The sequence below is a fragment of the Ptychodera flava genome, chromosome 13 (genome assembly GCF_041260155.1).
Source record: "Ptychodera flava strain L36383 chromosome 13, AS_Pfla_20210202, whole genome shotgun sequence".
Taxonomy (NCBI): Eukaryota; Metazoa; Hemichordata; class Enteropneusta; family Ptychoderidae; genus Ptychodera; species Ptychodera flava.
The window spans coordinates 36,141,824-36,398,025 of NC_091940.1; the positions used below are offsets into that span (position 1 = coordinate 36,141,824).

At 36.6% G+C, this 256,202-nt stretch overlaps 12 protein-coding genes and 1 non-coding gene across 24 annotated transcripts in view; 5 read left to right on the plus strand and 8 right to left on the minus strand.

Moving 5' to 3' along the window:
• Positions 1 to 1,418: 1,418 nt before the first annotated feature.
• On the minus strand, positions 1,419 to 23,888 carry LOC139148311 (zinc finger CCHC domain-containing protein 14-like). The gene is made up of 13 exons (XM_070719680.1): positions 23,279 to 23,888; positions 17,672 to 17,849; positions 16,641 to 16,711; positions 15,626 to 15,697; positions 14,619 to 14,682; positions 13,764 to 13,839; positions 13,423 to 13,571; positions 12,567 to 12,636; positions 12,005 to 12,254; positions 11,604 to 11,695; positions 10,570 to 10,817; positions 8,493 to 10,106; positions 1,419 to 6,445 (listed from the first exon to the last, which is right to left on the minus strand). The coding sequence occupies exons 1-13, from the start codon at positions 23,762 to 23,764 to the stop codon at positions 6,390 to 6,392; spliced, it is 3,426 nt and encodes a 1,141-aa protein (XP_070575781.1). The 5' UTR covers positions 23,765 to 23,888; the 3' UTR covers positions 1,419 to 6,389.
• A 260-nt stretch (positions 23,889 to 24,148) lies between these two features.
• Positions 24,149 to 37,702, plus strand: LOC139148312 (kelch domain-containing protein 4-like). The gene is made up of 10 exons (XM_070719681.1): positions 24,149 to 24,397; positions 25,270 to 25,361; positions 26,992 to 27,070; positions 28,950 to 29,048; positions 29,668 to 29,804; positions 31,418 to 31,510; positions 33,289 to 33,518; positions 34,188 to 34,765; positions 35,494 to 35,590; positions 36,862 to 37,702. Exons 1-10 carry the CDS (start codon positions 24,281 to 24,283, stop codon positions 36,891 to 36,893), a joined length of 1,554 nt encoding a protein of 517 aa, XP_070575782.1. The 5' UTR covers positions 24,149 to 24,280; the 3' UTR covers positions 36,894 to 37,702.
• On the plus strand, positions 27,370 to 27,512 carry LOC139148796 (U8 small nucleolar RNA). Its single transcript, XR_011556022.1, has one exon. It is a non-coding gene; the product is annotated as a U8 small nucleolar RNA (small nucleolar RNA).
• A 2,703-nt stretch (positions 37,703 to 40,405) lies between the features above and the next one.
• On the minus strand, positions 40,406 to 74,634 carry LOC139148313 (junctophilin-1-like). Its single transcript, XM_070719682.1, has 5 exons — positions 73,563 to 74,634; positions 50,724 to 51,528; positions 49,512 to 49,624; positions 47,921 to 48,909; positions 40,406 to 46,417 (listed from the first exon to the last, which is right to left on the minus strand). The coding sequence occupies exons 1-5, from the start codon at positions 73,939 to 73,941 to the stop codon at positions 46,307 to 46,309; spliced, it is 2,397 nt and encodes a 798-aa protein (XP_070575783.1). The 5' UTR covers positions 73,942 to 74,634; the 3' UTR covers positions 40,406 to 46,306.
• A 9,516-nt stretch (positions 74,635 to 84,150) lies between these two features.
• On the minus strand, positions 84,151 to 99,179 carry LOC139148314 (uncharacterized). 4 transcript variants are annotated; one of them, XM_070719684.1, is made up of 5 exons: positions 98,376 to 99,179; positions 96,290 to 96,546; positions 92,465 to 92,603; positions 91,820 to 91,962; positions 84,151 to 87,413 (listed from the first exon to the last, which is right to left on the minus strand). In XM_070719684.1, the coding sequence occupies exons 1-5, from the start codon at positions 98,415 to 98,417 to the stop codon at positions 86,606 to 86,608; spliced, it is 1,389 nt and encodes a 462-aa protein (XP_070575785.1). In that variant the 5' UTR covers positions 98,418 to 99,179; the 3' UTR covers positions 84,151 to 86,605. The 4 variants fall into 4 exon arrangements, with proteins under 4 accessions (XP_070575785.1, XP_070575784.1, XP_070575787.1 ...); XM_070719683.1 differs by having other exon boundaries at positions 96,290 to 96,549; XM_070719686.1 differs by having other exon boundaries at positions 98,204 to 99,176.
• Positions 99,180 to 101,767: 2,588 nt separating this feature from the next.
• Positions 101,768 to 109,964, minus strand: LOC139148316 (uncharacterized). The gene is made up of 5 exons (XM_070719690.1): positions 109,349 to 109,964; positions 108,469 to 108,682; positions 107,308 to 107,446; positions 105,310 to 105,452; positions 101,768 to 103,238 (listed from the first exon to the last, which is right to left on the minus strand). Exons 2-5 carry the CDS (start codon positions 108,666 to 108,668, stop codon positions 102,431 to 102,433), a joined length of 1,290 nt encoding a protein of 429 aa, XP_070575791.1. The 5' UTR covers positions 108,669 to 108,682; positions 109,349 to 109,964; the 3' UTR covers positions 101,768 to 102,430.
• A 5,306-nt stretch (positions 109,965 to 115,270) lies between these two features.
• Positions 115,271 to 129,021, minus strand: LOC139148315 (uncharacterized). 3 transcript variants are annotated; one of them, XM_070719689.1, is made up of 6 exons: positions 128,874 to 128,930; positions 126,207 to 126,420; positions 125,041 to 125,098; positions 124,749 to 124,887; positions 117,981 to 118,123; positions 115,271 to 116,986 (listed from the first exon to the last, which is right to left on the minus strand). In XM_070719689.1, exons 4-6 carry the CDS (start codon positions 124,863 to 124,865, stop codon positions 116,179 to 116,181), a joined length of 1,068 nt encoding a protein of 355 aa, XP_070575790.1. In that variant the 5' UTR covers positions 124,866 to 124,887; positions 125,041 to 125,098; positions 126,207 to 126,420; positions 128,874 to 128,930; the 3' UTR covers positions 115,271 to 116,178. The 3 variants fall into 3 exon arrangements, with proteins under 3 accessions (XP_070575790.1, XP_070575788.1, XP_070575789.1); XM_070719687.1 differs by lacking the exon at positions 125,041 to 125,098 and having other exon boundaries at positions 128,874 to 129,021; XM_070719688.1 differs by lacking the exons at positions 125,041 to 125,098; positions 128,874 to 128,930 and adding an exon at positions 128,620 to 128,685.
• A 7,011-nt stretch (positions 129,022 to 136,032) lies between these two features.
• LOC139148317 (uncharacterized) lies at positions 136,033 to 151,906 on the minus strand. 2 transcript variants are annotated; one of them, XM_070719692.1, is made up of 5 exons: positions 151,812 to 151,906; positions 142,093 to 142,306; positions 140,517 to 140,655; positions 138,982 to 139,124; positions 136,033 to 138,085 (listed from the first exon to the last, which is right to left on the minus strand). In XM_070719692.1, the coding sequence occupies exons 2-5, from the start codon at positions 142,290 to 142,292 to the stop codon at positions 137,278 to 137,280; spliced, it is 1,290 nt and encodes a 429-aa protein (XP_070575793.1). In that variant the 5' UTR covers positions 142,293 to 142,306; positions 151,812 to 151,906; the 3' UTR covers positions 136,033 to 137,277. The 2 variants fall into 2 exon arrangements, with proteins under 2 accessions (XP_070575793.1, XP_070575792.1); XM_070719691.1 differs by having other exon boundaries at positions 151,724 to 151,877.
• A 7,970-nt stretch (positions 151,907 to 159,876) lies between these two features.
• On the minus strand, positions 159,877 to 168,441 carry LOC139148319 (uncharacterized). Of its 2 annotated transcripts, none has more exons than XM_070719693.1 (5): positions 168,224 to 168,441; positions 165,293 to 165,552; positions 164,682 to 164,820; positions 162,528 to 162,670; positions 159,877 to 161,329 (listed from the first exon to the last, which is right to left on the minus strand). In XM_070719693.1, the coding sequence occupies exons 2-5, from the start codon at positions 165,487 to 165,489 to the stop codon at positions 160,846 to 160,848; spliced, it is 963 nt and encodes a 320-aa protein (XP_070575794.1). In that variant the 5' UTR covers positions 165,490 to 165,552; positions 168,224 to 168,441; the 3' UTR covers positions 159,877 to 160,845. The 2 variants fall into 2 exon arrangements, with proteins under 2 accessions (XP_070575794.1, XP_070575795.1); XM_070719694.1 differs by lacking the exon at positions 168,224 to 168,441 and adding an exon at positions 166,004 to 166,103.
• Positions 168,442 to 173,687: 5,246 nt separating this feature from the next.
• On the minus strand, positions 173,688 to 202,888 carry LOC139148320 (NEDD4-like E3 ubiquitin-protein ligase WWP1). Of its 3 annotated transcripts, none has more exons than XM_070719697.1 (21): positions 202,751 to 202,886; positions 198,521 to 198,598; positions 198,069 to 198,158; positions 196,206 to 196,356; positions 188,845 to 188,969; positions 187,950 to 188,084; positions 186,436 to 186,561; positions 184,691 to 184,931; positions 184,275 to 184,370; positions 183,249 to 183,426; positions 182,329 to 182,468; positions 181,722 to 181,853; positions 181,165 to 181,318; positions 180,274 to 180,362; positions 179,592 to 179,751; positions 178,970 to 179,103; positions 178,355 to 178,495; positions 177,688 to 177,808; positions 177,136 to 177,337; positions 176,561 to 176,633; positions 173,688 to 176,181 (listed from the first exon to the last, which is right to left on the minus strand). In XM_070719697.1, exons 3-21 carry the CDS (start codon positions 198,133 to 198,135, stop codon positions 176,082 to 176,084), a joined length of 2,565 nt encoding a protein of 854 aa, XP_070575798.1. In that variant the 5' UTR covers positions 198,136 to 198,158; positions 198,521 to 198,598; positions 202,751 to 202,886; the 3' UTR covers positions 173,688 to 176,081. The 3 variants fall into 3 exon arrangements, with proteins under 3 accessions (XP_070575798.1, XP_070575796.1, XP_070575799.1); XM_070719695.1 differs by having other exon boundaries at positions 186,337 to 186,561; positions 202,751 to 202,883; XM_070719698.1 differs by lacking the exon at positions 186,436 to 186,561 and having other exon boundaries at positions 202,751 to 202,888.
• Positions 202,889 to 203,112: 224 nt separating this feature from the next.
• LOC139148321 (RNA-binding protein NOB1-like) lies at positions 203,113 to 215,197 on the plus strand. Its single transcript, XM_070719699.1, is given in 9 exon segments — positions 203,113 to 203,209; positions 205,240 to 205,372; positions 205,921 to 206,054; positions 207,268 to 207,339; positions 207,793 to 208,104; positions 208,107 to 208,373; positions 210,255 to 210,352; positions 213,711 to 213,852; positions 214,755 to 215,197. Coding segments are annotated over 9 exon segments (1,485 nt in total). The 5' UTR covers positions 203,113 to 203,140; the 3' UTR covers positions 215,013 to 215,197.
• Positions 215,198 to 218,638: 3,441 nt separating this feature from the next.
• LOC139148323 (eukaryotic translation initiation factor 2 subunit 2-like) lies at positions 218,639 to 238,362 on the plus strand. 2 transcript variants are annotated; one of them, XM_070719702.1, is made up of 8 exons: positions 218,639 to 218,820; positions 220,800 to 220,977; positions 221,370 to 221,458; positions 228,435 to 228,618; positions 228,870 to 228,943; positions 235,520 to 235,668; positions 236,206 to 236,348; positions 237,033 to 238,362. In XM_070719702.1, exons 1-8 carry the CDS (start codon positions 218,803 to 218,805, stop codon positions 237,206 to 237,208), a joined length of 1,011 nt encoding a protein of 336 aa, XP_070575803.1. In that variant the 5' UTR covers positions 218,639 to 218,802; the 3' UTR covers positions 237,209 to 238,362. The 2 variants fall into 2 exon arrangements, with proteins under 2 accessions (XP_070575803.1, XP_070575804.1); XM_070719703.1 differs by having other exon boundaries at positions 218,644 to 218,820; positions 228,885 to 228,943.
• Positions 238,363 to 240,460: 2,098 nt separating this feature from the next.
• LOC139148322 (tyrosine-protein phosphatase non-receptor type 2-like) overlaps positions 240,461 to 256,202 on the plus strand; it is a 34,436-nt gene continuing 18,694 nt past the window's right edge. The window contains exon 1 of one of the 2 annotated variants that reach the window (XM_070719700.1): positions 240,461 to 240,810. In XM_070719700.1, the coding sequence (XP_070575801.1) occupies positions 240,736 to 240,810 (75 nt within the window). In that variant the 5' untranslated portion in view covers positions 240,461 to 240,735. The remainder of the gene's footprint in view (positions 240,811 to 256,202) is intronic. The other variant, XM_070719701.1, reaches the window with a different exon arrangement.

Here is a 256,202-nt window from a genome sequence, read left to right on the forward strand (position 1 = left end):
AGTACATTGAAAATTACTTATTTGGATGAATTTCCTGGCCGGGTACGACTCCTAGAAATCAGTATTTGACCCTTGTAAATCTACAGTAAGTTATTTGTCGCCAAATATCGCCTATTTTTGGTCAAATTTCAATTTAACCTTGTAATCTGCAGTATGGAGAATGTTTCAAGCTTTGCAAAGATGGGTCAACTGTTTTAGTCGGTCATCGGAGCACGATGGAGCACGATTTTTCGATCACCATGCATTTCCCGGTACGATCGACCCTTTGCTCAGAAAAACGCGCGCCGGAACAATCGCCGAGAAGTTAACCAAAGCTGGAAAAGAGAACGAAAAACGTCCAATAACTCTTTGTCGAATATGGTCAAGGGTAAAGAAACTTAGAAAACTATTCCTGAAGAAATCTTACAATTTTTAACACGTTAGAACATCGCCAATCGACTGGAGCTAAGATACTTCCGGGTAGCCAACAGTCTCACTCGATCGGTGGATCTGTCCGGTCACATCGCTATCTGAACAAAGTGAACCAACGTAACCTTTGACCCTTATTACATATACAGTACGTGATTGTTTCTTGCCTTAATTTCATTACATATACGGTACGCCATTGGCTCTTCCCTACATCCTCTATATGGACATAACCCGGACTGGTAAATGGAGGAGGATTGAAAATCATAAAACCGATTGTTCTCTGCATTATGTGTACTGTATTTTTCCTTCAAGTGGTGGCTATTTTGGTTGAGATCTAAATTAATATTGTGTTTCGAAAATGACATACTCAACACTTTTGTTCAAATTTGCTTTAAGGAAACTTTCAACCATTCTTTCAAAATCATGAATAAAAATCAGAAGTCACCATGCAAATTTTGTTACTGGGGAAACATTACCTCAAATTGACCAATTTTTAAAAGTCAAAAAGGCCACCATCCCTGTGCAACTGTGGGGAAAAATTAAATTTCTGAATTTCACCAAAAAAGGGAAAATTTCTTTTACTCTAAAGAGCTTCCAAATGAGACCTAACAGGTGGTAGATTAGAAAAGTATTGTAAAATTTGAGTCTGAATATGTCCCAAAAGCACATTCCATCTGGACAGATTTTGTTGCCTTCAAAGTTATATTTTCTCAGTGAGGATTAACAACCAAAACTGTCAAATACTTCTCTAAATCATTTAGAGGGACAATAACAAATGGACAATGGCCAAGTTGACCGCTGACTTTTTCCCATAAAATGAAAGGCTTTACTCCTTGTATTACTCAAATATCTATGGCTTCACATTCTTAGTCATAAATAAACTGAAAAGCAATTATCTGTTTCAAACACATGATCTTCTTTATAGCCTCCGACCATGATCACCAGTATAATCCCTGGGGATTGCTGATGATCTCCATACCACACATAACAATAAGCACAGTCAAAATGTCAACATTTTCATCTTTTAATGATTTTCAATCATTTAACAGTTACTTTAAGCTGAATAAAATTATAACTTCTTTTTCGATACTAGAAATATACTTTGTGAACCTTTCAGTTGAGTTGGAAATACTTGGATTGAAAACTTGAAAACTATGTGATGTTACAATGCTGTAAATGGGAAAAAAAGGAAAGAAAATTGAAAAATATGTCAAATCTGGAACGACGTCACAAAATCTAAGCAAATTATATACATGTTAAATTAATTTAGTTGACACAGACCATACTGTGGATTAGAGGAAAAATATGGACGTCGGAACATCCCTGCAAAGACACATACTAACTGAAGGACATGGCTAGTGCGTCTACACAAGATACTGTGGTGTCCCTAGCAGAGAATGATCAAGCAGTTACCACAGATAAATTGAAGAAAGTAAAAATGACAAAGTTGTTTTTTTCTTGGGGGAGGGGGTGTTTCATGAAAGAGGTACACAAGCTTTCTTAGTAATATGATTACATCATTTGCTATTGTGTTAATGTTGAGTAGTGGGAATGGTAATGTCTTTTTGTTGTAGTGCCATCACGAGTACTGGTTGGTTAAATTACATCTGTACAATTCACACTGCATCACACTGATTATGCCAGTACATTTTGTTTATGTTTGTGTGATGATTTCAAGTGGCATCATGGACATACATTGCTACAGTTACACACTGACTTTTATGAATTATATCTTTCCCCTCAATGAATGTTTTCCAAAGAAATATACCTGGACACCTAACAACACAAATCTGGCTAGCTTTTTTTTGTTTTCAATGAAAGTATGTTTATAGTATTTTTTGGGTTCTGCATTTAATGGAATATACCTTTGACATGATTTGCTATGCGTGGATGACATTTTCTGAGAAGTGTCCACAGCATCTTCAATGCCAAAAGTGATTTGCAACAGAGCAGACTCAGTGCTGGAATTTGTGGCAGTATGAAATTTAAACACTGCTGAAAGAGATGACTGCATGTAGCATCTCTCTTTTCATGAATTTTTGAAAAAACAGCAAAAACACTCTTTGATTGATGATGCAATCACCTGTACATGAGAGTCCCCTGAACTCATCTCCTATCATACAAAGAAAAGGCTTTCTAAGCACGATTGTGGTCAATGGATGTGAATCCACTTCCTTGCAATAAAATTCACTAGGTAAGAACATGACTTCAATCATCAAAAATAAAAAGAGCAAATTAAAGAAACTACATTTCTGACCAAAGTTCTGCAACAATTATTAGAAAAAAAAAGTGGGAAAGTCTGTAAAATTTGACTTTAACCTCCCCTGCAGGGCAGTCTGAAATTATAAGTCATCAGTGATCTTACGTAAAAAGAAGTAATATTCTCAAAATTTCATTTTTTTGTTTTTGTATATTTTTTCCTCATGGTAGTTGTTGAAAAGACAAATACAATCAAATGTGAAAATAAAATATCATTGAAAAGTAATATCTATTCATTTACAAAGTCTTATCCCATGCTTTCAGAGAAGCAAAGTTTATTTTATATAATAACAACATATGGTTCAAGAGATGTAAATTGTAAAACAGAAAGACATTCTATGTACAAGGTTACTGCACAGCTCAGTTCAAGAGGAAATGTACTCGATGAGCCTTGCAATGCGTGCTTCTCAGACAAAAAATAGCATATTCACACAGTAGAATAACACAGCTCCTACTCTTTCCAAACAAATCGACTACCGTATAATGACATGGACTTTGAATCCTTGTAGCTTGCTTTGAACAAATCCTTGAACACTTTCTACACAACCGATTCACATCAGGCTGCATTGCAGCTCTGGCTGAGTCATGACTAACAGGATACCACGACTGACAGGCAAACTGGTCTTTCACAGTAATGGTAAGTTTACAAAAAGACTGAAGAAACAGGATAAGGCAACAAATATAAATGTAATCATGACAGGACTGTATCCAACCCTGATTAAGCTTCCTCTCTTTTCACTGTATGCTGATCCTAAAAAAGAGGAGGGGGGGGGGGGGGGGGGACTTAACTGGGGTAGATGTGATAATTACCAAAAATATATAATGTGACTGCAACTGAAATTATAAGCAGTCTCATGATATATGTTTGATTAATATTTTATTCTTAAAGATGCTGTATGTTATCTTATGTTTATCAATAGCACAATATACACTAATCATGATTACGACAAATGGTGATCTCAAGCTTTATGTTCATCAGAGGGGAATTTGGTCCGCAATATTTCTCAGTGTGAAACCTTTATCTCTACATTTCTAACAGTACAAAAGTACATATTCTGCGTAACAAATACCATGCTCGCTAAGTATAGAACACAATTTCAACTCTGATAATACGCGTTGTTACCAACATATACCTTTCCACAACTCTGAAAGAGCAGCCTTACTGACCTATTACAAAAACAAAATTTGGGTCTAAAAATCTTTTAAAGAATTCAAAAATCTGAACAAAACCATAGTCATCAAGATCCTGGAAGCATTTCAATTTTAAATCCACCAGAAAATTGAAAAGGACAAATGCCACTTGGAAGGTGTTTGCTGCCATTCATTTCTCTCTATACTGACAGCAAACCCCAAAATAAACTTCACATTTTCATGGAACTGATTGACCTGGTGCAGATAACATTCTGAGTTACGCTATAGATGGGACAATGGTTTGAATAGTTTTTCTGTGTCTGTTACGAGGGACATAAGGTTATTGCAACAAAAGTTGTCTTCAAACGACTCTCTTTACTTTTTACATCACCAGTCTGACTACATATCATGGAGAAAATGTCAGTATCACTCAGAAACTCCAAAATCAGGGAAATACTCTGTAGTTCATCTTTTGTGTTATTTCAAATGTATATACACAAGCGAAAACTCCATTGTTTTACAGAAATTTTTAAATTCATATCTATCATCTTATTAAAAAAATAAAGTAACAAGTAATGATACTGTATGTGGAAAACACCAAATGATAATGCAATTATCCATATTTCTTTATCAAATTGTTGTTTTGTGCTAGTGTTAAACATACACATATCACAAGAAGTTTCTGTGATGATTACTGTATCATACTGGAGATTTGACCATACCGTGGATTTAATCAAGAAAGCATTCATTCCCAAGATCATCACATTATCTATACCACATATTGAGTTGATTGTGGACACATGGCAGACTATCATGATCTAGCCAGCCGGCGCACACAAATGAGAAGCACACGTGTCCATGGCTTACAAAGAACAGAGGATCGCTTTTATCGTAAATGTCGTACATTAAAACAAATTATGCACAAAGGTGGTTGTTGTGAAACATTCCTGTGTAACAGATGGATGTTGGTAGGGATACTGATGAAGACAGGACACTTAACAAAATTGAATCTGAGGAGGTGTTCATTTAGCACTAAATATCACTAACTGTAAATTTGAATTGCTGAACTAATCCGCACCAATTTGTCTGTTTCTAGTTGCTGTAAATTTCTTGAAAATAACAAGTAAACATCAAGACTGACTGAGAATCACATATTTCAGTTTTCACTGCAGTTTTAATATTGTAATGTTAATCATGTTATATTGTTCTATGTGGGAGCTGTCTTGATGCTACAATTTGGCACAAAAAAATGAAAGCATATCTGCTAATTTACTATTGAAAGATGAAAGAAGTTGACCCTCACATTACGAAGCATTGGTTAAACTGTTTGGTTGTCTATGGTATGGTTGGACATATATACAGAGAGAAGGGTTGATGGCGGCATAGAAAAATGATACATCAGTGCGTGTGTGTGTATGTGTATGTGTGTGTGTGTGTGTGTGTGTATGTGTCTGTGTCTGCAGCATGTCCATGCCATTGCTTTCCAGAATCTCTTTATATGTAAGCTGATGGTTATGATTTTGCCAATGAACAATAGCAATATTCAATCCAGCATGACTAAACCTTAAACAAGTACTGTACACATTTGGGTATAATTACATGGAAGATGATTTTGAACCATCAAACTATCCGATTGACAAAGAGGCACCAGGCCCTACATTTGGCATGAAGTGATATGCAGACAAAGGTATGAGAGAGTGATGGTGTTAGGTCAGGGTGGCCCACAATCATACTCATTTGCAGTATGTTATGAGTTGCAATTTAGAAAGACAAGAAACCAACAGTACAGCTGCATACAAGAACAAGCTTGCTTGAACCCTACACTTACCTGAGTAAAATGGTTTTGTCCTATTATTTCTGATATTATGGTTTGGCCATCATAGTGGAAGAGGAGTTGTTGGACTGAAGGATTAACTAGTAGAGTTGCTCTGATGACTGTTCATGCAAGCATTGCACAAATTTAATGAATGCTACAAAACAAAGTGAGAGATGGGTAGCACAGCTGCCTATATGCAAAGACTTCAAACTGGCACAATTGTTAAAATATTGCATGTCCTGTTGTGAATACCATGAGTTGGTATGTAAGCCTGTGTAATGTACATGTGTGTGTATATATGATGAACCTTGGTCAGGTTGGGACTACATGGAAGGGGTATTGTAATTTTTCAAAACTGAATTGTACAGTTGGCTACCTTTACTGGGCATTCATTTATGACGCTAGCAGGGTCAGGGTTATAAAGTATACTTCCTGTAAGACATTACCATTGTTAAAGTGAGTACCTGGTATGGCTTCAAACATCCATTCCTTTTATACAATCATGATAATCTCAAACATCAACAATTATCAAAATCAAAATATTTCACTCATTTACAAGACTAACATTTTCTTTGTTTCTTTCTCTCTGTCATAATCTTTCTTTTTTTGCTTTGCATTTTTCATATAAAAATCTTAATTTAAAATCTGTGCTGCTTTGGACTGTGACTGATTGGCTAAAATACATCTCCGTCAGCAAGGTATTTGCTCTAAAAGTTTCTTCTCCCACAATCCTTGTTAGTCAATCAGGTTACCGTGGTGATGACCTTTGGACCTATCATTGGCCATCAGTCTCACTTTCAGTCACTGGGGTATATTTCAGACTAAATTTACCTGTGTGCAAAGAGAAAATAAAGACAAATATCAGTGATTAATCATCCCATCTACCAACGCAACATCAACTGAAAAGTACTGAGACATCATCGGCTGCATAAATTATTATAAATTCAAAATGTTTGGACACTTTTTGAAGTCATGACATGTCTGCTCAGAACTGAACATGTTCTGAAATACTGTTGATTGTCTGAGTGTCAAATATAACTTCTTTGTACTGTCTGCTGATACCTGTCATGTCAAGTTGGTTAAAGCTAGTGAAGCAAAACATGTCCTATATGGTGCGTTTTAACAAAGCCTTGAAGATTTGAAGGTCCCTGAAGACAGAGATACGGTAAACATGATTTTTACAGACTAAAGCTGCTATAACATACCAAGCCAATATGGTTTGGGCTCAATACCGGTTTTTACTGACTTGGCAGATGGGGAAGTGATACTGTCTGGCAGGTAAAGGGTTAATGGTGTAGTTAGACATGTACACAGCCTGGGTACTGGAAACAAGTCATCGTTGATGACACAGTCCCCACTTGTTAATGGGTATTTTGATTACAGGTCCTCAGAGAGGATAGAGTCCTCTTCATTAGGTCTGTGATAAAAATACTTTTGAATGAATTCGCTTGATACATGTCTGAGTTATGGTTCAGGACATGAAAAAAATCGTAACAAAATGGTCGCACAGTGGCCATATTGGATCGCATCACAAAACAAATTGATGTGCATAGCTATGACATTGGTCGATGTCCTTGTACCAACTTTGAATAAAATTGGTCGAAACATGCGGATATGCCTGAGAAATGGCTCTGTACATGAAAAAATCGTAATAAAATGGCCGCCTGGCAGCCATATTGGATCGTATCACAAAACAGATTGACGTACATATGTATGACATAGATCAATGTCCTTGTACCAACTTTGAAAAAATCGGTTGAGATGTGCCTGAGTTATGGCTCTGTACATGAAAAAATCGTAATAAAATGGCCGCCTGGCGGCCATTTTGGATCGTATCACAAAACAAATTGCCATGCACAGCTATGACATTTGTCAATAAGCTTGTACCAACTTTGAATAAAATCTGTTGAAACGTGCCTGAGTTATGGCTCTGTACATGAAACAAACGTAATAAAATGGCCGCCTGGCAGCCATATTGGATCATATCACAAAACAAATGACGTGCATATCTATGACATTGGTCAATGTCCTTGTACCAATTCTGAATAAAATCGGTCGAAAACATGCCTGAGTAATGGCTCTGTACATGAAAAAAATCATAATAAAATGGCCGCCTGGCGGCCATTTTGGATCGTATCACAAAACAAATTGATGTGCATGTCTATGACATTGGTCAATGTCCTTGTACCAACTCTGAATAAAATCGGTCGAAACATGCCTGAGTAATGGCTCTGTACATGAAAAAATCGTAATAAAATGGCCGCCTGGCGGCCATATTGGATCGTATCACAAAACAAATTGATGTGCATATCTATGACATTGGTCAATGTCCTTGTACCAACTCTGAATAAAATCGGTCGAAACATGCCTGAGTAATGGCTCTGTACATGAAAAAATCGTAATAAAATGGCCGCCTGGCGGCCATATTGGATCGTATCACAAAACAAATTGACGTGCATCTGTATGACATTGGTCAATGTCCTTGTACCAACTTTGAATAAAATCGGTTGGAACATGCCTGAGTTATGGCTCTGTACATGAAAAATCGTAATAAAATGGCCGCCTGGCGGCCATATTGGATCGTATCACAAAACAAATTGACGTGCATCTGTATGACATATGAAGTAATCCTTGTACCAAGTTTGAATGAAATCGCTCCAGGCATCTCAGAGATATCTGCGTGAACGGACGGACGCACGCACGGACGCACGCACGCACGCACGGACATGACCAAACCTATAAGTCCCCCCGGACGGTGTCCGTGGGGACTAATAAAAGGATACCAAATATGGCTAAATGTGGGGTTATACCAACAATAGCGAACTGAGAGGTTGTAGCAAAACTAGTCTATGAATGTTTAAAATAAAAGATGACCTACTCTGAAACGCCTCCATAGTTGCTTCTTTGCATTCTTGAGCTCTGTGTCCATGCCCACCACAGTTGTAGCAAGATGGCATTATAGGCTTCTTGTGACCCATGGCATGCTGTGTGAAGTTGCCATAGGGGAACATTCCATGTATGAATGCAGCATTGCCCTGAGGTATCATCCCAAAGTTACCACTGCTGGCATAAAGGAATTCACCACCGAGTCCGTTCTGAAATGGTGAATGGGGCGGCACACGGGGATGGTAGCGAGGTATTCCTGGGTTTATGAATCCATTCACGTTGGCAGGATGGAAGTTGGGAAAGTTACCGTAAGGTAAAGCACTGCCCATGGGGCCTCCTACAAATCCAGGATTAACATGAAGAGGAAATGAGTTGTTCGTACAAGGACTTCCACATGATGTGCATAGCATATTATTACTGGTACTACTTGTACACATATTTTCAGTGTTACCACTATTGTTGTAGTTCATTGTATGTCCTCTGCCACTAAAATTATTCCCACTGTTCGGAAAGTTTGCTGGATGGTTTCCATGGTAATTGCTGCCTTGATTTGCACCACTTCCATAATTTGGGGGGACATTGCTGCTGAACGTCACTGGATGTTCACTGTTGAAAGTATTGCTGGGCGGCAGTGTTGCATTCATGTTCTGAGCTGCATTGGGTATGAAAAATGGGGATTGTGGGTGTAAATTATTGGCTCCTGGACTGTCACTACCACCTCTAGGGGATGCAGTGGAATATGTTACTTTTGTCTGTGCACTTCCTGGAAGTGTCTTTGCACTTGTGTAAATTGTCTCTACTTTGACGGACGTGGTGTGTACCTGACATACAGTCTGTGTGCTATGAACTGAACTCGACGGTGCACCATCAGGCAGAGGTGCTGCTGTAGCAGGTGTTAATGCTGGAATACTTGAACCAATAGTTGATGTTGCATTTGCAGACATAGTAGGCACATATGCCACGCAAGTTTTGTACGTTGTTACAATGTTTTGCTCCACACTGGCAGTGCTATGAATTGGCCCTGGTGATTTGATTTGGTGAGATCTTGGTACATCTGAGTGGGCCATTGTGACTTGATACAATGACTGTTTTGGAGTAAATACCATTGCACTTGACCGGAGAGGACTTGTTGCATTGACATCGGTAGGATAATTATCACCACTTGGAGTTCCTGGTAGGTTTTGTGGTCGATTATCATGTCCTGACATCAGCTGCGAACTTGCAGATTGCGGCAAGACGTGCTGCTGCAAACGCGAAAGGCTTGTTTCTGACGCTGGTGAAGAAGGCATTGAGTGTGAGTGTGAATGTGGGATTCCAAGTGGCTGTTGCTTGTTCTCAATACCACTGATGGGTTCCATGGATCTGGACTTGACAACATTGCTGTAAGTAGGCATAGGACTTTGTTGGTTTTTCCTGCTAGTACTGCTCACAGCTATGTGAAGATTCCTCATCGGCAAATCTGGAACACTTGATGTTGACAATGATCTACCATAGCTTGTCACTGGACTTGACGGATATATCTGGCCTGTCCTGTCTTTGGTTACAGTACTTCTGGAGAGTTTAGTTTCCGGCAGAGATACTGTTGAACTTTCACTCGCTTCTGAATCTGGAATTACGATTCAATATCGATAATGTCAATGGACACAAATAATACATAGGATATTAGTTTCTTACAATGAAAACAATTCCATACCCATGTATTCTCTGCTTGCTCTTCATATGTATGTATGACAAACTTCTTCATAACTGTGATGAAATGAGATAATGATAACTTTTTGGAAACAAACAAACATCAATCCCTCCATGTAAAAATACTTTTAACATCAAAAACTTCATACCTTGATACGTTTATGGGGAAGTTTCTGGTCACAGCTACCTATAGAACTAATCTCTGCATATGAGAGGTAGAAACTGACTGACGCTATTGTCTCTTTCACCAAGAAATTGGACAGAAGCACTAGTCGCAAACACTAAAAGCACACACATGTAGTGTAGATGTCTGTTTATACACTGATGTCAGTGTCTAACATCAAAGGACACACTATCAACAACATACATAATATTCTTACCCTTTTCATTTTCATCAGAGCTATCCCTTGGACTGGAAGGTGACGACGAACAGTCAGAACTGGAGTATTCAGAGGTGTGGCTGCTTTGGCCAGCATGACTCCCTATAAACAAGTTCTGGATGGGTGCTTGGTGGGGTGACATGGAATAATTACCACCACTATACGACCTTGTGTACGGTGGTGTTGCAAAAGGTGATGATTGTCCAAAAACCTGATCATTTATTCCATTTAAACTTCTTGCAGCTTGTCTAATAAGAGAAGATATCATATACGTTTCAACATGAACAACTGTACCATACCAATGCAATAAATCTTGAAACAGTTCTTGAACAAGCTGCGCTTATACACATCAGTCTTAAATCTCAGGAAGGGACAAGTATACATGGTTATTGGTATCATGACTATAACATTCTCATAACATCATTCATGCTCAACAAGGTCTTTGCATCTGCCTGCAAGCAGTACCCAAAGCTACACTAGTAGGAAACGCCACCGGTCTCTGCTGACCATTCAATCAGAGTCTGCCTTTACAATAGCTGAGGCGTACACTCTAGTAGCAGCACCCCCTCCCCCCCAAGTCACTGCTGACCATCAATCAGAGTCTGTCCTTGCTGTAGTACATACTGGACTCTACGTGTTGGCTGCTTACGTACAGTTGTCAAAACTACTTTGGTGTTAGCATCCCCTACTGGTAATTGTTTCCAACATAGCTATCTTCTTCACAAAAATTTGACACAATTATTTTTCATGATTTTCATGTTGTGCATTAAGATAGATCTCTACATAATCTTAATTTAGGAGACATTTTGTACAAAATCAATATGGTGCTCTGTGTGCTGTAACACACATGTTCACGGTGTGATCTCAGAGGATATAAATCTGAGAGAGTTCTGTCATACTACACCTTGTTACTCCACTGGCAATTCTCCCCACTTTCTGATACTTAGCAGTTGTGATGCAAACTACTCTTTGGAAACAAAACAATGTACAACTGCTTTTTATCAGCAACCCATTACATCTGATTAATAACCTACCGTATGCCATTTAGATGTTTCACTAGCTTGGCCTTAGCTCCGGCAGTAAGATCCTCCCACTTATCAAGATCATCCTCTGTGAGATTTGCAATCTACGAATACAGAATAAGAAAATATGAAATGATTAATATGACTTAAGACTTTCACAAAATTAGTTCAGTCATGTGCTCACGGCACCTCTAAAAAAATTGGGAAGGAAAAGCTGAAAGGCATTGCGAATCAAATTTTACACGTATAACGTAAGCAACAGCCAATTACCCTTCTGCAAATTTCGCATGAACAAGTTCAGGCATGTGTATCAGGGAATCTCACAAAAGTGTCTAACATGCACACAATTACAGATGGTCTTGGCATGAGGTGATCTCTCTTCCTCATGCCAACTCACTGGGGAAAAGACTTACCTGACTGAAAGTTAAATCTTTGAAGTGGGCAGCGTACTTGTGTAACCGAAGCTCTTTAAGCAGCTCAAGGACTGGATTATGATGAGGCTGTGGCAGATGCTGAGAAACATAGCCACTGGGCACATTTCCAGGTGATCTGTACAACACTGGACCGTGAGTTGGTGATGGAGATATGTGTGGTGACAACAGTGGAGATGGTAGAGGAGACACTGCCAATGACTGGTCAGGCATACCCTGTGTATACATGGGTCTGAAAAAAAATATAAATTGTTCACATTGGCACTTATTTGATTACATCACAAATATTCAGGCAAAAAATCACAATGGAAGTACATATATCACTCATGCTATGAAAACACCAGTAGTGTGTTTGCATATAGACACTACATATGCACATAATTGTATGGTGTATCGTGCTTTTTCAACAGAAACTTTAAAAGACATCAAATCAGAAGATTTTGAGCCCTGGATTAGTATCCAAATTTGATCATATTTGATCATCAGTGTTAAACATCCTTGAGATAAGTTTGAAATCCATTGACACAGACATTGGAACACGTACCTATTAGTTGTTGTGTTTGTGGGCACTTTGTGAACTGACAGCTTAGATGCATGGCTTGCAGTAACAACATCTGACAAATGAAAAGCAAATGACCAATGAATTTTTGGGTATCTTTCATTTCAACAGTAAAACATACACATGGCTCTCTGAAGGCTGAGGAAGAAAGATACTACCAGAAAAACATCTTGATGTCAAGGTGATTTAATGATAAAACTCTTTCCTTGAGAGCTTACTACTCCTTATTTTGTGCAGCATTGAATAAGCTCTTTCTCTGATTGGTCCATTGTCACTATTCACAGTGACTTAGGGAGTCTATTTGTATTGTTTTAATTATATTCGTAGAATTCAGCTACTCAATTGGATAACAGCTTATTCAATGCTGCACATTGGTCCCTTATTTTGTGTACTTGTTTGCTCTAATTTCTGTCAACATTTGTGTATTTTTATAGCCTACCTCACTAGGCTATATTTCACAACTCTGCACTTCAGCCACACGATTTACATATCAAAATTCGACAAAAGTACACAATGACGTCACAGTTTACTTATTTACTTTACAGGATATAACTTTTAACAACAAACAAAGTGAGCTACTTGAGTTTAAGAGCACTGGGGGGGTGGGGGGTGAAACAGACGAGATGTACAAACACAGAAGTATCTTCTCTCAACATCTTCTCTCAAAAATTATCTTTGGATCGCAAGGAATGATAGTAGAAATGAAAGGCTAAAAAGATTTAAATTACTAGCTACTTGACGATACAACTTGGCACAGATACTTTAAATACTGTGGCGGGCTGAATCTCTGCAACACATGGTAAACTAAACTATACGGAGAAAAGTGGTTTTGCCATCTCACCTGGCGGTTTAGAAGAGACAACAGTAATTGTTGTAGAGGCAGTCTGAATACCACTGGATACAGTGCTCATACTGGAAGATTCTGGATATTGGAAGAAACTGAGAATTTCTTCACACTGAAGTATACGCTGAGGTAAAGCTACCAATTGCCTGAAAAGGTTGACAGGATGTAAGAATTTCAAATCAAAACATTCTTTTGAGAAACTGTCAGAGTTTACTCAAATAATCCAACTTTAAATTTTCTACAGTAGCTAACACAGAATCAGAATTGAAGATGTTTATGAAAGGAATTAACAGATAGGAGGCGAGTTGATCAACAATTTCACTCTCCATCTCTCTTACCTTGCATAGTCTTGAACTTCCTGTAAACCTTTCTCGGCCAAATCCCCTTTTTGTGTCATCTTGGAACTGTGTTTTCCTGTGAAAAATGGTAACATTTGTGTTTCATTAAAAATTTTGAAAACAATGGATTTTGCATATTGTGTGGGAATGATTCCAGTTTAACCCTTTCACCTCTATGGTTTGGTCCAAACCTATTGACATCAGTGGCATTTGTGGACTCATTTACAGGGAATGGGGATGAACAGGTTAATGAACAGCAGCAGTAGCAGGGGACAGAGATATAAGCATTGTTGATTCTCTACTCTGGTTATATGAGAGCACACAAACACCTTTGAACTTAGTTAGTTTTGCAAAACATAGTTAAACACTGGAATTAGAAGGGACACATCTGACATAGGCTACTGATATATCTTGTTGTGAATATGAATGAGAGGGCAAAGAGATGTAGTTAGTGTACCGGTACGTTTATGACAAACTTCTGGAATATCTAACAGGAAAGACGAACCAGGCGAAGTTCTGCGAGAGATTTCTTCCTAAATCGGGACAAACTAAGTGAATCATTTCAATAGAATGTTTTATTCAAGAATGTTCTGGCTATAACTGAGACACGTCAAATAAATTATCTATCCACACGTGGACTTTCTCTCCAGAAAAATACAGTAAAATGACATCGATCATTAGTAATTTTGATAGTCAAATATCAAAGTAGTTGTATCAATAATGAGATAGTGGCATTGGTCACCACTGTACATTCAAAATATCACTTTACCAATAGAGTTTACCAACAAACTCTCTCAAAACTCTATTCCAAACCCTGACTTGAGATGGCATGGACAATGAAGATAAGCGCCTTACCTGGTAGGTTTGGTAGATTGAAGTCGGACTGATGTGGGCCAGAATCTGGGAACTGATTAAACAGCTGTGAACACAATACAAATGTTGGTTATACACACTTTCTCAATCAGCTTTACTTTTAAAGGGACATATAGAGGGACATAACTGCTACTTTTGATTACATTGTTATTATTTTTGTTTTTAAAACAAAGGCAATTGTCTGACACCTCACCCTGAAGTACATCCAGGTATAAAACGTGAGTCTTGCCAACCTGATGTCACCTGTACAATATGCAATGTCTGTAGACAAATGAATTTTGGTTGATCTGAAACTAGATTGTCAACAGGAATATTGGAGAAATAGAACTCACATACTGTGTTTGGAGTTAAACAAGAAATTTTACAGTGCATTTAGGAAAAAAAAAATGGAAAATACATCGAAAGTTACAGCTAATGGAGAGCTACAACATGTAAAACCATGATACTGTACTTCAATGTAAAACCATGTTTGATGTAGGGTTTGAGAAAGTAATGGGCAGTAAACTGGTTCTAGAATCAAGAGCAGGATTACTGTATTCTACAGAAACTTGACATGAACACATGCACTGTACTGACACATTAAAGGCAATGGAAAAATTTTAACAAATGCAAACATTCTTGAGTGAAATGCAGGCACAGACTTGTTTTGCTTTCTCCCCAAAGAGTTCAATGTAGATTGAAAGTCAATGCTCCTACTCATGAAGACTTCAAGCTTACATTCTAAATATGAATATGGATCCAAAATGTCAGGAAAGATGGAAACTGCTTTATGCTCACACAAAAGGAAACTTCATACAGAAAATTTGGGAATATTTTAGTATTATCAGTTCAGTGTAGTTTGCATTTAAGCAATTTCAAAATATTTTCATCTTACGTTTGCGTGTACGGTAAAACGTACCTATGTTTAAAGGCTACCTCTTTCAAAAGAGTGTTTTTTGTTCTGACATGGAAAGACTGTGAAAATGAAAAGTGAAAAGCCAACAGCTTACCTTGCACTGAAAGACATGCAGCTCTCCAAGCGTCTTGTGGACAGTATTGACAACATCATTAGACCATGTCACCTATAAGAATAAAGTAATTGTTGCAGTCAAACAATACTGTTGTATTTTCAAACATCAGCATTAAGAATATCAAATTGGTTGAAGACATTTTGCCAAAATAATATGAATGATGGTATTGTTACATTCTATCATCTTGCACTAAACACCAAATTGACCTGTGCACAGGTCAATACTCATCATTGAAAACAATGGGTTTGTGCCAAATCATTGTGGTGAGTAGGTGGTTGGCTGAATCATAATGCCAGACACACTTGTGTTCATCAACTTTACAAGTCTACCGTACAAGCCACACCATGAAGAGACATATTGAATATTGTTTGTCTGAAGCATTTCACAACCCACAATTGTTCACAAGGAAATACTGGAGTCTGGACAATACACCATGATCTCACAGGAAGTGTCTAAACAGTCTGTACTCTGTGCACAACCCAAGAATGAAAGAGGAAGGAATTGCAAAACTTTATTGCTTGAAAAAGGTCAAGCTGGCTAACATCATTGTAACCGGATTTTATTTGATCCAATAATTTTGGAAATCCAACTCCAAACACAATTTTTTGTAAGTGAATTCTCTGCAACCATTCTTCACATTCCTACTGTATGTATATGTTACCACAAATAATCTGATGAACACATCACACAATGATTTCTAATATTTCACATTTTCTTTTCCTCATTTTTCTTGTGTACAAATGACAGCATGGTAATATTTCTGGCAAGACTATAGTTACATCAACACTCTGTGATATAATTAGGTTGCCATTCCAATCAGTAAATCAAATCTGCATCTCCTTATATTAGAAATATGTTAAAAAGAAACAGCATTAAAAGAGTTCTCCAAAATGGTGTTTTTTCCACAGTCATTGTGGCATTGTGAACAACAACAGCACTGCCAAAGATTGCAAGCTTTTCAAGATCTTGTATCTGAATGGCATAAACACACTACCTTGAAGACAAACTTGGAACGTTTGTCAGCACCCTTCTGAATTCCAGTCACATCAATATTCTTGACATAAACTGTAAGCAGAAAATAAAACATAAATATACTTAACTATGGTATAATCTGTTATACAAAACCATGTATACTAGAGAATTCTGTGGGTCGAATTTTATGGATTTCATAGAAAGCCTTTCACAAATTGCTGAACTATTAGTATGTACTATTACTGATATTTAGATTGCACTAGAGAAAGTGCTGACAATGTCCATATTGTTGGGCTGCATTGCACATATGGTATCAACCATATTTGGCACCAATAAATGTGACAACAAATGAAACCATCTTTGCTATATCACTTTAAAATACTTCCAAAATAGTATATAAGGCTAGACCAGAGTTCAACAATTCAAATGTCCATAAAACAGGTCAATTGATTTAACCTGATGGTTTTATGTGCATGTTAAGGCTTCAGCATCCAACATACATGGAAATGAAACCATTTAATAATTAATAATTTGATAACCTTAAATTTGAACACTATAAAACATGAATTTTGAATTAACACAGTAATGAGTCAAACTAGCAATAAATGATGTATTACTTATCCTCAATAACAATTACAACATAACTCTGTTGTTCAAGACTAGGGATACATACGAAAATGCATAGAGTAACGACTGAAAAAATCATGTGCTGATGGAATATTTATTATTGAATAAATTCCTAGTAGATATATGATTAAATGAATACTCAAGCAATTCATTTCTACATGCCCTTGACCTCACAATATGATAAGGAATGTGGGAATATGCCTATTGAGTATGTTAGTATGTTATATTCACATCATCAAACATTGGGACAATGTCCTTTATTCATACTTCCCCTTTTCCATACATTTCCTTCATAAATGCCCTTTTAATATACCGGTATGTTTGTTGACTTTTTCACAATAATACATCCTCAAAGTCAGCTTTCATCGTTTAGTACATTTAGTATCATGGATGTAGTTGTTATATTAGCAGTTTGTTTTGTCATACCGTCTTTATGATGGACATCAGAAGGTAAACTAGACTGTCTGGGTGTGTTGTCTTTGTTGGGGACATCACTTGTTACATTAGAGTGCCGATGATTGCTGTCTTTGTGATGGCTTTCTGAAAGGCTGTCTCCTTCATCATCATCCTGTATGGAATCACTGTAAGCAGCTTTAAAACAGCTCTGAAACATGACATATCATAATGAGAGCATTAGATTCTGCAATAAATGGTATGATACTATCAATAATGGTGACACTGTAACAGGTTTAAAAGCATGCTCCTTAACGTAAGAATTATCTCATATTTGATAACGTCCTCCAATATCTGTCATACAACTTTTCAAGTGCATGTATGCATATGAAGTGCTGCTTTGCTGTAAATATTGGTACCATCTGTAATTTCTTTGTACAATTTATCATCAAAAGTTTTTCAAGCATTCTACCACTTAAATGAAAATTCTTGATGCGACATCCTTCAATAGACACTTATCACTACATTACTGTACATCTGACTACATTATAATTGACTTCATTTATGCAGGCAAAGTTGGCTACGGCCAAATTGGTCCGACGTAGCACCAGACCATGGCTTAGTTTCCGTTCAGACATGATCACAGTGAAAAAATCCACCAGCGTAACTTTAGCTCTATGTGACCTCTGACCTTTCAAAGTTCAAAATGACCGGTTTGGATAACATCACGATGTTGTACTATTGAAGTGTTCATGCTTTACACACAAGAAGGGCTAATATGACTGCAACTGATTATTCAAACCATCAGAGACAACTTCAGCATATCTTTACTGAACATATCTTTACATCAGCAGCGGAGAAATAATCCATCATGGTGTTTTTTAAATGATGTAGTTAACATGCGCGTCTCTCAGTTGTAACAAGCACTGCGGATCGTGCGACACGGTCTCATTTGCGGAGGCAAACTTGGTGGGAAAATGTTGTTCTGACTGTCCAGTGGATTATGAGGACTGAAGTGAAAACTTCCGGTAAATGTAAACTTGACTATAAAACCATAAGCTTAGAACCTAAAAAGGTCTATGATCAAACTTGGCAAACTAGGACCAGGGCTGGCGTAACACATTAACACAGGGGAATCTGGGCCGACTCATATTTTATGTTGGCCCTAGACTCTCTCCCAAATTGATCCAACGCTGGGCCGATGCAAAGCATTCAGACAGCTTTTAAAACACTGACGTAAAAGTTACGTTGGTGTAGCAGCGTAATTTTGTGTGAACAAGGCAGTTGTCATAATTGTACTTGCCTACCCTATTGCATGACAGCCTAGGTATAAGCATTTTCTCTCTTTCTGACATGCTCTATCTCTCTTTCTGACATGCTTTGAAACATATGCCATTGAAGAATCATTTTACAAAGTAGTAATACAAAATTACAGTGGTTAGTGATACATAAAATAAATCTTACAAGCCCTTTTTTGGTAGTTTTCACAGCATAGGCACACAAAACCGGCTGCTGTGAGTATGCATGCTTAAAATATAATAATAGTGAGTTCATGCAGCTCTATGGCTTAAACAAAATAGGCTGCAGAAACATAAGCCAAAATCAGTTTTAAAAAATCGCAGATAGTTTCTAAAGATATGTTGAATATTGAAAAGAATGCAAATCGTACACATACAACCTACTATACAATGATACTTTTCATATTTATACAGTGTTTGAAAAATACTTCAGGTACTGAATACTTTTGTCATATTCAGTAACAAATATATGAACGCTGCAAACAGTATGATGACAAATACACACAGTGTGAAATTATAACTTGTAAATCAGAATATTTATGACAACATATCAATGATGTGCATATTGCAATATTATTTCAACTAAGATTAATTCTAATGCCACACATAAAATTGTAAATAGGAATGCTATAACTAACAATGAGAAAAAGGCCAAAAAGAGATTTAAAAAATTTAAAACCCAAGTCCATGTTATTCCAAATCAAAGGAAAAAAATTACAACCTGCTTATCAAGGACAATATTGCCTCACTTTAAGAATAACTTCCACCAGAAGTATGACATACATTTCGTTTTACTTCCCTAAGTAAAAACGCCAACAATTGAAATATAAAATTCTTGGAAGTACCAGTACAAATTGCATCCCATCGTTACGTTTTTTCATATTTCTTGATATACGTGTACCCGTATCCACTGACCCACCAGTTCCTAAGGGATTGATCATTAGATTTTGGGAGGGGTGGTCAAATATGGAAAATATCTGCAAAGTGAAAACTGTCAAAAAATTTCAGCCTGGCTGCTTTGACAGATATCTTCACTGGACTCTGGAAAAACATAATCTACATGAACTTCTAGTTGACAACAACTACCTACCCTTGTCATTTGGCTAATACAAGGATACACAGCAATTCACATATAAACACATCTAATTGGCATACAAAACCTACCATTGTATCTACCAGGTAATATAGAAAGTACTGGTGATGAGTTTACACACATTCAACATGAGGGTATTGAAAGGATATTGAATGAAACACTATGCCAATGATTTGGTCAGTGCTTATGAAATTTGACAATAGAATAAATAAAAAGGAATGTCATTCAACAATTTGTATTATATTTAATTTAATTAGCTTCAACAAATCAAATCAACATTACTAATTATATTAAAAGGCACCCTTTGTACGTACACAATTGTGTTATAGGCCATTCATATCAAAATAAAACATACTAAGTACTGATGCTGTGCTGTGCTGTCAATGACAGCAGCATACTTGGACAGGAGGGCAATGGAGTATATGTACTGTATCTATGTATCTATAGTTCTTTGCATGATTGCAGTACTGCTAATTTTACCCTGAGATTTCTTTGAAATTTGCATTAATGTCCGTATTTTGTTGTACATGAGAATATCTGAGTGCTGACATGAAGCCAATCACCAACACTGTTTTTACACCGTGAAGTCAAGACACCAACACTGTTTTTACATCGTGAATTGAACTTGCTATGAACTCAATAATATCTATGATTCTTTTTTGACTGCCAATCAAAAGAATTTCAACTCTGCGCATGCGTTTATCTACATGGAGTTTTAATGTGGGAACTTTATTTCCTTGCAATTACTATAGTATACTCTAAGAACAAAAGCCAAGGTGTACATTGATGAATGGGCCATACCAGGAATAATTGAAAGAAGAAAGCTATGCACTCAAAGAATCTAAACAGCACAAGCTTTCTTCTGTTTGTAGTAAATAGCGGTGCTTAGAAGTATATGTGGATGTTTTAACCATTGGCACCTTGTACGCGCTTCTCTACACAAAGAACAGTGTTCATCTTACAGCTACTGAATTACACAAGTGTCTGAAGTAGCCAACTTGTTTTTACATCCATCAATATATGATGTTATCAATATATTTTATGTCATAGGCAAATGAATAATTTGTTTTTCACCACTTTGCACATGAATTACAACCTAAGATTTCATTGTTTGTTCATGGAATGATATGCATGTGCATATGTCAACAATATCATTACAAAATGTCCTTCAGAGTCTTAGAACATGTTACTCTGCAAAAAACCCAATGATTCGGAGACATTATTACACAAGTGGAGAGACTGACAAAATTTATGGGTCCAAGGCCAGAGGTTTTGCTAAGACCTGTAATTAGTAAATTTTACCAGGGTTCTAAAGTCATGCTACCAGGTTTCCCCTCAGAGTGTCAACAGGGTTATATTAGAAGACAAACAGAAATGTTACGAGGGTTTCATACACCATTTATCTATCTTCCAAATGTTAGAAAAGCGGTGAATGCTAGGGAAAGAGCAGTGTTGTTAACCCCATTATCAACAAACGCAAATTACTGTAAAACTTGAGATTGTAAGCTGCTGGCTCTCTTGAAATGTTTTGTGTTTACCTGGTTATGAACTTGATCTACACTTTTTCTACTTTACGCACATTACATTGAACTACCTTGCTTTTCACTGTAATCTCTGATAAAACTGTCAAATTCATCTGTGCAAAAATTTAGCAAAAATACAGTGGTTCATGTATATTTCTCTATGTACTTTGGTATGGTAATGTTTTGTAAAATTACTTGAAGATCATGATATTTTCAAAGTGAAACTATTTGTTCATATTTCTATAGCTTACATGTATGTGTGTAAAATTGAAAATTAGTTTGCCAATTGACAATTGATGAATTTCTTCAGGAAACACATCTGAGAAATTTGTCAAGGGCAACATGTGTCTACACTTTACTACAGTCACACTCTCTTCATGTATGAAGTATGATGGTCAGGTCATCAATCTATCGTTTGGGATTTCTTATAATCAGCACGCAAAGCCATTAAAATGAAGAATATTACAGAGTTTTTCCTGTCACATTGCAATTGAGAAGATTAAAAATGATATTTAAAAATATCATACTGGGGAAGAATGATATTTAAAAATATCATATTGGAGAAGAAAATTCTGTCTTTATCCCTATTAATGTACTAGACAGTAAGGCTTTCACTCATTTATTTGAAAAAAAAAATTAAAAAGTTTAAATAATGATTTCTAACTCTGTGATTTATTTACCTGCTGATATTCTTGGGCCTTTACATAATTGCTGTGATTATTTTAAGAATACACAATATCTATTATATTTCTGATGCTACTGAGCTAATGACAATTATTCCTTTACAAAATATGACAGCCATGCTATTTAGATTTACAAACATCTTGAAGCTTTCATGATCTCTACGGACAATGGCGTTAGTAATTCCAGACATTACCAACAATGTTATTTAAGACAATTATCTGTTATCAATAGGGTGCAAAATTGTATTTTGAGGAGTGGCGGTTTTAGCTGGCGTGAGAATACAACAAATATGGGTATGGAATACACAGAAGCCACTGTTTGCTTTTGGAATGCGCTGTAGTGTTTGCAACACATTACTGGCATCTGTCTGCCCAGTAAAGTCAGGAGCAACAAAATATTACCAAGGCTTTACTCTATTGGAATTGGACACACATAGTTTGGATAATATTCTAGATGTGAAAATGTATCATTCACTAACTACATTTGGCAAATTTCACTCTAAATGCATAACAATACGTCAACATATCAACAAACATGCGACCTACTTTAGCACTGTCACAACTAAGGTATTTGAAATCGTCTACATATATACATGAGCTACTTTCGGTTTTACAGTGTTGAATTTTATGTAATCTGCAACATACATTAAAAGCAAATCTATTTCTGCTTTATCTCATGGCATAATGATACTTTTAATTTACTTTTGTTTATTTCATCTGGAAAAAATTTGACGGGGTAACATATTTATCTTTTCCTAATAATAGTCCACACACCATCTGTCAACAACCACGAAATTCACAGAACTGTCATCACTGTCACCCTTGGTCTTCGGCCAAGGGATGTGTGAAAATGTTAGAATAAAGGTAACATTTTTGCCAAAAAGAAATATGTGCAAAAAGTATGTTGGTGAATATCTATAACATTATAATATTATAGCTTTTCGAATACATAGGACTAAATATGTCAAAACACACCATAAATGACGTTGTGACATTAACAGTAATCCCCCCCCCCTTGCAAAATTGTGTAATAACTGTCTTACCTGTTTTAAGAGATGCAGTTTATCCAATATGACTTTAAGTGTCTGTTTTTGATGAAAGGCAAATGCGGGGTGGTGTACTGCCATGGTGAGTAGTAACAAGAATTCTTCATAAACTTGATCCATACTATTACTACGAATGTTCGCAAAATTGGATTCTACTTGAACAGCTTGACAGTGTAGAGTTCTGAACACAATATCTGAACAGCTACAGTTCGTTGAATACAGTAAAGCAAGACTGACTATAAGTTTCCTACGAGTACATGCATCAAAAACATCATTAAGTTGGCTAAGGAACGCTGTCTTATTGGCGTTATTTTCATCCTCCCTGAGATTATGATATTCCTTTCTCGCTAATTCTTCAATGTAGGCACCCAGATACCTCAATTCGAATGGTAGACACTTCAACAACAATCCGCACAGGAAATCCACTCGACCAGAACCACTGAGACCGTGGAACCAGTTATATACTTCCTCTTTGTACACCATAGTGTAGATGTCAGATTGTTAAAGCACCAGAGAATTCATAAATACAGACAGAATTCCGTCAAAATCACCTACTATTTGAAAATACTTGCAGACTCGTCGCCATTTGCAAAAGCAACTTGGAACAGCCAACACATCCGGGTACTGTGCTCGACGATCACATTTTGCATAAAGGGGTGCCTCTCAGTAGGTAATTCTCCGCAGAATGCCTTTAATTGATGAACTTTTTCTATTTCCTTTCGAGAAAGAGGGTAAATGGACCGTTGTTAACGTCTTGTCCATCACAGGTTTTATTCCAATTAATTTAAACCATTCTGCAAGAAATGATCATTGCAGGAACGGGTGCAGTAGTATCACCGAAATCTTGTTTCCCAGATTGCCCTACCACGACCGCTTACAAAGTTACCTTTGACACATGTGCAGTTGTTGTTGTATATCTCACGTTGACCACTGAAGCGCCGAAGTTATATAGTACAGTAGTACTACTGTGAAACGATCGCAATCGGTTGCTGGTAGAACATGGGTAAAAAGAACAAGAAAAAAGACAAAAAGGGGTATGGAGCTGAAAAAACGGCAGCCAAAACCGCCAAAAAGGCTGAAAAGCGAGCTAGGAAAGAACTTCAACTTGGAGCAGATGTAAGTGCCTGATAGGTCCCATCCGTTAGCTTGTCTCGCCACTTGCATTGTTCATAGGTTAAGATCATCACACTGTAGAGATATATCATCCAAAAATGAGAAGGTCCGATATTGACTGTTTGATCTAAACCCTACCTAAATGTGTAAAAATAAAAGCCGAAGGGGCACACTTATGTAAGGAACAGTGAGCCTCGTGTCTGAGGATGCCTGTGTCTTATGGAGTGTTGAATTGCAATATTGTAAGCAATTAATCTCTCCCTCTACCTCCATGATTTATACTGTTGGTGACCCACTTGCACTACTGGCACTCAGTTCTTTAGTCCTGTCCGTTACAAAAAGAATTATAGTGATTAACTCTTCAGCACTGTATTGGTATATAACACACAAATTGAAGTCCATTCTACATGAAGCCTATGGTCACAAATTTATTGGTTCTTGAAACGGTCATGTTATTTATGTTATAAGTTAAAAATTGTGACAAATTTCTCCGTTTCATGCGACTTTGTTAAAATACAAGAAGAATGGTAAGGTCCAGCAGAGCTGGTTGAGTTTCCAGAAATATGTTTATTTTCTCAAGCCCTCTGTGATTACAAAATTGCATCAAATCATGTGTCATGTTGACATTTTTTCGAAATGGAGTGTCAGTACGTTACTTTACTCTCATTCTTTCTTCTTTCTTAAGACTTATAAACCTGTCAGAAACTGAAATGAATGTTTATCTTCCCAAATCCTCATTCAAAAATACTCCTGTATGTACCTTAATTATTAAAGATTCCCTTAACTCTAATATTGTTCAAAAAATGTGTGTATTTTTTACATACTGTAAAGTCATTGCTTAGGATTATACTTTCATTGTTGTTTCCATTCTGCAGGAAGATTTGGACGCACTGATAGCAGAGTTTACTGAGTTAGATAGGAAACGTGCAGAAGTCTCTGAACAACAGTGTGATCCACCATCACCAAGGTATGATGTGTCAGTGTCATGTTCCCACAGCAACAGTTTTAAAGGCACTTGTGGTGATCCCTGGGATCGCCTTTGTTCTAGTATGTATTATGGAGGTGTGATAGCCTTTTGTTTTCCATTGAAATTGTAATTTTGTGGCTAAATTTTCTGATGAGACAATCTGGCGCCAACACAGGCCTTGTAACTGTTTCAAGAGGATTATTTCATATTGATGTTTTTCCATAATTAAGGAAATTGCATAATATGGTAATTTTTAATAGAAAACCATGAAATAAAGATTATTCCCATATGGCACTTGTTATTCTTCTTTAGCATCATTAGGTTATTAAGCTTCTGTCATAAATGTCTCACGCATAATATCATGGATTTTGACTCATCTCTAATCTATAAGTTGGCATTGTACACACACATGCACACAGATGCACACATACTGTGAGTACAGATAATTCAAAGATACTCAGTGTTGCTGACTTTCCAACAAAAGCATGAACAAACTGTGAACATTTGCCTGCCATAGAAAATACAAATATGTATGCCATGTTATGGCAAGGGAAGGTGTGTTCAAATGATGGATGTACGAATGTAAGACATAATTCTACCAAACTCTTCCAATATTGTGTTTCTTGAGCTTTTTGAAATCTCACATGCAATAATGAATTCACGTAACAGATGATTCTAGAATCACATCCATGACAGCACATTTGATTTGAACATAGAAACCAGTAAGATTTGAAGTGTTGTCTTGCACCAATTTTTTCCTTAGACCCCTAGAAAAGAATCTCTTGAGTCTATGATTTATCATACTGTTGACGGTGTACTGCTTAGACTATGGAATTTTTTAAAAATTGATTCAAAGAGATTGAAAAATATCATAAAGTTGAATCATGACCATACTGCATCACTCGTGGATCAACCTTATGATTGCTTAATGGAAACTTTCAATCCCAGGTTCTCGCATTAGTGGAGTTCTCCTCCCAGTCAAACACTTGGCCAGTACGATGTTTGATTTCTATAACATTAATTACACAAACTGATCTCAACCTTTTGTCACATTTTGCTAATCCTGCAAACAGAGTTTATACAAGCTTTTGATTGACAGTCGGTTCAAATCGCCAACAGTCATTGATTCCGCACCACCTGGGGAACGCTCAAATTTCCTAAAAAAACGTCTTCCAGTCGCATTAGAATTGGAATATAACCACAGAGTTTGATCGGCAGCGGCTTCAGGCTGAATGCTTGGCAGTCTGTCTGCGTTTTTGCGGCCGGAAAAAAACTAAAAATCAGCATTTTCTGGAGCGTGTGCCCGCATGTTGTCTGTTTGGTGTCCACTTACACAATGAACACCACTATAGCTGTGCGTCCTTTTTAAGGGAGGCTCCGCCTTTAATAGAAAAAATCTGAAGAGCATATATATATATATATATATATATGTGTGTGTGTGTGTGTGTGTGTGTGTGTGTGTGTATTATAGTGAAATGTGTCAAATTGTTTAAGATGCACTAATTGGTCAACTGATGGAAAAAATCCTTTAAGTCATAACTTTCATTGTATAACAGCAAAATGGATGGTAATTGTAAATCAATTTTCACTCTTATGAAAAGATCAATGTTTTAAGTATTTTCTACACTAGGTGCAGTATGTCACTCACTGCTCATCCCGACAAAGACGAACTCATCATGTTTGGTGGCGAGTATTTCAATGGCCAGAAGGTTTGTCACAAGGATATTACTTAGTATGCTAATTTATGCTAATTTTATTCATTGAGCAAATATCGGGATTTTGATGATTTTCGTGGGCTTCTTGGGCAATTGTACCAGTGAAACCTGTTAGAGGCCCTTAAAATAATTAATTCTCTAATTATTTGTTCAATATTTGTACATACTGTGAGAAATATGATGTCACTTTTAAAAAAAAAAATGTGGAAGAGAATACAGGTTGTACATGCAAAACTGTTGATAGTGTTGTGTCAGCTTTCATACTGGCAGAAAAAGGTCGCTATACAGAATATCCTTCAGTTAGGTAATCCTTACCTGTTGTCCCCTATGAGGGACATCAGTGAGGAAATATGATGTTATCATAGGTATGATCTGTGTATGACTTATACCTTGAGTTGATGGAGTAATTAGCAACGACTCCTTCTCTCAGACTGAACCTTCTGAAGGATGAAATTTATCATACAATACCACAATGCATAATTGATGAAAGCAAGTCTATCAATATGTAGTAGGTCATGCAAGTGTGTGTGTATATGTATATTATATCCTTTGCACAGACACCTCAAGGAAATACGAACAGTTCAATAAGGCCAAAGTAATTAAATTCTTTGTTTTGTGTCCCCACCCGCGTAGGTTTTTAAGGTTTCCATGAAAAACACACACAGTGTATTTGAATAGGAAATTTTAGGACATGACCGCTTAGCTTTTCTGAACTAAAATTTTCTTACAATTTTTTATTTGCTGCAACCAAATTACATGGTGTTAATTTTCTTGTGTGTGTTTTTCAGCCGTTTAGACGCTTACCTTTTCCCATTTAGAGTGGACGCAAAACAAAGAATTTAATTACTTTGGCCTAAGGGTAGCTCACAATTGACACTCACACAAATGCTCTGAAACACTTCATTCATTCATTAGACTTTTACAACAAATTATTCCAATAGGAGAACAAGTAATGATTATCAAAATTGTTGTCCTGTGACTACTCAAGGTTCAAAATTCAATTCATGGTTTCTCCTTAGAGAGTTAGTAGCAGTTTGTTAGGAAATGGTGTCAACAAATCCTTCAAGATCAAGGTCAAAAACAGGGATTGTTTACTTTTAATCATAAGTTTTATATCTTTTCCGGAAAAAACTTGACTTGCCATTTTTGCGGACAGATCTCCAGTCACTGTCACATGAGTGTTTACTCATATTCAATCATATAAATGTATATATTAGAAACTGAACTTAGTCTAAAATTTGCCCTACTTATGGTGTGAAAATGGTCTGAAATTGGGTCATGGTTTTGTGCCATGGTTAACACATCATGCCTTTTACATCTAAAGACAGCTACACTGCATTCCTTGCCACTCCTCAAAAGTAAATGAAACTATTTTCACCATAAGTGTAGATATATAACTTTGATTAGTACATCACAGGAAACAACCTGGGATTGTTCTTGATGAGAAATGTGAGGCTACCAGAGAGGATACATAGTGCCTGGTTGAAAGTGTTGGATGTTATTTCCACACTTACTAGTTTATTTCTCTACAATAAGGAAATGCTGGGCTTTCAGTTGACTGGTTAATTATTCTGGCTTCTTCCACACAATGGTATTTGTAAATTCATAGTTTCCATGGATTCACAAGATCATCACAATTACACATACTGGAAACAGCCCTGTCTAAGAGAGAATAAAACATAGTTTATCTTTGCCAAAGCTGATGGTTATGTTATAGGTAGATGCACTCAATGATCCAGTGTGGATGTACATGTAATATTATTATGACCTGTCTTTCTGTTAAAAATACATCTGTATCTACATTTCCGGTCAGTTTTAGGCTTACCAGTAACACCACAACATGTACTGAATTTTATGTTATTGTATTTTTCAGACATTTGTATACAATGACTTGTACATCTACAATATAAAACGAAATGAATGGACTCTTGTGAAAGCTCCAAATGCGCCTCCACCAAGATGTGCACATCAGGTACTTATATCGTAAATTTATGGTAGGATGCGCCCCAGGGACAGATATTCAGACTCAAAAACTTTTACAATATTCTTTTGGCCTACAACTTGCAGGAGCTCATTTTGAAGCTTATGTTGTGAGTAAGTTTTCACTGGCATAGATTGGTGAAAATTAGAAATTTTACTTTTCCCCATCTGAGAGATAACAAAGGGATAGTGGCCATTTTGAATTTCAAATATTATGGTTAATATTGGGTAATTTGTTTCTTTAATACCAAAATTTGCATGGTGACCCCAGATTTTTATTCTTGATTTTGAAAGTGAATAGGCGAAAATTTGCTTGAGGAGAGTTTGAGAAAAAGTTTAAGTCTTTCATTTTCAATGCTTGTCATAAATTCTAATTACAGGCACACAATGTGATGAAGCACAGTTACATTGTATTGAATCGCGTCAACATGTTTTACTTTATCATACTGAATCGTTATCCCATTGTCACTTTAGTTTGTCTCTTCTCTGTTTAAAAAAAGCCAATAAATAGATTAAATTTACCTGAACGAATTAAAGTTTTGTTACACCATGACAGAAAACGTTTTTTTTATGAAATTCTTGTAATACATGTGATGTTTTCTTTCGCATAGGCTGTTGCTTTATCCCAAGGCGGAGGACAACTGTGGATATTTGGTGGAGAATTCTCCTCGCCTACACTGTCACAGTTCCATCACTACAAAGACTTATGGGTGTATCATCTGTCAGAGAAGAAATGGGAAAAGATAAGGTTAGTGTGGGCCAAACTTTCAGATTACGGCACTGTAATCTATACAAACAAAGTATTTCTTACGAAATGCTGAGCAAACAATTCACATTATCAGAAGGTTTTGACAGTAATTTACTTAGATTTTGTCAATGAAAATATCAATCTCAGGATACCTGCAATTTTAGGAACATTTTTTTCTGGTATCTAAAAAAATGTATACACCCATGGTATTTTTATACATATGTACATAGTATGTATGAATGAACATGTTGTGTGTATTTATTTTAGGTAGTATGCATCTTGACACTTAAGCTTTTGCTCAAAATTTCCTCAATGAAACTTTTAACCATTCTCTTACCAAATCAAGAATAAGATCTAGGTTCACCATGCAAAACTTGGTACTAGAGAGACAAATTACCCAAGATTTCCCACAATTTGAAATTCAAAATTGCTGCTATCCCCGTGTTAACTCTATTGGGAGAAATACAATTTTCAATTTTTGTAAAACTAAGATTGTAAAAATTTTCCTTACATCAACAGCTTTAAAATGAGCCCCCACAAGTTGTAGACCAGATAAGTATTGATTAGATTTAAGAGCCTGAATATCTGTCCCTACCTTAACCCTTTCACCACCATGGTTTGTCCCAAATCCTTTGTTTTCTATGGTAAAGTTGGACCTGTATACAGGGAACTGGGGGTGAAAGGGTTAAGTCTGTACATGTACAACTATCCATGTACCTGATACATGCTGGTATGTGCCTATGTATGTATATACTGTGAATTTATGTATGCGTATAGTTGACATGGTTACAGATGAAGTGTCAAGGTGATCAGGGTATGAGAATAAGTTGTTTTAATTCAACCACTATAAAAACTTCAAAATTTATTGACAAGTGTGTATATACTATGTATGCAAGGTATCATGGCACAGCAACCTCTTGGAGTCATTGTCTGTGACGTCTACTGACACCATACTTTATGATTGATATGGGTATAATAGAGTAAACAATGGAGGACTTTGTCCTGTCATATCAAGATACTCTAGTCATCTGGCCATAGTCCCATATGTTTACAATATTGTATATGATAGTAATATTGTGTTCCTTATCAATGGCAAAGATTTGGTTAGGAATGTATTTAAAATAAAAATTCAGTGTGGTCGTTTAGTTTGCTCTGTCACGGTCCCTCCCCGTCATTCTGTCATGAAGTTGAAATTCAGCCATAGAAAGCATACATCCTGTACAACTGATCATGCGATATGTCATGTTGTTGATAGCCACATCTGAAGACTGATTGCTATCAATATTTCATTAATGTATTTATCTTTGGCAGTCGGATATGAATGCTTTATTGGTCCCCCTGATAAGTAAGGATCTGCCAACTACGCATTGTGGACTGCCATATAAACACTAGTGCCCTTCTACAGCGACTGTTTTTGCAATTTATACCAAATATAAAAAAGTGCTTTTCACTTCTTTATTTTGTTCAGAATTATTTTATACTGCAGAGTACATGGCTCACCAGAACAGGAGAAAAGACAGTGAAAGTCAACAGTTTCTCATGTACCATGTACTATAGCCAGCTCATGAATTTTTATTTAAAATGATACCTTTCTCAAATGTCTTGATATCTAGTTCCCCAGGAGCCCCAACATCTAGAAGTGGACACAGGATGGTTGTGTACAAAAGATTGCTTGTAATATTTGGTGGTTTTCATGAAAGTCTAAGGTATGTTTATTGATAAAATCTGATGAAGAATCTGTAGTTACTGATGGAATGGTTGACTTTGTAAAGTTTTTCCTGGTCAAAATGTTTGCATTATAGTTATAATATTTGTTTACATGTGGCTAGTAGTTTTTTAGCCTCCATGGACAAAGTCCAGGGGGACTTAAGATTTTGTTGTGTCTGTGTGTCCATCTGCACATCCGTCCATGTGTCCGTTCACGCAAATTACTCAGAGATGCCTGGAGTGATTTCTTTCAAACTTTTACAAGGATTCTTTCCAGTGCCATACATTTGCACGTTGATTTGTTTTGTGATATGATCCAATATGGCCATAAGGTGGCCATTTTCTTGCATTTTTGATGACCAGATCCATCACTAAGACATGCCTTGACAAATTTCTTTTAAACATGGCACAAGAACAACACTATTACTTACATACGCATGTCAAGTGTCTTCATGACATAATCCAATATGGTCGCCAGACAGCAATTTTCTGGCAATTTTTTCATGTCCAGAGCTACAACTAAAAAATGATTTGACAAATTTCTTTTAAACTTGGCACAAGGACAACATACAGTAGGATTAACATATGCATGTCAAATGTTTTCATGATACATCCACTATGGCCGCCAAAAACCATCAAAAGTTAGCATTACTGTATATCCCCTTGTGCTCAATTCTTTCCAGTCAATTAAGTCACCATTTACTATTGTGCTTGTAAAACTGAGCTTCATACATTGCCAGATCAATAAGTTGGAAAAATTTACAATACCTACAGACATATTCCACATGAAGGACTGCCACATCTGTCCACCCATATCCATCTTTATCACAAACAGACTTCATATTAACCACATTGCAACCATTGATCTACAAACCCAACTTTTTCTCAAATTTAGCTCACTATTAAATTCCATTCAAAGATCAGACATCAACTGCATATACACATCAATACAACATTTACTCCACCATTTTCTGTATCTGTTGGCCAATATCACTCAACCATCATTTCTGTCGATGGTTTTCAAATTCATTGACCATGTGGGGACTATGTCATTGACAGCGACTTGTTATTTCAATGTTTAGACTGTAACATTAGAAATGTTATTGTCAGCAAGTGAATATAAAAAATACTTTTATTGTGTGTAGAGCCTTTTAGGTATAGTTTTGATGTTTGTAAGTCTAACTGTCTATCTATCTCTGTACATCTGTCTATATGGAATGTGGATATGTTTGTAGTGATACATACACTACAACGATATCATGCAGCGATACGATGTAACAATTATACAACAAGAAATACCCTTGATACACTGCAATCTTGTAACTACTTCGCAGTATCGCAGCCTATCCCTGCTAGCTGTGCAACTATGTAGCATTTTCTTTTTTGTAAAATTGTGTGTTTGATGGCCAACTGAATTTAAGTTCTGCAGATTGACCAATCTTCAATGGCACTCATATTATGTGTAATAAGAGCTAGGGAGTACAGACTGTACATATAGCATTAAACATTGTAGTTGCAAATGCAATGCCTTAAAAACAGTAACAGTATCAATTACCATGACAACACACCAGCGGAGTTCATCTGCTCAAAATCAAAATGATTGTGAGACATCAAACCATGATATTGTTTCTCAATTTCACAAAATCCATCCATAGTATCAGGGTCAAAGATTGACTGTTTGAATCAAATTGGAAAACACAATACAACTTTAAAACAGTAATTAAGAAACAGTTCATTGTGCGCAGTACAGAGATGGTTTAATTTTCCTTCACTACAGAGAATACCGCTACTTTAATGATGTTCATGCATTCAACCTTGATACGTACCAGTGGATAAAACTGTCCATATCCGGTAATGGTCCATCGCCGAGATCTGCATGTCAATTTCTGACACGTACTGATGGGGCGCTACTAGTCTATGGTGGCTACACTAAAAAACCTGTGAAAAAAGACGTTGATCAAGGGGTAACACATGACGATATGTTCTTGCTAAGTCCTCAGAAGGAAAGTAAGTGTTTCTCTTATTTTTCCCAGTGATATCCACACTTGGCACATTGCATTGATAGTTTGATATGAGCTCAAATCTGATGAAACTGAAGTTAAACTATCACCGACAAGTTATCATTATTGGCATTAAGATGTCTTTGCAAGCCTCCAACAATTTACCTTTAGTAGTCAGAGTATCACAGTGTACTTCTAACATCCAGTTTAATGCAGTAGTTTTGAACTTCTGTCTTTTTTGAGGTGTTTCAGGCGTAAATAGTGGAAGCGAAACACTTCTACTGTCTATGGTTAGGCATAGATTAATGTTCAAGAAGATTGGCCATAAGACAATGAATGCAAAATATTTCTATCATAAAAACCAAAGATGTTTTCCTCTTGTGTGGAAAAGTATGATTATAGCGTGTGTGACTTTCATATGATATGCTGTACATGTACTGCACAGATAAATAAACATACAGATAATAAATTTGAAACTTTATCTGTAGCTAATGTTGCTTTCAGTTTATAATATCTGTTACCTGTGATTGTAGACAAGGGGTGAAATAGTCTCAGTTTAGGTTCTAATGAGAAATGAATTGTATGAGATAAGAAAAGTGATTACAAAAGATAAGCTTCCCTTTTCAATCTGTTGCTCTGTGTATATGATTATTTTGTTTTGATTTGAAAACTTTAGCTTCAGATGAAGCGGCAGCAGAAACAATGCCAACGAAATGGAAGTGGTCTCGACAGAGTCAGTCAGGAATGAAACCATTGCCAAGGTCAGGGACATCCATGGTGGTTACTGCCGGCAACAGAGCCTTCATGTTTGGAGGTGTCAATGACCTTGAAGATGATGATGAAGATTTAGAGAGTGAGTTTTTGGAAGACATGTACACTCTGGATTTGGAACGGGGGAAGTGGTTTGAACTGCAACTCAGAGGGAAGAAACAGAAAAAGAAACGAAGAAGAAAACAAAAGGAAAAAGACAGTGAGAAACAAGATAATGAAAATGATGAAGGAAGTGGCAGTGAATCAGATGAGGAAGTGGAAGAAGAGACAAAAGCTGCAGCAACAGTCACAGAAGTACCAGAGGATGCTGGTCCGTGTGCTCGAATGAACTGTCTGATGACAGTGAAACGTGGCATTCTCTATCTTTATGGAGGAGTCTATGAACGAGGAGATGTAGAAATCACTTTGAATGATATGTATGCCATTGATGTACATAAATTTGATGAGTGGAAGACACTAGTTGCCCTGGATAAAGCAAAACAGGTAACATCACTGAATGTCTATCAATATAAATAACAGCGTTTTGTTAATTATCCGGCCATCATCAACTTCATGAATTTTCACAGTAATTTCACAGATCATGCAAAAGCAAATTTCCTGTAATGCGTAGGGATGTTTGATAATGAAAACACACACATGATAAACAAAAGAAATTGTTTTTGACCTTGTCCTCGCCTAAACAAAAGTTGAGGGTAGGGAGGTCTCAAACAAATACCACTGACAGGAAAGGAAGATAATCAAATCCTAAAAAACTCGTTGTAAAATGGCAGAATTCTCATTTACATATGTGTTTTCCAGTTCTCTATGCTCAACTATTTGTAGCGATATTTCTTTTCATTTTGTTGACAAGTTATTTTAGTACAACCAGCATTTTTTGCAAATGATAGTCAACGAATAAATATTGTCATGGTTCCCTGGCCATTTTCCTGGAATTCTCCTCAATGTATCAATGCAGTTATATCAGGGAAAGCAGAAATTTTTATGTTATACTGTGTTCCTGAATCAAAAACAAAAACATAGAAAACTGTATCTGTGTATTATAACATGAATCACAAACTGTTTATGTAATATGAATTTGCTTTCCAGTTTTCATGTCACTGTTCTGTGAACAGATCAAACCAGGCTATCCAACAATGGATAAACAGATTTTTCAGTGAATGAAAATTTCAGGCACGATGAACTGTTGATTTTTTTTTCTCACATACCACCAGGAATGGAAAGGAGAGGTATCAAGTGATGAAGATGATGATGAGGAGGAGGAGGAGGATGATGATGAAGGAGATGATGAAATAGAGGGCGCTGTTGGAGGTGTGTGAATGATTGAAATGCTGTCTGTCATACATAAAATGCAATGTCAATAATCAGTACCCACAATGTCACAATGTTGACATTTATTCATTTACTTTCAAGATTTTCTTTTACCATTTAAAGGGTGATGAAAACATTGCATTCTGAACTGTCAACTTAGCTTTCTCTGAATTGAAACTATACTATCAATGAAAAATGAGCGATCAATTTAGCACTCAATTGATAATGTGTTTTTTATATAGCATCCAAATCCACATGAAAGTTGTAATCAGAGATGTTGAGTAAAAATACAGAATTATAACTGAAAAGAATTTTGGCATTCAGAGAGTTGTACAACTATTATCATACACCTGCATTTGTAATGCCTGGAGTTTCATCGCCCAGTAAATTTTGGTATCAGGGTTGCTGAGTCCAATAAATTTTGGTGTCAGCAAATGCCATTTGCCCTTTTGACAGACAAGTGATGTAGAGACTGGGAAAAGCTGACCCAGCCTCAATATTTTTCCAAAAAAAGGTACAAATTTACAATTAGTAAGCCACTCAATGCATGAAGAGCAATCAAAATCCATGGAGAATATGAATTACAATTTCTTCACAGTATGGGTTGAATTTTCATGAAGCTTTTCTTTGAAGCCAGCGTAGGTGCTAGACATGTACCGGGTACTTAATGTGCACACAATCGCGAGATGCTCTGTATGCACAGGGTGTTCTTAAAGCACCTGTTTTCCAACTTGCTTGTGATATTCACAAAATACTAGGGATGATGTCCTTTTATCACAGCCTTTGGTATTGTCCTCAACACTACACTCTTAAAACAATACCTCCACTGTACAATTGTACTTGAACATAAACCCTGCCATTTTGTAAATTATCTTATATAATTAGTGAGTTGCCGAACATTAAATAAGCTATTTCATCATCTTCAATTAGTCAATAATGCCAAACTGTGAAATTGTCATTGGAAAATTTACAGTCACATGACAAATATTCATTAAGTTTTGAGGTGGAGATTGTGTTTCCATATGTGCACAACAATGCAATGTGGTACAACAATGCAATGTGGTAAAACAATGCAATGTGGTAAAACAATGCAAAATTTTGGTCAGATGCTTGTCTATAGATTCATCTCCATTATTAAAACTAGAGAGTGTACAAATCCTGTTTTTACGATTGACTTTCTTAGTATGTAAAGCTTAGACTCTGTATTTACTTTGAAAGTTGGCAATGTTTAGCTGATGAATCTGAGAGTATAAATTTGTTTTGTTTTGCAGGCACCACCGAAGAGTCTATCCTCGGTTCGTGACAAACTGAGTAATACCAAACCTATTTCAGGCCAATTCATTGTTGCTTAGCATGGCCCATAGCTGTCAATGGTGTGAATGGAAGTAAACACAGTAAGATGGAGTGGTGAATATACTCACTGAATCACTTAAGATACAACAAGACAGGTGGTCCATTGAATGGTACCTGTATTGGTACATACGGTAGTTAAAGTTAATAGAGAAGGATAAGAGTCATAGGGTCTCTATGCTTGTGGAAAGTCCTTGTCAATTTCTCGAAATTTATTGACTCAGAGTTCTTGAAACGCCAAGGAAGACTGATATGCCACTTGCGACTTTCGAAAATTACGAAACGTTGGATTGTCACATCATGAAAATGATATATGTAGTGGACATCAGTTAGTGCTTGAAAATCGCAGGAAAATGTTCATGAATTGTAGATGACTTTGAGTGTATGGACCCTGGAATCAATATCACTGGCTAACTATCAAACTTAAATTCATTCACCAAACTTTCATCACATGCATTGATTTCTGTATAACAGCTGTATCTCATGACAACTATACTGTATCTTCCCATGTACCTTTTCATCCCTTCCGGTACATCCCACACTGACAGCGTTGGATCCAACCAATGTCATTAAAGACAATAGGGCTAAATTCAACTCTACCATTTTGATGAAATTACAAAGAAGCGTTATACAGGAAGCCTGAATTGACACAGTTCTGTGACATAGGTCGTAGCTAGGCTTTGTAATTTTAGGAAAATGCCATCATAATTTTCCTCGACCATTACAGTCTGAATAAATTCTTATTTTTATGCAAACTGGAAATATATCTCGGAGAAAGATCTTTGTGTGATCCTTATTACTGGTATGTACTTCAAATTTCATATAAGAGCAATCAAGCAAGCACACCCAAATACAAATAAAAACTCTGATTAAGATCAGCCCATAGAACAAAGATGTAACAGATGAATCGACATCTTGTTACATTATGAACTTGGGATAAAACTGTGTTTTGAAGCAGGATGCTGTCCTGTGTGTGTGTGTGTGTGTGTGTGTGTGTGTGTGTGTGTGTTGACACAGAGCAGCTTCAATGAATTCAAAACAGTTTTAACAATGTTCAAACAGTAACCAGATGATGACTCATCAGTTGCATCTTCATTTGCTTGAGCTTGTTTTCTATAGAAGGGCTTTCATCAGTATTTGGCAGCGCTTGGTTGACAGTGGTTATAACACCTGGAAAGATTTGAACAAAAAGTTCTAGTTCCAAAACTTGTCCTTCAGGACTATGTCCTAACCCTAAAATAATTTTTTTTTTCAAAATAACAGAGATCAACAACTGCAAGAAATGCCACACACGTATAGCTATCATGTATAGGTTTTTGTCCACCATGGAATAAACTCACAAAACTGCCAAGTACTGTGTATTTATTTCCTGTTATTATTTTAAAGCAGTAACTGTAAAGTATTTGAATTCTAGTTTTTGTATTGCATATGGGCTACCGGTCGCATGGGCCTTGAAATTTAAGACCTAATTTTTGCTCAAACTTTCCTCTAGAAAACTTTCAACCATTCTCTATTAAAATCAAGGATAAAAATGGGGTAACTGTGCAAAATTTGGTACTATTGAAACAAATTACATGTACCTTACTGACATTTGAAATTGAAAATGGCTGGCATTCCTGTGTTGTCTATATGTAGGAAAATGAAATTTTTGATTTTCACAAAAAATAAGACTGAAAATTCTCATAACTCCAAGAGCTTCAAAATGAATAGTAAATTACAAAAGTATTGTAAAAAGGAATATCAGTCCCTGAGATGCCAAATACCAAATACAGCCATCTGAATGGTCAATATGTGAAAATAACTGTAGTGGTATATTCTTGATGTAGTACTGTTGGAACATGCAAGAGCCCTCAGCTTGATAAAAATTCAAACGCAACTCACCACCCCTCCCTCCGTTAGGGGGAGGGGTTTGACTGTATTCGATTACCGTGCGCAAAAATCTCATTACATGTTTTTATATCGTAACATCTAGCTAGACGTTTTTATGTATCGCAAAATATCGCTATATTGTTTGGCATGTACCAGGCCAGTGCAGCACTGGCTACAACATTCTTCTGACATGTGGTTCAGTGCACGTGCAAAATAACGTAAAACTGTTTCGATTCATTTCATTCTATTGGTTGAGGTTCTGTTGATTTTAGAGGGGTATGCTGGGGGTGGTAGGAGCGTATGTGTGATTTCATATCGACGTAATTACCAATCGTAGGTATGCTGATACAGAAAGAGGCTTGCTTGGATTTTTGCACTTCCAAACTTTTGTCTCGGGGAGCTCGGTTTGAGGCCAAATGCAATAATAGCTGTGTTTACCGTGCAAATGCTTTAATTATCCACGGCCCCTTAAATGACTAGCTTTTACACTACATAGAACATACAGCTTGTGCAAGACCAGACAGTGACAAGAAAGCAGGATGATGTGCCATACATGTATATGTAAAACTGAAGCTCGTGAGTGGCCACAGAGGGCACACTTGATGAAAGGAAGATCATGATCACCAAAAGACTGAGACATTACCGTGTGCTGTTGTGGTTTGGTAGAGTAGCCAAAATTTGAAAAACTCAAGTTGTCATCAATATCTCTCAAATGTTACAGTATTCAGTGTTTCCTACAGCTGTGCTTCCAGGTTTCACCGTTTCCCATTGTTACAAGGTGGTGCAGTGCCAACACAACTGTGCATGTGCTACTTTTCATGTCAAGTGAGGGCGATAACACTTGCAGATTTCTAGTCCAAGAAAGTCCAGTACATACAATACCAAGGTGACAATGGATCTCCCATGGGTACAGGTAGGGAAAAGTGTACATACCTAATTGTGGATCCCATGAACACTTTGGTAGATCGTTGTGGAATGGATTATAGTTATTAAACAAAATTACAACTGGTTCATAAAGTTTCATCAAAACAGAAAACTGCACCCTATCTAGGCAATCTGATTAAAATCAGATGTAGAGTACGGCGACGTCGATACGTACACATCACTCTCTTTCTGTCACCTCTCATGACTGTCGTAAATAATTTAGAGATTTTCCTGTAGTAGTTTTGCAATTCACAATAACATTGAGTTCTATCGTGCAATTTATGTGGTTCATCTGAAGTCCATCCCACAATTCCTCAACCACATATATAAACGGTTTGTGAAACTAATCTTGTCAAATGACAGGTGGGAACGAATACTGTTTGTGATTTCTTAGCGGCAGTCTCACATTATGATCACCAAAGTCCAGTCTGATTTCAGTCAACAAATGTATTGAGCGTGCAGCAGGCACAATTTTGACCCAAAATTTGCATACATATATCCATAATGATGTTCCTTCATAAGCTGTAAAATTAGTTTTGGGACAAACCATTTGATAGATGGGGAGGAGCTGACTGGAAAGGTAGACGGGGCAGGCAGCAGAAAGTAGTTTCTACTACCTTTTCTATCAAAACTGCTTTGAAGATAAAGAAAGTATGAAACATATACAAAAGGTTTATGTTGTTGAACAACAATTTTATTTTAAAGCCAAGCAGTAGTAAGTTATTTACTTGGATAATAAAACGAAAAAAATAAAATTAGCAAGAGTGTGAATTCCTATTTCGTTCTACAAAAGTTGTATAATTAATGAATTTTGAGAAAGACATATAAGTATTAAATATCAAAAATAAGCCAGCTGTCAGTTCCAGTATTTGGTTCAACATTTTGTAAATTACATAAAAATGCATAAGTGAATGCTAGGAGAAGAGATGTTACAGTTATTTGTGAGGAAAAAGTCATGTACCTTCATTGGTAAACTGACTGACTTTTTAGCACACATTGAATGCAATGATTAATTCACACAGACTTTTCACAAGCACAAGCCAATTTCTGCAAGTTTTCATCAGTTGTTTAATGCCATGAACTGACAACTGGCTTTCTGCGGTGAAAATTAAAATGCTTCAGCTCATGACACCGAAAAAAAGAAAACCAGACCTTGTGTTCTTCAAAGATCATTACCTACTGATAAAGAATTTTGGTTTGCGTATATCAAGGTCTGGTTTTTCGGGATATATTTGAAGCTCACAAAACTTTTACAAGGAACACATTTTATGATGGATGGTTACACCAAAATGCCACTCACAAACACTGCACTAAATTTCATCATGAAACCAATTGGCTTGTATTGAGGTCAAAAGGTCACATACTTGCTACTTTATTCCTTTCACAAGCATTTTCATGAATTGGCTGCTGCTTGAACGAAAAGTCTTGAAGAACCAATTTGGTTAGTTTGATCATTTTAGAAGTGTAATAGGAATTGAACAGTCATTTGAGTCGGTCAGCTTTGTATTTTTTTGTTTTTGAAATTTTGAAAATATGTTAGGATTATGGAATACGTTAGTCCAACGTCCAATTTAACCATAGAAAGTCAAAAGTCTATGGCTGTGAAAAAATGTGGTATACGAGATGTGAGATCTTAGGTATCAGTTCATCTATGTATTAGAAAATTCTAAGTCTAATATTATAATTTAAACACTCCTGTGACTATACCAGAACTTGTATGTACATTGTTTAGAATGTAGCATGGGATGCCCTTTATCAATTAGTGGGTAACAACTCAAATACACATCAAAATGTAGACTCAGGTTGAAAAAAAAATCATGATAAAAAGATGTTATTTCCAGCACATATGCCACTTGATTTGTGAAATTGTAAATTTTTTGATAAAAATTTCTGAAATCCTCCTCATAAGCTATTCTAAGTGTTTATGTGCACAGACAGCTTCTAGGTAAGAGATAGATGGTGTGGTGTGACATCAAATTAATCCAATTCTTGATAGGAATTCTCTCCATAATACAGACTCACTGCCCTTGGCTTGGTAGCTTTAACCGTGGTCAACTATCTGACATTTCATCAATACAAAAATATAATTAATCGTCACCAAAAAATTTGAAGTGAGTCAGTCACTCGTCACACTGTACTTACTGTTGCCAATGTCACAGTTCAATATTACAAATTTACCAAAAATACCCTAGTACAGCAAAAAACATTGTGAAGGTAGCAAAACATTGAAAATGTAACAAAAAGGTCCATTGAAACTGCAGCAGTATCATCAAGAAGTGCCACTGGAAAAGTAACAAAAGTCAGAAAAAACTGTAAAAAGTTGTCAAATTTGTCAAGAACCTGGAGAAATGTTGACTGAATGCCAAAACTGTATGACATTAAATTCTATGGAATAAAATCACACTTACGTTTTAGATCATTTAAAAAGATTACAATCATTAGTTAAATTAGCAAATTATTCTGTAATAAAACAGTAAATAAATGGATTCTGAGACAATTGCACACAAAACTGTATGATTACGTATCCTACTGAAAGTACTGATTACAACCGCACACAATGGCCGGACAATTGGCAAGACAAAACCACATACTATGTGTATTAAATGCTGACTACAAAGATGTGAGGACATTTTTATTCATACTCTTAACATCAAATCAACTTTGTTTACGATCACAAGTCACTCTGCTGGGGTTTTTTTGGAAGGATTTACTGGACTGGATCCATCAAGCCTGTTGCCTGGTTTTAACATATTCATACCCCGTTTTCCCTCTGATGGAGGTGGGTGAAGTACCAACAGGCAAGACATGTACCAAGGTTTGGTACTATGTTTCGATTTCCCCATCTCACAGCTTTGATAACGCTTCTCACACCTATTCATTCCACCCATGATTGACTCCTTGAAGTCAACGTACAACTGATATGAACACTGATGAATGGCAGTAGGACAAAACAAATTATCAGATAGTCATCGCTTAGCAACAGTCTTCACTAATATTGTTATTAATACTGAAATTTAGATCTCCACCATGAGGAGTACAAGTGTAGCAAGACTTTCTAAGCTTCTGATTGACATGGCTACATTGTGACATTCAAATCAGCAAAGTTATGGTCATACAACATCCAAAACTTTCATATTTAAACATGCAGCAAACATGCATGACTGTAAGCTTTGAAAATAAAAGATCTTTCATAATGTATGAATGATTGTAAAGTTTTGGGCTTCAACATCAGTACTTTGATATCCTCTCCAAATTGGAGAAGTACACCCAACTCCAACACTTCACATTTGGAATAAGAGAGTACCACAACACCAGCTGGTGTTTTTGATTTGTTCAGCAAACTTGCAAAATGTATAACTGTAAAACTGTTTCTTGTATCCTTCATATAAACTTGCAAATTTGCAAGGCTTATAGAGTTTGGATAAATATGTCTGACCACACTCTTATGAAGAACAGGCTGCAGCAACATTTTGCAAATTCAAAGTCATTGTTGCAAGTGAAAAGATAAAAAAATTACCAAATGACACTATTTCACCTTTGTAAAGTATCTGAAAGACTAGTAACCATTTTCAATTGTGATTTCGAAGTTGAAAAGTAGTTTCTGTTCTACCTCTTTGATGTTTTCTGCAAGCTTCAAAATAATGGTATGCACGGCACAACTTTGATGCAAACTTGCATAGGTAATCTGCAGAGTTGCCAGGTATTGTCAGATTACCAATACATCGATGCAAACTTGCTGAAATAATCTGCAGAGTTGCCAGGTATTGTCAGATTACCAATACTTTGATGCAAACTTGCTGAAATAATCTGCAAAGTTACCAGGTATTGTCAGATAACCAATACATTGATACAAACTTGATGAAATAATCTGCAGAGTTGCCAGGTATTGTCAGATTACCAATACATTGATGCAAACTTGCACAGGTAATCTGCAGAGTTGCCAGGTATTGTCAGATTACCAATACTTTGATGGAAACTTGCTGAAATAATCTGCAGAGTTGCCAGGTATTGTCAGAATACCAATACATTGATACAAACTTGATGAAATAATCTGCAGAGTTGCCAGGTATTGTCAGATTATCAATACATTGATGCAAACTTGCATAGGTAATCTGCAGAGTTGCCAGGTATTGTCAGATTACCAATACATTGATGGAAACTTGCTGAAATAATCTGCAGAGTTGCCAGGTATTGTCAGAATACCAATATTTTGATGCAGACATGCTAACATAATCTGCAGTTGCCAGGTATCATCAGAATACCAATATATTAAAAAATGCAGTCCAAAGTAATAGTAATTTCTGATAGGCACTTTGGATGCTTACTGCAAACTTTCAAAAGGTATACCACATACCTTAGAAAGGTATACTTGCTGAATATTACTATTGCAACATTGGAAAATCTTGCATTGTCATTTTTTGAAAAATACAAATAAATACATGAATAATACAAAATAATTGGTGTACAATGACCAGCACTTTCACCTCAATTCAGGTGTTTCCATCAATTCCTGTCAAACAGAAGCTGTCTAGCTAGTTGCCACAAAGTACCAGAGTACAAAATGCTGTACACAACCTGACATGCATCTAAATACTCAATCTTTGTATCAGTCTAATGTTATTCTCATGCAAGGTCATAGGTCATTCATGCTGCACTGGCACACAAACACTAGCATGGTCTACTCCAGAAGTTACACTCCTTGATCTGCAATCAAACGACTTCATTTCGTATTCGTTGCCCAGTAAAAGATGTCTGATATAATAAATAAATAATGAGAAGAAATGTAATAGAGCACTTTCAGAGTTTGTAATTTGATTGGATGCTATCTGTACAATGGCCCAGAAGTGGCACCTTGCAAATTTGAAGGGACACTATCAGTACGATAGCCTAGAAGTGGCATCTTGCGAATTTGATTGGACACTATCAATACAATGGCCAAGAAGTGGTGCCTTGCAATTTGATTGGACACGATCAGTACAATGGCCTAGACGTGGCATCTCGCTAGAAATTCACTATACTTGTACAAAAAGTGGTTGAAGACTCTATCTTTTCATCCCATTCAATGGTTAGTCTGACATGAGCCGTACTTAATCTACACCTATCAAATCTTCTATCCCCCACATATCATCTTGTACACTTTCACCAAACACTACTCCATAAGTTAATTCAACCCTATAAATTAAGGTAAATCTCATAAAAATCTGTGTTAATATTTATAATTTTTTTTAAAAATTAGTTGTAAAATAAGTTGCAGTTGAATGTCACTTGGTCCTATTTAAGGCTTTCACTATTTAAATAACCAGCCTGGCTGACTCTTAATTTTTCCAAGTGCATTTTGCAATAAATCCCATGATGAGAGTTTTTACGAATACAGAACAGCAGCTTTATCAACAAGTGCCACTAAAATCACTTCTTAAATCACAGTCCATGGTTTCATTTCAGTATTTAAGTTAAATCACGCCATGATTGCCAAAGACAATTTACACGCTTCATTCAAAGTTCTCTATAAACCAATCTATTTTAGCTACAGTCCAGTTCAGAGATGGCAAAATCCATGACTGTGACGGTTCCAGTAACAGCTCATCTTCAACAGTACAGCATTGAAAACAGATGTTGAGAGCAATGTCAGGCATGTTCTGTCATCAAAACAACTATTCTAAACATGTACTCAAAGGTCACGTCATCTTTGAACCGCCCAATTATGCAAAAATTGGGGTGAAAGGTCACATCATAAGAAAAATGCCGCCGATGGCATGAACTGTTCAATTATCTATGTACACGTTTCTCTCAATCCTTAATCAGGCTGGATTCTAAATTCAACATTAGCACTTTGTGAGTGAAAAAATCCCCATCATGGAAATTCACAATTTTCCGCCACAAAAAATCCATTAGAAGTCACAGGGCATGACAAGTTCAAGAAATGCTGTTTTGACGACAATCCTTGAACTACTGAATGATGCCCACGCCCTGCACACATTGCATGGTTGGTATGACATCCAAAAATGGAAAAAAGGTTCCTTTGCCTTTGATTTTGCATGAATTCAAGGCTCACTTCAAAAAAGTTAAAAATACACAAAATAGTTTAAATCCTTTGAAGGTTAACATCATCGGCAGGGTTTGAAATTGAAGTGGTGTTCATGGGACCAAGGACCACTAGATATCTTACATGGACAGCCAGATTGATTAGGTAGTGGTCAAAGTAGACTATTGATTTTATATTTGAAAAGTGTCCTCTTGAACAGCTTCGGAAGCTGGATTAACTTCTCACTTCCAGAATTTTCATCAAAATTTAATCCACTGGTCCTCTGAATCCAAAAACAACAACTTTCAAGCCCTCCAATGTATGTTTTTCAGCATTTACATACAGTGTATTTCATTTTCATTCTTAAAGTCTTTAATTCGCATGGTCGTTAAATCTTGATTTTTCTTCGTGACAACCTAAGCTGTTTTTAATCATTTGAGTCAGAGATGACTATAGAACAGAAGTTTCCTAGGTTGGTCACAAATTTTTACTTCTTCAGAACTGACGCTTCAAGTCGGATCTGATCTTCTTCTTGCTCTCTGGAGTTTGCGTTAGAAGTCTGGCATTTCCTGAATTTGAGTGAACAACTGTGAGAACAGGACAGTGAAGCCCAGATTTAGAAACAGCACCAATGCAACCATTTTGCCACTAGCTGACCACTCCTGCAACGAGCAACAAAATCCAAACAGTAAGCCGTACATTTAAGTATTCCGTGTTATATTCAATATATCATGTCAATAATCATACAGCATAATTCTGATGCATATCATAAAATGAAGAACATAATTCATTCACATTTGTTGATCTATAAAACCCTATATCAGTACCTTTCATAAGGAAGGGAGACCAGAAATTTCAATATCAATAAACCTGTCAAGATCTATTGCAAATGTATTATCTTTAAATCTTAATATGTAGGAATATTGATCTGAATGCCAAACAGTTACAGCTGGCATCAGTAAAATTCAAAAAAAACAAAATTTATGACCACCACATATACCATGATGGCGACACTTTCAACTTTACAACTGTAAAAAATATCCGTAGGATGCTACATATTGGTGTGTTTAAGTAGATATTCCCCCCTCCAACTCCAGGAAAGGGGTCACCCTTTTAAGCCCTTTCCTATACCTCTGCTTACAGCCCCAACATAGAGGTATACTTTAATATCAAACGTAACAGGGTTGTGGTAATACAGCGGTCAAAGAGTTAAACTGAGTTGTTATCATTATTATTATCTCTCAAGACACGAAACAACACTGTCAAAAATTTAAATTTAATACAAGAGCATACTTAAAAATCAGAGAATTAAACTTTTTTCAAAAAAGCAGTGTTTTACACCAGATTTTAAATCACAATCAAAATTCACAAGTTATTTGAATAACCTAGTTCTGGTAGCAGCCCAGTCCTTAATTACTGAAAGGCTGTGCAAGCTGAGTGCATCTTTGGCAAAAGGGTGTCATCATCATGAGAATGAATGTTTAAAATGTAAGGCCTCTTTCAAAGGTAATGTGGTGCAATATGGTTCCAAACATTAAAAGTTAAACATAAAATTTTGAATTCAATTCACTTATGAAGGGGAATCAATGCAAGCTACACAGTAGTGATTGAACATAATGAGATTTAGTAGTTTTAGATACCCGGTACATGATATGCAGCGGAGTTTTTAATTGTAACTGCAATTTCATTAATTGATAATTTTAAAATGAGACCAAAAAACAAACTGTTGAAGCAATCAAGTCTGACTGGATGAAAGCATAAACTAATTTTTCAGTTGAACTTTGATAAAGAATTTTGTGTATTTTTCAAATTCTCTATTAGGCAACTCATGGAATTATTGAAATTATGGAGCATGGCCCAGCCAAACTGACTAGTTAAGTCATGGTTTAAGTACTTATAAATGATATAAATATTTCTAACATTTTAGGTTCCACAGGTTGTGCTTCTCTTCTTTCATTAAGCAAGACACCCTAGACCCAATGATCACTTTGTTCAAAGAAAGTGGCAACAAAATTCTTGAGCTATGCCACACTCGTTGTCTCTCATTTGCTCACTTTTGCTGTAAGTACTATTTGTATTGGAGTGAAACTAAAACATGGCACCATCAGACTATATGAAAAATCAAAGAAAGGTACTTTTGAATGCTCAGATATCAATTTACTTACAACATTTTTTCCACGTACCACCATGACACCTTCAGGATCCAAATCTGGATCTCGAAATCCTTCTTCATTTTCGTCATCTTTTGGTATGTACGTAATGCTACATCCATCAGGAAATCTGCCAGTTAAACTTCTGTAATGTCCTGGTGGTTTATCAGACTTGAGCACAATTTCTGAATATTTGGATTTGACTTTGTTCTTCTTTTTCTTTTTCTCTGACGCCTCCTCTTCATCATCAAGAGGTTGAAAGTCTTCGACGTCATCGGCGTCAGGGTCGTATTCTGGTTCTTTGATTGTGACGTGTGTACTATCGGTGCCTTGAGAGAGAGGCTCTTGGTGAGAGCGAGCATTCTCATCTTCAAACTTTTGCTGGCGCTGTAAGGTTCCCCGCCGCTGTAATTTTCCCCTATCATTGTGTTCTCTCCTGTGCGATTTTGAACGTTCTGACTCAGATAGCGTACTTACACCAGAGTCAGGGGTGAGTTCGGCAGAAGAGCGATCGTGCCTTCCGTATCGTGTGTGCATGTCTCGTGGGTGATCATATGGGGAATCATAGGACAATCGATCATCGTAGTCACTCTTGCCGTTCGCTTCAAAGTGATAGCTATGCGACTGTGACAACATTGGTGACCCGTCTAGCGCAAGTTTATCTGGCACACGTCGTTTCTCAGGGTACCGATGGTAATCTCGTGATTTGGGATCCATCATGACATCTATGGAGTGAGATTTGTCCTGCCTTCTGGACATCAATGGTGACCCTGATGGGCTAATGTCACCAGCACTGGATATACCTGATTCATGATGTCGCAGTCCACTGTTATATCGTAGTGAATCGTAATAATCCTGGTTGCTATGGTTATGATGTTGTTCAGGCACCTGCAGTTGATTTCCCACTGTTTTTATCACAGTTCCCCGTAGTTTACTTTTACGATCAAAGCGGTTAAAGAAACTCTTTTTCCTTTCAAGCTTTGAGTCCATATCTGATCCTGACCCTGAAAGAACCCATGAAACAAAAGTGAAAGGTCTAGCAATACTTACCATTGACAAATCTTTCTATGACTTGAATTTTGGTTTCATCAGAAGGGAAGGAAGTACATAGGAAAATATCACTGATGTTACTGACTGGAAAATGTATGGATACCCAATCTTCTAGAAAGGTATTTCACAATACAACTTGTCAATAGGCAACAGTGTATCTTTTGGTGTATGATAGTTTCCCACCATAAGCTTTAAATACTGTTTAAAAGTTAAAGCCTTACAATCACACCACAGTTTTCCTGTGTAACAATCCACTCATTTCATGCCATTGAAAAATGAAGGGATATCATTCACTAGAGTTTGGGACAAAAAGGTAAGCACTCTTGTCTTCTGACACAGTCACAAAGGTATTCAAAATAAATTACTTGAGTATGTTGCCATTCTTGACACCTGCACATCTTTTAATCTTAAAAATAGTTACAATTTTCTAACAATTACACTTCATTGGTCTGAATCATACGAATGATTTTGCTTCATTACTTGATATGGTGATATCACGATGAATGAGACAAAATTACAAACAAAACCTAAAACAATATTTATGGTGAATACCAACCCGCAGGTGACTCTGACAATTCTTTGGAATATATTTTTGCTCTGTTTGCCTCTTCTCTGGCTTGAATTGCGATTACGTCTGCCATCTGAGCTTTGTCTTTTGCATGTGATGCTCTGCCGTGAAAAAAGAAACAAGATTCGTACAAGTGTATTGATTTAAGAAATGATACCACGGACGTAGGGCATGCAAAGTCTGTATTTTAAAGGTATACTGCCTATTCCAATTTTGCCAGTGTTACCATGGAAAGAGAAAATCTAACCAATCACAGATTTTAAGCGGGTGGCCACTTTTTAAAAACAGCGCCCTCGCATGGGCATTTTGAATACCAAGGAACGCCCCTTTGACCATATATGAGCATATTTAGATTACTGGTGACTGTATACTTTTAAAGGTAAACAATCAGTTATTACCACCTTGTGGCATTTATCTGGAAACGTTACTTTTAATATGTGAAAAGATATGTTATTCTTTTGACTAAAATATGAGAATTAAGTAATCAGTCTTCAAATATATGTTCACAAGTCTAGTATCTAATCAAAATATTTACATCTTTTATCTACAAGAGCACAGTTCTTATAGCTGATGATTCAGTCATATAAGAATGTACAAATATCACACTATAAACACATTTCCTGTCTATTCATTATTGTAGTCTGTTTTCACTAAAGGTGGCCATATTAAAACTGTTCTGTTAATGATTATTGAAATATTGACATTTTGATGATCATAACTGGAACACTGCTCACCAGACCTGTGGGCATACCAACTGGCAGGTCTGTATCATATATGTGATACAAGTTAACAATTACCTTTTCAGTCCGCAGGTGTGTAATCATATCATTTCATCTATTAAGAAAAGTTGCCTTCTGAGACGCAGCTGGTATAAAATTTGTATTCTCCTGACAACATTTCTTCATGAATAGGAGTCTTTCATGTTCAGTTAAAAAATCAGAGTACTAGAATTTCTAGATAATCTTTGAGGGACATTGACTCTCCACGGCTGTTTATGCTGTCTTGGCCCATACCAATACTCGGTCCCTACACTATCACTACAAACAATTTGCAGCTAGCTCATTGGCTCAAGCAACTGTCACAAGTTTACCACACTCAGGATCAATTAACAACAATTTCTTTTCTGTTTCATCAACAGCTGGTAAAATATTGTTTGCAGTGAGTTTTGAGAGTTATGGGAAATCTGCGTCAGTGTCTTACCTTGATATAGCAATATCTGCTTTCTGTCTGGCAAGTTCTGCAGCTTGATTTGCCAAGTCTACAGCTCTTGCCACTCGATCTGAAATCTTAGCCGATCGAAGAGGAAACAGTTTTTTCTTCCCTGATGCCACAAGTTGATTGTTTTTCCACTTTCCCTCTTCCCTGGAGCCATCCGGGTAGGTTGTAATACCATAGCCGTGTTTTCGGTTATTTTGCCATTCTCCTTCGTAGCGCATGCCATCGGATCGTTGACTGATGCCATATCCAGCTCGTTTATCTTGTTTCCATTCGCCCATGTAGGCTTCAGTCAACTCACCCTCAGGTTCCTCATTCATGTAACTGACATCGTCGCCATACAATGATGAAGGCGCAGAACCCGAACTGAGCGTGCTGGTGGTACTACGCAGAGAATCTTGGTGTGGTAACGAACGGGGTCTGCTTGAGCTGGCATGACTTCGAGAACTTGTTTGACTTGTTTGGCTTGTTGCAGTTGATCTGTTACTGCGGCGGTCACTTTTCCTTAGCCTAAGTCCTTGCATGAGAGTCCGACGTAAACTGCCAGTTCTTTGTAAAATTCCCTTGTGAACTGGCTCCGAAGGCGGTTCAACATTCAGCACAAAGCCTCCTCTATGGCCAAAGTTATCCACAGAGTTTACTGAACCGTTGGCATTTTCATGATCACTTCTTAGCGAAGTTAAGGAGGATCGTAAGGTGGATCGTATAATAGCTGCCATGTTGTAAGGTACACTGTTCCTGATGCCATAGCCATGGCGCATGCCACCAACCCACTGCCCTTGATAGGTACCTAGAATAAACAGACAGTAAATGTTTATAAACCTCTGAACCATGTTTACCACTTTGATGTATTTGATGAGGGTGACCCTTTCAAACTGCGCTCCAGCACAGCCGTTACATGTAATTTGCATATGGTATAATTTCAGGGTGTTGTTTTTATCCATCAGATCATAACAGTTTCTTTCCACATGCAAAATTTGTTCATTTTCAGCAGTTTCTTCTGTTGGAAAACACTTGCAGAATTGATAGAGAAGCCTCCAGAAATCAGCACAGCTATTGCAGTCCGAAGAAAGACAAATCTAATGAATGTAAAGGAAATAGAGCAAACTTCATTGCAGCATTATGGTAGTTTTGATGGTAATTGAACCGGATATTGGGTTACAAGAAGAGCTGGAAGGTATATTTGAATACGTGAGAACAAGATGGCTGTAAAATCAGACTGCAGCTTTATTCGAACGCATGTCATTTGTGTCGTGCTCATCTGCAATATATACTCATGATGCTCTTTCAGTATCTGTTTAATAGCCTCCGCTGATACACAGTAGAGTGACATGCAGGTGTCACATCCGATTTTCAATCATTACACACAAAAGCCTGAGACGATCAACAGCATGCAGTCACCTCTTGATTCACAGCCATCTTGTAAACTGCGCGTGTCATTCCCAGTATATCAAAGCACTTTAGCCCTTCCAAATGTTGTAAATAACCTGCTCATGAAAATACAGCTCTATTTCAGACATTCTTATAAGGGTTGTACGTGAGCGTAAAATACTATGAACATCCCTGATTGTGACAATGCTAATTGAAAACCTATCTCTACAAGCCATATTTCATTGTTTAACGCTTACGACTGCCAATGTAACGCAGTCAAAGTAGTATATTATCACAAAAAAAACAATGCCTTCATATTCTCAAACCTGATGAAAACAGTACCGGTGCACATGTAGGACATTTTCTCACTGTATTTAATTTAATCTCTTTTCAAGGAAACTCTGTGTTTATTTCCAGAATGAATTACCAGACATGTGTATGAATATGAGAGTAGAGAGAAGGACACAGATGGATCATAAATATTGATGAGTTTATCATTAATGTCAGATACTGGCCACATCTTGCATACAAGTATCCATCATTGAGATTAAATCCAATGAATTATCCCTCTGCTTCAACCATACCCCGTATATTCATCACGCTCATGCATGTCAATTCATGATGTGGGTATTGGAATAGTACAGAATGTTACCTGCAGCTTAACTGTTAAGACTTTGTAATGTTACGGTAGGGTTTTTTAAACATTCTGAATTTGATGACAAGTGTTTATGCCAGTACGACAGACTTTCTGTGCTCATTTCACTGCAAGGTTAAGTATTAGCGATAGTTTGTGCATTAACCCTTTGTTTTTGCATTGCTGGTCCTTCTCCAGCTGCTATGTACATCTATCTGGGGAGATTCAGTCTGTATTAAACTTTATAATATAGTACACTATTAAAATTAGTAAATGCTATGCCCACCTATGTACAAATCATACAAAAGGTGATTTATCTAGTCTATTGTTGAGGACAATACCATTTTCATTATCATTCTCATCCTTTATCATTCCATTATCATCAGAGTTACCACCAGTGCTTGTAATAAAACCACATCACATTGAATCCACTTCACAAGGCATGTGGCATTGGTACATTGGAATGTATACGTAAGAGGTGACCTTTGGCAGTTGCAACAAGTCCCTCCAAGGTGACCCCTAGCCTATCAAAGCTAATATGCTACAAGAGTTGACAGTATGAGCACCACACAGAAATTTTAATTGTGGTATTTACATGGATTTACCTTCACCTCACATCAAAAGGACGGTCAATGTCATAGTTAACCCGGTTCACTCACAATGTATTTGTCCTAATTATACATTTAAATCACACTGCAAGGATATAAATCAAATTAATCTGATGTTATTTAAATCCGGTCTTTCATGCACGTACAAGGTATTTATTATCTAGCATGTATTAATTTTTATTGGAATACTAATCTTTTTAATGCCAATCATAATCATATGATTCCATAAAAACACATCTGTTCCATACAGAAATAATTAGTCTATAGATACACTGATAGAGAATGAAAAACAGAATAAAAGAAAACTGGTATGACTCTCTGCTCAACACTGTCATTTTGAACATTGATACACTTCTAGGTTCAGAATTCACAAAGTTACCCCAGCAGTTCAGCAATACTGAACAAAACATAAAAAGGACACACAGCATTGCGTTTGATGTCAGACAGTTTTTACTTCATTCCCCTTGCCTATGTAATACTCATCCAACCATGCTTTGTGTTTGTTACGGTACTTGAATTACTTTGAAAGTCAGTGACCGAATCAAACAAATTTCTTTGCCAACTATACCATTTTAAAGCACGGAATTTACCTAAACATATGCCAAGATAACCACCATTAAAATATTTCACATTTTTGATCAGATAAACAAAATTCTGTACATCAGAAGGAAAACTTCATACGGTCTTCTCTACATGTCCACACAATTTAACAATAAATTTACGATAAAAAATTTCCTCACATAAATTTCAGAAACATTTGAATTTTCATTTTATTCAGTTGACATCCTGGACTGAGTGATAGGTTCAGCGTTGACTGATGCATAAAAGGTCAGCTCCATGTAGCATTGGGGGGTCCCTGGGAACATTATGGCATATTAAGCAAAATCCAATGGTCCAGCAACCCTGTCTAGTAACTATGGTTACCATACTGTTGCACTTCTCTTGCTATGTTTGCTGCAAGACATCTTGTAAATCCATGGCTTTGGGCAAAACAGTGGTTCTGGACTGCAAATAAGTGCTTTAGTTTGCTTAAATAACAAGCACAGTATGCAAAAGGGATGAAATTTCATCTGCTTCTTTTATGCTTAGACACTTGCCAAAATAACATAAAGTTTTTAATATCAGCCGCTAAGAGACAAATTTCTCCACATTAAAAATGATAACAATATATAGAGAGTTTTCACATTTTTCACCTCACAAGATTTCATAATACACGTATAAGGCTTGTTTCCCTATGTATGTCAAGGTCTGACATGGCTGCTGTAATCGCAAGAGTGAACCATGCACAGTCCCACAGTGCAGGAGGTCAATGAGTCACATTCATAATTCTTCCATCTTTTCAAACAACATATTTTTAGTGTACCTCTTCTATAGAGGCTGGGCAAGTCTGCTTAATAGAGCTTTTGAAATGAAACTGAAATTTTCAATGATTCAAACTATTCACCACTAAAAGCTGGGTTACGGAAATGTGTGGAGGAAAAAGAGAGATAGTGATGACCTATAATGATGTTGTCAGCTGAAAAATTCATCTTTAATCCAAGGCCATGGATTTGTCTCATGATGTCATGTCCATGGATGGATGTACAATTCACGAATGATTCACGGCCATTTTGGTTTGAGAACAGTAAACAATCCAATGGTTACAATTATAGACTACAGCGTCTTTCAAAAATGTGTGAGGTTTCCTTAAAAATGTTCATTTGTATGCTAGCAAATAGACAAAGATAACAGTTAATTTGCCAGCTGACTTTACCTCAGTTAATTATTAGTTTATAATCAACAGCTCAATAAAATAAAGATACTTTTGTGTCAATTAAATCACAAGTTGCGTGTTTTGGCAGAGCAAGATCGATATGATTATAAAGCAAGTTTGTCTCCATAGAAAGCAGTCATTACCCTCCAAAGTGCGTCAGGGACAGATATTCAGGCTCTCAAATTTTTCAAACATCTTTTTTTGTCTACCACTTCAGGGGTTTATTTTCAACTTCTTGATGTAAGAACTATTTTTACTGTCTTCCTTTGTGAAAATTGAGAATTACATTTACCCCCTGCAGTGTCAACACAGGGACAGGGACCATTTTGAATTTTACACATCAGTAAATGTTGAGTAATTTGTTTCTCCAGTACCAAATTTGCACAGTCATCCCTGATTTTTATGTGATTTGGTAAGAGAGTGGTTGAAAGCTCCATTAAGGAAATTTTGAGAAAAAGTTTTGAGTCTTTCAGTCTTTAGGCACATACTACGTACCTTGAACTAAAATGTTTGTGACCACAAGACAAAGTGCATTAATCTCAGTAGCAGTACAGTGACATTACACAAATATTACAATACCAGTCACAAGTATTACAATACCAGTCACAAGTATTACAGTACCTGTCACAAGTATTACTGTACCTGTCACAAGTATTACTGTAACAGTACCAGTCACAAGTATTACAATACCAGTCACAAGTATTACAGTACCAGTCACGAGTATTACAATACCAGTCACAAGTATTACAATACCAGTCACAAGTATTACAGTACCAGTCACAAACATTACAGTACCAGTCACAAATATTACAATACCAGTCACAAGTATTACAATATCAGTCACAAGTATTACAATACCAGTCACAAGCATTACAGTACCAGTCACAAGTATTACAATACCAGTCACAAGCATTACAGTACCAGTCACAAGTATTACAATACCAGTCACAAGTATCACAATAACAGTCACAAGTATTACAGTACCAGTCACAAGTATTACAATACCAGTCATAAGTATTACAATACCAGTCACAAGTATTACAGTACCAGTCACAAATATTACAGTACCAGTCACAAATATTACAATACCAGTCACAAGTATTACAGTACCAGTCACAAGTATTACAATACCAGTCACAAGTATTACAGTACCAGTCACAAGTATTACAGTACCAGTCACAAGTATTACAGTACCAGTCACAAGTATTACAATACCAGTCACAAGTATTACAGTACCAGTCACAAATATTACAGTACCAGTCACAAATATTACAATACCAGTCACAAGTATTACAGTACCAGTCACAAGTATTACAATACCAGTCACAAGTATTACAGTACCAGTCACAAGTATTACAATACCAGTCACAAGTATTACAGTACCAGTCACAAGTATTACAGTACCAGTCACAAATATTACAGTACCAGTCACAAATATTACAATACCAGTCACAAGTATTACAGTACCAGTCACAAGTATTACAATACCAGTCACAAGTATTACAGTACCAGTCACAAGTATTACAGTACCAGTCACAAATATTACAATACCTGTCACAAGTATTACAATACCAGCCACAAGTATTACAGTACCAGTCACAAATATTACAATACCAGTCACAAGTATTACACTACAAGTCACAAGTATTACAGCACTGGTCAACATAAAACTCTTTCTTAATTTCTGGCTGGGAATAGCAAAAACTTATTTTAATTCAAAATATGCATATCAGCCTGATATTGAAATTTTAAATGCTAGCTAAATCACGATCAAACTCATGTGTCTGCTATTAGCTTCACTTCATATAAATTATGAACTTGCAATTAATCATGTTTTTCACTGTATGTATGAAATAGGCTTGGAAAGTACAATTTCATATTAAAATGGTGAAGCTAGAACGTAAATTTTGAAAACAACATCAATCAAATAATACATGAATCATAACTTCAATTTTATGTCGCAGCATTATACATCACAGGGGAATATCAATCTTATAATCAACATGTATACACTGCAGTCTTGGTGTCTTTATTCTGATTTTTTAATTATGTACTTTCAAAGACACTACTTCTATTCATGACGAAGAAAGCACAGTACCCTTGTATAAGGCAGGCTTATTTTCCAGTAGTAGCTATGATAATGGTAACCATGGGAATAGCCGACTTCTTTAATGCCTTAGGCTGTTTCATACCTATCTTGTAATAGATCAAGATGACAGCTATAGCCCTGTTCCCATGGCAACAGTGATAAATTGGAAATTGCAATTTCTCTGCTAAAACAGCTAGAACCTTTGTTCAGCTCATATTGGTTTCGTTGTCTGGCCATTGTTATGTAAAAATCATTTTATAAATTAAATGTTGGTTTTGATTATGCCATCCAATATGTTATGAAATAAACACAAAGTGAGTCACTTTTGACCACGCCATAATCAGAAATTTGTGATGAGTCAATATTGTATAGAATAGGTTCTGACTGAATGTATCATTCAGTAATGTATTTCAAAGCAAATTTCTCTGGTAGTATAGCATGTGCAATTCTTTACACTACAATAGGGCAAATTTTGCAGTTATCCTTTCAGTTGAAGAAGATGTCCTTGGAACAAAGAGGATAAGAAAAACATTGTGACCTTCATTTCAAATCATTGCAAGACAATAAATATACCGGCAGAAAGTCTTTTCCAAATTCAGAATCATGAATAAACATCTACTGTACACAGGAATTTATTATGTAGGTGGCTGATTTAGAATGGTGGCTGTGTTTCTGATACCATTCCCTATTAACCATCTATGTAAAGGGATGTGTCTGTATTGTGTTAAAACAGACAGAGCATGGGATGAAGGCAATCTCATTTTAATATAGCAGGTGTCAATTCATGCCGTCAAGATGGCAGACACATTACTCCCTACATTTTAAAATTAAGCCTGACGCCATGTGTCTGAAAATATTGCAAATTGTATGCAGTTGACTGATACAAATTTGAATATTTGTCTTTGCTGTATCAGAGATTACACCAACCTTTATCAATTATTAGTTTGAAATTTCAATTTTGCTGAGCAGAAAAGAGAAATGTATCTCCCTTTCCCCTGTATGTAATAAAGACGGGGAATATATACGGGGAACATATATATAATATATTTTATTGTATGTTTATATAATCTATTCAAAAATTTGTAAAATATGGTTTGTTTCAAAATTGCAATCATATTTGCATTCATCCTATTCAGGAAGAATATGAAATCTAAATGTTTACAATTAGATCCAAACAATAATCTACAGAATCATTTATTTCTCTTGCTATGACAGCTTTTCATGTTTTATGAAAATGTTGCCTTGATTACTAAATCTGGTATTACCTTCAAGCAATTTATATCTAAATTTACAACTTCCATTACAAACTTTCTGTAAACATTTCACATCATTTCCTGGTATCATATCTTGAGATAACAATATATAGGGTCAATTGCCCACCATCACTTATATTAAAGGTCGAACAAAAAAAAAATGCGCGGTTCCAATAACCTGACTTACCCTATTTTTTACGTGCTAACCCTAAACTTTTTAGAGTTAGGTAAACACGGAAGTAAAATAAAGAAAGAAATCCCGTAAAATCATGCGTTCGTTATTTGGCATTTGATTTTTGCTTAAACGAGTCTTTTATGTTTTTAATCCTTTATATAGGATGATAGGTTTTTCTGGAAATGTTGTTGCCAGTCTTTGACCAGCCTAAACCCCTGAAAAATGCATATTTAAAAATAAAAATATTTTGGGAAAAAAATTCCTGCCAACCTACCCACTCTATTTTTGAAAACCATGTTATCGGAACAGCACAATTTATTTCTTTTGCCTAAAAAGAGTTTCTGCCTTTAGGGCATGGTTGGTAAAGTTCAATTTATTTTTTTCCTTTATATGATGGTAAATTGTACCCAGCGACATGATTCTCGCTAAGTAATAAAGAGACATGTACACAAGATAGCTCAATGCCTGTCATTTTACATTTAATTCACCACTTAGGGGAATACACATGATGTGTGTTCAAGGAAAGCAAACAACAGTAAAATCAGGCATATTAAAATGGAAATATGACAAACAGCCATTACACCATTGCTACTGCAGATGTCCTTGTTTACAATTATGATTACTACCCTCGACTTGATATAACCACGATGTTCTATTTAAACTCTTTCATCAGCCCCATTTCTTGATGTAGAACTACGACTTCATTTTTACACCCACAAAATTCCAAACTTGGATGGAAAAGTTGTCATGATACTTAAAGAAATGGATTTGAAACTCTGTACTTTTTTTACCGTATAAAGTAAACTGTAAATTTGTGAACTGGCAACTGAGTAATACTGCCAAGGCAATGTGTCTGGAATCAATCCTTCTTTAAAACTTCACATACAGGTAACAGTTATGAGCTTCAAAGTCAAAGGTCAAGACCAAATGGACATAGCCTAGCAAAAGATAGGTTATCTTTCAGAATGTGAAGAACCATAAAAATGAGTGGCTCGGTTCTCGACTACTCTAAGTAGGATAGTTACAGGACATCAGCAAGAAGGGCTGGCTGGATTCTAGACAGAGCACATCAGCTAGATGGGATGAGTATACACTACATAACATGGAATATATACACTGGTAACCCTGGATCTAGGATTTCCATTTTAAAAATACCCCTGTAAATAATTGCAAGGTTTTCACAATGTATCGATTTGCCAAGGATTGCAAATTTTGTCAAGGTTTGAAGCTGTAAATTTTGTTTGTCTTGGTTCTCATGTTTGTGTTTATTCCATCAGGATAGCTGTTTAATGTGTATAGTGGAATTTTGGTCTTCCTTTAGCTGCAACAGCTGTCAAAAAGCAACGGAACAGTTTTCTACCATTTCGAACCTTATGATGCATTTATTAGTTTTGGAAACACCCAAGACAGATACAATGCAAGTTGTGATGTTTTTACAATTGTCATTTTCACTGTTTTTCAACTGAGATTTCCATGCTGTGCATTCTAATGTACACATGAAGCATACAACAGGTTCATTTTTCATTCCTCATTATATTCATGCTGAGCCCCCAAAACAGGCCACTCATCATGAAAAAGATATTATGAAAATACAATTAAAATGAAAACAGGAATTCTAGGAAACAATCATTTGCTACAAGTCAAACACAACTACCACCTTATAATAATTGCTATGAAAAATGATGAACAAGAGACACTTTGTTGTGTAAATGCATTAAAATACCATGATACTAGTACACACAATAATTGAGAACTGTACTGTTTGTTACACCTATAACACACACCAACAAAACCTTAAATTCAAAAAAGAAGTTCACTACTGTTTGATGTTAAAGCATAACACAGACTTTGCTGATGGAACTTGTGCTAGAGTTGGAGGAGCCATATGATATGATATGTCCTTGATTCACTTCAAAATTGCATGTTCTTGGTTTTTCTTAATATCTTCCCAGACCAGCTGGTCATGAACAGTGTGATAAATCAAAGACTTCAACCCTTTAATTCACTGCCATAGTTTTGCCAAAATCAATTGTTCTTGGAGCTTTGGACCTGTGTACCAGTAACTGGGATGAACAGTTCACTGGAAAAAGTAGCAGTTCATATATTTATAACTCAACCCTCGGAAGCCATTTTATGCCATACCTTATTTTGATCACTTTCTTCTTCATCGCATATTTTGCTTGCAGTGAAATTTTTTTCAAAGCTTCCCTAGATATGGATATTATAACAATCTTTTTAAATCCACATATAGGGTAGCAGTAAGGTCACCAAAGCATGAATTCATGTGCTGTTTCAGCAAGCTTAATGTTTCTATGTGTACGCCTATGTCAGAGCTATGAAGCCAACTGTTATTACGGAGGGAATACGATTTTTACAACAAATTTTGAAAGTGATACCACATCCTCGCACAGAATTACTTCTGAGAATAGAATTTCCCCCATAAAGTTGCTATGTGCTGACATGTTGAGAGAGACCATTTCTATATGTAACCAAAAACTTCATTGACGTGGTAGATTATAAACAGACAATGTCGATGATGTACATGCTTGTCTCCTTCAAAGCAGTCTTCAAGGCCCACAGTGGACATGTCAGGCCAATTGGGCCAACAGCTGGTATGCATTCCTTACATGAACACAGTGGCCCTGACTTATCAACTGCTGGGTGCACAGCTCTTCAAGACTCTTGACAGGAAAATATTAATCATGGAAAGAGAATCCCCGAAAATCTCACACTTAAGAAACTTTCAATATAATCAGCTTAATTTTTGTCTGTCATGAAGCAGTACTAGTCACAAGAAATCATATCATGTTTTATTGCATCACTTTCATTTCACTATGATCATAGGTTCTGATGTCTGCTTTTCTTTCTCACTTATGAGTGCCTCCCACACATTGTTCAGATATCTATAAAGATGCAGTTGTCATTGGTTAAAAATGTAAAACTTTACACAGATCAGGTTTTCGTTGTTTTACAATGAAGTTTTGTTATAAGGTTTCATTTAAAAAGCTGTATAGTGTATTAACTACATGCATATTTGACACAAGCTAGATACTGGTATCTGACTTTTGAAATGGTATAAATGTTTATGCAAAACCATTAACTGAATAGGTTGTTATCAAAAACATATCTCACAAGACTTTATCGTATACCTACATTCACCTGCCTGTGTAATGCTATGGAAGAAAGCGCTCTCAGATCCGAGCATTTTTTTACGTATCACGCCCCGGCCCGGTACCCAAATATTGGCAATCGTGTGCATTTCTGAACTACCTCGATTCTGGTTACTACTCGTGTTGCTATCCGCAAACATTCCATTCGTACACAAAGCCAGCGCGAGATTAGGAAAACTTCTGCTCGCTCAGATCATAGTTGCGCGTGGCAACAGCGGAGTCACGCCGGTGACATCAGCTTTTATTTCTAAATTCTAGTGAAATCCTATGTATACTAAGTGCGTGCCTGTTCAGTATAAATTACAAGAAACTGACATCACCCTTTTGTCCTTCTTACACCTCGATTTCAACTTTGATCTGTGTTGGCCATGTAATAGTATGCATGTTGCTTTGTGCGTTCTAGAATTCTGCAGGTAAACAAATGACGTCATTATGTATGTCAATCCGCGATGGGAAGCAGCCATCGTATTTATGAAAAACAGACACAAATGGCGATGAATTTTTGATATTGCACGCATTTTTATCTCCTAAACAATGTTGAATATTATGTATATGCAGGTATGTAAGGGTAGCTCAAACCCCTAACTGGGACCACCAACTGGGACTCCCAGTTGGCTTAAAATGCACTCTGGGACCGGTCCCAGTTCACTTCTGGGACCGGTCCCAGTTTACTTCTGAGACCAGTCCCAGAAGCGAACTAGGACCGGTCCCAGTTGGCCTCTGGGACCGGTCCCACTTGGCTTCCAGGACCAGTCCCAGTTGGCTTCAAAATTAACTCTAGGACCGGTCCTAGTTGGCCTCCAGGATCAGTCCCAGTACACTTCAGGGACACATATCAAATTTGTGAACTGGGAGCACTATGAAAAAACCCTGTTACTGGTACTTCATACTAACAATCTGTTAATGTTTTCATCTTTTACTCTGCCATAATCGTAATTTAATTCTTTGTTTTGCATCTGTGTGCATCTGTGTGCACATACTAGGGTTTTTTCTGCTGTCAATGGTTTGAATAGGAGTTATTTTAACTGAGTAGCTTTCCTGCCTACAATACGCGTTGTTTACAAAATTTCACATTTTATAGTATAACTTATGATGATCACGATGAAAGGAAGTTTCTGATGACTTTTGTATTGACTCTTAATATGTTGTTACATGGAAATAATCAAGAAAATATAACGTACGTGTGTTTTGATTTTCTTGTATGTGTTTTAGTACTGCCTTCCCGCTCATGTTTCGAAACATTTGAGTGGGCGCTAAACAAAGAATTTGATTCCCCCCTCTACTGTCTATGCTTGGCCTTACTACGATGTACTCATTCTTAGCACTAGTAAGTCCTGTGCTATGGTGTGTGTTGAAATCTTACTGCACGGATCACCTTGATAGAGAGACTGTGTACTGAATCAGATGAAAAAAGGAGATGAAAATAACTGTGCAAGACAAGCAACTCATCAAGGCGTTCAAATTTACATTAAAAACAGCAAACAAAACATTTAACGAAAACTTGCTGTGTTTTAATAGAATTGCAGTTCATTTGCAGTATACGAGTGATATCTTAATTTGGACCTAGTTATATTTCTGGACAGATAGACATAAATAGGAGAGGGGCAACCATTAGTGCATGCATGTACTGGTACAGCAGAATCATTTCATTGTTATGTGAGGAAAAAATAGACATCAATGAGGTGATAATAGTCCCATTACATTTTAAGACAAAGGGTTTTGAATATACAAGTCAACAACATGCACTGCTTCAAAACTTCATTGACAGCAAGTAGCTATATGTAGTATATGCTGTCTCAGTGTTTTCTATTTCAGTCGGTATGTCTGTCATACATGTAGCTCTATGGAGCTACGAGTCCCAGAATTGAAATGAGACCTGACTGTCCTAGATGAAACTGGGAGATGTTAGCTTTCCCACACAAAAAACATACATAATTTTCACAACAGCACAGAGAATATGAATAAAACAAGTGCATACAATTGCTACAAAAGGCATATAGTGGGATGGGAAACTTCTTTCCCATTAATATTATGGTTTCGTCATTACAGCATGGAGGTACCTTACCTCCATGGTACAGTTCATTCGATACAAGTGCGTTTCCCTGCAATCATAATGGTCCCAGTTACGTCGAGCTACGCTTCTGGGACCGGTCCCAGTTCACTTCTGGGACCGGTCCTAGAGGCCAACTAGGACCGGTCCCAGTTGGCTTCTGGGACCGGTCCCAGAAGCACTCAAAATGCACTCTGGGACCAGTCCCAGTTGGCTTCTGGGACCGGTCCCAGAAGCCAACTGGGACTGGTCCCAGAGTGCATTTTGAGCCAACTGGGAGTCCCAGTTGGCGGTCCCAGTTGGGGGTTGAGCTACCCTTACATACCTCGTATATGAGTATAAGGTATATGATAAAACCTTTACGGCTTTTGCCGTATCAGGGCCGTAAAGATTAATATGTGAATATTCTAATTACTGAATATACATTTTGCACTGGGGATATTACCCTTTGAGTGTTGCCATTTTCACATCAAAATTTTGTGCATGAATTTTTCTGCAATTATTACAAATAGTTTGGACACAGTCACTCCACGTTCGTGGAGTTACCATGCTTTTGACCAAATGGCCATAACTTTTTAATTATTGGCTATAATTTCATATCAAATTTTAGGGAATCTGGAAAAGAAATTGTCTTGAACTGAAAAAAGTTGCGCATGTTATTTTTTATGAAGGTGACAAAAGTTTGCTTTGAAACTCAAAGGGTTAGAAAACACACATAGAGCTACGTGTACAATATTTGTTTGAAAGAAATATCCTATACACATAGCAAGCAGGGACACCTCAATGCTTGCAATAAATGATCTCTACTATAATCGCAGTGTCAACAGAACTCTTAAACTGAGCATGCTCACTGACATATCCCCTAGAAACACTAAAAGCAGACATCAAAAACCACCATCTTATGATTACAGCTCACTGCTGCTTGGGCATTGACTGTTTAAATTACGGTTAAAATTCTTAATTTTTACATGTCTACCATGATATTTTAAGGCATTCACTAAATGATCAGATTCATCTCTTTAAACACAACTCTCCTGATAACAGAGTTACATAGCTACGGTCTGACGTCAGTCAAGAGCCATGGGGAATGTTTTCTGGGCATGGTGTGTGTCAGGGCAGCAACACACAGCACCACTGACATTTACACTCTCACGGTAAAATCATTCTTGGCATGTTTTCATCAGGCCAGATGATTGACATTGAATGGATAATTTTACTGAAAACGTTTGATGTGATATTATTTATCTCTCTCTTCTCACTTACACCTAGTATCAGGTAATCAATGTGAGGCAATATCTCATCTAACACTGACAGCAATCTAGTACACAGCTACAAATCATTATAATCCATGTGCATCTCCCTCTAAATGATGATTATTTCATCATCTAGAGGGAGACTGAACAGACCCATATTTTATCATCCCTTGCCTTCCACTTCGTGTTTTTTCAAAAAATGGGAAAAAGCTTGCCTAGCTGACTAATATTGCACAAACTGTTTTCTAAGCAGATAGGAGTCAAATATACTCATTACATGTTATGCAGTGTAAATGTCACGATCACATTTATGAATAAAAAAAGAGAAGCTTGCCCATCCTACATCATTCTCTATGTAAACTCTGTCGGAAATCAAATCCTGCCAAGTACTGTGCATATTTATATCACCCCTTTGCAAGCTGGGAGACTGATCCCTGGCGACTGTTTTTCTGTGGCAATTGCTCAATGATTACGTTTTCATTAGGTGACTCATCAATTACTGTATTACATATCAAATACTCCTTCATATCATTCAATGTCAATACCAGTACAAACATGCCCAGTATTTTTTAATGATAGTTTAATTGTCAACATGGAAAGAAACCTATAGAGGTCAAACAGCCTGTACAACAAATACCGGTATTTGACAGGACCAGTATATTTGAAATTCTACTACTGTATCAGTGGTTGCAAAGACACAATGATTATTGTATTATTGCAGTAATACACTAAAAAGCATAATAGGACTGATGAACTACGCTGTAGTTTCAAAGGGTAACTGAATTTACAGTATTATGTAGGTCTTTGGTGTGGACCACAAAAACACCCAATTTACATGTTCATCATATGGACAATCCTGCTATTTTTATAGTTACCATAAAAATTGCAAGCAAAGCTATACATATTGTTTGTAGATGTCCCTCCCCACCAATCAAATAGTGAACATATGTCTTGGCATTTAGGACAAGAGTTTGGCTTGTGAGGGTTATAGGAATATTTATTTGACTTGATGAATCACAGGATAGCATATTTATCAGTTCCACAGCCTTATACCAGTTTGTCCTATGACTTTCCAAACCTTCAGGTCAGTTTTGGAATTTCTTGAATTTTCCCTAGTCATCCCCAAAGCAATACATGTACCTACTGATTACGAAACTTTTCTGCGGTCTTAGGGCTCTATAGAGTATTAAGCGGTGCATCAATTTGGCTTCAAGGGCACATCTATGCTCGCATAACTTTACAGATTTGAACTGGTTTTGACAAAACTTACTGATTCTATAACAGATGACTTGGAATTTATTGTTAATCATGTGATCACATGAAATCAAAATAACAAGTCTCTGAAATTCAGGCACCTTTTTTCAAATAATTCATTTGAATGTAATAAAGATAAATAGCCTGCTCTATTTCTCCCTCGATCAATTCAGACAAGCAATGAGGTATGTTAATGGCTCCTGTTACTTCAGCATGGTGATAAGCATGACTTCAGAGTTCATTTGACAGAAATTTCTAATTTCATATCTCCGTTCTCTATTTTTATTGCTTCCAGTGCCAAACATGTATAGAATTTATCTTGCAGTACATATGCAACACTTTATTAAGATCCTTTTTTCACCTCAATCAGCCAAAAAGAAAGATGGCCCTATAAAATTCATTGAAAAATCATTTTAGTCTACTAGCACCTGCATGTTCATTGCCTTTGAGCTCTAGAATTTAATGATTGCCAGTAAATTTTTTACATGAACTAGGAAGTAATTCATGTATGAATTTCACACTCTACTATTAATGCTGGACAAGTATGAGCGATATGTGAAAACAAGCCATACATGTAGTCGCCTTTTACTTTTACATTAATTCTGCAGCATGGATGTCGAGTTGCAAATATGGACGCAAAGTGGAAACAGATTATCCATGCGACACCGTATGTCACTAAACATCTACTGTCAATACCTTCTGGCAATGGTATAATATCAATGGAAGTTCAATTATCCTGGTAGTTTTCAACCTAAGCTATCAATAACAGCTGAGGTATTTGGTGGATATTTTTAACCGTATTGAGAATTGCCATGTGGACATATTTCATGTTATTTTCATAAGTTACCATGAACACGATTTATAGCAACTTCAAATACAGATTAATGCATACCAATAGATGTGGGTATATAATCATCAAGGATCCTTTCCATCGTGCACAACTTGCCACCATGGAAAATCAACAATTATATTTCTCTATCTGTAGGCATGGATACCATTTATAAAACCTGAAATTACCATTTCTATATACTAGTATGTCATTTTGATGAATTCATGAAAAAAAGACTGTAATTTGAAGTGAAATCATTGATGAGTGAAATAAAAACAGAGTTGATGCATTCTACACACAGCTCACACTGTGACGATGGCTGCAGAAGTTGACCAAGCTCCTAGCTGTTGATGAAAAAAAAAACCACCAGTGACGCAAAATGTTACTGAGTGAGTGTTCACATTCCTGCATTGACGGAATATTCATGCACTTGTACTTGGGTTTGCAGACAGGATGCTGTCTTTATAAATTTGTGGTATGAAGTACTCTTTCAATGTAAATAACCAGAAGTCCGGATCTCAATTAGTAACTTATGATAGAATAATCATGTTGATAGATGCTACCACTTCAGCTGCTGTATTTCCCCCTACACTAAACTTTGCTAGCCAAGGTGTTACTCAGGCAGCTAGGGACCTCCTCAAAACAATGCTAAGCCAACCTAATCAAGCTGTGCAGACTGGATCATATGCTTTATGCTGTGTGCCACATTTTCTTGCTCATACATAAACCCACATTACCATACAACTTTTTAGCTCTTCTACCGTGTTCTTTTGGAACACTTTCCAGATTGCTGCAGGAAACTTGTTTATGACATATTTGAGTTAATAGTGCTACAGTTTTAAAATGTTTGATAGTATAGACAATCCTACCCAATCTAAACTCACTGTCCACACTGTGTATATTTAAATCTTGTTGTGAAATATCCAAAAATGTGCAGACTCTATTCATATACTTTTAAGATGGGCCATGTGTTGTGCAAATAAATAAATACTGGCACTGCATTCAAAAAAATACTTCAGTTCTGCTTTTATCAAAAAAATGTCAATATAAATGTAACAGCATTATACATCTGGGTAGTCACTGCTCACTTACCTACTCCCTTGCCTAATTGAATATCAATAAATTATGTTCACTTCTAACAGCAAGCAATGATCTAAAGTCTATATATACAATCAGACACTGTAGAATATGTTCTCCTGTTTTGCCAAATATCCTCACTTACAGTATCATCTATTACACAATGAAAGGTTGTAGATGTTCCCAAAATTGCTTTCAATGGAATCTCATACTACACAATTGAAAGGATGTAGCTCATTCATTTTATCAGATCATTTTATCAGATCATTTAAAAAGAAAGGAAAAAAATCTTACTTTGTTAAAAGTACAATACCATCCATATGAATGGACAAAAAATCGTCAACTAATAGAAATCAGCATGCCAAGCATTCATTTGAATTTTCCAGACATACACAAATAGCTGGTTGATCATTAGTGACATCACACCAGCTGCCTGATGTATTGATCTGTATTTAAGTAATGAGACACAAACCAAGGTCACTTTCATTAAGCAGAATTTTTAAACATAATTTTTTCCTCATTAATTTTTTTTGCCCTATGCAAAAGGTCTTCTACTAGCTTGTACCTCTGTAGTGATACAAATATGTATCAAGTAATCAAGTATTCATTTTTTAGGTACAATTGATGCTGTTTCAACAGTTATTGTTTGACAGTTTTAATTGGCAGATGAGCATCAAAGACAGTGATACTGCATAATACACAGCTCCTTTCACAATGGTGATTAATTGTGCATAGCTGAAAATTAAACGGGCTTGAGGAGTTCTCTGAAAAACCTGGATCGTCGATCAATAACATAGTCAACACTAATTGTGCTGTGGTCTGTCTCAAACTCACATCATTAATAGTTAACCAAAATCACGCTTAGAATTATAACATATCGTTCCTTTTGCTTCTCGTTTACTTTTATTTTACATATTTATTCAATATGATCAGAGAAATCAATGAGCTTTCACATTCTATAAAAACATTTCTCACAAAAAAATGCAAACAAATGATAACAACTTAACCATTTCATATATATGAGCAAATTTGTCTTTTGGTAGTTGTATACTGTAATCTAAATATTTATGCTGGTACACTCACAAAATTTGACACCTGGTATTCTCCAGACAGGCATTTCAATGATAGGCGGTAGGTTGTTATATTAATGCCGGAAAAGGTGGCAAATCAATCCCAATCCTTTGAAATAACCTGAATTATTTTTGTTCGCCAAGGCCAGGTCATTTTGCTGTCGCGATTTTTGTAGACATATAATGTATATATATGCATTACGAAATTTTATATATGGCACAGCACAAACCACACTGCTATAAACAAAGGTTTGGGTGACATGTTTGGGATGACTGAATTACACATATGGAATAACAGCACTCTAAAATATCAGAGATTTCAAAATTGTGAAAACTGTCGAAGCCTCAGGTAAACCTAGCTGAAATAGCCAAAGAATAAATATTGCACCACAATAAACCATATATGATGAAAATTGCAATCAGCAATTGCAAATCTATAAGATGATAGTAATTTTAGTGCATGTAACTAAGGGGGAAATAACAGCAAATGGAAGAGCTAATAATACACTGGAAAACGTGACTGGATAGAAGACACAACCCTGTATAGGTTCATGTTTTACATCCGATATAATGGCAGTGCCCCTTTTTGGATGACTCTTGTGCATTTAGCATTTCCCTGCTGCTTGCCAGAGTGTATTAACCTATTTTTGGAACACTGTCTGTTACAAAACAATAGCGCATATTTCATGAAAACACTATTCCAATTAGCATTGATTATGCAATTTGTCAAACTTTACACCATACTGTAACATTTTTCTCTGTATACTCCTGTGAGAAAAAAAAAATACTGTCGTCCTTGGAAATGTGAACAGAAATGACTTGGTGCAACAACAGGTAAACATGATTACATGCAAGATAGCATATTTTTAAAAATGAATAAAAGCTTGTTTAGCAAAGTATGGCAAGCAATTTGAAAATAACATATTATTATAGATTACCTCTGCTATCAAAATAATGTGGGTCTTCCTGTGGCTTTTAATTGCAAGGTTAGACTAATGAACAAGGCAGACTTGAAAGCAGTTTTTAATACAATGTCGTAGAAAAATCAACAGGTTAAATGCTGTGATTATCAGCCAGTAAACAGTTTGCCATGATTAAAATTTGCATAACAGTATATTTAAGCATGTAGAATGAAGCATCGCACATTTATTATTACCAGTACTTGGTACTCAAAATAAGTACGGCAAACTTGACCTATTTCAACACTGCCTAGCCAATTCTCACTAGGCACTCATAACAACAGTCACACCTCCACACTATGTTTGGGGAACTTTTTGTCAGTCCTTTCTCTACCACACTAAGGACCCTTGCACAGATAGATCCAATAATATAATATGTTAATGATCATTTAGGATTCAATCAAACTGTTACACTTCTAAAGGAAATGACTGTGCACACTTTGCTTATACAGTGCAATGCAAAATGCAAATTGTTCAATTAATGAACTCACTGAATTAAAAACACTATATTTTCAATACTTTTGGACAATTATACAGCAATAACTGATTAAAAATTAGCCAATGATGATTTATCCAGATTGGATGAAGAGCCTATAGGATGGAAATTAATCAGGAACCCTAATCTACACACAGCAATTCGAAGGTGAAAGAGTGTGATTACTTCCTGAGTAGCTTATCATTCTCTGAAACAGCCTAATTTGTCAGCTTTTAGAATCTGCAGGGAACAGCTTACTTCATGTGATTATTGTGACCTGATTTTCCTGAGGGACAAGGTTCAATGGGTTGGTGATCTGAAAACAAAATTGAATATCTTCACAGTGATGAAAACTGAAAGTCAACACTTAATTCTGCAGTCAACTACAAAAGAATTAACAGGCTTTTTTCCCTTACAGTGATTATTGTTTGATAAAGTCATTGAGAGCAGATTATCACATTAATGGCCTACAATCTGCTGCTGTGTTAAAATTGAAAGAACCTCCCATTCACACAGAGACATATTAGAAATCAAATCTTCCCCACTGCAGGTTAATTTTGCTGGATAATGTTTTTGAAACCAGGTTGGACATGATATTTGCATGAATATCCAACGTCAAAACACCATGGAGACGTACCAATATCAAACACTCATTTTCGACAGCTGTACTGCGTTTATTTATAATGGAATGAACTCAAGGAATCTGCGTTGCTCAGCAGAACACAAATGATACATAATTACAGCTCCTACCAAAGAACATCCTGTCATGACACATGGATTTTCACAATTTCCACTCAAAATACAAAATTTTGCTTTTAATGTTGACAAAAATGAATCAACAAACGAGGCAAAATTGCGACATAAAATAAGGATATTGTACACACATACAGTGCTGTTGGATCTTGATGAATCAATTTAAATCTTTGTCAGATAACAACAGCAACATTATGATTGAGTGCAGTTAGAGATGATCCCTTCACACGACCCTGCTGCCAAGGTGTATTCTGTGAATTCAGCTACTTTACCTGTGGGAAGAAATTCAATTACACTACCCTGGCAACAACGATGCCAACAGGCATGCTGAAATAAATGGAAAACCAGTTGACTCGTCCTATTTCCATCTCACCAATCTATATCAGTCACCATTCTTTTTCCTTATTTTTTTCTTTCCAACTGACAGAATTCCCTCACAAATCTGATGAAATTTTTCCCTGGAACACACTGAAGAATTTTTAGGGCAAAGTTACACCTTTTCAGCCAATGGTTAGCTCATGGCTTTCATGGGCCATGAACAACGTTGCACACATTAGGAGATTGAAATGATTATTTGAGTATAATATCTCCAAAAATTCATTATTTTGTTGTAAATGAAAGACAAGAAAATGATCATAAATAGCTCAGTTGGGAAAGTGCTGTCAGTGCAGTATGAGAATACCCTGAAAATGGCATTTATCAGAAATGGCACTCGGTCAAAGGTCACACAGCAAAATGTCCTCTTCAATACATATATAGCAGTCACGCTTTGTTAGATCTCTATCATTTTAACAGCTTTATTTAGCTAATATGTTTGAGTTCTGTTTTAAGTTACTGGGAGTTATGAACGTGTGACAGATTTGAAGTTCAGTAATAAGAACAGAAGACGATAGGTCTTCTGTGACCCCTCCCAGTGATGAGAAGAAAGACAACTTGACTATTCCCATGAACTGTCCTCATTAATTTAAAATATCACAGACCTTAGAAATATCTTTCTCCTGATCTGCTAGCCAAACTTCTAAGTTGTTCAAATATTTAAGCCTAGCATCCAAAGAAATTATTTTGGGCCATTAAATTGGTAAAATGCATATTAATACAATGTTGGGGGTCCCTCGAAGTCTGGTTCATGTCAGATTATGATGCTCAATATTGAGAACTTCAGCACTGAATACTTTCAGACTAACACAGTGGCATGTTTCCACCTGCTGCACTGGGTATAGTAAACAAGTATTCTCAATACCTTTTACAGGGTAAGTAAATAATAAAAACTTTTAAAAATAAGCATAGAAATATTCCAACAACATTCCAGCACCAGAAACAACTTTGCTGGGCCCCTGACAATCAACAGCCATATCAAGTGTCTGCAAACTTCTTTCATAGTTTATATGGATGCATGCAATTGTATGAACTCCGTGGTATCTTCTCAATCATTATTGAAACACATCCAATGTCTGCGAGAACCACTGAGCTGTTCATGAGTCAGAGAACACGAATGGAAGTCAAATTCTGATCATTACATCTTAAAATATAGACCTAAAATGGGTCCTTGTAGTCTTGACAGGTCCCTAATGTCCACTTTCAAAACAACTGCAGATGAACCTTTAGAACTCCTGAGACTTCAATGAGAACTTTTCAGTCATTTCAGTTTATTTTGTTTACATGTTTTCATATTTTATGAGAACACTTTCTATAATGTTAATATGCCTAAACAACTGTGCTAGTACAGTGTGTGGTCTGAATTTGAAAAAAATTCAAAGCCCTGGTTGTGATTGAATTCTATACGCGGTGATTGGAAAGGGTACGACTAAAATTGCGCTGTCTTTAAATCGTCAAGGCAAGGTCATACAAGGACATTTTAATTTTTGTGTTGTCATGAAATGCCTCATATACATAATCAGAATTTGATAAATAGTAATATTACATCCACATAGTGCAGATTTTAGTATTTATCAAACGGTAATTGTCAATGATATCACCCGGGTGTGATAAAATATGTTATAAGGTCAAATTTCTCGATGGTGAACATGCATGAAATAAAACAAGCTACGTACCCCCATCAGCATACGTTTCTTGTCCATAGCCATCTTGCAGCCCACTACTCCACGTTCCTTCGTACTTAGCACCACTGTTGAGGGACTGTCGAACACCGTACCGCCCTTTGTAGGCCTGGGACCATTCGCCTCTATACACCCATCTTCCCTTACTCTCAATCCCCAGACCATTTCGCCGACCGTTTTCCCATTGTCCTTCGAAGGTATTCCCACTAGGCCACATGTACACTCCTAGCAATTCGAAGCCGTAGTGCCACGACCCGCAGTATTCCCCTTTTCCCTTTGGCCCGGTACAACATCCATACCCGTGTGCTTTCCCTTCCTCCCAACCACCGCAGTACGATCCTCCATCATCAAAATTAAATCGACCTCCACTCATTTGTGACGCGCCAAAGATATCACCACCGACTCCTTTTCACAGTGGCTTAAAATCGCCCGAATAAAATTTCCCAATCGTTTCCTTACAGGTTATTGATGTTAGTGATCTCAAATTACTCGCCAATAAAGTCATAATTTCACAATGTAAATGCGCATGAACCTTATCCTCGCTATCTTTCGAGAGCAGGAATGCAGTTCATCACACTTTCCTTGGCAAGTACTGAAGACATTTTCGTCTTCCCAGGACTCAAATCTGTCACCTAGTTTGAAAACGGTCGGAATATACCCGGATAAAGCACTTCAACAGTTCCTTCTACAATTGTTAATTTGACAACGTGTTGCAGACTGCTTGCTTTTGCGGAAATAATTGCGAATGTGCTTTTGATAGAAAGGTCTCTCGGTGCGGCTCCTTTTCTCTTAGCTTATGCTATGTTGCTTCTCAAAATAGCAGACACTGAGGCTATACAAAAACACTTACAGCGGTTGCGTCCACTTTCCTTTTGTTTCCACACAAAAAAAGCTATCGTTCCGCTGTTCACACCACTGAAGCCCCTCCGTCACGTCAAAGTGTCTCTCCACGCGATGGACAACCGTGAAATTTGCTTCTTTGTTGGAGGCGGACGACAGCTAAAAAGAGGGTAAGCGTCGCATCACTGTGTGGCAGCCATGATGGAATGGGGATGGCTCATCTTTTGTATTATTACGGGGGTGACTTTTGCTAGATTACAACAAATGTAACAGTTGTGCGCGTCGTAAGCCGATTTGTCATAAAACGTTACGAAGTGTTAGGTAACGAAAACTTAAGTCCTCCGTTTGACGTTCATTCGAACGTAATTTGCCCGCTCATAGTGTGTAACAAAGTGGATAAACAAATTAATAAAAATCTCACATCCCTGCGATTAATAGGAAATGCCCGGCCAATGATATTTCAAATATTTGTTCAGGGACGGTGTAAGCGGGAGTAGCGTCATGTGAATGTAGAGGAAAGTGAAATGCTAATAATGCTTCATTACCATTATGAGTGATAAACGCTTTAAACATGGATAACATCGTAAGCGATCGTCATCGCTTGATACAGCATGTACTGGCTTAAATGCGGGCCTTCTATAGCGATGGTAATCACCTAATCTACAGAATAGGTTTACACAACAGCGTCTGCATCATCTGTCAACGTCATCCTTAGCAGGGACAGGCCTAATAAATGTTCCAATGAATGTTGTTTGAGCTACCAGATAGGGCGTTCGATGGTTATAAAACTCACTGTGTAAAGAAAAGATAATTGCTAAAGGATATTATACTGCTAGTTAATCGATTACGCCTATACAATGTTTATTCTTCATCTTTACTGCGTTTGATCTGTCGTTTTCGAGCGCATTTTACAAAGTCTAGTTCAAACTGAAACAGATTGGTACGACTATTAGCTGATATCACGGTATTTTTCATCTCGAAATGTATCCTTTTTCTCTAGGTTGTTCACGCTCCAGTTTTCCTCTTACCCATCAATTTACTATACCCTGTTTGAATGATTGTTGACATCCATTTTGTTCCACTTGTCTAATAGTGCACGAGCTTGCACTGAGCTAGTAACTGTTTTATTTCATTTTACATTGATATATTTTGATTTAGTTCTTGTATTTTTATTACATTGACATTATTTCATTTCATTTTGTGAATGGACCGGCGGGGAAACGAAGTGAGTTGCTTGCTCACCGGTTGTTAGCAACAGGGTTCATCCCGGACATTGACAGTAACCACTCACCCACTTAACGGCTTTGTTACAATAGAGAAGACATCGTAAGGTGTAGGGCCTAAACCGATACTGTGTGAGATAATCTGTCATATCATTTTTGAAAACAATTTCTGTTGCTGACAACTATTATAATTTCGATCGCATGCTCGTCGTGTGCTCAGTTGGAATTTAATGTCGGGCTATTAGATAGCCCAGTTTGTTTTCGCGAAGGCAAAATCATTGTTGCTATCCCCGCTTTTTGGTTACCCCGAACTCGGTTTCCACAGGTTCTGTAGAGAAGTTTCCTTAATTCACTGTACAAACTATGTCTGAAGAAACACGACTTAAAAGTTGCTTTTTTTTGGTCGAAAAAAAGATCTGTGGCTTTTAGTCGCTTGCTACATGTACAGTGCTTAGCAATTCATGATGGCAGTGGCGCGTCCTCGCAAAAAGTTCAAAAGTCTCAGTGACAATTATTAATAGAACTGACACTGGTTACCGGGTTCGCTGCCTTGCTTCCAAACGGTGATACGAGGACAACCAGCAGGTGCTGTTTTGCCAGACCAATCGACATCGTCTCCTTTTATTTATACAACGCATACCCTACATAGTTAGAATTTATGACGGTCGCTTCCGCTTTGGGTCACAGAGAACGATTCACAGGCGCTCCTTAGCTGGGTAGTCTGCTAAGTAGATCGATTTTCGGATCGATCTATTGATTCCGTAGTCGATATGCCCGCCACTGAGTATTTCGGTTGCAGTGGCGGGCATATCGACTACGGAATCAATAGATCGATCCGAAAATCGATCTACTTAGCAGACTACTCAGCTAAGGAGCGCCTGTGGAACGATTACCCTGGTCCATCCCCGTCTCTTTTTACCGTAATGAAATTGTATGTTAAAGCTTACAAGGGATTGAAGAAATCGTATATCAGGAATTTTAAATATGTCAACCGACACAAATGAATAATTAAAAGAGAAATGCCTACCCATTTCACGCAGTGGACGTAACGTTACTCTAACTACTAATGATGATATTGGCCGTAAAATTGCTGCCGTACGATACACTGATCTCTACTTCGCCTTTTCTTTCGTTTTTGTCGCTAAACCATAGTGTCGACGTGTAAACCATATAGCAGTTATCACCAACAGGTGTATATATATATATATGTGTGCTCTATGCGCATTTGCGGTATATATATATATTATATATATATATATATATATATATATATATATATATATATATATATATATACCGCAAATGCGCATAGAGCACACATATATGCAAAGACAGTTTGATAGCTAGATAGCTAGATACAAACACTGTACACATTTTAATACGTAAATATAATTTTTTGACAAGATTCACCATATCCAAGCGCTCTAAGGTTTTCTTTTGATATGACAAAACAGGGCACAACCCTTACATTTTAGAATGATTTGAACATTTTAATGTTTGAAAGCTATTTTCAAGTCAGCAACAATGTACAAAATTAAATTATTCAAACAATTTACATTCCTGTGAGCATAGACTCTACATTTGTCCGTTTTAGATTAATGTCTAGGCCTGCCTGTAAAGTATGATTATCAATTTGTAAGCGAGCGATCTAACATAGACAGGTGCCAATTTGATTATAAATCAGGTGTAATCTTATTTGTGCCAACTCCTTGCTTTGTATGGCATTTGCGTTTGCTGTACTCGCTCTCCTACTGTAAAGAAACGAAGGCCAGCCTATAACATAAATGCTGAGGACAAAGAGGATGAAAACAAGTCAATTGTTCATCTTAATCATATTTTGGAAATTCCATGGGTGCTACAGATCTGGATGATGATCGTTTATAAATCGATGGGAGTGAGTTGGTAGGCTTCGCCTCAAAAACTACAATAAGCCGGTGACCAAAATTCTTTTAACGATGAAATACGATCATCAAGGTATGCGTGCCACCCTTCCTTGACATCGATATTACCATCAAAAATGGTATATTCGTTTACAAACTCATTGATGAGACAGACACGAACGTTATTTCTTCATTAAGCGCATGCCCAGTATCGCCATAGGGAACCCAGAAATCTGGTAATTGTTGTTGTTGTTGTTGTTGTCTGTATTGGTGTTTATGTTTATTAGTCTGTTGTTGTTGTTTTTGTTGTTGTTGACTAATAAAATTCAACGAAGATGACTGTTGTGTTGTTGTTGGTTCAAACGTAATGTAGATGTCATAAGAAACGCTACAAGGACATTATCATTCTTTGACCCGATGTAACTCTATGCCAACGTACACTCTCTTCATAGACTTACCCTAAGCTCTTTCATGACGTCGACAAACTCGTAGCTTTCAAGACCGGTGCAAGCTTGAAATAAGAGAATGTTCAGTTTTTACGGCGGGTCGGGTGGGGGGCTCACGTTAATTTTGAAATCAAAGAAGGTGGGGGTCATCTTACTTTTTTACAAGCACTTTAACGGGATCTCAGCACTTTGAAAAACGTTGACTTTTTGAATTATTGAACAAGTACTGATCATCATTCAGGATTCGAGTGCAGTTGGGTACTTTAACAGTTGTAAGTATACAATAATGACAGAAATATTAGCCTATTAATAAAATATTTTTTATACTTTTAACTTATTATGTCTTATGGCCCCATGGCTTGATTTTCACGTTTACCTGAAGGACCTCACAGCATTGTCGTAGTTTGGTATTAAATGACTATCCCAGTGGTTTGCTTTTGTATATCTGATCTTGTTGACTCACTTGAAGCACGGTCGCTTCGATCGTCGCTTCGCTATGTCCCTATATGATACAACAAGTCCTACTTGTTGTATCATTGGGGCTTCGCCAAGCGACGATCAAAGCGCCTATGACGTAAAGTTTTAGGTCTTGAATGATATGGAAACTGTAAAAAAACTAACAACATGAAAACTAAGGAAAAGTGGTTTAACTTGATCAGTTTGTCGGAATAAATTTCTCCATATTCCTGGATCATTTACAGCAGAGCCGTAGTTTATTGTCGGTAATGTGCCTGGAATGTTGTGATATCGACCAGGTTATCATGAAGCCTGGAGGGAGAATATTGTTTTAATTGCGGTTTCAAATCGCCTTGAACTGTTACGTGACGCGAGTCAAGAAGTATCTAGTACATCTACGCCGTCATCAAAGAAATCGTGGAATTATAATATTCAATGTACACACTTACATCGAGCAAGTTTGAAGAAATGAAAATTCGGCCAAACAGAAGTTGTACACATTCAAAATAGTGAATAGGGAAGAGCTCGGGGGTGCATGGCTATTAAAGTTATAGTAAGCTTAATGCAAATGTTTGATAAACAAATTTTTAGGCTGCATTCGCAAACACATTTGGAAGGGGGTGGGAGAATCCAAAAAAAAGTTTGTTTTTTTTTCCAAATGCCCCGGTAACAAAGTGAAAAGGTTCCAATTCTGACTTGCTTTAATTTGAATTCTCCCCTTAAAATAAAACTGGCCCGATTTTGAAATGGACAGATTTTTTCTCTGTGTGTGTCTGTCTCTGTGTCTGTGTGTATTTCTCTTCCACGTAAGGAGGGCGCTGTTTTAACATATTTTCTCTTTCAGGAAAACTTCATCCTGTAAACAGGAAAAAGCCACCACATAAAAAGGTTTGGAAACAGGATGACTTCCCTCACCTGTCAGTTACTGTAATAAACATAATTGTGTAAAAAGAACTTTAGCTGTACATTTTGGGCTTTTTTCAGTACGTTTTCATCTGTGCATCAACAGGAGTTTCTTGTTCTTCCCCACAACATCCTAGAATGACAAATATTCTGTTTGGCAAAAATCTCTGTGTATGCGTAAAAATCGTAATCATTGTTGTTGGTGACAAATGTATTCAAGTCCTGACTTGAATTCACTTTTAAACAATAACAATGCTGACCATATACATATGGCTGTGTTGATAAACTAAAAACTAGATTTTTCATTACGCTGAAAGGAGAAGAACAAGACACCGCAGTAGATACACAAAAATATAAAAAAATGGCCAAAAGTTACGCCTATAAATGGACAGACAACCCACACATATTTTATATTATTCAGAGATCATATGTGGAAAACATGTTTGTAAGTCACTGATAGATTAAATAAGTTTCTTTGTATTGTGAATCAAGTTAAGTCATTGCTAGTGGGATTCAAATTTCAAAACAAATACAGCAAAAACGGCAATGATACACTTGATTGTGCATGGACCAAAATGTCTAACGATCCTGACGGTGATCCTTGAGCTTGACAATGGATTTGATGGACATAGAGAGATACTTACCTAGCACTTCATTAAGACAATAGACCAATAGACATCGACAGTGATATTGCTGCTTCAATTCAGACGACTCTTACAAGATAAGGGTGAATAATGCTCCTACACATTTATAATGAACTTTTTAAGTTCATAAGTCTTGATGATGTAACCTTCTGACGCAGGTACATCTGCCTGGTGAAATTGGCATTGATATTGTTTTGAGATTTCGGCACCACCTTCACAAGTAGATCACAAATACCCATGAATAGGTTTCGGTAGATGTCATCTAATATTGACACGATTATGCAAATCTTTAGAACTTTTAAGCAATTGAGTATTGGGGATTTTATCTTTTATCCAGTCAAGTATTTTTCTTTCTTTTTTGCCAATGTCACTTACTTCGTGTAAAGTATTTCACATTTTGAGACACGCCTATATAAAGCAAACCATTAATGTGTAAAAGTAGACTTCTGTGGGGCCGGGATTTTTGCCAGACCTTTGTCGGACTATTGCAGGGTGCAGGTGCGATTCCAATGATCTTCGTCAACTTCAAGTTTGTGGCGTCCCCGCATAGTGGTATCCGGTCCGCACCTCCTGACAGTTCCCAGAAGGAAAAAAGTTATCGAAATACAGTAAAGCGGTAACACATGGTGGAGCCAGTTGAAAATAATAAAAAAATAAGCCGCAATAATATCCGATATCGAAACCGATTTTCTTGTGTTTGCACAACTGAACAAACCCGTACACTTCGGAAAACCTAGTCTCATGTGTCGATGCGACTTCAGTGGCTTGGGCTAACTTTAATGTGTGGATATGAAAAATGAGAACACTCAGTTAAATGATGTCCGATTTCGTCCTTTGTCTCACGCAATATCTATGATAGTAAGTCTTCTTCCTATATTTATGAACAAACAACAGGTCGATTCACTTTTGTACCCTTTTTTTGTCAGATTTCGTATATATTGTCAAAATATTGTTTGCTGACTGACAAATAGATTGTGAAAAATATTCCGTAGCTGTAGCTCATTTTCTCTCCTTTGCTAATATCTCTCTCCTTTGCTAATATCTTTGTGGCCCGCGAAATCGTAAAAATAGCAGTTACTGGGAAAACATTAGAGAAGAGACTGGGAAAAATACAACTTAAAAAGAACAAACAAAAAAAGAAATCCAAAGAAGAGAAGTGTTGTACACAAAGTTTAAGAATAGTTTCATTCCCTACACTCTTTACAATTATCAAAGATAGCTTTCCTTTTCATATGTTTGTGCTGTTAGAACCTCTATATCTTTTTATGACTTTTAACAGAGCAATTTTAATGTGCACCTTTTAAATTGTGTAAATTTTCAATGGTAAGAATTCAACCTGTCTGTACTTGTATGGAATCTGATTGCAAAAGTTTAAAATAAAAAATAAGAAAAAAATAAAAATAAGAGATTGGCTCAACATTTACTGTAGTCTTCGAATTTCTGACTTCATCAGTTACAGGTAGTTTTGTGTAAATGCGACTTTCACATTATTAAAAGGGCACCTTCACTGAAACCCTGGACAGTATATGTTTCATAATAATATTAAAAGAAATATGATCACCTGACTTTGCGTCCTTTAGTGAGAGGACAGTTACTGATGGTTCAAACCATCCTTCCAAATTTTGAAAAACATGTTATATTGATGTAAAAAACCTGGGTCAGATGTATTGTTGGTGCTACCATAGTACTAGTTGCCCCTGCACAGAACGCTTGTAGTAATGCTGACCAGCAGTGGTCAAACATGGCAGTTTTTCACCTAATTCATATATTTACGATCGCAGTGTACAGAAACCCTGAAACATGACGTCAATATTCTCCAACATCCTGTTTGATCATGACGTCTGTTGCTGCTGTTAGAAAACAGAGAGGTTAAGAGTATTTCAGTGATGTCAAAAACAAATCATGACAACTTAATATTTTCACGTCCAGCTGTACAGTTATACCAATATGTGAACAGCGAACTTTAACACACAAAAATCTGCATAAAAACAGCATGATGTGACTCAACAACAACAAATAAATCCAAAGTGTCTGAATTTGTCATCATGGACATGACCTGACTGAAATGTTCCAATTCAACCATTCTTTGGCTAGAATTTCACCCATTTTGCCCTATCTGGAGTCCTCCTTTCCTGCTCAGACACAACTCTTATCAAACAAGACCTATTTGCAAGAGTTACTTATTCAGTCCTCTTAGAGTATATATATATATATATATATTATATTATATATATATATATATATATTATATAAATTATAATAGATATATATAATATATATATAAATATATATATATATATATATATTATATATATATATATATACATATATATTATTATAATTGTTTTATGGATTTCTTTTCTAAGAGGACACAGCTCCCTGTGTGAGACTAAAGGAATCATCTTTGTCAACAACAAAAAACATAAATGTATGGATTCACAGAGGATAGATATGTGGAGGACATCACTATGAATATATGTTGCAGTTGGAAAGTGAACATGCAAGGACAGCCCTTTACGGTGGCACTGCACATATACAGCGTATTTTGTTCAAAATCACTTTTTTGCAGAGATTCATTCAATTTTAAGTAATTTGTGAACCCAAGATTATTGGTTGGGTTTACCTTTTAACTTGTCAAGCAGGCGTAAGTTGGGTGAAAAAGAAGTGTAAGTTAATGCAAACTTATGCAAATCACATGATTTCCTGGCTCCTCTTTTCGCCCAATTTCAAGATTTCAAAACAATGCAACTCCACTCTGGCTGGGTCAAATTTTTGAAATTTTCACATTATGTTCCTTATATCCTATATGACTAAACGACTATTTTGTTTGGCAATAAAGCTCTTACATTTTGAATAAGAGACATTTCAATTTTGCTTATCATGATTTTAATCACTTGTTTGAGAGTACAGTCTTTCAACCCTTGCCATTTTAGAATGAGGATAGATAATGCAAAATAGTCGCTTTTTCTACATATACTGATTTCAAGTGAAATATTAAATTTCAGAAAATAGTGTTAAGTTTTTTACTTATATTTTTATCATTAATACCAAAATTGAGGTCTTCTACCCCAAACATATACCCCCTTCATCCTTTGAGTAAACTATTGCTACCATACTAAAGTTTAGATTCTCTGCTTTTTGAAAATATATAGTATGAGGGAGTTTCCTTTGAAAAATGAGTTGGTTGGGTGCAACTCCACCTTACGATCAAACTGCGTCAAAAGGAAGGAGAGTTGTAAATGGCAACTGGTGAGTATCAATGTTATCATGCATGGAAATTTAGGACAACAAAAATTACATCATTTACAGGGCATGTAAGAGGACTTTGAGGGCAAACAAAAATTGTATACACAGCATGCTGACTATATATGCATAACTCTATCTTATCAAGCTATCTGCTATCATCTCAGGCATGGAGGCAATATATGGGGTCTCCAGATAAACTGTCAAGGCAGAGGACTGTGTAGAATTAAATGTTAAACCACAATTTCTGCCAGAGTTCTGCTGTTTGGTGTAAACCATGACTATCAATTAGACAAGTATACGGAATAAGGGGACATATACATGTACCTGTCATACATGCGTGTAATATTGTACACACCTCAATATGAAGACGTCAGTGATTCAACACAGTAAATTACAGGTTCTAAGCTCATTCACGGAGGTATACACTAGGTTCCCTTTGTATACGTGCCTCCATATGTTTAACCCTGTGATTCCTTTATAAAAATAGACCAATGTACAGTTTGCTGAACTGTAAGCTTATGCTGTGAATTGATCGCAAATGACATCATTTTTCTTTCATGTGCAAAAATAAATATTTGTCTGAGTTTCCGCAAGTACGATGAAAATAAAACCTGTCAGTGTCACAATGATTACCAAAAGTCACATGAATTTATGGCGCAGACTACAAGTTGCAACAATAGCCACACATGCTACAATAAAATTTGTCAGAATTTCAAGCAGAAGTGTTTGATGTCACATGTGTGTCGCTATATTTAGTAACAAATCTGAAATCACGATCAGTACTATTACATATACTATTATTGAGGTGGAATAAAACAAAAAGATTGTGTTTCCTGTAACATAACCTCAACAAGTAGGGTAGGCAGGTCAGAAAAGTTTTTCATTTTGACTTTGCCAGAAGAAATTGTGAGAAATATTCACTAATGAAATGATGAAAACTAGAATCTCTTGAAAATGTTGCTTTTATTTAACTACATGTTTATCAGTTTTTCTCATCACCAAGCACAGAGTCCAAAGGTTGAATATTACTTTACATTAAAGTAACAGCATAGTTTTATTTGCCAGGAAAGTATAAGGATTCCAGACGCATTCTTAACATTGCACTTGACAGAGCATCCATAGACACTGTTGATGACGTGTCCATCAATCATGCACACTAATGCTCCACAGATGTTGTTTTCAAAGTTACGTAACTTCATGGTGAATCGGGTCCAACCAGCTATTGCCTCATTCTGATGTATTCCTCTACCAGCACACATTAAGGCAGCGATCACAAAGTTATCTCCTATCACAGCATCACTGAATTTGTCAATGCAGTTACCCTTGGAGCAAATTAAATGAACTTTTGAAAAACTTTACATTTACTATTCTCTCTGCACATTGATAAACTTATTTTGAAATATTTCACACACGAAGAAAGAGACTAAATGTTAGACTAGGAAATGCCAATTATTGAAATATTGTGGTAAGCCAACATATGTTACTCCTCATATCTTTAGTGCTATCTTTCCATAAGATTAAAGAGATCTGACTTTAACCCTATCACCCCAATTCCCTGTAAACAGGTCCACAACCACCTTTGATAACAATAGGTTTGGGCAAAACCATGGTGGTGATAGGGTTAAATGAACCTTTCTATTTTGGTATGAATATATTAGATACCAGTAAATACTACTTTCAAAATATACAGAGAAAGTACCGGAATAATGTTGACAATGTTGAATTAATATTCACGAATAGTGATTAAGCCCCAATAGCTGCTAATTTATGCATTTTTTCATGATTTTATATATTCAAACCAGAGTTGGTTCGTTTAAATGTACTTACCGAAGAACGTGTATTGAAGTATCACTGCTCGCTGATTTGGACCATGCCTACACGTTTTAACAGGTTTAATAATAAACGGGTGCCGCACCCATAAAATGGCGCCCCCATGGGAAAATAGAAAAAAACAGTATTTCCTGCACATATACATCGTGATCATAACAGAAACAAGCATGATGCCATTTACTTGACTGCACAACACACGATGGCTAACATTATGTTGTTGTAATCTTTGTTGTCTCTGTCAAACGATAAGTTTTGAAAATGGCGGGAAATCTAAAATGACGTTAAAACTTTTGAATTCACACGCCACTCTCGACACTCATGGCAGTGTTATACACTTTTTCAGTCTCTAATGGGTCTTATTCAAAGAAAACTCTTGGAAAACTAAGGATATTTTGAGATCGGTTTATTAAACATTTGCAGCTATTGGGGCTTTAACTCTTCACCCAGAGAACAACTGAAGACATTTGTAAACGTCTTTGGTTAGATAAATGCATTGGATATTACTGTCTATCACCCTTACTCAGAATTCTACCAAACTGAACACAAAAAGATTATTGTAAAGTTTAAAGTTGAATCTATCCTTCTATAAAGATACACACAGTTCTAATCTGACTGCACATACTGTATTTACAAACAACGAAATACATACAGTGTCACTGTCAATATGTAATGACAAATACTATAAATATAAGCATATAATTATTATAAGTAGATTGAGTTCTGTATGGAGTTTTGATCAAATTATTGCAATCCACATATATTTCTATAAGATTTCTCTAAGATATCTATATGACATAATTTGGTTATCCATGCTTTCAACAACATAGCTTCACCAAATTAAAACTAAATTGCACTTTAACAATGTGTGGTTTGAATTTTTATAGTTACAATGTGCGGTTTGAATTTTCATAGTCAGTAAAATGGCAAAGAGAAAACCAATAATGCTGAAATATCCCGTAAACGACTTACTCAATTTAGATTGGTTTGCAAAATATAAATTATAAAAAAATGTGTAATTACGAATGAATCTCATATTTTATATACTTTTCAGTTTTTGTTTTTTAATAATTTTTGTGCTTTTAATGTTTCTGATTACCACTTCGAAGATTAGCCTTAGCTAAGAGAGCTTCCCTTTTAAATAAAGTCTACTTTAACTTTTTATTCTGTAAATTATCATTGTTGTAAAAGCTAAAGCAAGTCTTTTGGCATTTTACCAAGAATGCCATATCCACTAAATACTTTTAAAGCAATCTGACATTTAAAAATAACAAATCCACAACAAAATGCTGTAAACTGAATCTGTTTATACTTAAAATTATAGGAAAAAATCCTTATTATAAGTGGCATGGTTGTCAAAACCAGCACTTGGCTTGATAAGGTTCAAGTATCTTTGTATTAGGAAAGCCTGAAGTATAATCTTCAAACAGCGAATATGCATGCAATAAATGAATGAAGAAAACATAAATGATAATCTAACATGCTGGCTAAGATACACAGTTTTCATTATAGTCACACTAATGATCCATTCATAATATGAAAGAGGACCAACATGGATGGTATCCGTTGCATCTATGGATTTGCTGCTTCCCATGAGTCTTTGCCAGTTAGGATGTAGTTCATTTTCTTGTAGTGCATCAAATCCGTCCTCCGTACTTCATGAACAGCATCGTAAAGCTGCGACACTGACCTTGGTATTGCTTGAAACTTGGCGATTTCACTTAAATCATCATTGTAGGCCCACTGCAAAGTACCCATACGATGGGCATAACGATTGGGATATCCAAGGGTATTCCGTCTCCACTCGTAGTCTTTCCTGGCATCTTCTTCCATTTCTTCCTGACTGGGAAGTTTCAGGGATCCATTCAGAACAGCTACTGTAAATTTCACTTGACAGTCAAACTGAGGGAATGGGCAAATAGTTGAACATATTCCAATGAAAGCAAGCGATGGATACTGTGTATGAATCAGATGTTTGTAGAGAGGTGAGATGCGGTGGTCCTCCAACTTGACATTGCACTCTGGAGTCAAAAATGGGAAATTGTAATTATACCCAGTGCAAAGTAGGAGTACATCAGTTGGTTCTGAGGTACCATCGGTGAATACTACTTCTTTCTCTGTAAGATGGTCTATACCAGATTTCTCTGTCATGTTGCTAGGCAACTGACATATCATTTGTGCCTTGTTGTGACTTAGCATAACTTTCTTGGCAAATTCACAAATATTAACAGCTATATCTTTGCCTGATGAGCCGGCACCTAGCAGAACAACTGACTTATCCTTGAAGACTTGAGGGTGTCTGTAATTATGGCTGTGCATGATCTGTCCTTGGAAGTCATCTATGCCCAGTAGATCTGGAATCTTGGGAATGGCATAGTGTCTGTAAAACAAAGGAATGGATTTTACCCTTGGTACTGATTGTAACATGCACTATAAGCACAATTGCTTTCACCAGATGAATTCAAATTCGTATGATTCTATGTTTTTTCTCAAGATACCAATTGTACAAAGTACTTTTTAATCATATTTGCATGTGGAAATCCTATGCAGATCAGAACAAATATTTACTTCTGCGTATTTGTTACAGATCTGTGACCTCAATTAGAATCAGCCCAATGCAAATGCTTTTATGGACCTCAAATATTTTCATCAAAGTTTTGATTCTGTGACTGCATAATGTATTTGTAGTATTGATCATTATGAATTGACCAGATTTTAATGTAAATTTGTAAATTTGATGCTATATGATGCCATCTCGTCAGAAAGATTTGAATTTTGCAAGACTGTGCTTTCATGAACTTAGAAAAAATTCTGGCTTCTGTGAATTAAAACATGCATATTAATCGTTTTGTCAGTTTCTCATCTCTCAAAGAACAACAATTAAAATTGAAGTTTTTCGTTTTCAGATAATTATTTTATACAAAAACCACATAAAGGAAATTCCACTTTCTATTCTCCATACTCTTTTTCCTGTCTATTCTTATCAGTGTCAATGTGTGATGAGTGTTCTGTAACATATATCTTCCCTACATCTGTTGTACTATGTCCAGACAATTCAGCAATAAATATCGTAGCACGATGCAGCAGGGGTTATGAATGCTGTAATGTCTGCAGACTACAGTTGTCACACAGCTGACCTTCAACCTCAACCAATGTACCGTGAAGTAAATTTGTGTTATTGTGTTATTCTGTCATCCCTCATTCAAAATAACAATAAAACTGCAGCATTTACTTATTCTATAATTGCTTCATTATTTGCAGTTGTGACAAAACATTCAGTTTCAGAGAGAGTAGCTTGGGCAAAGGTTTGTTTATTTTCTTATATCAAATCTAGCGACCCCTTTTTTAGAAAATCAACCTTTCCCATTGGAACAGTCTGTTTTCAACATTTAAAGCTTGCCAATATTTCAATAATAATAGTTATATACCGGTATGGTATTACTAACAATACAGTTTTGACATAAAAGGATTTTAAAATTGCAAATAATGTAAAATGTATTGCCACCATTGTTAATAAGCACTGCTGGTGTTGATTGCAATGCAGTCCAATGACAAGTGTGTTCACGCTTAGTACAACATACAGGATACCATATAGACTTGGTTCAAGTCAGTGATTGTGTAAAGTATAGTCAATTGAGCAAGTCTTAATGCATTAATGTTACTTTTATACTAAGATTCCACAGTACACTTCTACAGTCTCTGGGCAGTAGATGTGTGCATAACAGAGTGAACACAATTGGCCGTAAGTTTATCCTGGCAAATCCAGTGATAACTCCGGTCAGAAAGTCAAGTCTAGATAACATTCACAGAACAATGATGTCTGGCAAGCTACAAGTCTGAAGTTTTCATACAAAACTCTGTCTGACTGGGTTGAAAATAATTTTCCATTTATAGTTGAACATAGTCTACAAGAAAAATGTCTTTAAAGCTTTGCTTTCTTAAAAAGCAGTACATTGTTGGTACAATCCAGTAGAAACAGACTGAATTCAAGAGGTACTGTTAACCTTCAGATTTTAAAAAAGTTACTATTTGTCATTTGACCTGTTTTGGTTTTCAAATTCCTAATTTCAATTAGGACTAGTAATGCTAACTTTTGGTGATTTTTCCTCTATTTTCGTTATGTTAACCATAACTTCTTTCTTGTTCCACTCCCCAAAGTATGCTGATATTCAACTTGTCAACCCACAGCCTGCACACTGCTTTGCTATTGTTGACGAGTGAAATTTGGTCAAGTACGTTGTGAGTTTGAATCCAATTGAAACCACCGTATTTTCTACCCTGGGTTGACAGCTCTGCTGATTGACAGAATTGTCCCCAAGGCTGTCTTTCGCCCATTTTAAGCGATGTATTCATTGCTTCACTTTGATAAAGTTTGTGTGCGATGTGTGATAGTTAGCATACGAGCGTGAGTGCTTCACGAACTCTACAGGGGTTGCAGTCAGAAAAATGTAACAACTTAGTTCGGTTATAGAACCAATCATTTTGAGATTTGGGATTTGGCCGAGCGTTTTTTTCTGTGGCTCCTCCGCTAGGTGACTGGATGCCGCACATCGTGAGTTTGAATCTGATTAAAACCACCATATTCAAATGTAACCAGTAACTGTGCATTTTGCACATGCAGATGCTATGTTGACAAACTAAATAGCTGGTGTTTCTACATTATTTTGGGAGTAGAATAAGAACTTTGCAATTGACTTACAAAATAACAAGTCATCGTTGATGACACAGTCCCACTTGTTAATGGGTACTTTGATTACATGTCCTCAGAGAGGATAGAGTCCTCTTCATTAATTAGGTCTGTGATAAAAATACTTTGATACAGATGGCGCTCAATGGCCAAGAATGAGTTCCAAGGTGATGAAAGCATAAAACCAATGTAGGCCACCATCCTAAAGTTCATAAAATGAGTCAACTAGGAATTAATCAACAGGATGTTGCAAAACATTTTGCATACAATTCTAACACTTAACAGATTATCACTGGTACCATATTTCATAAAGTTTGATGCAGTATTTACAACACTATGAGATCAACATCTGTATCAAGTTTCATCACATTTGATGTTGTATTAATTTGTGGCTATATCACCCTAATTAGGAAAGTTCATTACTTATGCAATTACAAATTAATAAAAATGACTGTTTCAATGTTACAGCAACGTGAGCTTGACATCAGTTAACATCTGTATAAAGTTTCATGAATTTGATGCAGTCCGTATTTCTTGACATATCAGCCTACTTACGAATCTTCAATAATTGACATGTTACTGCTACATGACGTGAAACAAATTGACGAGCATATGTATGAAATAGGTCAATGTCCTTGTACCAACTTTGAATGATACTGGTGGAAATATGTCTGATTATGGCTCTGTACATTTGAAAATTGTAACAAAATCACCGCCATGCAGCGATATTTGATCTTACTGTTTAAAAAATCAACATGTATATGTATGACGTAAGTCAATGTACATGTACCAACTTTGAATAAGATCAGTTGAGACTTGCCAGAGTTATGGCTCTCGACATGAAACAACCATAACAAAATTGCTACCATGTGGCCATATTGGACCATCTCGTGAAACCAATCGACATACATACCGTATGTATAAATAAGTCAATGTCCTTGTACCAACTTTGAATAAATTTGCTTGATACATGTCTGAGTTATGGTTCCTGACATGAAAAATTGAAAAAAAATGGCCACAAGGCAGCCATATTGGATCATATCACATAACAACTGACATGCATATCTATGACATTATTCAATCTCCTTGTACCAACTTTGAATAAAATCGGTTGAAACATGTCTGAGTTATGGCTCTGTACATGAAAACATCGTAATAAAATGGCTGCCTAGCGGCCATATTGGATCGTATCACATAAAAAATTGACGTACATATGTATGACATAAGTCAATGTCCTTGTAGCAACTTTGAATAAAATCGGTTGAGATACGCCTGAGTTATGCCTCTAAAAAAATCATAATAAAATGGCCGCCTGGCAGCCATATTGGATCGTATCACGAAACAAATTGATGTGCACATCTATGACATTGGTCAATGTTCTTGTACCAACTTTGAGTAAAATCGGTTGAAACATGTCTGAGTAATGGCTCTGTACATGAAAAAATTGTAATAAAATGGCCGCCTGGCGGCCATATTGGATCGTATCACAAAACAAATTGACGTGCATATCTATGACATTGGTCAATGTCCTTGTACCAACTTTGAATAAAATCGGTTGAAACATGTCTGAGTTATGGCTCTGTACATGAAAAAATCGTAATAAAATGGCCGCCTGGCGGCCATATTGGATCGTATCCCAAAACAAATCGACGTGCATCTGTATGACATATGAAGTAATCCTTGTACCAAGTTTGAATGAAATCGGTTCTTGCATCTCTGAGATATCTGCGTGAACGGACGGACGCACACCCCACACACGCACGCACAGACACACGCACGGACATGACCAAACCTATAAGTCCCCCGGACGGTGTCCGTGGGGACTAAAAATAACAATAAAATCAGCAAAACTTAGCATATGAGACCTTCCTTGGTCTTCATGTTAACACAATCTACAGAATGAAGCAATCCACAAAAATTCAAAGTGCAGTTTCTTTGGAATTTGAAGTCTGAAACAACGTTTCAAACACATCACATTTTTGAATAACTGAAATAAGCATGAATTGTGTCATATATTACACTTTTGTTATGACAAATTTTATGGCTCTGATAGTAAGACTTGGCACTGTGCCAATAAATTGTCCAGCACAAATACTCACCCATTACAGACTAACACAGCATCATACTGTTCTATAGTTAGTTCCTTACTCTGCTTACGGACATCTCGGAATCCAACATCCCATAATACTTTCTCTTGGCCATCTTGATGCACAGGTTTCACGTAATCAACAGCGGTATTAAACTGTAAAGAATAATTGTTATCCATGTGATGTCACTGTTTGTTTCAAGTTTAATGCTCTTCGATCTAAAGTCTGTGGCAAATTTAAATCCAGATTGTGCCGAAAATTTAATCTATAGATCTCTGACAAGTGACATCTAGCACTCAAATGATGGAAAGGAAATTACAATATTAAAAGCAGACTTTCCGATATTTGTCTTTGAGCTACTGATTTATGAACTTATTATTTAGGTTGTGTTCATGAAGGTATAGTGTATCTATCCCTACCTGTTTACAGGAAATGGGTGTGAACAGGTTAAATGTGACATGTAGCAAATTGACAGATCGGGATTACTGTTCAATACAGTACAGTGCATAAATTTATTCACCAAATGTTTTCTACCAAGCCTGGAACACTGTAATTTTCCATACGTTGTTTTTTCAAATTAAATAAAAAATGGCTGGCATGGCTAGGCATGTGGGGAGGAGAAACAACAAATCTTTTTTACTTGCAGCTTGCACTTACATTGATGAATTTTGTCAGATCATATTTCTCACTATAATCATTGAGATATTTCAGAACATCCTGGTGTTTGATGAATGATGGAAGAGATTTATCAAATGGGAAATCCGGGAATGCCATGACTTCCTTTGGTAAGTTGGTCCTGGAATGAAAAATTATGGATACAAAGAGAATTGTGATTATAATCTGTAGTCTCTGATAAAATGTCATTCTTCATATCTGAAGCAGAATAGTTGACTTTATAATTCACTGGAAGTATTTTTCATCAAGATCAAAATGTCAAAAGTTTATTAACTGAATGGTTTCTGACAAATAGCTGTGAAGCATAGATAATTGTAAAATGTATCTATCTAGTCCTAAACACTGGAAGAAAATCATGAATTTGCAAATGGTTTATAGATCTCCTGTTGTCAAATACGTCACTGTCAATGACAAACACCTCATCAGTTGCTGACAGTATCTGAATTAAAGTCAAGTAAAGACTTGAAGCATCTCTGACACAAGAAATGTAATGCATTTGTCTGGGGCTGAATATATAAATATTTCAAAAATTTCTATGCTGCTGCAAGGAGTTTGTGATTTATGTGAAAATTAAACTGGAATGGGGTTTTTGGTTCATAAATTTAAACAAAGTGATGAGCTCTTTTTTTTGTTCTATGCTTCTTGAAAGTAATTGGTTCAGCATGTCCGATGGAGGACTATAGTGTCGTCTTAGTGAAAGTTAAAAGTCAGGGCCTACTGAAGCAATACTAAATGGCTAACATAAATTGATGAGCAAATGCAGGCTTTGTGGTCCAATTTAATTAAATGTACATAAATGCATATTACGGAATATTTTCAGTTTTGTTTCATTTCATAAAAGATTAATTTTTGTCCGAGATGGATGAAAGTAAAGGTTAGGGACATACTAGAAACAAACATAGGGCCAAAGTCCCTGAAGCTACTATAGACATGGACACAAAATTAAGTATTTCCTGACTGTATGAAATTATCTCACTAAGGTCATCCTAGGGACTTGTAAACCAAATATTAAAGCTGTCTGACCAGTGGTTTTGAAAAAACAAGCAACCCAACAGTTGACAGAGCTCTGCTGTGTTATGTAGAGATTAACGTTTTGTGACACATGTATTGTTGAAGAAGGTGGATATCTTTGATAGCTCATTTGAGGATGGCCTGACCAAAAATGGAAAAAAAATTCCTTAACCCTTTCAGGCCTAAACCCCTATGGTTATGAGAAGAAGATTTTTTACCAAAAACGCCTTTTTTGGCGCTAATTTGCATATTTTCAACAATATCAAAAAATTAATAAAACTAGTTTCTCAAAATCATATATTTTATCTACACAACAAATATCAAATCAGTAAGTACTGCGGTTCTCAAGATATTTGAGTGGACGGACGCCTCACAAACATACATACATACATACATACATACATACATACAGACTGACGGCCGACGCTGGACGGATACCCATCCCAATAGCTTCTATAAACTATATTAGTCTATAGTAGCTAATAAATGAGAGTTAATTACATTCTAATTAAAGTAAATAAGACTTGTTATCACATGCACAAGCCAAGTTTGTCGTCTCCGAACAAAAAATACAGGATTTATTCTCAGGTCGTTCTACGTCACGACATCCCGCGTCTATGTCATCAATTTTGTGCGTCGGACCTTTTTTTTTGTCGATCTTCGGTGTGCTTGTAAATATGTACACAAACAACATGGCGGCCGATGTTTCTCCCACGATCAAAAGTCATGTAATGAAATCGATATTTTCACAGACTACGACATTACTAATCCGAACAATGTAAACACAAGAGTGTACCGCCTGTATATTCCGAAGGAATTACGTGAATAATTTGCGGAAACAACGAACTCGAAGCTGGTCGCGTGTACCGTGGGTTCCGTATGCATTGCAAACAGGGTCAGGCGCAACGTTTACAGTGTTCGCGCCGTCGAGATTCAGTCGATATTTGTTCTTGAAAAATAGCGTATTTTCGTCTGTGATAAATTTCTAGGACTATACTATCTTTGAAATAGAGTATAACTTTGCGGAAGGTAGCATACATGTAGACCGAGAGCTGTCATTTGCTCCACACACGAACGAACGTGAACGCTAACGCACACGACGGACGACTGGAAATGATTGACAACTTGTGCACGGCATACTGATATTATTTCTAAAGTAGTTCAAAAGTTTAAACGCGGAATAATAACGAATTCTTGGCTTGTGCATGTGATAAGTATATTATTCCCTAATATTTTTCTTCGTTCAGTGAAGGAAAATACGAGTGACGTAATGACCGTGTCACCACGAGTCGAAGACGAGTGGTGACACGGTCATTACGTCACGAGTATTTTCCGAGCTGAACGAAGAAAATATTAGGGAATAATATCTAATTATCAAGATTTACGTCATAAAAACAGCATATCTGTCAGGTTATAAAGAATCTTCAGCTGGGTATCTTTATCAGTATTTCATCCTATTAACCAAGCATTATCATTGCAAATAAGTTCTTTTGAATAAGTTGAGCCTGTAGGTAATCAGAGAAAGCACACAGAAGAGACAAATGTTTGAAACTTAAGAAGTTCAAGGTCATCAAAAGCATTATAAGGAATCATGTAACACTTTCATTGCTCTGTTTACACAGATTGTATAATTGCTATAAATAGCACATGAGGAATCTTACAGCCCAGCTTTACCATAAAAACCCTATCACTTTGACCACTCTTTTAATTGACCACTCTATTTTTTTCCTCAAAAAGTAATTTTATTTTATCCTTACAAAGTCAACCATAAATGGAAATTAGAACTTTCTCTATCTCTATTTATTTGACCACCCTATCATGACAAACTATTATGAGCAATTTCTTTTAGATAACATACAGGGCACAATATATGACGGTTCAGAATATGTCAAAGTTGGGATTCAGGAAAGTTGCCTTGACATGTTTTAATCCTCCAAGATGGTAAGCATTTCACTATGAACTGTCAAAAAAGTTGAACTTTCTAATAATTCTACACTAAAATTATTTTGGCTTTGATGATTTCCTAATTAATTCAATTATTTAAAATCATATTAATTATTTTTTTCTGGGTGAATTGATAGAGTTTATACAGTACAAGAATTACATACAATGTAAGTCAAATTTTGACCAAAAATGACAAAAAAATTCCTTAAAAATACAGATTTGCATATTTCATCACAATTTGAACAAATCTAAGTTGGGTTATCCCTAGCGACCTGTATATAAAATAACAAAGCTGTCTGACCAGTGGTTATGAAGAAGAAGATTTTTTACCAAAAACGCCTTTTTTGGCATTAATTTGCATATTTTCAACAATATCAAAAAATTAAAAAAAAATGGTTTCTCAAAATCATATTTTTAATCTACACAACAATATCAAACCAGTAAGTACTGCGTTTCTCAAGATATTTGAGTGGACGGACGCCTCACAAACGGACATACATACATAGATACATACAGACTGACGCCGGACGGATACCCATCCCAATAGCTTCTAAAGACTATTGTCTATAGTAGCTAAAAACAAAATTCTATACAGGCTGTTAAAATATAAATTTCCCAACATGCTCAAGACACTGCACTTAAGCCAATTTATGTACTGGACAATGTTTTTCTACATCAATCAATACCTGCACTGCAGGACTTTGATACATTCCTTTCTTTAATTTGCAGTCCACATAGGGAAATATTGTTCCATCCATTCAAATTGATCTGTTGGAAATTATTTGTTCTGATAGTATTCCAGCGTTACATTGTGAAATATCTCATTTTATTCATTCAAAGAATCATACTTACTTTAGGTCCCAGTACATACTTGAGTGAATGATCTCACCATATTTATCTGTACCAGTTTCTTCTGTGTATACCCACGTACCTCCGATTTCCTTCGCCTTTTCAAAGACACGAGGTTCAAACATGCGGGGATTACTGGCTAGATGTCTTGCTGCACACAGGCCAGCGGCACCAGCACCTATTACAGCTACACGTAACATGTTGGTTGATTGGCTACCTGAAGTACTGGGCATTATACGTCTTCTATGAGTATTTGAATTCTGCTGGAGTAGAAGAAACAGAGCATCTAAGCACGATGGGAAGTATGGCATCACTTAAAAGAAGTTTTGTGTAGGATAAGAACAATTTGTATATTTTGAAAATGGCAGCTGAAGGACAGTTTCATTGAATTCTGGAAATCATCATTGTACAGTGTACAGCTGGGTGACTATAACATTGATTGAAATTGGAAAACTGGCTGCTTTCCTTTTATACACACTTTCCCCAAAATGTCATCATGGTACATTCATTTTAACATCAATTAACATTGATGGTTTCAATTTATATATTATTTCATGAGCTCCCATTCTTTCAGCAACATAGTTTAAATTATTGAAAGTCATTAAGCATTTTCTCTTCAGCCAATTCGGAATTTGCATATTAAATGAACTTTCCTAATTAGAGATATATATCTGAATTGACTTGACCAAAGTTTACAAAACTTGCTACATATATTACAGATAACATGATACAACATTATTGACAATCATTAAGCAAGGAATCTCACAAAGAGACATCTGTTTCTTGAGAGTATATCATGGAATTGTTTTGGTGACTCAGGACCAATAGGAAGTATGTCTTAAAGGGGAAGTTCACCAAGGCTGATTTTTTACATATGTAGTGGCTTTTGGGTCACTCATTCACGTTCATGCCAGGGTGTGCGTATTTGCATAACATAAACAATAGTTGTGTTGGTACAACCTGGTGTGAACTTGAATAACAATGCCCTATCCTTAGGAAGATGTCCTTGCCATATCATGTGATGAAAGCGGCAAGCTTTGCGCTTTTCCCTCCATGATTCAAAATACATTAAGTTGATGAAGCCCTAAAATGCAACTTCTGCTATTATTTTATCGGTTTTTGTAAAAAATCATGACCGTTTGGTGTTATAAATGGAGACAGCTGTTTTTCCATAATAATTGACCCAAAAGCTAGCACATATGTAAAAATCAGCCTTGGAGAATTTCCCCTTAAAACTATGCCTTTGTATACTGTTCCATGTGAAAATGACCTGTCCTCTAGCATTGATGTACACAGAAAGGGGTTATCCACAGTGTCTGTCAGAACCAATCAGGTACTGATTTAATCAGTCTGGCAACTTTAACCTTTGGTTTCATGTCTCTGCTGGAGAATGCTGTAAGCATACAGTCTCTAACAGCACATTTCAGTCCCACTAAACATATACAGTAGAGGGGAAGACGCTGTGGTTAGTATACTGGGGACAGCCACAGTTACTTGTTGGCTGCAAGTCCACTCTGGGCCCACGCGTCTGACGCGTGTATCTTCACACGTCCAGTCCGCGTAGGTGCAGAACGGACCTACAGCCAACAAGTAACTATGCGGACAGTCCCTGTGGCACAGAGAAAAATTCGGTGTCACAGGGGTAGCTCTGCATGGCAGGGCTGTATGTTACCGGCTTTGCCTTCCACACGAGTAATGGCAAGCGCAGCCGGTAACACAGTGTAAAGTAACAGTCCTGTCCTAGATCCTGAGGGCTGGCTGTCCGCCGGACAGTATGGAACTACAGTCGACTGAAGATCGGGGGCACATACTAGCCCTGCGTACGATGCTGTGTGTTCCACTACAGCTAATAGCCCCGCTCACTATTAGCTGCAGCGGAACACACAGCATCGTACGCAGGGCTAGTAGGGCACATACCTGTCCAGTACGCGTGTAACGCCGTATACACCTCGCTGTCAAAGACCTCAACAATTCTTGAACTGAAATACTTCTACTCTGAGGACGACATTCCTTCGTGGTCCCTCCAAAAAAACTGTGAGCAGTGAAGTACACCAGTTTCGTAATCTTGCATCGATCACCTGATACTTACGAGTGTTCGTGACCTTTTAGTGACCTGGACGTCCCCGCACATGTGCAGAACTCCTGAGGGCGCACTATGAGTAAGTCTCCCAAAAGGCCAAAAGGCTATCAACAGGAAGGAGGACTGTCCAGTAGTCTGAGAAAGGGAATTTTAAAATAATTTATAGAATCGGGTTTTGAATTTCATCTGGGTTGAGACTCCCTTTGCACTCTAATAAACGAAAAATCTGGAATGAACTTCCTATGTGCTCTGTAATTCATGGAATTCACTCAATGGGTATAGATCATACTTGAAAAGCCGAGGCGTCCAATAAAGTAGTAACCACTTTTAGCTGTCACTGTAGTGTATTAACCCAAAGTGGTTTTATACCCTTGTTGTGACCCTTGACCAGGAGTTGAATAAAGGTCATGTTGTGTTGAGACCCAATATGGCGGCACTGTGTTAAATCGGAGTGTTGTGGTTCAATCCGGGCCAATTCCTCTGTCTCGCAGGAGACAGAACTGTTCAGTCACCTTGTAGCAGTCCTGTCATATTTTACATGTTACAGGCCCTCTACAGAACAGCCATCTTTCTTAGGTTATTGGCTGCATGCAATTGCTCCAATTTTGTACAAAATTTGTATGTAACTAGAAAGCATTTGCAAGCAAAAGCGAAGTTCCAGAGACCAGAGCAGCGGAAGAAACAAGAGAATGTGTGACAAAGATAGGTGCAGAATGAAAGAGTGCTTTGGATTTTAATATTCAAGCACGTACCTATAGTTAGGGCTGAGAGCAGTAAACACCATAATACAAGTAAAAGCAAGGCAGTTCGGGGAATTACAGTACACAGATTACAAATGCCTACATGTACGGTAAAAACGCAACAGATACATACGGGGGCGACAACGCACGGAAATGTATATCAAACGACATTCTCGCGAGCCAGAGTAATTATTTTTGCTCCGCTGACCTACACAAAAATCAATCGCTTGACGGGTAGCGCTGAGTTGTTGCCGTAAAGAGGCGCGTAGTGTACGACGATGATCAGACGAGAGGAAACATCGGACCTAGGCCGTTGAAATTGAAAGCCGAGGCCACATGCATTTTCATTTGATTAAAAGCACAGACTAAAACAATTTTCATTGCTATGTGGCTGTTTTCACAAGATACTGACCGTTTGATCTTGGAAAGTTGAGTTGCTTTTACGTGCAGCCAACGCATGCCGGTGCGGTGACAGACAGTTCACTATGAATGCCTATCTCTGCATGGCAGGGCTGTGTGTTAGCGGCGTTATTAAACGGCCTCCCACCACAGCCCGGCAGACTGATATAGGAAAAACCGCTGGTGGCTCCTAAGAAATACGGCGGGCAGTTTCTCTGCCAAAACAGCCGATTTTGAATCCAAATTTTGCATTGATCTTCGTTTTCGAGCACACCCACCTCGCCTAGGTACACGATGTGCCCAGCGGCGCTTGTAAACTTACGGAAAGCCTATACTTTTCTCTCTCTATGCGAGCGAAGCGATCGTATCCGCCGCCATTGTTAATGTCATTCAACCGTGAGCATTCGGGCGAAACAGTATAGCCACGTACGGCGAGTATTTAAAGAAAAATAAAATCAAAAAGCAACAAAAAACAAAGCGAAAGAAAGCTAGAATTATTAATAGCTGAACACAATATGATAGTTGAGCAATGCAAAATAAAAAATAAATAAATAAACAAACAAACAAGAAATGCCCGTAAAACCCGTCCGAGATGAGCGATGATGTCATAAGCGTGTCGCAATGCATTCTGGGTAATTAAGGTAAAATTTGTGTATAGCTTGTTCTATGGTAGTAATACCGGAAATAGAGAGAGAAAGAAAGAAAGAAAGAAGGAAAGTGAGCAAAAACTAACAGTTCCAGAGCTGGTCTCTGGAACTAATTATAAGTCAGCATATCAGACTAGTGTGATGACCTGTAAGAAATGAACCTACTTAAACAGATTTATGTCTGCATCATAATTGTTTCAGAGAATATATGAAATACATGAATCACGATCAAGAGATTTACTGCATCAAGTTTCATATTGCTGATGTGATCTCTTCACCGCATAAATTCACCACACCACTAATACACCAAAATGCCACACCCAACATTTATACAACCAGGGTCACAGGGGCAAAAGGCATTATCAGTCATAGCACGAGTATAAAAAAAAATTACTATTTCTGTCATTATTGTATTCTTACAAAAGTACCCTACAGCACCAAAATCATCAAATAAATGTTTTAATCTCTGGAATTTTGGGTGTAATATAATGGAAAATTTGGTAAAATTGAAGTAATTCAATTTAGTCACACATTTTTCATTTCAGTATTTATTGTTCAACGTTTTACTTTTGTATTTTACAATGAGAATGTTAAAATTTCGAAAATCAGGCATAGTGACCCATCTCATTTGATTATTCTCATATGCAAGAATTCAAAAATCCCTGATAACTTTCAAGTCTTCTGGTATTCCATGTGTTGCTTTCTGGCCTGATCTTGTGTACAAGTATGTTTTAATGTCATGAGTGTCACATGACCCAAACTCTTCTTCAGCTACTTCATAGTCAGAGCTATATCTTTTTTTGATATACTGCATAGAAATATTGAAAAAATTATCAACAGTTGCAGCTTCTGCCCTGATACTAGGCCTACTCATTTGTTTTTTCACAAAATTCATTGACTTCTTTAGATAAAAGTAATGAAATGCAACAAAATGGTTCTAGATCTTGTTTAATTATAATTATACTAACATTAGCACAATTGGATGACATTAAAATGTTATCTAATCAAAACGTTTACTAATCTTACAATAAATGATAGGATTAGAAAAAAGAGAAATGCAAACTAATAAATTCTATAAACTTGTGTAGTACAACTCAAAGTGCAGGCTGCAGGTCCTTGCGTGGACTGTATATACACTCTCAAGATTTTATTCCTGGGATGATAGAGAGGTGATGAAAACTTCCATAGCAGTTGTTGGTTATTTTTTAGCTTTACTGGTTGGCCATATTTTGGGGCGAAACCAAGTGTTTTTGTTTTTGGGCGAAATGGTTTTGGGACACCATGACTCCTGGCGCGAAGAGGTTTTTGTGCAAGATTGTCTTGGTGTGAAATGGTTGTGGTGAGAAATGGTACGGGATGAGATATGGTATAGTGCGAAGCGATTTTGGTGCGAAGTGTCTGGGAACCTTGAAAATATATGCAAGGATAGAAGAAGTGAATGTGACTAAATAAACATTACAATGCAACCTGGTTGAAAAAAAATGTCTTGCACACAGAAAAGAATGTATCTTTTAAGATATGGTACTTATCTTGGCTATACCAGGTAGTGAGAACAAGGAAAACACAAGGTTATACAGTTTGATGGGGTGTATAGAGGGCGCTTTACTGTGTCTCATTAAATCACCAAGTTCTGATTGTTTTATTGCGATCTCAGTCACATGTCTCAACATTACTACAATATTAGATTTGTTTACTCTGACTTTGATGAATATTTTCTTTAATGCTTCATTACAATTGCACTTTTGCTATATATGGTTTGAATTTCTTCATTCTTTAAAATGGCAACCCTTTAACCCTTTAAAACAGACATTTGAAGAAAAGAACAATTATAATTACACTTGAAAAATCATATTTTTCGCTGTAAATAATTTGTTGTTGTAAACGCTTGAGAACATCTTTGATCATCTGTTCATTTTATCACAAAGTGACATATACACTAAATTGCTGAAAATAATTAAAAACAAATGAAATTACAAAAAAATTCACAAAATGAGGTAACAAAAGTGATTCTGCTTGTATCAAGAATTCAATAAAACTTACAGTACTTATGGCATATTGTTGTGAAGACAAAAACTTGACTTCTTAAGATTCAATTACTTTGGTATCTGGACATCCTGTAGTGGAATCATCAAAAAGTGAATAAACACATCATGAGTATATAAGATATGACTGATAATCTAACAGTTCTGGCTGAGATATTCAGTTTTCATTGATTATCATCATAATCATAATAATGTGAAAGTGTCTATATAAATTCAGAGAAGGATAGGTGTTGCACCTATGGTTTGACTATTTCCCATGAGTCTTTGCCAGTAAGGACATAGTTGATCTCCTTGTGATGCATTAAATTTTTCAACCGTTCTTTATATAGAACACGGAATAGCCCTGATACTGCTTTTGGTATTGCTGGAATCTTTGCAATTTCGCTTAATTCACTATTGTATTCCCACTGCAAAGTGCCCATACGATGGGCATAACGATTGGGAAATCCAAGGGCATTCCGTCTCCACTCGTAGTCTTTCCTGGCATCTTCTTCCATTTCTTCCTGACTTGGAAGTTTTAGGGATCCATTCAGAACTGCCATTGTAAATTTAACTTGACAGTCAAACTGAGGGAATGGGCAGACAGCTGAAATAATTCCAATGAAAGCAAGTGTTGGATACTGTGTGTGAATCAGATGTTTATAAAGAGGCGTGATGTGTTGATCTACTACCTTGACATTGCACTCTGGAGTCAAAAATGGGAAATTGTAATTATACCCAGTGCAAAGTAGGAGTACATCAGTTGGTTCTGAGGTCCCATCGGTGAACACTACTTCTTTCTCTGTAAGATGGTCTATAACTGGTTTCTGTGTCATATTGCTAGGCAACTGACATATAATCTGTTCTTTGTTGTGACTCAGCATAACTTTCTTGGCAAATTCACAAATATTAACAGCTATATCTCTGCCTGATGAGCCAGCACCTAGCAGAACAACTGACTTATCCTTGAAGACTTGAGGGTGTCTGTAATTATGGCTGTGCATGATCTGTCCTTGGAAGTCATCTATGCCTGGTAGATCTGGAATCTTGGGAATGGCATAGTGTCTGTAAAAATAAGCCACACTTGTAGGTTTGTTGCTCATGATTAGCAAACACAAACTTTATTCAGTTTTCATCCATTCAAGATTTGCAAAATGAATGACACATTATGCTTCTAATAAATGTAATGAGCCATTCAAACATGAAAAATTGTTTTTTGTATTGAACTTCTGCTTGGTTTCATGGGCTGTGAACATACACACTGCTAACTTAGCTTTGGACTACTGCACCGATGGGCTTACATGTGCCTGATCACACCACATGCTTAAAATCCTGAACTTCATTCGATTTTAGCAAATAATGTATTCACATAAGGCCAGAGAAAAAAAATCTTGTTCATCGGATTTTTGGACCAAGTTCCAGGAGCGGCGAGCGAAATTTTTTTTTTTTTTTTTTTTTTTTTTTTTTTTTTTTTTTAGGCCGAAGGTAACGCGGTTCTCTGGCAATTTTGCACAGATGCAGACAAGGCAAGATAATTGTTTCCCTTTTTACCAGAAGCATCTCAGACTAGAAACACCGATACTGGTAACTGAATTCAATACTATATTTCCCGACAATAACATAGTGTTTGCCCAACATATTCTGAGTATTTCAACATTCTCTCAGAATAAAACTGAAATGTACAGCAAATCACTGAAATCCAACAATTCAGTATTCTCCTTTAATATTGTCCTGGTGAGACCTAGCATCTGAGTTTTTACATTTTACTTTGACCCCATGTATTGGCCTCTTTACCACTGTCTCTACACTCATGCTACCTCCATGCTACACTACACATTTTACACAATGGTCTAACAACACTGTACTGTGATCGGAGTGAAGTTATATAGTCATCATTCAGAAGGCTGTCTTGTACTCCACTATAGAAACAGCAAGCTTCAAATGATACTATAACATCGACGCAACCATGTGTTTTGTCATTGCCGTAAATTTTTATACTTTCGATGCAATTTTCATTCAATCGGATGCACCGTCCATCTGCTGTCACGATCTTGTTGAACAAATCGCCGAACGTAATATCAGGACAAACACTGAATAGCGTCTTTGGAACTAACTGTTGGCCATCACGTCGAATGTTGGCGATCAAATTAATACTCATGATGTGACATGTACTAACCTTTACAAAACGAGGAAATTTCTGGCCAAATCGACCCATTTTGCGCCGTGATTCGCCAAATTCAGACGTCACAACAACGTGTTGGCGGTCAACTATTAAAGTCAAAACACATTCAAAATCCCGTGCCCGCGAAAACCCAACAAAGTGTAGGGCGCCACCAGCGGTAGTACTAAAAATATTTGTAATGCGGAAGTAAGAATTTGCCGCGATCAAAAAAAAAAATCCAAATATGCCAAAGAAGAAGCGGCGATTCCGATGAACAATTTATTTTTTCTTCCTGTCCTAAAGGCAGATTGGGCCTTTGAGACATATATTCTGATTCCAAAACTTTTACCATTGTTTCTGATCTTCCACTTGTGGAGGGCTCATTTCAAAACTCTTAGAGCAGTAAATATTTTCATGTCTTACTTTTTTAAATTGTAAATTGCATTTTCTCCCCGTAGAGTTAATACAACTTTTTTGAATGTCATAGATCAGTAAATGTTAAGGGAGTTGTCTCTCTAGTACCAAAATTTTAAAGGTTACCCTGATTTTAATTCTTGATTTGGTAAGAGTATATGGCTAAAAATCTTATTTAGTAAAGTTTAAGGAAAAGTTTAGTCTTTCACTTTTGAGATGCATACTACCTAAGATGATTTTGGATCATGCACATTTCTTTCAAATTATGCTAGGACACACCATACATATAACAGTTTTGTCAATGTAATAGGTATAAATCATGCAGAATATCAGAACAATATTACAACCCATAATCTACATCATAATCCCATGACAGATATGCAAATCTAAGTATGAAAATAATTTAAAACAGTGTATAATTATTATTCAAATAAGTGTTAACAATATCATATTTGATAAAGCTTTATTGTTATTTATTACAGGTTTTATGGCCTTCTGTCTGTCACCTGTGTGTTAATAATTAAACTGTTCCATATTTTAAAGCAGTGCACAAATACTCACCCATTACAGACTAACACAGCATCATACCGTTCTATAGTTAGTTCCTTACTCTGCTTACGGACATCTCGGAATCCAACATCCCATAATACTTTCTCTTGGCCATCTTGATGCACAGGTTTCACATAGTCCACAGAAGTATTAAACTGAAAATAGCAATTTTGTTTACATTGTATATCACTGTTGGATTTTCTTAAAAGAAATGTCATTCCAATATTTCAACTTTTGTATGAACAGGTTATGGAAGTAATAATATAAAATTTTATCTAGAGCTTGCTGAAAATTTAATCTATAGACATGTGACTCCCTGACAACTAGCACTCAATTGATGTTAAGAAGTTACAATATTACAACAGACTGTAATTTTTCTTTTTTAATGTCACATTCATGAACATATTTTTCTACGGCGTTCATCACGGGTATACATGTATCCTTCCCTCTATTAGGCTTCTAATCTCCGTCAATTACCAAAAATCTATCAGGGAGAATTGATGGAAAACATAATTTTCATACAGATAACTAAATCATGGATTTTTAAAAATTTAATCATGGAATGAGATATGATGACTGTTTCTAAAAATCTATTACAGTACTTTCACTGAGTTTCAAGTTGTTCCTTTCTGATTTGGATCAAATTTATTCTTGAATAGGTACTGGGTCAGTTTATAAATCAATGTTGTTGGCAGATGCATGTAAACATTTGGTGATTACACAGCAAGTCAAAGGGCGTGTCAACTGATAAGGCTAAAGATAATAATATGTGTTTGGTTCTCATGCTAGGTCTCTTTACATCAAAGTAAGACTATAGTGGACATTGTGTGCCAATTCAGAGTTATGCATCTGAAACATGGTTTAATTAGAATAAAAAAGCAATCATGGGTCACCCATGAATCATGGTTTGTACCTGTTCAAATTCAGTGAATTCAGCTTTGATATATGGCCTAATTATGGAAATTTATTTATAAATATGCAAATGAACTAAGTATGATATGTCTCACTGATCAAATTTCCAGCATGACTTAATCTAAGTATAACCAATGAAGACCTTAGAAGTTCAATCAAAGTCAATATATATCCTAATTATATAATTTTTTTAAATGTGCATATAGGCTATAAAGCAGGATGTTATAATTATCAAACTTTTAACATAAGCAAAACTGAATATAAGAAATATAGCTTAAAAGTCAAATAAATTATTTGCATTAAGAACTGATATTTGGCCAAATTACAGAAAATCATTAATATGTAAATGAACTAATAATAAGCATATAATATAAACTATACTGTCAGCTTGTAAATATAAGTTTATGCAATGTACTTCAGAGGTCAAAAATTTTAGTGTATTTAGCTTTGATATACGTACGGCCTAATTACAGAAATTCATTGAATATGCCAATGAGCTAATAATCAGAATGTCGTACCAATCAAACACAGTATTGGCAGACTTAGTATCATCAAGGAAGAGCATAGCTTTGGTTAAATCAATGTCTTCAGTATTGATATATGGCCTAATTACAGAATTTCATTAAATATGTAAATGAGCTAATATAAAGAATGCTGTGCTCATTGAACTAACAAAATAGGTGGACCTGAATATGTTCAATTACTTGCAGAGATTTAGTCAAAATACATGCCTTCAGTATTGATACTTAGCCAATTACAGAAATTCAGTGAATATGCAAATGAGCTAATAATCAGCATGTTATGCAAATCAAACCTATATATGATGTATGACAAATAAACAGATGTTTAGTAAAAGTCAGGGCATTTAGTGTTGATATTTGACATGATTAGAGGAATTTATAAAACATGCAAATGAGCAAATAATCAGTATGTCACGCTTATCAAACTTTCAGCATAATTTGACATAAAGATAACCAACATACCTCGGACTGATGAAATTCAAGGCCTATTTGATGTACATTTATTGATTAACTATGTAAATGAGATTATAACTTGTTAACCATAAAATTTGATTTGGTGATTTTTGGAGCTACTTACTCTGATGAACTTTTTCAGATCATATTTCTCACAATAATCATTGAGATATTTCAGAACATCCTGGTGTTTCACATATGATGGAAGAGATTTGTCAAATTGGAAATCCGGGAATGCCATGACTTCCTTTGGTAAGTTAGTCCTGGAATAAAAATTATGGATACAAAGAGAATCGTGATTGCAATATGTCAGTCTTCATGACAGACAGCAGAATAGTTGACTTCATACTTCACTAAAAATAATTTCTTCATCAAAATATAAACATCAAAAGTTTTTAAAACCATATAGACTTTCTGGTGTCTGACAAGTAGCTGTAAAAGAGTGGATAGTTGTAAAACATGTCCATCTAGTCCTAAATGCAAGAAGAATATCATAACTTTGCAAAAGGTTTATGGATCTCCTAACGTTCAATAAATCACTGTCAATGACAAACTCCAAATCAGTTGGTGATAGTATTTGATTTAAAAGTAAACTTTTAAAAATTTGATTTTTTGATGTCTAGGTAACAACTTCTCCCCAGCTATTTGATCTTTCATTGATAGGAAGTGCTACAATGTATAGGCAAAAAAAGTAACAATTGTAGCAAAAGAGAACACATGACCCCTCCCCCCCCCAGTCCTAGTATGCCTGTAAAATGGAAAACTATTTGAAGGAACATGAATACTCAATTCGTAATTTTTGTAATTTGATTTTTAAAATACGTCAAAAAATTTGATATATAAACTCTGAACTCTAACTTCCAGATTCACTCTGTATTCTAGAAAGTGATTGCTTTATGCTAATTCATTCTTCAAAAAAACAAATAATGAATTTTTTCAGTGTGAGATGGATTGAATTTTCACTGAGTTTCATGTTAGCAACCAAACCAAAATGGATGTGTACAAATAAAAACGCAGTTAATGGTTAAAGTGATGAGCTTGTGATTGTTTTGGTACTATTGCTTTCTGAAAGTAACTTCTTCAGCTGTGTATAGTGTATAGGCTGAGTCTGGCCTAGAAAAAGTTCAAAAAAATTCAATTGATAGCCTATCAAATCATTAGAAATATTAACAGTCAAATTTATCTTTATCACTTTGAAATTGTCTTCAATCTCTAGAGTTCTAATGTTATTTTGAGTGTGCAAAATCTCATTATACCACTACAAAGTTGCGAGAATCATACTTACTTTAGGTCCCAGTACATACATGAGTGAATGCTCTCACCATATTTATCTGTACCAGTTTCTTCTGTGTATACCCACGTCCCTCCAATTTCCTGTATCTTTTCAAAGACATGAGGTTCAAATATACAGGGATCACTAGCTAGATGTCTTGCTGCACACAGACCAGCAGCACCAGCACCTATTACAGCTACACGTAGCGTCATTTTGGTTGATTTTCCTGAAACAATAGGCATTATTCAACTGCTGGGACTACTTGAGTTCCCAAAAACAAACAGCTATTCAATTCTAGCTACTATTGGTGCCTAGAGCAAAGAAAAATGTTTTTAAGAAATCGTTCATCCCGTCTGCTGTTGCCATTTTAAATAAGAACATGTCAAAACTATCGTCAGGAAGCAGAGCTTCCATTTTTAACAGAGGATTTTAGGATTGGCTTATGTGTAGTTTGTCGTTTTGTGTAACTGTTCTTTATGTAGTTGAAGTGTTTTGCTTTTTAACGCCTGGTGCCAAAGATAATTTTCCACTTAGATTGGACAATAAAGTATTATTATTATTATTATTATTATTATTATTATTCAATTGCAACTGTTCTTATCTTTCAGGCGATCTCGAATCTACGCGTCTGTGAACCGTGAACGTCTGTGTTGGGCGTTTTGCTTTTCGGGGGATTGGAGGAAAAGCAAAAGGCCCGCTATAAGTCTAGATTCTATGGCAAGCTATCTCCAACAATGAGGACTCAGGGATCCCGGTGACAGGTCTCCGGATCAGCTGTGTAGCAGATCTGCAGATGACCATAAGCTCATGCATTTTCAATGTCAGAATCAGTTCGGTCACAATTCTTACTCTTGGAGTAAACCGTGGTTCTGTGAAGTGTGATTGTACTTACCAGAATGACGTACACTTCGATCTCTACCTCGAAGCAGAAGTGACGGTGATTTAACTTTCGTATCTTGCTCCGATAACTTGTTACGCTCGTGACTAGTGACGTAACTATACGATCTTGTGTAGTCTGTCTCGGCTCGTGGCGTACGTGTATGACCTTATGTGACCCAGGTCGATTTGGGGGGCGTTCGATTTGCTCGATCATGATTATGATTTTATTACACCTCACGTATTATCCAGGTACTGTGATTGGCTGAACCTGACTAACGTGATATAGAACAAAAAGTGATAGAACATGGCTTTAGGCACAGGGACTCGTTATCTTCCGAGTTGTGCACAGGCGCTCCTTAGCTGGGTAGTCTGCTAAGTAGATCGATTTTCGGATCGATCTATTGATCCCGTAGTCGATATGCCTGCCACTGCAACCTAAATACTCACTCAGATTACTTACTTCAGATTTCGAATAGGGAATAAGTAAAAATAAGTAAAAAACTTCAGATTTCGAATAAGGAATAAGTCACAAACTTCAGATTTCGAATAGGGAATAAGTAAAACACTTCAGATTTCGAATAAGTCACACACTTCAGATTTCGAATAGGGAATAAGTAGGCCCTAATATAGCCCTGCGTACGATGCTGTGTGTTCCGCTACAGCTACAGTAATAGCCCCGCTCACCACAGCCTAGACTCTCCACAGTCGCTGTGCCTTGTTTTGTGGCGCCATCGATGCTGACGGCCTGCATTCGCAGGCTACGCTGTGCAGCTGTGAGCACGCGCTGCCAGACACAGCGACTGTCCGTTCTTGCAAGGATATGAATAGTCATATGATAGTGACGTCAAAGAAACACCTATCTAACTGGGCGGAGAGAATATATACTAGCAGCTGGTAGACCTATATACGCTGTATGTTTTTAGTTTTCATTTTAATTTTATTTGGCTATGGTACTTGTCATTTTTGTTTTGATTAACGGATTTGTGGAGTTCTATAAGTACCCGGATCAGGCAGAAATCCGACCGGTCGCTTGCAAGAACGTCCAGACCCTGGGATTCGCGTCGCGTCTCTGAAGGGCGCGGGCGTGTTCCAACAAGGAAGAACGCGAATCGCAGGGTCCTTGCCAGACTAACCACAGCCCTGCAAAGACCCGTACGTAGAGTTGGTGACTTCAAATCCATTTTTGGACTTGACGTAAAAAGCAAAATTACTGCCGAAATTCAGCGTTCTTGGGCCCAAGTCGTATCCCTGCCTACCTCAGCTACTCGATCGCTTCCAAAAATGCCAGTCTTTTATTCTTTTTTCGTAAATAACCGTTGATGTCGGCAACTCTCTCGCTAGCCTAGACTCTCCACAGTCGCTGTGTCTTGTTTTGTGCGCGCCCAATGGGCCTGCATTCGAAGGCTACGCTGTGCTAGCTGTGAGCACGCGCTGCCAGACACAGCGACTGTCGGTTCTTGCAAGTATATGAATATTCATAAGGGCAGTGACGTCAAAAGAAACACCTATCTAACTGGGCGGAGAGAATATATACTAGTAGCTGGTAGACCTATATACGCAGTATGTTTTTATTTTTCATTTTTCATTTTATTTGGCTATGGTACTTGTCATTTTTATTTTGATTAACGGATGTGTGGAGTTCTATAAAGTACCCGGATCAGGCAGAATCCGACCGGTCGCTTGCAAGAACGTCCAGACCCTGGGATTCGCGTCGCGTCTCTGAAGGGCGCGCGCGTGTTCCAACAGGGAAGAACGCGAATTGCAGGGTCTCTGCCAGACTATCGCTAGCCCTGCGTACGTACGCAGTGTACGCTGTGCATTCCCTGTGTGCGTTCCTGACACACAGCGTACACTGCGTACGTACGCAGGGCTAGCGAGAGAGTTGCCGACATCGACGGTTATTTACGAAAAAGAATAAAAGACTGGCATTTTTGGAAGCGATCGAGTAGCTGAGGTAGGCAGGGATACGACTTGGGCCCAAGAACGCTGAATTTCGGCAGTAATTTGGCTTTTTACGTCAAGTCCAAAAATGGATTTGAAGTCACCAACTCTACGTACGGGTCTTTGCAGGGCTGTGGTGAGCGGGGCTATTAGCTGTAGCGGAACACACAGCATCGTACGCAGGGCTAGCCCTAATAAGGAATATGTAACAAACTTCACATTTTGAATAAGGAATAAGGAATAAGTACAAACTTCAAAGACCTCTTTTGTCTTCAGTCTCGGTCAAAACTCCACGATGTCCACACAAGTATTTTTTTTTAAATGTGTAGGCTATATTCTCTAAATCTTGTGATGCAGTTTTACAGATCTTGTAAGGGAGCGTTCAGTTTTTAGGGCCGGGGGGGGGCGGCAAAATCTTGTCGCCGGTGTTCAAAAAAATATAGACCTCCCCTGCATTTTTTGTGAAAAAAAGATGACCCCCCCCCCTTTGTCAGACGAAAAAAATTGATGACCCCCCCCCCCCCGAAAAATATCCAAAACCCATATGTAAAATTTACCCGCATGGTTTGGATTTGAACTCCGGTACGCGGCGCACTTTATTCGTGTAGCAGAGATGCCAGTGCACAAGCTTCTCAGCCACATCCATTGAAACGTCTGTTAATTAGGACGACTGTAAGGCAATTTTTAACTTCATTTCCATAGACAACTCATGTCCATGGACATTGTATAAAGTAAACTTTATTGGAGTGGTTCGCCAAAGGCAGCCCTCCGGTTAAGAGGGTCATGGGCCATTACGTAAAGTCAACTTTATTCTAGTGGGCCACCAAAGGTGGCCCGCCGGTAAAGCGGGTCGATCATGGCTATTGCATAAAGTAGACTTTACTGGACAGGGCCGCTGAAGGCGCGCGGCCATTACCATTATTCAGTGCCTGATCCCAGGGTCCCTCAAAAATGTTTGTAATACAAGCCGCGGCTTCAATTGGGAATTTTACAGTAAGATTGCCGTGGGGTATTACATAAAGTCAATTTATTGTAGTGGGCCGCCGCAGGCAGCCGCCGGTAAAGAGAGTCGGATCATGGCCATTGCATGAAGTAAACCTAATTGGAGTGGCCGCCAAAGGCGTCTGCCCGTTAAGAGGGTCATGGGTATTACATAAAGTCAATTTATTGTAGTGGGCCGCCGCAGGCAGCCCGCCGGTAAAGAGAGTCGGATCATGGCCATTGCATGAAGTAAACCTAATTGGAGTGGCCGCCAAAGGCGTCTGCCCGTTAAGAGGGTCATGGGTAATACATAATGTATATTTATTGTAGTGGGCCGCCGAAGTTGGCCCGCCGGTAAAGAGGGTCGATCATGGCCATGGCATGAAGTAAACCTAATTGGAGTGGGCCGCCAAAGGCGTCTGCCCGTTAAGAGGGTCATGGGTAATACATAATGTATATTTATTGTATTGGGCCGCTGAAGGCGGCCCGCCGGTAAAGAGGGTCGATCATGGCCATAGCATAAAGTGAACTTTATTATTTGTATTATGTTTTTGAAAATGTGGTGACCCCCCCCCCCTTTCCTACCAGTGAAAAAGCGATGACCTCCCTTTGCGGATTCCAAAATTACGATGACCCCCCCCCTGGATTTTGCCGCGCCCCCCCCCCCCCCCCCGGCCGTAAAAACTGAACGGTCCCTAAGTCCGTTGCCTTTTGACAAAGCTGTAAGGGGGAATTGTGTAAATAAAAGTGGTGAGTTTTTCGAGGGTACACAGTACGCTCGTTGGGTGTGACGATGACGACCACTGCATACCGCACATTATCGCTGTTGTGTATCATTTAATTATCAATTCTCGAAGTTCAGAATCGATCGTGTACGTGTGCGATCAAACGCCATTTGTTCACCGTGACTGCGTGCAGTGAACTCACCGACATAATGTGCCGAGTGTATTGTCTCAATGTTCGTAGCCTTACATGAGTTTAACAGAAATACACCACTGCAGTTCGTTTGCGATCTTAAGTGTTGCAGTGCTCGAGCGTTATAAATAATACAAATTACATGTACTTCAAGTACAAAGTAGTAAGGCCGAACCAAAAAAAATGTGCTGTTCCGATAACCCGACCTTCCTATTTTTATACCTGCCGATCCTAAACTTTTTAGAGCTACATAAACACGGAAGTAAAAAAAAAAGAAATCATGTGTGTTCTTTCCCCATTTTTGCTTGAACGAGCATGTCTTTTGTGTATTTTCCATTTTATACGTATGATACGTTTTTCTGGAAATGTTGAGGCCAGTGTTTTACCGCCGTGAACCCCTGAAAAATGCATATTTAAAAACAAAAATATTTTGGAAAAAAATCCCTGCCGACCTACCTACCTTATTTTTGAAAACCATGTTATCGTAACAGCACAATTTTTTTTGCCTAATATCCGTTACTTAAGTTTCATGCATCGTGCAATCATGAGACAGATCATAGGGGATAGCCTATGTGTCCGTCCCCAGGGGTGGGTAGGTGTTTTATTGTATTGCTAATAAAGGTTTATTCTACCAAACGTTGGTGTTTTCGTCTTGCACTGCCCTTAACAATCTTGCGTAAACGTTTTATCAGCATGCTGCATCTATTATCTGACCAGTTTGATTGCCTAATTCGCCAAAGCAAGCAAGGTAGTAATTTAGACTATTATTTGATGAGTTTGAGTGAGTTTAACTGATTTATACCTTGCTGGTGCGCTCGTTGTTGACTTTGTCAAAGTTAATCCGGTGATAATCTGGTGACAGCGTCCACAGATTAGTAATTTACCATATAGATAATATTACTTTGTACTTGAAGTAATTTGTGTTATATATATATATATATATATATATATATATATATATATTATATTATATATATATATATATATATATATATATATATATATATATATATTATATATTATATATATATATTATATATATATATATATATATATATATATATATATTTATATGAAAAAACTGAAAAGAAGCAAACTTACACTCTGGTTATTTCATCTGAACTTAGATGTGTTATTTGCCATCGTCGTAAACCACGTGCCTCTTTACGGCAACAGCTTAGCGCTGAAACCTTTTTGCCCCACACAACTTTGTCCCAAAACCATTTCGTACCAAAACCAACTCGTCCCAAGTACGAGCCAATAGTTCGACGTATTTCGTATGGACATTCATTGACAAAATGTATTAAATGTAAAGAATGTTTTCGTGCAGACCCTTCTTGTAACAAATGTAAAACATGTATTAAATGTTAAGAATGTATTTTGAGCATGGATAAATGTAAAAGATGTAAAACGTGCAGAATTCTTGACTACTGGCCATGGATGCCAAGTACTACTTTGTCCCACATCACATCACCCCACGTACTACCATCTTGGACTCAAACCACTTCTCTCAAAGTATAGTACCATCAGTATACTACTAAACAACGATGCCACAATGTATCACAGCGTTGTTTTTCCCTGCAACTTGGAAGCTTTACTGTGTTAGGACATTTTGGCTACCTCACACCATTTATTCTTGTACAAAACCGTAAATGGTAGAATTAGAAAAACGGTTATTTTCAGCTTTACCAGTTGGCGATAGTTTTGGGTTAGCCAAGTGTGGTTTGTTTGTTTGTTTTTTTGGGGGCGGGGGGCTGAAAAGGTTTTGGGGCAACATGACTCCTTTGGCAAAGATTTGGTGTTAGGTGTGTTTTTGGGCGAAGTGGTTTTGGTGTGGAATGTTGTGAGACGAGATGGTATGGTGAGAAGTGTTTTTGGTGCGAAGTGTCTGGGAACCTTGAAAATATATACAAGGATAGAATTTGAGTAAATAAACATTACAGTGCAACCTGGATTGAAAAAAATGTCCAGCACACATAAAAGAATGTACCTAATAAGATATGGTACTTATCCTTGGCTATACCAGGTAGTGAGAACTAAGGAAAACAAAAACTTATAGAGTTTGATGGGGTGTATATTAGAGGGCGCCTCTCATTAATTACCAAGTTATGATTGTTTTATTGCAATCTCAGTCTGTCTCAACATTACTACAATATTAGCTTTGTTTTTCTCTGACTTTGACGAATATTTTCTCTTTCATGCTTCATTACAATTGCACTTTTGCAATATTTGGTTTGAATTTCTATATTCTTTAAAATGGCAAAAGAAAATAGTATTAACCTTTTAAAATAGAGATTTGCAAATAAAGAACAATTATAATTACACTTGAAACTAATATTTTTTTGCTGTACATAATTTGTTGTTGTGAATACTTGAGAACATCTTTGACCATCTTCTCATTTTATCACAAAGTGACATATACACTAAATTGTTGAAAACCATTAAAAACAAATGAAATTACAAAAAAAAATTCACAAAATGAGGTAATGAAATTGATTCTGCTTGTATCAAGAATTCAATAAAACTTAAAGTACTTATGGCATATTGTTGTGAACACAAAAAACTTGACTTCTGTTAAGATTCCAGTACTTTGATATTTGGACATCCTGTAGTGGAATCATCAAAAAGTGAATAAACACATCTTGAGTATATAAGATATGACTGATAATCTAACAGTTCTGGCTCAGATATTCAGTTTTCATTGATTATCATCATTATCATAATAATGTGAATGTGTCTATATAAATTCAGAGAAGGATAGGTGTTGCACCTATGGTCTGGCTATTTCCCATGAGTCTCTGCCAGTAAGGACATAGTCAATCTCTTTATAATGTATTAAATTTTTCAACCGTTCTTCATCAAGAGCATTGAACAGCCCTGACACTGCTTTTGGTATTGCTGGAATCTTTGCAATTTTGCTTAATTCATTGTATTTCCACTGTAGAATGCCCATAAGATGGCTATCATAATAAGATGGAGGACCAACATGGATGGTATCCGTTGCATCTATGGATTTGCTGCTTCCCATGAGTCTTTGCCAGTTAGGATGTAGTTCATTTTCTTGTAGTGCATCAAATCTGTCTTCCGTATTTCGTAAACAGCATTGTAAAGCTGAGACACTGACCTTGGTATTGCTGGAATCTTTGCAATTTTGCTTAATTCTTTATTGTATTCCCACTGCAAAGTGCCCATACGATGGGCATAACGATTGGGAAATCCAAGGGTATTCCGTCTCCACTCATAGTCTTTCCTGGCATCTTCTTCCATTTCTTTCTTACTTGGAAGTTTTAAAGATCCATTCAGAACTGCCATTGTAAATTTCACTTGACAGTCAAACTGAGGGAATGGGCAGACAATGGAAATAATTCCAATGAAAGCAAGTGTTGGATACTGTGTGTGAATCAGATGTTTATAAAGAGGCGTGACGTGTTGATCTACTACCTTGACATTGCACTCTGGAGTCAAAAATGGGAAATCATAATTATACCCAGTACAAAGTAGGAGTACATCAGTTGGTTCTGAGGTACCATCGGTGAACACTACTTCTTTCTCTGTAAGATGCTCTATACCAGATTTCTCTGTCATGTTGCTAGGCAACTGAGTTATTATCTGTGCCTTGTTGTGACTCAGTATAGCTTTCTTGGCAAACTCACAAATGTCCAATGCTATGTCTCTGCCTGATGGGCCGGTGCCTAGCAGAACAACTGACTTATCCTTGAAGACTTGAGGGCGTCTGTAATTATGGCTGTGCATGATCTGTCCTTGGAAGTCATCTATGCCCAGCAGATCTGGAATCTTGGGAATGCAATAGTGTCTGTAAAAATAAGCCACAACTGTAGGTTTGTTGCTCAGTACCAAAGACAAACTTTATTCAGTTTCCATCCATTCAAGATTAGCAAAATGAATGACATATTGGTTCTAATAAATGTAATGAGCCATTCAAACATGAATTTTTTTTGTATTGCACTTCTGCTGGGCTGCATGGGCTATGAACATAATATGCCTTATCACACTACTAACTTTGCTTTGGATTACTGCACCATAGGACTTCCATGTGTCTGATCATTGCTTTAAATCCCGAACTTCTTTCAATTTAAAGGTAGAATGGGCCTCGGGGACATATAAGGCTCCAAAACTTATACGTTACTTAAGTTTCATGCATGTTTTCTGATCTACCACTTGTGGGGCTCATTTCAAAACGCTTGGCGTAAGAAATATTTTCACTGTCTTAGTTTTTTTCTTTAAATTATAATTTATTTTCTCACCATAGAATTAACACAGCCTTTTTGAATATCATATATTAGTAAAACTTAAGTAAGTTAATTGTCTCTCTAGTACCAAAATTTGCGAGGTTACTCTGATTTTAACTCTTGATTTTGTAAGAGCATATGGCTGAAAGTTTCATTTAGAAAAGTTTGAGGAAAAGTTTTAAGTCTTTCACTTTTGAGGTGCATACTACCTAAGATGATTTTGGATCATTCATATTTCTTTCAAATTATGCTAGGACACACCATAAATATAACAGTTTTGTCAATGTAATAGGTATAAATCATACAGAATATCAGAACAATAGTACAAACCCATAATCTACATCATAGTCATAAGTTATACTCCCACAATATATATCCAAATCTAAGTATGACAAATTTAAAGGTGTATATTATTTATTCAAATGAGCATTTAATAACAATATCATATTTGATAAAGCTTTACTATATTCATGACAGGTTTTATGGCCCTCTGTCTCTCAGACGTGTGTGCTAATAACTCAATTGTCCCATAAACTGTGGCAGTGTAGAAATACTCACCCATTACAGACTAACACAGCATCATACCGTTCTATAGTTAGTTCCTTACACTGCTTACGGACATCTCGGAATCCAACATCCCATAATACTTTCTCTTGGCCATCTTGATGCACAGGTTTCACATAGTCCACTGAAGTATTAAACTGAGAATAGCAATTTTGTCAACATTCTATATCACTTTTGGATTTTCTTAAAAGAAAGGTCATTCAAATATTTCAATTTTTTATAAGCAAGTTATAATGGAAAAATAATCGCAATCATACCAATCCATAATCCAATGACAGTAGGTCAGAATTCGTAAGACAATAGTTGTAAACATAGACACAAAACAGCACAGAACAGACAGTAAATAGACGGTACACAAACAAAGTCATATTCATGAAAGGAAGATATATGGACCTCTGGCCAGAAGACCAAGAAGTGATGTCAGGTGTTTCGAAAATGGTAAGCGCATCCTGCCCCACATGTGGCACCCGCCATATATCAATCTATAAGTCAGATAGGTAGTGGTCACTAACTAAGGCCCAATGTCACCGATGCCATCAGTGATCATTTGTCGAAGAGAGATATTGTATTTATCTACCAGCTTGCGATACCTGCCAAAAAAGCGTTTGAATGTAGAGACAAGTCTTGCTCTGGTGTAACCTTGATTTAACAGTTTGTAAGAGAGATGGCCATGTCTCTCTACAAAATCACCATATGAACTGCATGCTCTAGCATATCGAATAAGCTGGCAAATGTATACCCCATAAGCTGGTGAGAGTGGAATATCACTTATGAGGTGTGGAAAATTGATGATACTAAAGTTGAAATCATCTCTCTTGTCATATAGCCTAGTAGAAAGGTGACCATTAGAGTCAAAATCAAGTAAAATGTCCAGATATGAAGCAGAAAAGGCCGTTTCTGTAGTTTCTTTAATCTCCAATTCTGGAGGATAAATCATAGCGAGATATTTACTGAATTCAGAGTTATTCATTGAAATAACATCGTCTATGTATCTATATGTTAGATTGAAAGTTCGAGCTACAGAGACCTTTTTCTGTTTGATTAAGTTCTGGATAAATTCTGCCTCGTATGAGAACAGAAATAAGTCTGCAAGCAAGGGAGCACAGTTAGTGCCCATAGGAATTCCTATACACTGTTGGAAAATGTGCCCTCCAAATTCTACAAATATGTTGTCGATGAGGAAATCAAGCATACTGATAATGTCTTTCTCGGTATAAAACAATTTAGCGTTAGTAACATTTTTAACAAAATATGTAGAATTATACCCTAATACTACATATTTATAACAGCGTGAACCGTTTTTGTAGAAAAATGCTTGGTTGATGATGTTTTTCAAGCGTTCTTTCGATTTATTATGTGGTATTGTGGTATACAATGTGGAAAAATCGAAAGTTTTAATAGATGTTATTTCTGAAACAGATCTTGCTTTCAAATTTTCCAAGAGTTCCTTCAAATTGTTCAATATCCACATTTGATTTATAGTACCACTCCGAGAAAAGACAACATCACTGTATGCCTGAAGTCCCCATTTAACAGTACAAAGAACAGAAGTCAGTATCTTTGAGTTATTGAGTTATAATTCACAATTTGATCTAGATCTTGCTGACAATTTCAGGTATAGGTATGTTGCTCCCTGGCAATTAGCACTCAATTGATGTTAGGAACTTACAATATTACAACAGACTGTGTAATTTTTGAATACGACATTCATGAATATATTCTTATTAAAGAGGCACTCCCACTTGGTAAAATTTTTAAAACACATTTTTTTAATGCCAACGGTTGATATTTGACATGGCGACTGCGCGCGGATCGCGAGATATCGATAAAAACATGTCCTCAAAAAAGTAAAAGTTTGAATTCCGGTGGCCCACCTGAATTCAGCTTCCGAATATAGAACGTTCGGCACTGGGGCCATTGTCAACTAAGCTATGGAGTACGAGTCTACGCTGACGCTGCTGTACGCCACAGCAGTACCACTCGTGTCGGTGAGCGGTCATGTCCAATGGGAGAAAGCCAAGTCCTACTGACTCGGCAAAAAACGAAAAACAAAGTTTGCTGATTCCACCAGAATTCGCATAGGTGACTAGCACAGATAGGTGCGGTTGATACATAGTATGCATAGTGGCCGCCACGTGGTATGCGCGCATACCACACGCGGCTGCGCTATGTATAGAACCACGCGTAACTGTGCGGCAGACGAAAAAATGTAGTCATCAGAGGCAACTAATATTTTACACGTAAAAACTGATATCTATGTGGTATTGTTTAAAAATTAAATACAACTGATTGAGAATAATGAAAACGACAAAAACTAAGGAGAAGTTTTAAAAATACCGTCAATGACGCTGTACCTTCTCTAATGTGTGGCCAGGTCAGGTAATTGGTTGTTGGCATGGAGTTGTTGGTAAATAGTTGATGATGTAGGGGCATGAGGTGGGATATGGACCCAAAGAACCCAAAAGATGATTAAATACATCAATCAAAAAAATTCTAAGCTACAGTATAAACTGCCTAAAGATAGTTCAAAGTGTAAAAAAGTTAAACAATTCGGAAATAAGAATTAACAGTCCAAAATAGTAATGACGCACTTCCTTACTGACCTGAGTGCATGTGAAATACACAACCTGGCATCTGTAAATTAAATGTATACCAAGTGATCATTTCCAGTCACTTTTAACTGTTTTTAATGGATTTTCCAAAGAGTCCTGTGGAAATGATGAAAAACGCTTATCTGGTCTTGTGTTTGTATAACCTCATGGCTGATAATTGTCATAGTATTGAAAAAAAATTGAAAGTGAAGAAATTACTGTTTTAATAGGCATATTTTCCTTGAAATACATGACCGTGTAAAGAATATATGCTAAAAGTGTTTAAGAGTAAATTTCTTTTCAAAAAATAATTTAATTTGTGACCAAAGGATTTTTATTCTTTGAGTTTACAAATTCAAACATTGCAATTTGTTCAATCATCTTGTGCAGTGCAAAATTTATAAAATGACTGAAAAACAAAAAAAATTGGCAGAATTACAGTCTTTGTGATGTAAAATTATGGGTTGACATCACGATAACTGTTAATCTGTTTGAAGTACTAATATACTATAATTTAAAAAGAAAAATTCATGCAGAAACGGTAAAATATATTGTCAGCAATGTAGTGTTAATTTTGACTTTACATCAAAATATGCCTTTGCTGGATACCAAATATATAGAGCCAAATATATAGAGCGAAATATCAGCCATGTTCAGCAAAATCCACACAACAGCATTGATCCTTTTCTAATTTGATTTGATTTGCTTATGTTATCCTTGTATGACAGTCAGTACAATATGGAACTTGAACACAACACAGTGAATAAGTATGCTGTAAATGAAATGGTGTGGCTGCATCCACATGCAGCAATAGGAGAGCCTTTGTCTCTCACCCCTCATTTCCAACCTGTCCCATCCCTGAAAAAATAGTTTGGTCTTATATTTATAATGTTAATAATTTCTGTATTTGTTAAAATGTTCGCATCTCAAAAACTTTTGATCATAACATTTTCATTGTTTTTTATAGCTGACCAATCAGTTAACCTATTTATTTTGAATATTTGTGCATTTTTCCTCAGTATTTGACATTTTCTGAATACCTTCTTATTCAGTTTGTCATTTTCTAAAAGTTTAAATGCTCCATTGTGTGGTCAAGCTTTCCACAAGCATCAAATGTGGTACTTCATATAGGAGGGTCTGCCTCTAGAGGGCGGGCATCATGAACACTCCTGTGTTTGTTGGTTTCCTCCACGTAAACTTCTGATTGTACTGTAAACATTGAACATGGCCGACGTCCGATTTTCCTGTCTAAAACTTTCACTCATTTTCGTTCATATGACTCTGAAACTCCAGGAAACGATTGGGAAGAAAGGGTTATCTTGAAATATTGAGGTACTCGCCGATATTTTGCAAAATTAAATGAGAAAAAATGCAAGGAAAATGCCGACAGGCTTACACAATGACAGTTTTCAGACTCGGAGGCATATGATCATCTCTGCAGATTATGCAACAGGCCCAGATCACGTGAGGCCATGAGGGGATATCCACGCAACTCAGTACCAAACACTAGCGCTCACAGAGTGAGCAAACACAAAGTGAGTACCCCTAACGTCAGCTCAGTAGTCTGTAATAGATTGTAGTCAACTAAGAAACCTTGGAGAAAGGCTTAACACTGTGGCTATGCCGCTAAGTCCCTTTTGATTTTGTCATAGCTCAAAATCATTCTCCCACACCTCAACCTGAGCCATGAACACCCCCACCAGTTTATGATATGACCCATCACAATGGCATGACGTCAACGGATCTTGACAGACGGAAGTCTTGACAGACGGAAGTTCTTGACAGCAGCATATTGGTTTTCAACTCTAATACCTTCTCTGTCTATAAATAGACACGAGAAGGTAAAAAAGAATTACCACAGGTAAAGGCATTGATAATGATGTATATGAAGTCATCGCAGTAGGCGGTAAATTAATTGCGTCATTCGAACGTTTTTGGACTCCTTAGAATATTGTCAATCAGCATAACAACACACTTTCGGGGGATTTCGGGTCATAACCAGAAACGATCGTAAAACTTAGGAATGTGAAAAATACGCTCGGGAAATGACATGTTTTTATCGATATCTCGCAATCCGCGTGCAGTCCCCACGTCAAATATTGACCGTTGGATTAAAAGAATGTGTTTTAAAAATGTTACCAAGTGGGAGTGCCTCTTTAATGTGTTCATGAAGGGTCATGTATCCTTCCATCTATTAGGCTTCTAATGTCTGTGAATTGCCACAAATCTATCAGAGAGACTTGATGAAAAACAGAGATTTCATACAGATGATACCTAAATTATGGATTTTCTAATCATGGAATGAAACTGTTGACTGTGTCTGAAAATCTAAGTTTCACTATGTTTGAAGTTGTTCCTTTCTGATTTGGATCAAATTCATTCTTGAATAGGTACAGGTCAGTTTATAAAGCAATGTTGTTTGCAGGTGCATGTAAACATTTGGTGATACAGCAAGACAAAGGGCGTGTCAACTGATAAGGCTAAAAATGATATTATGAGTTTGTTTTTCATGCTGAGTCTCTTTACATAAAAGTAAGACTTTGGTGGACATTGTGTGCAAAGAGGTATGCATCTGAAACATGATGTAGAATAAACAAATAAATGCAGATGTTCATACTGGGTTGTTAATGAACTAATTATGATTTGTCTCACTGATCAAATTTCCAGCATGGCCAAATCTAAGTATAACCAATAAACACCTTAGAAGTTAAATCAAATTAAGTGCATTTATTTTGGACATATTATCCTGATTTCAGAATTTTATTAAATATGCAAATAGGCTACAAAGCAGTATGTTATAGTTATCAAACTTTTTTATGCAAAACTAAATATGACATATATAGCTTAAAAGTCCAATCAAATTATTTGCATTCAGAATTGATATTTGGCCAAAATACAAAAAAGGCATTATTATGTAAATGAGCTAATAATGAGCATACAATATATACATCATACTGTAAACCTATAAATGTAAGTTTTATGCAATGTACTTCAGAAGTCAAAAAAATTCAGCATATTCAGCATTGATATACATGATTGATGTACATGGTCTAATTAAAGAAATTCATTGAATATGCAAATGAGCAAATCATCAGAATGTTGTACCAATTCAACACAGTATTAACAGATTTAGTATCATCGATGAACAACATAGGGTTGGTCAAAATCAATGTCTTCAGATTGATATATGGATTAATTACAGAAATTCATTAAATATGCAAATGAGCTAATTAAAAGAATGCTGTGCTTATAGAACTAACAAAGTAGGTGGACTGAAATATGTTAATTAAATACATGCCTTCAGTATTGATACTTAGCCAATTATAGAAATTCACTTAATATGCAAATGAGCTCATAATCAGCATGTCATGCAAATCGAACCTAAGTATGATGTATAACAAATAAATAGTAGATGTTTAGTTAAACTCAGTGCATTTAGTGTTGTTATTTGACATGTTTAATTAAATTTACAAAACATGAAAATGAGCAAATAATCAGTATGTCACGGTTATCAAACTTTCAGCATAACTTGACGCAAAGATAACCAACATACTTCAGAGGTCTGATGAAATTCATGGCCTATACAATAATTGATTAAATATGCAAATAAGATTATAACTTTTAACCATATACCAACAAAACTTTCAGCATGAAAGCCCAAACAACAGTTTTAGTGCTTGCACATACATAACATTTAATTTGGTGATTTTCAAGATATTGCCCATTGCACTAGTTCATTAATTATGCAAATTACTGTAAATTATGCAGACCATATGCACAAAAATCAGACTAGATTTAGATGTTTCCATGATTATGCTATTTACCAATTCTCATGGTTTCAAGTTATGACTGAAATCAAATCTATTTATAGACGGCCAGACAGGCAGGCAGACATAGTTTCAGACAATTGTGGTAATACTGGACATCATTTAGGCCTTTGACCCACAATGTTCAAAAATGCTGTGGTCAAAAAGTCATTCCATTTCTGTTGTTTTTTGAGCAGACATGATCCAGCTACTGATGTATAAAAACAACAACAAGAGGATGTATGCATGCAAATTAAGTGACATGTAGCAAGATGACAGGATTAGTTCACAGTTAAGACATGTACAAACGTAATTGATGTGTGGAAACACCTAGGAAAACTCTTTCTTATTTTGGGGCTACTTACTCTGATGAACTTTTTCAGATCATATTTCTCACAATAATCATTGAGATATTTCAGAACATCCTGGTGTTTCACATATGATGGAAGAGATTTGTCAAATGGGAAATCTGGGAATGCCATGACTTCCTTTGGTAAGTTGGTCCTTGAATAAAAAATTATGGATACAAAGAGAATCGTGATTGCAATATGTCAGTCTTCATAAAAGACAGCAGAATAGTTGACTTCACACCTCACTGAAAATAATTTCTTCATTAAGATTAAAATATCAAAAATTTTTGAAGCCATATAGACTTACTGGTTTCTGTCAAGTGGTTGATAGAGAATGGATAGTTGTAAAACGTGACCATCTAGTCCTAAACACAAGAAGAACATCATAACTTTTCAAAGGGCTTATGGATTTCCTGATGTCCAATAAGTCAATGTCAATGACAAACTCCCCATCAGTTGGTGATAGTATTTGATTTAAAAGTAAACTTTCAAAAGTTTTGGATGTCTAGGTAACAGTATCGTTCTTCGATCTTTTCATTGATAGGAAGTGCTACAATATAGACAAAAAAAGTAATTTAGCAACACATAACACATGACATATGCATCGCCACCCACCCTGGTCCTAGTGTGCCTGTAAAATGGAAAATTATTTGCAGGAACAAGAATACTCAATTTGTATTTTTTTGTAATTTGTTTTTATAAAATAGAATGTCAAAAATTTGATATATAAACTCTGAACAGTAACTTCCAGATTCACAAGTTAGTACTCTAGAAAGTGATTGCTTTATGCTAATTCATTCTTCAAAAAAAACAAACAATGAAGTTTTTCAGTGTGAGATGGATTGGATTTTCAATTTGTTGTTAGCCACCAAACCAAAATGAATGTGTACATATAAAAACGCAGTTAAGTGGTTAAAGATACAAAGTCGGCCATTTTCCATGAATTTTGTGTGATATGAGATACTACTTATATTGATTGACATGTTGAAAGATACTGAATGAATGGGTTATCATGCATATATTCGACTCCAGTTTTAAACACAATAAGTGAAACAATCGCGGTAATGAATTAATGGTCATGACCATTAATTTATTATCGCGATGGTTTCATTTAATTTGTCTAAAACCGGGATCAAATATATGCATAGTCACCCATTCATTCAGTATTTTTCAGCATGTCAGACAATATAAGTAGTATCTCGTATCAAACAAAATTCATAGAAAATAGCCGACTTTGTTCCTTTAAAGTGATGAGCTTGTGATTGTTTTGGTACTATTGCTTTCTGAAAGTAACTTGTTCAGCTGTGTATAGTGTATAGGCTGAGTCTGGCCTTGAAAAAGTTCAAGTATTAGATCAATTGATAGCCGTATCAAAGCATACAAATATTAACAGTCAAATTTATCTTTATCACTTTGTAATTGTCTTCAATCTCTAGAGTTCAAATCTTCCAAAGTTGCGAGAATCATACTTACTTTAGGTCCCAGTACATACTTGAGTGAATGCTCTCACCATATTTATCTGTTCCAATTTCTTCTGTGTACACCCACGTTCCTCCAATTTCCTGTGTCTTTTCAAAGACATGAGGTTCAAATATACAGGGATCACTAGCTAAATGTCTTGCTGCACACAAACCAGCGGCACCAGCACCTATTATAGCTACACGTAACATCATTTTGGTTGATTTACCTGAAACAATGGGCATTATTCAACTGCTGGGATTATTTGAATTCGGCTGGAAAATCCTCCACTCCCCAAAATAAAACGCCATTAGGGGAACACCATTTGATTTCTGGGGGGGGTATGGAGGATTTTGAGAAAAAAAAATTTGTCGCCAGGTGAGATAGAAGAAAAAAAAAATTGATCCTGCCATGGCCTGAGAAAAAAAAAATTGTCATAACAGACAGAAGTGACAAAAAAAATTGTCACAATGCACCAGAAATTAGCAAAATTTGGAAACCCTATTCTCATGTATTCCTTGCCGGCGCGCCGCCATAGGCGGCGCAAATGTTTTTACCACAAGCAATTCTTATGTTTTTTTCCCAGCACTTATGATATAAGCATGCACTACATAGGTCTACTTACACCTCAGTGCACTCAATGTTTTCCTTCCCTTTTCTGACCCAAGAAATCATATTTCAGGATTTCTGTTGCAATATCTCAATGGCATAGGCACTATCTAAAAGGGACTTTTTGACTTCTTTAAATTGTGAAAATTTTAAAACACAAGACAGGAGTCAATAAACTAGTGTTAAAATCAATATATTATTCTCTCAATATAAATATATTAGGAAGATGTACAAGTTGACAATTTAAAATACCTATCGGATTGCACTACACTGCACTGTAGCGCACATCAATTTCTCAAAATTTTCACAGGATCTAGGACAAAACTGAACTGTTGTGAATTCATCCTTTATTATCACAGAAACATGTTTTCATTTACCTCAGTTCAATGACCATTTTGACAGTTAAACATACCATATTCATGCTTTTCACTAGAAGCTGGCAGCTGGAGAAATGACACAAGAAGGTCACAGATTTTCCGTTCCTGTATATTTATTTATCTTCAGTCTCTGGCAAACAGAACTGTTTTTCACAAATTGTATTGTCATTGTTTGGTTGTTGAATATTGTGACACAAACACTGATCATGCATAAAATGTAAAAAAATATTGCAGTGTTCAATGTCATTTCCAAACAGTTTTACCAAATGCAAAATAACCTGAAACTCCTCTCAGATTGCACCATTAAACACATCAATTTCCCAAAATTTCCAATACGAGAGGGGGAAACCCCCTCTCCTGCTCTCCCCCTTTGGGTACTGTTCTAACAGTTTCACTTAGTAAAAAAAAAATTAAAACACACCTCTCAGATCGCACCAGACTGCACCATTGCACACATCAATATCTTAAACTTTCCATGCAAGATAGGGGAAAGCCCCTGTGACACTTTCCCCCTAAGCCTCTCATGTACGTGTTCTCCCCCTGTTCTTTCAAATTCTGCCCGGTCAGATATCCTAGTAAAAATCCTGTCATAATACCCATCCAAATTAAACAATATACTATATGGTTAGATACTGCGTGAGCTTTTATATCTTTATTTTATTGTGACTTGCAATTTCATTTTGATGGGTTCACCTTTTTTGAACCATCATGAGATAACTGATGATGGTCTACCAGAGTACATCAGGATTTAAAAGGTCTTTACTGTTGCTGTATTATGTAAATTTTACAAATACATGTATTTGTATTTAACTTTTCTAAGTGGGGGATCAGTCAAAATTTCAGAGTTAGAGAGGGGAGTTATTCAAATTCATCATGGTTGATGGGGGGAGGGGGTGTCACTTGAAATTTCTGAGTTTCAGGCCGTAAATAATGACGGCTCCCTTACAAACAACACATCACAAACTTGATGACAAAGAAAAAAAAATTTGCATTGCTACTTCATTTGGAAAAAAAAATTGATGCAGCTCTGACAGTAGAAAAAAAAAATTGCTGTCACTGTGACAGGAAAAAAAAATTTGCTCCCATACCCATTTCCTCCATACCCCCCAAAAAATCAAATGGTTCTCCCCTTAGTTCTTCCAATATGCAATTGCAACAATCAACTGTTCTTATCTTATCAGGCGATCTTGAATCTGTACGGCGGGGCTTTTACTTTTACCTCCGAAAAGTAAAAGGCACAACATAAGTCTAGATTCCATGCAAGCTGTCTCCAGCATTGAATTTGAGGACAGGTATCCCGACCATATGCATTTTCAATTTCAGAATCAATTCGGTCACGATTACTGTGGTTTAGACTTGGTTCAAGTCGGTGAATTTAAAAAAAATAAAATCATTTACAATAGTTTCTCTTGTGTCTCTCCTATTTCGTACAAAGTACAAACCTATCCGGAATTTGGCAGCTCACGCCAGGTTTTCCCAGCGATTGAATGTGTCATGAGTCTGCGCAGTAGTGAGTTAGTTTCTGCCGGGTGAAACCCCCTACTCATCGCGTTCACCCTACTCATCGCGGACACTCACGCGCGCGTTTCACATGAAAGCAAAATACAAATTATTGCGTTCACTCCACTCAAACATTCACAAATCACAGACTTGAACCAAGTCTAACCGTGGTTCTGTTAAGTGTGATTGTACTTACCAGAATGACGTACACTTCGATCTCGACCTCAAAGCAGAAGTGACGGTGATTGCTTAACGCGTCTTGCTCCGAAAACTGATATGATACTTTCTCTCGTGACTAGTGACGTAATGACCTTGTCCAGTCGCTATCTCGGCTCGTGACGCGTGCATAACTTTAGGGGTGGACCATTTGATATCCTGGGGGGGCTTGGAAGATTGGTGGAGAGCCATTATTTTTTTTCCCACGTGCTTCACCATGAAGAGCTACTGCTTGATTTTTATTGATGCTGCAGTGTGCATCGAACAATTGCCAAGATTTTTTTTTTCCGAGTCGCAATGGTCCATAATTTTTTTTCCATCAGCCACCTAAAGCCAGATTTTTTTTTCGAGCAACTCCACCTGGCATCTTTTTTTTCCCCCAAATCTTCCAAGCCCCCCCAGGATATCAAATGGTCCACCCCTAAAAAAAATATATCTCGAAGAAGGAAAGTGAAAAAAAAAAGTTGCCAGCATATGCCCTGTAGAAAAAAAATAATTCATGGTAAAGCACGTGGGAAAAAAAATAATGGCTCTCCACCAATCTTCCAAGCCCCCCCCCAAGGATATCAAATGGTCCACCCCTTACCAAATTTCGGTGCAATGTTTGTTTGCTTGGTTTTTCACACCCAGTAACCTGGTAACAAGATGCTGTTCTGTCGCACACAGACTATATTCAAGAAACTAAGGGACCGTCTCAGGTTGTCGCAGAAGTTCAAGAAACGAAATTTCTTCGTTTAGATCAAAACCCACTCCCCCCTCCCCCTAAACGAAACTTCAAAAGTGCGAAATGTTCATGTCTGCCTGAGAGTACATGTACAACGTTGCATTTTGCTACAAAAGACGTATTATCCTTGCCACATTACAAACCGAGGCTTGGTCTGCAATACCCTAATGCCAGCACTTGCAAATGCAGTAACATCCGAGTAATCGTCATACGGTTCAGGCGATTTACCCATAGGCCCTATACGGATATCCCTCATTTGTTATAGGAAACCCTGTCCAGTTCTGGCCGTTCCAGTATGCATTGACTGTTTGATTGGTTGTCGCAGACACTTGCTTTGATTCCTTACAGCGAATTTGGGCTTCGGTTATATCAGTCTAATGATACTTTTTGTCTTTGAATGCGATGAATGAAAGGTTTAGGATACAATGTTACTATCGGTAAATTGTGTTTGGGGAACGAACGAGATGGAAACAGCTACAAAGTTGTTGGCACGAGTGTGCATTTTTTTCTTTAATTTAAAATAAACATACGAAAACTTGTGGTCACAAAATAAAAGTGCGAAAGTGAAGTTCACTAATTGAATGGAGGTCAAACCCCCTCCCCCCCTAAACGAACGAATTTCGCTTTTTGAACTTCTGCGACAATCTGAGACGGTTAAATGAAGTTATGTAAATACATGTACATTTTTGATTCACTTTACAAAAACATATTTGTAAAATCATGTACATTTATGGCATTTACTTTTTATTGTTGTCCTTACATTGAAAGTAGCCGGGTAATTTAAGAAAGTAGACGGGTGGACTGCGAGGGAGCGAAGCGACTGAGTGGCGAGTGAGCGTAGCGAACGAGGGGGGAGAGCGCGAGAGGGGGGTGTCCCCCCTCTCGCAAGGCGAAAAATGAAATTTTGGAGTGGAAATGGTTTTCTCTGGTGGCATCTGAGGTGACATTTACTGACTGAAACAGTACTTTTGTTGTGTGTCTTAGACGTGGCTCACATACAACAAAACAAACAAACATGATTTTGTTTTGTTTGTATTATTTATGACACACTTATGGTTTTATTTGCAGTGAAGATGTAACATTTTATCTTAAATCACCTGCTGTCTGCTCATTTCATTGCCCATTTCCCATTCTTCATTACCACATAGTAGTTTCCCCAAAACCATCAAACTCATTCAATTCTAATCAAAACACATTCGCTTTTGTTAAGAAAAACATTGGTAAGATAATTCACTATAACAGTGTTCGCATTTACGAATAAAACATGCGTATATAGAAAACTCATAACAATGAAAATATGTGTAGAGAGTCGATCCAATGCGTAATAATATTACGCATTGGATTGAGTCTCTACGCATTCTTTCATTGTTATGAGTTTTCTATGCGCAAACGATAATAGTAAAATGTTTGCAGGCTGTCTCTCTTCTTGTGGTATTTTGACAAAATCCTTACATTCAGATTTACACATTTCTGGAAAACACTGGTGAGCAATTTCAATTTCAGCATACTTCCTCTAATCAGAAGGTCATGTATACTGTACAATTGTTCATATTCAGTTATTGTTCCTCAAGCTTGAAATGGTTTATGCTTTATAAAACTCTAGAGCTACTGCTTGATTTTTATTGATGCTGCAGTGTGCATCGAACAATTGCCAAGATTTTTTTTTTCCGAGTCGCAATGGTCCATAATTTTTTTTCCATCAGCCACCTAAAGCCAGATTTTTTTTTCGAGCAACTCCACCTGGCATCTTTTTTTCCCCCCAAATCTTCCAAGCCCCCCCCAGGATATCAAATGGTCCACCCCTTATCTGACCATGGATGTACAAAAATAGAAGGATACAGGACAGCCCTACAATCCCTTTCACTCCTATTGTTATCTCTTTGTCTATACTAGTCTTTCAAGCTGTGGCATGGTTGCCGCAATCAGGACGGCAGACACACCCACTTCACTCATAATATTGTGAACATCGAAATATTGTTGCCAAAAATTCGTAAGAAAAAACTTAAACTTTCAAACTTGTGAAATGTTTACCTGTCAATAGACAACCAATGAAATACAACTACACAGAACGGCATGACATGACATGACATAACATAACATAACATAACATAACATAACATAACAAATTGCTTGCTTTGAATGCCCAAACTGAACAAAGATCAAACAAACCAAAGACTGAGAAAATCGATGCATATTTGACCAATAATCTTTTGAAGCGACTTTGATAAAGTACCCTTGTTGTAAAATTACTCTCACTTACAAAGTATCTAGCTGCGGAGTCTAATTTTTTCTTCAGTAAGAGGTTGAAGGTATGAACTCTTAAAAATGTTTGTTCTCCTTGCATACATTTGTTGAAGGTTGGGCAAACTATAACCATTTTAGGGACGATTCAGAATTTACTTCCAGGGGGAGGGTGGAGGATTTTCTATTTTCTCGGTGATTTTTTTCCATGGCCCCCTAGTAAATTATAGAAAAAATCTATGGCCCCCCCTCATCTTTCCTGGTTTTTTTCCATGGCCCCCCCTAATATATACATGCATGCTTATACGGTACATTATAGACATGTCTAGTCTAACAAGTTGCAGGAACTGTAGGGCCCAGTGGACATTAATCGATGATATAACAAATCATTTCAGGGTTATGTGACTATAAAAGAATGATTTGCAGGGACTGCAAGTGGCACACTTTTGGAAAGGGTAGCAATAAACATATCTGGTTGTAAATTTCTGAAGAAAAGTTAATTACTAAATATGAATACTTTTTTCGTTATGTCTCACTGATGCATATGATGCACACAAAGACAAGCAAAGATGTCAGTTAGAAATGGTGAACAGAAAATCAGAGGAGCAGATAATTGGCAAAGTGATATATATCTTGAAGTTTAATGGTACATCTCATTTGCAGATATCCAGATATTTCTGGAAAGTGAGATGTACATGTACATGCACACGTTCAGCATACATTTTCATTTGATGATGCTGAATATTTGCAGACTCAGGGTGAAAGTTTTAAACATTAAGAATTAAAATTGGTGAAAGCCAACTTGTTTTTAATTTTCTCTTTTTTTCTAATTTGGTTGTCATAAAACCAAGTTGCTGCCACTGAAAGCAACAATGCTGAGGAATATTTTAGAACATTTCGTGAACAAAACACCTTATCCAAAACATGAATTCACATGTTATTCTGCTCATTCCATTCACAATCCAATGTTCATATTAAAATGCAGATAACCCTGTGTAAGTCAAAATTCACATTTTGTCAGCAGTATTTTTCAAAATTGACAGAGCATTCATATTTCAAATTTTTTTTAACAAACTTTAATTTTAGAATAGTCATGATGCGCATGTTTTCAGATGACACGAAACAATACATGTTAATTTGTTTTTTTGCCTTTTCTGCCAGCCACCACTGTGAAATCTTTGATTATACATATCAGAATGAATGGGACACAAAAGTATTAGCATCAATACACAATGTGTAAGCCTATCCACATTTCTCCTAGCCTCATACACACTGAGATCACTTCTTGGACTACAGCAAATTTCTTATGTACACAATATTTCAACAATCCGACACCATAGCATTGGTGCAGTGCCACATGATCTTCTGGATGCACATACAGGATTATTGGAAAATCAACCTTTTTGTAAATTTTTCACAATATATTTTTGACAGTAATACATAATATTTTTATTTTCAACATTAAAACCTATTCGTTGAAAAGCACCTTGAAGATGAGACGGCCATAAATTTATTTCAAAAAGTTTATAGTAGATGTAAGCACTGTAAAAAGTTATGTAGAACATTTAAAAAATTTAGAAAGGTAAAATTGATGAGAATGAAACATAGAAAAAAGGAGCAGAAAAGAAGAGGAGCAGTAGCAGTAGTTTACTCAAAGGATGAAGTGGGTGTATATTTGGGGTAAAAAACCTCATTTTTTGTATTAATGATAAAAATTAATTTAAGTCGAAAACTAGACAGTATTTTCTGAAATGTAATATTTCACTTGAAAGGATAGTATTCATGTAGAAAAAACAACTATTTTACTTGGCATTATCCATCTTCATTTTAAAATTGTAGGGGTTTAAAGACTGACACTCTAATAATTGATTAAAATCATGATCAGTAAAATTAAAATGCCTCTTATTCAAAATGCCTCTTATTAAAAATGTAAGAGCTTTATTGCCAAACAAAACCAATTGATAGTTGTTGTGTTATATAGCATTTAAAAAACATAATGTGAAATTTCAGAAAATTTGACCCAGCTGGAGTGGAGTTAAATTCGTTGGAAATTTTGAAATTGGGAGGCAAAAGAAGCCAAGAAATCAGGTGATTTGCATACATTTGCATAAATTAACACTTCTTTATCATGCAACTTTCAACTGCTTTACAAGCTACAAGGTAAACCCAACCTTAATAAGACATTTGCTGTAATTTTTTAGCATTTGTTCAATGTCATCTCTGTGTATCAGCATTTGTTTGTTATTCTATCACTACATAGCACACCCAATGCTGTATTTAGCAACATACCAGTGTGAACATAAATGACCATTGTTATTGTTGATAAACGAATTCTAGTCTGGACTTGATCTGAGATCTCTTTTCAACAAAAACAACCCTGACTGTTCACTGTATGGTTTGTATTGACACGCTAAATACTGGACATTTCATAACGCTTCAGGGAGGAGAACAAGATACTGCAGTAGATGCATAAAACAAACCACTATGAATATTACCGAATTTGGCAGCTAAAGGAGTTTAACTAAACATGTTGAGTTTATCTGTCACCCAGGTAGCGTCTACGGTGCTCTTTTGTACAGAGCAGAAATTCTGGGCAAATATTGAATTGATGTTTTTTTTCCTTGGCCCCCCCCTAAAAGATTGTGGTATTTTTGTCTGGCCCCCCTAAATTTTCTTGGGAAAAACGGGTGGCCCCCCCTGAAAATCCTCCACCCCCCCCTGGAAGTAAATTCTGAATCGTCCCTTAGCAGCTTCCAAATTTTGTTCCAAGCTTTTGCACCTAACCTTGGGCCAAACTTTACGGATTAATCATCTTCGTTTTTACTAGCTTTGGGTCCCTTGACTCAATATTTGACATAAGGGTTAATTTTGTTCAGTTATAGGGAGCAGATTTTGATGCCGAGTCTTGGAAAATTATGGTTTGAAGTTATGATCACATGTAAGTAAAATACAAAGACAAGTAATCAGGCTTTGGATAAAATATTAAACTGCCTTTTACGGGCTGATTTTGACTTTTACGTTTTTAACTGTGGTGGCGGGGTTAACAATGTAAAAGTCAAAACCTTGGAGACCGACATCGCGTCGCGACACGGACACCATTTATCGTGCATTTCGTGTCGTGTCGTCTGCGCCGCTAAAGTGAGTGCGGCTTGGTCGACTGCATCACGACTTATACCACAAGTTTCCTGTTGACAAGGATTAATACCGATGTACTGAATTATATCGAGTATAGCCATAAATGAGACACAAAAATCCGACGACACTTCTGAAAATACACGACAGCGAAGGTGGATAGAGGGACAGCACGACTATGGATTCGTAGCGACTCAGAAAGTTCGTGATTTATCCTGTTCCGTGTAAGTTTTTGAAACAAAGTACGAAGCTGTACTCACTTCAAATTTTCCCTAATCCGCTCACAAATTCCTTTCTAAGATGATAAATTCGGCATATGGCACGTGTAAGGAAGGACATGGATAATTCTTGAAGATGAACTGACTGGCACAAGAACTATTAAACGCCGTACGTCCACATTGCATTCGTACGTAGAGGCCGTACAGATATCTGCAGATACCTCTGGGAGTAGCCCGAGGTAAATTTTGACCTGATTTTGGTAGGCCTCGTAACTTTCATGAAGGGCTGTGAGTATTTTTCAGAGTAGGAAAAATTATTCACTTTCCACACTCCAGGTTGTGTTTCACATTTAACGCTGTTCTTTAAATAAATATAAACATCCTTCAAATTATGATTAACATCTTAAAATTTAATTTTTTTAATCTGAAATTGTATCATAACCACCCAGTGAAGTGGAATGACCCAATAGCAGAATAATATCAAGTGAAATAGTTGCCATCACTCCTTCATAGTAATATATATATATATATATATATATATATATATATATATATATATATATATATATATATATATATATATATAATATATATACATACATCATTGCATTGCTGTATATATATATATATATATATATATATATATATATATATATATATATATATATATATTATATAATATATACAATCATTGCATTGCTGTATTTATTTCCATCCGAGTGAATTTAAACTGTTTAAGTACTTTCGACTATATATATATGCAAAAGTTTAAAAGAAGCAAGCACAAGCTTACACTCCAATTAATTCATCTGAACTTTGATGTATTATTTGTGTACAACGTTTCACTTTATTACTATAGAATAGAGCTTCTTCAGGTGCATCAAAAGAGAGTGATGAAACGTAGATCTCCGTATGCTTGTAAATTGCACGATAAAAGTGAAATATGGCTCGATTTAGTTTACACAGAAGTTACATGAATGTTTTTGACACTTTCAAAACTACATTGAATAGAAGACTTCGAAAATAAGGTCCAGACACTTCGCACTAAAACCTCTTGGCCAAACACAACATTGTCCAAAAACGAAAGATAGAAGTGAATTTGAGTAAATAAACATTACATTGCAAAGTGGATTGGAAAAGAAATGTCTAGCCCACAGAAAAGAATGTACCTTTTAAGATATGGGACTAATCTTGGTGATACCAGGTAGTAAGAAAAAGGAAAACACAAATTTATACAGTTTGGTGGGTTGTATACAGACGTCTTACTGTGTCTCATTAAATCACATTGTTCTGTTTGTTTTATTGCAATCTAAGTCACGTCTCAACATTACTACAATATTACGTTTTTCTCCGACTTTTACGAATATTTTCTCTTTCATGCTTCATTGCACTTTTGCAATATATGGTTTGAATTTCTTCATTCATTAAAATGACAAAAGAAAATAGTATTAACCCTTTGAGTGCTGTGATTTTCCCTACAAAATATCAGTGCAACATTTTACTAACTTTTATAAATTTTGCTTTAATTTTTTTGATAATTTTTGACCAAATGGACACACAATTTCATTGGCTACGGTTTTTAATCAAAATTTTGGCAAAAATCTGAAAAAAATTTGACTGGGGTATATTCTATAAAAGCGACAAAATTTGACTTTTGCGTGACTCAAAGTATTAATGATATATTTGCTGCCTTACTCAAATAAATAGAGATTTGCAAAAAAGGAACAATTATAATTACACTTGAAACTCACATTTTTTTGCTGTGAATTATCTGTTGTTGTGAATACTTGAGAATGTCTTTGATCATCTTCCAATTTTATCACAAAGTGACATATACACTAATTGATATACACTAATTGCTGAAAACAATGGAATATTTTCTAATGAGTATTCTTGGCTTTCTTGCATTGTATTCATTCCACCTCTGCATCTGATGGAGGAGACCATTGTTTTCAAAAGTTCATGCTAAATCACTACAGTTGATCTCAATTGTGCTGCCTAAACCCTAGTGAACTACCAACTTAGATCAACACGGCTATACAAATAAATGTAGAGGATTGGTGTTGCACCTACGGTTTTGCTACCTCCCATGAGTCTTTGCAGGTAAGGACATAGTCAACCTCCTTATAATGCATTAAATTTTTCAACCGTTCTTCATCAAGAGCATTGAATAGGCCTGACACTGCTTTTGGTATCGCTGGAATCTTTGCAATTTTGCTTAATTCATTATTGTATTCCCATTGCAGAATGCCCATAACATGGGCATAACGATTGGGAAATCCAAGGGTGTTCCGTCTCCACTCGTAGTCTTTCCTGGCATCTTCTTCCATTTCTTCCTGACTGGGAAGTTTTAAAGATCCATTAAGAACTGCCATTGTAAATTTCACTTGACAGTCAAACTGAGGGAATGGGCAGACAATGGAAATAATTCCAATGAAAGCAAGTGTTGGATACTGTGTGTGAATCAGATGTTTATAAAGAGGCGTGATGTGTTGATCTACTACCTTGACATTGCACTCTGGAGTCAAAAATGGAAAATCGTAATTATATCCAGTGCAAAGTAGGAGTACATCAGTTGGTTCTGAGGTCCCATCGGTGAACAATACTTCTTTCTCTGTAAGACGCTCTATACCAGGTTTCTCTGTCATGTTGCTAGGCAACTGACATATCATCTGTTCCTTGTTGTGACTCAGTATAGCTTTCTTGGCAAACTCACAAATGTCTAATGCTATATCTTTGCCTGATGAGCCAGCACCTAGCAGAACAACTGACTTATCCTTGAAGACTTGAGGGTGTCTGTAATTATGGCTGTGCATGATCTGTCCTTGGAAGTCATCTATGCCTGGTAGATCTGGAATCTTGGGAATGGCATAGTGTCTGTAAAAATAAGCCACACTTGTAGATTTGTTGCTCATTACCAAACACAAACTTTATTCAGTTTTCATCCATTCAAGATTCACAAAATGAATGACACATTGTGCTTCTAATAAATGTAATGAGCCATTCAAACATGAAAAAATTTGTTTTGTATTGCACTTCTATGGGGTTGCATGGGCTATGAACTTAACCCGTGTCACACTACTAACTTTGCACTGAGTTACTGCACCAGTGGGCCCCGGGCAAAAGGTTTACATGTGCCTGATCATATGCTTTAAATCCTGAACTTCTTTCAATTTTAGCAAATAATATATTCATAAGGTAGAATGGGCTTCGGGGACATATTCAGACTCCAAAACTTTTACCATTATTGTCTGATCTACCACTAGTGGGGCTCATTTCAAAGCTCTTGGTGTATGAAATATATTCATGTCTTAGTTTTTTTTTTAAATTGTAAATTGCATTTTCTCCCCATAGAGTTAACACAACTTTTTTGAATGTCATAGATCAGTAAATGTTAAGTGAGTTGTCTCTCTAGTACCAAAATTTTAAAGGTTACCCTGATTTTAATTCTTGATTTGGTAAGAGTATATGGCTAAAAGTCTTATTTAGTAAAGTTAAAGGAAAAGTTTAGTTTTTCACTTTTGAGATGCATACTACCTAAGATGATTTTGCATCATTCATATTTCTTTCAAATTATGCTAGGACATATTATACATATAACAGTTTTGTCAATGTAATAGGTACCTAAATCATGCAGAATATCAGAACAATAGTACCAACCCATAATCTACATCATAGTCATAAGTTATACTCCCATAACATGGCCCTCTGTCTGTCAGACTTGCGTGCTAATTCAACTGTCGCATATATTGTAGCAATGCACAAATACTCACCCATTGCAGACTATCACAGCATCATACCGTTCTATAGTTAGTTCCTCACTCTGCTTACAGACATCTCGGAATCCAACATCCCATAATACTTTCTCTTGGCCGTCTTGATGCACAGGTTTCACATAGTCCACTGAAGTATTAAACTGAAAATAGCAATTTTGATAACATTCTATATCACTGTTGGAGATTTTTTAAAAGAAATGTCATTCTGATATTTCAACTTTGGTAAGAGCAGGTTAAGGAAATAATATAAAAATTAATCTAGAACTGGCTGAAAATTTCAGCAATAGACATGTGACTCCCTGGCAACTAGCACTCAACTAGCACTCAATTGATGTTAGGAACTAACAATATGTACATGGTCTAATTACAGAAATTTATCGAATATGCTAACAAACTAATAATAAGAATGTCGTACCAATCAAACGCAGTAATGGCAGGCTTAGTATCATCAATGAATAACATAGGTTTGGTCAAATCAATGTCTTCAGTATTGATATATGACCTAAATTACAGAAACTCATTAAACATGCAAATGAGCTCATAAACAGAATTCTGTGCTTATCAAACTAATGGAGTAAGTAGACCTAAATATGTTCAATTGACTGCAGAGATTTTATCAAAATCCATGTCTTCAGTATTGATATATAGCCTAATTACAGAAATTCATTACATATGGAAATGAGCTTATAATCAGCATGTTATGCCAATCAAAGCTAAGGATGATGCATGACAAATAAAGAGCAGACATTTGGTAAAAATCAGTGCATTTAGTGTTGATATTTTACCTGATTAGAGAAATTTATAAAATACTCAAATGAGCAAATAATCAGTTTGTCACACTTATCAAACTTCGGCATAACTTGACCTAAAGATAATCAACATACATCAGAGGTTTGACGAAATTCATGGCCTATATGTATGACCTTATGTACAATAATTGATGAAATATTCAAATGAGCTTATAGCTTGTTAGCCATATGCCAACCAAAGTTTTAGCATGAAGGACCACACAACAGTTTTAGTGCCTACACATGTACATACAATTTAGTTTGGTATTAATTCTTAAAATATTGCCCATTGCACTGATTCATTAATTAGACAGCATTTGGGCCTTTGGCCCACAGTGTTGAATGCTGTGGTAAAGAAGTCATTTAATTTCTGTCTTTTGAGCGGACAAGATCCAGCTACTGACTTAATATTATTAAATACAGGAGTATATGTCAGTGAATGTATCAGTAAAAGTGACATGTAGCAAGATAACAGGATCAGTTCACAGTTCAGAAATGTACACAGGGGTGTAGAAAAAGTTTGGTTACAGGTGGCAAAAATAAAAGTACAGGCGGATACAAGTAGCGTAAAGTTTGTGCAAAATGTCCTGAAATTTAACTAAAACAATTTTTACAGCTAACAAATTTTAGCTGACAGCCAGTTGTTTTTGCTGGCTGCCAGATATTTTCTACATCCCCAGGACAATGTCATAATTGATGTGTGGAAACACCCAGCAAAACTCTTCCTTTTTTGGAGCTACTTACTCTGATGAACTTTGTCAGATCATATTTCTCACAATAATCATTGAGATATTTCAGAACATCCTGGTGTTTCATGAATGATGGAAGAGATTTGTCAAATTGAAAATCCGGGAATGCCATGACTTCCTTTGGTAAGTTAGTCCTGGAATAACAATTATGGATACAAAGAGAATCGTGATTGCAATAATATGTCAGTCTTCATAAAAGAAGAATAGTTGACTTTATACTTTACTGAAAATAATTTCTTCATTAAGATATAAACATCCAAAGTTTTTGAAACCACATAGACTTACTGGTTTCTGACAAGTGGCTGTGAGAGAGTGGATAGTTGTAAAACATGTCCATCTAGTCCTTAGATATAAACACAAGAAGAATATCATAACTTCGCAAAGGGCTTATGGATTTCCTGATGTCCAATAAGTCAATATTGACAAACTCCCCATGAGTAGTTGAAAGTATTTGATATAAAAGTAAATTTTCAAAAATTTAATTTTTGGATGTCTTGGTAACAACTCCTGACAGCATTGTCATTTAATCTTTTCATTGATAGTAAGTGCTACAATGTACAGGTAAAAAGTAACAATGTAGCAACACTTAACATATGACATCGCCACCCACCCTGGTTTTAGTATACCTGTAAAATGGAAAACTATTTGAAGGAACACGAATACTCAATTTGTAATTTTTGTAATTTGATTTTTAAAATAGAATGTCAAAAAATTTGATATATAAACTCTGAACAGTAACTTTCAGATTCACTCTGTATTCTAGAAAGTCATTGCTTTATGCTAACTCATTCTTCATAAAAACAAATAATGAATTCTTTCAGTATGAGATTGATTGAATTTTCATGTAGTTTAATGTTAGCTACCGAACCAAAAAGGATGTGTACAAATAAAAACACATTTAAGGGATTTAATTTTCACTTAGTTTTATGTTAGCTGCCAAACCAAAATGGATGTGTACAAATAAAATCGCAGTTAGTGGCTAAGGTAGAACGCACCTCGGGGACAGACATTCGGACTCTCAAACTTTTACAATTCTGTTCTGATATACCACATGTGGGGGTTCATTTTAAAGCTCTTGGTGAAAGAAAACTTTTCACTGGCTTAGTTTTTTGAAATTCGAAAATTTTTATTTTTCGCCATAGAGTTAACACAGGGATGGCGGCCATTTTGAATTTCTAATATCGGTAAATCTTGGATTATTTGTTTCTCTAGTACCAAAATTTGCACGGTGACCCCCTATTTTTATTCTTGATTTTGAAAGAGAATGATTGAAAGATTCCTTGAGGAAAGTTTGAGCAAAAGTCTAAGTCTTTCACTTTCGAGGTGCATATTACCTTAAAGTGATGAGCTTGTGATTGTTTTGGTACTATTGCTTTCTGAAAGTAACTTTTTCAGCTGTGTTTGATGTATAGGCTGAGTCTGGCCTAGAAAATGTTCAAGTATGAAAGGTCAATTAATAGCCGTATCAAATCATACAAATATTAACAGTCAAATTTATCTTTATCACTTTGACATTGTCTTCAATCTCTAGAGTTCCAATCTTCCAAAGTTAACAAGGGAATCATACTTACTTAAGGTCCCAGTACATACTTGAGTGGATAGTCTCACCATATTTATCTGTACCAGTTTCTTCTGTGTACACCCACATCCCTCCAATTTCCTGCGTCTTTTCAAAGACATGAGGTTCAAATGTACCGGGATCACTAGCTAGATGTCTTGCTGCACACAGACCAGCAGCACCAGCACCTATCACAGCAACACGTAGCGTCATTTTGGTTGATTTTCCTGAAACAATGGGCATTATTCATAAATCATACAAAATGGGTAAAACACATTTAATCAACCCTTGATGATTGTAACCTCAACATTAATATTAATGGTACTATAAATAATGTCAATAAATTAGCAAAAAAATATCAGAACTAAATTACAAGCGACCTAGCGGCCGATATAGCTCCGCTGTGTTTATGTAGAGAATAACTATTTTTGACACATGTTGATGAAGAAGGAGGAAATCTTTGATAGCTCAATGCAGTGGCCAGAAAAAAGTGGCTAAAATAAGCTGCAAAAATACACAATTGAAGATTTCATCATACTTTGAATATATCACATCGGATCATCCCTAGGAACATGTCAACCAAAGCTATCTGATGAGTAGTGTTTTGAGAATAAAATTTTCTGACCAAAATGGCAACAATTGCCCCCCCAAAATAAAAATTGCAGATTTCATCATAATTTCAAAAGATCAAATTGAGTTCATCTATAGAAACCTGTATACCAAATTTCAAAGCTGTTAGACCAGTACTTTTTGAGAAACACATATTTTGACCAAAAATGGGAAAAATTGCCACAAAATTCAAAATTGCAGATTTCATCATTATTTCAATAAATATCATGTAGTTCATCTATGGAAACCTGTATACCAAATTTCAAAGCTATCAGATGAGCAGTTGTTGAAGTACACATTTTTTGACCTAAAATTGCAAAAATTGCCCCAAAAATACAAAATTACAGATTTCAGGAGAAATTAAATAATATATTACTTAGCTCATCTGTAGGAACCTGTATACCAAATTTCAAAGCTATCAGACCAGTACTTTTTGAGAAACACGTTTTTTGACCAAAAATAGCAAAAATTGCCCCAAATTACAAAATCGCAGATTTCATCATAATTTCTACAAATATCATTAAGGTGATCTGTAGGAACCTGTATACTAAATTGCAAAGCTATCAGATGAGTACTTTTGGAAATACACATTTTTTGACCAAAAATGGCAAAAATTGCCCCCAAAAATACAAAATTGCAGATTTCATCATAATTTCAATACATATCATTTAGTTCATGTGTAGGAACCTCTATACCAAATTTCAAAGCTATCAGATGAGTAGTTTTGGCAATACACATTTTTGACCAAAAATGGCAAAAATTGCCCAAAAATACAAAATTACAGATTTCATCAGAAATTCAATATATATTACTAAGTGCATCTATAGAAACCTGTATACCAAATTTCAAAAACTATCAGACCAGTACTTTTTGAGAAATACATTTTTTGACCAAAAATGGCAAAATTGCCTTAAAAATGCAATTTGCATATTTCTTCACAATTTGAACAAATCTTAAATAGATCATCCCTAGGGACATATGTACCAAATTTCAAAGCTATCTGACCGGTAGTTTTGAAGAAGAAGATTTTAAAGATTTTTTTACCAAAAATGACAAAAATTGCCTTAAAAATACAAATATGCAAATTTCACCACGATTTGAAGAAATCTGACTGAAGTCACCATAAGTAAACTGCATATTAAATTTCAAAGCAATCGGACAAGCGGTTTGAGAAAAGAAGATTTTTTTACCAAAAACACCAAAAAATGCCCCAAAAATACAAATATGCAAATTTCACCACGATTTGAACAAACTTAAGTGAGGTCACCCCAAGTGAACCGCATATAAAATTTCAAAGCAATTGGACTTGCGGTTTCAGAGGAGAAGGCAATTGTTGACGGACGACGACGACGACGACGACGACGGACGACGGACGACGGACGACGACGGACGACGACGGAAAATCAACCTATTTGATAAGCTCCGCGTCGCTGACAGCGGAGCTAAAAATATAATTATGTTCAGTCATGGCAAGAAAAATTAAAGGAAGAAGATATATAAACTAACAGTTTTCAAATTAATTAAGAAAAAGTTCAGTTTAGAGATTTATCTAGAAGACATTAATGATTTTCATTTCTAACTAAGAGATCACAATCTTGAAATTGAATTAGGTAGAATACGAAAACCTAAGATTCCAGCATGTAGTCGATTTTGCAAAATAATGGCACAGTAAAGCAAGTGAAGATATATTCAAATTCTTATCTTTCGCCAGTACTATTAGAGATGTGTTCTACAAATTATATTTAAAAAATATACATTCTGAATTGCCGTTTTTTCTCTGTCACACATACTTTGTTTGTTTATTTTTACTCTTTTGTATTATTATAAAATGTTTTCTGTATTGTGATCTTATTATCACTATTTTTTTACCATACTGTAACCACAGAAGATTATAGTAGTGAAATAAAGTAATATATTATACTGATGAGATTACTTAAACTCTGCTGGAATGGAAGATGCAAAAATCCCCCTTCACTAAAAAATGGCTCTTCCGCAACAGTAAGTGTTGGGGAAGTTCAATGGGGGACAGCAAAGCCACCTGGGTAATTCCGTCATGGCTAATATTTAACCTTTTGAGACAAGGCATGGCAGCTCCCTGTATAATCCCTGTTCATTATGTATTACCAAATTAAAACAGGACATTTGGGATTACCCAGCCTTGCTTTACTAATTAAACAAAGTTATGGTGTGAAGAAAAAATTAAACAATTATTCCATTCCTTTCAAGCTGCCACAGCATTTGCCAGCTTTTTCGCCCCAACCACAATTCTCCTTCCCTACACTCAGTGTGACAGTTTTCGGACGACCTCAGTTTTCGGACACTTAATGACATGCTGTTTGTTGTACTCACTTCGCTCTGTATTGATAGCGTTTTACAAGTCATGTTACAGCATATTAACCCTTTTATGTCGCCTTTACAAAATATACCCCAGTCAATTTTTCAGAATTTACCAAAATTTTGATAAAAACTGTAGCCAATGAAACATGACGTCCATTTTGTCCACAATTATTAAAAGACTCACTGAAAAATTCATAAAAATTGGTAAAATGTTGCACAAAATTTTGATGGGAAAAATTACGCACTCAAAGTGATGCTGCTTTCCCGTTTTGGATAATAGTTTTTTTCGGTAGAAGCTATTGCGGGCGCTACAAACTTGGCGAAGTTAGCCACACTGTACGATACAAGGTGTCGAAAGCAACACACAGAGACAGCCCATGTCCGCCATACACATCGAAATATAGTTGCGTTGTCCATGGATCAAACGTAACTAATTTATCACGAAATATTTACATACAGTTTTCTAAACACATCGAAATTGAAAATCGGGGGTTTGAAGTTTCAAAATATCAATATTTAGCCCCTATAATCATATCCCAAATACGACGTCAGATTACTGCGACAGCAGTCCGATTACTACGCACTCAACAGGGGGTCAAAAAATTTGCAACTTTGACCCCCTAAGGCTAAATACCACTTCTGTCGTGTTAACAGTTTGAGGATAAACTCAATAAAGTTTCAAAAGGTTTGGTAATAAGATTTTGTTCAAGATGACCCCATTGCCTTTGTCATTTACAATATGTTCCTTGGACCTGGTAACCTTCTAAGTAACCTTGAATGATAACGATTATTGGACCTGATTTGATGTCTATTTCATACTGCTCGTCATTTATGAAACAGCTTTGGACGATATTCACTACCCTGTCCGAAAACTGTCACACTGAGTGTATAGTTTATAGCAGTATTTGATTTATATCACAGTTGTATTTTTTATGTTTCATCTATCAGGTGACGAAACTATTAATATTGATGATTATCGTTGGATCGGTTTCAACAGACAACTCGTACACTCCAATGCTCGTAGGCAGTTTGGCGGAGTTGGTATATTTATAAAAAGAACACTATATAATGATTATTTCGTGGCAATTATTGATAAAGATTATGATGGTGTTTTAGGTGTTCGCTTCACAAATAAGATTTCTGGGTATTCATTTATTGTTTTTGCGTGTTATCTTCCACCAGAAAATTCACCATGGGGCAGAAACGCGAGTAATTTCTTCGGGCACCTGTTGAGTCAGATGTACGTCTATGATAATGAGGTGGATTGCATTTTTATTTGTGGGGACTTAAACTCCCGTCTTGGACATTTGAATGACAATATATACGATGTTGATGAAATTCCGAACAGGCACTCTATTGACCCAATCATAAACCAACATGGGCGTGATTTCCACGAGTTTTTATTAGAAGCAAAGCTGTGTACCCTGAATGGCAGATGTAATGTCGAAAGTGATAATTTCACCTCTGTGTCAAGTAGGGGAGCAGCAGTTGTAGATTATATTTGCATACCACATGACCAATTTAAATAGTGTGCTAATTTTGCTGTTTCCAAAATGCAAGTGTTACACAGTAAGTGAGGCTACCCACAATTCCCCTTGATTTGTTCACTCAGACATTTTTTGCTAAAGGCTTTTTCAATTTTATCAGTTTCTTAACAATTTTTAACTTACAATTTAAGTTCAGGATTATTTGTTAAAACTATGTTCCAAAATTATTGATTATGTATAAAATTCAAGGGTAAATTGAACGAGAAGTCGATGTTTGGAGGTGCTAAAAATTGCACACTTGTCAAGATAAAATTATCAGCAACTAAGATGGTCTCATCATACCACCTGTCAGACATGCAAATTTCCTTTTTTACGAACATTAAAAAAAAATCAATACCCTTTCTTTTGCCAACACAGATGCAACTTATTCCTTTAGTTTCCTTGAAAATATTGTGTATGGCTGTCAAAAATCTATGTCGGCAAAATTACAAAATTGCTATCTCCTCCGCGGAAAAGGGGCTGATCTTCTCATTATTCACAGTGAGATATCAGAAAATTATGATGATCAGAACTATGTTGCCAGAATTTTGAAATATGGACCGAGTCTTTCTGTGTACAGAAGAAATTTGCTTCAGTTCAGTGAGTGATCTCTGTGTGTACAGATCATGGAGAATTGTGGGTAGCCTCACTTACTGTGTGTTAGTGGATGACTTGGGCTTATATAACTTGTTGGGTGACAGGTGTAAACTTCCAGATCATTCCTTGCTCTCATTTGATTTCTTTGATCATCCGTGCTTACTCAATACACATACCAATGCAAATTTTACTGATCATGGTTCTAGTGATGCCCACAGGAGGTTAAAGTATCGATTAGATCAAATCCCGTCGAATTTTTTGTCATCAGAGATAGCGAAGAATGCTATTTCAGAAATTGTCACGAAGATTGAGCAGTGTAGAGAAACACAGCTTGAAATTGACAACATTTACCGAAATCTGTGTGACTCCATTATTTGTGAAATGAATACTGTGATACCAAACTATGATTGTTCTAAAAAGGTTCGTAAACGATTTCGTCATCAGAAGCCTTACTGGAACGCTGAACTCTCTGCCCTGTGGAATGATATGAAAAAGAATGAAAGAGCGTTCACAAAGTTTAGAGGCCGGAATGCAATTAGGCACACTTTACGCTCTGATTTCAAACAATCAAGGTTGATTTTTGATAAAAAGTTACGTTTTTATGAGCGTGAATATAGAAATAATTTTATGTTGGATATTGAATCATCCTGCACCAGTAACCCGCAACAATTTTGGGATCACTTAAAGAGGCTTGGTTCTCCAAAAAAGAACCCAATACCTATGGAGGTATATGATGATGTTGGGAATATTCTATGTTCTGATGATGATGTGTTGAGAGTATGGCATCAAGACTTTTCTTCCTTGTATTGTAATCCTAGTACCGGTCATTTTGATGATGACTTTTTCGAAAGAATGAATTACCACAAAGAAAATTTGGAAAGTCGTATGAATGACCCACTTTATGAAAATAATCCTGTATTGAATAGAAATTTTACGTTGGATGAAGTTCAAAAAGTAGTTGGGAAAACTAAAAACGGTAAAGCCGTGGGGTGGATAGTATACCCTACGAAGTCTTGAAAAATGACACTTGTATATCTGTCTTACACCAGTTGTTTCAGTTATGTTTTGACGCTGGTAAGATTCCTGAGATGTGGAAGCGAGCTATCGTTTATCCAATTCCAAAAGATATTACTAAAGACAGTAGAATTCCACTTAATTACAGAGGCATTAGTTTGCAATCTACAATCTCTAAATTGTATAGTGCTCTGTTAAATTCTCGGATTTTGCAGTATTTTGAGGATGAGAATATTCTGGTTGACGAACAAAACGGATTCCGACGTAATAGGTCATGCCAAGACCATATATTTGTGTTGTCATCTATTATAAGAAACAGACTAGCTTATGGTTTACAAACTTTCACAACTTTCATTGACTTACAGAAAGCTTTTGATTATGTAAATAGGGATGCCATGTTTTATAAACTATTGCTGAATGGAGTTGATGGTAATATGTACAACAGTATCAAAGCAATGTATCATGACACCGAGGCTTGTGTTAAAGTTAATAATTTGTGTACAGACTGGTTTCATACAAATTGTGGTGTTCGTCAGGGCGACAATTTGTCCCCATCTCTATTTGTATTGTTTATAAATGATCTTGCAACTGAGTTAAAATCGTTACAGAAAGGGGTAACAGTTGATGATTGTAATATTTCCATACTCCTTTTTGCCGATGATATTGTTCTCATCTCTGATAACGAGCTTGATATGCAAGCAATGCTTGATCGAGTAAACGAATGGTGTTCGAAATGGAGACTAATTGTTAATAATCTAAAGTCTAAAGTTGTTCATTTTCGTAAGGATACATCTCCACGAAGTGATTATCAGTTTCATATAGGTAGAAATGTTTTACATTATGTTGATAGATATAAATATCTTGGGGTTATTTTAAACGAATTTCTAGATTTTTCTATTACGTCTGCGAATCTTGCTGAATCGGCGGGTAGAGCCCTTGGAGCTGTAAATCGCAAGTTTAAACACTGAAAAATATGGGCTTCAGTACCTATACAAAATTATATGATTCGTGTGTGTCTCCTATACTTGATTATTGTTCTGGGGTATGGGGATATGGTAAACATGACAAGTGTGATATGATACAAAATAGGGCACTTCGCTTTTTCCTTGGTGTTCACCGATTTACGCCAATTCACGCAATTACAGGGGATACTGGCTGGGATTCTTGCAGGGTTCGTAGACATGTATCTATGATCAGATATTGGAATCATCTTATTCAATTAGATGAGAGTCGATTAACAAAGAAAATATTTCTATGGGATTTTGCACTTAATTATAGTAACTGGTCCTCAGAGATTTGTAAAATATTTGACGACGTTAATCTTGACACATATTTTGATATGTTTTTGCCTATAAACCTCACTATATTAAAGCAGCGCCTGCGTTTCCAACAGGAATTAATTTGGGCTCAAACTGCTAGAGATAAAACAAAATTACGTACATACATTCTTTTCAAAAATGTTTATCAAACCGAATTGTACGTTTCTATGAATCTTTCTCGAAGCCAGCGGTCTTTTTTAGCGCAGTTTCGATCGGGTGTATTACCTCTACGTATAGAAACAGGCCGATATAGAGGCGAAGCAACGAATGATAGACTTTGTATATTTTGTGACCAAGGGGCTGTAGAAAACGAAACCCATTTCCTTCTGTATTGTAATCTTTATGATGATATAAGGAATATGCTCATTAATTTCGATGTCGAATTCAACAACCTGTCGTCAAACCAGAAATTGGTATATTTATTGACAAACCCAGTAAATATTCGAAATACGGCAAAATACATAGAAAAGGCTTTTCTGAAAAGAAAAGATGTCTTATATAGGAACAGCTAAATATTATCATTTTTTCACAGAAAACAATGTATTTGTTATTGTGCACCGTCTTTCTTTGTACTGTATATTTTTTTTGATTCTAGGTGACATATAAGCCCATTGGGCTGGGAGGGAAACCTCATGTCACTATAATAAACAAAACTACTACTACTATGTTGTTGCTCTGTATTATTCAGTACTTTATTGTTGCGTTTGATTTTATTTTAGAATACAGTTGTTTACTGCCTTTGCTTCATAATTCGCCTTACTTTGATACTTTTAAAGGGGACTTTTTTTAGTTTGAGTACACGTAGACTGTAGTGTAGTTATCTCTATAGTGGTAGTGCCAGTGGCCACCCTCAACAGTCACAACCACAGTCGTTTGGAGAGCTATTCAGCGCTGGGACTATTCGCCCCATAGACGAGTGTGCAGAAGCGAGAAATACCCCAAGTCTGGAAATGAAATGGCTATTTCGCATAGGGATTGTGCCACCATGTCATCTTCGACGTTCGATTTTACCGTGAAAAGTAGCAAGTTCATCTATCATGTAACCGTCGACCGTTCCCTAGCATTCTCAAAATTCATACCTGGTACTTGATTTGCTTCACAAACGCTCGTTTCGTGTGATTTTCGGCCGAATTCGACGGACACGTCGCTAAAACATAAGCGTGAGCAACATTCCGGTCACCTCACAGTGGACGTTGGGCACCCCCACTTTACTGACGTTAGCGCCGCGTACCCATGAGGGGTGACTGGAAGGTTGTTCATGCCTTATGTTTTGGCGACGTGTCTTCTGAACTCGGCCGAAAATCACACGAAAATTCATACCTGATACTTCATCTGCTTACAAAATGCTCATTTCCTGTGATTTTCGGCTGAGTTCGAGATAAACCTGGCCAAAACATAAGCGTGAGCAACATTCCAGTCATCCCTCATGGGTAGGCGGCGCCAACGTCAGTAAAGTGGAGGGACCCAAGAGGTGACCGGAATGTTGCTCACCCCCAGGTTTTGGCGAGGTGTCCGTCGAATTCGGCCGAAAATTACACGAAACGAGCGTTTTTGAATCAGATAAAGTATCAAGTATGAAATTTTAGAATGATAGGGAGCGATCGACGGTTGCATGATAGATGAACTTGTTAATTTTCACAGTGAAATCGGACACGGAATGTGACATGGCGTGGTTTTTATAGCCATTCTGTTTCCAGACTTGGGGTATTTCTCGCTTCTGCACACTCGTCTATGGGGCGAATAGTCCCAGCGCTGAATAGCTCTCCAAACGACTGTGTCACAACTCATAATCTCGCCGCTTGCTAGCATTTCGGGGGTGGACATTACATTCTGTAGAACATAGACTTTTGACTAGTAGTGACAAAGTTACCCCTACTTGACCCGAACACCGTGGTGCATGTATGTATGTATTTATTGAATTTCTTTTCCCGAGACAGCAACTTAAAACCGCACCCACATTGCTAAACCTGATTTAACTTATCTTATCAGGCGATGATCTCGAATCTACACTTCTGTTGGGCCTTCTACTTTTCGTCATATCCTTCGAAAAGAAAAAGGCCCAGCATAAGTCTACATTCTACGCAAGCTATCTCCATAATTGAGGACAGGGATCCCGGGGGACTGGTCGCCGGATCAGCTGTGTAGCAGACGACATTTACAAATTCAATTTCTGAATCAGTTCGGTCACGATTACTCTTGAACTGGAGTAAACCGTGGACCTGTGAAATGTGATTGTACTTACCAGAATGACGCGTGACGTACACTTCGATCTCGACCTAAAAGCAGAAATGATCACTTTCGTATCTTGTTCTGATAACTTGTTTACTTACATGTGTTACACTCGTGACTGGTGACGTAATGACCTTGTCTAGTCTGTCTCGGCTCGTGATGTACGTGTATGACCTTATCTGACCTAAGTCGAGCTGTCCTCCTGCACTACTGTGCGTGACTCTCCGACCACAGAGGGCGCACTGTGATTCAGTTTATGCGAATCTTGAGCATGTATCTATGGTTTAAACTTGCAAAGCAATCATCTGAATCACATTGTCAGGTTTTCTCATGGCATTTGCATCCTTTTAGGCGAAAATAATTTTTTTATGGGAAGAGTTTTCTAATTTTCTCGAAATTCGAAAATAAAGATGGCAATGACTCAAATGTGCTCCATTTGATATCCTGACCACAGGGTTCCAAGAGTGATGCGCACGTAATTGCTGTTCAAGAATTGGAAAGGGGTAAGGATGGACAGAGGATTTTACTAATATTATTATTAAAGTTACCTATAATGGGTTATAATCTATACTTATTTGTGAAATACAGTCAATCAATTTATATCAGGTTCACTGTCTGTGTGCATTCTTCCCCAACACTACCCTACACGTCATCTTACAACAGGTATTTCAGGTCTGCAAGTTGTTGTATGCAAACAGATGACCAACTAGAGTTACGTCTAGATTGCATTTCATTCTATTCCTATGTACAGCAGAAAAAGACTACCAGTAAATTACAGTTATCCATGCCACCAGCCTATGTTAGTCAAGTCTACAGCAGCACTTGCCTATCTGTGATAAATAGTTCCCTAATAGCTACAATTCTGAATTCCTGCTTCTTGCATAATACTTCATATTGATTTTGAATGTTTACATTATTAGTTCTTTGATCACTGTTGATGAGTCCTGTTATTCCTATTTGAACTAAACAAAGCTGTCTTTAAAATAAAGCTGCCATAGTTTGCTAATTTTGATCTACAAAGAAATACCTTGTATCTCAGACCATACAAAATATTTATTTCAACTAATATCTGGAAAAAAATTTCATCTTTATGACTTTCCTTCAATGATACATACAAAGTCATATATAAGGGATGACCAAATACATCGTAATCAAAGCTGGCATTCCATCAAAGTAAATAATTATACAACAGGTCCTGATATTAGCAAGCAAATTGTACAAATTAAGAAGTTATAAACGGCAAGGGTGGGTATTTTGTTGGGGATATAGACTTTTGGGGTGAAAATTAGCATATTTGGCAGGAAATAATTACTGAGCAAAGTGAGGCAATTACAAGAGGTCTTATATGCACAACCAAATACCTAAGCACAAAGGACCTTTATAACCTCACTGTAATATGCTAAATTAACAACAAGTGGACAACATCATTATTTAGGACACAGCCTAGCCTTAACACAAACTCTCAAAAGAACATGTCAGAACGCACAGTTGATTCCATACAGTACGGTAACACAACGCATCGATTACACATCAAATTTGAAGAATTTTACTTCAAAAACACTCAAAAAGAAATTTCCATATTTTGTTTCATCGCCATTTCTGTTTGTACAAATGCTTGCGAGTTCATTGAGCTGCACCCGCATAACTTGAAATTTGACAATCAAAATTGACCTAAAGTCATCCACCTGTCTGACATAATGGTGCATTGAGCTCTCAAGCTGGATTTTGAAAGATGCACGAGCTTCCAAATGTTCATACATATGCAGGTCTTCTTGTCGAGAATATAAAGCATGCTACAGCTAATCTGATGGCCAGATTCCAGCTATAAGCATGTTACAATTGACAATCAAAATTACATGCTGTTCTGACCATGCATAAATTAACTGCATTAGGGAGAGGGCATGAAAAAACTGGTTTTAAAGCAATTTTTTAATCTCAGATAGCAAATTTTTTGTCAACAATGGCTTGAAGCAATCTCTGAGTGTCTCATTTATAGTGTAGTAGTAATTTGTTACTCCACTGTCAGCTACATGTTGAGTTTATTGAATGGTGTTATGTAGGTCATTTCCCCCACACTCATCATGACCTGAGTTCAATTAGTCTAGAACATTCTCAAGGTCACTGCCCTTGATGACCTCACAACCTTGAATTCAATTAGTCATGTTTGGAATGTTCTGGAAAGTTGATTAGTTGTGTAAGGGAGATAATTTTAGAACAGTAATTAGCATGTCAATAAAAGTTCTAGATTGTTCTTATATGCCTTTATAAAAGGGACGCGCTCAGCTTCCAGTCAGACTTTTGGGATCGTGTCTCTTGTGTGTTACTAAACTCCAGCAGTAGTCATTCTCAAGACTTTTCAAGACCTTCACTGTCAACGCTGGATTTATACTGTGGACTTTGTGCAACTTCAAGCCTGCAAGCCAAAGGACTGTTCATTCATCCAACTGACTGTTACAACTCTGAGACTGGAGCTTTGCCGTCCCAGCTGAGATAAGTAGTCTGTACACTTTTAAAGCTTGTACTCTGTCCCTAACTTAGCAATTAGTTTTATTTTCATAATAAATTTTGTTTAAACGGAAACTGCTGAGTTCACCCTTTTGTTCGTTTTCTCTGCACGTAACAAATTGGGGGCTCGTCCGGGATACGAATATTTTGAGCCGTTTGACAACATTTTGCCTGCCTTTTTTAAAAACTACAGTATTCTGTGAACTCAGCGAAATTTAATCATGGCGGAATTTAAACCAGAGGAAATGGATGACCTTGATCAGGACACATTTGATTCCTCAGAAAAGACGACCTCATTGCACTGGCCAATTTCCTTAAAGTAGAAGTCAAAAGATCTATGCGCAAGAGGGAAATACAGTACCGTATTGCCAAACATCTAGTTGATTTAGGCCAATTTGAGGAATCCACCCTGAAAGATTATGAGCCCGAGTCTACCTCTGAACTCAGAAAATTAGAATTAGAAATGCAGACAAATTTGGAGATCAAGAAACTAGAATTACAAATGGAAAAAGAGAGACAGGCATTAGAAAAAGAAAAAATACAAATGCAATTAGAAATGGAAGAAAGACAGAGAGAGAAAGATAGGCAGGAAAGATTAGAAATGAACGTTTAGAGCTTGGACAGTCAGGAAAATCCTTCCCTTCACACGGTTTTGACATCACTAAGCATTTCAGGTTAGTTCCCCCTTTCCAAGAAAAGGATGTGATAAATATTTCCTTCATTTGAGAAAATTGCTCAGAGTCTGGATTGGCCTAAGGAGTCCTGGTCTATGCTTTTGCAGAGTGCTTTGGTGGGTAAAGCCAGAGAAATTTACATTCAGTTGTCAGTAGAGCAGGCTTCAGATTATGATTCTGTGAAGGAATTAATTCTCAAGGGCTATGAGTTGGTGCCTGAAGCTTACCGTCAGAAATTTAGGGATTGTGAGAAGGTGAAGGATCAAACTTATGTTGAATTTGCTCGAACAAAAGAACAACTGTTTGACCGTTGGTGCTCTTCTGAAAAGGTCAGTCAGAATTATGACAAATTACGACAACTTGTTTTGATTGAGGAATTTAAAAGGTGCATTCGGAGTGACATCAAGACGTTTATCAATGAACAAAAGGCAGATACATTGGAGGTTGCTGCACGTTTGGCCGATGATTATTCATTGACCCACAAATCTTCATTTCTCAGCAAACCATCCCAGTCCTTTTCATACAGAAACAATGCAGGTAAATTTAACTCCTCCTTTTCATCCAAGAATTTTTCAAAGGAGAGTAGGAAATCAAATGACAACAGTTCACAAAATTCAAGTAACACTTCCACATCATCAGATCCCAAGTCTCAATCTCCTTCTGACAAACAGTTTGGTACACTTTCTTGTAATTATTGTAAGAAAGACGGCCATTTAATGTCAGAGTGTTTCAAATTGAAAAGAAAACGTGAAGGTCAAAGTGGTCAAAGTGGATCTAAGCCAACCGGCTTTATTTCTTCATCAACTCAATTAGAGTCTAATAATGTGTGCAACACATTTTCTGAGGTTAAACCCTCTCGTCCCCAATTAATGAGGTCAAGGTCAATTCTTCTCAAGATAGCATTATGGGTATTTTCGAGCCATTTATTCATAATGGTTTTATATCACTTTCTAGTGATTTCTCTTCCGCTACCCCTGTCAAAATTTTAAGAGATACCGGGGCTTCCCAGTCTCTTTTGTTGGCAGATACCCTGCCGTTTTCTGAAAAGTCATTTTCAGGTTCTAAAGTTCTTATTAAGGGGGTAGATTGTAATGACTACATTCCTGTTCCTCTCCATAATGTCTATTTGTCCTCGGACTTTGTTTCTGGACCTGTGACTTTAGGTATTAGGCCTTTTTTGCCTTTTGAAGGGATTCACCTTCTTCTTGGAAACGACCTTGCTGGGGACAAGGTCATTACTAATCCACTTGTGACTGATAATCCTAGTTTAGATCAGGATCCAGAGCCAATTGAACAAGAGATACCCGATTTATTTCCTTCATGTGCCATTACTCGAGCCATGTCAAAGAAAACTTCCGAGAATCAAAATACTCTCAAAAATAATGTCACAGATGTTGACTTAAATGACACCTTTCTCAGTCAGGTGTTTGACACGGATCATTCCGTTATCCCTCGTGGATTTGCAACTTCCAGTAAAACTGCTGACCAAAGTCAGACATTTTCTAGATCAAATCTCATTGCAGAACAACACAAAGACCCAGATATTTTGTCTTGTTTGACAGGGTAGATGATGAAGGTAAAACTTCAGATAGCTCTGTTTCCTATTATACAAAGTCTGGTATTCTCATGCGTAAATGGAGACCTCCAGATGTTTTGGTTGATGACGATTGGGCTATAAAACATCAAATTGTGGTTCCAAAGCCCTATCGTGCTGAAATATTGCGCCTGGCCCATGAAACGCCCTGGGCTGGTCACTTAGGAGTCAGGAAAACTTATCATAAAATTCTCAGTCACTTTTATTGGCCTAATCTCAGGCAGGATGTAGCACATTTCTGTAAAACTTGTCACACATGTCAAATGGTAGGAAAGCCGAATCAGACCATTCCAAAGGCCCCTTTACAGCCAATTCCTGCATTTCAAGAACCATTTAGTAGGATACTAATAGACTGTGTTGGGCCCCTACCAAAAACAAGATCAGGAAATGAGTACATGTTGACAATTATGTGTACATCAACTCGGTTCCCAGAAGCCATACCACTGAGAAACATAAAGACAAAGACTATAGTGAAAGCTTTAGTCAAATTTTTCACTTTATTTGGCCTCCCTAAATGTGTCCAGTCCGATCAAGGCTCCAACTTTATGTCTGGTATTTTTCAACAAGTAATGGATCAGCTAGGCATTAAACAGTATAGGTCCTCCGCCTATCATCCAGAAAGTCAGGGTGCTCTTGAGCGATTTCATCAAACTTTGAAAAACATGATTAGGACCTACTGTTTTGACACAGAGAAGCAGTGGGATGAAGGAATTCATTTTCTGCTCTTTGCTGTTAGAGAGTCAATTCAAGAGTCTCTTGGTTTTAGCCCATTTGAGCTTGTATTTGGACATACAGTCCGTGGCCCACTTAAGCTCGTTAAAGAGAAATTCCTGTCTGACGACGATGATTGTCTGAATATTTTGCAATATGTGTCAGATTTTCGTACAAAACTCTCTAAAGCATGTGAATTAGCCAGAGAAAATCTTGAGTCATCTCAGCAGTCAATGAAAATCAAATACGATAAAAGCACCTCAAAAAGGAAGTTTGAACCAGGTCAAAAAGTTCTTGTTCTACTTCCAATTCCTGGCAAACCACTCCATGCTCGTTACTTTGGGCCATACCTAATTGATAAAAAATTGAGCGATTTAAATTACATCATAATAACACCCGACAGGCGAAAACAAAAACAGCTATGTCACATAAATATGCTTAAGCCATATTTGGATAGGGATAATCCTACTAAAACAAAGCCTGTCAGTACAGTCAGTTCTGGCCATTATGAAGATAGTGATACTGAAACTGACTTGAGTGAAAATACTCTAAACTCAAAGCTGGGCTCGGTCAAGCTTCAGAACTCAGAAATCCTGGAGAAGCTGGAGTCTACAAAGTTGGCACACCTCCAGCCAGAACAACAACAACAGCTGAAAGAACCAATCCATGAACATTTGTTTCAAGATGTTCCAACAAGGACAAACATCATCTACCACAACGAAGATGTCTGCGACAGTAATCCAGTGGAACAACATCCAGACGGACTGAATCCTGCGAAAGCGGAATATCTCCAGGAGGAAGCCAAGTATTTGCCGAACAATGACTTTATCGAACTCAGTAAAAATAACCGGACTTTGCCGTGCATACTTTATGCCAAATTCAGTGCCATTTCAAGTTTTCCAACAACAAATTGCAAGAAGATAGTCATGGGACATCCTGTTTGCTACTTTTTACACAAATTTAACAAATCCCAGAGAAACTACTCTACAATTGAAAAAGAGTGTTTATCTTTAGCCTTACAGCATTTTGAAGTTTATGTTACTTCTTCAAATCAGCCAATAGTGGTTTATATTGATCACAACCCTCTTGTTTTCTGCAGAAATTTAAAGGCAAAAATCAGAGATTGCTAAGATGGAGTTTAATGTTACAGGAGTTTAATCTTGACATTAGACATATCAAAGGCAGAGACAATTTAATTGCAGACTGTCTCTCTCGTATTTAGAGTTTATTGTTGTTCACTTTCAAGAAATTTTACTTTAGAGTAAAAAAATTTTGAGTACTTAAATCTTTTTCAAGATTACATTTGTAAAAGAAAGATTTTTTTTGAAAAATTTTCTTTTTTGAAGAGGGGGTGTGTTATGTAGGTCATTTCCCCCACACTCATCATGACCTGAGTTCAATTAGTCTAGAACATTCTCAAGGTCACTGCCCTTGATGACCTCACAACCTTGAATTCAATTAGTCATGTTTGGAATGTTCTGGAAAGTTGATTAGTTGTGTAAGGGAGATAATTTTAGAACAGTAATTAGCATGTCAATAAAAGTTCTAGATTGTTCTTATATGCCTTTATAAAAGGGACGCGCTCAGCTTCCAGTCAGACTTTTGGGATCGTGTCTCTTGTGTGTTACTAAACTCCAGCAGTAGTCATTCTCAAGACTTTTCAAGACCTTCACTGTCAACGCTGGATTTATACTGTGGACTTTGTGCAACTTCAAGCCTGCAAGCCAAAGGACTGTTCATTCATCCAACTGACTGTTACAACTCTGAGACTGGAGCTTGCCGTCCCAGCTGAGATAAGTAGTCTGTACACTTTTAAAGCTTGTACTCTGTCCCTAACTTAGCAATTAGTTTTATTTTCGTAAAAATTTTGTTTAAACGGAAACTGCTGAGTTCACCCTTTTGTTCGTTTTCTCTGCACGTAACAATGGACAATATATTCTTTTGCATTTTAAAGAAACTTTTCCAACACCAATACCTAGTGATGGGGGAGGGAAACCCAGACTCCAGAAAAAAACTGGGTATAGTATGTAAGGGATGCCATTATTTTGCCCATACTTCCAGCTGATTTCAACTCCTAAAGCTTTTAGGAACATGAATGATGACAGCTTTACTAAAAATACCGTCAAGGACAGTGTGCTCATATTTGGTTTGAATTGGTCCATCAAGAAATATTTAAAGCAGAAAAACAAGAGTGACAAATTTAAATAAGGTCTGAAACTTTATAGGTACTGGAAGTCAACTTTAGGAACAGGCTTAGCAGAGAAATGTTTCAACACAGTCCTTCATGGTTTCAGCAGGTCTGCCAATGTGTATCTGTTCATAAACAATGACAGGAAATGACTCAAGGTAAGTAGAGTAGCCTCCTGCACATTTGCAGGGTTTCCCCTTTTTCTTACCTCATTTGCATATTTTGACGCTGACATGTTCATTTGAACGTCACATCTCAACCCCCGGGTCTATATATATATATATATATATATATATATATATATATATATATATATATATATATATATATTATATATATATATATATATATATATATATATATATATATATATATATATATATATAATATATATATATAGGTATATACAGACATACAGACGCCACCGACTCACCATATAAGCTCTTTTTGGTATTTATATACATACTAAATATGAGCTAAAATGACAAAAAATGTTGAAGGTAACCTTTAATGTATTAAGTGCAAACAATATATGTTGTGTATAAAACGTCAATATGTTGTGGATAAACTTTAATATATTCAGTGGAAATAATTAATTATGTTGAGTATAAAACTTTTATATGTTGCAGATGAACTTTTGTATATTAGGTGCAAATGCTTATGTGTTTGGGAACCTTGAAAACATATGCAAGGATAGAAGTGAATGTGACTAAATAAACATTACATTGCAACTGGATTGGAAAAGAAATGTCTAGCCCACAGAAAAGAATGTACGTTATAAGATATGGGACTTATCTGGGTGATACTGGGTAGTGAGAACAAGGAACTCATAAAATTATAGAGTTTGGTGGGGTGTATAGAGGGGCCTTGCTGTATCATTAAATTGAGTTCTGATTATTTTATTGCAATCTTAGTCAAACACCTTATGTTTTGGTATATTTTCACATGAGTATTCTTGGCTATTTTCCTTTTTATTCATTCCACCTCTGCATCTGACAAAAAAGACTATCGTCTTAGAAAGTTCATGCTAAACTCACTACAGTTGATCTCAGTTTGCTCCCTAAACCCCAGTAATTATCAGTTTAGATCAACACGGCTACCTGTTACATATCAATAAAGAGAAGGATAGGTGTTGCACCTATGGTTTGGCTATTTCCCATGAGTCTTTGCCAGTAAAGACATAGTCAATCTCCTTATAATGCATTAAATTTTTCAACCGTTCTTCATCAATAGCGTCGTATAGCCCTGACACTGCTTTTGGTATTGCTGGAATCTTTGCAATTTTGCTTAATTCATTATTGTATTCCCATTGTAGAATGCCCATACGATGGGCATGACGATGGGGGAATCCAAGTGTGTTCCGTCTCCACTCATAGTCTTTCCTGGCATCTAGTTCCATTTCTTCCTGACTTGGAAGTTTTAAGGATCCATTCAGAACTGCCATTGTAAATTTAACTTGACAGTCAAACTGAGGGAATGGGCAGACAATGGAAATAATTCCAATGAAAGCAAGTGTTGGATACTGTGTGTGAATCAGATGGTTTATAAAGAGGCGTGATGTGTTGATCTACTACCTTGACATTGCACTCTGGAGTCAAAAATGGGAAATCGTAATTATACCCAGTGCAAAGTAGGAGTACATCAGTTGGTTCTGAGGTCCCATCGGTGAACACTACTTCTTTCTCTGTAAGACGCTCTATACCAGATTTCTCTGTCATGTTGCTAGGCAACTGACATATTATTTGTGCTTTGTTGTGACTCAGCACAACTTTCTTGGCATGTTCACAAATATCCAATGCTATATCTTTTCCAGACTGGCCAGCACCTAGCAGAACAACTGACTTATCCTTGAAGACTTGAGGGTGTCTGTAATTATGGCTGTGCATGATCTGTCCTTTGAAGACATCAATTCCAAGTAGATCGGGAATCTTGGGAATGGCAAAGTGTCTGTAAAAATAAACCACGTTCGCACTGATTGTAGGTTTTTTTCTCATTAGCAAGCACTTCATTCACTTTGATATTGGTGCTTTTACTTTTGTTCAATGTAAACATATCATTTATTCAAAATGAACAAAATGGATGACATGTTATTCTTGCAATCAATGTCATTATTAAGCCATTCAGGTATTAAAAACTTGTTTTCTATTGCACCTCTGCTGGGGTTCCACATTCTGTGAACATATATGTACTTTGCTTGACATGTGCGTGCATACTTTAATCCTGAACTTATCCTTGAATGTATATACTTTATGTTTTGATAATGCATTCTTCTTTCAAAGATGTCAGGACACAGCATTAATATAACAGTACCGTCAGTGTTTTACGATCATGTAGAATATATATGGAAATCCAAGTTCGAACCAAATTTCAAACACTGTGTATATTTAATTACTGACTGAAAAGAGCATTAACAATATTGTGTTAGACAAAGCTTTACTCATTTCATTTATGACAAGTTTTATGGCACTATGTCAGTAAGACCTGTGTGCTAATATTATATAGGGCTCAGCCCTTAGTGTCGCGCCAGGGGTTAAGATTGGCAATGTTATTTGTATTGATTCATGATAAACTGTAATTGTTACTTCATAAACGTTTATATGACAACTATGCCCAGTTTCCCTCTGATGAAAGCAGTTCACGTACTTACACGACGTCAAACCCTGCAGCAGGGCAGGTATAGATTTTCTGTAGCGTGTAAAAATTTTGGACAAAAATTGGCAATTTTTACAATGATAACAGCCTATTGCGTCAAACAAGGGACGTATTATGCAATAATTATCATTGCAATGGTAACCGCACTGCCCACCTTCCACTTGCAAGCTGAAAACTATAGCGTTCCGTCTAAAAACTTGCAATTTTTGAATCTAATTATTGACACAGGGGGTGCTCTTCTATAATTCAATCCCAGCATTCTTTGCGTATGCCCCCGTTCATATGCACGACAGTTTTCTCCGTTTTTTTTTTGTTTCGTATTTGTTTATTTCCGAGTACTCAAAAAAAAAACATGGCGGCGCCCATGAAAGAAGGGTACACTTCCGGTTACTCGCATAGTATATTATGAATAAGCGCATGCGCAGTCAGTAAGCCGCTGGCGCGACTAATAATTAAACTGTCCCATATTTTGAAGTAGTGCACAAATACTCACCCATTACAGACTAACACAGCATCATACCGTTCTATAGTTAGTTCCTTACTCTGCTTACGGACATCTCGGAATCCAACATCCCATAATACTTTCTCTTGGCCGTCTTGGTGCACAGGTTTCACATAGTCCACTGAAGTATTAAACTGAAAATAGAAATTTTGATTACATTCAAGCTAATGATCAGAATGTCATGGTAATCAAAATTTCCACAGATACAAAACTAAATGAAAAGTATACCTTAAAAAACTCATTAAATTCAGTGTGTTCAGTGTTGAAATACGTCTTACTCTTTATTCATTGAATATGCAAATGAGCTAATATTGAGCATATCATACCCACCAAACTTTCAGTACAGTTAAAACTTAGTGGGATAGATGTTCCCTACCAGTCTGATTGATTTAAATACATAAAGCTTTAATAAAGTGCATAATTAAAAAAACTGTATTGAATGTGCAAATAAGCTATTTATGACATTTCACACTCATCAAGCTAAGCTAATCAAGCATAACTGATGTACCTCAGAATTCTGATCAAATTAAGTACATTCATTTTTGATGTGTGGCCTAAATACAGAAAGTCATTAAATATGTAAATGAGCTAATAATGAGCATATAATATACACCACACTGTCAGCCTGTAAATGTAAGTTTATGCAATGTACTTCATAAGTCAACAAATTTTAGTGTATTCAGCTTTGATATATGTACAGCCTAGTTATATAAATTAATAGAATATGCCAACGAGCTAATAATCAGGATGTCATAACCATCAAACACAGTATAAGTTGACTTGTATCATCAAAGTATAGTATAGGTTTGGTGAAATCACTGTCTTCAGTATTGAAATATGGCCTACTCACAGAAATTCATTAAATATGCAAATGAGCTAATAAACAGAATGCTGTGCTTATTGAACTAATGAAGTAGGTGGACTTTAATGTCTTCAATTGACTGCAGAGACTTTATCAAAATTCATGACTTTAGTATTGATACATAGCCTTATTACAGAAATTCATTAAATATGTAAATGAGCTAATAAACAGAATGCTGTGCTTATTGAACTAATGAAGTAGGTGGACTTTAATGTCTTCAATTGACTGCAGAGACTTTATCAAAATTCATGACTTTAGTATTGATACATAGCCTTATTACAGAAATTCATTAAATATGTAAATGAGCTAATAAACAGAATGCTGTGCTCATTGAACTAATGAAGTAGGTGGACTTTAATGTCTTCAATTGACTGCAGAGACTTTATCAAAATTCATGACTTCAGTATTGATACATAGCCTTATTACAGAAATTCATTAAATATGTAAATGAGCTAATAATCAGCATGTCATGCAAATGAAACCTAAGAATGATGCATGAAAAATAAATAGCAAAGCTTTTGTAAACATCAGTGCATTTAGTGTTGATATTAAACCTGATTAGAGAAATATAAAAATACCTAAATGAGCAAATAATCAGTTTGTCACGCTTATCAAGCTTGCAGCATAACCTGACCTAAATATAACCAACATACCTTAAAGGTCTGATGAAATTCATGGCCTATATGTATGGCCTTATCTACAATTATTGATAAATGAGCTTATAAACAAACTTGTTAGCCATATGCCAACCAACCTTTTAGCATGAAGGACCACAAAACAATTTTAGTGCCTGCACATTTACATACCAGTTAGTTTGGTAATTTTCAAGATGTTGCCCATTGCAAAATTAATTAATTAATTATGCAAATGACTGTTGATTATCCGGACCATATGCACAAAAATCTGATCAGATGAAGATCTTCCCATGATTCTGCTATGTAGCAATTTGCGTAACATAAGGTTTTCAAGTTATGACTCGAACAAAATCTATCTATAGAGATAGACACAGTCACAGACAGACACATATTGTGGTAACACTGGGTACCGTGTGGGTCTCTGGCCAACAGTGTCCAAAAATGCTGTGGTAAGAATTCATTACATTTCTGTTTTTGAGTGGACAAGATCCAGCTTCTGACATAAAAACAATAACAATGTAATGTATGCATGCAAATTAAGTGACATGTAGCAAGATGACAGGATTAGTTCACAGTTAAGACATATCACAAAGTAATTGATGTGTGGAAACACCCAGCAAAACTCCTTCTTATTTTGGGGCTACTTACTCTGATGAACTTTTTCAGATCATATTTCTCACAATAATCATTGAGATATTTCAGAACATCCTGGTGTTCCACGAATGATGGAAGAGATTTATCAAATGGGAAATCCGGGAATGCCATGACTTCCTTTGGTAAGTTAGTCCTGGAATAAAAATTATGGATACAGAGAGAATCATGATTGCAATATGTCATTCTTCATGACAGACAGCAGAATAGTTGACTTCATACTTCACTGAAAATAATTTCTTCATTAAGATATAAACATCAAAAGTTTTTTAAACCATATAGACTTTCTGGTGTCTGACAAGTAGCTGTAAGAGAGTGGATAGTTGTAAAACATGTCCATCTAGTCCTAAATACAAGAAGAATATCATAACTATGCAAAAGGTTTATGAATCTCCTAATGTCCAATAAGTCACTCTCAATGACGATCTTATAAGTAAACTTTCAAAAATTTGATTTTTGGATGTCTAGATCTTTTCATTGATAGGAAGTGCTACAATGAATAGGCAAAAAAGTAACGATGTAGTGATAGAGAACACATGACCCCCCCCCACCCCCTTTGAGTATGCAACATCTAATTTTACCAATTAAGTTGGGAGAATAATACTTACTTAAGGTCCCAGTACATACTTGAGTGAATGCTCTCACCATATTTATCTGTACCAGTTTCTTCTGTGTACACCCACGTCCCTCCAATTTCCTGTGTCTTTTCAAAGACATGAGGTTCAAATGTACAGGGATCACTAGCTAGATGTCTTGCTGCACACAGACCAGCAACACCAGCACCTATCACAGCAACACGTAACATGTTGGTTGGTCGTCTACCTTAAGTACTGGGCATTATTCAGCTGCTGGGATATTTTGAATTGCGCTGGAATGGAAAATGCAAAGCATGTCGGTAAACTAATACATATATAAGGGCCCTGTCACACCTTGCAATTTAGCCAGTCTGTATGCTGATGTATCAAACTTTCATCAAAACGCTGGCTTGCTGAACTATTAATAAATACTAATATGATGTAGTTTTCAATTTTAAGTGTATACATAATGTACTCATAGGTTAAAAATATATTTTGGGTATGCTGGACAATAATCTTGACGCATTTCGACTTATGAGTAATTTACAAGTTACAAGTAACGTGCGTGAGAAAGGCATAACCTACCTACAACTTATGGCCCATGTGTACAGGAACGTATAAGCCATCGACTGGCATAAGTCGAAAAGTTTTGTGCATCCACAAAAGTTTTAGACGACCTAGCCCTACTACCGTATGACGTATACCAGCGTGCTTCAGCATGCTCCTAACTTATACAAAATTTACCAATAATGTATTTGATGTATGCCCAACGTCTTCGCCAAAAGTTTCATATGTTGGCATACACTGGCTAAATCATCAAGATGTGACAGGGCCATAAATGTGTTTAAAAACTATCTACTGTTGATTGACCAATCAGAGTGCTCAATTCAGGGTGTTTTATTTACTCGTAAAGCCTTGGTCACCAAATTGCAGAAACGAATGACAGCGCCGTAGGAAAGTACTGTCCAATCAAAAGTTAACATGTCATATTCTGTAGACATCTGGTACGTTTTAATATTCAAATTTGGTAACACAGCGGACACCAGCTGCAACACAAAATCTGCTGTGCCCTAGGGCATTTATATAATGTGCCCTAGGGCATTTATAGGATGTTCCATTACTTTAGAAGGCTATTTCACAAATAAAAGTTTTAATTCATATCCTAAACATGTTACATTGACAAAGGGGACGGTTGACGTAAACACATTGAAAACGAAAATATATCAGTTAGGGGCGATAGTTTTTAAGTCGGATAAAACCCTCGTACTTGGGCTCTTCTGGTATATAAAGTCCAACCCTACGATAAAATGTCTCGGCCTGCGGCCTCGACATTTTATCGTTGGGTTGGACTTTATATACCAGAAGAGCCCTCGTACTCGGGCTTTATCCTATACATGTTGTATTCCTGCTTTTGAGGATAGTTTTTGTATGGGATTAAAATAAAATTTGCAAAGTTTCATTAAAATTGTCAACATCATGTGTGTGTTAAATAATATACAAGAAATACGCTCCAACTTTGCTGTCCTTTGAGTATCGGCCAATCTTTCTGCCTTCACCATGTATCGATTGGTGGTAATTTTGTACTCTCAGTGTCATGTAATTATCACATGCGTGCTTCAACTTAAGATGGTGAGGAATTTTCCTCGTGAGGCAAAAAATTTTAAACATGTTGAATATTTTCCTCAATGGCACACAAGCAAAAAGTTCACCAAAAATTGCCCACACACGAGAGGAAATTATTTTTTCCACTATGCAGAAGTAATGCAAGTTCACTGGAACATATTTTTCCCTAGAGCCATTATGGGTCACATGGCCATTTTCTCTTTCACCTGCTGGCAATTATTCTCTCTCCAGGTGCTGCAAGCAAAGTTGTTTGTGCAAAAAGGTGTGTGCAGTTTTTCAGTGGGCGGGCAAATTTAAAAACTAATCAGTGGGTTGGTAGGGGGGGGGGAAATCAATATTCATAGTTGGCAGAAAAGAAATTTCAATTTTTACATTCGGTGGGGTGGGGAGAAAATTTCTGGCAGTGGGTACTGGAAAATAGGTAGAGGGTGGGGAATGCCATGGTTGATTGAACTTCTGAGGGAAGATTAAGTGCCTAGAGGGGACCAATGTCCAAATGTTGAAATGATGATTTTTGCTTGCAGAGCTTTGCAACATTTAGGGAATTTCCGTGGGGGGGGGGGGGGGAGGGTAGTTGGACCTTGAATAGTTGTAGGGAGTGGGCACACCATAGAAACTGGAGGGTAGTTGGCTTAACAATTCAATGGGAGGCACATTTTCTGCATATGCCAGTGGGAGGGCAGTAACAAACAGCTCTATTTTACCCCCTAAATTTTAGGTCAAGGTCAAAACTACGTAAAATCAGTATATCGACCGTCTTCGAAACATGTTTTGTGATGATTTTGTAAAATTGGCAAAATTTACCAGTTGCTGGTACCTGTTTGTCCAATAATCCCTTCCCCTCCCCAGAAATTAATGATTCTTCCTGACATTCAACTGTTCTGTTAATCACATGATATCAGGCTATCTCTCTGTATAGAATCTACACATCTGTTGGGCCTGTTGCTTTTCGTCCCATCCTCAGAAAAGCAAAAGGCCCAGCAGAAGTCTAGATTCTAGACCAGCTATCTCCAGCATTGGTCACAGGTCTCCAGATCAGCTGTACAGCAGACGACCATCGGGCTAACCACAGGCTCTTGACTCAATGCAGGCGAACCGCCAGCCGTCACTGATGCAATATTCTGGTGCATCAGTGACGTGGCTGGCGGTTCGCCTGCATTGAGTCAAGAGCATGTGGGGCTAACATAGCTCTGCATGGCAAGGCTGTGTGTTACTGGCGTTATACGGCCTCCCACCACAGTGTGGTGGGTGTGGTGGGAGGCCGTATAACGCCAGTAAAACATTTTAGAATCAGTTCTGTCACGCTCTCTGTGAAGTGTGACTGATAGTGATAGTACTTACCGAGGTGACGTTACACTTCGATCTCGATCTCAAAGCAGAAGTGAACGTGAAGGTGACCACTTTCGTAATCTTGCTCCGATAAACTTGTTAGGATCGTGACCAGTGAAGTATTTGAATGACCTGAATCGCCTGTCTTGTCTTGGTCTCGTGATATGACGTGTAACATGACCTTAACCTACGTCGAACTGGCTGTCCATCACTGCACTGATGATTATGATATTGGTGACTCTTTGACCACAGAGGGCGCACTATCATTCAGTTTATGCGAATCTTCAGAATGTCACGACAGAGTGAGGAAAGGGGTTGGAGATGCATGGGCGGCGAGTAATAAGAGGCAACTTGGCATTGCATCAAAGAAAATATTAAACTACAAATAGGTTCTGAAATCAGAAAACTAATTATATAGTTTGATCATCTAACAATCAAATTAACAGTAAAACTTGCCATGCTTGAATTAACTGCAGGGGGTTGGGGGGGGGGCATGAAGAAACTGATCTTGAAGCAATTTTTATCTCACTTTTAATGAGATAGCAAATCGTTTTGTCAATGGCTTGGAGCAATCTCTAGGTGTCTAAATGGTAGTGTAAAGGCAATTTGTCTATTCCACTGTCAGATATAGGTTGAGTTTATTGAATTGACAATTTATATTCTGAGCATTTAAAAAAATTACAAACACCAATACATAGTGGTAAATAAATAAATAAATAGATAATAGTGATGACCCTAGAAAAAGAATAGGTACAGTAAATGTCAAGGGTTGCTTTTTTTCACCTTTTACAATACTTCCTACAATACTTCCAGCTGATATCAAACTTCCATGGATATCAAATGTTCCACCTCTTGGAATTGACTATGTTTACATAAAGAGCTACAATAGCAAGATGGCAGGAAATGTAAAAATTGTGAACTATTTACAACCTTGATACTCTTAACCCAATCTGATTAAAATTAGATCTAGAGTATGGAGACCTGTACTTGCACGGTATTCTCTTACTGTCGCGTCTCACTACAGAGGTGACAGCAAGAGAATACCGCGCAAGTACAGGTCGCCATACTCTACATCTGATTTTAATCAGATTGCTCTTAAACATGATCCTTGCACTTGGCCAGTGCTATCATTTGAATGTAAAAAGTTAGTTACAGATGATGAAATGCCTTCCATTGTGGAGGTGATTATGACATCTGGAATTATCCTGGATCCAAATTTCTTATCAGTTCTTGTGTGTCTGACATTGCAAAACTTGGTCCACAATGAAAAAATTAACCTGAGCTTTGTTTTCTGGATCAAATTTCACAACAAATTGATACCAAATATTACAAAACTGTCTTCATAGCCTTCAACGCAGTCTCACAACATATCCTTGGTTGATATAGGTCATTTAAGGTCACAGACTGAGAGAATTACCTAAAATATACAATATACAAATTTTGGGGTTTCCTAACACTTTTAGAAGAAAATTTATCTGATAATATCCCTCAGGACTTTTATACCAAATTACAAAACTATCAGACAAGTAGTTTTTGAGAATAAGTTTTCTTGACCAAAAATGAAAAAAAAAATGTCTTAAAAATTCAAATTTGCATATTTCAAGACAATTTCCAAATATCTAACTATTGTCACCCCTTGGCATCTGTATTCCAAATATAAAAACTGTCTGTCCAGCAGTTGTAAAGAAAAGTTTTTTAAGATTTTTGGACCAAAAATAACAAAATTGCTTCCAAACAGTAATTTTGCTAATTTTGTCAAAATTTCAACAAACATCCAACCCAAATTTGAGAGCAATTGGGTTTTAGAAAAGAAGAATTTTACTTACCGGTGTGAGGAAAAATTACAAAAAAATTTAGCAAAAATACAAAATTCAAGATATCTTCAAGATATACATAAAACTGTATATGGTCTACCTAAGATATTTGAATACTAATTTTCAAAGCAATCAAGACAGCGGTTTTTGTGTTAGTAATTTTTGACTATTTTCACATTTTTTAAGCTCATTTGCAAATTTGGGCAATGCAAACGTCATTTGAAGAAAATCCCGTCTATAGCCCAGGATGCATCCACACACCAAATATCGAGCTAAAATGTGCAGCTGTACGCAAGTTTTTGATGTAAGGGGACATACTACCCACATGCATACATACATACATACATAAATACATTCATACACACATACATACAGATGTCATTGACTTCCAGCTTATATGATAACCTCACATTGGTATACCAAATGTGAGCTAATAAAAACAACTTGTTATGGTCTGCACTACAGTTGTGACAGTCTTCACCACATGAGTGTTTCATTCTCAGTCGGACATGATATTTAGTTTGTCTTCTGAAGGAAACCATTGGTATGGCCATATTTGGTCATTGAAGCATGCATCTTGTGTGAATTGAGACACACTACTGCAACCCAACAGATAAGATGCTTCGTTGAACAAATGTAGTTGTTCCGGTAAAAAGCTGGGACCAGTATACAAGTGTGTCTGTCAAAAGTTTGAAACTTCTTTGATGAAATCCACATTTCTTTGTAGGTTTCTGTTCTGTCAACCACAGCAAGGTGAACCACATGTTACTGAAATATGACAATAACCTACGTTGTGTGTGTCTATTAAAGGGCAGTGGTTGTTGGAATGGCGCGTGTGCAACTTTCTTGTTTAAGGTAGAACGCACCTCGGGGACAGACATTCGGACTCTAAAACATTTACAATTCTCTTCTGATATACCACATGTGGGGGTTCATTTTAAAGCTCTTGGTATAAGAAAACTTTTTACCGGCTTAGTTTTTCGAAATTCGAAAATTTTTATTTTTCTCCATAAAGTTAACACAGGGATGGCGGCCATTTTGAATTTCTAATATCGGTAAATCTTGGGTAATTTGTTTCTCTTGTACCAAAATTTGCACCTCGAAAGTGAAAGACTTAAACTTTTGCTCTAACATATTACCTTAACAAACAATGTATTTCATGCACTATAAATAGATGCATCATGTCAAAATAGCTGCGACATTTAAAATTTTAGGATGTACATTAAGACAAATATGTTTTAACTTTCATCAATCGCCAATACAGTGTTTACATTAGTCATAGGGGTCCCTGGCGACCTTTGAGTGCCGTTCCGACGACAACCCCCTTTAAATAATATCAATCGCCATACAACTTTAGTATAAAGTCCTCAATTTTTTGTTTCTAACATATGAAGTCAACTCTGACAAGCAATGAACTTGTAATTGCAATGTCTGTCACATGACTCTCTTTGTGTGTTTACCAGCTCTGCGTGGCAGGGCTGTGTGTTACCAGCTATAGAACTCTGGTGGGAGGCCTATTGCTGGTAACATACAGCCCTGCCACACAAGGCTACATATTTTCTAGCAAGGCAGCTGGATATGTACATGTACTCAAAAATTATTCTGACAAGGACATTGCAATGCTGTTAACTAGTATGCCAAGCCTAACATGGCTGTCACCTTTTTTACAAAGCCTTTGTTGAGTGAAAGTTACAGATACATATGATAGGGACATTAAGGGCATGCATGGTGATTCTTTCCCACCATGGGTATGCATCAATCCCATTTGGTTGCATAAAATACTCTAGTTGCTTGCCAAAGACTAGCTACATTAGCCAATATGTTGACAGAGCCACTTTCGCTTTATCACCGAGTTAAAAATGTTGTGTTTGTTGACAGGATGACCATGATTTACCTTTGATTAAATCAGCAGTGCCATTCAGTAATTACTAAAAAGGAGATATGCATATTGATAGTAGTAATTAATCACCAGATGTTATTGAAATGTAAACTATCTGGCTAAGGAGTAAACCTTGCTAATTTTATCACAATTTAGACAAATAAATTTGAAACCTATCAGACCAGCATTTTCAAATATCTTTAACCAAAAAATTGCCTCAAAACAAGTCATCGTTGATGACACAGTCCCCACTTGTTAATGGGTACTTTGATTACATGTCCTAAGAGGATAGAGTCCTCTTCATTAATTGAGATATGCCCAAGTTTTGGCTAAGGACACGAAAAAATTGTAACAAAATGGCTGCCATGCAGCCATATTGGATCATATAAAGAAACAAATTGACATACATATGTATGACATAGGTTAATGTCCTTGTACCAACTTTGAATAAAATCGGTTAAGATATGCCTTAGAGTATTATGGCCCTCGACAGGAAAAATTCGTAATAAAATGGCCGCAAGAGAGCCATATTGGATCGTATCACATAACAAATTGACATGCATATGTATGACATTAGTCAATCTCCTTGTACCAACTTTGAATAAAATCCGTTGAAACATGTCTGAGTTATTGCTCTGTACATGAAAATATCGTAATAAAATGGCTGCCTAGCGGCCATATTGGATCGTATCACATAACAAATTGATGTACATATGTAAGACATAGGTCAATGTCCTTGTACCAACTTTGAATAAAATCGGTTAAAACATGTCTGAGTTATGGCACTGTATATGAAAATATTGTAATAAAATGGCCGCCTGGCGGCCATATTGGATCGTATCACAAAACAAATTGACGTGCATATCTATGACATTGGTCAATGTCCTTGTACCAACTTTGAATAAAATCGGTTGAAACATGTCTGAGTTATGGCTCTGTACATGAAAAAATCGTAATAAAATGGCCGCCTGGCGGCCATATTGGATCGTATCACAAAACAAAATGACGTGCATATCTATGACATTGGTCAATGTCCTTGTACCAACTTTGAATAAAATCGGTTGCAACATGTCTGAGATCTGGCTCTGTACATGAAAAAATCGTAATAAAATGGCCGCCTGGCGGCCATATTGGATCGTATCACAAAACAAAATGACGTGCATATCTATGACATTGGTCAATGTCCTTGTACCAACTTTGAATAAAATCGGTTGAAACATGTCTGAGTTATGGCTCTGTACATGAAAAAATCGTAATAAAATGGCCGCCTGGCGGCCATATTGGATCGTATCACAAAACAAATCGGCGTGCATATCTATGACATTGGTCAATGTCATTGTACCAACTTTGAATAAAATCGGTTGAAAAATGTCTGAGTTATGGCTCTGTAGATGAAAAAATCGTAATAAAATGGCCGCCTGGCGGCCATATTGGATCGTATCACAAAACAAATCGACGTGCATATCTATGACATATGAAGTAATCCTTGTACCAAGTTTGAATGAAATCGCTATTTGCATCTCTGAGATATCTGCGTGAACGGACGGACGCACACACGCACGCACGCACACACGCACGGACATGACCAAACCTATAAGTTCCCCCGGACGGTGTCCGTGGGGACTAATTACAACCATGCTAATTTGTCAGGATTTGAACAAGTCGGACGGATATTATCTCCATTGACCTGCATACTGAATGTCAAACCTGATGATTCAAACATATCTGCATGTACTACCATTTGTACATTGTACACACATCACTGAAAACACACAGAGAACGATTTAATATTCAGAAAATATTTTATTTTCTGATTATGATAATTACAATAACCCATTAGAAATTGAAAGTCTGAGGCCAGAAACATTACACACTATTTTACAAAATATGTCAATTTAGGAGCAATGTTATAAAAATCAACTTGATGCACTGCATTATATTACAGAGGATATATATTTTTTCCATTTATACCAAGCCATCACTACAACGTTAACCATAAACTAGATCCCATTTTTGTTTTTTGAATTTTCACATCTCCCATTATGCTGGCTATGGGCACTTCGGTGTGAACTGAATCATGGGAGAAAAGATCAAATACAAGAATATCCACTAGGTTATATGATTGCACACATATTTCTTTTTACACGCGAGTAAATGAGAAACTACTGTCACAGCTGGCTGACTGGGATGTGCATGTATGTACAAAGTCTTGCCCTTCTCCAGTGACCTAACCTTTGAAGTATTGCGGTCTGGACCAGAGTACATCAAAATAAGAGATAAAAGGGAATTATGCTAGGCTTGTTGATGATGTCAAGCATTCATGAGGGTTAGAGCACACCTTGGAAAGTTTCAATAGTGCAGCAATATTTGTAGAATGCATTTTGTCCTGTCATGAATCGATATATGTTGATATCCTGATTTATCAACTGACTGTACTGCAGAACAGGTTCATCATGACTTCATTACTTGAACGCTAATGAAAGTTGGTCTCATATCTGTGTATTTCGCTTACAAGTTTCAAAGCCCTGTATTCTGAAAGCCTGATAAACAGGCATTTTGTTTGTTTGTGGAGAGCTGCAGGTGCAAGCAACTGGACTCTCTCACAATCTAAACATTTTCATGTCTCAAAGGCTGTACACGTTCTTCCCCTTCAAATCCATTTACTTTGCCCTCATCTACTATAGCAACCAATTCTGATATTTTTATCCATCTGACCTTGCTGACATTGACCTTGAACACCGAAATCCTCAGAACAGTGAATTCAAATCAAAGGAGCCCTTCTCACTGAGAAGACAATCACCAGATTCCAAGTTGAAGCAAGTTAAATTGGTCCTTAAACTCAGACACTGTTCAAACTGTGGATGTCAATGAAATGAACTACAATTCGGTACAAATTCTTGTAATATTACCATGAGAAGTAAGCCAAGACAAGCCTAGCATGTTTATATTGTTTAAAGGGACAGGTAAGTGACTTTGGACATCAACTGAACAAAACCCAATAGGGGGAAGGGTGGAAGGAGTTGCATTCATGCTTTCAAAGCATTACACCGCATTAATACTGCCCTTGAATCCTGCTTGGCCGGGCACACAGGTCAAGAACTTCAGTGAATGGCTCTTGGTAAATAAAAATAAACAAATTAGACAAGATCATCTTGGATCAGGAGGTCACATACAAATCCATATCTGGGTCATATTTGTGAACCTGGAAAGAAGACTTAGCTACAAATTTACAATAAAAGCAAGATACTATAATAACGACCACGGGGAGGGGGTCAATTACATTAAAATTTGTGGAATAATTTCATGTTACCCCTTTCAAAGAGTCTTGACTATTGTAACACTGTCTCCTCTCTGTTAAGTTTACTTTAGAGAGTAAAATTTACATTGAACAATGTCACTGCCACATCAAATGACCTTGATGAATACGTCTTTTAGTAGATTTAGTAAAAAATATCCAACAGCTATGAAAAGGGTTAACAAAAATCATTTCCTTTCTGATACACACTTCCATTTAAATAAAATCTCAGGGTTCAAATAAAGTTTACAAATAGTCCATCAAAATTTTTTCCAGTTCAGTGCACAAGTTTTAAAGTGAGCTGATCAAAAAGGAAATCATTCACATATGCTATCATGATGGCTCAGTCAGCTTACGAAACACTTGGAGTATATATCCAAGTACATAAAATTATCAGCACAGAATGGACTGTGCAGTTCATTCAGAATTTGAAACACCCATGAAATTACCATTTTGGCTATTTTGTTTGTTTTAGTTAAACACTAAATGACACATCAGTGGAATAGAATACTGAATCTCATGATCATATACATTTCTTGTCATACATTTGCTGTCCCGGAGTTTGCTCAAACTGACGTCTCAATCTGCGTTCTGCAAGACATTTTGGTCATTTTCCACTGAACAAAATTTGCATAATCAGCTGAAATGCAGTTTGTTACGTTTCTTCTCATGACAAACTGCATGGCGTTACAAAGTCTATCTGTTAAGCAGTCAAAAATCTGACATGTTTGGAAAGCAGGATCCTGAATGAAGATGTTATCCAGTGCATAATTGGCGGTCTTATTTTCCTCGCAAAGAATTAAAATGTTCCTCATGTCTATATATTAGTTCAACATCTGTTGTTACTGATATCGCTTGAATAAGCACCGATGTGCTATGATACTATTCTTGGGCAAAGCCTTCAGTCTCCTCAATAGCATATGACAATTTCTCAAGAAGTTGTTCATAGCTTTTGTACGGTGGCAGGTCCAGACGATTGAAACTGTAAAATAAGAAAAGATAAGATTTACAAGAGTACATATTTATCTTACGGAGTATAGCAAGCCCTTCCCATCCAAAGCAAGTTACAAGAGACAAAATTATTTTTGTATTGTTTAGCTGAATTTTGTTTATGCAGAGTGTCTTGGTGTACAAAAGTAAAATCTCATGGTGCTATCTCCACTCCCTATCATACTCCTTTCAATATCATTTCCGAGCATTTAGATTCACCAACACTGTATTATAATGTGAAAAGGCAAAATGCTGATCACACTAGATGAAGGCTGCCCTCAACAACAAAAAATTCTTCCTTCATAACGTGAATATTACTTGCATGGCAAGGTCCATATAAGCTTCTCTTCAATGAGAAATCATGCACTCACCATGTGTGGGTTCTTGGTAGCCAAGTTTCTTTTCCAACTTTTTCGATACAAAACTTCTGTGGTCCATTGCTCCCTAAAATCAGAATTGTGATATTCTGTATCATTTAGGATTATTGAGTACTGAGCAGTGGAATAATGTCAGTCGTCTTTGTGAGGGGAGGACTAGTTTTACTTAAAAGCCAGCAAGCATAATAATTGAGAGATAAATTTCTTCAGACAGTACTGTCAGTTGTAGCAGCATGAGAAGCAAATGGTAACTAGGGTTTCAGGAGTATTTGACTCAGCCATACCTTGGCACACGGAACATAGCAGTTTGCTCAACAATAACTTTTGGCAGGTGCAGCATACTGAAGTGATGTTTTTTGTAGTGAAGGTGAGAGAGTTTAACCAGCACAGATTTTTCAAAGTCTTATGATCATGATTGCACACCATTCTTTCATGAAAATTGAGATAGGCGAGATATTCTAACAGACTTTCTTGTTGAAGAGAGATTTTAACATCCCAGAATTAGTCAGTAATGAACTCTTTAGGCAGTTTCTTGTGGTTAATATCCCAAAAAGAGAGAGGTGCCTTACCCATCAACTCTGTAAATCCACCCACTGGCAGTCGACAAGTACCAGTTACAAACTGTAAGAGACGGGCTCGCTTCTCATGGTCAAACTCTTTCACTGCCTGCCAGAACCACACCACTTGCTTGCTGTTCCTGGTGTAGTGTCTGTAGATAGTGTTACGTTGCCAATCTTCCATATCAATTTCTTGCATGCCACAAAGCATCAGCTGTAAGTCACAGTAAAATGAAACATTGTAAAGTGTGAGTGGCCAACCTTGTGAGAAACTGCTCCAGGGCTGTATTCAAAACATTACATCAACCAAAGATGTGATCATAATAATTATTGGAATCTTGTTCAAATACTTGATCAGACAAGTGCTTCATCCATTAAAAATTTGTCTCTGATCTGTAAGAACTACATTTCTTTCATCAGTATGCTCTTCAGAAATCTGCTATTACGGCTCCCAATCCATTTACCTGCTCAAAATATTTCAATTTTATATTGTAATAGAGGGTATCCTCCTGTGTCAAAATAATGACAAATCAGCAATAGCGATAAAAGTGATGATATTTTTACCTCTAATTCTCTTTCATCAAAGTATTGCAACCATTGTAATGGTAAAACTTCATTGAATCCCTCAAGGAAGGCCTTGGTCTGCTCCTCAATACCTCTGTTGAAACGCCACTGGGTCATCAAACTGTCCATGGCAAGACACAAAATATGTTTTAACTCCAATATATTTATTGTTCAAAATCCTTGCATTCCTGTGAAAAACTTTCAATGCATTTCAGATTGGACAATCTTCGTTAAATTTTGAAGAATTTTATATCTGTCTTAAACAATGTTCACATGATTTTGCTGTGAAGCGAGTTCAACACTGAGTCAGGTGTCAAAGCGGGTCTTCTACATTTTTTAATACCTTTGATACAAGTCAGTAAACATCTGCATATGTAAATTGTAATGGCGTGTATTGAAAAAAGGAAGAACAGACACTGAAAATTGTTGTTTGCTTACAGATATCCGAAAACACTTGGTGTTTAATGTCAGGCATGTGAACTTTGGATAAGCAGGTAAGCCATCCACAGTTCCAGTGTAGTTCTGTTCAATATACGGTACTCATATCTGAATGTAATTCATATCAATTAACATAACTTTGATTTCAATTTTGACAATGAGTGGAGCAGTCATTAATTTTATGTTACACACAGAAATATCAGTGGAAAATGAAACAGTCATCTTTTACCAGATGTATTCTTCCTTGTTTTCTTCTGTGACAGCAATGTCTTGACCACCTGGCTTCAAATCATGTGTACTTAATTTACCCAGAATTTCAAAGTCAGCACTGAATGTCAAATCTAATCCACACTCTTCCACATTGTTGTCTCTGCAGAGTAAATAGAAAGATAAGCAAGCATATCAACCATGCAGTAAGATTAGCAGGCATATTAACCATGGTGCAGGAAGATTTGCCAAATGGCCAAAGTGTGCAACACCTGGGTCGTAGAAGACTAACTCTTTAAGCTCCAATGCCTCATAGAAAAGTCCAACCATTGCATTGACGACAACAGGATGACTGCGAAATGTTGTCATGAATGGGTTAAATGTATGGAAATGGCTCTGAAAAGCACATTTACATTTGACAGAACTAAAGCTCTTCAAAAGTTGACTTTGACATAACATATTCTTGTTCATTGAAACTCAAGGTATACAGCAGGGACTTCTACATGTGTCACTGTTGTGTCACATGACCTTCACATAACCTATCACATGACACTCACCATTTCAACATCATTATTTCAAGCAAGCAGAATCACACCGGCAGTTAAAATTGACATTATGAAGAGTTGAGAGTACTTACTTGACCCAGACCAATGAATTGTAAAACTCTGGATCAATGGTCTCCAAGTCTTTCAATGAAAGCTTCTTGCTCAACATTCTTTTGTAAAACGGCATTGTGAAACCACTGTAGATAAACTTCTGGTGAAATAACGCCTGCAATGATGAAATACATTTTATTTTACAGTGATTTTGCTGGGAGTAGTAAACTGATAAATGTTACCAGGGCCCTCAGATTATGTATCTACATCCTCTGACCATGGAATGAAGTACTGATGTCTGTATTTATCATCAGCATGTCCTTTATGCTTTAAAATCTGGAATATTTCGATGTAAACAGCTCTCTCGTTCAGGTGAAATTTCATGCTGTGTAGCATTCAATGTGATTTGAACATCTGGCATTTTTGATACAATGACTGCAAAACTTCATACAACTGAAACTAATCTTTCACCTGACCTATGCCTCCACAGTGGATATTGAATTACAAAAATATCATTTTCATGACCATTTCAGCCTGGGTACAATTTCAAATAGTTTTTTCAGAACAACAAACCATATCCAAATGCAGCACAGCACATACATTACCAATACTGCTGAGAAACACAAACACAAACACATGGAGAGAGAGAGAGAGGAAACTCACCATTGCAATAAATCTTCCAACAAATCGGAAGTAAAGTAAATGATCAGGGTTGACTGATGATGCAGGGTTGATCTGCAAGCAGTAGTTACTCTTGTTGGCGTATTCAAACAGACAGTACATTGGGTTCAACACTTCTTGGGATAGCATGAAAAACCACTCCCTGAAATCAAATGTTATGGGAAAAGTTCACCTTGTGAAAATCATGTTATGTAAAACTTGTGCCATTAGAGTTTGCCAGAGTATCAGGATGGTCAGTTAACCACATGACATTCACTACAAGTAACGGTACCATTAGGGTTAGGGTAAGGATTACAAGATATCTCCAACCCACCAGTTACAACCTGGGTTATAGATACGGTTAGGGTAAGAATTCAATGGGCAAGTGTTCAGGGGTAACTGTCCTACAACTCAATTAGTTGTACCCAACTCCATTGTATTGCAAGATACCACTTGCCCTTTGGGTACGACCTGTACGCAATCACAGCAATGGTTAGGGTAAGTGTCTGGTGGGTAATGTAAACCTAACCCTTAAACAATTTCAACAGCAACTGCAAAAGCAATCAACAGTGTTCATACTGTTGTTAGATAAGAAAGCTTGATTAATCTGATTCAATATTGATATGAATTCAAATGTCAAATTTCATATCGTCCGATGTGTATCACATTACAGAATAGTCCTAACCTTGCCACACCGCCATAGTCCAGGCCTTCTTCACCTCGGAATATTATGTACAGTCTTCTCCTCAAATCAAACGGTTGAAGTCTCATCACCTGCAAAGTCGCACAATTAAAATTTTTAGTTCTGCATATATGACGACATGCACTGTTGTCTTGCCAGAGGGCTGTTACATCTCTACCACTGATGAAAACAGCTGATGGCAACTCATGTCATGGAAAGAATAGTGGTATTTGTCACATGACATTATCAAAGGATACATCCACAGATGAAAACATATAAAACTGATAATTTATGTGCTACTATACCGAATCACATATTAAGGTAGAATGCACCGTCAGGAAACATATTCAAACTCAAATTTTTACCAAATTTTTTCTGATCTACCACTTGTTGGAGTTCATGTTAAAGCTCTTGGAGTAATAAAAATCTTCACTATCTTAATTTTAATATCAAAAATTTTACTTTCCCTGTCATTTGTTTCTCTTGTACCAAACTTTGTATATATATGTGGTGACCCTGACCTTTGATTTTTTATTCTTGATTTGATAAGAGAATGGTTGAAAGTTGTAATGAGGAAAGTTTGAGCTTCAGTTTAGGTTTTTACATTTTGAGGTGCATACTACAGTAACCTTAATAAACCTATGTTGTTTCATTCAGAACAGATTTGCTTGAAAACTGACTACACTATTCCGACTAAGCTTGAAAAATATGTTGCCTAATAATATCTACACACATGTATACGAACAATGGCTTGCTTGATATATATAAATACTGAATAATATTATCTACACACATGTATACGAACAATGGCTTGTTTGATATATATAAATACTGAACAATATTTTGAATCAATGAAAACTTGCTGTTTGATTAGCACATTGAACGATGTCACACCTGCTGAAATGAGTCCTCAAACAAAGTCTGTCTAGAAACACTCAGTTTCACATGGCTTGGTAAGGCATTGGACTGACATAAATATCTGAACTGGCCTAACTTCCACCGGAAACTTCTCTCATACGCTATTGGAACTCCAAAAGCCCCCTTCGGCCTGATGAAGGAAGGAAGAAAGGAAAAATATTCAAGTATGTTATTACATCTAGATACTGGGCATTTAACACTGCTATGTAAATCTGCATTTCTGCTCTGAGCACTCTCTTATTTTTACAATTAATTTGATCAAGAAATATTGGATGTCACAGACATTCCAGGGGATAATCTGGCTTCTATGCAAGATTTCTGAATTCAAATCACTCAAATGAAATAATGAATACATATGTATACCAAAGATCACATATACTCCAATTTGTAGGTAGATAAATATACAGACAAACACTGATACACGCGTGTACCCATACATAAAGGTAAATCTTACAAGAAGACATTGAAATAGATAAATGGCAGAAGGCCACTGACATATGCATGTACATAGATGGAGACACTATGATACATACCCCTTTGTACCACTTCCAGATCGAGGATCTTGGAATGTGGTTGTCCTTGTGTTATGGTCAACAAAGTACCTGATACCTTCATTGGTGTATCTCATTTCCCATCCTTCAGGAAGCGGTTCTTCATTCAGAGCTCTACACAGATAGAGGAACTGGCATGAGTACACACATCGGTATGTCCATGGGAAATGTAACAACTACACCCTGACAACCATGTCTTGGTCTGTCATTAGAGTATCTATGAAATTAGTTGCTTTACATAGAAATAATTTTAATTCTGTGGATTTCTATGGTGCAATCGAACAAGGAAGAAAAATGTGCTGTTCATTAACACATACACACTAAAATATGCATTTTCATCAGGAGATCTGAATTATGTCAGATCTTTAGCCAATAAAATGTGATGGAGTGGGAGAAGGTCACAGGGCCGAATTATAAACACAAAATAAATAGAAATATAGTATAGACACCTGGTGCCAGGCACATGTAATGCACTCTGATCCAAAACCAGGTTATTCACTAAGACACAGCCTACTTCATTCACGATTGAAATGATTGACTGTAACCTTATCACCGTAAAGAAGAAATCTTCTTCAGGCAGTAACCTTACCCCTGTGTTCTTGGGTCCTCCCACTGGGTGGTCCTAGTGTGGTGGTTTACAAAATATACACGGCCATTGGCTTCCACACGCTTCTCCCAGCCTGAAGGTAAGGTACCTAGTGGATCATTATTTTCAGTGCTGGCAGCATTCTGAAAGAGAGTTTTAACATCTTGGTAATTAAACTTTACTTGAGGAAGGAATCACATACCACCCACTTCAATGGCTTGTGTTGGAAAAACTCACTTCTTCCACATTTCTAGTTTTTTCTTAAGGAGAGAATCACATGCCATTCATTTCTACGGCTATTTTTAGAAAAATTCCTTCTTCTGTGTTTGTATTTTGTAATGAACATGCAGCACCCTGTTTTGCCTCTAAAATACTTCTTTTGGAGATATTTAGATATTTCCCTTCAGTGTGGTCTCTAAGATGACTTGATTATAGCAAAGTTGAAATGATAGAAGATATAAGGTGAGGGAGATACAAAGTGAGAAAACATTGACCTCTGAACTTTGAATGTACAGCCAATCACAATCAGCCAACATAATCATTTACATATGGACTACAAACTGAATGTCTTATTATTTAACCTATCAATCTCAACTTCAATGTATAAGATAATCACACTCTGCCCTCATGGAAACTAGAGAGGGTTGTACCACACGGTGATGGCGAAGGGTTATTAAGATTACTGCTTGATAGGTGAATCAAGCTTTAAGATGAAACTATATAGTGATATCACCACAGATTTCATTTCAATCTGACCTGCCACTCCATTCAACTTGTGTATTGTTTTTACCCCTGTGACCCCTATTTCCTAATGTAAAGGTCCAACTTTCCTATAGAAAGCAATGGGATTGGGTCAAACCATGGCTGTGAAACCTTTCAAAGCTGTTGCATGTGATCATTAATATGAAACCATGAACACTTACTGGTAGAAGGAATCTTTGTTGGAACTGTTGAAGAGTGGCAGCATGCATTTGATTTCGGTGTTGGTGCCATTGTTCAAAGTTACGCACAGTATCAACCGTTGGTCTCTGCCATGTTGTGGTTCTGGTGTTGTGATCTACGTAGTACACCCTGCCACGTGGATCTGTTCGTCTTTCCCACCTAGGACAATAAAATCATGATAATTTGAAACAAACTTCTCATCTGTACACGACTGAACAGTAAGGTTCTTCAGAAAACAGCTCACACTTAGAGTTTAATTTTCAATTTAAGCAAATTTGGAGTTACAAAACATCTGATAGACATACTTGCACCAAAAATGCATGGAAAGTTAACACAGTAGTGATGTTGTACTTCTTTCCGATGAGAAATGTTTTCATCAATGTAAGCAACTTTTCATTAGACATCATCCCTTCCTCAGTTGCTACGCCAATGCCCTATTATGGTATTCATCAGAGATTTCAAAAATGCTGGAGATTTGGCCAGCAGAGATCAAAATTTACTTGCCAAAATAGAATTCATTGAACAAAACCTGTGATGCACTGTAACGGCCTCATGAAAATGGTAAAAACATGCACTATGTACTTAGTTTGTCCAGACTGACCGTCAAAGCAAATCCCTGTCAATTTACTGCTACGTTAAATTTGTTCTGTTTTAAGTCATTCTTAAAGTAAAGGCGATTAAAATTTCAACAAAAGATGCTTGAATTGTAAGTCATGCAATAAACTGGCTGGACATATTTTTTAATTTGAAAAATTTTATCTGGTTGCAGCATCACACATGCACATTGTAATTTTGCCAGGTTAGAATACTTTCTGCATGGGGATAGAAGATGCTGTAGCTTTGGCAGTATCATAAAATGTAGAATCACAGATTTGGTTAATCTGTGGACTAATGTTTTTGCCAAACTCAAAAGTTAGAATAAAAGCGACTTGGTCAGTTGGCAGTGGAAACAGTGCATATATCAGCTATTTACAGAGCATATTTAGAAATGAGTTGGTCTCACTTACCCAGGGGGCAGGGGCTGTGGTCTTTCCCATGTGGTTGTACGTGTATTGTGGTCTACATAATATGGTCTACCATGAGGGTCTATTCTCATCTCCCATCTGAAAGAAAACAAAAGAATGACTTCATTAAGAAATGTTGGATCATTCACTTTACAAGAAAGCATAATATTTTAACAGATTTTGAGAAACTGACTTCTATAAGCACAAATTACTAGTTGTTCATGGTGAAAGCATTTGAGAGCAGTGTTAAGGCAATATAGGTAAACAACATCTTGTGGTTGTTTCATGTGTTTTTGACGATAATTCCCTTATGTTGCTTCCACAGAACCAAACATTTCACGTAAACAAACACAAATAACATAATACAAACTTGAACCAAGTACTGGGTTATGACAGAGGAAACATAGAAGTACACCTACGCTGGTGGTAGAGGTTGATTGTTGACATCAACTGTGATTGGTGCACCAGATCGGGTAGCATTTCCTGCAGGGGGAGGAGGGGCTCCAGCTGGTGCAGCGGTGCCACTAGTCCTAGTGCTTGAACTGCTGGTAGTTGTTGATGCCGCTGTTGTACTTGTGGTGGTGGTGGTGGTGGTTGTATTTGAGGTGCTACTGGTGGTACTAGTACTGCTAGTTGCCGATGATGTTGGCGTGTTCCTGCCTGGAATTTCATGATAATGTCTCGTGAAATGAATACATTGATTTCAGCGAGGGCACAGCCAATTTGACAAGTGGCAGTATCAGCTGTTTTGTCTGTTACAACATTTACGAAAGTTTGCTATTACAGCACTACATTATATAATCATAGTTCATGCTCAAAATTCCTGTGAATAATTCACCTTTGACCTTAAACAAAGGAAAGATGGTGATAGAAGGAAGCGTAAGTAAAGCTAAAGTCAGTCAGACTTCATACTGTAAAAATTATTCATGAGAAATGAGACTTATTCAGCAAGCATTGGAACTGTTTCCAAAATGCAGTACAGTAAAGAATAAACAAAGTGTGTAATTCCATTCAGCCCAAGCAGAGCCAGTCTCTGTGGTTGAAACTGCACACTGAAACAGCTTGAAAATGACAGGTAGTGAAATGGGACGACAGATGGGGCAAATGATGAGCCATAGACTAGAGATAGTGAGAGCTATGCATTGAGAGCATGGGGTGTGTATGCCTGAATCACAATACACCAAACCTGATGTAACACATCATGCCTTTGAAATATTGTCTCAGATGTTCGCACTGATAGTGAAAACCCTGTGTAGCACAGCATGTTGGAATTTGCAAACTTTTTTTTGTCTTCATGTTTCAGCGTTTACTCATGTTGATGACTCAAAGGCTCTCTTGAGCATTGCTTGAATACAACAAAAATATTATTATAAAACACTGGATGAAATGCTAATGCAACAAAAATTTAAACATCAAGTTGTCTGAAAAGGTGTATTCATTTTTAAAATGGTGTGACACATTAGTTTCACTTTCTCTTTCAATAATATACACTTTGCTGTGATGAAGACTCCAGATTGGAAAAAAGGCCTAAATAGATCAGTAATGCCCCTACCATTGCACATTAATACTGAATCATCCATTTGATTGAGCTCATAAAAAATTCATGAAAAAGCTGTAACACAGTTGACTAACAGGGTTTCACATATATGCAATATTATAACCATAATTGATAGGCAATGCATTGATGAAAATCTCTCAATGTCTGGATGTGCAAAATGAACACACAAAAATTCTGATAATTTTTATGATCTTTTACTGAAGGGTAATAACATATGAAGTTTATTTGAATGAATATAGGAATTGAGTGGCATGTGTGTTGTTTGGCATTGGGAACACCATGAGACCAATGGAGGCACGCCAGTGGTTTAGCACCAGGGATACCAATGGACCTATGATGGCATGCCAGTGGTTTGGCACCGGTGATACCAATGGACCAATGACGGTATGCCAGTGGTTTAGCACCAGGGATACCAATGAACCAATGATGGCACACAAGTGGTTTAGCACCTGGGATGCCAATGGACCAATGATGGCACACCAGTGGATGCTGATTCAGGCAACTCACCAGAGTCAGAGCCAGATCCTGTACTTGTATTAGTACGTGCAGCAGCAGGAGGGGGAGGTGGTGGCCGCGGAGGTGGTGGTGCGGCTCGGCGAGTTTTACCTGTAGTGGCTTGATTTGTTCTTGGTCTGGCCCCTGTTGATGTGTTTGGTGACGCCTGTGCCTGTGCTGCTGCACTGGACCCTGATTGGTTATGGGAGACGTCTCCATTGGGTTGGGATGTAGGACCTGAACAACATACACACATCATTATGGAAAGTCCGAGTGGCTGTCCCATGTTCCCATTTCCCATGTTCCTCCATTCAAAAGCCAAATCCTGCTAGCATAACTTATATATCTTTTTCCAGATGACTTGTGTCACTAAAATCTGGTCAGCGATTTTTGCTGAATTGGGGATTATTTTTTACATACAAGCCTCTTAGGAATAATCTAAACAACCAACCACATAAAATTCCACTTCATAGTAAAGAGAAAACATTGCTATCTTTTCAAATTACTTTGAATATTTTGTTTCATTCGACAAGTTATTATGTTGTTCTGCTTAAACTGAAGTTGTACAATTAACGATCATCAGAGCTTTCATCACATCTTGTATGTTACATGTAACATGTAGAATATGCTGATGACATAATTTGTGGTATGTACCATACACATATCATTAAAGCATTCATTGTTATATCTACAAGCAGGGAGGGAGTAAAGATCTGATAACTGAAAATTAAGCATCTTTCAACGGGCAGAACAACACAAACTTGCTCATGTGAAACAAAAGTAACCGAAACAATTTGAAGAGATAATGACCTTGTCCCTTTCAATGTGCACACACTTTACTCAGTTATCATGACTTATTCTTTATTAAACTACTTGGTAAAGTGACAGCAGCAATTAGTCAACCACAGTTTTCAAAATAGATCTCACTGATGCATTCTCAGATGATAAACAAATACTAAAGATTTCATCGCAAATTGCCTCCCCAAATTATTGAAGGGCTACGTATGTATTTATCTTCACAGAAGAACTGTGGTGGGTTTTAGACAAATACAAGGGAAATGGGTAAATTGATAGTGACCAAATAACGAGTGCAGGTCTGGTTGATTCTGGTTCTCTATGCTATAGCTCTTAAATCAGGGTCAATTTCATCTCTCACACAAAGGACATCTGGCAGTACGGATTCAGGCTAGTTTCATCCTTAAAATTACAGTAATTTCACTCTACAAATCAAGGCCGATTTCGTCCTTCAAATAAGGGTTAATTTCAGTCTACCACTCTGGACTAGTTTCAGCCCTAAAAAATCTATACCTGTAGTAAAACAGCTTCATCTGCTGTTTGTAGGTTTCTTTACTTTATTATCAGCACACTGTTACTGATACAATAAGAACAGTTTGCTGAAATCATCACACCATATGCCTGTGTAAGAGGCTTGTCTTGTCATTTTTACCAAAACAAGCTAGTACATATATAAAACACGTAACATATATAAAACTTGCATGTTTAGTTCACCAGGGTCTGTCAATTTCATAATGGTGACATACATTTCACCCATCTTGCCATAAATGAGGTGTGTCTTCATCTTGGCATATCTGTGATATAACTTACCATTACTGGTCATAACTTACCATTGCTGGTTGTGTATCTGGCCAGGACTTCTGGGGAAACACTCAAGCCGTCTAATGTAATTTGTAAATCACCACTTCTGGTTGTGCCATTCTTTGTTTCTTGCTTCAGTTCTTGTTTCAGAGCTAAATTGTGTACTGAGGGTGAAATATTCAAATACATCATAATAAATCATTTGCATTGGCATGACTGATCATGACCGGTAATTTGCTGAAAAAATTGCAACACTGATCAGGCTGTGACAGAACTTGGGATACATCTCTGTTCCTTTGTAATTTTGCTGTGTGCTATTAGAGTTGTTCATATCATGAATTTTACTAGTAACTGGGGAAACCATGGTTTATACTTTGAGTCTGTGGACAGCTATATGAATTTTCAGGAAAGTTTACTTTGGACCTGTCATTGCATGAAATACTGCAATGTACACATATGCTACTGCAAACCTGTAAATCTGCCCTTGAGGTCATAATACCATAAGCTTTTAAATTTATTTGCTGCAAATTATTTTGATTGATTTTGGCAATGATGATAACTAATTCCATTAGTTTATGTAGGTCTCCATACAGTCTACAAAATACCTGGTAGGGCTTGTAATATATATACTATTGACACTGCCCTCCACATAATAAATTTACCAACAGATTCATTATTGAAGTCTACCGTAGGATTTTACAATTATCATGAGTTTGCATTTCAGTTACGTAAATGTTATAATTTTATCACATAATGCTACTTCATCAGAACAGTGTCTTTGATGACAAGAAAAGAAACACATCACTGTGTGATTTTGGAAATGACTTCAACTGCCAAGAGTTCATGATTTGCAAATTATCCTGTACAGCTGTTTGCATGCAACAAAAAACCCCAAGATTTCACCAAAATTAGCTAGAAGCTCACATTTTCCATTATTCCTCTGCAGCAGTGGTAGAACCTCCACACAGCACGTACCAACCACTGCATCAGTTTTCACAGAAAAGTGATTGTACACTTTGAATTCCAATTTGCTCTGTGGCGTCACCAACCTGCAAAACAGAAACAACACAAAGCTCAGATCTAGGTAACTAGGACAAGGATTCTGTTTGAGCACAACCTGATACCTTTTCACAAAACATATATCAAGGCCCGGATAGCTAGGGCAGGGATACTGTATGGGCAAAACCTGGTACATTCTTTCACAAGACAAGTGATTGTCTTGTTAGGGCAAGGATTCTGTAGGGGCAAAAACCTGGTATTGTTTTTCACAGGACATATGTGAAGGTCTCTATACCTATGCCATTAACCCTGTCCTTGCCTTTCTGTTCATCAACTTTTTAGTTCAATGATATAATTAGACCTTTACATTTATGGGAAATAGTGTAGGAGAGTGTGAAAGGCTTGAAAGCAAAAGTTCAGAGAACTCTTTGGGAATTAAAATAATTGTCAGTACATTTTATGTGGTAATTGCAGTGATTAAAATTAAAGGGTGACCTTGAAGTGAATCAAACCTTTTAAAGCCTAGTTTAAGGTGATTGCACATACATTTGTCATGACATTTGAAACATGAATATTCTAAATCAGTGCTCATTAAACCTAATCAAAATAGTTCCGTCACTAAGATACAACAAATTATCCTCTGGGCAAATAGTTTTTGTGAGACAAGAACAACACTGTATTATTGTTCACAAAATTTTTCAAGTGAGGTAAGTACATATGGTACTGTATATTGAGAGTAAAATTTGATGGAGTCATTATTTTGTAAAGTGAAAAAAGGATGTGTACAGTGATTTCTGTTTGTCAACACTTGTTCTAATGAAGTGTCTGAGAGCTGAACAACAATGTCTCATTCACTTGAGTTGAATATAATTATTGAATCTAGAACAAGGCCTCATGTCATTGACGTGCAATGACTTCCAAACGCACAAATAAAATTGTGGAGGCCGCCTCCATGGCGCCTATCAAGCGTGTGAAGGTATAAAAGTGACCTAATGCATAAAATTTCGTTTTGTACATCGTTTTAACCCTTTGAGTGCCAACGACAATTTTTGTCACCTTCGTAAAATGAAACTCAAACAATTTCTTTCATACTTTCTCAGAAATTATGATAAAAAATAGCGTCAATGACACTGTAGCTCCCATCCTGGACTATTTAGTGTTTGTTCTCTGGTCAGATATTTGAACATGTGTGAAAGGGATAAAGTGCATGAAGTGAAAATACTTAAATGAAATGTACTGGAGACAGTGAAATATGTTTAATGTAATTATTCAGAATATAAAATGGAAAAAATACAGAATTAGATATATCGAATACTGTGATACAACCATTAAATCAACAAGTCATTTACAATGACATAGTCCCCACTTGTAATAGGAGTATTAGTCTTGATGGGGCAGGAAAATGTGGTCATTAAGAAGTATCACTGGAGTGTATATGTTGAGATCTATGGGCACATAGGTCTATGTCGTTGTTCCCAATTTGAAACACATGAGGCATGTCTAAGTTATGGTTCTAAATTGGAAAAAAGATCAGACCTCTAGCAGTATTGGCCAGCCAAGAAATACATATGTGCATTATAATGAGGTACAAGATGTGACATCTTAAGGTCTAATATCCTATCAAAATTGGAGGGTATAGAACTTGTGGTTACTGAGATATGCATATATATGTATAATCAAGGTCAAAGGTCACCGAGGTCACATGACATTTTGTCAAAAAAATTGTATTGCTAAGTTATCCCTATATACCAAAAATCAGACCTCTAGCTCTATTGGCTCGCTCAAAATTAGATATGCACATTAGTAATGAGGTACAATATGTGGCGTCATAAGCTGTCCCATCATACCATACAAGAAGGCTGTAGCACTTGTGGGTACTGAGTTATGGACAAATATGAATATTTGATGTCAAAGGTCACTGAGGTCACGTGACATTTTGTCAAAAAATTGTTTTGCTAAGTTATCCTATATACCAAAAATCAGACCTCTAGCTCTATTGGCTCGCTCAAAATTAATATGCGCATAATTAATGAGGTACAATATGTGGTGTCATAAGGTGTCCCATCATACCATACATGAAGGCTGTAGCACTTGTGGTTACTGAGTTATGGACAATATGTATATTTGAGGTCAAAGGTCACCGAGGTCACGTGACATTTTGACAAAAAAATTGTTTTGCTAAGTTATCCCTATATACAAAAATCAGACCTCTAGCTCTATTGGCTCGCTCAAAATTAGATATGTGCATAATTAATGAGGTACAATATGTGGCGTCATAAGGTGTCCCATCATACCATACATGAAGGCTGTAGCACTTGTGGTTACTGAGTTATGGACAAATATGTATATTTGAGGTCAAAGGTCACCGAGGTCACGTGACATTTTGTCAAAAAAATTGTATTGCTAAGTTATCCCTATATACCAAAAATCAGACCTCTAGCTCTATTGGCTCGCTCAAAATTAGATATGTCATAATTAATGAGGTACAATATGTGGCGTCATAAGCTGTCCCATCATACCATATATGAAGGTGGTAGCCCTTGTGGTTACTGAGTTATGGACAATATGTATATTTGAGATCAAAGGTCATCAAGGTCACATGACATTTTGTCAAAATATCCGAGATATCTGCGTGAACGGATGGACTCACGGATGGACGAACAGACGGACATGACCCAATCTATAAGCTCACTGGACTTCATCCGTGGGGACTAAAAATTGTGCCACTGCATCCTTTTTGCAATATGAATACGATGAGAAACTAAATTTTTATTTTTTGTGGCCTTATACATGGGAGTCTATGGAGATCTGCCTTATACATGGGAGTCTATGGACGTGTAAACTAAAATATGCAAATTTCACCACGATTTGCCCAAATTGGGAAAGGTCACTCCTATGCACTTCCATACCAAGTTTCAAATCAATCGGACTGGTGGTTTCAGAGCAGGAGATTTTTTGACCAAAAATGGGAGAAAATTACAAAAAAATTCATGAAAAATAGCAAGTCCAAGATACTGACCAAGATGCGCACAATCATTTCATGTCAGCCCAAAGTACTTACATGCTAATTTTTCATGTAATCTGCTCAGTGGTTATTGAGTTTTTTCAATTTTGACTGTTTTTACATTTTTTCACTTAATTTGCATATTTTTGGCAATGACAACTTCATTTGAACAAAATCTCATCTACAGCCCATTTTCCATGTACACACCAAATATCAAGATGAAATGTACAGCGGTTTTGGAGTTTTTGATGTTGACGGACAGACATACAGACATACAGACATACAGACACACAGACATACATACATACAGACATTTTCCTAGCCTGTAAGAATAGCTTCCATTGCCATATATACATATGGCTATGGGAGCTAAAAACTGAAGCCAATATGACATCATGTCAATTCAGTCCAAATCTATTAAAAAATTACAGAAAAATATACAAAAATTTACAAAAATGTTGCACTAAAATTTTGGAGGGAAAAATATGGCACTCAAAGGGTTTAGCCACAGAGAGAAAAGAATTAAAGAATGCATTTTGTGTTCCTTTTCAAAAAATATCCAAAGTCTGTCACCAATCAAGGCACAGTGGTGTTTTTGTCAAAGAAATAAACTATCGCTACATACAAGTGTTTGTGTCTTGAGTCCATGCGTGACCTCATGGCTGTATATATGCATAGCATAGCATATGAAATGACAAACATCATCAGTACTTGAATAGTGGAAAGTTGATTTTCCTAGCAATGCTATTGAATGATTTAAATGAATGTTCTAAGCCTTTATGGACAATGAATATGTAACTTTGAGAGCATAAACGATATTTAGGCTGCAGGTTACTCATTCCTCTGAGTCTAAAAGGCATTGTGTAAGCTATAGGGCCAGGCAGACATGGCAATGACTGATTAATCTATATGTTGGCGAAGTCATGGAAATATTAGTACCACTACAAATACAACTAGAAAGCATTTGCAAGCAAAAGCGAAGTTCCAGAGACCAGAGCAGCGGAAGAAACGAGAAATGTGTGACAAAGATAGGTGCAGAATGAAAGAGTGCTTTGGATTTTAATATTCAAGCACGTACATAGTTAGGGCTGCTAGCAGTAAACACCATATACAACTAAAAGCAAGGCAGTCCACAGATTACAAATGCCTACATGTACGGTAAAAACGCAACAGATACATACGGGGGCGACAACGCACGGAAATGTATATCAGACGACATTCTCGTTGAGCCAGAGCAATAATTTTCGCTTCGCTGACCTACGCAAAAATCAATCGCTTGACGGGTAGCGCTGAGTTGTTGCCGTAAAGAGGCGCATGGTTTACGACGATGATCAGACGAGAGGAAACATCGGACCTAGGCCGTTGAAATTGAAAACCGAGGCCACATGCATTTTCATTTGATTAAAAGCACAGACTAAAACAATTTTCATTGCAATGTCGCTGTTTTCACGAGATACTGACCGTTTGATCTTGGAAAGTTGAGCTGCTTTAACGTGCAGCCAACGCATGCCGGCGCCGGTGCGGTGACAGGGCTGTGTGTTATCGGCATTAAACGGCCTCGCAGACTGATATAGGAAAAACCGCTGGTGGCTCCTCAGAAATACGGCGGGCAGTTTCTCCGCCCAAACAGCCGATTTTGAATCCAAATTTTGCATTTACCTTCGTTTTCCAGCACACCCACCCCGCCTAGGTACACGATGTACCCAGCCGCGCTTGTAAACTTAGGGAAAGCCTAATTTTCTCTCTCTATGCGAGCGAAGCCATCTTATGCGCCGCCATTGTTACATTCGGGCGAAACAGTATAGCCACGTACGGCGAGTATTTAGAGAAAAATAAAATCAAAAAGCAACAAAAAACAAAGCGAAAGAAAGCTAGAATTATTAATAGCTGAACGCAATATGATAGTCGAGCAATGCAGAATAAAAAATAAATAAATAAGCACACAAGAAATGCCCGTAAAACCCGTCCGAGCTGAGCGATGACGTCATAAGCGTGTCGCAATGCATTCTGGGTAATTTAGGTAAAATTTGTGTATAGCATGTTCTATGATAGTAATACCGGAAATAGAGAAAGAAAGAAAGAAAGAAAGAAAGAAAGAAAGAAGGAAAGTGAGCAAAAACTAACAGTTCCAGAGCTGGTCTCTGGAACTAATAAAATTAGATGCTAAAAGGAAACATAGCTTCATAAAATATCAACTAGAAAACCTTTTTTGCTACCAAGTCAAAGATGGTGGACCGGAGAATTATGGAATGAAAATGCCTGTTTTTATTATCTGCTGTGAAAATAAAAAAATTTCATACAGATTGATTAGTCTGTTTCTGGATTGGGTGACTTGAAAGAAAAACACTGTTAATGTTTTCTCAATGTTTTTACTTGAAATTGCTCTGTTTTGTTGTTTAAAATATCCTGCCAATGTTTCCACTGTAAACGTCTTCAAAGCTACTGCTTAGGCTATATTGAAAGCACTTTTATTCGGTATTGTTACTCAGTGTTGGCTTTTTAAAAACTTGTCCAGCTCGTGACAGTTGGTCAATAATGCAGCCTAATGAGCATAATTATTAGGGAATTATCATCAACAGTGAAAACATAGGAAAGCAATATGGAAACTTAGATGAAGTTTTTCAGAAATTAAAATAATACAGTGACGTGCTATACCGGTCATTGTGAAGGACAGAGTACCCTATGAAGTTTTACTTTTGACTCTAATAATGGGGTCTATGGGTTTACTATACTAATCCATGGTTGTGATATTCAAAGGTATTGTGTGTCATCTCTGTCCTACCTCAATGATGTTAATCTTGTATAGAAAATGCAAATCTGTGCAAATATATGCAGGTTCTTAGGATTTTTTTTGCTATTCCTGAAAATTTCGGATTACCCATTTCAGTTGAATAGGGTACAAAATGGCACATTGAGAAAGAATCATGTGTTCCCATGGCTCCGAAGTGTCTTAAATACAGATGGGGAAAGCACTGTACATGAAAAAAGAAGAAGGTAAAACAAGTGTAGGCTGATAAACAATGATTGTTTGTTTCTGGTCCTTTTCAGACTGACCTACAAAACCTGTCATGGCCCAATAATTTTTATGGAGGGGGCTCAAATGTTCCCTGGTTTACAATCCTAGATTGAACACTGGAATATACCCTGGAGTAGTGAGAGGTTGTCAGGAAAATGAACTCTGAAATTCTCTTTGTTTGCGACATTAAAATTTATTAGGAAATCATTATGAATGCTAAGAAGGAAAAGCAATGTTCAAAAAAAGCATTTTTAAGACAGTCTACAATTTATTACTTAATTGCCTTTTAACACTCAGATGCCAACAAATACTTTGAAAGCATCAATTTTCACAGAGATTTACTGTATTTCCCTACTTTGAATTTCTGATAACATGATAGAAATTCATATGCACCCATTAGCAAATAAGCTAATATAGAGATTTATTTAATATTTTTGTTGGGATCATCATGTAGTTCAGTAGATTTACCTACCTGCAAAAACAGAAAAATACGATTCAGGTGAATCACTGGTGATTTTACAGTATTTTGCATTTCTGACAAGGATTACCTTCAGATGATTCAAAATTCTTTCGCCCGAAGAAAAAAGTCAACATTCTACACTGTCATTCTTGAGGTAAACACTACCTAAACACTAAATTACTCATTTCATATTAAGTACAAAGTGTCTGGCTGGCTCATTTCCATCATCCTTCCATCAATGGCTGCATAAGACCAAAGTTGTAGAAAACAATAGTATCGGATCTGTATGTGTGGACTCACTCAATGGTTACGCTGCATTGACATTTGTGAACATCAGAACACTCCCCATCAATAAATTAAATGAGAACACATGACCATGCATCTTTGGCATTATACTATAAATACAACTACACTATGCTGTGGTACAAAGTATAACAATACCTCCTTGGTCATTAGCCTCTGTTGTATTCCTGGCTGTCGGGACATCATTATGTTTTGAGATCATTACCCACACTTTTTCAAGGCAACAATAGCACTCTATTTCATTGAAAAAACGATGCACATATTGATCATTTGAAGGCTATTAATCCCAATGGATAGAGGCTTGGAGATTTCCTCCAGAGACCATAATAACACACCAATTAAAACATTGGCAAGATGTCACCAGAACAGCATCAAGACTGCTTGGAAAACTGACAAATGTTTGCATGTAGAAATTCTATCATAAAAGCAGCTCACTCTAAGGCTATCAATCTAACCGGATCAAAATCACAACTCTACCATCCTAGAATAACATTTGAACTTACACTGTGAAATGTTCATTCCATTGTGGAGTCCATGTTTTCTTGACCACTTCAGTCTTTCTTGGCGGTTGACCATCTACAATGACTTCTACGTAGGGGTCAGGTTTACCACTGAACCAACTTCCACTGCTATCTTTGAGTTTGGCAGAAGCAGCTGTAAATTATGAGATGGTTATAAGTTTAGAATAAATGTCTTGTTGAAATTTACAGAAAAAAAAATGTAGATCTATAGACAAAAATTTGTTCAAATTCATTTTGAATGAGAAACAAGTAAATTTAATTTGAGCTGTAAAGCACTGTAAGTGGCTATTTTGGAAAGAAAACAAACTATAATCAGAAAAGTGAATAATGAGAATTGGCAACACAGTTCATCACGGCATGATTTTCAACATTACAGAAAAAATATACACTTAGACTCCTGGTCTTAAATACAGACTCTAGCAGAAAATGACAAATGTCCTGTAGATAATCATAAATTAGCAACACAGTAATTTCAACTATATCCTTATTCAAAGCGTAACCTTCCATCATGACATCAGGTTCAACTTCTGTCAACTTTTCCATTAAAATTTGAATGCTGCTAAGCTACTTAACACATATATGAAACACTGCTGGATTTTGCCATGAACTTTGTGAAGAACTTCTTCAAAGAAAATTTCTTACTCAAAGTTAGGTGTTTTTCCTCCCATCGTCTACTACAGTAATTTTAAGAGCATTATTATTTTTTATGGTTTCATTTTGCCATTTTCCCAAATGAATCAACTAAAGTAAATAAAAATTAAAATCTTTAATACCAATAGATTATGTTGTTTTACTGGCAATCAGTGAATATAAATCATCGTATAAATGTTTCAAATGTTAAATAATAGTCAATTCCTGTGAAAATTAGTGACTTTTACAGTATTTTTGCCACTCTATACTATGGTAAGTAAAATGTTCATTAATTATATTACGGTTGAATTGATGATATGAGAAACATCACAAGATTCATTTGAAATGCAGCTTGCCTTAATTTTGACAGATTCAATTGTACATTGACGACTGATGAATAACACTTCGCAAAAGATAACCTTGTACACCTCGCATCCCAACCTGATAGTTTGATTATAACATTGAATACAATAGGATTGTCCTAACCATTGCTGGTGCCAGAGGTCAAAGTACTAAATAATGACGCACAACATGATGTTGTTAATGATAACACATAACCTGATGATAGACTTATTTAAATTGGATTTAACTTGAGTTTCAGTAGAAGCACTCAAAATATCACAAACTAGCATCTATACAAAGTTTCATATTTCTAGTGTTACCTATTACCTACTTAGGACATACATCAGTTTAGTGATTAATTTATTTACCAGGTTTTTTATTAACACATTTCATACTGCAAGGGCTTACCCACAACAACTTTTACTTTTCCAAAAATATCTTTTGAGTGTGTAGTCAGGTGAACATGTTGGAGACTGCTGTCAATGGAAAATGTCATTCAACCAATGAACTTTACTATGATTAATGAAACAAAAGGTATTCTTTTTCTCCTTTGCAATTATAGTGGGGTACAGACTGCCAGGCTTACGCTGCAATTTGTAGGGTACATGTAATAACACCAAGTTTCAAGATCACGCAGTAGCTACAGGTTGCACGTACAAAATGACACTGGCATGTGTCGCATATTATAATCCATCTTTCATGTCCACATATAAAATGTGTCATACAATCTACAGTAACCTTTGATCTTGGGTGTTCACCAGCAGAACACATGAATATTACTGTAGGCCGACATGGTCAATGACCACGCGGTTGCTCAGAGCACTCTACTTTCAGGATCAAAGTACGGCAAATTTCAATGTTAAGGGTTCTTACCTGTGACTACCAACTGGGAAAAAGCTGGACCAGTTGCTGCACCTTGCTGGGTTTGTGAATTGGCCATGGATCACTTGCTATTTTTTGTTTCTGCCAACAAATACCATACAGTTATTATCAATTATACTATGAGGATATGTATCTAAGGACAAAATAGCTCATGAAATGTCATATTGTATTTCTCAATTTATAGGCTAGGCTCAGATCATAAAGGCATACAAATCATACATTACAGAAGTTTTATCTCCTCTGTCTCTAGAAATACAACGTGGAATAACAAGTGGTAGAAAAGTATTCTTTTAAGGTTGGCACTGAACATTACTTTCTCAACACAATATCTATTTTTGATTACTGTCTTTTCTGTACACCGACTGCAATATCATGATCAATTAACCTAACAGGGTGAATAAGTTTTATTATAACAGTGGGAATCGTTTCACTGTAATACTCACTTTTATGTTATGCAACAGAAGGAAAAACACTAACAAAGGTACTAGTAAGATCCCATTCTAATTCTTCACTCAGGTTATCTAAGGAGAGAAAGACAGAAAGCAGTACAGTTTATAAACACCTGCCAGTATGTGTGTGGGTACGGTAAGAATTCCACTACCTTTTCTCAAAATAAATGATTTTTGTAATTGTAAACGTAGTCAAATTATAAATCTTAAAATCCTGTTGGAATAACACAGAATTTGAGTATGAATGATTCTTGACATCAGAATTACAGACGATGAAAACATGAAGAACAGCTTCTTCAGATATAGTGAGTTGAGAGTGCAACAGTCCTGTGTATCATCAAAGAAAAACGCCTATCATTGTGAGCACAGAGACTAATGCACAGCATTTTGTTCAGAGTATTTAAATAATAAAGTCTTACACAGTGACAGTGTACTGTGCTAGAGTTTATGGTTACTCTTTGAAGGCAGGTTACTTTATTCTCACACCCTGCATGACTGAACATTGCACAACATCTTTGCCCTTGCCCTAAGGGCTGAGTCTGAATTTACGTAGAAATACAGCTCTGTTTCATTCTGAAATCAAATTACAATGGATTTATCCAAGCATGTCCTGCCAAGGCAAGCTTTGAATTATGTAAATATTATAAATCATGTATTGAACCTTTAGAACTTCTTTTTTGTATGGAAGATTCGTGACATCCAGTTGACGCAAAATTAAGTAAATGGTGTCTTTTTTCTGTTGCTTGATTGTAGAAAGATATTTAACATGATGTTTCATTGATAATTACAATTTATAACCAACAAATAAAACATTTAAATGAATATCTCAACAAACCTCTCTTCATAATTTTCCCTAATATTCCCAAGACAATGATTATAACCAAAGAATAATCAGCACTTCCAAGGCCTTGAAGACATGTCATGCAAATGATATCAGCTCCATCATATGACTTGCATAACCATTGTTGGTGGAACAAGGTGTCTTGGTGACTCACATTCAATGGCTGCTACAATGCGATGTTTGTTTAATCATGAAAATGACTGAATGCCAACAAATTGGCCTTTTTTTTTATAACACAAAGCTTACTAGTCAAAGAGTTAAATAAAATATCTCTAGAGCTTGAATGGACACATAGAAATATTTAATTTATCAGTTTTGAATTGCTCAATGTGCTGCATTGATTTATATTTTGTCTAATTGAAGACAATTTTGAGATGGTCATTCTATATATAAATCAACTGCATACTATCACAGAGTGGATGATTTTGTTTTTCTCACTGTCACACAATCTTGATCTTTTGAGAAAGCAGGAAAGGTATTTATACTTAAGTTACTTTACAGGGTAACCTTCTGTGTTAATGCTTAGGCGCCAAAGTTTGAATAACAAATATTTCTTACATTTTGGGAGGGCTGGTATTGTTCAGTTCTCTGTTTCTATCACCATGTGCCCTTTTACAGTAAAACTTGATATGAAATACATTTTTTGACAATCAAAAGTTGACAAACAGTATATCATAGGAATAATCAGGCTGCTATCAACTCAAGGAAAGAGAGACTTTTCGACAAGATTGAAGGGTCATGATCTGGAACTTTTGGCATTATTTTCATGAACTCAATTAGTCCAAACAGACACAATTGCACTGTCCAAAAGAGCTTCCTTTCTATGCGTGAAAATAAAAAAAATTTTAGAGGTAATATTGCTGCTTGATCGGAAGCCACAATTATTTCTGGAAAGGGCATACATCTTGGCCAGGTAGTGACTAAATCAATTCTTTATATGATGGTATAGACAACGAAGTATCACCAAATTACCTGGGTCTATAACACACATATGCAATCCAGTAATTAGCCAGATTTATGTGACAACAATGATCGAAGTACACTTGATCATGGCGACAGAAAAGGTGCCAACTTGATATGTGGAAATATTGAATAATATGTCCATTTGGAATAGGTGCCACTATCAATGGCAAGGGAACCATGTTTCAACATAAAAACCACATATCCGCCAAAGTAAATATTTGTTGTATGACTCTTTCACGGCTTTAATTCATCAAAAAGATATGTATTGTGATAGGCTACAAATATCAGCATAAGGCTATCCATGTCCCTTGCATGAACGTGACAAATCATACATAAATAGCTGGGACTTTCCTGTTACAATCCAATGCCACGGTAACTATTTCGACACAAGCAGGTTATGATTTGTACTACTTTTGATAATATGCAATTAGCCACAGCACAACACATCATCAAACGCAATTATTTCCTCTTCCCTGTCTGAGCTGAAGAAACATATGCACTATCAGGAATAGCAAAAATATTTTTATTTCCGTTTTTTTCAGTTAATATCCTCTTCAATAGTAATGTAGACTTTACTTTTGAACAAAAGATGCAGGCACCATACGGGCAGATCCAGAGTAAAAATACAAACAGATGTTTTCTTTTCTACATTTCACCTTCTGGTAATTTAGCTTATTTTTAAAATTTGGAATATCTTAAACTCTGAAAATGACTTAGATGAATTCATGATCTTGGAGTAAAAGGCATTAAACATTTCCGTACTGTATTTTCAGGCAATACACAAATAGGAAGCCAATCATACCATACAGCATAGCTAAGAGACAAGTAGTTTGAATGATATGTTCAAAACTGTACCTTCATCAAATGTAAATCCAACAACGGAAGGGTTATTGCTAGACATCTTTTTTGGAATAACCTATACTGACCCAGTTTACCACTTTTATGGTACCACAGCATATTACGATGGCTAAACTAAGCTTTCATCTCAAAATAACCACAAGAGAATTAATTTCACTGCCAACTACGTTCTCAACCGTATTATGATAATGCTGATTTACATGTACCAGGTAAACACAGCTTAGAACTGAGCAATTCTTATTGATGCCTCTACAGCTCGATAAGCATGAAAATGTTATACATTACGATCGTGGATTACACAGTCCAATCCTTAATTAAAGTCCACAGAAATACAAAATACAAAAACAAATCACAACAACAGCTGAAATTTGCATAAGTGGATGTGGTAGTTGCATGTTTTTAACCACTGACTTACACTATCTGGCAACTTTCACAAATATGACGATTCAGAAGGGAAAATACTGTGCCACACTATGGTGCCCATCTGTTGATAAATTTACAATGTACCTTATGCAATAAAACACACAAGGAACCACAAACAATCTAAACGTAGAAACATCACATGATTAGACTTTAAAACTGTCCAGTTTAAGGTAGTTTTTTTGAGATATTAAGTCCACGAAAGAAAAAAAATCGACAAAAGCAATGCAAAATTCCATGCTAAATAAAATCTTGTAAATAAAATTTCATACAATTTTCCAGTGCACGGGAAGAGTATGAGAACAGACGTCACGAAATCATGTCACATCGACATTACTCATCCTGTAAGTTGCAGTTTCACGGACCTGCGTGCACCGGTGTTACCAACGAACATTCATGAATAATTAATAATAATACCCATCTATTTTCTAAGTATTGTGTATCATGAGGAACAATATTTGGGATTTGAGGTGAAAATCACTGGTATCACCTGGAAACTCGCACATCTTCCTGTCACGGCTGTCTGTACACTGAACACGCCCATACTGCACACTAAGTAACTTGAGGCCGCCGCGGCTACCTCCAAATTGATGATTTGTTGACAAAGAAACAGGTTTTCTTAATCCGGGTTTTCAGTTCCGCGTTCACAAAAGGCCTTTAAGGCGTATTTTCTATAATTCAACTGATAAACAACAGCGTCGCTATACCTCGAAATTTGCTGTGTGGTGTGCGTTATATTGACTATGACGAGCAATCGACGACCAATCAATATTTGCACCGTTGCTGGCTGTGGAGTTTGAACTCATGCATAAGCCGTAACGCAATGTAATTCATTTTGGACGTCTCTCACTTCATCGGTACATACTATCCACTAAAAATAAATTAACTGGCGGACATTAAGAAATCTGGGTTCATATGTTTTGTACATAAACTGCACCATACCAAGAAGTAGACATTAGGTAATGTGCCTAACAGATGCTGTACATACTCCTATCAGTCTCACAAACACGATCCCAGGTAGGTAGAAGAAGCCATCTTGGATATTTTTCCGAGTGACATACTCCACTTTGGCGGCCGTCAGACTTATTGTAAATGAACACTGAGATGAAATTATCGCCATGAAATTGCTACCCGTTACTTACTATTTGTTTTCCAAGAGAACGACGAGCGCCTGCGGACGGGTCGGGTGATACTCTACTCCAAGATCAAAACTTGACTATCAAGTTTTGGAGACAGATCCGCCATCGCAAATTATGTCACGTGATAAAGTACGATGATGTAAAACTAAAAAATTAGGCTCGCCTCGAAGCAAAGTATTTGTACAAGTTACAAATAGCTCATATGTACAACTTGAAGATCGAATTACATAATTCACCTTTTAAAAGCTTTTATAAATACAAAATTGTAATTATAGTGTTACTTTGAATGTAAAAGTGTTTCAGTGGGAGCGGTAAGTTACATTGTGTTGAAAGAGGCTGATCATGGTGGCTGACAACAGCGCCCTCTGAAATTAAAAGGAAACATTGCACAATATGGCTTCTCGGTCAGTCGTACATGTGGTGGTCGACTCGGCTGCATTTATCAAAAATGCAGATGTACAGGTTTGTTTGATCGCGATATTAACGATATTATCTCTCGTTCATACGCCAGTAAAACTACATAAGCAAACATGATATATCTATTTGAATACATGCTCCCGTACGCTCTTGTATATACATGCACCACGTGCCGCTCTGTAACATGTGTAAGTAGTGAGCAGTGTGTATGTGTCACTCTGTCACTAATCTGTGTCCATGAAGAGCTTGTCAACTCATTCTGATAACAGTACGCTGCAATTCGTTGCCCTATCATTTCCTTGCTTGTGTTGTGGTGTGATTTGGAGGAGACTTAGCCTCTCACAACGACCAAAGATGGAAAGGGTGACGGATCGCTGAAAAGTGCTGGTGCCATTCTCGTATGTTGCCATAGTGTATGCATACTGCTTGGTAGCTGCAAAATTGTAGCGCTACGGTGAGGCGGTCGGTGATTTTTGGTTTTTGCGACCTCGCTCACCAGTAGCGCTACAAGGCCGATGGCCCTGGGGAGTATCATATAAGCGCGTCGTACTCGACCAGGCGTTTTGATGTGGAATGCAACATATTTACTGCATTTGGTCGTACCGATTTATCACTACTGAAGACTAAACAGTATACTGCACTAACTTTGTCATTTATGGGGTTTGAAATTTGTTCAAACACGACGATCGCGTTCCGAAACATTTCTGGGAGCCGTCATTACGAACTTCCGGTAATGGCGGCTCCCACAAACACCGACGCCCCACGCTCAATGTTTTTAGAACGCGATCGTCGTGTTTGAACAAAGTCCAAACCCCATAAATGACAAAGTTAGTGCTGTATACTGTTTAGTCTTCAGTAGTGATAAATCGTACGACCAAATGCAGTAAATATGTTGCATTCCACATCAAAACGCCTGGTCGAGTACGACGCGCTTATATGATACTCCCCAGGGCCATCGGCCTTGTAGCGCTACTGGTGAGCGAGGTCGCAAAAACCAAAAATCACCGACCGCCTCACCGTAGCGCTACAATTTTGAAGCTAACTGCTTGGGAGTGCACGATTGTGAGGCATGTACCTGCTTTGGCCGAAATTAGGATGCTGAATTCTGAATGAGGCCATCTCCCTTTCTGAATAGAACACTGTAATCATCTGTGTTAGGTGATTCAATCATTATCAATTAATAGAGGCAAGCCCACTAGCTTGTGCAGAGTTCGATAGGAAATATTTCAATTGAAAGTACACACGTTTTGGTAGATTTTTTTGATAAAATTTTTTTGTAAGATTCTCATCTTCATCACAGGTATTAATGGCCTGGCTTGCTACACGTACAGCAACTCGCTGAGCCTGGCTACCCAGTGTACTTTGTGCCCAGACGGTGACCCTTGACACAAGCCATGACGGCTGCTATTGAATAATGTGATTTCTTCCTAAACGAAAATATTTATTCTTTTCAATTTAGTTATTAAAGTTAATGTGTTTATTTGATAACTTAATCACTTGAAACATCTGAGCAGAAGTAAAGAAATATTGAAGATGGGGCAAGACATAACGATGCACACACAATTAATGTGGGATTGCAATGGTGGAAACCGTGTGTACAGTGCACCAAAAAAGTCTTATCATCCTGTACTGTAGTGATATATCAGTGAGCCACTTGCAGCTGCAAAAGGTGGCTGCAAGCTGTTCACTGATGTGCATGTATCAACCAGGAAAATAAACTTTTTCCGTGACCACAAAGTTGCCAATATTACAATACCAATGATTGTGATGTGTCATCACATGTCATAGCCCCAACTTCAATATTTTTTTTTACTTTTATAAAGATTTGCAAGTGATAAAGGTATAGCTTAAAGATTTGAAAATAAATTGAAAGGTACCCTTAAATTTTTGATTTGGATGAAATATATTACATTATTCCATTGCAGCCTTTATGACTTGTCAAGGGTCACCGTGCAAACTTGAGATTTAAATTACATTTCCAATTGTACTCTGCACAAGCTTGTATTCCGAGATGTTAATATCAGCTTTGACTTAATGTATTAATATTTACAATGAAAGTGGTTATTTTCTTTCAGAACATTGCTGAAAATGTGTACACAATCCAGGATGTAGTTTCTGAAATCCGAGATGCAGCTACGCGTAAGAGATTGGCGGTTCTACCATATGACCTACAATTTAGACAACCATCACCCGAGAGCATTGCTACAGGTACCAGTTGTCATATAAACACAAACAAACTTACCATTCACAAATTTATGCTACATGATTTGAGAAATCAGAGAAATTTCACTGTCTATGTTTCTTGTCAATTTGACAAACTTGCTAATAGTCCTAGTGCCTTATATTGCCCCAGTTTGAAATAAAGATCACAGTCTATTTGCAAAAGAAAATGTTTATTTCCTGTCAATCTAGGCTTGGATAATATGGAAATTTGTGATTTTCAGTGAGAATTTGCAGTGGTTTTTGAATATTTACCAACAACCTTCATGAAAAGTTGATAGAACTTTCTGACACTCTTACCGCTACACTTGAGCTCACCATTTATGCTACAACAGTTTGAAATAGTGTTATTGTGGGAGTTTGTGTTGAATCAAGTGCAACATTTACACTGAAACAGTCTGAAATTTTAGCATTGTAAAAGTTTGTGCTTAATGATGGTTCTGAAAAGGTGACAGATAGGACATCTAGAATTGGATTAATGCCAGGTAAAGAACCATAGTTTTCCACAAGTATCAATTCTGTGTTTTGACTTGCAGTGACAGAATTTGCCAAAAAGACCGGAGATTATCCAAGCTTATCAGCTGTTGATGTAAGAGTGATGGCACTAGCCTATCATTTAACCAAGGAACATATAGGAACAGAACATCTTAAGAAAGAACCTGCTCAAAAGGTAAGGTGTGTAAAGAAAATGTAGCATATGCAGTAAGCATTGCAATATACGTACAAGGAGATTTCTTATGAGTGCTTGTGTTGATAGCTTCTCATCAATAGGGAGTTTAAAAGATGAAATATTGTACATATTGAAACAAACCCCTTTTCCCTAAGGGGTTACAATTTACAATCACTAGACTGAATTGAATTTTACTGTAAGTAAGCTCAAATTTTGATGAACCTGTAATTCAAAGTATTTCCCACAATTTCCATTCGATGCGGTATATTATCGTTTGAATTCCCATCAAAAGTCTTATCTTTAGTTTTGTAATATCAAAGTCGTACAAATTAATGGAAGGCAGCTGTTTTGAACTTCATTTCTCATATTTTTTAGCTTTCATGGGAATAAGACTCTCCACAAAATTCAACTTAGTTAGAAAAAGGGATAAATTTACAAACTATAGAAAATCAAAAAATTCTTTGAGAGAATGAGTGATGTGATAATTTTACTAAAATTTAAATCTGATTACGGAGCTGGTACGATAGATGAACATGTCATAGGGTACTAGTGAAGTTCTTAAGGGAAATGAAGTCACATTTTCTGACGTTCAGTGCCATGGAAAATGGCAGGGGTAAGCAAATCCTCTAGCTTGACCTTATGGGCTAGCAATTTTTCTGACCAGGCTAGTACTTTCTCACATCTACCAGTCCAGCAGACCAGAGAATTTGGGATAATTCGATTAGGAAAGGGAACTTCTACAGCATGTACTTCCACAAATTGCATTGTCATTGTTTGGTAATCCATGGCATATTAGTGAAATATTTCCAAAATGCAATACTTTCTGATATGATTAATTAGTGTGATAGTATGACTTTAACAAAATTTACAACGATATTGACCGAGGGGCGAGTGGATTCTGATGGTTGGCCAGTACTTTTTGGGAGTGAACAGCCCTGGACTCAGGGCTTGGTGTATCTCAAAAGGATTTGCTCACCCCTGAATAAAATAGGTGTTAGATGATATAATGAGTGGCAAGTAATATCTTGCTCTTCTGTATGCCAGTCTTTCCATCTGCAAGACAACCAATGTTTGTGATAAAAAAATGATCAAACTAAAAATCAACAACAGAGACTTTTGTTCCTTTCATGTGTTGCTCCCTCTGGGAACCTAACTGTATCAATGTATCTAATCTTGAAAATTTGATCAACCAATATTTTTGTCTTGACATCAGGCAACATGGAGTAGTTCAAGAAGGCCACTTGAAAGGGCTACAGATATTATAGGATGGTATCTAGCCCCCAAAGTAAGTTTCCTTAATGCTGTACGATCATTACATGTAAAAGGACAGTAGCTGTAACCCATGATCGTTGTATCACTTTTTGTTGGTTTTGTATATCAGTTGCAACATCTTCATGTTGAAATGCCCACAATTTGGCTTGTCAACTCAACATCTATATATATGAAGAAAGCACAGTTATTGTTTACATTTGAATTCTAGCCCAGATCGAAATCCACTTTTGAACCATAATAATGGAGTTTACACATCTACCAGATGAGTAGACAAACTGAATAACGTGTATCTCAACATTCTTTTGGGATTAGGGCATAAAACTGCAATTGACAAGTTGTTATATTCACAGATAATGCCAATAAAGTTAGCAGTGCTTGACAGGATTTTTAAAAGTACATGCACTGCTCTGTCACATTCCTATTATAATGCTCCTTTGTCTTTGTTTATGACTTGGGTACAATGCAGAGTAAGGAAGAAAGAGTTTCATGTCCAGACTCTGAACTTAACATTGAAAGCAAAGACATTGACAGGAAAGGACAAGAGGTAGACATTGAGAAAAGCCAAAAAGGAAATGATGTTATTCTTGAAAGAATTGAAGATGTGTCTGAAAACTGTCCGGAAAATATTGAAGAAGACAGGGAGGAAATGAAAGCCAGTGAATGTGTTCTTGAAGGAAATGTCGAAGCAGCAGAAGGTGGACAGGTACCTGCATCGAGTGAAGATGTTGGTCACAGTACAGGAGAAAATGGCAGAACTGTTGCTGAAACATCAAGCGTAGATGCAATGGAGATAAAGCTGAAGAGTGCAATACAGAAGATGTTACCAAGCAACAAGATGAGCAGTTGGAGGTTGATAGTGATATTTGTGATGGTAACAATGACGATTCTGCTCCAGCATGCGATGATGATGATGATGAGGAGGATGATGAGGAGGGATGGATAACACCACAGAACATTTATGAAGCAAAAAGTCAAATGAAGGACAAAAACATGGAACCAATTCAGAATGTTTCCGTAGGGTGTATGACTTCAGACTTTGCAATGCAGGTATATATTTCATGGCAGACAATTCGAATGCATTACTCTGGGGTAAATGTTTTAATTTGTAGTGGCTGCTGTACCAAAATTTTACGATGTTAGCAAGTGCTTATAGTCAATGGGACACCAGATTCTAATATATATAAGTTTGCATGAAGGTTTATTTGAGTGTAAGAGACACTTATTCAAAACATTATCTATGCACATGTATTTTCAGTCACTTCACAACAGGGTAAATCGTATTGGGTGATGTGAATATGAAGCAAGATTAAGGTAGGATGTATGTCAGGGACAGATATTTGGACTCTCTCAAATATTTACAATACTCCTAGAGATGCAAAATGAGCCCACACAAGTGGTAGATTAACCCTCCTGTGTAATGACTGAAAATTTTGAGAGAAAGATGGAGTCTTTAACTGTACAGGTCTTACTTCCTTACCTGTAAATAAAAGCAACTCAGGATTTTTTTCATCGCAGAAAGTATATATGTGTTTCTTGAGTGAAGTAATCATCTTTATATGTTACTTTATTAGTCCCCACGGACACCGTCCGGGGGGACTTATAGGTTTGGTCGTGTCCGTGCGTGTGTGCGTGCGTGCGTGCGTGCGTGCGTCCGTCCGTCCGTTCACGCAGATATCTCAGAGATGCCCGAAGCGATTTCATTCAAACTTGGTACAAGGATTACTTCATATGTCATACAGATGCACGTCGATTTGTTTTGTGATACGATCCAATATGGCTGCCAGGCGGCCATTTTATTACGATTTTTTTCATGTACAGAGCCATAATTCAGGCATGTTTCAAATGATTTTATTCAAAGTTGGTACAAGGACATTGACCAATGTCATAGATATGCACGTCAATTCTTTTTGTGATACGATCCAATATGGCCGCCATGCGGCCATTTTGTTACGATTTTTTCATGTACAGAGCCATAACTCAGGCATATCTCAACCGATTATATTAAAACTTGGTACAAGGACATTGACCTATGTCATACATATGCACATCAATTTGTTTTGTGATACGATCCAATATGGCCGCCAGGCGGCCATTTTATTACGATTTTTCATGTACAGAGCCATAACTCAGGCATGTTTCTACAGATTTTATTCAAAGTTGGTACAAGGACATTGACCAATGTCATAGCTATGCACATCAATTTTTTTTGTGATACGATCCAATATGGCCGCCGTGCGGCCATTTTGTTACGATTTTTTCATGTACAGAGCCATAACTCAGGCATATCTCAACCAATTTTATTCAAAGTTGGTACAAGGACATCAACCTATGTCATACACATGCACATTGACTTGTTTTGTGATACGATCCAATATGGCCGCCGTGTGGCTATTTTATTACGATTTTTCATGTCCAGAACCATAACTCAGACATGTATCAAGCAAATTTATTCAAAGTTGGTACAAGGAGATTGACCAATGTCATACATATGCATGTTAATTTGTTTTGTGATACGATCCAATATGGCTGCTGTGCGGCCATTTTGTTATGATTTTTTCATGTACAAAGCCATAACTCAGGCATATTTCAACCAATTTAATCAAAGTTGGTACAAGGACATTGACCTACCGTATATCATACATATGCACATTGATTTGTTTTGTGATTCGATCCATTATGGCCACCATGTGGCCATTTTATTACGATTTTTTCATGTCCTGAACTACAACTCAGACATGTATCAAGCGAATTTATTCAAAAGTATTTTTATCACAGACCTAATGAAGAGGACTCTATCCTCTCTGAGGACCTGTAATCAAGCACCCATTAACAAGTGGGGACTGTGTCATCAACGATGACTTTATTAATGATTAAAATTAGTTTACGGTATTGTTGTATATAATCTTGTTTCACAATTTTTTCCCCCAGAATGTTCTAATTCAAATGGGTATACCGGTAATCTCTGTTGGTGGAATGCTGATTAAAAGAGCTAAAAGTTACGTCCTCAAATGCAGTGCCTGCTTCAAGTAAGTACCGTTCAAGTTTCATCACAACAATACATGTATATGTTCAGGTGGATTTTTGGTAGAAGAAGTTTGCCATCCTGACTAAATATGAAGTTGACCAACTCTCAGATAGTACCGTAAAATCAAGACTTTGCAAAGAATTCTTATATAGTTAGCTGAATACAATAAAGAATCTAAACATACAAATGATAAATTGTATTTGGTCAATACCAGACTACATACAGATACCCATTTTACAAAGTTGATGTAGACTACATTTGTATTCATGTACTAGATAACTATTGACTCTGTGATATGCCAGTGAAGCTAGACTCTAACTGGAAGACCATATATGGTATGCACCCTCACATTGCACCTTCATAATGTGAATATAGTTCAATTTACCATGTTATGTCTTCTTGCTGGCTAAATAGGGCAAACTCAGATGCTGTTTTGTGAGGAACATAACAACTTTTTGTAAAGTTATATGGTGTTGACAAAGCAGGAATCAGACTTTTTTGACCATGTTTGGCTTCTTTTTACCAGTTTTATACCAAAAGTACCAGTGAAATGAAAAATTCCTATTGACCAATTTTGCCTCTTTTTACCTCCCATTTGCCATACATATATGGCAATTGGAGGTTATATGGTTGAAAAAAGTCTGTATGTGAGGTGTCTGTCTGTATGTATGTATGTATGTATGTATGGATGTCTGTCCGTCCAACGCAAAAACTCCGGAACTGCTGCACGTATAAAGCTGATTTTGGTGTAGTTGTGCCATATATGATGTAGATGTGCCGTTGTTAAAATGAACTTTTTAGTCTCATGTATATGCAAATGAGGTAGAAAAAAGGGCGAAAATGGTCAAAAATCAGTAACTCAGGAACTACTCTTTTGATCATTGTCATATTTGGGTTTTAGGTACCTTGGGCCCTACTCATTCAAACATATAGATTTGGTGTCAATATTGGCTGCTTTTGATTTTTAATGAATTTTTTTCTCTATTTTTTTTGCCATTTCAGTAAAAAATCTTTTCCTCTTAAACCAATGGTTGGATCGCTTTAAAATTTGGCGTGCAGGTGCCTTGTGATAACTCAAAATAGAATTCATCAAAATTATTGGCAAAATTTTTATATTTGTATTTTTGGACAATTTTTGCCATTTTTGGTTAAAAAAATCTTCGTTGAAACTGTGTATGCCATTACTTTCTAATTGGGTGTGCAGGTTCCTAGGAGTGACCTGAAGATGACTCTGTGAACTCATGCTGAAATTTGCAAATTTTGTGGTACTTTTTGTCATGCTTTCAAATTTGGTACATAGGTGAAATGTAGTAGGTCATTCATTCAAAGTCAAGTACTGCCTGTGTGAATGAGCAGATTATGATTGTACTGTTCCAGGCTGAGGTGCTATTTATAGGAATGATGCAATGTTAGACGGTAATTGATGTTTTAACTGAATTTGACTTACATTGTATGTAACTCTTGTACTGTATAAACCCTATCAATTCAACCAGAAAATAATTAATATGATTTTAAATAACTGAAGTAATTAGGAAAACAACAAAGCCAAAATAATTTTAGTGTAGAATTATTAGAAAGTTCAACTTTTTTGACAGTTCATAGTGAAATACCATCTTGGAGGATTAAAACATGTAAAGGCAACTTTCCTGAATCCCAACTTTGACATATTCTGAACCGTCATATATTGTGCTCTGTATGTTATCTAAAAGAAATTGCTCATAATAGTTTGTCATGATAGGGTGGTCAAATAAATTGAGATAGAGAAAGTTCCAATTTCCATTTATGGTTGACTTGGTAAGGATAAAATAAAATTACTTTTTGAGGAAAAAAAATAGAGTGGTCAATTAAAAGAGTGGTCAAAGTGATAGGGTTTTTATGGTAAAGCTGGGCTGTAAGATTCTCATGTGCTATTTATAGCAATTATGCAATTTGTGTAAACAGTGCAGTAAAAGAGTTACATGATTCTTTATAATGCTTTGATGACCTTGAACTTCTTAAGTTGCAACCATTTGTCTCTTCAGTGTGCTTTCTCTGAGTACCTCCAGGCTCAACTTATTCAACAGTACTTACTTGCAATGTTAATTTGAAAGTTAAAATGTGCTTAGTTAATAGGATGAAAATACTGAAAAAAATGCCAGTTGAAGATTCTTTATAACCTGACAGATATGCTGTTTTTTATGACGTAAATCTTGATAAGCAAGTCTTATTTACTTTAATTAGAATGTAATTAACTCTCGTTTATATTATTATAAGCAGTTGTATCAAGTTGAACAAGCTGATATTGACAAGTTGGTCGGCTGTTGGAGGTTAAAAGCTGTAAAAATAAATGTCTGTCTGTCTGTCTGTCTGTCTGTCTGTCTGTATGTATGTATGTATGTTAGTTAGTATGTGCGGAGGTATGTCCGTCCACATTAAAACCTCCTAAACCACAGCACCTACCATCTCAGAATTTGGTGGACAGGTGCACCCAGGGATGGAGATGTGAATTTGTTGAAATGAACATGTCAAAGTCAAAAAGATGCAAAAAAAGGAAAAATCCTGCAAATTGCTAAAACCCTGTAACCACTGGCCAGATTTGGTTGAAACTTGGTATGCAGGCTCTTTATAGTGACTTAACTTACATTTCTTCAAATTGTGGTGAAATTTTGAAAGTTGTATTTTTTGGGGATTTTCCCGTTTTTTGTCCAAAATCTTCTTTTCTGAAAGCGCTCATCCTCTTGCCTTGAAACCTGTATGTATGATCCTAGGGTTGGCCTTTGTCAGATTTGTTCAAATTTAGGTGAAATTTTCATATTTGTATTTTTGGGACAATTTTTCCCATTTTTTGTCAAAAAATCATTTTTTCCTAAAGTATTTGTTGGATTGCTGGAAAACATGATAGTCTTGATATTAGGGTTGTTTTCTATCAGATGTGTCAAAGTCATTATGAGATGGAGCATTTCATATTGCTGGGGTATAAGATTAATTTGGACTTGCAATGGAGTTTTCATAGTAATCAACCTGTAAGAATGCAATGTCATGTGTGTGTTTTGAATTGTTGTCAGTGAAAACGAATATGTGGAGGTAACAAATTTTTCACAGATCAATCCGGTGCAAATTTGATATCCTGGCAGCAAAAGTTTATTTAGTTTGATTGTATAATTATCAGTAAATTGGAATTGAACATTGAAGTAAATCACTGGGGACCAGTAGTTAGGGTAACAGACCCACTATCAGAGATTAGTGAGTTCAAGACACGGTAGGTTCAGAGTACTGTACTCACTGATAATTCACATACAGTAGCTAGTTTGAAAATGAAGACCATATTTGCTTTTTTGCTAATCATAAACAGTAATGTATTTTCATGTGTATTTGTACAGAGTGACAAGCATAATGACAAAACAGTTTTGCCCCAAATGTGGAAACAAGACTTTGAAGAAAGTATCGGTGACTGTGGATGAAGATGGCAGTCAACATTACCACATTTCTCGAAGAAAAGAACTCAACACAAGGGGATTAAAGGTACAATAAAATCTTTCAGCCATATGTTGTCATGTCTGTTACACATTGAAATTCAGAAAGGCAATTGTTACTCATATAGAGTGCTCTTATGAATTTTTCTCAAACACAGAGATGCACTTCATAAAATTGGTTACATAGCAATGCAGAGTTTATTAATTGATATAATATTGTCTGAGCATACCAGTCTCATGCTCTAAACACTATCTAATCATATTTGTACCCAATAATATTTTAATGTCAATGTTACAAGCTTATGTCATTTTGAGTGGCATTTATTAGAATATTGCGTATATCATCTTACCTTACATTTGACCTGACCAAAGGAGACAGTGGTAATTTTGCCTGCTTAAAGACAGGCTAGAATTATAGAGTTAAAATCATCAAGGCAATAATAGAAGAGCATGTTAGTTCCTGTCGACTGGGCTAGATAACATTTAACATGCGAAAGCACAAGTAAAAGTGAGGGTAGTTCCACAGTGCCAACAAAGTAACATGCAAGGGCGCCATCTTGAGGCAAGCTGAGTGCAATTTCCTAACTCAATTCTTTAACTTTGAAAGCTAGATTGCTGGAGAGACAAATGACAAAATCTTATATGTGAAGTAGCTATCTCTTATTCTCAGTGTTAAACTTTAATGAAAGGATGTTTCCGTTGCCTTGCATATCATATTAGGTACGCAATAAGTGCCAATCTGATTCCCTTCTGGGTGAGCTCAGAGGAAAAATGCAGCATTTTCAGCATTTAACCCTTTATGTGTTAGCAGGGAATTAGGGGTGAACAGGTTAAATGCATTTAAAGCAATGTCAACCACATTCCTCATGATGTTTTGAAATCATGTCCAGTGAAACTGTACATTGGAATGCCATGCATGTGAATTAACATATCTGTCTCTCTCACCACCAGTATTCAATACCAGCACCCAAAGGAGGGAAACATGCTTGCAATCCAATTCTGGTAGAAGACCAACCTCTACCCCAAAACAGACCATCCAAGAAATCTTTACAGAAAACCAGTGCGTTTGACCCAGAGTATGTTGCTAACATGTCTCCATTTGCTCTGAATGATGTAACCAGCAGGGCAGCTCAGTTAGGAATCCGACAGTCTTCGTATTCTGGATCTAGGAGAAATCCAAATGAAAACAGAAGGAAGAAAAGGAGATGAAGCATGTTTGTAAAGCTAAACATGAAATTTCTTTTAATATTTTATTTTAGAATGACTGTATTATTCACATATTCTTTTGTCAATTTGTCATTCATGAAATCTAACAATGTTGCTCTTTGTGTGCATTTCTCCCAGTAAGAACTGGTTTTTCACATTTTTGCAGAAATTAACAAATCTAAGTATATCAGTTGACTATAAGAACTTTGGTATCATACATTAACTCAAAGCTTTATTGTAATCAAAAGTTATGTAGGTCTTACAATAAAAGTTCTAGAAATTGAACACGTGTTTGTCATGGTTTCCTGTAACTCATAACATTTCTGAAATCTCATAACATTTCTGAAATCACAGAGTCAAGTTAGGAATTCTTAGAAATTTCCTTGTGCCAGACTGACGTAATCTGTAACATTGTCTTGTGTTAAGGAAACTTTCCAGTTATGCAATCAATTCAGTGTAGAGGACACTAGATAAGTATAATAGAGTCCTTCAACAAGTACAGTCACTGAGACCATTTGCTTGGTTAGATGTGTTCTGTTTGTTTGGTTGTGAATGTTAGGTAAACTATATGTGGGGTACATTTGTATGTATGTTGACAAGGCTAAACTTGGTAAACTTGGTAAAATGTTACTTTTTGTATCATGACTTTATTAGAGATTGTCTATGTAATTCTAGATATGACATAACTGCAGTAATGATACCATGTTAAGTATGCCAATTCAACAACTTGGAAAGTCATCTGTTATCAATATTATCTATGATGTTACGTGCAGGAGAAAACGAACAAAAGGGTGAACTCAGCAGTTTCCGTTTAAAACAAAATTTATTACGAAAATAAAACTAATTGCTAAGTCAGGGATAGAGTACAAGCTTTAAAAGTGTACAGACTACTTATCTCAGCTGGGACGGCAAAGCTCCAGTCTCAGAGTTGTAACAGTCTGTCGGATGAATGAACAGTCTTTGGCTTGCAGGCTTGAAGTTGCACAAAGTCCAGTGTTGGCAGTGAAGGTCTTGAAAAGTCTTGAGAATGACTACTGCTGGGTTTCCAAAAACATGTAGTAACACACAAGAGACACGATCCCAAAAGTCGGACTTGAAGCTGTGCACGTCCCTTTTATACACATGTGCTTACATAAGGGCATATAAGAACAGTCTAGAAGTTTTATTGACATGCTAATTACTGTTCTAAAATTATCTCTCTTACACAACTAATTAACTTTCCAGAACATTCCAAACATGACTAATTGAATTCAAGGTTGTGAGGTCATTAAGGGCAGTGACCTTGAGAATGTTCTAGACTAATCACAGTCCCTCCTTGTGGAGGGACTGTGGACTAATTGAACTCAGGTCATAATGAGTGTGGGGGAAATGACCTACATAACAATGATAACAGCCAATGTCAGCAGAAGGTGAACTTTCTAAAGATAATTTCAAAATAAAATGGTGATTTATCAATGGGACGCTAGCACTGCACCTATTTAGGAGTTATGTGTCAAATTATTGGAGTTTTATCGTATTTTAACAGACTTGAATGGGAGCCCTTGAACCAAGAAAAGAATTTGAAAAGAATCTATGTGATTTCTGACCAAACAGAATATATTATAATAAAGAAATGCAATACTACTAGTAATATTAGAAATATTAATCAACATCTGTGCAATCAATACTACAGTAAAACCTGTCTAAAATGAACTGTTCAGGGACTGAGAAAATTGTTCGGTTTGGAAAGGTGTTTGATTTATAGAGATCTTTTTACATCGTAACATAGAGTTCTGTTGGACTGGGACTGGGAAATGGGTTCAGTTTAGACTGGGTTTCCAGTTTAGACAGGTTTCACTGTATTTCAAAGCAGTTCAGACCCTTTTCAACCAACAATGATAGAATTACCCCCCCCCCCGCCGCCCCCCCCCCCCCCCCCCAAAAAAAATGATACCAACTTCATGGCTATAACAAAGGAGCTATTGACTCTGGCATTTGACATTTTATTATGGTACCCTATTTGAAATGGTAGGAGATTGAGGATTTTCAAAAAAATTGATGCTGGTCAAATGGAAAAAGATGTGCCTAGCAGAAATGTATGTAAAAAATGCTATTTGGATTGGTAAAAAATGCTATGCTGCACTCAATCTTCTATGTCTTGTAGAGTATACCTTTATTTATCTCTGGAGCTGCCACCTGTGGTGTAATAATATTAGCAGGTATATCTTTCTCCCCTCCGGCAGATCACACTGTTTTCTGACAAATTTCAGCCCTTAGCATTGAAGACTAATTGGGAGGTTATGTGGTTGAAAAAAGTCTGTATGTGAGGTGTCTGTCTGTCTGTATGTATGTATGTATGTATGGATGTCTGTCCGTCCAACGCAAAAACTCCAAATCCGCTGCACGTATTAAGCTGATTTTTAGTGTAGTGATGCCATATATGGTCTAGATGTGCCGTTGTTAAAATGAACTTTTTAGTCTCATGGATATGCAAATGAGGTAGAAAAAAGGGAAAAATGGTCAAAAATCAATAACTCAGGAACTACTCATCTGATCGTAGTCATATTTGGTTTTTAGGTACCTTAGGCCCCACTCATTTAAACATATAGATTTGATGTCAATAGTTGATGCTTTCTATTTTTAATGAATTTTTTCTTTTTTTTGCCATTTTAGTAAAAGATCTCTTTCTCTTAAACCAATGGTCCGATCGTTTTAAAATTTGGTGTGCAGGCGCCTTGTGATAACCCAAAATAGAATTCTTTGAAATTATGGCAAAATTTGCTTATTTGTATTTTTGGGCAATTTTTGCCATTTTTGGTTTAAAAAATCTTCTTTGCAACTGTGTATGCCTTTACTTACTAATTGGGTGTGCAGGTTCCTAGGAGTGACCTGAAGATGACTTGGTGAACTCAAATTTGCAAATTTTTTGGTACTTTTGTCATGCGTTCAAATTTGGTACATAGGTGAAATGTAGTAGGTCATTCATTTAAAGTCAAGTACTGCCTGTGTGAATGAGCAGATTATGATTGCGCTGTTCCAGTCCGAGGTGTTATTTATAGGAATGATGCAATGTTAGATGGTAATTGATGTTTTAACTGAATTTGACTTACATTGTATGTAACTCGTGTACTGTAAAAACCCTATCAATTTGACCAGAAAAAAATAATATGATCTTAAATAATTGAATTAATTAGGAAATCAACAAAGCCAAAATAATTTCAATGTAAAATTATTAGAAAGTTCAACCTTTTTGACAGTTCATAGTGAAATGTTTACCATCTTGGATGATTAAAACACGTAAAGGCAATTTTCCTGAATCCCAACTCTGACATATTCTGTACCGTCATGTATGCCGTTCTCTGTATGTTGCTCATATATATATATATATATATATATATATATATATATATATATATATATATATATATATATATATATATATATATATATATATATATATATATATATATATATATATATATATATATATATATATATATATATATATATATATATATATATATATATATATATATATAAAAGGTCCTAGGGTCAATCTTCACCTGTTGAGAATACAAAGTACCGGCTTGTGAAGAGCGCCACCAATGACAGAAGGAAGAGAGTACTGCAACACGGTTCGCCACCTGCGCAATGCGGAATGAGTGCCAGTGACGTCACGAACCTCATGTGTTGGGTGATGCAAGATTAGTTCACTGCGAGTAAACAGCGAGAAAAACAAGTGTTTCGATTCAACAAGACTCTTTACGCTGTTCCATTCTTGTTTGGTATCGGCTGCATCCAGTAGAGTATAAATATGGCTGAAGACGACGCGGTAAGTGATGTTTGTTCCTTGACGTTGGCCGATGGCCTTTCAACTGTGTCTGCCCATGCGGCTGAAACCGTTTTACGTCACCAGGTTGCTTGGACAAGTTGTTCTTGACTCCTTACGAAGGAAGTTTCAATGTAAATGATCGTCTGATTGCCATTCAAGCTAGAAATGTATTGTGCATTGGTTCCGTGAAGTTACACAACGTTTCCACTATTGTTTTAACGTCAGACATGGTGTAGCCATGTCGTAAAATGGTGTAGTCAGGATCCTGTGCATTACTGCATAACCTCACAATGTCACAGCTGTTACGTCTGAGGTTTCCTTTGCACGTAGCTAGCTTTCAATGAAAATTAGATCACACAACCCCTCCACCCATCGTGAAGCTATGAAAGAAATTTCTGTCGGTCCTGCAAATGTATGTATTATTACATGGCGATTGCTTTAAATGACAAAAACATTTAATTCTCATCAAAATGAAAGTAATTTCGTTTCTTCATTCTGATCACCAGCAATTTAATATCTAGACCTTAGAACAACTATTTTTTTACATCCTTAGAACAACTTAATTTGTCCGGGATCTTTGAAAGTACATTACCACTTTTCAGAGTGGAACCATCCCATTTTATGGAAACATATCAACTTTGTCCTTACTTGTAGTAAATCTTGAAGTTACAACACCATTATGTGCTTAAATCTCAGAACCTACCTTACACTTTCAGTCTTGCCTCTGTATCCCAACAGTGTCTTGTCTAGTCTTCAGGAAGTGTTGATGATTTTGTGCAATCTTAGGCAGTGGTCAATCTAGGATGTCAAAACAGGTTGCCACTGTGGGCCCCTACTCCTGTCCCAAGGGGTCATTTTAGAAAATTCCGGGGCCATCATCAACACACATGTAAAACCCTTGAATTTTTTGCAGAAAATAGTATAGTCTATCAAGTCATTTGTTTGATTTCACATATAAGAATACAAGAGATCACGCCCCTCGCAACCAACCAAGCCCCACTGCAAAGGTGTCCTTAGTACATGCACGACAGCTAGGCCCAACAATGGCAACAGCAAACTAACATTTTGGTTTGATTCAGTTGATTACATAACTTATGTGATGAATTATTGATATATAAATGTCGGACTTTAAGAACTGTACAAATTGCTAAGGACTGTGATTTTGGCTGTGGAGATGATCAAAGCTTAGTGCACCGGTAGGATTTCTCTGAGAGAGGCCCCCAATTTTCATGCATGGACAATTACTCATACACTGATACAGCATGAGAGAGTAACCCTTACGATCTAAATCAGGTGATTGATACATCAACTTTTAAACATAAGTTGTATGTATTAGGAAATTTATGATCAGTGGTTCTGACCAAAGGGCTTTAAACAGCGGTGTTTATCTATGTATAGAGTTGGCTACTCAGGAAAATGAGATGTGGCTGACTTAAAATGTTGCTGTTCAAAACGATCATAGCTGGCCCTGCATGGATGCTTTCCTTGCAGTGTTCAACGTTTGTATGGACGGTAGACGTCGCAGACGCTTCAAGTTAAGGTGCCTGCAGCATCATCTTTGTCTAAAACATTAAAAATCCAAGTGGCAACTAGCCTTTTCCCGTTAAGCGTTACGCATTCAACATATCAACCTGCCTATACTGACTGTGCACACTGTCAAAGTTGAAGAGCAACTCTTAATAATTTAGCTATATCTCTATAGGAACTGTGCTAAGTTCAACCTGCTTAAATTGTAGAATTCTTAAATTTCACAGAAGTTACATGCACAATGTGAGCCCATTGACTTCCCCGAATGAAGTTTCTTTGATCGTGAAACCTGTTGTTCCTTAGTCTTCCATATTGCAAAACAGGTCAACTTGACTAAAGTAGACGCCTGTGGAAGCCACAATCAGTAATGATTTCATTAGCTACATATGGAACTGTTTATGCAAGATGATCAATTTCCACTGCTTGACCCAGGTTGACTTCTTTCCACATAGATTTTCGACCCCTCCATGAAGAAAAAGAAGAAAAAAAAGAAGACTCCTTTTGATATGGAGGCAGCACTCACAGGTGAAACCACAGTAGAATCTACACCGACTGAAACTCCTGTAGATAATGACAATACAACACAGATAAAGGAGGAAGTTGTTGTCCAAGAAGAAAAAGTTGTGGAAGGTGAGAGACCTTTATCCCAGGAGGGAATCAGATATCCATGTAATCTTACACATTTGTGTCCCTATACACGTTGAGATGATCTTCGTCTAACATATACAAGTATTGACATGTGAAGCTATGTTTTTGATGTGAACAGAAATTCAAAAGTGGACATTTGTTCAAAAATAAACTGTATTTTATTTCTGGTTGCAAAATGAGAACAGTGAATCATGGATACCATCCTTATTCAGTGGTCAGATAAATTTTGCTGGTATTTTCTAATTATGTTGTTATCACTTGATCGAAATCATTAGTAATGTTTTGTAATATGTTTTTACCATGAAGAGGATTTCATCATGGATCCATTTCTACTCCATAATCATAAATATTCTACTCATTATTCATCATTTCAGATATAACTCTGGATTTAGAATTCGGTGGTAAGAAGAAAAAGAAAAAAAAGAAAATATTTGACATGGACGGACTGGAAGACGCTTTACCTGTAAGTGACAATGTGTTGATGCATCTGGTGGAAAATGATATTACAATTAACTTGTCATGTATTCTGGTATCAATGCCATCTTTCTATGTGGCACAAGACCAGTAATTCACATATTCGTTGCCCACAAAAATAGTTCAACTGAAAAATAGTGCAAACCTTCAAGTTTTGATACCTGCATTGATGCTTGTTTGGTTTGAACTGGGATTTGAAACATTTTTGAAAGGATCAGTCTGCTTGAATAAATATGCAGACTGTTGTGGAAGATGGCTGTAATATTCTTTGGTGATATAGGGAATTATAAAAACCTATGAAAGTTGTAGCAATGAACATGGATTTCTACAAAAAACACCTACTTCACCTACTTCCATCACTAATTCAAATGTCAATGAACTTGCCCACACGAAAAATTCAGTTGTCAATCTGACATCAATCTAACATTTGTCAAGAGGATTTGTGCTGCTGAATATTTTTAAAAGAGGGAAATTTGACTGAACGCTAATGTGGTGGCCGATGAAAAGTCACTTACAGGTCTTGTGCAATGTACACACAATATTTGAAACTTTCATGGATGAGCGGTGACCCAAATGTGCTGGACATTACTGACTGAAACCAGATGCAAAAATTGGATAATTGGTAATCATTTCTATGGGCCAGTGTCAGTTAATTCTCTTGTGGCTCTGTTGAATCGTGTTTAAAACTTGTTTTCTGTGCAAAACTCCTCCAAATTAATTTCAATTATAAGTGAAAAACAAGTTCATCAAAGTGATCTTAAAATGTCAAAAATTAAAATCGCTACCCAACCTACCAGAGGGTATTTGAATGCCAGATATATCATGTTGCACAGAAATTCGTTTGGATGTAGCTTCAACCAAGTTCGCTGAATATTGGTCAGATTCTCAACTTGCTTGAACCAAGTAGTCATGAAATTTTAACCTCTTGGAACAAAGAGGACATCTTTGATAGTCAAACAGTTTTCTTGGCTATGTTATCAAAGTTTTGATCCATTAATATTCATGGTTTCTGATGAAATCAAATCATTCAGAGAAAATAGATTGAAAAATGTGTGCAATATTGTGTCATATCACAAATATGGTTGCTGTAGTGGTTATTATGAAGCATGAGGCATGTTGATAATTTTCTGACTTCATTAAGTTAAAGGTTCCAGTAAAATAGGCATAAAACAACGGTACATTTGCACTATACATTTACTTTGTTGAAAGTTAGAGCAACTGCCAAAATTTTTACCTTTTACTACTTTCTTCTGAAAACTCTGTTTCACATAAGTTGTTTACTTAACCTGTTCATCACTGTAAAGTGACAGTTATGCAGCGTTCTCACCAGGCCCCAATTCCGTGACATTCTCGCGTATATTTCTGCTTTGTCACAGATTTCTTTGCCGTGCGCGCCAATAGTGGCGCGCCTTTGAAATTATAAACTTTCGTGGAGCCAGCCGTGTGGCCGGCCGCGGCCGGCCGTATCATACAGCCAGTACTTCTCACCATAGACGTAAATGATTGACGCGAGTAATTACACTTCCTGGTTGAAACCGAGGCAATCTGGAAGCAATGCCCGTCAGAGGGCGTACTTAAACCACAGTCACTTGTGATTCGATACACGATGGCCGATGTGTAGTATGCATTACGTATACCACACAGCGGCCGTTGTGTATTGAACCACAAGAGACTGTGGTAGTCTGACGCACTGGACGTGTTAGCGTTGCATGCATACCGGTGTGTCCGCGGAATTCGCTGAAGCTGGAGATGTCATGGGCACAATCAATATTTTCATAGGCTACGACAATCCGAACTACGAAAACACAAGAATGAAGTATATCCTAGCTAAGGAATTACATGAACATTTTTCAAAAACAACCAACTCGAAGCCGGTGGCATTATACCGTGGGTTTCGCATGGCAACCAGGGTATGGTCGGGCGCGACGTTATAGTGTTCATACCATTGAGATTCAGTCGATTTTTGTTCTTGAAAAATAACGCAACTTTGTCTGAGATAATGTCTTTGCTATGTTTGAAATCATGTATAAACTTCGCGGGACGTACGTGTTGTGTGATGTCATCAGGCATTTGCTCCATTCCTCGCCTACGCGACCTCGTACATACGACTTGAAATGATTGACAACTTGCCCACTGCCGTTGATGATTATTCCAAAAGTAGTTCAGAGGTTTAAAGGTGGAATAGTTGGAGAAAAGTTCTCTTATTTTGCAAAATATTATCAATTCTTGGCTTGCGCTTGTGATAAGTATATTATTCTAGGTGAACTCATACCGGTACGTGAGAACATAGATGTCTTTTTTCCATGCTTCAATCAATTGGCAAATTTGTAGCCTTGGCTGGCGACCGAAATTTCACGTCAAAATGTGATGATTGTTTACAGACATCATAGGGATATGTTTCCTAATCTAAATATATGCAGGGTTCGCGGTAGAGGTCGCCACAGTCGCAAAATGCGACTAAAACTTGTTTGTGGCGAACAAAAACCCATCGGCAATCGCCACGATCTCAAAAGCGTGGCGACAGCTGATGATAACTAAATAGTCCAAATCTTAATGCTTTTCCAATGATATGCTAAAGACAACATAAAAAACTCTTTATTTAAAGCACTTACTTGAAATTGTAAAGGAAGACAAAATACAGAAAACAGTTACAATTACATTCTCGCGATCTCGATCGATCTCCATGAACTGGCATTCTGATCACGTTGATACTGAGATAGACAACCATAGCCAAAAGCCGATCACGTTGATACTGAGATAGACAACCATAGCCAAAAGCAGCAAAACTCAGCGACGATTCCGAGCTTTATTGACAAAGTATTTCATATCGCAGTATCAAATCAAACTGATTACACAATCCCTGGATCAGCGACATTTTAGTGAAATTTCCATATTAATCATAACTTGTTAAGTTGTAAAAAGTAAACGTGAAACAAAAACGTTGTGTATGCTGTCGATCAACAGCATAGTGAACCGTGTAACTGTGGCATGGCATGTGCATTGACTGCACATAAAAGCAAGTCGACATTGCAATATCAAACGGTTTACATCTTGTAAAACAACGACATAGCACAGGGAAAGACACTTATTTTTTATCCACTTGCCCTTCGGGCAAGTGGGGGATTCGGTTCACTTGCCCGAATTGGAAAACCACTTGCCCAGTATAATTTACGTGTTTGAAGGTTTTTCATTTCACACACTTTATTTTGAAAATTATCATGTTATCATGAGAAAATGTCAGACATTCTCATAGGGTTCTCCTCACACTTTTAAGAGTGCTGGATGGCTCATTTATATTAAATTAATTATCAAAGCCCCACTAGCAGTATCATTTAGCATTCTTTATGTGATTTTACTTCTGAACTAAAACAAGTTTTTGGGAATGTGCTCTTTGAGGGGTTGGAATACAAGTATTGTTAACTGCCCAGTGAGACTGCATGTGCAATTTTGAACAAGAAAAATAATGTGTGCCCAAACGTAAAATGGCACCCATGCAAATATAGCAAAAACAGTGTACACCGTGCATATATGCATTTGAATATTCACGGAAACAACAGAGTAGTCCAATGTAATGCATAGTGTTGAATGTTTTCAACTGGGACAAAAATGCTTTGTTTTCTTTGTAGTATGGTGGGAAATCAAAATAATGGTTAAAATGTAAATTTACTTGTCCAATTTTTCACTAAAGAATGTTTTGTAAAGCTGTAAAAGACTATATCCTCTTAATGGGTAGAATTTAAAGAAAACCAGAAAAAATAGGAAGCCTTTTCATGTCAACAAATTTCAGGATTTACAGCTAGTGGGGCTTTCATATTCATAGAAAAAATTCTAACAGTTCATATGTTTGTATGTTTACTTTCTTTGGTCTTAATGTACAAATAATAACAGCCATTTTAATTGTACCTTCAAAGTATTTTTGCAGTTAAAAGTTTTAACTTATATATACAGAAAGAAAAAAATCTGTAGCTATAAAGGAATGTTTTGAAGCTTCTGAAAAATAATGTACTTCTTTGTCATGTTTTTACTGCGCTGACATCATACACAAGCCCTATGAAGTTTGGATTACCATTGCACTATACCAGTATCCTATGTTTTTCTAATAACCTATGGTCTTTTTAATGCTCATGCGCAGACTAAATAGAATTTAAACCAACAACCTAAGGCGTCGTGTTTTTTCTATGTGTTTGAAAGCTGAATTTCTCGATGTCAACTCGCTCCAATTGCTTCTTGACAGTCATTTTAGAATGGGAAAATTCACAAACAGAGAGGTTGGTCGCCACGGACAAGTAACTTTTAGCTTATTCACCTGAAAATTAAGTCAGTGTTCATTGAAAATTCAAAGACTGGACCCGTTGACACCAAAGCTTGCTCATGACTTTCATTGCATGCGGTCTTGCCACGATGCCACTCACTGTCACTCAACAAGTTAACATTGAAGAGTACGTTTTAGTAAAACTCCCTTTTTTGTGGTGATTTTTCACCACTGGACTTTATGTTTACATCATTATAAACGTTCATACAAAGCACAAAACCGCTGTGTGTTTCTTTTTTTACTGTATCGACATATTGTGAGACACAGTAACCTCACAGTCAATGCAATGAACTTTGGTGAACGTACGCTCCACCAGCTGAACAGCTTTTTCATATGCAAAATCAGCGTACGGTATTTAACCGTGGTATTGTTTAAACTGCATTTTATTGAAAGCGATTACATGATTCTTTCATCAACTCGTCATGCAATTTTATGAAAAATCTTATGGAAATGTTCGCAATAACATAATATGAGATTTTTTTTGTTGTTTAAGTCCGTGTTCCCTCACAAGAAAATCGCTCTCGTGAATTCGATTTCTAGGTATTATTTTTTCACTTGTCCCGTCGGGCAAGTGGCATCGGAGGTTCACTTGCCCGAACGCGACTTTCACTTGCCCCGGGCAATCGGACAACCCTTAGTGTCTTTCCCTGTAGCAGTGAAAGTTGTAATAGTCACCGGTAAAAACTCTTCACTGATGAATGGATAATAGCGTCAAACAAATGAAATTGCATATTTAGAGAAGGAAAAGCCGACGTCGCATCGTGGCCTTGAGTGACAATAACAATGGCGGATGTGCGGAGTGGGACTATTTTATTTAGGTAACGGGGGTACGGAGGGACACAGATTCATGAAGGTACTGGCAAAACGTGCCATTTTCCTAACGATGCTGTCGCTGGAACTTCAATGTCTCATTGTTGTAACACCTTTTTAATAGTTTTTCTGATCGGAAAAGTAATTTTACTAACTGTAATGATCTATTATACGCTCATCACCTTTCTGTATCGGGGTTTAACTTGGGTAGGCATGTAAAGTAAAGTGAAGTAAGCCTTTATTGAAATCCTATCCCGATTGGGGATCTTGAAGTCCAATCCAGGTTTTGCAAAATCAACAACAAAAGATGAGGATGTAACATGTTCATCAATATTTTACTCTTTTTCATTTTTATTTTGGTCTGAGTTCAAACAATTTTCCCAAATCACATAATGATGATTTGACTGTTCTTGAAAAATGTTTATAAGGTCTTGTGTGTCTCTGAATGTGTGTTTACAAATGTTTAGTTGACTGTGAAGATCATGTCTACTGTCTGTGTAGCCTTTGCAGTGAATCTCATATCAATGTATATATATATATATATATATATATATATATATGTGAATGCATTTATGAATGTATCACATCAATGATCAAAAACTTGAAGACTGAAGCAATATATTTCTACCAGCATTTAGTATGTGTGGCTAATGAAAGTTGCGTGTGGCTAATAAATTAGGACCAAATTAGCCACACTGAGTAAGTGTGGCTACTAATTTGAAAATCCTACCACTAACCCTGAGATGCCATAGCACCGACTTGGCCTGTTCCTTCTACTGACTGTGAAAGGGGATTTTCAGATTTAGTGTGCAAAACAACATAACTCATGACAGAAATCAACTTGGAGCTGAACGGCTGGACACTCCAGCAACTATTATGGTAGAGGGCCCCGAAATGGACTTTCACACTGGAAAGAACAAAAGTCCCATAGACTTTTCATTAAAAGGCACTGATATTCAATATCAGTTGATATGTTTACCGAGTGTTTATAAAAAAGTTAAGCTGAATGAGTTGTTGAGTCCTTTATTTTTCCATACATAGAATAAGGTTCGTTATATTTGCAGTTTGACTCTTTTAACATATTTATATATTGTCTCCAAAAATCATCTGTTGTCCCGCTTTTTTTTGGTCAGCGGGACAAAATGTCCCACAATTTTTTTTTCTGGTGAGAACACTGGTTATGTAATTTCCAATTGCACCAATGAACCTGTATCCATAATAGTAGATTGCTTGGATTCATTCTCTGCCCGTAAAGTTAATGTACCTTTATTAAGTGTACAGCATAGAATATGACATTGCTACTGGCAACAGAGGTCAGCTATCAGTATTTGTATTATGCTAATTTAACTGGTACTTGCCTAAATGTTTGATTATCACTAACAACAAATAGCTGAAGTACCAGTCACATCATGATCTCTGTGATTAGTTAACTATAAATTACCACAATATGACGAAAAAGAACACAGGGGTAATGGAATTGTCTATCCTGAGGTTCTTGGAACCAGTATTATGATGATGTCAGTATTCCTGCAGACTAGCTAGGTAACTGCAAATAAATCTGTATGATTGTACTCTGGCACAGTTCTAATTTAAAAATGTTGATAACCTAGACTTCATAGCTCTTGGTCGCTCACTCTGGTTAGTACATAGCTATTTACTACCAAATAGTGACATGCAATCAGAGTGGTGTCTTGCATCATTTCTTCAGTTGTTTCATCAGAAATGTGTTTAAAAAGAAAACTAGTGTATGTGTTGGCAAGTCAGTGTGTGAATTACACAGTGAAAGGCATAGGTTTTTGTGCATATTTTCTCATACGTACTCTTTCTCACCATGGTCAAACAGGACTCCGAGAGTAAAGATGCTGACAAAGACGGTGAAAATACAAAAATTTCTGCCATGGATAATGACATAGGTGCCGAATTTGACTTTACACAATCAAAGAAAAAGAAGAAGAAAAAGAGACCAGCGCTTGATGATGATTCCAAGGAAAATGAAAATGAAAAAGCTGAGGAAGATGAAAAAGATAGTAAGTTAATTTCTGTTCGATTCTCCTGAATGGAATTTGCTGCTCTCTTAGAGAAAGCCAGAGTAGAATATGATCATCAATTTACTTTGTATCGAGTAAAGGTTTCTACAGCGGCATAAAATCTGATTAGGAACATGAGAAATACGAGGATAAAAGGAGAAACAGTATCACAACTCAGAATATACACAAGTTTTGCACAAAAGAGGATAATCTTGAGTGCAGATGTTATATACTGCAACTTTTCATTTCAGTTGAATCACTTTCAGGTAAACAGAAAGACAGTACATCATGGGCAGGGTCAGAAAGAGACTACACGTATGATGAGGTGAGTTACTGAGTTATTAGTCCCCACGGACACCGTCCGGGGGACTTATAGTTTGGTCATGTCCGTGTGTGCGTGCGTCCGTGCGTCCGTCCGTGCGTCCGTCCGTTCACGCAGATATCTCAGAGATGCAAGGAGCGATTTCAGTGTTCTCCCCAGGATTTTTTGAGAAGAGGGCGAAGACGTGGTGCGAAGCACCACAAGCGACCGCGTCAGCGGTCGCGGGGGAGGTCAGGAGGGGGGTGTCCCCCCTGCTGCCGTTGGAGCTTTTGAAAAACAGCGATAAAATGGTGTCATTTGGTGGCACGTGGGGAGTATTTTTTCAGATTTTTTTCGTATAAAAGACTCAAAGGAAAGGAGATCTGAGACAGTGTACCATAACTTTTATTACAGTTCACTGATTTCAATTATGAAGATTTCATTTTTTGAAAACGAAAACGTAGCGAGAGACATACATTTATTCATCGATGTCAAAATTATCACCATAACACTCAGGTTTGGGAGCATTTTTTCAGATTTTTTTCGTACAAAAAACTCAAAGGAAAAGAGATCTGAAACAGTGTTCCATAACTTTTATTACAAACGAAAACATAGCGAGTCTAGAGACATACATTTATTCATCGATGGCAAAATTATCACCATAACATCACGTGTTCTCATCCTGATACAAGTCCGACCGAGCCTAAAATTAGGTTGTTTTGCTTTTGGAAGGAATACACAAACGAAATTCTAACCTCCTATAAAAACTTCAGTGTACTCTGCTGTCTTGGTTACCCTCCAGCTCCTTGCCATGTTTACTCAGCTAAGCCGGTTACCTAATGCACGGTCCCTATGGAGGGACCGTGGCTAACGTAACGTTACGGACTGCAGAGCCATGCAAATATGGCTGCCTTCGATGAGTTGCACATGGGCTTATGATCTCGGATGACATCACAAACTCGCGAGATTTGCAAGATCGATGAGAATTACGTTTGCAGTCTGCAGGATCGACGCTCACGCTCGCATTTTGCTTGTAAATCACTGTCAACTTTTTTTCCCCGTACATTTTATTGTTTCATTTTTCAAAAAATAAATCTTTTTCATTTCTGGCAAGGGGGCGCTCGGAATTTACAAGAGGGCGCCACGCCCCTGTTACCTTATTCAGGGAGAACACTGGATTTCATTCAAACTTGGTACAAGGATTACTTCATATGTCATACAGATGCACGTCGATTTGTTTTGTGATACAATCCAGTATGGTCGCTAGGCGGTCATTTTATTACAATTTTTTCATGTACAGAGCCATAACTCAGACATGTTTCAACCAATTTTATTCAAAGTTGGTACAAGGACATTGACCAATGTCATAGATATGCACGTCGATTTGTTTTGTGATACATACCCATTAACAAGTGGGGACTGTGTCATCAACGATGACTTGTTTAACTCATAACTGTCATGGCAATGGTAGTCTGTACTTTTAGAGCTAAGGTAGTTTATTCTGTGAAACTGATTTGGCCATTAAAGTTGAATGTAATGATTACTTAGTTCTTTTTAGCTCATATTTGGTTTTATTAGCTCCGCTGTCAGCGACGCGGAGCTTATCAAATAGGTTGATTTTCCGTCGTCGTCCGTCGTCGTCGTCCGTCGTCGTCGTCGTCCGTCGTCGTCCGTCAACAATTGCCTTCTCCTCTGAAACCGCAAGTCCAATTGCTTTGAAATTTTATATGCAGTTCACTTGGGGTGACCTCACTTCAGTTTGTTCAAATTGTGGTGAAATTTGCATATTTGTATTTTTGGGGCATTTTTTGGTGTTTTTGGTAAAAAAATCTTCTTCTCTGAAACCACTTGTCCGATTGCTTTGAAATTTGATATACAGTTTACTTAGGGTGACTTCAGTCAGATTTGTTCAAATCGTGATGAAATTTGCATATTTGTATTTTTAAGGCAATTTTTGTCATTTTTGGTAAAAAAATCTTTAAAAATCTTCTTCTTCAAAACTGCCAGTCAGATAGCTTTGATATTTGGTACATATGTCTCTTGGGATGATCTATTTCAGATTTGTTCAAATTGTGCAGAAATATGCAAATTGCATTTTTGAGGTAATTTTTGCCATTTTTGGTCAAAAAATGTGTATTTCCAAAACTACTCATCTGATAGCTTTGAAATTTGGTATACAGGTTTCTACAGATCACCTTAATGATAATTGTTGAAATTATGATGAAATCTGCAATTTTGTAATTTTGGGGCAATTTTTGCCATTTTTGGTCAAAAAATGTGTTTCTCAAAAAGTACTGGTCTGACAGCTTTGAAATTTGGTATACAGGTTTCTACAGATGAGCCAAGTAATATATATTGAATTTCTGATGAAATCTGTAATTTTGTATTTTTGGGGCAACTTTTGCCATTTTTGGTCAAAAAATGTGTATTTCCAAAACTACTAATCTGATAGCTTTGAAATTTGGTATACAGGTTTCTATAGATTAACTAAATGATATTTATTGAAATAATGATGAAATCTGCAATTTTAAATTTTTGGGGTAATTTTTCCCATTTTTGGTCAAAAAATGTGTTTCTCAAAAAGTACTGGTCTAACAGCTTTGAAATTTGGAATACAGGTTTCTATAGATGAACTAAATTTGATCTTTTGAAATTATGATGAAATCTGCAATCTTTATTTTTGTGGGGCATTGTTGCCATTTTTTGTCAGAAAATTTTATTCTCAAAAAACTACTCATCATATAGCTTTGGTTGACATGAGCTTGGTTGACATGTTCTTAGAGATGATTCGATGTGATATATTCAAAGTATGATGAAATCTTCAATCGTGTATTTTTGCAGCGTATTTTAGCCACTTTTTTCTGGCCATAGCATTGAGCTATCAAAGATTTCCATCTTCTCCACCAACATGTGTCAAAAATAGTTATTCTCTACATAAACACAGCAGAGCTATATCAGCCGCTAGGTCGCTTGTTATACATATATGGCAATTGGGAGGTTATATGGTTGAAAAAAGTCTGTATGTGAGATGTCTGTCTGTATGTATGTATGTATGTATGTTAGTATGTATGTATGTATGTATGTATGGATGTCTGTCCGTCCAATGGAAAAACTCACGAACCGTTGCACGTATTAAGCTGATTTTTTGTGTAGTGATGCTAAATATGGTGTAGATGTGCCGTTGTTAAAATGAACTTTTTAGTCTCATAGATATGCAAATGAGGTAGAAAAAACAGCGAAAATGGTCAAAAATCAATAACTCAAGAACTACTCATCTGATCACTGTCATATTTGGGTTTCAGGTACCTTAGGCCTAACTCATTTAAACATATAGATTTGATGTCAATATTTGATGCTTTCTATTTTTAATGAATTTTTTCTTTCTTTTTTTGCCATTTTAGTAAAAAATCTTTTTCTCTTAAACAAATGTTTGGATTGCTTTAAAATTTGGCAAGCAGGTGCCTTGTGATAACTCAAAATAGAATTCATCAAATTATGGCAAAATTTGCATATTTGTATTTTTGGGCAATTTTTGCCATTTTTGGTTAAAAAAATCTTCTTTGAAACTGTGTATTGTGTATGCCATTACTTTCTTATTGGGTGTGCAGGTTCCTAGGAGTGACCTGAAGATGACTCTGAACTCAGCTGAAAGTTGCAAATTTGTGGTACTTTTTGTCATGCTTTCAAATTTGGTACATAGGTGAAATGTAGTAGGTCATTCATTCAAAGTCAAGTACTGCCTGTGTGAATGAGCAGATTATGATTGTGCTGTTCCAGGCTGAGGTGCTATTTATAGGAATGATGCAATGTTAGACGGTAATTGATGTTTTAACTGAATTTGACTGACACTGTATGTAACTCTTGTACTGTATAAACCCTATCAATTCACCCAAAAAAAAATAATTAATATGATTTTAAATAATTGAATTAATTAGGAAATCAACAAAGCCAAAATGATTTTAGTGTAGAATTATTAGAAGTTCAACTTTTTTGACAGTTCAACGTGAAATGCGTACCATCTTAGAGGATTAAAACATGTGAAGGCAACTTTCCTGAATCCCAACTTTGACATATTCTGAACCGTCATATATTGTGCTCTGTATGTTATCTAAAAGAAATTGCTCATAATAGTTTGTCATGATAGGTTGGTCAAATAAATAGAGATAGAGAAAGTTCCAATTTCCATTTATGGTTGACTTGGTAAGGATAAAATAAAATTACTTTTTGAGGCAAAAAAGTGATAGCGTTTTTATGGTAAAGCTGGGCTGTAAGATTCCTCATGTGCTATTTATAGCAATTATGCAATCTGTGTAAACAGTGCAATGAAAGTGTTACATGATTCCTTATAATGCTTTTGATGACCTTGAACTTTTTAAGTTGCAAACATTTGTCTCTTCTGTGTGCTTTCTCTGAGTACCTACAGGCTCAACTTATTCAACAGAACTTACTTGCAATGTTAATTTGAAAGTTAAAATGTGCTTGGTTAATAGGATGAAAATACTGATAAAGATAGCCAGCTGAAGATTCTTTATAACCTGACAGATATGCTGTTTTTTATGACGTAAATCTTGATAAGCAAGTCTTGTTTACTTTAATTAGAATGTAATTAATCTCTTTTATATTATTACAAGCAGTAGTATTAAGTTGAACAAGCTGATATTGACAAGTTGGTCGCCTGTTGGAGGTTAATTGTATGCATGTATGCATGTCTATCTGTTTTGCCTGTCTGTCTGTCGGCACACAGTCCATGTAGCCGACAATGAGATGCAAATGATATGCGGTTCGACTAACTTTCAGCTGGTTCACTTTCTACTATTTTTATAGTATTTTATACAAAGGCACAGACTGATTCAACCTGCAACTTAAAACTGATAGTGATTTGGTAACTCATTCTTTACTATTTTTCATATTTGGTAGCCGGTAACAGACACTTCGTGTTCGTGTCGGCTACATGGACGATCTGCCTGTCTGTCTGTCCGTCTGTATGTATGTATGTTAGTTAGTATGTGTGGATGTATGTCCGTCCACATTAAAAACTCCTAAATCGCAGCACCTACCATCTTAGTATTTGGTGGACAGATGCACCCAGGGGTGGAGATGTGAATTTGTTGAAATAAACATGTCAAAGTCAAAAATATGCAAATGAAGGGGAAAAAAGGAAAAATCCTGCAAATTGCTAAAACTCTATAACCACTGGCCAGATTTGGTTGAAACTTGGTATGTAGGCTCTTTATAGTGACTCAAGTTACATTTCTTCAAATTGTGGTGAAATTTTGAAAGTTGTATTTTTTGGGCGATTTTCCCGTTTTTTGTCAAAAAATCTTCTTTTCTGAAAGTGCTCATCCCATTGCCTTGAAAACTTGTATGTATGATCCTAGGGTTGGCCTTTGTCAGATTTGTTCAAATTGTGGTGAAATTTTCATATTTGTATTTTTGGGGCAATTTTCCCCATTTTTTGTCAAAAAATCATTTTCTCCAAAAGTATTTGTTGGATTGCTTTAAAACATGATAGTCTCGAGTCCTAAGGGTTGTTTTCTGTCAGATGTGTAAAGTCATTATGAGATGGAGCATTTCATATTGCTTGGGTATAAGATTAATGTGGACTTGCAATGGAATTTTCTTAGTCAAGCTGTAAGAATGCAATGTCATGTGTGTACTAGTAGTTAGTATCTCTGTAAAATGGGAGGACAGTGTCAATGACACTATTTTGTATAAATACCAAAAAGAGCTTATATGATGAGTCCAAGTGGCGTCTGTATATTTGTGGGTATGTACGGATGTACCGTATGTCCGTCACACACAAAGGCTCCCATACCGCCAAAGCTACCGTCTCAGTATTTGGTGTACAGGTAGATGTAGGGTTGAGATGTGAATTTGTTCAAATGAACACATCAGTGTCAAAATGTGCAAATGAGGTAAAAAAAAGCGAAATTCTGAAACAGGCTTGAAACAGGCTTACTCCCCTGACTTGAGTCATTTCCTGTCATTGTTTATGAACTGTTACATATTAACAGACCTGCTCAAACCATAGACAGTAGAGGGGAGGAAGACCGTCAGTAGAGGGGAGGAAGACCGTCTATGGTCAAACTAAGGGGGGCTAGCTGCCTTTCTGCTATGCATGTTGCTAAAGTTCTCCAGTACCTAAAGTTTCAGACCTTAATTACTTTTGTCACTCTTGTTTTTCTGGTTTAAATATTCCTTGTTGTTTTTCTGGTTGTACTGTGCAGAAATCATTGTCATAACATCAACGTAGAATTTTTCTGCACTGAACAGATAGAAACAACATTTATTGTTGATCTTTGGTACCCATACTGGTATGTACCAATTCTGATCAATTTGAGCGACACCGTATAATTGCGGTATTTTACCAAATTGAATTTTATTTATGTATTCATGACTATCCAGAACTTTACAGCTGACAGTAGGTGTAGTTTTGGTATCTCAGCATTATCATATATTCTATAGCAATTTCCAACTTTTGTGATATTTGATTGGCAAAACTCACCTTGTTGCTTGATAGTTGTTTTTGATCTCTCTGTTATCAAACTTCTGAATCCATGATAAACAACATATTTTACTCACTGTTTTGATTTTGTACAGCTATTAACGAGAGTGTTTGACATCATGAGAGCCAAGAATCCAGACATGGTGTCTGGAGAAAAGAAAAGATTTGTCATGAGACCACCTCAAGTTGTCAGAGTTGGTGCCAAGAAATCTTCATTTGTTAATTTTGCAGATATTTGTAAAATGTAAGTGGTTATTATATGTATTCTCAAGGATTAGTCAAGTGAGAACAGAATTCTAATGGCCAGGACTGAATATGTGTTAAGTAGCAGCAATACAATAATCAGGGCGTACATTGAACAAAAATACTCAGAATAATATCAAAGATTGTGCATTTGTGTTCTCAGTGCTGTTTAAGTACTTTATGAAAATGTTCATCTTCTGTTCATTCTGTGCTGCAGTCACAAGGCCACAAAGGTGTCACAAATAACGATTTTTTTCTTTATCTGAAAAACATTGATGGCCATTTAACTTCTCCTTTATGTACATTGAAGAAGAAATGCAGATTTACAACATTTCAGACATATTGAACAGTGTCCCTGAAAAAAGACTTACGGATAATTGAAGTGTTTACAATAAATTACATAAGCATGCAGCACCTTCATGCATTTCTTGCCTATTTCTTGTTTGCAAAATATCAGTACCTTAGAAACCATTCTAGGATGTCACTAAGTGGCCAGGAATGTCCTTAAATATTGGTTAATCTCTCTCATATTTTTTAGGCTTCACCGTCAGCCAAATCATTTACTTGCTTTCTTGCTGGCTGAGTTGGGTACCAGTGGTTCAATTGACGGCAATAACCAACTTATTATCAAAGGTAGATTTCAACAAAAACAGATTGAAAACGTCCTCAGACGTTACATAAGTAAGTAGATTTTATTCTTTCATCAAACCATTCAGTATGCTAGTACAGCTTCAAAAATAAGAGCTTGTAAAATCAAATCAATGTAGACTTAACAGCATTTTATCATTCATTAAAGGGCCAGCAGCTTTTATGTTTGATTATTTTTTTCACTATTTTGTTTTTAATATCAACAAGAGTCGCTTGAGATATACCTTGTTCAGCTGTCAACTCATCCCGTACATGTGTAAAAGGTATTGTTAATTGTTGAGAAGTGAATTCTGGTCTGGATTCAAACCACAGTGCATTGTACACAGGTAGACTCTGAAGTCATTCTGTTAACTTTTGCCTGGCTGTGGTGTCTGATCTGGTGAAATCGAGCTGTGACAGAAAAACTTTGCCACAGATACAGGGGCATCTTGAAAATTGTCTTGTGTCACACGGTAATAATGCACCAGTGAACTGCTCAAATTCCTGTATAACCCAGCATGCAGTTCTTTATAGCTGTTTTGATTTTAATTATTAAATTAGATATTGAATATATAGATAGTAAAGTTTATGTGCTTTTCTTCTGTACAACAAGAAGTTATTACTTTGTGTGTACTAAGCATTAAGTCATCAATGTTTTTGCTTGCTGGTAAATATATTGTTTCTTTTTGACATAATTCTGGACAGTTCTCTAATAAATCTGTTCTCTTTTGTTCACAGAGGAGTATGTAACATGTCATACATGTCGATCACCTGACACCATTCTTCAGAAAGACAATAGGTTATTTTTTCTTCAATGTGAGAAGTGTCATTCCAGATGTTCGGTAGCAAGCATCAAGTCTGGTTTCCAGGCCGTCACCATGAAGAGAGCTCAAATCAGAGCCAAAACAAAATAGAACTAATTCCTATTTATCAAATGTCAGTTACAGAGATTCATCATTCAATAGCATTTTATAAAGTGCACTATAAAGTTCTTGTCAGTTCAGTACTGATGTAAAGCCTTCAGAAATTGTGCAAACCCTTTTTTAAAACAGAAAAAACGAGATTTTTCAATGTCAAAGTCAATTATTAAGTTGGAGAGTCATGCCTATTTGAATATATATAATGAATTTGTAGGAAGATGCTGTACTGTAATCATAAGTCAAATTATATGTGCTATCAATGAGTTGTTATTTTGATGAGACTCTGAAACATGATGAAATATCTTGTGTTGGCAAATCTTGAAAGACAGACTGTGCTGTTAGTCTTTAGGGAGCCATCTTTGTCAAAACAGCCATCAGTGAAGTATCTCTTTATTTCAATCCCCTAAAATGACTACTTGACAGTATGTCATTGAGGCTAAGAAATATGATCCCTGATCGCCAGCTTCTTGATAACGTCAAACTTTACACCTTAGCCAGATCACAGATTATTGTTAAAGGATCATACTTTGCCAAAGGATATTTCAAAATGAGTTCGGAAGAATTGTATTTATTGACATGTGTGACTAACTTCAAGTAAATGATTGAGGTCTTGTGTTGAGTAAAATTATTTTTTTGATGTGAATTTGATTGTATCTGTTACCTAGATATCTTTTGGCCCCAAAAGTAGCATATATGATAAAGTCAGTGGCATTAATCATTGGTATTCACATCTTTCACTTGGACTTAAGTGATATATGTAGATGCAAGTTTTTTCTCCAATATCCCTTTGGTGATCAATTTACAAGATCAGTTAAGTGCATGGCGCCCTCTATCAGCCAAGATCAGCTGTGATATCTCAAACCAAGAGAACACTTAACAGAAACTTCAGAAACATGTCACCCTATGCGATTGCTCCACAATGATTTCTTCTAGACTCCGACTTATAAAGTTACAAGTTGCCTAGTTTGTCCATGTTTCTTATAATAGCCCTTGCACATGGACGTGAAGTTAACAGTGAGGACACACTGCCATTGTGGCCCCTGTGTTCAACAGTTCTTGCAGTATATTTCAATTTTTTAAGAAAAAAGACACTTAATCTTGTACATTGTATGTTCACATACGATAATAAAAAAGTTGATGCGTTCTAATTTGTGTGTGTTCCATATGTCTATGAAGATGCTAGAAAAAAAAATTTCTCAATCACAGAGCAGTCCCACCATCACTGTGATGAAGGCTCTCTCTCTCTCTCTCTCTCTCTCTCTCTCTCTCTCTCTCTCTCTCTCTCTGCGAAACTTGTTTCAAGAAGAGCAGGTTTTACCATATCTGCCATCTACTAAGAGTTTCTGATAGTTGTGTGTCAACTTTATCTTTTCCAATTGGTTTTGCAGTCATGTTTTGATAAAATAATCGCAATCATACCAATCCATAATCCGATAGCACTAGTCAAAATTCGTGATACAATAGTAACTGTTGTAAACATAGACATAAAACAGCACAGAACAGACAGTAAATCACTGGTACACACAGCAAAGTCAAATTCAAGAAAGAAAGATATATGGACCTCTTTAATAACTTTAATTGAAAGTATCATTTTGTCACAGTGACGTGTAAAATTACTCTCATCAGTACTGTTACTGCTGATGATATTATCGAAGTTAATCATCTCCAAGAAGAACACTTCCTCTCACAGACTGTCCTGTATTTTAACTTCCTACCGTATGTATCTTGCATGATTGAAGTTTAAGAAAAATGTCAGAGTAGGACCAGGATCTTTCAGTGAGCATAGGCCTATTGTGAAACCCATCTCAAAGATGGTTTAGCCCAAACATTGTTATTATTGGTGATTGTTGATCTGTTTGTACACCGAATTGAAGTGAAAAGATTAAGTAATTTTGTGCAAGCTCAAAGTACTATACTTTCATTACAGATCATGGTAATTTTATTTTTCGCATCAGTACATTGTTCACTACATAAAAAAGTATTTCAATAACTTTTATTGTACAAAATAGTATGGGAATCAACCTGTACCAGACACTTCACAGTTCAGCTCAAGTGGCAGGAGAGATTGATAGCTTTGGAAAAAGGCAAATTTATGAACGCCAACATGCCCTTGAAAATAAAATGCAAATTATGTTCACCAGTTCACTTACAGCAGAACATTTTCCTGCAGCTGGACAAAAGTGCATTTCTCTTGAGAATTTCCAAAGATATCTTGATTCATAAAGACTGCAAGAGTTCACCAGCTAGCAATTTTTATGCAGGATTAATTAATTTCACATCAGCACACTTTTTAAAGTTTCGTTAACAATATTTCAATAACTCATACATTATACTTTTTGATTTCCTAAATTTCAAATGTTTGTATGAATATGAAGTTTTCAAATGAGGGGTTGCTTTGGTAGGTATGTACACATTCTCATTTTAGCCAAGAGAAATTTCCAATTTTATGAATTTTCTAAATTTACTTAACATTGAACATACATTTGTGGGTTTTGTAAATGTTATTGTTGATTTGGTAAGATAATGGTTGTAGGTTTCATTCAGTAAAGTTTGAGAAACAAACTTTCTTTCACTTTCAAGGCGCATACTACCTTTATAAAGTAGGATGGTGATTAAAAAATACAGGTGTCCTGCAGTACTTCTATTGCTAAGATAATTCTTGTACCCATTGGCTGAAATCTCTTGACCAAGTATATACTTGATGCACCAGTGCTTGCAAGCAGTAGTGCTATCCTACCGCTCGACAACCACATTGCACCATATTAAAGTATCATTCTATTTTTGTGCCAGGTGCTCTTTACGTTTGCAGTGGAAATTTCTGTTGTTGAGGCACACTTGGTGCGATGTGTTCATTGTACAGTAATGCAAATAAATAAATAAATAAAATAAAATAAAACAAAAATTCTGCATGTACCACATTGGACACCCCTTGTGACTCTGTCCCAAGGTACATCACACGATAACAATTCATGTCAATTGTATTTTTTCTAGTTTCATACTTCACAAATACATGCTAAAATCAGCAGTGCAGTGGTGACCGTAACTTTTTTGAAAGAAGACAAATTTATTCTAACAAAATGGCAAATAAAACAAATCTATAGAACTATGAATGTGTCGAGTAAATGAACAAAATTATAAAGCAACTTCTCTGAAAAAATTAGTCATTTAACCAGAAAGAAGAGCAAAATATATCGGTATGATCAAGTGCGCCCTCTACGGGTCGATCACCAAATCGTCATACATCTCAAAATCATTATAACTGTACAGAAAATTCTTATCATCTTTACTTCGATTTAAGAATACCTTTTTTTGAAAAATATGGAAGCTCTTAGACTAGTGTGAAGATAACAATCTGCAGAAGCCAAATGACCTCTTTCGAAGAAACGCCGGCTTGGGGACGCCAACTTCCGGTGAACGAGACCCTGTGCGCATGGGGTTTTCCTGGAAAGACGCCTGGAGCCAACACAAGAAGCAAGGACCCTTCCGCATAATGTTCGTGGATTATTAAAACGTCCACAGCTATGGAAGAAGAGTTCGGTCTGGAAGAAGAGTTCCAAGAGATTGACGAACGGAATGGATGGCCAATGTCATTTGCGGTAATAAACACTATCTAATATTCCACGACTATTTTCAAACGTTGCAATTGTAATGTAAACAGAACTTGCTGTTGTATCTTGCGACCGAATGCTAAAATATGCGAAGTTTCGTTTTGCGTCCGGTTACGGTGACACAGAGAAGGGGGCAAAGTACACAAAACTAATTTAGCGGAGTCGGAAAGGCACTTTAAAATACAAAGATCTCCTCCGCCAGCCAAGGCTTGACGTTATCAGTTTTCAAGGTTGGCAGTGGGTCACAGTGTCACAGTCGAATTTTGTGTTACGCTTCATGATCAAGAGGATAGCGATACACAAACGGATGTTTGCCCATTTTTCATGAATATTCATCAACGAGATCTTTATCGCACACCCCGTACATGCACCCTACTTCTTTGTTCGTATATAAATCCCACTGTTTGTGCGTCAAAAGTGACTCACAAGTATGAAAGGTTTTCCTGTTTTGGTATCGGCTTAAGTTCAATGCGTGTCCCTTCGAGCACCTCTCTCATCCAAAGTTAGGGACCGTTCAGTTTTTACGGCTGGGGGGGGGGCCGGCAAAATCCAGGGGGGGGTCATCATAATTTTGGAATCCGAGAAGGGGGGGGTCATCACTTTTTCACTGGTAGGAAAGGGGGGGTCACCACATTTTCAAAAACATAATACCTACAATAAAGTTCACTTTATGCCATGGCTATGATCGACCCTCTTTACCGGCGGGCCGCCTTCGGCGGCCCACTACAATAAATATACTTTATGTATTACCCATGACCCTCTTAACGGGCAGACGCCTTTGGCGGACCACTCCAATTAGGTTTACTTCATGCAATGGCCATGATCGACCCTCTTTACCGGCGGGCCGCCTGCGGCGGCCCACTACAATAAATTGACTTTATTGTAATACCCCATGACCATCTTAACGGCCGGACGCCTTCAGCGGCCCTGTTCAGTAAAGTTTACTTCGTGCAATGGCCATGGATCGACCCTCTTTTTACCAGCAGGCCACCTTTGGTGGCCCACTAGAATAAAGTTGACTTTACGTAATGGCCCATGACCCTCTTAACCGGAGGGATGCCTTTGGCGAACCACTCCAATAAAGTTTACTTTATACAATGTCCATGGCATAAGTTGTCTATGGAAATGAAGTTCAAAATTGCCTTACAGTCGTCCTAATTAACAGACATTTGCATGGATGTGGCTGAGAAGTTTGTGCACTGGCATCTCTGCTACACGAATAAAGTGCGCTGCGTACCGGAGTTCAAATCCAACCATGCGGGTAAATTTGACATATGGTTTTGGTTATTTTTCAGCGGAGGGGGGGGGTCATCAAATATTTTCGTCTGACAAAGGGGGGGTCATCATTTTTCAGCGAAAAATGCAGGGGGGGTCATCATTTTTTTGAACACCGGCGACAAGATTTTGCCGCCCCCCCCCCCCCCCCGGCCGTAAAAACTGAACGGTCCCTTATGACAGATTTGTGAAGTTCCAATAGTTAACCTAGTTTTCTTGTTGCTCTAATTCTCTACTTGAGATAGGCAGGGCTATGTACAGCTTCCTGGATGGTCATTATTATCAGATAAGTTCCTCGACTGCCAATTTTAACTGTGACAGACCGCTATATCTGCAGGACCTGCTGACAGACATATCTTAGATATACTTTATGCTACTTTTACAACTTTTGCCAATGTCTGTCATTCTTTTACAGTGTGACCTTTCAAGCTAGTCATGCTCAACATGCTCAGGGCATCAGCATTGCAAGAGAAATAAATACCAGTGTGTGGAGATAGTGCTTTCTGGATGGTCAAATTGTAGTTATCAAAATGTTGGATTCCTTTATGAGAAGGCTACTCACACCATTGGTTGAATGTAAAATCGAGGCCGTCGTAGTCAGGGAGAAGAGTATTTCAGTAATGCCCTGTCAAATAAATATGAATTATGGCATGATATCGTATGACAGTTTAGTTGTAGTTTTCTCCCTGAATAAATCTCTGATCCTAGTTCAGAAGTTCTCTTTGTTCAGTGAGAGTCACATCATAAAAGTAAAACGGTTTTGATCCAACCATATAGTGATGGTGAGGGAAATTGAATGAACCAATATGAGGATACTATTCCACAAAACTCAAGACAGGTTGTATGTGTGCTAAGACTTACTGTTGACAAATGCATGTACCTGTCAGTTTGAAAATAAAAAATCTCATCACCCTTTTAATCTGTATATCATTCTCACCGATAGAGGAATATGTTATTCAGAAAGTTATCATGAGAAAAGTGGGCATTGATTCTCCAACTCCAATATTTTGATGTTCTGCTTCTACTAAATAAAATCAGAGTGAGAGGAATAAGGCTTCATGTACATGATTTACTAATTCATTGTCTGAACCTCAGACAAAAACTGTCCCAGGGTGGAAAAAATGGGAAAAAACCTTAAGATCTGACTTTAGAACTGATCATTAGGACAGAGCAAAGAGATCAAAGAGACAGGGCTTTGGTCTCTGGATTACTTTTGATGGAATTTCAGAGGCATCACGTGGCAGTGAACATAACACTCCATTTCTGTGTGTATATTCAGTGACGGAACACTCAATCCTGTTGTAGATGGTGATAATATATTTCACCTTGACTTATAAAAATATGAAAGACAGTGTTTAGTGAACAAGTGGACATAATAGTCTAGTCGAAAGGTAGGGTTCCCATGCACCCCATGGATGTATTTTTTAACCTACATTTTTGTAATCCCTAGGGTCTACATTTAATGAATTTTGATGTTCTCAAAATCAAATCGTGTCCCATGGGGTTCATTTGGCGCCATCTTTGCCGCCATCTTGACCGCCATCTTGGATTTCAATGATGGGGTAGGGGTCACGTATCTAGCGCTCGACGGAAACAGAAACAATAAAATACTATAAACGTTACATTTTTAGAAAGCCAAGATCATGGCCTTTTCATTGATATATAACTTAATAGGGATTAATTAATATTCGAACGTCGATTAGACTTTATATCGGCCATTGGCCGTAAATCGTAAAATTTGCTAAATTTCACACCCAATAATTAAGTTCCCGTTCCTCCAAACAATTTTTCATAAGGTATTTATATATTTTTTGGAAGAACTCAGTGCAATAAACAAGAAAACAACATTAAAAGTATGTGTCTTGAGATTTAGTGGGTGCATGAGCTTGTTTTCTTATTACGCTGTATGCCACATATCGATGTGTAACATAAGGGGTAGGGGTAATGTTTCCCTTTCTGTTTCGAATCATGAATGATAAAACCATAAAAATGTTACATTTTTTAAAAGTGCTGCATCAGACCTTTCTAAAAATATATAGATTTATGGGGAAAAGTTGCATATTTAAAAGTTACAAAGCTTAAACCTTTCGGTTTGTGTCGATTTTAAGTGATTTTTTAAGAACGAAATTACAACATATGGGGTAGGGGTAATGTTTCCCTTTCTGCCTCGAATCATGAATTACAAAACCATATAAATGTTACACTGTTTGAAAGCTCTGAAATGGGCCTTTCCAAACATGTATAGTTTTATTGGGGTAAAGTCCATATTTGAAACTTACAAAGCTTATGCCTTTCAGTTTGTGTCAATTTTAAGTGATTTTTTAAGAACGAAATTACAACATATGGGGTAGGGGTAATGTTTCCCTTTCTGCCTCGAACCATGAATTACGAAACCATATAAATGTTATACTGTTTGAAAGCTCTGAATGGGCCTTTCCAACATGTATAGTCTTATTGGGAAAAGTCCACATTTTAAAGTAACAAAGCTTAAACCTTTCAGTTTGTGTCATTTTAAGTCATTTTTAAGAACGAAATTACAACATATGGGGTAAGGGTAATGTTTCCCTTTCTGCCTCGAATTATGAAATATGAAACCATATAAATGTTATACTGTTTGAAAGCTCTGAAATTGGCCTTTCCAAACATGTATAGTCTTATTGGGAAAAGTCCACATTTTAAAGTAACAAAGCTTATGCCTTTCAGTTTGTGTCAATTTTAAGTGATTTTTTAAACAAATTATAATATAAGGGGTAGGGGTAATGTTTCCCGTTCTGCCTTGAACCATGAATTATAAAACCATATAAATGTTATACTGTTTGAAAGCTCTGAAATTGGCCTTTCCAAACATGTATAGTCTTATTGGGAAAAGTCCACATTTTAAAGTAACAAAGCTTAACCTTTCAGTTTGTGTCAATTTTAAGTCATTTTTAAGAACGAAATTACAACATATGGGTTAGGGGTAATGTTTCCCTTTCTGCCTCGAATTATGAAATATGAAACCATATAAATGTTATACTGTTTGAAAGCTCTGAAATTGGCCTTTCCAAACATGTATAGTCTTATTGGGAAAAGTCCACATTTTAAAGTAACAAAGCTTATGCCTTTCAGTTTGTGTCAATTTTAAGTGATTTTTTAAACAAAATTATAATATAAGGGTAGGGTGTAATGTATCCCGTTCTGCCTTGAACCATGAATTATGAAACCATATAAATGTTATACTGTTTGAAAACTCTGAAATTGGTCTTTCCAAACATGTATAGTTTCATTGGGGAAAATCCATATTTGAAAGTTACAAAGGTTATGCCTTTCAGCTTGTGTCAATTTTAAGTGATTTTTTAAGAACGAAATTACAACATATGGGGTAGGGGTAATGTTTCCCTTTCTTCCTCGAACCATGAATTATGAAACCATATAAATGTTATACTGTTTGAAAGCTCTGGAATGGGCCTTTCCAAACATGTATAGTTTTACTGGAAAAGTCCATATTTGAAAGTTACAAAGCTTATGCCTTTCAGTTTGTGTCAATTTTAAGTGATTTTTAAACATAATTTTAACATAAGGGGTAGGGGTAATGTTTCCCTTTCTGCCTCAGATTATGAATTATGAAACCATATAAATGTTATACTGTTTGAAAGCTCTGAAATGGGCCTTTCCAAACATGTATAGTTTTATTGGGAAAGTTGCATATTTGAAAGTTACAAAGCTTAAGCCTTTCAGTTTGTGTCAATTTTAAGTGATTTTTTTGAACAAAATGCACAAAACAGTTAGTCCGTTGGCCAGGTATCGAAATAATCCCCTCTAAGGCATTTTAACCACTACGACTTTCTGTTAGCTAGTATTCTCAGCTGTCATAATCTGCTTATTTTCCATTTAACTGATGGTGTGTGAGAGTGTAACGACTTGTTTGTGAAGGGCTGTCACGCCCTCAGTAGTAAAATAGGAATGGGTTAGGGGTAACATATTTACCGCTAGTCGGAAACAAAAACAAAAAGTACCATAAACAATACAATCTTAGAAAGCCCAGATAATCCCCCTTACCATTGGTATACAACTAAATTGGGATAAATCGATATTCAAACATCGATTAGATTTTATATCGGACATGAAATGTTAATTGTAAAATTTGCTTAATTTCAAACCCAATAATTAAGTTCATGTTCCTCCAAACAATTTTTACAAGGTATTTATATATCATTTGAAAGAACTTAATGCAATAGAGAAGTAAAAAACATTAAAAGAGTGTATCTTCTTGAGACTTATGGGGTGCGTCGATTGTTTACCTAATATATGCTATGCCGTACATCCCTCTATAATATACATTTGAGGGATAGGGGTATGGGTAATGTTTCTTCTCCTACCAAACGCAGCGAATAAGGAAGCCATATAAATATCATATCTCTGAAACACTAACGCAGTTGTTTTTCCAACAAGATATGGCTTGATGGGGTAAACTCAAAAATTATGCAGTGACAATGCCTAATCTCAAAAGTTTGTGTTACTTTACTGACATTTACTTGTTAAAAGGAACATAGAAAAATACTCTATTGGCATTAAATAGCACTAAAAAGCTAAAATGGTTGTTAATAAAAGACGTTTTACTCATTTCAATAACTCAAATTAGGGAAAGAAAGTTAACAGCTATAATATGTCAAAAATTATATATTCCAAACCCACAAACACTAAATTGGATGTCATAGTCGTCATGCAAAGTTGATATGACAGCAGCAACACTCAATCCCTTTAATTGTATCGCGAGAGATATATAAGCAATAAAGCATCACTTTGAAAGGATACCACACGGTTTCGACCGGGTAAACAACATATACGCACGAACTTCAGTCGTGTGTATAAGGAGTGAAATGGTCAAAACCGAGCTCGAGTGGTGTACCCAACTTATAGGGGTTGTTTATCGCTATATTATATCAGTATATTGAAACTTCATTACAGTATATCGTAAATACATGCACAGTCACGTGACCGTCTGGGCAAATCAGAGCTCACTATTAATAGTGTTACTTTTAATACCACACGGGAACACGAGAGAATCTTTTATCGCTGAAAACCAATCACCATTAATCCACAATATAGCTTCTTCATAATAAGATAAGATGGATCGACAACACTTTACCTTCCTTACCAGAAAACAAGAGATCATAACCAATTTTTCGAAATTATTTACAACGCAGAACACTATTTACTCCCAATGAGGATTACATTTTCGACTGGGTGCTAAAATTCAATAGCAAAATAATTCTGAAACTAAAACCCGAAAAGCCAAATGTCACAGAACGCATTCAAATTACGCAACTAAATAGTAAACAGAAGGCGAACAAACACTCTCTACACCAAGCAATAAGAAGGCGAGACAAACCTCAGAAAATGACGAAAAAGGCTTATATTCCCATTGACACCTCAATGTTTAAAATGCCTTGTGAGTGAATCTATCATTAGTTTCTTATCATGGATGACATTTAACCAATGTTAGACCCTGACGTCTTTGAAGCAAAGACCCTACAAACGGACGTTTTAGGGTCAATGCTTGAAGATACCATTCCCACCAGCATGATCGAATCAGAGAGACTAGATTGATCTAACTTTCGAGCTAGATCACCACCAGCAGCTGAGAAAAAAATAAGTCAACATAATCATCAGAGTCAAGCGAGCTAGACAACGGCTTCAAACATTACACTCCACAGAATGGACATTCTTACACAATTCACAAAAAGCGTTCAAAAGCTTCGTTAAAGGCATTGTTCGCGATCCCAGGGACGGGCATGGCTGGTTGCGTGGCAAATGCAAAATGTTAGTCATGCTGAATCAAGGTGTAACCAAGTAATAGCTTATTTATAGATTGGGAAAATCCTAATCCTGATAGTAATGATGGAATATAAACTTTGTGAAAAGTTGAGAAAATTTGCCACTTCTTTGATTTGTATATTTTTACATTCCATGTTGTACTAGCCTGTACTATACATGAACAGTCAATACATCCGGCAAGTATTCTGTGCTGTTCTTTATAGTTAGGTCCCCGCAATCCGAGATAAGTCTTTCTATAGTGTCAACATTCTCTTCGATTACTGTAATCTACTCCAATAAATTCCCATTTAACTCATTTGTATGATTACAGGGAAGCCTAAGCCTATCTCTTACAATCTAAGATTTTAGATATTTGACAACAATATATATGCAATTTTCATATTTTTCATAGGCCTAAATAACACACAGAAGAGAGTCATACTCAATGTTTTGTCCAATTGAAAGTGAAATAACCGAAACAAGTAGAGGTGGCCATCTGTAAGCCAAACGAGAATTAATATTAGCAAAGATGGATATTAATTAAGCCTTTCCCATTTCCAATCCCAGTTACTCATACAACGGGGTATAAGCGAAAGCCAAGAGTATCGAATGTGTTGAAACCTAAGTGGCCCCTATTCAGTACCACGTAGCCTACAGGTACACCTTAAAGAATACTTACCAGGCCAAAATACCGAGTGTTGAATTCCTTCAAAAGTGGCAACACCTGGAAAGACACTGCGGCAACCAATTTATCACCCTGATCTCTAACTATTTACCTCTACACCCAATAAAGCACCGGGACTCAAGACAGTTGTACATCACAAACTTAAGAGAGCGATCGAAGACACTCGCTACACAGAACGCAGGATGGAAGGCTGCAAAGACGATTCTTCAAATAGGCAAAAAAGAGGCTAAAAACAACACAAACATTCACAGCAACGACGACAGGTCGGGGTTTCTTCCTATACTATGGTACAAAACCAAACCAAAGGGTCTTTCAAAGGCCACCGCACTTCCCTTAAAGCCCGGCTCGAAATGGACTGGGATCATGATTAGTGCCAAGTTTGGTTGGACGTTTTGGGGCATGGCTCTGCATAATGAGTCTGTTGGTAACGGTTGCGATCGTTCGCATTATCTGCGGATCTGTTTGCTCTCAGATCACGCTCAGGCTCGGACTAACATAGATACGTACAGCCTTCGTTTCAAGGTTCGTTTCAGTCATGCCAGGGCAAATACTCGAAATAAAAAAGAAAGGAAAACTATCAACTTAATCAAACAAGAGTTTGCTTGAATGAATTTACCGAAGTTTCAGGCCATATCAACGTTCGTTATGTGAATGATTCAGCTGCTGACCGCCATGTACATACGGAATATTGGCGCCATCTAAAGTCGAATAATTATCAAAAAAGTAAAAAGCTTATATCTGGGCTTTCTAAGAATGTATTTTTTATGGTACTTTTTTGTTTTTGTTTCCGACTAGCGGTAAATATGTTACCCCTAACCCATTCCTATTTTACTACGGAGGGCGTGACAGCCCTTCACAAACAAGTCGTTACACTCTCACACACCATCAGTTAAATGGAAAATAAGCAGATTATGACAGCTGAGAATACTAGCTAACAGAAAATCATAGTGGGTAAAATGCCTTAGAGGGGATGATTTCGATACCTGGCCAACGGACTAACTGTTTTGTGCATATTGTTCAAAAAATCACTTAAAATTGACACAAACTGAAAAGCTTAAGCTTTGTAACTTTCAAATATGCAACTTTCCCCAATAAAACTATACATGTTTGGAAAGGCCCATTTCAGAGCTTTCAAACAGTATAACATTTATATGGTTTCATAATTCATGGTTCAAGGCAGAACGGGAAACATTACCCCTACCCCTTATATTATAATTTTGTTTAAAAAATCACTTAAAATTGACACAAACTGAAAGGCATAAGCTTTGTAACTTTAAAATATGGACTTTTCCCAATAAAACTATACATGTTTGGAAAGGCCCATTCCAGAGCTTTCAAACAGTATAACATTTATATGGTTTCATATTTCATAATTCGAGGCAGAAAGGGAAACATTACCCCTACCCCATATGTTGTAATTTCGTTCTTAAAAAATCACTTAAAATTGACACAAACTGAAAGGTTTAAGCTTTGTAACTTTCAAATATGGACTTTTCTCCAATAAAACTATACATGTTAGGAAAGGCCATTTCAGAGCTTTCAAACAGTATAACATTTATATGGTTTCGTAATTCATGGTTCGAGGCTGAAAGGGAAATATTACCCCTACCCCATATGTTGTAATGTCGTTCTTAAAAAATCACTTACAATTGACACAAACTGAAAGGCATAAGCTTTGTAAGTTTCAAATATGGACTTAACCCCAATAAAACTATACATGTTTGGAAAGGCCCATTTCAGAGCTTTCAAACAGTGTAACATTTATATGGTTTTGTAATTCATGATTCGAGGCAGAAAGGGAAACATTACCCTACCCCATATGTTGTAATTTCGTTCTTAAAAAATCACTTAAAATCGACACAAACCGAAAGGTTTAAGCTTTGTAACTTTTAAATATGCAACTTTTCCCCATAAATCTATATATTTTTAGAAAGGTCTGATGCAGCACTTTTAAAAAATGTAACATTTTCATGGTTTTATCATTCATGATTCGAAACAGAAAGGGAAACATTACCCCTACCCCTTATGTTACACATCGATATGTGGCATACAGCGTAATAAGAAAACAAGCTCATGCACCCACTAAATCTCAAGACACATACTTTTAATGTTTGTTTTTCTTGTTTATTGCACTGAGTTCTTCCAAAAAATATATAAATACCTTATGAAAATTGTTTGGAGGAACGGGAACTTAATTATTGGGTGTGAAATTTAGCAAATTTTACGATTTACGGCCAATGGCCGATATAAAGTCTAATCGACGTTCGAATATTAATTAATCCCTATTAAGTTATATATCAATGAAAAGGCCATGATCTTGGCTTTCTAAAAATGTAACGTTTATAGTATTTTATTGTTTCTGTTTCCGTCGAGCGCTAGATACGTGACCCCTACCCCATCGTTGAAATCCAAGATGGCGGCCAAGATGGCGGCAAAGATGGCGCCAAATGAACCCCATGGGACACGATTGATTTTGGAACATCAAAATTCATTAAATATAGACCCTAAGGATTACAAAAATGTAGGTTAAAAAAATACATCCATGGGGTGCATGGGAACCCTAACCTTCCGACCCGACTATAAGGCTATTGAAAAAAACATTCTTGTTATGATCTGTTGTAAGAAACCTCTCTGTATGAAAAAGAATTTTTGTATCCAAAAGACAGGAAGTAACAGGTTGATTTTTGTTGTATGTTTCTTTCACAGTGTCAGGAAGTGACAGTATACATTGTATAATACACACAAAGCATGATTTGTCAGTGTTGGTCATTTCCCAATCAATGAGGCACTGTGGTATACTAAAAAGTCTTGACACTTCTAAATTTCTGGTCATAAAACAAGTTCTAGAACTTTACAGCAAGTATGGCAAACTGTCAACCAAGCTGTGTGTACAAGCTCGAGATCACATTTTAGACTGAGGCAAAAAACCAAGGTCAGCACTTTGTTAACCAGTCAGTCAAACCTGTTTCTACTTGTGGCTTATAGCCCAACCATGAATATAGCCAAAGCTTTTATAGCAGAACAATACCTTTGACCTATAATCCCATTTCCCTCTGAACAGAGAGATCATTTTACAATAGTGTTGTGCTGAAATTTTGCACAGATGAAAAGCTCTGGAAAGTGACTCACCTTATGAGATAAGAAACAAAAAATGCAATTTCCATTGAAGACAAATGGTAACAAAATGAAAATGCCAACAGTACACAGGAAAGACAATGCTGTTGTGTGACGATGAGTGACAGAAGTTTAAAGAGGCAGTCCTCAATCCCTTATGCTATTAGTGCTTATTGGCATTGACTGTTTGTGTGATTTTAGTGCTCTTTCCTCTGTTGACAGTTGTAGGTGTGCACAGTCAGTCAATTTTTACCAAAACATTGATAAAAATCCTGCCGCTTTATAAGTGACAATTTGTGGTCTCTTGGAGATAAACCCTGTCAATATTTGTCAGTTTTTGTCAATCAATTGTTATGTACACGTCAGTGTTTCCCAAGTAGTTACAATTCACAATTACTAGACTGGCTTTAATTACAGAAAAAATTAACAAAGCTATAGTCCAAGCAATCTCCCACAAGTTCCATTTGTTTTGATAGATTATCCTTTCAATGTCCATTCAATAATTTGAATATTGATGTTTGTTTTTAAGTGTAATTAAACTCTTATTGTTTGTCATTTTGAATTTAAATTTAAAATATTTTTAGTGATGTCATTGGCAGAAAAAAACATTCCATGAATATCACCATGATAAAAGAGGAATTACACCACTATCCTATCTGTGCCTTTACATGTGAAAAAAACATTCTACTGTCAGACACATCTGATATGTTGCTCATTCTCAGCATTGACATTCAATGATGTACTGTGATGTGATCAAAACATTGCAAGTGTTTGTTTTCCATCAAAGTATTAAAGCCATGCTAGCTGTGTCTTATCACATTTTTACTTACAGAAAAAATACCATCCAGTCTTGAGAGAGGTTTTCTATTCCCATCATTAAGTCATAACCATCTTTGAAAATGTCACTGTTATCCTTGGCGATGGGTTCAGTCGTTTGTTGACAGTTTTTGCCTATTTGCTTGCGGTTGGCATATTTATTTTGCAAGTTGTAATTGTTTAGTTATTAATATCTAAGTTGTATGTTTGTTGCCAAGGTTTGAAAAACTTTATGCGGTCACATTTAAAGCGCAGTGGTCGTCGCGCTGCGCGTGCGTGATTTTTTTGTTGATAAACATAAATTTTTGTAAACATAAGTCTTCTCAACTTCAATAGGAGTGAGATGGGAGCAGTCCCCCACTTTGTTAAGGCCTTTGTAAGACTCAACATCATGCAATAGTAAAATATTAAGATCGGAAACGAACTTCAGTGGTGTATTTCTATCTATCAACTCATGTAGAGCTACGAACATTGGGACACTACACTCAGCACATTATGTCGCTGAGTTTACTGCAAGCAGACACAGTGAACAAAAAGCTTTGATCGCGCGCGATCACGCTGGTTGTACACAATGCTATGTACAGTACAGTGAAAATACATAACTAAAATGATCAACATTGCCTATATATGTAGACCAGCAACAAGCACAATGCCTAACACAAAAGTTACACTCAAGACCATGATCGGCAAGCCAGAGCAGGACACGGGAGATGTTGTTGGGAGACGGTCACCGCGTTGACGTATACACGGATATAGAGAATCCGGTCCCACAACGTACCGGCCCGCGACGACTTGGCCCACAACCAACTGTTGATCACCATGTCTTACTTCTCCTAGTATTACGTGGTAAGAAATACTAAAATGACAGGGAACAATAGACAAAACGAGCGGGTTTTCGCGGCATTTGGCAGGAAATTGCACGGCTACACCGTGCATAGACGTATCGAGAGATCCTGTGCCCCGGTCCTGTGCACGGTCATGGCAGTGATCCAACCGCTAGCTGGTGTAGGCCTAGCGGTGCTGGGCAAACTTCGTTGTTGTGCCTCCTGATTGCCGGGTAGGTCTGAATCCTCTTTCAAGTGAGATAACCCCCACATAACAAGAAGACCTATGAAAGGTCCTTCGCTTGACTTGATACCTGTACTCGGAATTCTCGTTTGCACCCCCAAACGGGGTAAACATTGTAGTTGAGTTGGATTCTCCACAGCCGAGTGTACAGCGCGCCATATACCCGGTTTGACACGGACGTTCATACAGACCACGGAACGGAACAGATGCAGAGATGCTTCTTGCTGCAGCGGGCATTGCTCTGCGAGCTGTAGATTTCTGTAGTTTGGGTTGTTGTCTTTGTACTCCTGTCGGGCCTCTTGAAATGAAAGCTCTCGTCCTTGCTAGCGATGTCGAAAACTAGAGCCCGGTCGTTGATAGTCTGTTGGCGTATACATGCGTACATGCGTACGTCTAGCTCTATGGCTCGAGCGATAACAGTAGCCGAGCCCCATTCAACTGATTCAAGAAAATCATGAGCAAATGTGATCTCAATCCAGCGTGCAATTATTGTTCAATATTCAGCAGATATTCACTAAGATTAATTGACCTTTTATTGCGTGTTACATTTGGTTAGTTGGTACGCTTGTGACAGATCAGCCGCCATTTTAACAAGCGGCAATATCGCAAACATTACGATCAAGCCGTAACATGTGCGGCGTTCTTGGATTTGTTTACAACAGAGGGGGACCCCCTCAGGAGGATGCGCAGCGCGACGACCACTGCGCTTTAAGTATTTTTTATATTAGTTGCTTTTCATTTCAAACCAATTTGAAAAAAATTGAAAAGACAGCAATGCTTTAATAGACCTTGGTCCTTGTTCAAGGCGAAAAGAACTTGTCCATGCAACTGTGGATATAATTTTGCAAAGGCATATGGGATTGTGGTCACTGAGTAGTAGATTGTAGAACCAGTCTCTTCGTAGTCTGCTATCTGAAGACCACGCTGACCCATACAGCAAATAAATTGCAGGGTAAAACCAAAGGTTATCGTGATTTGTAAGTTAAGCAACTTGGTAAGAAAGTTGTTGGAAAAAATCATGGTAAGAAATTCTGGTACGCATGAAGGCACAACTTAACATTGGTGAATGTATATTTTTTAAGTTTAGAAGATATCCAGAAATCATATAGCCAGTTAGTTTTTGTCCCAATTTTGTTTTCTTTGTCAGTGATTTGCAGTAAATACTTTCGACAGTTACCGATAACCAAAACAAATATATCAACATGGGCATGGTGACTCCACAGACAGTGATCCATGTGTGGTCTCCTTTGAATAATAATACAGTCCAGGGTCCTAATGTGTAAACCGGTAGTCTGTTTAAAACTTATAATCTGAACTTGGCAGACCAGTGATTATATATCTCAGACAGATGACTATTTCTCTGGTTTACAGTGATCCAACCCTATGAAAATCATATGAAATGCCCTGCAGTACTCTTGGTTACACTTTAAAAATAGGAAAGAAGTTAATGAAGAAAGTCCTAGGATGAGTGGGTGTATGTAAGCTTTTTGTTATGGTACTTAACTTTTAGTTTCAGCATTTGGTGTGCGTAGGTGTCTTCCTCTGTGGGTTTTATGTTTCAGCATCTTAGCCTTCATGGAGATTTAATGATCTTTTCCAGTTGACCAAAAAAAGAACAAAGATATAAAAAAGCTGAAAAAAAATTAAATAATGATGTCATTATCGGTACATTTTGTAAAGGTCATTGACCTTCTTGGAGAACAATGAAGAGTTGCAACATTTGCTTTAAGTGTCAATGTATTTAGAATAATCAAGGCCTTGGTCACAGTGCAGACTGTACAATATGGTCTGAAATCAAGCTTTCGACCCCATTTTATGTCAACCTATTTCGTTTTGTGAGATTCCTGACTGGGTAGATTGTGACCCTGTATGACCCTTTGTCTGCAATCCTTTGAGGTCGTACCCGACAAAATTTCACACTGACTTGTAACACCCACGTACTCACATCCAAAAATTGGTAAAAACAGGGTTAGTACTATGATATATATATATATCAGCCCCGTGTAAATCTGCAAACTTCCTTAATTCCTGAGTAAGCTGTCTTTCAAGTGGTCGTAACTCTTTTTGTTATATTGCTTGTAATAACTGCCCATTCATTCAATTCACCGAAACCTCCCAATACTTTACATACAGTGATTATTGATGCCATTCTGATATCCCATTATGATATTCAGTCAGTCAAGATTCTGACCACAAACAACCAATTAGCAACACTGATATTTACAATTTCCCCATGTGAAATATCAATGACCCACAAATATTTCAATGTATCATTAAACATTCATAAGAGAACCAAATGGAGGCCTGATAAGGCACTCATGGTTTGTTGAAGTATTGTTGTACACAGTTTGATTAATGAACAAATGTTTAATACTGATTTCAGCAGATTCACTCTTTGACAGTTTTTTCCATAGTTCATATGCGTTGTCATACCTGTTCTGTGCCTTAAAGGTTTGACATTTTGTACCTTGCCATTTATGATAATGTACCTTCATGTAGCTTGAACACCTACACCACAGTATGATTTTTCAAACCCTAAATGCCACACAGACAGTAGCATTATAAATGTACATTTTATAGTTTAACCCGGCCCTTTAAGTGTAGTTTACACATGTACTGGCTGAGT

Excerpts from the sequence above, each read along its gene's own strand:
- LOC139148323 (XM_070719702.1), top strand. Across the intron at positions 220,978-221,369 it reads AGAAGAAAAAGTTGTGGAAG|ATATAACTCTGGATTTAGAA; the intron begins GTGAGAGACCTT and ends TCATCATTTCAG. Across the intron at positions 228,619-228,869 it reads TGAGGAAGATGAAAAAGATA|TTGAATCACTTTCAGGTAAA; the intron begins GTAAGTTAATTT and ends TTTTCATTTCAG.
- LOC139148314 (XM_070719683.1), bottom strand. The coding sequence starts at position 98,417 with ATGTGCGGGGACGTCCAGGTCACTAAAAGGTCACGAACACTC. Across the intron at positions 92,604-96,289 it reads AGTATGTACTGGGACCTAAA|GACCAACTTACCAAAGGAAG; the intron begins GTAAGTATGATT and ends TTTTCATTCCAG. Across the intron at positions 87,414-91,819 it reads GCTGTGTTAGTCTGTAATGG|ACACTATGCCATTCCCAAGA; the intron begins GTGAGTATTTGT and ends TTTGTTTTACAG.
- LOC139148315 (XM_070719687.1), bottom strand. The coding sequence starts at position 126,406 with ATGATGTTACGTGTAGCTATAATAGGTGCTGGTGCCGCTGGTTTGTGT. Across the intron at positions 124,888-126,206 it reads AGTATGTACTGGGACCTAAA|GACCAACTTACCAAAGGAAG; the intron begins GTAAGTATGATT and ends TTTTTATTCAAG. Across the intron at positions 116,987-117,980 it reads GCTGTGTTAGTCTGTAATGG|ACACTATTGCATTCCCAAGA; the intron begins GTGAGTATTTCT and ends TTATTTTTACAG.
- LOC139148313 (XM_070719682.1), bottom strand. The coding sequence starts at position 73,941 with ATGAGTGGAGGTCGATTTAATTTTGATGATGGAGGATCGTACTGCGGT. Across the intron at positions 48,910-49,511 it reads ATTGTCAGAGTCACCTGCGG|GGTCAGGATCAGATATGGAC; the intron begins GTTGGTATTCAC and ends GGGTTCTTTCAG. Across the intron at positions 46,418-47,920 it reads TGGTACGTGGAAAAAATGTT|GAGTGGTCAGCTAGTGGCAA; the intron begins GTAAGTAAATTG and ends TGCTCGTTGCAG.
- LOC139148320 (XM_070719695.1), bottom strand. The coding sequence starts at position 198,135 with ATGGCCAATTCACAAACCCAGCAAGGTGCAGCAACTGGTCCAGCTTTT. Across the intron at positions 181,854-182,328 it reads GAGGACCCAAGAACACAGGG|AGCTCTGAATGAAGAACCGC; the intron begins GTAAGGTTACTG and ends CTATCTGTGTAG. Across the intron at positions 177,338-177,687 it reads TTGATGAAAGAGAATTAGAG|CTGATGCTTTGTGGCATGCA; the intron begins GTAAAAATATCA and ends TGTGACTTACAG.
- LOC139148317 (XM_070719692.1), bottom strand. The coding sequence starts at position 142,292 with ATGACGCTACGTGTTGCTGTGATAGGTGCTGGTGCTGCTGGTCTGTGT. Across the intron at positions 140,656-142,092 it reads AGTATGTACTGGGACCTTAA|GACTAACTTACCAAAGGAAG; the intron begins GTAAGTATGATT and ends TTGTTATTCCAG. Across the intron at positions 139,125-140,516 it reads ATCTGACAAAGTTCATCAGA|TTTAATACTTCAGTGGACTA; the intron begins GTAAGTAGCTCC and ends TGCTATTTTCAG.
- LOC139148316 (XM_070719690.1), bottom strand. The coding sequence starts at position 108,668 with ATGACGCTACGTGTAGCTGTAATAGGTGCTGGTGCTGCTGGTCTGTGT. Across the intron at positions 107,447-108,468 it reads TGTATGTACTGGGACCTAAA|GACTAACTTACCAAAGGAAG; the intron begins GTAAGTATGATT and ends TTTTTATTCCAG. Across the intron at positions 105,453-107,307 it reads ATCTGAAAAAGTTCATCAGA|TTTAATACTTCTGTGGACTA; the intron begins GTAAGTAGCTCC and ends TGCTATTTTCAG.
- LOC139148319 (XM_070719693.1), bottom strand. The coding sequence starts at position 165,489 with ATGTTACGTGTTGCTGTGATAGGTGCTGGTGTTGCTGGTCTGTGTGCA. Across the intron at positions 164,821-165,292 it reads AGTATGTACTGGGACCTTAA|GACTAACTTACCAAAGGAAG; the intron begins GTAAGTATTATT and ends TTTTTATTCCAG. Across the intron at positions 161,330-162,527 it reads GCTGTGTTAGTCTGTAATGG|ACACTTTGCCATTCCCAAGA; the intron begins GTGAGTATTTGT and ends TTATTTTTACAG.
- LOC139148311 (XM_070719680.1), bottom strand. The coding sequence starts at position 23,764 with ATGGTGTACAAAGAGGAAGTATATAACTGGTTCCACGGTCTCAGTGGT. Across the intron at positions 11,696-12,004 it reads AAGATTTAACTTTCAGTCAG|ATTGCAAATCTCACAGAGGA; the intron begins GTAAGTCTTTTC and ends CTGTATTCGTAG. Across the intron at positions 10,107-10,569 it reads CTCTGATGAAAATGAAAAGG|ATTCAGAAGCGAGTGAAAGT; the intron begins GTAAGAATATTA and ends TCGTAATTCCAG.
- LOC139148312 (XM_070719681.1), top strand. The coding sequence starts at position 24,281 with ATGGGTAAAAAGAACAAGAAAAAAGACAAAAAGGGGTATGGAGCTGAA. Across the intron at positions 25,362-26,991 it reads TGTGATCCACCATCACCAAG|GTGCAGTATGTCACTCACTG; the intron begins GTATGATGTGTC and ends TTTCTACACTAG. Across the intron at positions 27,071-28,949 it reads AGTATTTCAATGGCCAGAAG|ACATTTGTATACAATGACTT; the intron begins GTTTGTCACAAG and ends TGTATTTTTCAG.